We start from the raw sequence: 288,358 nt of genomic DNA, 5'->3' as shown, positions 1-288,358 counted from the left end.
TGCATTAATGTGGCTTTCAATTCTGAATCAGAAGACTGCTAGGAACACAGCCTGATAGCCACAGTGGCCATGGAGACTACATGGCTAGCAAAGATGAATTTCTTTTGAAGCTAGAATTAGTGTGGCTGTCTCAACATAGCACTTAATCAAACTAATAAGCCTAACGTGGAAGGAGATCATGTCAGCCAGCAGGCTGCCTTTATGCACTCCTGAGTTTAATTTTAAATCTCCACGTCTTCTGGGAATGGAGTTTTGGGTTGGAAACACGTGAAGGTAGTTTTCAGTAATCAACCCTTGGCCTTTAAATTCAGTAAACACATGTTGGTTTCTGAGCTTTGCCAGCTCTCCTTTGAGGTGCAGGTAGAAGCAGGTGTAGGAACCTGGAAGCAGTAATGGGTAGGTTTAATCTCTTCCTCCTTTTTTGCTTTCTAAATCTCAATACAGAAAAAAAACCTCTGAGCAAATATTTGGGCTGCAGGCAAACATGAGGTAATCTAGGTCTGAATTTGGGCCCATAATATTGCTATTCCAACAAGCACTATTTAGTTTTGGTCAGCCAAACTAGTTTGGGTAGATGAGTGGATAGGGTGTTGGGGCAGTTTTGCTGGCCTAGAGGGCAGTGTGTGAGTGACTAGTCATGGTATTGCTTGGTACCAGACTGTATGAAGACACTGGGTCACCGAAGAGACAAGGGGTTGCCTGGCTGAATATTTTAGGCCCTGCCTCTTAAATGCCTTGCTGCTGGGAGCCCACCGTGAGGTACTGATGTCCCCTGGGCACTGAAGGGGGGACCAAGGGTCCACAAAGCCTGGTGCAGAACAGAGGGGAAAGCGGGAAGAGTAAGATAGTGTGTAGGCATTGCCAAAGACAGGGGGTCAGAAAGCAGTGAGAAGTTACGTGCTTCCCACTTCAGCCTAATCATTAGGCCCTTGCTTAGGAGAGGTAAAACCTGGGCTCTAGTTTCCACACAGGTGTAGGAGCTGCTCGTGGTTTTACACAAATTCGAGATGGAGTCCTGCCTCCCTCACTGCTTTAGCCTTGTTGTTCTCCTCATGGAGTCTCTTTGAAAAGGCTTTTGAGACGTGGAGGAGGCAAATGAATTAACAGTATCTTGCAAACCCATAAGACAGTGCTATGCTTTACTGTGCCTCTGTGTGTATGCTAAGGATCTGCAGAACTGCAGCCACAAAGATCAGTGTAAATCAAAGGAGAGTAAAAGCTTCAGTTCACGCTCTCAGCTCGCTCTCTGACACACGAATTAAATAAACTTCAGCTCGTGTTCTGCAGCAGTGGGCGATCTGTAAGTAGTTTGTAGGTCAGCTCTCCTTAAGTGTAGCAATGGCTGGATTAATTTGAGGGGCACTGGATTACACACCATCCTGGAGATTAAACTATAGGAGAAGCACTGCCACCTACCAAATCCCTAGGGCCAAGGATAAGCACTTTGCATGAAAACTAAATGGAGAAGGGGTCTTCACTTAAATATAACAAGATAAGCTAAACTATGTCAAGGTTGTTTTTAAGAGGCTTTCCCTAAGGGATGTGGGACTAAAAAAAGATGAGTTGATGCAAACGTTACAGAATGAGAGGGAAATGGATCCTGCCACCGGCTCTTGCTTATTGCTTCTGTGATTCTTTCTAGACTAACATGGTCAAAGTTTCCTTACTCACAGTTGGGTGGGAGCACAAGAGCGGGCAGGTTGAGATGAGAAGACTTGAAACAATGCAGTTATTACTGAAATATGGTCCCATGAAATGTGTGTGTGTGTGGATGTGTATGGGTGTTGGATAGCTATAAATCCAGCCATATAATCTTGAATGCTGTCATCTGTTGAGAAAGGAGTTGATCTGGTCTTAAATATTTGATTATACTGCCTCTTTTTCCATACATTTGTTATGTACAAGCTTGTGCTCCAGCAAGGGTCAGAAATGACCTAATCAGCTGAAGCAGAATCCTAATTCGCTTGTTGACTAAAAGGAAACCCTCAAGAAATCAAGCCCAAAACTTAGTGGGTTGTTTTTTTGAGGGAGGGTGAGGGGGTGGTGTGGTATGGTTTGGTTTTGTTTTGTTTTGAAGATGACTGAACGCTTTTCTGTTAAATGATTTTGTATGGAAATAAATGTTAGGTTCTTGGAGCCATGAAAATGTAGGATGATTGACCCAGCTGCTTTATCATGTCCAAGCAATAAAGAAATCATTAAGGGCCAGCAGCAAGAAGTGAATTGAGTTTTAAAGGATTTTCCTTTTGCATAATAAAGGGAACTCCCAGCAAGTCATTAAATTTAATTTAAACTTTCTCTGTTTAAAACTGTTTAAATTCATATGGAAATTTGTCTAGGTCTTGCTTTAGAAAGTTTAGGAAGATTCAGAAGTTACCGGTAGCTAATTGATATGCCAGCTAGAATATAGTGACAAGTTCTGCTGGGGCCATGAAAAGTATAGCAGAAGCTATACTGAGTTAAGGCTTAGACGAAGAGACCTACTTTGTTGCTGGTTGCTCAGTTACTTGCAGGACCTGAAGGCTATTAGAGGTGTAGTCATCTGCCCTGAGTCCATAGTTCCCACAGTATTGTCTGTGGCTCAGGAAGGAACTGGGTGTTGAGAGATGCTGTGGTGTTAAACAGGCATCGAGTGGCCTGCAGAACCTCTTTGCAGAGTCAGCATAGCTGAACTTGGGTAAGATGTGGAAACCTACACTAATTTTTCTCTACATGTGTTAGGCAGAGCTCTCATTAACAGGAAGGCTGTCTCCTCCATTTGTACAGAGACTGCTGAAGACAAACACGTTAACCCTGCCTCGATAAGCAGTGAGATTATTTTTGACTTTAGGATTCAGGCAGGATGATGTCGGCAAGTTGCATGTTGCCTCTCCTTGTCTGCTTCTTTACAGAGAAGCCCCCAGGCTGCTCCGTGGAGTCACCTTGAGCCTTGGGCTGTCTCTGAGTGCATGCTTAGCACAGTGGGGCTGGTCGTCCAGAGCTCTGCTACAACACTGAGCAGTAGAAAGCCACATGCATTTCTTCCTGTTAGGGCTTTCAGGCATTTTCTGGCAGGGTGGCTCATGGAGTGTGAGTGTGTGTATGTTGCCAGGCTGGATGAAGCTTTGAGCAACCTGGTCTAGTGGGAGGTGTCCCTGCCCATGGCAGGCGGGTTGGAATTGGATGATCTTTAAGGTCCCTTCCAACCCAAACCATTTGGTGATTCTGTATGTGAAGGCCAGAGCTGTGCCAGAGGTGATCCTGGCTGGGTCAAGCTCAGGTTGGTGCTGTGCCTCAAGGTTGGTGGTTAACAACTACCCCAGGCAGCCCACCACATGCTGCTGCTGCCGCCGGTGGCCTCTCTCCTGTTTGTTGTGCCACCCTTGGTTGGTGGGAAGGTCAGTATCCCTTCATCCTCCTTTTCTTCTCCACCCATGCTTGCATGCAGAGGTACCTGGGCCCTAACCCCTTGCTTGTAGTCCTGCTGTGGTGGCTGTTAGCTTCCCCCAGCAGATCTGGTGAAGGTGATAGTGGAGAAAGGTGAACAGCAGTTGTCTGTTTGAAGGATATCATACTGAGATTTGGTGTAATTAACTGTCCTTCCTTATTGCCATTCAGTGCTTGAGGAAACTGTCAACTTAATTTTTTAATTTGATCACCTACACAGTCATGGTTGTGGCATTTTGAGGGGAATCCTATTAATGATGCTTAGCTCTTTTGCTTGGTGTTTCGTCAGTAGACCTTGTAGCACTTTTTTTTTGTCCCTCAAGGAAACTGAGGGACATTATTTGAATTTTGTATATGGGGGGGGGAAAATGCAGAGAAAGCGACTTCAGTTCTCTCTGGATTACCCAGAAGATCAGAGGAAAAGACAGGAATAAAACTGATCTCCCTGAACTGCTGGTCTGTGCTCTATCCAGAGGAAGGTCTGCACTCATCAAGCTTATAATTTCCTGTTACTCAGGACCACAGTGAACTTATGCAGATTCACTGACCTTTCCCCAGCTATTACGAATCAGATCGGTACAGGTATAGGCAGTAGCTGCAATATCTCACTATTCCCCCAGGCTGTCAACAGTAACGTGGTTTTGGGTGCTCATTTTCCTAAATGAAATTTTGGTCATGTGACATGGAGGTGTGCTGCATCTGCAGACCTTGGTTTATCTATATCGGCTGTGATGACTCCAATTAATGACCAAGGTCATAACAAAATTATTTTGGTAATCTAGTCAGAACTCTTGTTCGACAGCTTTCATAGACCGTGCGTTGATCCTAAGGCTCTGGGAACTGAGAAGAACAGTGCTCAAAAAATTAAGACTAATTAGTGGGACTCCAGGCAATGAGAATTTGTTGTGTGAGGCTGATGGTTTCCTTCTCTCAGGACACACTTCCTTCCCGTTAGAGATTTCCTGAGACTGAATTTAAGATTGAATCCTCCAAACTCTTCTCAAGGTTGTTTCCATCAGTGGGTAAGCTCCTTCTGGCTTTCTCTTCCTATGCCTTCACATAAATTAGAAGTTCTTGATTCCTATTGAATTCCTAGTTAATTCCTAACTGAATTAAAATTCAGTTTAAGGGGAAACAGTAGCAGCTGTCCTGTTAAAAAAAAAAAAAAAAAAAAACAAAAAACCAAAACACTTTCCCCCACTATGTTGCCAGTGGTGAAAGGCTGTCGTATTTGCTTCTTGCTGTGAAATTCTCATGTTACTGTTCCTAACAGTAGCAGTTTCTAATTTAACTGAAGTCCTTTACACACAAAGGCACACACATGCTCTGGGTTTCTGCTGTAGTCTCCCTGTGAGGTCTAGGTGGTGTGGCCTGCAGGGGATTAGTGTAAGGTGTCAGGGGACTGTTCCTGGAGCGTATGTAAAATCAGCCTGCAGTAATGTGAGACTGTGGAACCATCCTTGGGAAGAAGAGAAGCCCCAAGCTGACCTTTACTTCCCCAGATAGTCCTGTTGGCAGGTGTTTGGGGGCACATACTTGCCATCTGTCCACACAGAAGGACAAACAACATCCTGTCTCGGAGACTGTGACTTCTTGCCCATCCAAGGAGGTATTTGTATGAGTTTATGTGACAGCATTAAACAGGGGAGGCTAGGGACCCCAGCTGAAAAGAGGTGTTTGTGGTAGAGATCGGCTCTTCAGAGCTGGCGCGTGCTCTGATCTAGCAGAGAAGCCCCTGGCATGCTCGTGGGTTCCTGGAGTAGGAAGCCCTTGGAAGGGACATTCTGGAAGGTATCAGGGCAGCGATATTGCTAGTTGAGAGCAAACGCAGGGAAATTCACCCTGCCACAAGACACAGCCAAGTTTTTGGTTTAAAAACAAACAACAGACCATAACTGATTCAAGATAAAACAAGTCTACCCGTGGCTTGGGTGAGCCTTTCCTCCTTTACTCATACTGGCTCATGCCTTATTGTGTGGAGCACCTTTGCAAATGAGTGGCTTGGACATCGTTCCCTTTACACACAGGTTTGCAGAGGCATAGGTCATATTTGTTTCACACCTATTAGAAGGAGGAGAAGGCACAGTTTGAATGATGCAGCTTCAGGGGGTAAGAAGAGATGCTGGCAGCAAGGCTTGATAGACCATCTATCACTTTGAGTATATGCTGGTTTGTTTTTTCTTAACCCATAGTGGGAACTGAGGGAATATTACTTACAGCATCATTGTAACGTGTCTGTGACTTCTAACAGATCAGTACACCAGCAAAGTTTCTGAGTTAAATAAGGGCTTCTCCTTTTCTGAATGAGATGAGAACAGCAGAGTCTAAAAATCTCCCCAGCGTGTTTTTGTTGTGGCTAAATAGAACCAGCTGATCCTGGTGGAAGGTGGCAGCTGTTTCAAATAAGGGATGATTTACCTGTTGCTAGCAGTGTGGCTTGTTTCTGATTTACCTCATGTCAGGATAAAAGGTGATAAGAGAATTTGCTATGCTAGCTGATAGAAGCACTGGGGACCAAGTTTATCCTCCGTTTAGCTTCAGTGAAAACAGCAGATTTAAAGCTGGGAGGAATGTGGACTGGTACATATTTACAGCTGTCTTAGCAGATGGGCTGTTGACAGATGAGGCCCCTCAAGTCTCTGCCTGGGTGCCAGCACGTACCGCTGTGAGCGTTTCAGCTGAAGCCAGTCCTGGTGTTGAGCAGGCCCTGGCTGCTCGGCGTGTCGGGCCCTTTGGGTGCGTGACGCTGGAAGGGCAGCGGGGTGGAAGTCTGAGCATCAGTTCTTCCTGCCAGGGTTTGCAGGACCTGTCCTTAGGAGGCTGATGGAGATGTCTGCCAGGCTGCCTTGAAGCCTGAGCAGCCTCACGTGGAGCGTGGCGCAGCCCCAGAGCTGGACTGTAGCGCCTGGAAACTCTCCTCTGGACGTCAGATCCCTGACAGCCTCTGCTGTGTCCTGCTGCTCTCCTTACAGGTGCTGGCGTGGAGCCATTCTGGGCATAAAGGGCTCGATGCTCTACACCTCACAAGCAAAAGCCATGGCTGTGATTTCCTGGTCCTTCTGTTAGATGGTAGAAGAGCTCCTTTGGTGTTTTTAGGTGCTGGGGAGGAAAGAGGCTTTTTCTTTCTCCCCCATTTGCCTCTCCAAATGGAGTTTTCAGGAGTGGTTGCTCCTGCCTGCGCTGCGGCTGTCGTGCTGAGCGTGTTGCAGATGGTTTAGCTGCTGCTGTGCCTCTTTGGTGCTCCACGTAAAAGTATGTTGTTAAAATGAAATGGGGTAGGAATTACCTTTTGTGCCTCTGTTTTTCTTTCCATGAGATAAGCAAGCCGAATGGGTCCTACCCTCATAAAAATCCCCACCTGAGCACCGTGCTGCTCTGCTTTTATCCTTTAGAGAAAAAAGCGTGATAAAGCTATCAATATTTAATGTAGAAATTCTGCTCCACTTATCTCTGCTTTACCTGTCTTCCCTCCTGGGTTGGTGTCTCCTTTACCTCATCTGCTTGAGAGTTTTGGCTTAATACCACTACCTCCACCTCCCTTAGTAAAGGCAACTGGCCCACGGTGCTATTTAGGTAGGATGTGCCAGGACCAGTGTGTTGACTGTGCAGGACTAAATAAGCCCTGAGCACTCTGTTTTCTGAGACATCAGAAATGCTGCTTTATGTTAGGGGTGGATTTGGGTTAGCTTTGATAGCTCACAGTAGTTTTCTCTTTCTGTAGTGGAGTTGGGGGGAGGGAACGTGTGAATTGGCAGTTTTTCCCAGAGGTGTCCTGTTAGCTGACACCACCGGAGGTGGGCAGAGCTGTGAATAATGCAAAAGCGCAGCAAACGGACTGTGTATGAGCAATAACTGCTTGCCTAGCAGCCGGGCTCCCAGGGTTTGATCAGCTGTATCCTGCAGAGCAATACCTGAAAGCTGTAGCAGGGTGGAGCGTATCAGATGCCTGGCTACTGCTGACGTGCGAGGCTGTAGCACCGTGGAAGCGTGAGGAGCTGCGTACGCTTTATCTCAGTGGCAACCACGGTGTCTGTCCTATAGGAAGATCTTCATTTTCTATAATTAGCACGTTCTTGGCATAACTGTCTTTCTTGCTCTTTTTGTGGCCTGACAAGTGGAGCAGTGCTAGACGTGATCTGTGGGAGTCCGAGCTGATGGCAGCTTCAGTAGGTCATTAGATTTGTGGTGGGCAGCTGGTGCTGGCTTTCCCTTGAGGTGACTGAAAAAAAAAGAAAAGAAAAAAAAAGGCTCTGGGGCCTGATTATCCCATCCTTTGTATGGTGTAGAGCAGCAGAAAAAGGCATAACAGATGTGACATCTCCCCTGGCTTGACAGTACGTTGTAGACGACAGTGGCAGAGCAGGACAGAAGTGCAGGGTGGTTTCCTTGGTGCACGGCCCCCAGAGGAGAGGGTAAAGAGCAAAGGAGCGGTTGCCTTTGGTGCTGGGAGAGCATCAGTAAGTGGACAGGTGGTTTGTTTGGCTTTTTTTCTTCTCTAAGCTCCCACGTGTGTTCCTGTGCAGTGCTTCTGGCCAGCTGGGAACCCAAGGAGGTGAGGTGACATTGTGCAGGGCGCTTTAGGGGTACCGGTCCCCAGCATGCTGCTCACAGGCAGGCTGCACTGGCACAGCAGGGCAGCTGATTTCTGCAAGCCTGGTGCTGCAGCTCCCCTGGGAAGATCTGGTTCATGAGGAAAAACTGAATGAGTCTGGATTAAAACGGAGAGCAAAATTCAAGGGTTGAAATAGGCCCCTGGAAGCATAGCTTTGGGCACCCAAGTGACGGAAGCATGGCCAGCCTTGGGGGAGCAAGCTGCCTTGTCCAGAGGTCACTCCAGCTGTCTCTGGGGACCAGGGTGGCCGTTTGCAGCTCTGGGGTGTTTGAAGGCAGGGTAAATGGATGGGCAGGCTGAGGGGGGAACCTCACCGGTGTGCAAGGTAATGACTGGAGCTCCTGTTTGGCCTGTCCTGGGGCTATTAATGTCCTGCCTTTGGGGACTGCTTTTCAGGGTCTTTTTCTAAAGGAGGCTTAGACCTCCTGTGCACATCTAGCCTGGCACGTGACACCTTATGTGGTGCCGTATCTCCTGACTCTGTGCTGGGAAAGGAGCCCAGCAGCCACCCGGGCAGGGGACGGTGACTGTTCCCGGCGAAGGGTTTCTCCCTTGCAGCGCAGGGCTGTCCCCGGTGCCAGGCTAGGGAGTTTCACAGGGCTTCAAGCTCACGGAGAGGCTTGAGGAACAAGTACACAGCAACAACAAACTTCTGCTAAGTGTACCTCCTTTCTAGTTTTGGGGGGGGAGATGATTATTATTTTTTTTTTTAAGTGAACTGCTGCATAGAGTAACGGCCTGATCCCTGGAGGGTACATTTAATGGAATTAAAGGGTATCTGTATCTTGTTCTGGGCGGTGAGAGCTTCCTCAAACTGTTGCCCAGAATACTTGTGAGACACCCTATAATTCAATTAGAAGTACCCTCCAGGGAGCATATAATTATATCATATCTATGAAACGTAATGACAGCCCCCTCGTATCACATGGTGAGCAACTCTCTGCTGCTGCCCAGAACCTTTCACCGGTAAGGAACTAATCTGCTTAGCGCAGATTGAACTCGGCGGTGTACAGCACTTACCCAAATGCTTCTGAAGGGAATCCCTGACAGCGGAATAAACCTGTTAGAAGCACGTGAGCATCGCTGCCCCTGCATCTCTCTTCCCAACCCTTGGACCACTCCAACCAGGGCTGCTCTCCTCTACCCTTGCCATCCACTCTGAAGCTTCCTGGGAATTTTGAAGGGTGGGAAGTTATCTCTAACCCTTTGAACTTGTCTTTTTGCCCCTTGTTGGGTATTAATAGCCTGTGATACAGCATGTGCTGAAGGGATTGAGCTCTGTTAATAGGCAGTGTCCTACTTTACTGCTGATACCCTGTAAAACTTTGATACAAGTTGGGACGTTCTGGAGAAAGAAATAATTGTAGTGCCAGTTGAAACGTAGCCACCTCCAGTGTGAACCATAGTGTCACAGCATCTGAAACAGTTTAAGGCTAGAAGTGAGAACACCAAACCTTACCACCATGTAGGGGACTTCCATGAAATACTGCAATTCCAGTTAACTCTCACCAGAGGCATCAGCTTAAATTAACCGGCAGAAAAACAGAGAGGGAGGGCAGGGTGGGGTGACTTTGAGTACCTGAAGAAATCACATGGAGGAATTTCCTTCCCCACAGTACAAATCTGTTGAGAAACAGCATTAGCTGCCTCATGATCAAAGGATACCCTTAGTGTGTACAGGTCTGTTGACGTACTGCCCCCAACCCTCCTGTAGTTCAGCAGCTTCCGACAGCTCTCCCAGAAAGTTTGACCACCCACGCGAATAATTAAACCCATCTACCTGTCATGAGATTGTAGTTGCTGTGAGTGCTGTTGCATTGCTGGCTGTCAGGCCCAAAGCGTATCTTTGCCCTCAAATCCTGGAGCTTTGAGTGAGCTGGACACCTCTGGAATACGAGATGGAAGCAGGGAAAGGACTTCTGAGAGATGACAGAGGCAGCAGACGAGCGAGGTTTGCTCCTGTTAGGAGGCAGGAGAACATTGTACTGACCTTGAAGGCAATGGATCTGAATCCCAATGTGTGTCGTTGACTTGTGTTTTGGTGGTGAATCACCAAGGGTGGGGCAGAGGTGTTGTTCTCTCCTTGGGGACAATTACACAGGGAATCACTAGTGGGGGTATGTCTAGGGCTCAAAGAAGCTTAGCTGTGAATTGCTAAGTACTCTGGAGAAAGGCAGATAGAGAACAATGTGATTGGAATGAGAAAACTAAATGAATGAGAGGTACTTGCTGAGAACCATGGGGCCTTGGTTTTTCCCCCTAATGTGGGGCTGGGGCTCGGTTTCTTGCTGCAAGGCCAGTACTTCAACCAGGACTTCTCAGTCAGTGGGGATGTCTTGGAGGTGGATTGAAATTTATCTCATAGTTCCTCCTCCACTAACTGGTAGGAAAAAAAAACGTTCAGCCTTGCTGAGACAAGCCAAGGGAAAGAGGAGCTGTTTTCTGCTTCCTGCTCTTTCCCTGCTGATGTCTCTACTCTGCCCCTGCTCCCCCCCTCCCCCTCCCCTTTTCCCTCCAAAAAACAGAGCACCTTGGAGCCTACCTCCTCTCACTGCCTATTTCAAGTGGATGCTTCTGGTCACACTTGGAAGCCATCTGACCTTTTTAAAGCAGTGCTGCCTTTAATGGAGTATGGCTTGAAGTGAAGAGAGAAGCAGTGTTCTTCCCCATGCATGTCTTTTCCTTCCCTCTTGGCATCTAGGTATCTGTAATGATGATCCCCAATGCCAACAGTGTAGCAAAGCAAGAGATTTGGCATGAAAGAGGATGTTGAACCATCGTGTAGGTCCTGGTGGCTCCGAAGCACCATATCGTTGTCTAGAACAGGAAAGAGGCAAACAGTTGTGGCAGGCTCTTCCCTTGGCCACGTAAAGGTTGTGTTTTCACCAAAACTCTGGCATTTGCACGAGGAAGTGATTGTGGAGTAATACCTTGGTTTTCTGTTTCTAGGAAAACCCCTTTTACCAGCTATCTTGTGCTTCACTTGGCCTTAGAAACAATGACATGCTTTCCCTGTAACAAGGTGGTGGAACAGTAGCATGCCCAAGGTTATCTGACCTCCTGTAGACAGAACATGGAGAATGCCTGAGGACTATTGAGGTAATATTATTTGGTTACCTCAGGCAGTTTCTTGTGTCAATTAAAGGTATTTTGTGTTTATATTTCTGCTTTCATATGGAGGGATCCCAAATTGCTCAACAAATTGGGCAGGAGGATTGTTTTATCTGCTAAGCAAAAGCAAGTGCTTGTAGGCACACTGTGTTTGGCAGCCTGTAGTCCTGTGAGATATCGCAGGGCAGGGGATGATCAGGGCGAGGGGATGCCTGTTTTGAGCAGGTTTGGGGCTGGCACAGTCGGCAGCAGCATGCCTGGCCCATCAGGAGGGTTGTGCCACTCTTGGGGAGTGTGCAGTGACTGAGGTGTGAGTGCCCGGGCGCTGAACATTGTCAATGCTGGAAGGGTGACCAGAGAGAGTTTGTGTGGTGCTCTGTTGGAAACACAGGCTCTGGAGAGCCATGTGGTCGGCACGGCTGGGATGCAGGAACTCAAAATGCATGCTTTTTTCAGCAGGAGCACAGCTGCTGCAGAAATCACAGCCTGCCTTCCTGCACAGCCACCAAGTAGCACCATGCACTGGGGCAAAGCCTCCCTGGGGTGGCCTGTCCAGGGTCACCTCTGAGATGCTTCAGTCAATGTGCCCAGGCTGGGAACATCGCTCCTCTTTGGGAACAGAGATAGGTTGGTGGGCTTTACGTCATGCTGTGGCACGGCTGCCCCCACCACCCCCGGCTCCCACAGCCCTCTTCAAGGAGCCCGCTTGGATCTGAATGTCAGCTATTGCTGTGAGGCTCCTGCAGGGTTGTCGTGTCTCACCAGCGCCCTGCCATTTAAAGCATCAACCTCTTGCTAACCCCTTAGCAGCTGTGGAAATATTGACCTGTTTTACCTGTTTGCGGCAGCTGGGCACACTGTCCCCTCTCTGTAACACACACACCCCCAGTGTATGCTGTGTGCAGGAGGGGGCGAAAGTGGTGGTGCCGCTGTCTGCTACACTCATGCTGCCTATACTGTCCCCAATGAGGACCTGCTCCTAAACCCTGGTGAGTACCTCTGTGAACTGTGGAGACTAAAGTTCCATCTGTAAAGGTGGCAAGGTCTTGCTCACAGCCTGCTCGTAAGCTGACGTCGGGGCCTGTGATGTGGGTATGTACCCATCTCAACTTGTGTAATAAGCCTTTACTCACCCAAACCTCTCTCCAGAGACCACAAGAGTCCCTTAGCAACTTTAAATTGCTTTTAGCCCTGACCAGCCTGAGAATCTACAAGGAAAAGCTTTTTTACAGTGAAAGACAAACAATTTGGAGTGGATATATGTTAGATTGTGCTATTTCTAGGTGCAGGAAGGTGACTGGGAACAGTCAGCATGAGTTTACCATGGCAGATTGTGCCTGACTAACCTGATTGCTTTCTGCGATGAGAAGCCTGAGTTGGTGGCCATGGAAAGAGCAGTGGGTGTCATTTATCTTGGCTTTTGTTTTTTGACGTGTTCTCCCATAGTGTCCTTACAGCCAGATTTGGGAGATATGGCCTTGATAGGTCACTACAAGATGGATTAAAAAACTGTCTGGTCTGTCAGGCTGAAAAAATAGCAGTCAGTGATTTGAGGTTTAATAGTAGCCAGTTCCTAGTCACAACCTTGAGGACTCAACATAAGGCAGCACCTTCATCTGCTCCAGGGATGATGGGGTGACACACACCCCTGCCCCAGGGAGCCCAGTGGGACCATGGTCTTAGGGGAAGGTTGGTACACTGGAGTGTGGGTTGCTGGCTGGAGGGGCCTCAGCGTGCAGCAGAAATGGGCCAACAGGGGCCTTGGGAAGCTGGACAAGAGAAACGCAGGTCCGGCGCCTGGGATGGGGTCAGCTGCTGCCCTGGTGTGGGCTGGGGGCCAGCTGGCTGGGAGCAGCTCTGCAGGGAAGGAGCTGTGCTGCAGGGAAAAACTGCTTGGTTCGTGCAGTTTAAACCAAATCGGGGTTGAAGTGGTGCATTGATTTATCAGCATCGTGTAATTAACCAGCAATCAGTGAACTGTATAAGGAGGATCAATACCAGCAATACAGTGGAGAAACCACAGTGTTGGACACCTATGCGATGCTCATGTTCAACTACAAATTTCTAAGTGCCCTTCTGTAACTGATCCCCAAAAGTTATGCTCACGCAGGCAGTTACATGCCCCCACGGTGTTCCTGTGTCAATGGCTGGTGCTGCCCAGGGTTGGCCCCATGAGACCCCACGGACCTGGTGATCCCTGCAGATGTGAGTCAGCAGCATAGCAGATCTTAGATGTTCATCTCGTAAGTCACCCCTACTGACTTGGGGTTTTGCAGGCAGTGGCAGAGGTTTGTTCCCTATAAAGATGGAAGTAGCTCTGGCCCTCATTGGCGTGTCAAAAGAAGGTCTTCCCAGCATGCCCGCCTTCTCCCCTGCTCGGGGGGATGTCCAGGCGAAGGTGGTGAGCTAGTGTTTCCCACCTAAGGTATGTTTTGAGCTTTTTTTTTTCCATCTGGGACAGATGCTGACCAGCTGAGGTGTTGGTTATTAGACACATAGCAGAGCTCCTGGGCAGAGCACAGCCCCGGGGTAGCAGCTTATATCCCAGTCCTGCAAGTGTCCTTCTTGCTGAACCTCCTGGGCGGCATTAGAGGATGTCCCTTTGCATGATGGCTACCTGTGATACGTATTCATCACGTGTTGTTGATTCTCTATCTACACAGCAGTATGCAGACATTGTTGGCTGCTGGAAATGGCCAAGGACATATAGTAAAAGTCTGTCCTGGTGATCTATTGCTTTAACCTTTGGGTGGTATTTCTAAATTTTACGAGGCCAGCACTGAGGTTGCAGGGGCAGAAGCAAGTGCCACCAGGCTATGAAAGTGAAACTAGTGTGAAACTAGCTGGGGCCCAGCGGCAGTGACCCCGGAGCAGGTTTCTCTTCCAGACACCAATGTTGTAGCAGATTTGGCAGAAAGGGAGGAAAAGCAGGAGAATCATTACAGAAATAATAGTAAAAAAAAAAAAAAGTGCTAATGATAGGGAGGGGAGAAGCACCATCTTATTGAGATCTCAGTTATCATGTATTTCATGTGGAGTAACACAACAGCCAGCCTGGCTGTCTTTCAACCGTGATGTCTGGTTGAATGTCTTCTTTTTTTCTGTTAACGTTCCATTTTAAATGGAGTAGTCCTCGGAGGGCCTGAGCTGAAGCCTGTTACATGTGATAGAACGACTCACAGTTAGAGCGGGTGGAGGGAGTTGCGTTAACCATCTCTTTGCTAGTATTTGCTGTTTTTTTGGCAAGGTTGTTTTGATGTCGTTTTAACTTGATCAGTGGGAAGAACAGAAGCCATGCAGTCAAGGCAGCTTACTTAAAGCTTCTCTTCTCAGGCAGTCCAGGTGTCTCTAGATGGCCATGTGCCATGAGGACATATTGGTAAATAGCCATGAAATTGGGCTATTTACATGAGATTTTAACCAAGGTTTGCCAGGACTGGCATGCAAGTAAGCGCTGAAATATTTCAGTCCTATATGGAGTAGAAGGACTGCCCTTTCGTAGCTGAGAGGGAGTGGAGATTTCACAGGCCCACAAGATGAATTTGTGAAATATTCTTTGGGAATGTCAATTTTTTGGGTGGTGTTTCTTTGTGAAAAATGGATAAAAGGGCAGATTAAACCCCTTTGGCTGCACAGCATTTTTGTTCCTTGCAGTAACTTGGAAGCAAAGAGAAAATGCAGTAAACAGTAATCCCTACCATTAGGGGCCTTTCCTGCAATTGTTCCTTCTTTCCCTGGGTTTCAGTGGAAGGAGGAATTTGGCTTTTCCATTGGCTTTCTTTGCCTGGATGTAGATTGGGAAGTTTCCTCTCAAGCCGCTGTGGCTACATACTTCAGTCATCAGAGGGGTTAATTTTTAGTGATCAGGGTTGGAAATGTGACAAAGGAGATTAGATCTAGAATCCCATTTTGCTGGTGCGCTGATAACAGGATCTTATCAGCCTGCCACTCTTATTTGATTACTAACACTTGCTACAGCAGAAACTGAGAGGGATAGATGGGAAGTGGCTATTGATTGGTAATCAATAGGGATGGAGGTGCTTTCATCAGCACCAGGGAAGGTGGCACATTCACCTGCTAATGGCAGCCTGAAAATCCCAGAGGGGATGCTCTGGGTGCTGGGCATTGGCATGGCAGCTTGTTGTGCTGTCGGACCAATGCAAGAAGAGATCAGTCTTGAAATTAGTGCTTTTGGCAGTGGCCCTGTGTAAGCTGTGCCATCCGGTGACAGAGCCACCCACGCTCCCGCCTAAGGTTAGCAGCATTGACTGAATTCATCCAACACGCCCTGGGAGGATGGAGAACAACTGGGTATTGTACAGTGGGGCTGACTGTGCTCCCTGTTTGAATACTGATTTTTCATTAAACAACAGGGGCTTGTGCAGTTGGGAATAGGACCAAGCCTCCATTTTTCTTGAAAGAAGCCAGATGGAGTTTCATATTCCTTTTTTTTTTTTCTTTCTCTGTATATACTCCTATATGCATTTTTTTATCTCCTCTCCTCTGGCCTTCCTTCATTTCTCAATTTGCTTGTGCTTTTGCTTCCAAGCGCACCTCTGTTTCATATGCTTTAAAAGTCCTTGGAGAAAGGAGCCAGGATTGGCAAGTAATGCAAATATAAGAAAAGCTGAGGAACATCATACATAATGTCGATGTCACCTCCAGTAAGTGAGTTTTAGGAGAATAGAAAGGGCAGTCTCTCGTACAGCCCCTTGCAGTCAGCACGCTGTGGTGGATACAGACTGGGGTGCAGATGGTTCCTAAGTTCCTGGTGACTAGAAACCTGAATGCTGTGGGTAGATCATCACGTTCCCTTCTGCTCTTTCCTGAATTAGACTTGGTGCTGGGCAGAGCCAAGCAACCTCCTGCCATCCCTAGTTAGCTGTGCAGAGCACGGAGTGGTGCACCCAGACGCAGGACCATTAGTGGCAAATTGGGACATCGCTGGGCCCAGCAAAATGGTGTTTAATGCTCAGTAAGTGTAAGCAGGACAGACATTTGATGGCACTTTTGGCATCAGGCAGGGAACATAGCTTTGTTTTGCTCTAGCAATTGCTGAACTGTGTTCAGCCATGGGAACCGCATGAAACAGAGACTTCGGACGCCGCCAAGTTTCTGATATAGATGTTCATGAACACCATGTGTTGCAGCCCTTCCTGCTTTGCTTCTCCTTAGGCTGCCTTCCCACTGTTAGGGTGTATTGGGTTTGCGTGGCAATGTTTTGGTAGTGCGGGGTTACAGGGGTGGCTTCTGTGAGAAACTGTTAGAAGCTTCCCTCATGTCCAACAGAGCCAATGCCAGCCAGCTCCAAGAGGGACCCACTGCTGGCCAAGGCTGAGCCCACCAGCAATGGTGGTGATGCCTCTGGGATAACATAGTAAGAAGGGGGAAAAGGTACAGCACGACAGTAATAGCACCGAGAGAGAGGAGTGAGAATATGTGAGAGAAACAGCTCTGCAGACACCAAGGTCAGTGAAGGAGGAGGAGGTGCTCCAGGTGCCAGAGCAGAGATTCCCCTGCAGCCCCTGGTGAAGACCATGGTGAGGCAGGCTGTCCCCCTGCAGCCCATGGAGGTTAACGGTGGAGCAGATATCCACCTCCAGCCCATGGAGGACCCAATGCTGGAGCAGATGGAAGCCCAAAAGAGGCTGTGACCCAGTGGGAGGCCCGTGCTGGACCAGGTTCCTTGGCAGGACCCACGGCCCCACGGAGAGAGAAGCCCATGCTTGGAGCAGGTTTGCTGTCAGGACTCGTGACCCCGTGGAAGGGACCCATGCTGGAGCAGTCTGTGAAGAACTGCAGCCCATGGGAGAGACTCATGTTGGAGAAGTTTGTGGAGAAGTGTTTCCCATGGGAGGGAGCCCACGCTGGAGCAGGGGAAGAGTGTGAGGAGTCCTCCCTCTGAGGAGGAAGGAGAGGCAGAAACAATGTGTGATGAACTGACCACAATGCCCATTCCCTATCCCCCTGTGCCGCTTGGGGTAAGGAGGTATAAAAAATTGGGAGTAAATTTGAGCCCTGGAAGAGGGGAGGGATGGGGAGAAGGTGTGTTAAGATTTAGTTTTCGTTTCTCATTATCCTACTCTGATTTGATTGGTAATAAATTAAATTAATTTTCCCCAAGTGGAGTCTGTTTTGCCCGTGACAGTAATTGGCAAGTGATGTCTCTTTCCTTATCTCAACCCATGCGCCTTTCATTATATTCTCTCTCCCCTCTCCAGCTGAGCAGGGGCAGTGATGGAGTGGCTTTGGTGGGCACCTAATGTCCAGCCAGGGTCAACCCACCACATAGGGTTACTTTTTTTCTGTAGTAGACTGTGTGGGGCTGAGTGTGGCTACACTGTGCCCCAGTCATCTGTGCCTGTGCCAGCTGCCCGACGCGGGAGCTCGGGAGGATGCACACTGAGGGGATCTGCAGGGTGAACCTCTGTTCTGCAGCATCCTGAGAGGAGCTGCTGGGGGGAAGTGTGTGGCATGTCTGACAGAGGGTGTTTTCATGCAAAATCCTTCTCTGGGATGGAGAGCTGTGTGTCTTCTCTTGCATTCTCCATTTAAACCCAAGAGAGGCTATTTTAAAAAAATAATAATCTCGTTAAGAGAATATTCCATTTGCATGATTAAGCCCTAGAAGTCAATAATGCCAAGCAGAACATTAATTCTGCCCCCAGTGTGTGTAGTTATAAAATGATATCTAATTACACGATTACAAACTGTTTATCTGATAATCAAATGTATTCTCAGTGTCTTCTACATGCAGAGCTTTATGTGTTGAAACATCTTGTCATATTTTTGTAGTCCGCTGTACTCTCACCAGTTTAATTGTCCTGATCCTGCCATGTGCAGCTGAATTGACCTATGCCTAATTCTCTCCTAATTTCTACCAAAATGGTATACATCAGAAGATGCTCCCTTCACGTTAAGAGACGCTGGCGTAAACCAGGCAAAATAAAATAAGGAGTTTGTCCCTTGTATGGGGATTGTCAGCCCTTCTCAATTTGTGGCACCTTAAAAATATTCTAGGGGGGATATATGACCCCCTTCAGAAATATCTTTGTTTTATAATGTATGGCAATCTTGTTTTTTGCAGTAACCTTTCGTGAATCCCTCAGGAGCAGTCCGCGGTCTGCCATCAAAATGGCAGGCTGAAAGCCTCCGCTCTAAGCCTTTTAGGCAAAAATTCCCTTCCAAGTCAATGGCTGTGTATTATGCCATTCACTGTCCATTAGCACTCCACTTTGGAGGGTGAAACAGTTAACTTCGGAGCAATTTTAGCTGCAAAACTTAGGTGGCCTAAATATGCCTGCAACAGTTCTCTCTTATTATGTGCTGTTATATTTATTTTCTAGTATGTTGTGCAAGAGCAGTGTACTAAACTCTTTTGCTCATGAATGACTCTGAGAAGTTCTGTTTGTAATACATGAAGAGATTCACTGTACTGAGAGGTATTGCACTTATTGATATAATGTGGCTTTGTGGTATTTAAATGACGAGATGTGGTTATATTGTTGATGTCTGCATTGTGTGTAAAGAGAAAGAATTACATTTGGCTAAGCATCTCTGTCACGCCATGGGACAAAATTAATTCTGCCATCATAGTGTTCTCCTTCATATTGCCCCTTAATTTGGTTGATGTAGTATGTGTGCCAGAATGCTGTTGAGCTAAGACTGCAAACTCAAGCATCACTTTCTGTAGCAAAAATCAAATCATGCTTTTTAGTAGGGATCTTTTTTTTTGTCTTTTTTTTTGTTTTTAAATGGCTAACTGCAAACATCTTTCTCTTAATTTACAATTGCAATCAAGAAACAAGCGCTTATCTTAGCTCAACAAAATAATAAAATAACATCCAAATGACAGTGATAGGCTGACATGTGGAAGTGTTCTCTGCTGACCAGAGCTGGCGGGGTAGAGCGTGGCCGTGGTGGTTCATAGCCATTTAAACACCCTGTAGCTGTATCGGTAGCAACTGTATGTTTGGAGTGGTTGAGTCCAGGCTATGGCCGTGCTGCTCTCCAGGAAGCTCATGGTGGCTCTGACCTCTGCCATAGCGATGGACGTGAAGTTTCTAGTAGTTGTTAAAATATTTGGTTCTTAGCATGGAGACGATAATGAAAAGGAAAAAGTTCCTTGAAAAAGAAACAAAACCGGAGCGTGGTGTCAGTGCTGGGTTGTCAACTGCTAGGTTGATGGCTGTGCACTGAGTGCATCAGACTCGAATCTCTCAAAACCAGGCTGGGCCAGTTGTATTTTTATTGACTAAGGGATTGTCTGCAGGTGTTAGTAAAAGTCCATTAAATCCTTGTGTGGGTGAGCTCATTCCCGGGGCCTTACTCTCTAGTCTAATTGCCTTTGCAGGAAGATTAAGCTAAACAGAACCGAGGTCATGTTACTTCAGAGCGTGAGCATCCACACAGGGCTTTCTCATGCCATAACTTCCCACTCCTAATTAATTCAGCTTAATTTTCTGGAGCATCCCCAGGCAAATGAGCCCTTCCTGGTGTTGCTGGATTGCAGTTTTCTTTTGGGATGTCTGAAGTATGTGTCCTTCCTCCTGCTAAACCTACAAGACTGGGGGGAGTGAACAGGCTGTGGTAAGTCTACAGTCCTTTGAAGAAACCAACAAACATCACTTGGAACTGCTGTCCAGGACTGTGCAGTCATACCAGGGCACCCAGTAGAACCCCCCTGAGCCCTGGCAACGGCAGAGGTCCTCGGCAGTGCTAGCCGCGGAGCACCTGGTACAGGCACAGCTTGGATTTTAGCCTGACACGGGTCTGTTATGTTGCACTCCCAGGGCAAAATCCACCTTCACTGGCAAAAAAGGAAGTCAACACTTTGGACTAGCCAGGCTTGGTAAGCTGGGAGCGCTCGCAGGGCAGCTGAGGCAGCTGCAGGTAGGAAAATCTGTTTTAAATCTGTTGCTAACATGCCTGTGGCTACTGCAGACCTGCCTGGCCGGTTCCCTCTTCCAGCCATTGCTTTGTGGCCTATAAGGTGGGGGACACTGGCTGCTTCTCCTGGACCTGCCTCAGGTTTGCTGTGCAGTGTGGGGAAGACACATCACTGCTCTATGCCTCAGTTTCCCCACATGCAAAATGGGGGGTAACGTAGCAACCATTACCTCTTCTAATGCTGTGTATCATGGAAACTCTCTTACCCTGGGTCTTGTCCCTGGTCACTACTTGTTGCGCCTCTCTGTTCCAGGGAGGCCCAGAACTGAGCATCTCTGCCCTAATAAGGCACGTGTCAGAAGAATCAGAGTGATTTTGAATATGACTGGAACTGTACCAGATGAGACTGCTGCCTTAGCAGCCTGCCCAGCCGCAGGTAGGGATGAAGCTTGAAGGCATCTGTGCTGCATTCGGTGCCAGGCTTCAGCAAAGCTCCGTGTGGGATCAGGTCCTTGCACATATCCAACGGCATGGGCTGAGATTAGGAGAATGCAGAATCCAAAACTCATGTAAGGCAGGGCATCTTCAGTGTCATAGTCCACACAGGACTGAGCATTTCTTCCTTTTGGGGACCAAATAGATTTTTCAAGTACATTCATTGAACTATACATTAGCTCACAGCTTAGCATCTTTCATTAGATATGCGGAAAACTATCACTTGGCATTGGACTGAATGGAGTGAAATTACCTGCTGCATTACCCCCCTGGGTCTAATGTATTTATTTATATGTTAAACACAGAAGAACACTTTCTTTCAGATGGAAGGAAAGATCTTTAAAACTTAACTTTCAGGCATTGCCAGCTTAGCAATCTTCATACTGTATTTCTCAAAGAAAAGATGTTTGAACAACTATCTAAATGTTCCTACCTGTCTTATAAATCTCTCCGTGTGTAGTTAAAACAGATAATTTTTGAAATCTGTGCTACTTCTCATCACTTGCATGAGGTTGTGTGCTACTGTGAGGATCTGTACTTTCCCTACTCTCCCGGTATTGATACTGCCTAGCTTGGTTATGTCCACAGGCGTGAAGTGTCTCTTGGTAACTGGAGTGAAGTTAAATAGGCTGGTTCAAAGAGGTAAGGGGAGAAGAATAGTCTTTTCTTCAGATGGAGGCTTGATCAATAGGAGCATTTATTTGCTGAAGGACTGTGTTTGTGCTTGGTTTAAAATAGACAGCTGGACAGGGTAAGCAGAGACTAATGTGGCAACTTGAAGCCTGTGAAAATCCTCGTAGGGTTTGGTGTGAATTCTCCTCCGGCAGAGAGAGGTCCCCCTCCAGCCTGCTGGAAAGGGCACAGCCCCTGACATCTGTCCCTTCCCCATCAGGTGCTGGAAGAGCGGTGGGGAGTGGTGCCATGGCTCCTCCAGGCTCGGTGGCTGGCTCTCCCACCATGCTGCTGGGATGCTGCTAGAGGTGGGCTCAGTAGCTGTGGGAGAGCTGTGGACATGATGTTGACTACATGGCATGGTGTGCTTCCCTAGCGGTGCTGTACACGGAGCCACAGGGGACATGATAGATACATGACTTAAAAAAAAAAAAAAAAAAAAAAAAAAAATTAAAAAATTGTTCTTTCCCTTTCTCCACCAAGTTCTCAGCTTCAGTGTTATCCAAGGCCCGGTCTCTCTGTGTGAATCACCTCTGTTTGCGCAGGCAGCATGGGTAAGCTATTCTCAGTCTTCCACAAACACGATAGCTATGGAAAAATAGACTGGGATGCCTTCTGGCTTGTCTATCAGCACCAGGCTTTCCTGTATAATTACAAGGCCTTTATTACTGGGAAAAGCAGACAAGACCTTGTCTGACTCTCAGATCCTAGGCTGGGCTTGCAGAAGTGGCAGTTATATAAATAAATATAGAAATCTTTTGACTTGAAAACTGAGCCTATTTCATATGGGAACCATTGGGGGTGGTGGGGGGGGGACAGACACCCAAACCAAAAACCAGCAATGACAAAAATCCCCAAATTACAAAGTTCCTCTAACATTAACCACACTTTGGGGAGGTAAATATATCTCCCGCTAACATTTAAAGTATCTAATTAGCAAAGCCAGGCAGTCACGAAGGAGACTACCAGCCATCTCTGAGCTAGACACGTGTGACTTTGCTGGCAGTGTTTGCAAGGTCACCCCTTTCCTATCTTTCCCACCCCCAAAACTGGCATAGCGGGGAGCATCTGCCATCCATTTCCCCCTGCCAGGCAGTGACAGGAAAGGTGCGCCGGGAAGATGAGAAGCATGACTGATGGCAGCGTAGCTGTGCTGAATTATTGCCTCTTCTGTGGGGAGTGGAGATTTGCTTTTGGGATGCTGGACTCTGAATCATCTATCTCTTTCTTTTAAAGGTGAATTGAAGAGCTTTGCATGGGGGAAAAGATTTACCAATTATTTAAGAGCATAGTAAGCTTTGAGCACAGCTACATTTGCTTACTGAAAACGAGGACCAAAAATCACTTCCTCCTTTATTCTCTGCCTGATTTTTGGTAGTTGCTTTTGTCTAATCAACAGTACCAAGTAAATCAGTGTTGGAAGGGGTTACTGTATTTTAGTGCTGTGCTTTCCAAAGTACCCTGTGTCCCCTCCTGTAGTCCTGGAGTGAAGCTGTCGTCGTATCTTGAGAACTTTGAGATGGGACAGGGGGCTGGTCAACACAACACCAGCGTAGACCCTTAGGCCCACTTTATCTAGAGGCATTGAGGAGGTACTGGTTGGTTACATGCAGGCATAAAGGCTGTTTCTGTGTTGTCAGAAAATGCAGGTGTGAATGCACATCTGCATCTGAGGCAAGAATTGGGGTACAGAATAGCTTTTAACCGAGATCTGTGCATTGCCTTACCATGTGGAAATCCAGGCTTGAGTTAAAAGTATTTTCATGGTAACTGGTGGCTAATCTCAGGGAAGATCTGATTCTGTGGGTGTGAAAATCCCAAGCAGTAAAAGGACTCTTAGAGTATTCCAGCCCCAATGTGACGCCCTGCCAAGGAGGGAGCCTGCCTTGCAGCCTGCGTGAGAGCAGCAGCTTTGCTTTTCCGTGGCACCTTCTAGCATCCTTACAGATCTAACACCCTGTTTTGCAGATGAAACTAAGGCAAGGAGGCAGTTTTGTGAGGTTGAACCATGAAGCTCTGCAGAGGGAAGTAATGGGACCAAAGTCTGCAGTGCTTTTCTCTGCTACAAAACCCTCCCTCCTTCCTCCTGAAGGAACACGTTTTCCCTTTCCTTCTTTCTTTCTCAGGCTTAAAGTGTTTCTCTCCTTTCTCCTTAGATGCAAAAGCATAACCCTCGCTATGACATTACACCGCAAATGGCATCTGTCCAGGGAAAAGGTTGGCGGGTGCCAGCCTGGCCATGAGGAGCCAGTCTGGGTGCTGAGGGTGATGGAGATTTGTGCAGGGAGTGTGTTTCCCAGGGAATTTCAGGCTGCCTGTGTGTAGGTGCCAGTGCTGGGAGCGTGTGGACCTGCAGGGGCTTTGTGAAGGAAGCCAAGGAGCTGCAAGCCCTGCATAGTGCCTGTCCCGAGCTGGGAAGACCTGATCTCATGTTCCATCCACCCGAGGGCCTCAGTAAGGGATGCTGGGGGCTGGGAAGGAGGGACTGGAGTTCAGTTATTGACTGTCCCTCCTGCCAAGTAGGAGCAGAAGTAAGTAAAAGGCTCCTACAGAGGAGTTTCCTTATTATCTCCCCCTGCAGCAGTGCAAGGCACATGGTGACATGGGGACCATTCAGCCCCTCAAAGCCACCCTGCCCCAGGAGAGTGAAGTGCCTTGTCAGGGATGGGTGAAGTTTTGGGACCAGAGCAATGGTTATCACTGTGGCCTGTGCCTGAGATGCGGCGATGGGAGGAGGAAGGTGGAAGTGCTCGTGTGGCTGCCTCTTGGATCCCCTGATTGAGCATCCGTCTCCCTTCCCATCTGGCTGCCCTTCCACTCAGGCGCTTTAAAAACCCAGAGCCCAATACTCCCTCTTGTTTGAATTATCTCTCCTGCCCTCCCACTGGGGTATCACATGAGTGTGGGCTGACATTTCCCCGTCCAGCGGATGAATTGCTTGCTGCTGTTTGGTGTGGTCTCTCCCGGAGATCAGCATCCCCCCAAGAGCCTGCTTGGGATTTATTGAAGCACTGCCTGCCTTGGAGACTCCCCTGGATCTTTCCTTCTCTTTTGTTTTTATTGCTGTAATAAATCTTCCCACATCTCTCTAGCTGGAAGGGTGGGAGGGATGGAGAGGGGAGGTTTCCTGCCTAGTGCATTGCAGGCTTTTATTGACTGCCAGAAGTAGCAGTAAATCTGAAGTGGGAGGTGGGCTGGCATCAGTGAGCAGAGTGCTGAGTTTCCAGTGATCTGAGTTTCTGGGGATCCAGCTTGGTCCCTGGGGGATCACTGCCGCTCCACAAACCCACCAGCAGACAGAGCTCAGCTTCAAGATGGAGCTTGACTTACTGCCTTGGTGCAGCCAAGCAAGACGGGTCATCTGCTTCTCCAGGGCTTGGGTCGGTGTGTCTTTGCGGATCTTCAGCAATCTGGGAGCGATATAAATTTGACAGAAGAAAAAACCTACCCTGAAATGTCCTGGCCGGCACCGATGCGATGCTCGCCTGCCTGGCTTCCGGGGAGTTTCCAGCTAGCTGCTTTGTTTTAGCCAATATTTTATGGTGTGGTTTGTTTTTTGGTTTTTTTTAATCTACAGCCCCAAAGCCCAAACTATCTTTGTTATTAGGCTTAGTAATTTTTTCCTGTTAAAAAATTCTCTTCTGTGTTTCAAGAGCAGTGTATGCAGTCGGTGGGGCAGCTGCATGGCACGTTTCCCTGCAGCCTAGCGGGGTCGGCCCCAGCAGCCCCAAGTGCTGCAGCACATGGCGGCATCTAATTAGAGGTGATAGCAGCGCTGTGACAGCGATGAAACCTCTGTTCTTCCCCTGCTTCCGTTGGGATGTTTAAACTCCAGAGTGGATAGCCTGCAGGGCTTGTGCAGTCTCTGTTGTTGAAGGATTTAAAAAAAAACAAAAAAAAAAAAAAAAAAAATATTAAATGGCTGTCTGTCAGGGAGTGGCACAGGTAAAATTCATGTTGCCTGGAGAAGTTGGCCGCTAGTGCTGGCAAGGGGCTCTCCCTAACTTTTTTTTCCATGAGATTCCTGCCCTTTGGACCAGCGCTTCCTGCAGCATGGAGAGGGGACTGTCACGGCTGGAGCAAAGGCATCAGTGGTGGTGTGTCCTGGAAGGACGTGGACTGTGGCTTCGAGAGCACTCCAGAGTTGTGCTGCAGGGTCCAGCCTGGGCAGCTGGTGGGGTGGGAGAGAGAGGGGGCATGGTTATGTGTAGTACTGCACCGTGCCTCTCCTCCTGCACCATGGCTGGAGCACAGGCCCTGGATATCTTTTCAAAAAGCATTAATGCAGTCAGACCTCAGGGTCATTGCATGGATATCAACTCTGAGCATAGGTGTCAACAGTCCTTCCCAGCAGCGTCCAGAAACAGCATGCTGTATGATTTTGTAGTAAATGAGTACTTAATACCCATCGAAACACTGTAAATATTATTTGAAATACTTATGAATAGCTTTTTTTTTTTTTTTCAAAAAAATCTATTAGGTGGTAGATCTACTGGGGTTCTCTATGTAGATCTGCCCGCTTTGTCATATTTAAATGTGAGGCTGCAGCATAACGTTTGCCCTTCTTAACTTTAGCACACGCATACACAACTGCATCCCCCTCTGATTTTCTTTGAGTTGCTTTCTTGGGCTGCTCGATAAGCATGTGATGATAGGGGATATGTGTCACCTGGATTCCTCTAGGCTGGGAAGAATGACGATGGTCTCTTATTTTTGCCATGGCCCATCAGACTGTGTCAACAGGGTGAAGTCCAGGGATCCCTACAGCTAGCACCATCCTGCTGTTAGGGGGAGGCTAGAGTGCTGTCCTCAGTTGCTGGTATATCATAAAACCTCTAGCCTGCAGTCCAGGTCAGACAAATAATAGAGAGGTCTGCCTGTAAGAGATCCTTTCCTTGGATTTCTCAATGAATGTAATTTGCCACCCACCCCACCCCCTTAAGTCCAGCAGGTTTGATAAGAATCTCCATCTCTTGGCTTCTGTGAGCTCTTCCCTGCTTTCTTTTAAAGGGACCATGGATCCTAGCTCCATGTGATGACAGAAGTGGTTGTGGGCCCCCTAGCAATGACAGTCACTTCTTCCTCCGCTGTCATTTAAATGAGCCGTAGAGGCAAAATGTTACTCTAGCAAAGAGACTCTCTAACACTTAAACTAAAAAGCCCAGCTTTTATAACTTGTGGCGTGAAAGGTATTGATGTAGCTTATATTTCATCCTTTGGGCTTTAATTCCCCTTAATTACCACCTTAGTTACCAACCTGGCTCCGCACCCATAACAAAGCATTCTTGCAGACCCCCCCATCCGTGGACAGGAGAGACCCACACAGAGGTCTGTGTCCCCTCCCCACCCTCCTCTCATTTGTTTTGCCCCACAGATAAATGCTGGACTATGAAGCCTGTATGCGGGCTCCGCACCTAGAAGGGACATTGCTATCTCTCTTGTGAAATTTGGATACTTATAGTAATTCAGCTAGAAGCAAAGAATATCTTTTCAAATTAGATTTCAGCACACTGACTGCATTCCTGGCCAGGATCTGGCAGTTTGTTGGCAAGAGAAAATGAAAAGAAATAGGGGAGAAATGTAAAAACTGTCAGATTCTTAATGATGTTCTAAAACTGGAGATGCTACAAAAATGAACATGGATCTCAGCTCTGTGAAACCAGTTCTCACATCCTTAATTCATGGCCTTTCTCACCTGAACAGTGGGGCCAAATGTCTTGGTAGGGGAGGTGATTGACAGCATCTCTACCACAGTGCACTTAGTGTAGTGCTCTGGCTTTTTCAGGCCAAGCCAGGTAAGCAAAGGGCTTTTTCTTCCCCAAACTAACCAGCTCTAAAATTAGCCTTGTTTCTCATCCTCTGTTGCCTCTGGTATTTATAGAGAACGCCACTACTCTGCTGTTGTAGTTTACCATCAACAGTCACCATTAGTGCCTGCTTTAACTTGGAAGGGATTTCTCATCTCCCTGGTGCCAGCCTGCCTCCCAACAACCGTAGTCAATGGAGTATCCTGTCTTACAGGGAAGGGCAGGCACGCAAGGAGACGGCTCTTGGTGAATTACCCATGGAGGAAAAAGCTCGGTTTGTGGAGGCCAACAGTCTACAAAGTTCAAGAGGTGATCCACCTGAAGGGAGGCATATACGTCTTTCACTGTCCCAAGCTAAGCACAGTGATTGCTGCTTGCTCATCTGAGAATCATGGGCATAACATGGCCATCTAAAAGATGCACCATGCGACATCATCTCAGCTTAAGGCAGATACACTTGCACCTATGTCATTTCAGACAGATGTTTTTCCAGCCTGTTCTTGAAGATCTTTGGTGCAGTGGCATCTATGTTCTCCCTAGGCAATCTCTTGTAAGTCTTCAGTATCCTAATCCATTAGAAAAACATTTCTAATTTTTAAGCTAAATTGATCTTGCTCCAACTCCAGCCTCATATTGTTTATTCTGATCATTGGTGACATGCAAAATACATTTTTTCCCCAAATCCTTTCTTCCCTTGGTTCTTCCTAAATAAGCCTGTTAGATCCTTGAATGCTATGCCTGAAAGTTGCACTCCCCCTCCCGTATTCCCCTCTTCTGTAGGGTAATCCCAGTTCCTTTTAACTTTTCTTCAAACAAACCAACCCTGCTCAACCTCCAGTTGTTGTCTTTGCTCCCCTGTGAACTTCTTCCATTTGGTCCATGTATCTCTTGAGGTGCAGCACCCTGAACTGGACCCTGAACTCCAGCTGAGGCCTTTCCAGTTCTGGGTAGCATGGAGAGATGGGTTTGATCCCAGAACCGCTGGTTCATGACTGTCTCTGCCACCTTCTCTAGGTCCTGCCAGTCAATGCTGGTAGGTCATTCTTTCCAGCTCTTATTTCTGCCTCCTTTCCTAGCCATTTAAAAGTGGGTCTCATCTGTCTTTGTAATTAGTACTGTGTTCTGCAAAACTTTCCCTGTTTGATGAGGCTGAGAGTATGTATACCTGCAGTGGCTGCTCTTCCTGCTCCTATTCCTTCCTATAAGCTTTAAGCCACTGTAAGTCCTCCTGGTCCTCTCTTCTGGCCTCGTTCTGTGTTTTCCAGGACATCTGCTTTCCTGCATCTGCCAGGGTGCACTGGGTGCTGAGCACAAACCTTTAAGCCCAAGGACTGTTCACTTCACACCCTGCCTATGAGAAGGTGACTGTTTATCTTACTTTATAATACGCACTCTGTTATGAAGCTGTTGGAGATCCCTCTGTCCTGATATACCTAAATTCAGACTTAATCAGCTGCTGCAAATGACCCCTAACCTCCTGTTGTATCTGAGTTGTGTTTGTCATCCCTCTGTCAGGAGGAAGGACTTCCCTAATGCCTGTCGAGATCTCTAAACTTACTGAAGAGCTGTGAAGCCTGTAACATGCTAAAAATAGCTTTTTCCATACCCAGATAATATTTTGAAATATACTACTGGTCTGGAGCAGACATGCTAATTCTATTTGGCTTATTAGGAAACCTCCTGGTGTGTTTGAGAGGATGTTGTATTCCTACCGAGCCTTGGTTTGAAGATGGAGTAAGGAGGGAGGTATGTTTTTTTCCCTGGATGGAGGACAAGGGGGAGATTATCAACAGGACATGCTCTCCACTGCTGTCACACATGCTGTCTTGGCACTCAGTCGCCTTTCAGACCCAGGAAACCTCTGGGCTGGGACTTGCATGTTCACAACGTGCTTCTCTCCATCTGCAAATGGCAGGGGTGACAGGAGACACTCTGGTGCCCTGTGTGTTTGCAAAGCTGTTGCTGGCTCCCCACACAGGGCTGACACTGGTATGTCACACACCCATGCTCACAGGGGTTGGCAGGGTGCATCCCCTCATAGTGCCTTGCCTTGCTGTGGGATCTCCTCCATCCATATATGATGGACTCATGACTGAGTCAACAGCTCATGGAATCCAGGAGTTTGTCCCCATGCTAGCTCCGTAGAGAGAGGTGCCTGTAAGGCCAGGCCAGTGTCACCTGTCTTCTCTTTTTCTCTGTCTTGTCTCCCAGCATAATTTAAGCCCAGACAAATGTGATACTCCCTTCAGGGAACAGCACAAGGCAACCCGCTAAGTTCTCCTGGGTCTCAGCCCTCCCTGTTCCCTCCTCCCACTTTTCCTCTCACTCTCTGTCTCATCCTTGCTTGTCTGTGTCCATGAAAGTTTTGTAAGTAGCTTGGAGGAGGTGGCTCAGTTGCCACCTCTGGTTTAGCTGTGCTGCTGACGTAGCCTGGACTTAGCTGAGTAGGTCTTCTGGGAACTCAGATGGGGATGCCATTCCTTAACCACATCCTCCTTCCCCAAAAAGCTGCATGCAGAGTACCTGAGGCACTGGGTATGACTAATCTGTTCTGAAAATCCCTTGAGCTGCCAAGAGTCACTGCTGGGGTAAGCAAAGGATGTGTGAACAACTCCCCAGAGATCCTAGAAGGAAAGGAGCAAGAGTTTCTTGTTTTCTCCTGCGGTCACCTGAGCAAGGTGGTGGGGCTGGCTATTTCTTGGAGGAGTCTTTAGGTGGCAAATCTGGCTTCACTACTGTGCAACATTAATAATCAAACAGTTGGAGAGATACTGAAACAGTTGGGGAGAGACTAGAGAGAGATTGGGCTTTTAGGAGAGGAATTGAGGAGAAGAGATTTTCTTTCTCAAAGATTAGTTAGATTGGTCTGTGTATCTGCCTGGAGACAGCCCGAGGAAAAGTACTAGTGAAAAAGGATTGAGGGGGAGGGAATAAGTGGATATGGTCTGGCAGATAATGGCATCAGGGTAGCAAAGCCATAACTGGTGGGGCTGCAACGGGAAGGGAGGGTGGGCTCTGCTGTGACCCTGTATTTGGTAGGAGCTTCTCCTCCAGTGCACAAGGCCTTTTGGTCCCATTTGTGAACAAAGTTTCTATGAATTAGACATTCCTCTGAATAAGAATAGCATCAGCAGTTGTACAAATTAGGATGGACAGGAGTCCTCAAGCTTCAAAATAGGAGCTGAACACCAGCCAGTGCCAGGAGAAAGCAAAGACTGTTCAGAGACCTCTAACACAGGTGGGTGTGTTGCAGGCACCGTGCCCAAACCAGCTGGAGTTGGGCACTGCCAGGATGTTGGGCTGGATCAAACAGGTCACCTGCTCGATGTGGCAGACTGTGTCTGCTATTCCGTTGTGGGAGGCAGGGTAAGGACAGGGCATGTCTAGCACGTTCTGGGAAGTAAGGAATTCCAGCTGGCTTTTCCTCTCGGTAAAGCAGGCACAGCTGGTGGTGACAACTGCAGATGAAGAGGTAGAGTGATTGCCTGGGACGCCTTCACTCTCTGCCTTTTTGAAGATCTCAGGAGGCACTTCTAGGAGACATTACCTCGACAGCAAATATCAGGCAGAGATCTCAAAATTGTTTCTGCCCCTTTGAGACATAGGGAAGTGCACAGGACTGCTTCCACAAGTATCTTCTAAAATGTTACTTTTGGAGATTATGGGTGTAATGTTTGCTTTACACAGCATTTCTAGCATTAGTTATTTTTAACTGCATGTAACCTCAGCATGTCTGTTGCCTCTTTGAAGCTTGCTCCTTTTTTCTGGCATGTCATAGACATTTATCATATGTGAGATGGACCCCAAGGTGGCCATCAGCTATCAGTCTGCCTTCCTAGTGAGGCTGTGCAGGAACCAGCAGCTTCAAGATGAAAGTCCCCCAGATGTGCTGGCAACCCTCTGAACTACTCAGGCCCTGGAAACTGTTCTGAAAATGTTCATTTTCATCATCATCATCAAAAGTTCTCGTGGTGAGCTCTTATGTGGTGAATGCCTGAAGTTCAAAGGAGACAATGCTGTATGGCGGTTGTGATGGCACCAGTCAGATCAGGAGCTGCAGGTGAGAGGCGAGATGTTGTAACAGACCTGTAACTATTTGGTCCCCAAATAGCGAGGGGGACCAAATGGTGAGGAATAGTCCCAGCTATTCTCCCTTTGTTCTCTCATCAGGTTCTGCATGCACCATGCATTGCTGAGTTTTGGGGGCATCCACTTTCAGCTGTTTTGTGCAAAAGAGGGATGCTGATGCCACTCACTATGTCAGTGGCTCCTAGCCCGGAGCAAGCTCTGTGTGGACCTGAGCCCACAAGGTGCCCTTTTCTCCCTCAGGAAGTCAGACTTGGCTCACAAAAATTTAGTGTCACTGTTCAGATGTGCACACTGCCCCGAGCCTGCTGCACTAAACCTGAGTGCTTCCTCACCTCCTGGAAGGGTGTTAACCACAACACAAATATCATGTGTGATACTTTGGCCACCAACGCTGTGGAAAATGTGATGGAAAAGGAATTTCAGTCCTTGGTAGGAAGCTGTACACCCAGACGTGGTCTTTTTAACTCTGATCTTCTAGGTAGCTTGAAACTGAACCTTTCATTCCTCTGTGAAATATCTCCACTGGCCCTAGAGCTCCCTCCCCCTCCCACAGACATTGCTTTTTTCGTGTAGAGTGTTTTTTGTACCAAGACATCTCCTGTGCCTGCTTTCCTCAATGGACACTGATGTGACATGCAGAGCTGAGCTGTCAGAGCTCTGGGGTGTTTTTTCCCCTCCTCCCTGTGATGAGCTGTGACACTCCAGCATCCCAGCTCCACAGGCCACTTCTCCACGCTTTTGCTTGCATTTCATTGTGAATGCAGCAGGGGTCTGGGAGCAAAATGCAGTGGCTAGGGGTGTGCCCAGGTCAGGGGGGATTTTTGAAATACGGCATTTTTCAGCTTTACTCGAAGAATCTGTAAGGTAGCACTGCAGGTTATTCCTGCTCCCTTTCTTCACAGTTCTCTTCCTCCTGGATTTTTTTCCCTGTTATTCTAGATTGTCCCAGCCATTATCTTCTTTCCTCTGCTCCTCTTCTGGCTGGCTCGGGGGAGAGTTTTGTGGGTGGATCATGGGCTCTTTGGGGCAAATTTACATCCCTTGGTGATGCAAATGAGGAATCACGTTATTGGAGTTGGTAGTGCTGAGCAGCATAAATGAAATGACCCCTGCAGGCTTATTTCCGCGGAATAAAATAAGGCTGAATATGAGGAGGGAGCCAAAGAAGTGCGAGTGGAGCTTCTTTGTTGTATATTGTTGAACAGCCATCGCAATGAATGAAATTTCACCTGTGCCCCGTACAAGGGCCAGCCGGTATGCTGGGCAGTGTGAAGATGAGATCTGGGCCTGCAGCCAGCCTGCTGAGCAGGGAAAGCCGGCAATCTGGGAGCAGCTACCTGGGTCCTCCTGAGAAAGAGCTGGTCGAGGAGACGTGAAGCTGTGGGCTCCCCAGGACTGCCAGGGACATCAGCCAGCCTGGTGCAGGGAGGGCACCTGGCCCCTTTGCTAGCTGATACGTGGGCACTGACATCTGGATGAAAGTGGATCCCGTAGGTTGATCCTATTAGGAATTTCAGCCTCCCTGAGGTTTTACTCTCCAATGTATTAAGGCTGAGCTCTGTCTCATCTCATATCTCCTTTGCAATAGCCTCTCTGGCTTTAACCCTTTGATGTCCTGGTGCTGTTTAATCCTGCTGACTTGATGTGTTGTGGTTTTTCATGGGGCACATCTGGGATGTGAAGACAGCAGGCAGCTCACTGGCAGTGCTGCGTACCAGGGGAAGAGGCTTTGCATTTCCAGTACTATTGTGAGAAGGGTTTGATTAATACCGCTGCAATGTGTGGTGATACCCTGGGCCTTGCACCTTCCTCTCTGGACACCTGAGCTCATACACCAGCCTGGGAGAAAGGTTGTAAGTGGGAGGAGGTCTCTCTGGAGTGCTGCAGGGGGCTTATGTCCTGCTCCCACCGCCATTCAGGATGGTGGTTGATGCAGGTTGGCATGGTGTTCTGTTGGCAGCTGCACATCTCCTCCTCAGTTGCCTCCTGTGCAGTGGTGGTGGCTACCAGATGCTGGTGCCTGGACCAGTGGGAGGGGACATTCTGCCACTGCTTGTGGCTGTACAGGTCCCCATATCCCTCTGCTGCATCCCCCTATCTTATTCCTCTCCGGGGCAAGCACCACTGCAAGTCTCACCTACATGGAGCCAGGCACTCAGACCACAGAGCTGCCAGGCCAGGGAAGAAGGTCAGTGTGCAGCAGTACACTTAGCACAGCTCAACCACCTGGTCCCTCACACCCCCAGTCAAAGGCCATTGCTTTGTTTCTGGCCGCAACCTAATCCCTGCAGAGCAGTCGCTGTGTGCCAGATGCCCAAGCGGGCAGCTGGGTCTGGGCCTGTCTCCATGCTGTGGTGCCTGGGCATGTCAGGGTCCAGCTGTCCCAGGCAGGGGCTCTTCAGTTGGCATTGGCTGGGGGTCCTTCCTGGGAGGAGGCCGAGCATCCCATGACTCCATAGGGTGCTAACGGGATCAGGGCAGGGGAAATGTGAGGCTGTCTTTGGGGCGCCCTCTGAGGGGGCGCAGCATGCAGGGGAGGTTTGCTTTTAGGGATGCTGCTGAGCAGTTATATACTAAAGGGGTGTTTGCATGGCTTCCAACCAAGGAATTGATTTTGCCTAGGACTATTTGTCTCTTTGCCAGGCCATCCCCAGGGTCTTTTCTAGAGTGGCTGGTGTGCACTGGCACTATTCCCCCTGGCTGAGGGGGAGAATGTTTCCAGTGGGGAAATATCACAGTCTCACGAGGGAGACACCTGGTTATAAAAGAGGCAAGATCTGGCAGGGAAACGTCTAGCTCACTGGTCCCCAGTGACCCCAGCCATGCATGGAGGCTGGAGAAACAGTGAGCTGCAGGCAGCTTTGCATTTTACTCTCCCCATGAGTCACAGCTTTTACATTTCAATTTCGTTTGGCTGCGGGCAAGGTCAGAAGGTGTCAGCGGTGCCCTGGTGGGTGGGAGGCATGGGAAGAAGCCCAGGCTCCTGGCGAGCAGCTCCATGCAGGGAGCTGGGCTGTGGGGAGGAGACTTTGTGCTTGTCGCGTCAGCTTCGGCAGAACGTGAGGGAGACGAGTGGGGAGCCAGGGTGTATAGCCAGACTGGGGAGCAGGACTCACATTGGGACACCCCCAGACAGGGCAGGCTGCTGGAAAGGGCAAGCAGGAAAAAGGACCTTTCCTCGTTCCAAAATCTGTAATTTTTAACTCTAATCCGACTACGTTCCCCACTCAGGCAAGGACTTCTTTGAAGAAACCATGCATCTCAACCATGTTCCAGATGCTGTAGTATTGAACAATACCAAATGCTGGAAAGTATCAGTTCTCGTCTAGCAGATGCCCTGGCAGGGAAGCCGACTGGAAATCCTCAGAGAGATTACACTGATCTCCTTACAAACAGAGAAGCATGGAGTAGAATAATTTATTTTAAATATTAATGCTAATTTAACATTAATTTTGACTTTGTTGCTGGTGGGAGGTACTACTGTGACACTTCTAACGAGCTGAAATCTTCTTATATGCTTTAATCTTACAAAACTGAGATGGGAAGGACAGAGCAGATGCTTTGCTGTGCTCTTCGGGAAACTGGTGGAAAATCTGCAGTTCATTTGACTATTCACCCATTTCAGTGATTCTTTGAATAGTATGGAAAAGCAACAAACAACCCACCACTGTCTTGTAGTGGTGGCTGGTTGCTTGGGGTTTTTGGGGCGGTTAGGAAAAAAACCGCTGTAATCATTCCAAAGGGAACAGTTTAATTTGTTGGTACAGCATCTCAGAGGGTTTTCTTCAGGTCCAGGTTTCCAGAGTAGGTAAAACCACTTCTTGGCAAACAGGCTCTCCATAAAGAACACTTTCCACAGCAGCAGGGGTAACAGTAGACATACGCAGATGCTAGGATGCCTAAAGATCTTCTAAGACCTGAACGCTAAGCCTCATATTTCTATAATTATATTGAAAATATTGCTGAATTTGGAAAAGGAATCTATAAATTAGATTTGTTGTTGCAGACCCACTGCCAATTGTGGGACTTATGCTGTCTCTGCAGAAGTCAGGGCTAACTTTGGCATTGGCTTCAGTGCACCTTGGCCTGAGCTTGGACTCGTATAACTTTGAGACCTTTCAGAGGATGTTTGCTGATAAAGCAAGATTGCGGTGCTGTGGCCAGATGTTGGGAAAGGTCAGGCCGCCTCTGCGCTGGTGTGCACTGGCAGGGCTCATTACTAGTTTTGCTGGGCCACTGCAGGGCTGGGTTGGTCGAACTCAGCGCAGGTTCTCCCAGCAGCAGAGCAGGGGTATGCTCAGGTCGGGTCATACTGTTAAAATAAGTCATAGCCCTTTGCGGATCCATTATGCAAATTTAATGAGACGTAGAAATATTCCTCCCCTTGCCTCTACACCCTAACTGTGCTAGAAATTCACCCAGGTATGTGATTATGTGGAAGTATTATGCAACGAGGGCTTCAGAAAAGCACAACTCTGTTTTGCAGCATCTGAGAGGTTTTTCCAAAGCATTTAACTGCAGAACTGGTACAGCCATACCAACATCCATGGCTGGGCATTTCCCGCATCTCTTCTGGATGCGGCAGCGTATGTTTGCCACTGTGAATATGTTGTGTGATCCTTTTTGCCCCAATTCCAGGAATTTTGCAGATTTGCTGATAGAGCTGGCTGAAATACAACGAAACTTGATACTTCCTCAGCAGCAGTGAAGTATCAGGATACTGTCTTTGTGTCCTGGCTATGTGGAGAAAAGAAAGTTCAAGATCCAGTCTCCATCTCCCATGAGCTTCGTGTGAGTGTATATATGCATGTATTTAGGGATCTTTTTTCCATATGCTGTTTATCTCACAAGTTTACTTCAACTGATAAGATTTTACAGACCTGCTGTTTAAAGCATGCATTGTAGACAAAAAGGTGCCAATACAGCCTTTGGGAATCAGACCTTACCGCTTGCTCTTGTGAAGGATCCTACCCTCGATCTTGGGAAGGGTGAGGACAGAACTGAGCATAAACGGTATACGCAGAGCACTGAGACAGAACTGTCTTTCAGAATAAGGTGCTTCAGACTGTTCTAGCGAAAGTGACGGAAAGTTGAAGAAAAACAGAAGGTGACTGCAGGGGTTTCACTGCTCAGTGAAACCAAGCCTGTGGCTTTTAAACTTGGGGCTCTTAGAGATGCTTGGACAATAACCTTCTCCTCCCTCAACCCAGCTATCATGCTTTTGGGATGGCTGCTGATGACCCTGTTTCGCTTTGGCAGGGATGAATCATGCCTGTGTATATGTCAAGCTGCAAGAAGCAGAAAAGGAGGGAGGGAAGGAAAGGAAAGGTCTCTCTGCTGTAGGAGCACTTCCCCACATGGTTGGTCCTGGTCCCTCTCTGCTGGCATCCTATCTGGACCCACCTTTCCCTTCAATAAAATAAAAAAACAGACACACAAAAAAGGCCCTGCTGCAGGCTTCCTTCCTGTGGGCATGGTGTCTGGGCTAGAAATAAGAAGTAACGAGGCACAATGCCTTTGGAAATCATGTGTCTTCCATTATTCATGAGCTGCAAGGGTTAAGGAGATTAGCTGTTTCAGTGGATTAGTAAAGGTCTGCGAGATCTGTTCCTCTCTGCGTGGCTAGCTGTCTTGCAAGTGGGTGTGTTGAGCATCTAAAAATAATTCAATTATTTGTGCAAAATATCTGTCAGGCTTGTTTCCCTCAGGCAGGCGTTCGCTTCCAGAGTGCCGCTCCTGCAGCACGTGTTCCCACCCGAAGGGAGATGGGAACAGATCCCTGATCCTCCTCCTCCCCCCAAACCAAGGAGACTCCCGCCCCACCCCTCTGATGCTGTTTCAAGTGGTGGGCTTCCCCTTTTCCCCTCTACCCTTCTGCATCTTGGCCACCCCCTTGCCATCTGTGGCCTGATGACAATGGCTGGAGGTGGCTGTGGCGCCTGGGCAGGACGACTGCAGGCAGCCCCCAGGACTGGTGCTGCCCCAGCACTGGTGCAACCAGGGGGAGCACGTGTGGGGGTTCCCCCCAGGGTCAGGGCAGGCAGACTGGGTACGACAGGGTCTCCCGGCTTCTCCCCTGGCTGCTGGGGATGTTTCTCAGCAGGAATAACTCTGTGCCCAGACACCCAGTATTAGTCTTCTCCAGCGTAAGCGCAATAAAAATCAGTGGCCCTGGGCGGTGTGAAATGAACTTCGGAGGCGTATTGAAGCCTTGGCTGTAGATTCTCTACCTGTTTCAATATATGAAAAATAATAAAATTTTTATAGGTCCCTGTGGCATTTCTTAGACATGGGAGAACATTTCAGCTTTTTGTGCTGCTGTTACTCCCACCTGCATGTGGCTGCTTGGGCCAGAGGTTCCCGTCATGTTCGGTCAGGGTTAAAGCTGTGGGGCAGCACGGAGTGGGGAGCAGCGGCTAGGGAAAGGGGTTGGAAGGTGGCAGGATCTTGGATTCTTTCCCAATTTTTTTTTCCCCTGAGCTTCTGAGCACACTGGCAGGTCGCTTACTTCACCGTGTCTCATTTTTTGCTGTTTGTAAATGGGAACACGTTTCACCTCGCAGGGCTGCTGCGAAGCTTAATTAAGATTTGCAAAGTGCTTTGGTGCTGTATAAATGCCAGTCACTTTAATTAATAAAACAAAATGGCTGCGCACTCTTGGCTTCTTTGTTTACCTGGGTGTGAGCAAGCAGCAGCTAGCACGATGATGTGCAACACAGCTGATATTCCACACAATTACCTTTTATAAATGTCCTGTTTTCCTGAAGGCACCTTGGGATGCCTTACTGACCTCTAGGACTCGCCTGCTCCCAGTCTGCACATCACCCTTGGAAACCAGGGATGAGTAATATCAAGTCTAAGTCACGAGGACTAGCTTACCGCTGCAGGTGGTCATCTGGCAGGGCATGTGGGAGGATGCAGCAGAAAGCATGTGTGTCCATATGTGTTTAGCGTCCTGCTTTCTGATGCCCAGAAGGCAGCACAAGCTGCCTGCCTGTGCCTGGAGCCGGAGGGCTCGGTGGTGTGTCGTGTCAGTGGTGAACATCAGTTCAGGTTGAGCGCTGCTCAGTGGTGGGAAAGCTGTGATGTGCGGGAGGAGAGGTCGGTGGAGATACGACAGGGATGGGAGGCGGGTCAGGGTCCAGTCTGTGTCAGTGGGGTACGTGCAGCCATGTGCGGCTGTGATGCACGCATGCCTGCAGTGTAGCTCAGGCAGGGACCAGGGCCAAGAGCCTCAGCTGAAAAGCAGTTCTTTGAGGGGGGGGGGCGCTGCTGAGGCTCTGGGGGAGACCTGTTTAGGGGAGGCTCTATTGAGGCTGCTTCTAGCTTGCTCCTTCATGGCAGGTCTCATCAGCCAGCTGGCCTGGACCACGGAGAGGTGTGGCAGCTCACTCTGGGCCTCAAGTTGTGGGCAATGTGAAGAGGACCAAAGCAGCCCTTGGAAACGGCTTTTCTTTCCTTAGTTTTCCCTGACCATGTTCAAGGAAGGATTTTGCCAGCCACGTCATCTGCATCTTTATAGAAAAGGCTTATTTTACATTCATGAGAGCCAAAAATGTCCAGGAGGGAGAAGCCAGCAAGAAGCTTGTTAAGGGATCTTTTTTTCTCAGTCTTCCAGGTGCCAAATACTCCAAAGAGTGCTCTCAGGTTTGTCCCTCAGTGCCTGGCCCAGACCTCCAGCAGTTGCTGTGTTCAGTGCCATGCAAGCCAGGGCTGTTTTGCTCTTCAGTGACCCAATACTGTCACATGCTGGTCCAACAAGAGCAACGCAGAGATCAACAGCCCTACATTTCTGGCCACTCTAGGTTCAGATCTGAGCATCCTTGCTCTGAAATAGGGAATCAAAACGTGAGATCTGCAGTCTCTTTGAGTTTCTAGTAGGTTTGGCTCTGCATCTGGGAAATGCACCATGGTGCATCTCTGTGAGTGCTCTGCTCTCTGGGTGACTAAGGATAGGTTGTTCAAAGAGGAGTCCTAAATAAATGACGATAGGAGGGAGGAAGAATCTGCATGAATTCTGTCTGTTCCTGGGCAGGTATCCCAGATGAAAATTGTTGAGAGCCCTTTCTTGGAGTTATTAATAACCCAACCTTGCCCAAATGCTTGTCTGATGTAGATACTGGGAACAAAGCTTCGTCTTCTCTTTCTTTCTTGTTTGTTTGTGGGAACTGAATGCTGTTCCCCTTGCGAGATATTTTTCTGTCCCTCTCCTTTGCACTGAGAAGGGTGGAGCAGCAGTGGAGCCCCATCTGTATGGTGGTACCAAGGTGTTGTCTTTCAGCCCTTCCATCCGAGTGTAACTGCAGAATGGATGGGTCTATACCATAAAGACCTCATAGATGGCTTCACTCTTCTCTCCTGCTGTTGGTTTCAATCCTCAGACTGATGGATGGTTTTCTGAATATGCAAGTTTCCCACCACCCTGTCCAAGGCCAAACCTGTGGAGACAATCTGGTTTTATGGATCCAGGGTCCTTCTGCCTCCTCCTCCCTTCCTTTCCTCTTCACCTGGGCAGGAACAAGGAGGAAAGAAGATATTCTGCCTAATGTTCACCTGCCACCTCAGGCTGGTCCCCATCCTTCCCCCGTCAGTGGGTGATGCTGCTGCCGAAGGATCTGCAGCTTGGCACACCAGCACATCCTCTCCTGGAGGAAACAGTGTGGGCAGGCAGGAGATCCCGTGCCTCCTGGTGAGGATGATGTTTAAGTGTGTAGGTATCAATGTTGGTACACTCTGTTAGCATGCATTGCTGTGTGTATCTCCACACCTATCATTTGTACTATAGAGAAGCATTACCTCTTATCTGGAAGTCTGCACCACAGGGATGAGTAGGCGTACGTGTAGATGACTGCCTTTTATGAGCTGCCAAAGGTTCGTACATGCAGCCCGCTGGGGTGCTTGTACTTGAACACCAGGTGCCCCTCTCTCTCTTTTCCACCCCAACCCTCTGAGTCGGCGTTTTCTGAGTGATTTCTCAGCAGTCACCTCTGTGCTGGACTAAAATTAACCTTTGGCGTCTGATTATTGCACCACGGTTCAAGCTTCAAGATTCTAAGCAGAAAACTGTATCATCTTTCCACCCTTGCAGAATATGAATAACTCAAAGCACAGGCAGCAGCGAAGGACCAGGGTACTCACGGACTCTCATATTGCTTCTTACTCATCTCTGTGTGACCCTGATGTTATATCACAGCTTAATATGTTGTCCAGAATGTAATGTGTTAGCATAGTAGCAAATACTGGAGAGAGTCACAAGATCACATTAAACTCTGTGCCACTGACAGATCTGATTTCAGGAGTGAATTTACAGCAGAGGATGGATATATGGAGTCGAATTCTGAGGCCAATATGAATTTCAAAAGTGTAAGCTGGATCTTTAAAGACTGATGTGAATATATTAATATTTTTACAGTTTATATAGCCATTTCTGATAGTAGTGATCATAATATGCTGCTGTTTAAAAGGGTGATCAACAGTCAGATCCAGCACAGATAATCCTTAAACCGGCTATTGCTTTTTGCAAACCTGGATGTCAATACTAGATTAGCCTTGTAGCTCGTTTGCACACTAAGGAACAAAATTTTAACTAATTATGTTGTTTCTTTAAACATATATGTAAGCCAAATATCTACTTAGTGTCTCTGCTGTGGTTTGCACCGGTTTAAGGCTGTCAGATTTTAACCCCGTTTTAGTTAAACCACTACAGTTTCTTGTGTGGACAAAGTCAGTAAGGACGAGTACAAACTACTTAGAAGTGGTACGTGTAATTCCGTGGTGAATAGTTCCTTGAGCCAATGTTATGAGACTCTCAACACCTCCTTTGGAAAGTACAAAGGAATGTGCTTTCCTGGTGACGTCTCTGTTGGTGAGAAGGTGAATGGACAGTGTAAGACACCTGCCAGCCTGGAAAGGAGGTGAAACCGCAGAAGTCCATCAGGGAGGTTAGCTCCTTTTAGAGGCATCCAGAACTCATAGGGGACATCGAGAGAGGTAAGCAAAAAGCCACCCCACCACCATCGCTGATGGGGCAGCGTTCGGCCCACCTTCTCTCAGAAACAGCCTCGTTAGAGGACCGGTCATGCACAGGGGCTCAGCTGTGATGGAAATGCAGTGGAGGCCTCATTATTGCAGGACTAGCTGGTACCATACAAAGCGAGTACAGAAGCCTTGGGTTTGGTCCTTACTGGGTAGTGCTGCTCGGTCTGAAAAGAGTCACTGGCTGTGGCTGAAGTCAGAGCAGCATAAAGGCGTGGGACGTGCTCCTGGCTGCAGAACAAAGGCAGCGAGCCCCAAAGGTGATCTCAAAGGATTTGATTAAATGTGTAGCCAGAATTGGAATGTTTAAATGAGTTCAGACCTCTTCAGAAAGGCTGAGGCTGGAACTTCACTTCAAGAGGCCTGGCGTTGCCATTATGATGCCGAAAATGATATGCACACTGTGAAAACAGCATTAGTCTACTTAGCCTTTTCACTATCCAGGCGTGGAAATGCAAAGAGCAGTGAAAAGTTAAAAAGCTAAAGAAACGCCTTTGAAATCTCAGGAGTGGGCTTCAGTTCAGATGGTAGTAACAACAGTTCAGAGAGTATTTTTTTTCTTGCTATAATAACACTTTACTCCCAGGAGCATTGGCTGAGAAACTCAAAAACCACCATTCATTCACTGACCGATTTCAATTTCTCCGAAATATTGCGTGACTGTCTCACCATTGCCTGGAGAGCCCTGCAGGCCCTGCGAGCAAGAGGGAAGGTGGCTCATCTCTCTGGCAACTGGAGCCTGCAGCGAGCATGCCGGTTGTCCACAGGCTCCTGCGAGCTGCCTGCGGTCAGGGCCAGCACTCTCTGTATCCCCTGGCCCAGACTGAGCAATTTTGACTGGTGTTTTTGGCCACATTAGAGGACCCGCCTCCTCGTAAGGTGCTTTTTAGCCAAAGCTGGGGTGCCCCATCTTAGTTGTGAAGCTGCGAGCAGCGAGGCGGTGGGAGCGGGAGCCTTCCCATGATAGGGGAGTTGCGGGGCTGCTGCCTCGCTGTGCATGCCAGCGGCGCTGCTGCACGGAGTGGGAGGGAGACGACAGAGCCACTGCAAAGATTGGTTGAGAGATAAGGTCACCCAGTGCCTCCGGTCACCAAATCAAAGTAGCTGGGATTTTCACGATGTCGTTTGCCCATGCAGAGAAGAAAGAAACAAAACCCTTTACGTGCTACCCGCAGATAGGTTTCCCTCTTAACAGCCCTGACTTCATTCAGATGCCTGATTTAAAACTACATGTATCAGGAAGGAGATTCAAGAATTAATTAGTGTTGAGCTGGCCTGTTTTGATACACCAGGTGAGATTAGCCAGTTGTGCTGAGAGACGTGAGGTGTTTGGCACAGCGTCCTGGAACATCCTCTGGTTTGTTAGGTATAGGTGTCCTCTCTTCCAGCAGTACATATCTCCTACTCTAACCCCCTGCTCAGGATCAGTAACGTGTTGCTGTGATGCTTGCGGTTAATTGTCCCCAGGCTTGAACTGTAAATGCCAGGGTGCTGTGACATTTGCTCTGCCAGGTGCAGCCCATGCCAGGCAGTGGAGTGACTTCCTGCAGGACCAAGGGACCTCCCCAGACATTGCCCCCTCCCTCTCTAAATGCAGGATACCTTCCAGCAGCTCGCTGCAGCCAACGGGACCATGCAGCAGCAAATACCATGGAAAAAGGAAACCACTAAACCCTACCAAGACAAAACACAGAGCTGCATCCAGAGCCCCTCTGCATCCAGAGCCCGCGGGGAGGATGGGAGTGATAACAAAGCACACGTGACAAGTGTTAGTCACGTTGCTAATGAAGGGCTAGAAGGCACTCGCAGACTGCAGACCCTGAATAGATGAAGGCTGCTCATGTGAATTTCTGGCCCTGAAGTTAAAGAAACATAAGAGATCTTGTTCTTACAAGATTTCAGGTCAGGTTTTTCTATCAGAGATGCATCTATTCAGGGTAACCGTGTAAGGGAGCTCTTCAAAGTGAGCTGAAAATTAAGGAGGTTTGGGAATTCCACCAGGATGGCAACTGGGGATTTCCTTGAGCTGATCCTCTTGACAATTTTAACTTCCCAATCATCTTCCTCTTCCAGACCCTCAGTTCTTGACCCCATTCCTTCCCTGAGGTAAATACAATGCCAGGGCTAAGTACTTGAAAAGGAAATACTAGCGAACATTATGGGAAGAGTATGAGGTGAAAGTATTTTCAGTGTAGTGGGCACAGCTGCCTGGTTAGGACACCGTGCCCAACGTGACACTTGTGCTGTTTGCTTACTTTCTTTACAAACCCTTTGATAGATGAGTTGCAGTGGTCCTTGCATGGTTTGTATTCCTCTGCCTGGCATTTTTTGTGGCTCCCTTTATGCGTTTCAAATCAGCCATCAAAAGGAGCTGCAGGAGAGCCTGGTGCAGACAGACAGGCTCAGGCTTTCTTGTAGCCCAGCTGGTCAAAAATAGTCTTGGGGAAACTCTGTGACTCTTGGACGGGAGTAGAAAGAGCAGGGCAGGTCACCATTTAAAAAGTGACAGATGCTTTGCCACTGCGACAGCAGCTGGTCTGGCGACCACATAGGAACACTCTGCAGGCCACTGGTGCCCCACAGACCGTGGTCTAAGAGCCACTGTCTGCCATATGGATTTTTAATAACTTTGCCTTCACGTTCTTTCAATCACTGAAATATTTAGCATCCTTTTACCACTCTGCATTGGCCATTCTAGTTCAAAATCCCAGGAGTGCAAGGTTTGGCTTTTCTCTCAACAATTTTCAACCCTCATAATAAGCAGGCTGTATTTTCCTTTCAGAACAGAGGGATAGGCAGTCATTTCCCTTAATCTGCTCGTGGAAGTCCAGCCAGTGGTTTAATCCGTGTCAGAACAGGGGTCACCAATCCTCTTTCCCCTGTGGACGTGTCATTGAATCAGGGGAGCGGGAGGGGACCGTTCTCTGTGTTTATTCAGTGGGATAGCAAGCATTTTCAGGATGGAAGGAGGTAGGTACCCATGTGTTGATTAAATACATGCAGGCCAGTGCAACCGAGCTCACAGCCAGGGACATTATTGCTATCATCAGCTCAACTCTTACAGGCCATTGCACGAGTCCCAGACACAGTGTCAGCTTGCACATACTCTGCTTATAATAGTTTTCTTAATGGTATTCCCAGCATATGCCACTATTGCTGGGCCATTTCTGGTTTGTTGTGCTCTTTGGGGAATAGTTATGCCTTTGGAGGGAGGAATCTCACACTGCTCGTTTCTAGAGCACTTGACATCTTAATGTCCCGCTTATTGACAGGTTTCACAGAATCACAGAGTGGCTGAGGGCGGAAGGGATCTCTTGAAGTCACCTGGTCCGATCCGCCTGCTCAAGCAGAGCCACCTAGAGCCAGTTGCCCAGGAACTTGTGCAGATGGCTTTTGATTGTCTCCAAGGACGGAGACAATCCACAGCCTTTCTGGGCAACCTGTGCCAGTGCTCAGTAATGCTCACAGTAAAAAAAGTGTTCAGAGGGAACCTCGTGTTTCAGTGTGTGCCCGTTGCCTCTTGTCCTGTCACTGGGCACCACTGAAAAGAGCCTGGCTCCATCCCCTTTGCACCCTCCCTTCAGGTGCAGTTTCAGTCTCATTCAGTAAATTTACCCACACCGCAGTAAAAACATTCAGTGTGCGAATTAGAAATGAGTATTCATCAGTTGGTCACCCTCCACTATGCTGTGGTCCCCAGTAAAGCTCACAAAGCGAAGAGAAATGGTTACTGGTACCCAGACACACCAGCACCCAGCATCCCACGCAAAGCTGCTACCTGGAAGGTGGTCCCCAGGAACCATGGGAGAAGAGCAGATCCAAGTTGCACTGGTGGGGTTTCAGGATTGCATCTAGAGCCCTGGGCTTGGCTGATGGGGCACAGGACAGGTGAAGGTGGCAGTGTGCTGATCAGGCCTCTGCTTTCACAGCTTTGAGCTCTTATTTCCTTGTTTTTCTCAAAGCCAGTCTAGCGCTTTTCCTAGGAAATCACTTATGTACTCGTCTTCCACATAGCCATGCGCCTCCCAAACCTGCTTTCTCCCTTTGCTCTTGTCCCTTTCCATTGCAGCACTGCTAGCAAGGAAAGTCAAGTCCCACCTGTAGCCATGGAGCTCTGCCCTTGGGACCACGACAGAGATCTGTGAAGAAACAATTTTATATCTAGCTAGGAAATGCAAATACCAACCGAGAAAGCATTGGCTAAGAGTTCAAGTAGAGCCCCATGGGGTGAGCAGAGGTTGAGCAGACCCTCCCACCTCTTCTCTGAAGCCTGATTTTCACCCCTTAGTTCAGGTGGGAGCAGGCAGGGGCTGCCCTAACTGGTGCCAGATGGGGAGAGATCAAGTGCTGCCTGGTACAGCCCTCCCTGCCCCTGCTGCAGTGGTAAGAGACAGCCACGATGGTATGGGCACCGGCCAGGTCCTGACATCAAGGAGACCTTCCATCTAGGGCTGGCAGGGGTTGTGTGTGCCCTAGTGAGCAGTCTGGAGGAGCTACAGCCAAAACACTCAAGCAGAGGTAACAAGACTATAAATGCGAAGAGGAAGGGGGAGCTGTATCTACACAGTATCTTGTGGGATGGTTGGGATGCAGAAAGGATAAAACCTCTATTTTAGGCCTTTAATTCTGGATATGTCTGTGCTGTGACTGCAGCTTGTAGAAGGAGAACCGTGTAAAACAGTTGCAGTAGCTTGGAGAGAGATGCAATCAGTTGATTTTTACTCAGATCTGCAGGTGGTAGCTTTTAGCCCATGAGCAGCTCTGCGCTGCTGCGGCTCTGTTGCTAGCAGCCCCCGATCCTAGCTGGTGATAGCCAACATGAGTAGCTTGACACCAGCTATAGCTACAGCAGAGATTGCAGTACAGATGCAGCCCTCAGCATGCAAGCCTGAAAATATTGGCCAGTCTCCCCATATGTAAATCTCAGTGCATATATTTATTTGTGTCAGGAACTAAATTAAATAGAAATGGATGGCTTGCCAGGACTATAAAAATGTCAGGTATTCAGAAGAGCCCCATCTCTGCAAGAGCGTTTGAAATATTGCGTATATATTGGAGGGGATTAGAGCCAAATGAGAAGACACCAGACAGAGCAATAAACTCAGCCTTCAGCCAGTTGTGTCAGGGCTTAGGAGAAAAGAGACTGCAGATCCACCTTGCAACAAACAGAAGTTACTCTTAGGGAGCATGGCGGGCTCCTTGGGTGTATGTAGGAGTGGACACAACTTCACTACATTTATGTGAGGATTTTTTCCCTCATATTGTGCTTAACATACAGGGTCTGTTGCTTGAGTTCATGTTCAGCTTCTTCAGAAAATGACATTAAAGCAGGGGCTAGGTTCCTAACATGGGGCGGGAAGAGAATGTGGCACACTAGCAGTAAAACGGGAGATGGTTTCAGCCCTCAGGAGTGTTGTCTTTAGGGCTTCAAGCTAATGATTTTCCTTTTGACAATTTAGAAATACGGTGTCCATTTTAACCTGAGTAGCTAGACTGAAAAACAAAACCCAAAAGGACAAAGGCAAACCTTCCCCTCACCCCTAGCCCCAGGGTTGAGCTGGCTGGGATAAGAGGACATGGTGAGAGCCAGATATTGCATAGACCGAATCCTGTTTCTTATTCAGCCAGTAGGTTTTCTGTTGTTGCTGCTTTAGTTTTTGTCTGATATTTCCTCCTCTTCTATCGCAGAGGTTATTTTTCCTTCCCTCTCACAAAACAATAGCTAACAGGGCTCTTCTGCCTATAAATGTCTTCATTTTGGGTAATAAGACGAGGCTCAGCTTAGGCATCATCTCTTAGCTACCTTATGCGGAAGATAGGCTTTTATCCAAGACATACACTACAAATCTGTCACCTTCAGTACTTCTGGCAGGCTCTTCTCCTGAGATGATCAGGACTCAAATGAGAGAATCACTTATGTGTGAGATGCAGAACAGAGTCTCTTGTTAAGCATGCTTTACTAGAAGCTTCGTCCCTAGCTTGTTCTCTGAAGTCCAGAGTATTTTTATTTAAAACAAAACAAAAAAGTGTGATGATTTTGTTATCCCTCTTTCCTCTCCTGTTGCCTAACCCAAATGCAACAACAGCCTGCAAGGACCGTGTAATCTACTACGGCCTTCCCTTTGCAGCCAGCACACCAGATTGTGTGCTTATTCATAACACAAAATAACAAAAAAAATTACTTCTTTCTATCTTTGGGTGTAGTCGTGTCTTACGAGCTCTTGAAAATCAAGTCAAACACAAGGCAAAGCTTGACTCTTCCTTGCCCACACATTACTGGTGGTTGAAGAGCAGTACAGTAGTAGAGATGCATTTGCAAGTGGTTCAAAACCATAGCACGTTCTCCAAGCCTCGGGCCCAGCTTTCAGCGCTCCTTCTGGGCTCCAGACAAGAAGCAGGCTGCCTAGTTCTTAGCTGCGAGGCTTAAAGATGTGCCTTTCAATAAGTTCAGCTCTCACTCTGGCGATCCTGGCTATGCCGGGTTTCTGCCCAGAAGCCAATGTGGCCCTGCTCAGAGGGGTTCATTCCTGATGGGCTGGTGCAGCTATGGGGAGCTATGCATGCTTCTGCTTTATGGGGTGGGAGTTTCAGACACTGAAATCTCTCTGGACAGTCTGGTTGGAGGCATCAGACCCTGGCAGTTTTCATGCATCATTTTCCATCCCTAGCTGCCATCTACAGGAATGTTTGTCTAGGGGAGGGTCTTCTCCCCACATGGGAGCCACAGGAGATCTGCGGTGCCTGCTGGGCACTGTGGGTGGGAGCCACAGCTCCTGCCTTAATTCTGCCTTTGGTTCCCATCTCATTAGCGTGCTGCAAGGGTAAATGCATGGAAGTGCGTGAGGCATTAGGACGTTAAGGGTCCTGTAGGAGAGCAGATTGTTTGAAATGATTGTGGCCTTCCCGTTCACAGCAAGCCTGTAAGCTCTGCCAGCAAGCCTCATAATTGATAACAAGCAGAGGTCTAAGGGTGTATGGCTAGGTTTTATCATTCTTGACATATCTGCTGACTTTTTGGTTTGTGAGGGCTGGGGACGCAGCAGGGCTCCTGAGTGGACTGAGGAGCTGAGCCGACACCAGCCTTCATGTGGCTTATGTGCCGTGTGTCCCTGCCTTGGTGTCACGCTGCTGGACACTCTCCTGCCAGCAGAGAGAGAAGGTCCATGGCAGCTGAGCTTGTCCCCTTCTGACAGCTTTGTCCCCCTTACAGGCAGCTCCCTGCCTGCCTCTGTGCTGCTGGCTTGTCCCTTGTTGGTCCTTATAGAATCATGGAATGGTTTGGGTTGGAAGGGACCTTAAAGATCATCTAGTTCCAAACCACTGCCCTGGGCAGGGACATCTCCCACTAGACCAGGCTGCTCAAAGCCCCATCCAGCCTGGCCTTAAAAACTTGCAGGGATGGGGCATCCACAGCTTCTCTGGGCAGACTGTGCCAGTGTCTCACCACCCTCAACAGTAAAGAATTTCTTCCTAATATCCAATCTAAATCTACCCTCCTTCAGTTTGAGGCCGTTGCCCTGTGTCCTTTCATTACACTCCCTGATAAAGAGTCCCTCCCCATCCTTCCTGTAGGCCCCCTTTAGGTACTGGAAGGCTGCTATAAGTGCTCCCTGGAGCCTTCTCTTCTCCAGGCTGAACAACCCCAACTCTCTCAGCCTGTCCTCACAGCAGAGGTGCTCCAGTCCTCTGATCATCTTTGTGGCACTCCTCTGGACCCGTTCCAACAGCTCCATGTCTTTCTTGTGCTGAGGACTCCAGAGCCTTGCACAGGGACTGCTGGGAACAGAGCTGGGAAAGGTGGGAAGAGAAGGAAGGTGGGACTAGTGTCCAGGAAGACTGCCCTGCTAAGAGCATCCCTAAGGAAAAATCCTGGAAAGGGAGAGAACACAAAAAAGCGTGGAGGATGTCTGAGGCCAGGTGGCTGAGCTGCCTGGCGAGGTGGAAACCTGCCAGAATTCTCTGCCTCACTGTGAGGTGTGAAAACAACCCACGTGCAAAGCCTGTGAGAGTTGCTTTGGGGCCAAAAAAGGCGTTACCTTATTTTGTATGTGTAGTAAAGCAAGATTTCCAGTCTGTCTGGGAATGACAGTGCTCAGCAGCGTGGCTGGAGGAGGGCAGGCGGGAGAGGTGGTGCTTTGGGATGCCCCCTCTGGGGCATCTTCTCTGCTCCTATCAGGAGATTTAGTTATTATTAAGTTCCATGCCTTGCCATTTCCTGTAACTTAGTGTTTGTTTCACTAGGATGTATGATCTTGTGTAGCAAGGCAAGTGATTATAGGGCAAATTATCTCTCCATGTGCTGCCTTCCATATGACTTGAGCTACAGATGTGGTGCAACAATGGTGGAATATATTGTTGCAGCAAATATTTCAGGTTACATCTTAGGTTGTCTGAAGCCAGAGCTGTGGTGGAGAGCTGAACTGTTTCCAGACGCTGATGAGGATGCCGGCTTGATTGCTTTCTTACTTTTAAGTAAAAAGTTAATTAGCTATTTATGTTGTTGCAAACTGTGATGGCCTCAGGATACAAGAGTGGCAAAGTCTCCAGGGAGAGGAAGTAGGAGCCCAGCTGATTGGTGTGAGTTCCCAGGAAAAGGCAATTTGAGGCAATGCAAACCTTTTTACAGGCTTAAACAGAAATCCCAAATTTGAAACTGAATATATTTTGGGCAGAAATCCCTCATGCTTAGAAGCTCATACAGCAATATTAGTCGAGCTAGTAAAGCATATTGCCTCTCCTTAAAAACCTTCCTTCTATTTATGTATGCATTTCAAGCGTTCTCCCCCCTATAATATTGAAGTGTCTTGCAATATTAATGCATTCATGCTTCTGACATGCATCAGAGGCAAAGGAGCGCTTGTTCCCATTTTACAAACAGGGAAAGAAGTGACTTTCTTGGAGTCACAAAGGAGGACACTGGCAGAGGCAGAGCAAGGACCACGTGCTGGTCCTTGTATACAGGTGCAGCGATTCCTCTGATTAGGAAATCTAGGTTAAGCTAAGGAGCTTCAAATGGAAGAGGTCTATGCTCTCGCTCTTTGCCATTCATGATTTAACTGCACGTTATGGGGAATGATAATGGATTGTGCTGTAATTTTAAACTGAGCTTGGCCTTCATCTAAGTGAAGATGTGGACATGGCTGACTTCCCCATTGCCCACCAGTGCTGCGCTCCAGCTGCCCAGGCACCTCCTTTGATCAAGGAGATGCTGCACCAGCTCCTCCCTCACACCGTCATCTGTCATCCCAGGGAAGGACGTACAGAGCCTTGACATTCGCTCATTTATTTCAGAACTCAGTGGGGTAATGAGTTTGGGTTTTGAATTGCTTTGCTGTACAGTGCAAAGTGACTGCCCAGGCCCATTTCATGTCAAAAGTTATTTTTAATAGAGCTCACAAAGGCAGAGGAGAAAAATCTTGAGGAAACATGACCACTATGGTTCAGACTACAGTTTCCTGAGAGAGCAGGTCTGTCCATCCATCACCTTTCCAAAAAGGAGACCAGAGCAAGTTCCAGAGACTGGCCTTACTGAAATGGCGTGTGCCTGGTGCCATGGAGGCTGGTAGGTCCCGTCAACCCCTCTGTGTGCAGGCTGGGGGGAGATAGATGGTGAGGCTGCCACCAAGCAGCCTGGTGACGTGAGAAGCAGGAAGGAAGAAAGGAAGGGGGATGCTTGAACAGGCAGCATTTTCTTTCCAGCTTGAAAACTGCAGGTGGCTAGGACCAGGGCTGCTGCAGCGTTGGAGACATCTCCACATTAGCAAATGGCGGTGGCCAGTTTTCTGCATGGGTAATGACATTTTGTGTCCCTAAATTTGCCCCGTGGCTTCAGCATCTTGATTTGTGGCATGGGTTTTGGTGCTGTGTGTAGTTTAGTAAGCACCACGTTTCCATCCTAGCGGCAGGCACTTTCCGTGGGGCAGAGAGATGATTTTCTGTTACATTTGGTGAAATGCTTCGTATTTGCTTATAACAGGACAAGAACACGGTTTAGCAGGAGAGGCATAAGTTGTGGGAGCTAACATCTATAAAATCAGCTCATTTAAGGGTTAGAGGCTTCCAAGTGATGACTTCACATCAGCAGGAATGGCGTGTTCTGGAGAATGGTACTGGGCAGATTGCTCTGAATTGAAGGATGCCTGAATATGAGGAACTGAGCTGAAAGACGTAGGAAGCAGTCACTTTGTTTTAACATTCAGATATACGGGTTTCAAACCAGGTTGGGGCGTTTAGCTGGGGCACTTGATTTTAGCAGTGCTTTATTTTAGAGGCACTTGATTTTGGCTAGAATTTTCAATAACAAGCTGCAATTCTGAGGGCCTTGATTTTTATGTTCCCAATGCCACATACTCGGATTTGGGGGCAGGCTGGGTATTCCCTTTTCCCATGAAATTTTTCCGTGCCTCAGTTTCTGATGAGCGAAATGCAAATGTTAATATTTACTGTTATTTTTTGAGTTGCTTCTATTCTTTTTGGTCCTTTGATAGGAAGTAGTGTTCCAGTACAAGGCGGTGTATTACTCTGTAAATGAAATAAGAAGAAATTCCTGAAAAAAAATCTGCATTTTGGAAAAATACTGTACGTTTATAATGGAAACAGGAGCTTTGATCTGTGACGCCACGACCATTTTCCAGCATGGCTGTCACCCTCTGAATAGCAAATCTAACCAACTAGTGAGAGGCTAGCTTTTCTGAGGTACTTTCCACATGTCACAGAAATAATCCATGGATCCCTAAACACCCGTCAGCCACAGGACAGCCCCAGCTGATATAACACTTAGAGCTATGTACACCAAAGTGGGATTTTGGCCAGCATGTATCCTTACTTTTACACACAGTGTAGGAGAATCAGCATAGAGGACAGGAGGCAATAGTCTCAGTTTTATTCTTCTTTGGAAGCCAGGCTGACAACATCTTTCTATCCCAGATTTTTCATTAGCTGTTTGTTTTTCTGTTTGGGTTTTTTCTGTGCATTGGCATAGAGGATGTCATTCATGAAACATCAACCAAGGCCTCTTCCTCCATGCCCTTAGCTGTCCTCGGGTCTCCTGGCTCCGTATGGGCCAGTTCTGCCACAGTATTTTGTGAGCTCTGTCAGGAGCCTGTTTTTACTGAAAAGGATGTTTATAGTATTGGTAGACTGAAACAGGCTCCTTGATTTATCCCTGTTTTAACATTTCTGCCTGTGGGTGATTGAGTTTAATTAAGGCTGACTAGTAAATATTTATCCTCATGACGGAAATAGGTCCAGGTTTGTCTGTTAAAAATATTACACAGCTCGCCTCTTTGGCTGCAGCTAACTGAAAACGAATACTTGGCAATTTTATTAATACCAGCGAGGAGAAAAACCTCAGACCCCACCGCTGCAAGCTTTTAACTGTGCAGCTCTCCCCTGGCCGAGGAGCACCTCTCCCCCCAGGCATCCCTGTCCCCTGCATCCCGGTCCCTGCCGAAGTGAAGCCCGTTGCCATGGAAGCCTCATTAAATCTGCATCTCGCCCAGGCGGGGCTGCGGCTGTATTTTTAGCCAGTGGTGGTTGCATAAGGGGGGCGGGATGGGATGGGGATGTGCCTTACATCTCGCCTTGATGGAGGCATGCCAGGAACCACCACCGGCCAAAAGACATGTCCTGCTTGGGAAAGCTCGCTCCGGCCAGGCAGCTCTTGGCAGCCCCTGCTGTTGCTAGAGCTGAGCATGGGGGAGATGCAGTGAATGGAGATGGTCTTAATGGCCAAGCGAGCTTTTGGGTGGTGACGTAGTTCTGCAGAGCACCAGGGGCTCCAAAGAATGGGGGTCTCTTTAAATTAGACTAAAGATAAAAAATGTCTCTTGACTTGAGCAAAACCTTAACACCTGGAGGGCTAGGAAGAAACTCATCTGAGCTCAGCTGAAAGGCAGCACTGCACTCCTAACCATGAATACTCTGGGGAAAGCGATGCCCCATATTAGTGCATAGCCCCCCAAAAGAAGCAAAAGGAGCTAGGTGGTGTCATAGATGCCTAGGGTGAATCCAGTCTCGGGTGCAATCTTGCCTAAATCCATTTTTGGAAGGACTGATTTTGAGCCCATCTCCCTGTTTGAGGAACACAAGGCACTGAGGGATCTGAAATCTGCACTTAGTGTAAAAAAAAAAAACAAACAAACCCAACCAAAAAAACCACCCCACGCGTTCAGTCTTGGTCATTTCAAATCAGATTTGCTGGCAGTGGAAGACAAAAAAAGAGGAGATTTTAGTCTCTCTCAGCAGTATCAGTATTTCTTGGCTCAAAACATGGGGCTGGGCCCTCTCTCTCTCTATCTCCCAGCAGTGCTAAATGCTCCAAAATACAGATTTTATCCTGAATTATACCTGGGCAATCTTTCAGTCTTCAGTGTGTCTCACAGATGGCCAGGAGAGCCTCATTTAGCCTGCAAAACTGTTATTATTTGTGCTGAGGCATGAGAAGGAAAGAGTACAGCTCGACTGTAAACTAATAACTCTCGTCTCTGATAAAAGCCATCTCTTTCTTTGGAGGCTGTGAAAATTTGATCTGGAGCGGTTGGGCTAAAATTAAAATAGAGCCCAACGCTGCCATCCTGTACAGTCACACTCCGTCAGAGCGGAGTCATATGTGAAGCTCCAAGGGCTAGTAGGGACTGTTACTATCATTGCTTTTTAAAGAGATGGCAATACCATTAGAAGCTTCTTTTTCTCCTTTTTCCAGTCACAGATCTCCAAATGTCTGTCTCTGCAGGAGGCACCAACTGGTAAATAAACATTAAAAAAAAACAAAACCCCAACTAACAAAACAACCCAGGATTATTTCTAATTTGCTGGGAATGGGATGTGACCTGGTTCTCTGTAGGCAAATGTGCCTGACAAAGCCAGCTTTTGCAGCTGCAGGCTCTCTCTGCTGTAGACCGTCTCTCAATCCTCCTTGGGGAGTTGTTTCCCACTTGAAGGCTGTCTCTGTAGACCCTCCTCAACATTAGGACCATGAAAAAGTCAGTGCCTATGGTTTGCAGGGGTTCACAGGCTCTCCTCTACCATTGTAGGACATGCAACTCACCTTCAGTCTCGCCATGAGAGTAGGACAAGAGGTACTTTGCCCAGGCAGCTTCATTTCTCCTAGTCCAGTGTCACGATTTTGAGTCTTGCACAGCTTGAGTTGAAATGAGCTGTTAGACTACTTCAGAAAGCCCTAAATGTCTTCCTCTGGCTCTTGCTCAGGCCCCAGCTCTGGATTCAAAGACCCAAGCTGGTGAGCCACCTGCTTGGTGGTGCCTGACGACCCAGGAGGGGATGTGTGGGGTGAGGACCTGGCAAGCCCAGGGCACTTCTCATTGTGCTCTTGCAGCCTCTATGCACCAGCGATGCTGCTGCAGGTGGGTCACGGGACAGAAAGGGGCTGCTGTGCTGCGGCACGGAGCCAGCTCTGGCAGCAGCCCCAGGTGTGAGGGGTGTTCCCAGCAGTGGGGAGGCCGGGTGAGTGCCCAGGGAGAGACGTGGGGGGACTCTCGCTCCCATGGTTCATTCCAGCTGATTGCTGCCTATGAAGCCAAGCAAGTTTTTGATATCCTCTCCGCTTCATCTCTGCTGCTGGAGAGCAAAGATAAGTGCAGCCTACCCACGGGTGCGAAGCCAGGGGAGAACCTCAGACCAATGAGGCGTGTGTTCAGATCTGGGCGATCTGCATCAGTCTGGGTGGCTTTTAGCATTTAGAAAGAGTTTATTTCTCAGCATGCATTTTACCCCCTTGCCTTTCTCGGGTGGCTAAGGAAGCAGGGGGGAGCGTGATGGCAAGGACCAGAGCTAGGGACAGCATCTGAAAAATAGAATAAGCCACTGATAAACACAGACAGACACCCTGGTAAACAGACAGACAGAGCAGAAGGCTCCCGCTCCTGACAGTCTCCCCGGCATATAGCAGTTTCCTTGTAAGAGCGCTGACACTCACTGCAGGGCACATGTGAAGTGAGCTGGAAGAAAGTGGAGGCTGGAGCAGGCAGCGGGGAGGGAGCGATGCTCAGGCACCAATGGCATTGCAACCCAATTACGTTCTGGCTGGGCAGAGAGCTGGGATGGGATCTCCTTTCAGAAAAAATCAAGATCAGCTCAAAAAAAATAATAATCAAGCGCACCTTTTCCTTTTTCTTCAAAAGCTCTTCATCTTGTGATTTCAAGTCCTAAAAAGTCTTCTAGGTCCCATAATGGGAAAGACTCTTGATGGAGTCAGGGAGTTACATTTTTAAGGTGAAAGGGCTAGGAGGGCAAAGGGGGAGCTCATTAGACAACAGCCCCTCCTCTGAAACCACAAGGGATTTCTTGTAGAGGTCTGCATGAGGTTTTAGCCTTCAGACCAGTTGTGTCATGTTACTGAACCCCTGGGGACATGTTTTCTGATGCTGGAGTGAAAGGTCCTGCACTCACCACCAAGCTGGGTGGAAGACCAAGGCTACGATAATGGTTATTTTTCATTATCAGGTTACGGTTCTAACCAGATGGTGAGAAGTATGTGGCACCAGCCTGCAAGGCCAACATTCAGTGGGAGTTTGAAAGGATTTACACCAAAGTGCATCAGGAGTGTGGCTGGGCTGTGTCAGGACAGGTCAAGTCAAACAGTTGATCAGCAGTGCCATCAAAAACTGAGAGAGAGAGGACAAAGCATTCAAGGTGTTGAGGGAGTTGCGATAGGAGGATTTAGACAGCAAGAAGGTGAACAATAGTTGAGGGGCATATTGGGATGAGGGTAGGGCTTGCTCTTAAGATGCGTGAAGGGCCTTGGCACTAATTCTTGCCATGAGGCAGAGAGGGCAGGAGGAGACTCCTGTCTGTCAGACAGAGACTCCAGGAGGAGTTCAAGCTGTCTCTGATATGAGTTGGTCAGCAGGCCAAAAACGCTTTCCACAAAGCTGGATCCACATGTGAAAGCTGAGACGGGACAAAGTGTTAGAGTGGAAATTATAGCAGGAAGATGATAGAGGACTATGTTGATTAAAGGGACACCCGCTTGGGCAGGAGAGGGCTGCGCAGGCTGTGGTCTGTTTGATCTGATGTGGCCATGCCAGCGCGCAGCACTTGTTCCCTTCTCTGGCTGAGCGGGGCTGTCCTGCGAGGGGACTGGCTGTGGGGAGGCAGGAAGGTGTCTGGCAGCCCCTCTGAGTTGAAGCAAGGTCATCTGCAAAATCAAGCAAAGCTCAAAGGTTGCCCTGCTCCTACATTTAACCCTTCTGAAACACTCTTCGCCAAAGAGCTGATTGATAACATTATGTTTGTTCAGTTTATGAACAAGGAGGTGGCTTTTTTATGGTCCAGAGCTCTGGATTCTGGAAGCACCAGCCTGGTGGGGCTGGCCTTCTCCTGGGAACCTGCAGCTCCTCCGAAGGTATTAGCTCCTGGAAGCTAATGAATGGTCCTGTTTGGTTTTTCCAGTGTGTTTTAATAGGTAAGAAATAGAATGAAAACAGTCCCAAAGAAATGAAATGGTGTAACTGAGTATCCTCTACCCTATTTTCAGTGCTACAGAAGAGAAGAAAACATTGAACCTGGTCAAATGCACAGGGCCTTGGATAAAAATGCAGTATCTTGGCTCTGTGTAAATGGTTGGATTTGCAACCCTGATGTTGCTGTGGCAATTCGGTGTGCTGTCCCTTATCTTGGTCACAAGAAGCCTGTGACCGGAGCCAAAGCACCCCGGTTCCGGCTCCAGCTCCTTTTGTTCATATATAATAATTGTATCTATCTGCAGCGTGCAGAGCGGGCTTGTGTCAGGCTGGCAGCTGCACAGCGTTGTTTGCAGCTCATTAATTTCCTACAGATTGCTGCCTTGCTGCTCCGTTGAACGTAGCGCAACTCCAGTGGCTGGGCTGAACACCGCCCCGCTGAGCTGAAAGCGCCGGCTCCCTGGGAATGTGGGCAGAGCAGGCTGAGGGAGGGGAAAGAGGGACTCACAAGGGTGATGTCTGGAGAGGTTTGTGATGGGAAAGTTTGCTTAGCTCTCCACCGGTTTTGATGTGCTTTGAGCACTGAAATCTGGGGATGCTGTCATGTGCAGAAGCCATCAGGAAGGTCTAGGTAGGCAGGGGGGAGTGCCAGCTCCCACGCTGGGAATTGGGTGGATTATTCTGACCTTTCTTGGAAAGCCAAATTTCATTGCAGGCACTGTAAGTGTAGGACAGTGAGTCTTGGGAACAGCTGCCTTAAGAGGAGAGCTTTTGGTCTCCACCTACATTGTCTGTGCTGGAAAGAGCAGTGTTTTGGGCAGTAGGTGCAAATCTCTGCTCGCAGCTGCACATCTGGGCTGTGCCTCCAGCTGTTGCCATCTTGGGGGATGTGGGTGTGTCGTGGTGGAGATCGAGGGTCTCTAATCCCTGCTGGCAAGGGCCACCTTCACTCCCACCACAGCCTGGCTCCTGTGGTGGTAGGATCAGGACGTTGAGGTCCCTGTGGCCATCAGTCATGGGTGCTGGGTGGCATCCTGTGCTGAGTGGCTCGTCCCCAGTGTGCCATCATGTCCCTGCCTGCGATGCTGGGGAACTTTGGGCAGCTCTGTCCTCAGCTGTGGCTCCCTGTCTGCCTCTGCTGTCGGCAGCAGAGATAAAGCCACCCCAGCTGTGCCAGGAGCCGGCCGAGTACAGAGTCAATACGAGCTTGTGAAGCAGCACAGCAGCAGGACTTGAGTGGAGCTCCCCGAGGGCTGCTTTTGGCACTCGCGCAGCAGCGGCTTGCGTGTCTCTGCTGGGATGCCATGTGGCACTGCAGGTTTGGTTTTGGGCACCCCACATCAGAAGGGTTTTGCAGGGAACTGAATTTTGAAGAGAGATCAGAGAAGTTGCGTAGAGCTAAGCTGAGCTACAGCCATCACCAGATGGCATGCAGCCCTCCAGAGCTGTGCCCAGAGAGGAGGATGTGGGTGGTTGTCCTCTGGATGTCCGAGGGTGGATGACCCGAGGGTGCAGGTGGTTATCAGCACTCACAGGAGTGATGAGCCGAGGCAGGGATTGGTGCTCAGCGCACTCCCCAGGGCAACAAGCTCAGGTCCATGGGGCACCTTATCCCAAAGAAGCAGTGCCCAAAGGCCAGCCTCTTGGGTCTCTTCAAAGCGCTGAGTGATGCATGGCAGGGCCATGCCATCAGGCAGTGCAGGGGTCTCATTTCAGCTAACAAGCTTCAGCAATTTTTGCCCTACGAGGAGTTTAAAGCCTTCCCGGGCTGGTGAGGGTTGTTTTGAATCTGGCACTTCTCATTCCTCAACTTCCTCTCCCCCTCCATCCCCACCTTCTCGTCCTCGCCAGCATCTCCATGGCAACCCTGTTGCTGAAGAATAGCGAAGACATCTAAATATAGCTTCCAAATCTCCATGCCTTCAACAAAAAGTCTAAAACCAGGGGCGACAGCTTGAAGCACTGGGCTGCTAATACCAGCCAGTGATGAGTGTCTTGCAGGTGGGATTCAGGAGTGCTGTGGTGGGACAGGGGTCCCATTCAGCTGAATGCCAGTTCCTTGTTTGCTCACAACATCTCAAGGGGCTTTGAAGTAGTCCAGCCTACCCTCTCCTGTCCCGGGCACTCCCACTTCTGCACCCTGTCAGGTTTTGGAGCCACTTTTTAGAGCAAACAGAAGCATCTCCAGTACTTCATTTGGCTATTAATATCCATGGTGGGTTTTGACGCCGTAGGCTTTTGTTGTGGTGCATTAGACTAAGCTGGAAGCAGAACAATTCAAAGGCTTTTAGTAAGGAATAAATTCTCTTCCTTCCTTCTTTCTCCACCCTCTACTTCTTCTTAAGTTTTATACTGTGTGACCATAGTGGCATTGTGTGTGAGGTTTGGATCCTTTTAAAATTCCTTTCTGAGGGAAAAAGAGCACAGCATCTTCTCAGAGAAGATGCTCCACCGGGAACCTGCCCAAGGTAGGGAGGAGAGAAATGTCCATGCCCAGGGCCCTGGCACTGCTTTGCACCTACACCAGCCTGGTACCCACCAGAACTGGCTGATTTCATGGGCTGCCAAGTTGAATTATTACTTGTACAAGACAAGTGCTTATTGTACAGACCTCAACAAATAGTTCTACAGGCTGCCGAGACTTTTTCTGCTCTCCCCTGGCCCTGAAGCATCAAGTCTCATAGGGTCAGCAAGAAAAAGCTGACCTGCAGCAGGCCAGGCAAAGGCCTTCTTGTGTCTGTACATCGGTACACACAGCTTCAGTATTTGGAGCCAACAGTCTGGAAGGTTATGCACAGATCGGCCTAGCTTTATTTTTTTTTTAAAGAGGAACTTAAACAAAGATTATAGCTGAACCTGAAAATGTTTAATAGAAAAAAAATAGCTTTATTAAACTGAATAAAGGAAACAAACCTGGGGAACTGGGCTGTTATGCTTGTACAACCCGGCTTAAATATCTCAACTCAGCTGATCAGCAGCATGGACTCAGCTGAAGGAAAGGGGGTTTAACATAACCGTGTTCTTCCCCTCTTTGCAGAAATTCTTGAAACCGAATTGTGGCATCCTTAAGAGTCATTTAGATGTGGTGTTAAGGGATATGGTGTAGGGGAGAACTTTGTAGAGTGGGGTTGATGGTTGGACTCGATGATCCCAAGGGTCTTTTCCAACCTAAATGATTCTATGATCTTTCCTTGACAAACTCTCTGTATTAGAACATTTTATCATGTTCAAACAAAGTGATATACAGAGTGCTTTGGAAATCTGTTTTTCTGGCAGGGCTGACTGCATTAAGGAAGTTGCCGGAGCATTTTTTTGTGCTCTCCTACTGTGCCTTTTCCAGCTTTTCAGGGCTTCTGAGTTGAGTGTGAGATGTTTGCCATTTACTAGCTCCAGTGCTGATTCTCATGGCTGACACGTGTGGATATACTTAAGGATTTTTTGCAAGGCATGACAGTGCTTAATGCAGGCTCACCTGCCTGCAACTTAGCAGCTCTGATTTCTCATTGCTGGTACAGTTATTTGCACCGGTACAAAGTAGGTGTGAAACACTGTCATGTGAAGTTGACAGCATGTCATGTCATGCCTCTGACGGCAGCAGAAAGTAAGGGCTGGTTTGCTGTGGCTGCTGTGTTTCAAACAATTTAGAAAAAAACCTAAAGGGACCACTTTAGTTTTCCTGTCCTAGATGGAGGAAGGAGAACAGTTGGGCAATATTTATTTTTTAATTTATTTATTTTATTTATTTTTTTAGCCAGCTACCACTGTAAATCTTTTACTGGTAACACTTTAAAGTTTTCTGATACAAGTAAAGACTTCAAAAAATATGGCTTTAGTCTTGGCTATGTCCCTTGAATTATTGTGTGTCAGCTACTAAAGCATTTTCAATAGTTCTAATTGAAACATGAGCCAATTTACTAATTAGCCAAGATTACATGAGGAATACACAAAGGGAAATCGCCCTTCTGTGTCAATATTTCCTCCTTTATCCCTTACGAAGACCTGGTGCAACGTGAACAAACTACACTGCCAGCAGCCAGCCAGGCAGAGCCGCTGAGCTCCTGGCGGTCCCGAGCAGAGTCCCACGCAGTCCCAGGGAGATAGGCATGGCGGGAAGGCACGCAGGGTTTTGGACTGGGGTCTTGGTCTCTGCTTCAGGGTATGGCAACTTCATGCACAGTGTCTTCCTCAGTGGACTTTCTCCTCCTCCTTGTGACCTGCTGCAGAGGAGATGGATGTTTCTGGCCCTGTCCCTCACAGGAACGGGGTGGAGATGCCCCGTGTGCTGCACGCAGGGCAGGGGTAGGGACATGCAGAAGGACTCTAGGTCATCTGGGCAGGTCCCAGCGCCTGCCTGTGTGGGGAGGGACAGCAGGGGCATAGGGAGTTCTCCTTGCTACCCGTGCCGGAAGCTGCTATCTGCTCCCCTCACAAGCAAGTTATATCAGTCTGGGTGGACATTATGAAGAACTTCCTAGGAGTAAAGAGTTGAAATAAGGGGAAAGGTTGTCCAGAAAATCATCTCTACCATGAAGCTTTCAAAAACCAGTTGGGCAACCACCTTTCCTGCCAGGAATGGCTTGGTGGGACTGGCCTTTCCCAGAGACCAGTCGATAGCTGAGTGCTAGCAGTTGCTTACAGCCCTGTTTTCTGAGGTCTTTTGATTTCCTGATAATGTAAAGGAACTTTAGCAAGGAAGAGGAGGTGCCCTAGAGAAATGCACACCTCCCTTCAAATGAGAACCAAATCAGGTGAAGCAGAATAAGTTGATACTCATGTGAATAAGTGATGTTTCCACCACCACTTGAAGCTCTCTCTGCTCTCTTCCCTAACGCTCCTTATGGCTGCATCACTATAACATCTTCCACATTAGGCATTCAAAACAAGTAGGGACTGTCCCAGATTAAATCCCTGTGAAAAATAAGGATCACAACCACTGCATGGATATAGAAACTGAAGCACGGAAGTATCAAGTGACTTGCATGGATGGCTTCAGGCTTGCCTGGAGAAATACATAGGTATTCTATGTGTAGCATAGTACCTAGTGATTAGCACTGCAGAGAACCCTGTTTTAACGGTAAGATGATAACTTGTTATCATCTGGTTATTCCATAAGCCAACTCAAGACAAAAGAGAAAAAAAAAAAACATTTCTGGGTCTGTGATACTTTGCAGCCAACTGGTCTTGTAGTGAGGTGGTCTGGGCTGTTCTCCATGTGCTTGCTGCACAGAGTGGGATGGCTCTTGCACAGCTGCTCTTCCAAGGTCCTCATGAATGACACAGCCAGTTCCTGGAAACTGGCCCGCAATGGCTTGTCTCCAGCTCCTGTACTAGCACCAGTTCTTCTGTAACTCATACATCAGTAACTTGCACATCAATGATCTGCTTGAAACTCTATCCTGACAGTTCGTCTATCCTGTTGACGTCTGCATAAGTAATTATTACCAATGTCTGCTCTGACCTTAAAGGCACCTTCAGTTCTGACCTGGCTGCTAGAACAAACTGTGGCCATCACCGGTGCCTGCAGCTGGATGCTTCAAAATCTATTCTTCCCTCTGTAATCCCCATGGGAGCCAAAAGTTTTCTTTCATGTGCATGAGCTTAAGTCCAACGTGCAACCTGTCTGTCTTGGTCATACTCTGAATAGGTTCCTAAATTACCATGATTTCCTTTGAAATTAAGATCACTCATCATCTCCTTGGTGAGTTTAGTGAATCTGCTTTGGCATCTAATGATTCTCCTCCTCAAACACCTATGTGCTATGTGACAGCCTAATCCTTTGCTTCAGAATGGCTCAGCTTTTCCCACCCTGGGTTACTTGATGCACAACTCTACGTGACCACATGCATCATATCAGGGCTTCTCTTGCTGGCTCCTTCACCTTGTCTGCCAGCGCTGTCATGTTGCTCTGTTAAATATCCACCTCCCAGTGAGCTGGGCAAAGGCAGCTCCCCACTATGCATAGTCTTATTTAATCCCGTCTGGTTTGCCTCAAATATTGACATCTTACCTAGTCAGCATTTTTGCAGTAGCACTTCTCAACAAGATCTTCTGGCAGAGTGAATAGGTCCTATCTGTAGTTTCATGTTGAAATCCCAGCCCAGTGCAGAGCTCTGGGGAAGAGTCAGACTTACACCACGCGCTTTGAAATTCGTGCTGTAGGGACCTGCACCCACAGCAAATCAGATGAGGATTTGGGTATATCAAGATGCGTCAAGAACGCTGTGGCTTGCCCCAAGGTGCATGCGCTAATGATTCACATTAATGAGTTACTAAAGATCTCCTGGTACTTCTTACTGTCCCAGGGATGTTTACCTTGCTGTCCTGGCTGCTTTCCATCCAGGCTAACAGCATCCCACTGGGAACTGTAAATCCTGCCCTTGCACAGCCCTGCCTCTTTCAATGGTATATACTATGTGACATCTCCTGACTTACGCTGTTTTTAGAGCTGAGCCTTATTTCAGATTCCAAAGTCACGCAGACACATCCTCTTAACCTCCTCAGCAATAATTTCTGCAAATGAGAGTCTCCACACAGAGAGATACTCAATATTTTCTAGCACATTAATCAAATAACCGTCCAGTTGTTGCCTTATGTGTTGGAAGCGGACGTGTTGTCAAATAAAATGATTTTATAGATTATCCTCTGTACTTCCCAGGCGGGGAATTTAGCAACATCATGTGCGCAAAGTCCTTTAGGAGAAGATCGATGTCTATTCATTTCATCTTCCGTTGCTTACTCAGGGAAATCTCATACTTAATGTTGCTCCCCAGAGGAGGTTTCCCATCCCTAACTTTTAAAACCAGTGACTGTTTCTAAGTGGATGTTGAAAGGACAGCCCAGGCTGCCATCATGTGACAGCCATTGGTGGCAGCTTGCAATGACCCCAGAGAAAAAGGAGAGAGTGAGCAGCTATCCTGACTTCTGTATGGCCAGGTGATCCCTGGGAACGCTGGCTCTCGCCTTGCCCTGCTGCATCACAGCCCAAGCCCAAAGCATTGCTCACTCTGCTGAGAACACCACCCAGGCCTGAATTAAGGAGTGCTTCCCACCGAAGTATTCATGTTGAAGCTGAGATTGGACTATGCTATGTCTTGGTGATGGGTCTTGGGGGTTTGCAGAGTGGCTCCTTGCTGCCAGCTCCAAGCGGCGTTTAGCGAAGGCAGTTGATTTCCAGGAGGGGCTTTTGGATGGCCTCTGTTATTCTCCACTTTCGAGCTGTCTGAGGTACGCATTGGCCACAATGAAGCTGTCAGGGGAAGGCTGGAAACTGTCCTCCTTTCCCCATGTGGAGCAATGAGAGGCTGGGGAATGAAAGATGCTCAGCTGAGCAAGGTGGGCTTCAGATCCCTTGCTTCCTGTCGCGGTGAGCGTGCCCGTCAGGGCTGCTGTGCTGCCAGCCCCTCTTGTGCCCGCCTCTGCCTCCATTAATTTCAAGAAGCTGTCAGGATGTTCTTGCAGCAAAATGTTCCCGAGCCTCCTGCTCTCGCACGCTTTCTGCCTCTCGGTGTCCTCCTGTCACATCTCTTGCATTAACATGATGCCTTCCCGGGGCGGTGTTATGCTCCAGCCCTTCTCCCCATCCATCTCCTCCGCTCTGCATGCCTTCCAAGGAGGTAGCTCTCAGTATGGCTGCAGGTGAGAGATGAGATTGCGCGGGAGCAATCTGTGTTTTGGCCTCCAGACGATTTACGACAGCTCAGGACGCAGCTGTAGTTACGGTTGCTTTCATAGGCCTGGAGAGGAGCGAGCTTCTCGCGGTGGCTGGGGAAGCTGCAGAGCCCGGGAAAGGGCAGTCCCCACAAGCTGGGGCGGGCTGGGAGGGGTGGCCTGATGGGCCACCGCAACTGCTCTCCGTCAGCGCTGACCTTTCTGTGGTGACAGTCACCGGAGCAGCCAGCCAGCCAGCTGAGAGAAGGGCACTTCCCCGCAAGGGAGCAAGCCCAGCCCCGTGCCCCCATCCTTGCGGGCTGCAGAGCAACCCGGGAGTGGGGATGCTGCTCTTCCCTCTGCTGCAAAATCCCAGCGAAAAGTGAAATGCTCCCCACTGTCTGGCGCTGGGTCTGTGAGCCCTCACCCACCTCCCAGCGTCGCTGCACAGTGCCTGCAAACTTCTGCCAGGCTCCTTTGCTCCTTGCACGGGGAGGTCTGGCATCACGCTGGCTCTGGAGCAAGAGTGGGCAGTAGCTGGGGTTTGGTTGGGGCCCTCCATCCCACCCCACCCCACCCCGGGTGGTGACAGGGTCCCCACACCATACAGCCCCCCCACTCCGGGCTCCTGCACTGGGTCCCCAAAGCTTTCATGGTGCAGTGGACCTGCTCGCTGCCTCTCAGCAAAGCTGGGGAGGTCAGGCACCTCCTCCTCTTCTGGGATTCATTCAGGTTGGCCAAGTGGTGCAAGGTCCTGCCTGTGTCCATGCAGGGCACCTGCAGCTTTGGTCTGTGGAAGTTCTGCCCCTCAACTGCTGTTTCAGAGACAGATAAAAGATCCTTTTCTCCCTATGGCTCGTTAACGTGATGGGTTGACCTTGGCTGGAGGCCAGGTGCCCACCAAAGCTGCTCTATCGCTCCCCTCATCAGCTGGAGAGGGGCAAGAAAACATAACAAAAGGCTCATGGGTCAAGATAAAGACAGGGAGAGATCACTCGGAGAGATCATATCATCACGGGCAAAACAGACTTGATTTGGGGAAATTAATTTAATTTCTTGCCAATTAAAATCAGAGAAGGATAAGGAGAAAATAAACCCCAAATCTTAAAACACCTTCCCCCGACCCCTCCCTTCTTCCCGGGCTCAACTTCACTCCCAATTTTCTCTACCTCCTCACCACGAGTGGCACAGGGGGACAGGGATGGGGGTTGTGGTCAGTTCATCACGCATTGTTTCTGCCTCTCCTTCCTCCTCAGAGGGAGGACTCCTCACACTCTTCCCCTGCTCCAGCGTGGGCTCCCTCCCATGGGAAACACTTCTCCACAAACTTCTCCAACATGAGCACCTCCCATGGGCTGCAGTTCTTCAGGAACTGTTCCAGCGTGGGTCCCTTCCACAGGGTGCAGTCTTTCAGGAACAGACTGCTCCAGCATGGGTCCTTTCCACGGGGTCACGAGTCCTGACAGCAAACCTGCTCCAGCGTGGGCTTCTCTCTCCATGGGGCCGTGGGTCCTGCCAAGGAACCTGGTCCAGCACGGGCCTCCCACTGGGTCATAGCCTCCTTTGGGCATCCACCTGCTCCAGCATTGGGTCCTCCATGGGCTGGAGGTGGATATCTGCTCCACCGTTAACCTCCATGGGCTGCAGGGGGACAGCCTGCCTCACCATGGTCTTCACCAGGGTCTGCAGGGGAATCTCTGCTCTGGCACCTGGAGCACCTCCTCCTCCTCCTCCTCCTTCGCTGACCTTGGTGTCTGCAGAGCTGTTTCTCTCACATATTCTCACTCCTCTTTCCTGATGCTGTTACACAGGAGTTTTTTCCTCCCTTCTTAACTATGTCTTCACAAAGGCGCTACCACCATCACTGGTGTGTTCAGCTTTGGCCAGTGACGGGTCCATCTTGAAACTGCCTGGCGTTGACTCTGTTGGACATGGGAGAAGCTTCTAGCAGCTTCTCACAGAAGCCACCCTTGTAGCACCCCCATTACCAAAACCTTGACACGTAACCCCAATACAGTAGCGAAGGAGGAAACCAGGAATTTATTGGATTGGTCACCAAATTCAGACACCCTTTTTTGAAAAGCCACCTGATGCTTGAGTGTGTGGTAATGGCCCAGTTGGCAGCCAAGCTGAGCTGGTCTAGGAGTCCAGAGGGTTTGCTCTCTCGATTTCCTGTCCCAAGGGAACTTGCTTTGCGAAATCAGCATTTTACTGTGTATCCTCCCTATGGATGGCCATCACATTTTCTTTCTCCTTCTTGAATTTTTAAAAAAAAAAAAATAAAAATTAAAAAAGGACTACTCTAAGGAAATCTCACCGCTGTGGGACTACTTAGTAGGCTGTATAGAGCGCTCTGTACTTAACAAAATATGCATGCAGTGAGTCATTATTCCTTGAGTCCACAACTTTGAGTATTCATCACAGAGATGAGGGGCTTATGTGAAATCTGGCTTTTTATACACACAGCACACAGCTGGGGAGATCATCTGCTGGGCATGCGTCCTCATTACATGAGCTTTTCTCCTCTGCTCTGCTGTGTGCATGCACCACTCATGGAGATGGGAGAGCCACCTCATAAAAAAGAAAGAAAAAGGAAAAAGAAAAAGAAAAGAAAAAGAAAAAGAGGAAGGAAGGGAAAGAAAGAAAAAGTTGCTGTATGAAAGCAAACTCAAACGGTGTGCATGCGTGACGTTCATTGCATAAAGCCTTAGAATGGCTTTGTCACAATACCTAAGCTGGCCCCAGGGAAATGACGTCGGTGGGGTTTTTTTCCAAATTTTTGCAGACAAGCAATACTGAGTAATTTGGAGCTCCTGGAATGGAAAAACCATAAGCAATGGTAATTATTAATAGGATTTTAAAAAGCAACCCACGTTCAGGAAGCACTGGCTGCTTTTGAAAATCCCACCTTCTGTTTTGTAGTATATGAGCAAGGAAAAGATCAGAGCTATGAATCAGCTGTAGGTTTAACTCAACAAATTGAACAAGCTTTGCAAAGTTCCAGGGGCCCAGACAACACCTGGTTCAAAAGCCAAATTCGGTCAACCTCTCCAAAGAAAATGCAACAAAATCATTGTGATGAAATCTTAGCCGCGCACCAACATTTACACTAGAGACATATCGTTTAAAATCCTCCATCCTTCAGGCTGGATTAGCGGGGATTGAAAGGGTCTGGGGAAGGGAAAGGAGGCTTGCTGGCATTAGTACAGGATATGGGCAGAACAAGCACTGGCAAAAATGAAGCTGGTTTGTCTTAGGAAGAAGAATTAGAGGTGATTTTTCTTGCATATTCCTGCACTGATGGATATAGCAGAGGTTGTCCAAACTCTTCCCCCTATCCCGTATGCCATCATTTGAAAGACAGAGTTTGGGACCAAGCCAAAAGCAGAGGCAACACAGGGAATGGGATTTCTGTGGTCAGAGTGCAGGAGCAGTTATGACTTGAGAGTCAAATTGGAGGAGGGATAATTTTGTGGTCATTGGTGATATCAGTAGGAATGCAAGTTGCAGTGATGGCAGTTAATCAATCCTCCTATTCTCCGTTGTGCAATGGTGATTTTCAGGGGGCTGCTGGCCCCAGGATGGGGATTTGAAGCTTGGGGCTATTTTTCCAGGCTCTAGGATCTCCAGTCCTACTTTTCTCCTCCTTTCCATCCCCAGCCAAGGCAGGCTGTGCACAAAATGCACCAGGGACTGATCTGAACATTAAGGATGGGCAGGGAGTGAGGGGAGGTCGAAGCTGCAAGGCCACGTGTGGGTACGGAGCTGTGGGAAGGGGGGTTCGCTCGGACATGCAGATAGCAGAGCTGGGCTCCCCCATGGCCCGTGAGGTCGGAGGGTGTCTGCCCGGCACACGGGTGTTGCCAGCAGGGAGGCAGCAGCACGGTGCCTGCAGTGTGTGTGTGCTTGTGCGTCTGCTTTTCCACGCGTGTGTGTGCATGTGCGGTGGGTAGCAGGATGAGGGATGCCTGCTTCTCTGCTGGCCACCAGGCCTTATTGCCCACACGCTGAGCCGTGAGCCACTGTGCTGGCGGCTTCTGAGCCCCTTGCTGGTTTGCTGAGGGATCAGAGCTAGTTTTGTCTAACTTCGCTTTGCCCAGGGTGGCCTGCCATTCATGCCTTTGGGTTAAACAGAAAATTGGCCAGTGTCGCTTGCAGGAGTGGGGCTTTAGCCTTTCTCAAGGGCCATGTTGAGCTTGTTCAGTGGGTGAGAAAACTTTGACTCTCTAATGTCCCCATTCAACTCTACCTTCCTCCACTGTTGCTTCTCTGTTCCCTTCTCGGCTTTATGACACTTACTATTTTTCCGTCCACAGCAAAACAGTTCACATCAAGGTAATTGATGATGAGGAGTATGAAAAAAACAAGAATTTCTTCATTGAGCTGATGAGCCCCCGCATGGTGGATATGAGTTTACAGAAAGGTGTAGTACTGGCCCTCCAGACTAACATTAACGTTCTTTCCTCTTCTCTTCCATCTCCTTCCTCCTCTTCTTCTCTTTCTCTGATGTCTCTCTGTCTCCAACCGCTCTGCCCTAAACACAGCTGTGCGCACACACCGTGTCACATGGTACCCATGGGGGGTGGGTGATGCTGGGGCTGGGGAGAGGCAAAGTGGGGAGGGGGGACAGAGAGAGAAGGTTGGAGAGCAGTCCTGCTTGTCCATATCTCTGCAGCAGCTTGAGAGAGAGAGAGGGACCTTCTGCCATCCCCACTGGAGGGTCCAAGCAAATTTTGTAGTGTCAGCGGGAAGATACTGGCTAGAAACACATCCAACATCTCAGGAGATCATCGCCCAGCCCTGGTCCTACAGGGTGTCCTGGTCAGACCCGTGGTAGATAACGACAGGAATCGAGGCCTGGCAGAGAAGCAGCTCCTGTGATTTCCGAGAAGGACTCAGCAAAGGCTGTGCAGCCCCCGGTCCGGTTGCCACGGAGTGGCTCTGGGAGCAGGAGAAGAGGGCAGGGAGGAGCTGACGCCCCGCTTTGGTTCACCCGAGGGCTCACAGCAGCTGTGTGTGTTGCAGGGGTGCTGGAGGGAGCCAGGCAAGCTGGCGGCAGGGAGAAGGGGCTAGCCCCGCTCTAGCACCCAGCATATTTCCATTCCAGCATTAGAGGCATTTTAGTCCCATTGTTTCGCCCTCAAGGTCCCAGCAAAGCTGTCCACTCCCAAGGAAAGCTGCATCCTCACTCAGGGAACAAGTCAGGGGGAAGAGGCAGATGCTATCAAAGAGAAAAAGCAATAAGATGTGCCGTTTTAAAAATGGAAATTAGAAATATCAGCCGCCTCCGCAGCTGACAGAGCTGTGGCCTGCCAGCAGAGACCCATCTCACCCCACTGGGGAATGTCTGTGAGTACCCATCTCTCTCTGTTCTCCTCAGGCTCCCAGCCCAGAGTCCCTGCAGATTTATTATTAATTGTAAAGGTAGCAGAAGCAATTGATCTTCCAGCTAAAACACAGTGGGTACCCCGGGGTGGTCCCTGGTGATTTCCAGGCAGACGAAACCCTTGCCATTACCATGTGACACTGAAAAAAAATGCGCTGCAGAACTCGCCTCCCACTAACCATCAGCAAGGTCCGACCTCTTCCCCTTCCCCCTCCCTCCTCACCCCCTCGCCAGCCCCATCCCTCCCTGACACCCTCCCGCTCCCCAAGGAGCAGCTGCGACGGATGCCCCATGTCCAACAGGCACACCGCCCCGCCGGGGAAGGGGCTGTGTGCCGTGCCAGGAGCCCACGCCGCTGCCGCCGCTGCTGCTACTGCTGCCGCCTCGCCTCCAGCCGGCTGACCCTCTGTACACGGTTGTCTCTCTTGTTGTCCCTACAGGAAGACCGTAAGGGTTAAGATAGTAGATGAGGAGGAATACGAAAGGCAGGAGAATTTCTTCATTGCCCTTGGCGAACCGAAATGGATGGAACGAGGAATATCAGGTGTGAGATACTTTATGAAAAAAATGAAAAAAAGAAAAAAATCAGAATCAAGTCTCCAAACCCCAAATCCAGAAAATATAACCCTCTTTCTCCTCCTTCCCCTCCCTCCTTTTCTCCTCCTCCTGTAGATGGATCGACTTCTACTCTCTGCCCTCCTGTATTCTCACTCTCACCCTATTTCGGTGTCATCTCTGCCTTTAGAGCCCAGCTTACTTCTGATCCTCCTTTTGTGCAATGCTTGAGCCTCTGAGGCTGTGTTATTTTGATTGGGTCTCCGTGTCTTGATCTGTTTTTGTTCTGAGCACACCTTTGCTGTTCTCCCCTCTCCTGCTCCTTTGCCAGGGCCTTGGGGAGTGTGAAAGGCAAGAGAAGGGCGTAATGCATGGCTGCCCCTTTGGCTCCTCCTGTACACCCCCCGTCCTTCCCTCTGTTGTTGCCTGCCAGTGGCATTGCCTTGGTGCTCTTGGGTCCCTATGAGGCGCGGCGAAAAGCCCATGGGAGAAGAGGGAAGGTGTGAGGTATCTCATTTTGCTTTTATTTTTAAAAATGGTTTTCCGTGTATTTCATCTTAAAATTCCCTTAGTGTGTCGCAAGCAATCACAGCCTGTTGTGCAGAAGGTGTGGAGCTGTGCTGAGGTCCTACATCATCAGCAGTGAGAACTAGGATCTCCCAGCAGAGCAGGATTATAGTGGGAATAAACCCTGATTTACGGTTGTGCCTTGCATAGATGTATCTTTGTCCTTGTGCTATACGCATTTGACCCCTTTGTCACTGAATGAGTCTTGCCACTGTCTTCGCCAGCTTTGGGGTGACCCAGGAGGGCCAAGCTTTAAACAGAAGCACTTTACAAAAGGGAATTCAAATCCACCTTCTGGGTGTCTGGTACGCAGTTGAGACAGATGTGTGTGCCCACGGGCTTATTTCTGCTCCCATGTGCTCCTTCTCTGGAGATATTCAAAACACACCTGGATGCGTTCCTGTACAACCTTCTCCAGGTGAACCTGCTTTGGCAGGGGGGTTGGAATAGATGATCTCCAAAGGTCCCTTCCAACCCCTACCATTCTGTGATTCTGAGCTGCTGCAGGTGATGGTGACACCTGGCAGTTGCCCGTACATCGCACAGCTTTCCCTTGCTGAAACGTCTCCTGTCTCTTATCTGGCCAGCAGAGCAGCTGCCCTCTGGCCAGTCCGAGCTCTTGTGCATGGCTCTGTGGGACATTGGGGACAGACACAGCTTGCATTAGCATGACAATATCATCTAGCATCCGTGGATTTGTACAATGTAAACCCGAAGAGGATTCATAGTTTAATGCCCTTAGACCATCTCCTGCAGCCTGCAGGCAATGAGGGGAATTAGGTTTCACTGTGTGTCCAGCAGAGGCCCTCAGGTTTCACCAAAGTCCAACTGCCCTTGAGCAGAAGCAGTGACCAACCTGCCATATCCCATGGGCATATGTCCCAGTGGTTAATTGCCCTCCAGGGTGAAGATGTGTGAGCACAGCTTCTAGGTAGAAGTTGTCTGGCCTCACCTTGTAGCCACTAGTTATTTTCCTACTTTCCTCCATCAGACGAAAGAACTATACAGTGTGCTGTACCTTCTGTGTAGGTACCTGCTCACCGTAGCCATATTACGGTCAAATTTCTTCATGGAAGTTTGAGGAGATTAAGCCCTTTGAATCTGTGTCAGCAAAGTCTTCAGCCCTAGATCAAAGTCTTCAGCCCTAGAATCACGCCGGGATCTGCTCTCCACACATGCCCCTTCCCATCCACAGGACTCCTACCTCCATCTCAGCAGGTACAGGAGGAAAATTATCTGCCTCTGGCTTTCTCCTGCTTATGCACTTGGTGGCTTGGAGCATCACACTGAAGTTTCTGCCTAGTTGTCTGCTCTCTGTGAGCCCTGCATCCTTTTCTAAACCAGTGAGCTTTCAGGATACAGAGTCAGGATTGGGATGGTTTTTGTGTAGTCCTGCATTTCTTTTTCCCGTATAGGCCACATTGCAGCTGGCTGAATAAAAACACGTATTTGAAAAAAAATCCAGATAGCCCCTAAGGTCGTTCAGTTGTAAAATGTCCTCATTATTATTGGGACTACAATGCCGGTTTGCTGTATTGTGTGTGTCTCATTTACACCAGCATGAGTTGGAGTCAGTGGGACTGTGATTTGCAACAGGCAGAGAGGAGATTGGAGCCAGACTAAATGATCTGCAGCACAGAGCGAGCAGGCCAGCCGTGTCACTTGCCGGAGGTGAGGGCACAGCCTCAGATGGACCCTCTTTACCTGGAAGAATTGAAGGACCATGCCGAGGAGGAGATGTGGAGCCCTGGTGGGCCTTGTTAGAGAAAGTCAGAGCAACGCCACGGTGGGTTTAAAATCTAAGAGGCAAGAGATTAAAATGCATTTGTAAATGTTGCTGGCACAAGGTGGCACAGTCACTACACTAATTCCAGGGCATCTGGAAAGATCCTCAGCTCCATAGTGCTGCATGCCATGGCATCTGTGACGAGTGTACCTTATACGTGGGGTGAAGAATACAGATCTACGTGAGGTTTTCCCACTCCAAACATTGGGAGTGATCGACAGCGGATGTTGTTGCCAGCAGCTTCATGGGGCAGCTGGCTCCTGGCGGAGAGGAGGCAGCCTGGGATGCACAACCCCTCGGCAAGCGTACAGTGTCGGGAAGGGACGCTCGTGTTCCTGTCGCCATCGTGCTGTTGGAGGGGCAGAGTTGGGATGGTTTACTTATCGCAAAGCCCACGCATGACCCATACAGCCCTACAGGCTGCTGCATGGATGCTGCCATTGCCCCGCACCCACAGACAGGGGGAATATCCCAAACTGCAGCTGCCTGACTGGGACTTTGTTTGGTTTTGTTGTGGTGATGCTTGGGCCCCGATGTGACTCACACAGTGAGGGCACCACACAGCTCCTGCCTCTCTGGGGAGGTTCGGGCTGGGCTGCTTTTGAAGAAGAGTCTCTCTGGGTTTCAGCTACCCACACGTTTGTTTCCAGCACTGCAGAAGATGTGGTTTTCTTGTTGGTGTGTCCTCGTTTTGTTGTTACTCCCCACTTAGCTCTGTCACATTGAACCGGTGCCTAGGGAGGCTGTAGGAGTATTGGGTGTTCTCAGACGGCTCTTTGTAGTGTCTTCAAAACATCTCTCCAACCCAGTTGGGACCAGGGCAGCGCTGGGTGCCTCAGCTGACTGGCAGTTCTGTTTGGAAGTAGTCTGCAATCCAGGTCGTGCACAGCCAGACAGTGCATTGCAGTCTCGCTAGCTTTGTGCCAAGGGCCTGCACTTGCCCCAGGACCTCCCCGTGCAGAGGGTAGCTGCTAGCTTACCTTAAGGATACAAGCCAGGTAGCAGTGATGAAATTGGTGAGGAAGTGTGGTGCCCTGAAGGGAAGGCAGAGCTGACGGCAGCATGGGTGATCAGGGGAGTGGGAGCATGCTTCTCAAACCAGCTTGGGGCAGAGTTTGGATGGTTTACTTTGGATGCAGAACTTGGTCTGGAGTCCCATGCTATTCAAATCCCATGTGCTGTCCCTGAGGGTGGCAGCGGCAGTGGTTTCTGATAGACAAGCAGCAAAAGAGGACAGCAGGTGGGAACAAGGTTTGCTGTCATAGGGTCGATTTGCATTACTGGCTGCACTGTCCCATGCATGTGCTGGTACAAAGCAGTTGCCACCAGTCAAGGGAATTGTCTACTTGCCCTGACTGGAGATCTGGGATAGAGGGCAATGATCTTGGCTTGGGCTGCACAATTAGGTGAGGCTGAGTATCTCCAGGAGGGTCTCTGCGAGGACCAGAGCTCAGCAGAAAATTCATCCTATTGCTCTTGCTGTTTGCACCTGCAAGCACCTTACCAGGGAAAAACATCTCTGCTCAGGAAGGTACCCGTGGTTGTCCAAACACAAATTCCTCTCTTCAGGTTGCTGAAGACTTGCAGAACACGTAACGGCCACTGAAACAGCCTTTTGACTGAAACATTTTGCATCATCTGCAGATGCCGCTCCTCACTGTTCACCCCCAATTATATCAGCACCATGCTGCTTTGAGCCTTGGGGCACTCAGTTGTTAACTTTTGCCATAAGGAGAGCTGACCGCTCCTGTTCTTTATTTTCCCCCCTATGTAGATGTTACATCTACAATACCAAACATTATCTTGCAACCTATTTGTTCTTTTTCACCAAGTGCTTTCTGCAGCTGGAGTTTTTCAAAGCCTTTCTGATCATCCAAACAAGTCACATCGAGTAGTTTTACTTTACCAGCACTTTTTGTTGATGTGCACCAATAATTCAACTTGATGAAGCTAGATCTGCGATGGGTATCTTGCCAGCTGGTCTGTGATGAAGACCAATACTGACTCAGTAGTGGCATATCAGATGCAAGGAGCACTGGCAACGATGGCGCTTGCTGCAAGCTGATTATATCAAAGTGAATGAGTGAAAAGGAACCAGAGGGACTCTCATTCTCTGCTTGGCAAGGATGGTAAATGTTTCTTTTCTTTTGCCTCCTGGACATCTCTCAGGTTTCCCGATCTTTTGTCTTTTCTGTTTCTAAGAAATGAACCTCTAAATCCTTTTTTGTCTCACCTTTCCTCCCTATGTGCGGTGACGTAAACTGAATCCCTCTCTACTGAGCTCTGCGGGGCTTTGAAACCTCCCAGCACCCTGAGCCACCTTTCTGGCCATCCTTTTTTCAGCACCTTTTTAAAGTGTTCCTGCAGTGAAACGAGTCTTTTCCTTTATGACAAGATGCTGTCTGCTGGTTTGACTCTTGCTCTCATGGCAGCTCTGGTGTCGTGTCAGCTCACAACTGGGACCGAGGATTTTACTGCTGTCAGCCCAGCGGGATTTTGGAGAAATACTTTCTTTACACGTCAGCTTTCACACTTTGTCTGCAGTCCTGGATTACAAGAGAAAAACTTGCTTTGCTTTCCCTTAAGTCTTCTGCTTAAATTGTGGTTAACCTTAGTGTTGATGGAGCCCAAATGGCACGTGAGGCTACTTTGGAAGATTTCACTTGATAGCAGATAACGGTGAAAATAGCATTTGGAAAATTTTTTTTCATAAGGGCAATTGGGATTCTGCTCATGAGAATTCAGCTTGCGGCACAGCAGTGGAAGATTCAACCTCAGAGCTGGTGCATGAAGGCTGAGTCTTGAGGGTTAGGCTTTGTAAAAGGAACAACATCCTTCCTGCAAAATTTTGCTTCAGAAAGCATGTCTCCCACAAGATACGACTTCAGTGGGAACAGGAGCACAGATGGCTGGCCAGCACTATTAAACAGCTTGTTGGCATGACCTGGCTTGCGAAGTTTTTGTCTGAAGTCCTCTCAGCCCTCCCAGCGCAGAGTCAACCGGTGTGGACAAATCTCATAACACATCTCCTTTTAATCAAGTGTCAGCATCCCTGACGGGAAAGCGTCGTGCCCCAGAGGGAGGATGTGGATGGGAGTCACGGAGTAAGGATTAGACTGCAAAGGAAGAAGTATTCCTAGCTTGGATCGATCCAGCAAGTTATCTATATCAAAATATTGATGAAATAATGTGACTTGGTACAAAAGTCCATGCCTGGATAAGATAAGCTGCATCGATACGTGAGCACATGTGCTGCAGATTTTTGAAGTGTGGGCAGATGCTGCGAAACTCCTTCTTCCATCAGCTGCTGTTGGGAATAGCAAAGAAATGTTAGATTGCTGTTACCTCCTTCCCCAAAGGTTTAATAATTTGCTTGCAGCTCTGTGATTAAGCTGAATGCCCCTGATTCTCCTGATGGAGAGGAGGAGTCTCTTGGAGTCTGCAAGAGCTTTGCTATTGACTTCAATAATAACAGCATTCAGGCTAATGCTGCAACATCTCTGCCTTGTTTAGCCTATAAAAAACCATGTTTATAGCTCTTCACAGTCCGTTAGGGAAACAGTTTGCTCACCTCAGTGAGCAAATCTGGAGGCAGAGCCTGTGGACACTTACATCTGGAAGATGAGGGAATCCTTGCCTCTTTGGGGAGCTGAGCCCGTGGTTTGCATCGTCACCGAGCTCCTTTGGGTGCCTGTGAGTGCCCTGTGGTGTGATGGAGGGTGTCCTCAAAACCCAGCCCCCTCTCCTTCATTTCAGCTCACTCTGTAAATCCCAGGCTTTTAACAAGGATCCTCGTATCTATGCAGTGGTTTCCTGGAGTCTTTAGGGATATTGATTAGAAAAGATTTATGTTAATGAAGAATGAGTCCAGAATAAAGCGTGCAGCATGGTCAAATCTCTCTCTGAGGTAAACAGCAGAAAAAGCTATTTCACTGTTTAGAAAAAGACCAGGACACACATTTAGCACAGGATTTACAGGATTGCCCTATTTCTGGTCTGCTCCCCTCCTAAGCCTGGTTCCTCTTGGTTTAACTTTCCTGGGCCTCGGTAGAGTTCAAGCAGGAGGGAATTCAATTCCCGATCTGTACCCCACACCAACATGCACATCCCAGCAGGATTTCTCTCCGAAGTACATCGAAAACATGCAGGTGAAATCATTTATTAGCAATTAGCTTTCTTAGCAGCTAAATTCAGGTCTAAATTGTCCAGTTTCAGGAGTGGCAGGGGAAGCAGAGTTCATGCACACAATTTTGGCTTTGCCTAGTGAAAAACAGACCTGCGGGGCAGAGAAATCCCAGTAAAGGAAAAACAGGGATCCAGAGCTGAAGGCTTTGGGTCCCCTGAGAGAGTCAGCATCACCTGCCCTGTCTGCAGGCACGGGTGTGTGTCTGCGCTCACGCCATGCAAGGGTTAGGTGAGGGGTACCCGGGACTGCTATTTTGGATTGGACTGAGGAGCTAATTTTAGCAGCTCCCTGTAAGAATATGCATGTCAAGCCTCTGAGACTACCTGAGATGCCAGCAGCAATGTGGTGGCCTGGCTTGGCCCCAGGAGGAGCGTGACGTGCAGAGCATGAGTGCAGGAGAGGGAGAGGTGCCCTGGGGAGGGACGGAGAGATGCAGCCCAGGCTGGGAGCAGCAGAGGGAGGCTTGCGGGATGGGAAGAGCACAGGGGACATCGATGGGGCTGGTACAGGTACAGCATCCCCAGCTGGACTGTCAGGAAACATCACAGGTCAGGGCTAAGGGCACATTAGCAGATGCATGTGCAGGAAGGAAGCTTTAGGCCGTGAAATCATTTTCGTGCTTGCATGCACAGTATTCACTCAGAAATATAAAGATAAAATAATCCCTCGGCTTTCTGCATGCTGTATTCTTGATGTTTCATTCATAGCTTTATAGGCTTCTTCAAATATTCATGTATCATAACATAAGTGAAAGGGAGAAAAATAGTTCTTTTGCAGGCTCAAAAGCAAATGGGGAAAAAAATAAACTCAAATCCCAGAGCACTAGAATAACAGTTTTAAAAAACATGAGGAACCAATGATTTTTTTTTAATAACCACAGTAGCTTAGGGGCCCAGTAATATTTCATTATATTAAATTTGAAGACCGGATCGACCCATTGTCCTAATGCTTGTAATTGCAAAAGGCAAATTAAATTTTCCCACATTGTCTGGAGAACCAGAAGACCATGGAATTGTAAGGAGGCCACAGGGTAGTATGGGGCTGCAACAGGACGGAGCTACAAGGAGACTCCAGGTTCGTGCTACAAGGGGCAGTGATGGGCCTGCTGGAGGCTTCCAGGCAGGGCTGTGTGGACGACAGGAGGTGGCGTGGGCAGAGCAAACATCCCATTGCTTCTCATGGCTCTGTGGCACTGTACGTGCTACAGAATGTATTCACGAATGGTTCCCCCAAAGGTTTTTGACTTGGAAAAGGAATTTACCCTTAAACACGAGGGATGCTCAGCAAGGAGCCTCTTCATTGCCCCTTCTCCTTTCACTGCGCTTCTACCTGCCCGCATAGACAAGGAAGATCTCCCTGACTGCCCACGGTATTTCCAGCTGGGAAGATGGATAGGTGGATGAAGATCTTGACTGGTAGGATGCCCCTCTGCAGGCTGTTGGGATAGCTGTGCCCGTGGGTGCTGCCTGACAGAGCAAAGACGTGACTGGGAGCCGGGACTCAGGATTACTTTCCCCAGCTCTGCCACTGATGCGCTGTGCAACCTTTGACGATTCGCTTAGGAAATCGCTTTCAAACCAGCAGATACGATTAGGTGCCTCTGTATAAAAGTGCCTGCTTTTCAGAGGCCTGAACCGGCAAGCCTGGGTAAATTAGCACTTTTGGACTCCGGCCCACTTCTGAGTTTGCAAAATGTTCCCTTTAGCCTCTCTTTGCTTGCTTCACCATCTGTCAAATGGGGCTGTTAATACTGACTCAGTCTTTGTACAGAGTTTTAAGCTTCTGAGACTAAAAGTGCATGATAATAAGTGTTAGTAATTACAAGACCGTCATCACATGCAACCAAGTGTTCGGGGACCACTTTGCTGTTTGAAGGACAGGTAGAAGTCAAAGCTAAGGCACAGAGCTGATGCTTGGCCCCTCTCATGAAGAAGGTTCAGTATTTTGGCTATACAAACTCTCCTGTAGTTTGTTTGAAACTTGGATGCAGGCTGTGGCTTTCTAGGGATAACACCAAAGAGGGATCCAGCCGGATGTTTCTTTGTGACAGCTCTGGTGAGTGGGTAAGTCAAGGCAGGGGAAGGCCAGGAGGTCACAGCCCAAGGCAGCAGGAGGGCTGGGCTGTGCCTGTACAGAAAGTCAGGGTAAGATCATCCCTTGCAAGGATCTTTGGACCTTTCTCCTCCGTTCCTCCCACCTCTAATCTCACAGGACCACGCAGTCACATCTCCCGGGAGGTACATCCCGCTGTGATGACATTGCACGGCATGTGCCCCTGCGGCGCTGCCGGGCAGATCTGCAATTGGGAGCAAAGAGAGCCAGGGGAACTCAAAGCGGTGATCTTTAGGTGTGCCTGTGCTCCTCTCAGCACCCTGACCCTCTGGGAGCAGTGCCAGCGGGGCACAGGATAGGCATAGGTGAGCCAGGGCATCCCAGGAGATGATGCACGGCAGGGTTACCTGCTGCCCCATTTCGCACTGGAGGGCAGAGCCCATTTTATCAACACCTTCCCCTGATGATGCTCTTCTCAGTGAGCTGCCCGTGGCTCCCGGCCACCCTCTCTTCTCAGACACCCATGGGTTTACCAGTGCCTCCCCAGTTGTGCCGATCCCCATCACAACCACACACTCCTGGCTGAAGTGGGGACACCCCCCCCAGTGCCTTCGGGTCAATTCGGATCACGTCAGGCCCCGCTAGCAAGCATAACCGTCCTCCCCCATTTTTCCCTTCCCCTCCTCGCTACTCCCTGCCTGCATCCCATCCCTCTGCCTTCACTGGGGGGGTGAAAGTGTGACTTTGGGGAGCCAGTGCCCTGGTGCTCACCAGTGCTGGCCAGCCTGCTGCCCGTCTCACTGCTGCGAGGTCTGCTCCCTGCCTGTGCCCGGCATGCAGCCCCGGCCAGCTCGCACGCCGCCTTGTGCCACGTCCATTGCTCACTGACAGCTGTCATCTGCAAAACCGCTTTTCCCCTGGGATATTAACTTTTTCCCTCTTTTCTTCTCTCTCCCTGTCTTTCTCGTGTTCTTCTCTCCCCACAGCCCTGCTGCTCACCCAAGGTAAGTGCTTTTTCTCCTTTCCTCCGCCTGCTCTGGCTCTGTTTTCATCCCCGTTGGTCAGGCCGCCCACTCCGTGTTTGTGTTTACTGTGTTGTAGATAACCCCAGTTCATGGTGTTCACGTCCAGCAGGAACTAGTTAAGAGCAATGCGTTAAGAACATGACAGTGATTGATTGACATCTAAGAGCCTTCCCCATATTCCAGATTTTTCCCCAGGGTTTTGGGAAATGACACGGTCAGGGTTGCAAAGCAGAACATGCAGCTTTTACTGATCTGGGGCCATGGCTCGACCCTCTCTTCGGGCAGCTCTGGGGCTTGGGTTGTGCTAATGAACCAGGGAGCACAGGGCTTTTCTGCAGGGGGGCAGCACTCCTGGGGCACGGGACGGCATTGCCCGGGGTGGGCGAGGGTGCAGGACTGCGCAGGTGTCCCCTTCTCATGCAGGATCAGGCCATGCATCGCCCTTCGGTGCATGCACCTGGGTGCTCTCCACCGCCCGTCCTGGGGGGTCCCGGGAGTGCGCCCAGCGCCAGGGCAGCGCTGCCAGGGCATGATAAACATCAGCACCTTTTCCTTCTCACCCCCAGCTCTAGCTCTGCACTCTTTGTCTCCTCTCCCTGTGTCAGGTTTTTTCTGTGCATTAGTACTGAGCCCCCTCTTCCTTGCCCGAAATCCCCGTTAATGCCGATCTCTCTTGATCCCACTGCGGTGCAATGTTCTTATTCCACCAATTCCAGAGATGATTACAGTTGAATTTGCACTAAAGCAACATTTGTCAAAAGCTAAGGGCGGGCACACAGGGTGCAGAGAGGAGCTCGAGTCTGACAGGTTTGCAAGCAGAACTGAAAACCAAAGCGTTCATCACGCCTGAGCTGTGCTGCAAATCAAAGGAGAAGCATCTGCCGTGCAGGCTTCAGTCTCTGCTGCTTTTTGGAGGATGCCAAATCTGCTGCGCAGGGGATGGCCTGAGCCCATCGGATATTGGGCTAATTAGGAAATTGCTCGTGGCAGGCAGAAGTCCCCAGCTCCCCAAATACCAGCTTAGGGTGTTTACGGAAAACTCCTCGGAGCGGTTTGGACGTTTTCCTTTGTTACTTCTTCAGGTCCGGGAGGACTGGAAATAAGTTGAGCACAGTCTCCTTCACAGTAATTTCATTGCTTTAATTCAGTAGCTGCCTAATTTGATCAGAACCCCAGGAACCAAATAATTTCTATTAAAATAACATAACTTTCCTCCCTCTGTTGTGATACAGCCTGATTGCTTTTGGCAGCCGTTATTGGAGAACTTGGTCACCAGCTATGGAAAGTTGCTTTCCAGTTAAGGAAGAAAAGCCTCCTCTCTGTCTGGGAGGAGGAGGCGGGGGGCATCCCTGGGGTGTCCCCCCCTTGCCAGGCTGTCCTGAGGTGCCTTCCATGTGTACAGCATGTGCTTGGCCCATGGTTTGAGCTCTCGGTGCTTGGCCCCCGTGCATGCTTCAAGGTATCAGCCGGCCGGTGAGCAGAGTCCTGCTTGCCGCAGAGGCACGTGCTGGAGTGTCGCTCAAGCGGCAATCACAGCTAATCAGCAGGGAGAGAAGTGACGTCCTCGTTTAGTCTGTGTCATGTTAGATTTAGATTACACGGACGCGCAGGAATCTTTGTAAAAAAAGGGCATTACTGAACGTTTCAGTGGAATCCGTTGGTCCCGCTCCTCGTCCCCTCCCTTCGGGAGCAGCTCGCACAGCTTTTCCCAGGCAGCATCCCTTTCCCCAAGGCTGCATCCCTGGGAGTGCTGGGCACCCTGGCTCTCCTCCGCGGCCCTGGGGTGTTCACCCTCCTATGGCACCTCTTCGTCAGCCCCCGCAAGGCCAGCAGCAGCACGGCCTCCGCTCACTGCAGCGGCCCTGTCTCTTTGCAGAAGTCCTGGGATGCTCAGATGGATGAGCCCAAGAGAAAACACCTCCCTTGTCCTTGCAGCCCTAACCTGGGGGTACATGGGAGATCCTGGCTCTGCCCCCGCCACCTTGCAGAGCCCTCCCTGGGAAAACAGGGCTGTGAGTTTTACACAAGGCAAAGTAACTGGGCAGGGGAGAGCCTTTGGCACAGGTTCAGCTCAGCATTTGTTTCCTCTCCGAGCCAGACTTGCAAGGCTGTGCAAAGCTTTTGAAAGCTTCACTTCGCTAAGCGTCCAGTGCCAGCTGTTGGGGCTGCAGAGGACCACAGTAGTACTGGGTACCCGTGGAGTGACTTGAGAGGCAAACCTGGGTGGTCTTTTTTAACTGCTTTAATGCATAGCCTTTAGTTTTGGCACTGGCAATGATCTCTCCATATACTCTTTATACTGTTAAATATTTGATACCAAAGTGCATGGCTACTCCAGTTGTCCCTGCCATTGCCAGCAGTGGATGCTGCTCCGGCTGTCTTGCCAGGCTTTACAAAAGCCACTGAAAGCCTGAGCAAGTTTGCAAGTTGGCTTGCAAGTTTTGGGGCTCAGGAGGCTGATGTCTTTAAAGGAATGAGAAATTATCTAAGCAGTATATACTTGTCTACCCTCATCTCCACATCTTCACTCAGATCAAAGAAAACATTTCTAAATACGTTTCTTTACTTAGGCTTTAAAAGTCATGGGTCCACTTTGTGGTGGGAAAGACTGGGGAGCGGAGATGGCAGCTGACTGGCCTGTCGGGGACAGTCGTGTAAACAGCAATCTCAAGGCAGAGCCAGCAGTGGAATAATGCGCAGTTCCCAGCCCTGTGCCTTGACCTCCCTCTCATGAATGTGCAGCGGTTCCCAGTTAGCGTTAAGGACGCTGGGGCATGTATATGGGATTTATCACGCCTCAAAAATAGCTTCCAGGGCTAAGTAAGCAGATTCCTCCCTTTTTTAGAAAGCAGCCTAGGCTGCCGGTGCTTGTGCATGTGCATGTGTTTCAGTAAAGGGTATATCCATATGCTAACCTCAGAAGCCACAGTGTCTTTTAGCCAGCAGTCTTCCCCAGTTGTGACTGACGGCTTGACAGTGCTCTGGACAGAGGAACTCATTCATGCTCACTGTTTACTTTGTTTAGCCAGGATTATGTTTTATTGAGCCGCAACAAAAAAAAAAAAAAATCCCTTTTTAATTGTCGTTTTAATTTCTTCCTAGCAGTGCAGTCCCCAGAAGGGGTGACCTTCATGCAGATATATGCCTGCCCTAGAAATGGATGGAAACGAGATAGCTCTAGGGGTGTGAAATGGCCTTCATAGCAATCTTTCATGAATACATTGCTGGTTTTAATCCAATTTATTCAGCAAGTGAGAGGGAATACAAACTGGTCCGCGGCTGTTTGGTAGTCTTGCAGCATTGCCTAGGTGATGGGTTGTTACCTCTCTAACGGTGTTCCAGGGCCTTCCCATTGCCTGTTTCAGCTCAGAAGATGTAGTGGCCAGATTACCGCATGGAAATGGGCTTTATCTAACTTTATGATGTGTCCAGAGCAATTCCAGGAGCAGTGCCTGAAGTGAGAACACTGCTCGGTGTTCCCTTTTTCCCCTGGAAAAAAAATAGGAGGAGTAGCGGACCTGCTTACAGTATTTTGAGCCCAGGAAACTGCCTATCATGTGTAGGTCGGAGAGCGCTTGCAAATAGCTGCAGATTAAGTGCCAGGATCGCCCCGCGGGCGCAGGTGGCTCTGGTGCAGGTGAGGAGCTGAGGAGTGAGCGGGGCAGGGACGTGCCCAGCAGGGCTGCAGAGCACCGCAGTGGCAGGACCACAGCTAGGAGCTGCTGGCCCCCCTCGTCTGTCCGACCTTTGAGGGTCTGAACTGACCCTGAATGAGGCAGAATAAGCGAGAGCGTGAAGTGCTTTAACCAAAAAAAACCTCTCCTTGCTATCTTCCAGCAAGCGTTGGGTCCAGCACCCAGCGGGTGTCAGCCGTGACTTTCGCTACAGCCTGGTCAAAAGGAGACTTCATTCTCATTCCTCCCACCCAGCCTTTGATCTTACCAGACCTGTTCGTCTCCCCTGCTCGCAGTATCTCCTCTCTGACCCGCGGGCTCCCTGGTGCCAGGAGCAGAGTACCTGCCGCAGCAGCCCCAGCTTGCCTCACCTCAGCAGCCTGCGCGGGCTCCTGTAGCCCAGATGGGTTGCTAGCACTCGATGGTAGCACAGACCTATGTGCCGGAGCAGGCAGGGTTTAGGGGACCCCTCTCTCCTCACCTTCCCTGTCCCAGGGAGGAGGTGGAGGCAGCCCAGGAGGTCCTGGCAAGCGGCTGTTGTTGCTGGGCATAGCCAGACCTTATCAGGCTTAATTGGGGTTGACAGCAGGGAGTCCAGGGTGCAATCCGCGTTGAGAAGTAGGTACTGATGCTGATACAAACAGAAATCAGGCTAGTTAATAATTAAGCTGTGGCTTGGCAGCATTCACCTTGACAGACTTGACCTTCCAAATTAAAAGTCTGTCTCTCTCCCCCCCCGCCCCTTGTGGTTTATTTATCACAGCCCTTGGTAGTCATCTTTGCAGGCTACTGCGCCGGGGTGATGCGTGACACACCTCACCGATGCCCTGTCCCCGCTTTCTGGAGGAGCCCTCCAATCCCCCAACCCTACGCCTGGTCCATCAGGAGGTGGGAGCATGCCCCACACTTGCTGCGGAGACAGCGGCCTCCTGTGTCTCTGAAGGCAGGCTGGTGCACCCTGCTGCTGGCTGAAGGGCTTCCCTGAAAGGCAGGAGCATCGGGAGTGAGCTCTGCCACTGGGATGTTGCAAGGGTTTATTCCCTCTCGGCCATTGGATCTGTACACACAGGGCTCAACTCAGTCCTCAGCATCCCATCGGAACAGACAGACTGGAGCAGGTTCAGGTGTTCGGCAGAGGTTGGCACTGATTCCTGCTACAGTGTGCTCAGGTGTCCTGAACGGTAGGTGGGTAGAAGTGGTGGGTTCATGTAGGTTTTTTGTATTGCTCTTTCGAGGTGCGTAGATCTCCCCCTTAACAGTATGGTGAGTATAGGTTGGGGCAAGAGATGTGTCAGCTGGGCTCCTAAGTTTGTCCTTCCTGCCACAAAGGGCACTGCCTTGACTTCAGGGGACAATCGGCAGCCTGCTGTTTGGCACCTCTGGGTCACTTGCACGAGTGCATTGAGCAAGATCCAGCACAATATTGACATGCGACTCTTAATTTATGTCTCCTACATTAGGACGGAGGCTCAGTGAAAATACAATGGCAGGTTAAATGTTTTCAGGTGCACCTTTGAAGTCGATTAGGTTTCTGTGCTTTGCACATTCACAAATGTGACTGCTTTTTAATAAGGCGTGACGGAATTACCTCCTTTTTTCAGCATCTGCAAGTTTCCTCTATTAACATTTCTGCCCATTTGGAGATGCTGCCTGTGCCTATTCTCCAGCAGTTTGCTTGCAGCTGACGTTGAAAGCCTGGGAGTGGTGTTCAGTCGGCTGCCCCCATAGGACATCCTTGGCGTGCTTTCTTGGGCACCTGTGTTTCTTCTCTCTGCGCCCCAGTTCTCCGTATTCACCGCAGAGGAGCTGTGTGGTGACAGAAGCGCCTCCATTATTCATGTCTCGGTGGACGTGCTGTCAGCAGGTGGCAGGTCTCCATCGTTGGCCAGCTTGTACCTTCACCACGAGTGTCCTACCTAGGGCTTGAAGGCGCCTCTGGTGGCACGTCTTCCACTGACAAGGTGCCCTCTGAAATAGCGCAAGTCACACAGCCCTTCAGTGCTGTGGTAAGTACCAGTGCCTTCAGTTCGGTGGAGTGCCCGGTCCCGTGCTCACACTGCATCCAGCCTTCAGGCTTAGAGCAATCTGTCCACTCCTTGACATGGATGTATTGCTTGGTTTACTCTAAGAGCTGCCTGGCAAGTGATTGCCAAGCTCATCAAATCAGTAGGTGATCTGTGAGTGTCTTGCAGAGGCAACAAAGCCACCTGCCAGCAGCCAAAGGTCCTGCCTCTGGCCGTGGACACAGGCATTCCCATGCAGCCTGCCCGACAGCCTTGGGCCTGGCACACAGTCAGAAGAGACACAAGAGATTTTCTTCCTCGGAGGAGGGTTTCGGGTATTGCACTCTCCTGCCTGGCACAGGTACATAAACCGTCACGAGGAAGATGCCAGGTTCTGGGATAACGCCGTGTTGGATACTGCTCCCTGCGGGGAGGGGAAGGCTCCCCTGCTTGCAGCTCAGCCTTGCCTAGGCAGCTGATACCTGCGTGAGGCTCCGTGTTGTCTTACCACGCCAAAGGCTTTTGTCAAATCAGTCAAAGTGCAGACTGAGGCTACCTTGCATCTATTCTCCTGGAGTTGTTAAGCCGAGGAAATTCTGCCCGACATTCCCCGTTTTCAGGGCAGGTCCTCTGATTCCAGAGATTTGCTTTCTGTGCTGTGCAACTGCAGCCAGTGGGCGAGAGCCCAAGGGACCATGCTGCCGGCTGTGACTGCAGCTTTCCTCAACCAACCCCACCAAAGGTTGTAGTGAGCCAGACTGTCACCGACTCCGGGCTTTGCAGCCCTGCTGGGATGGGTGCCATGCTGTTTCTCAGCTCGGTACCATCAGCATACGTCAGCCCGTGCTCAGCTCATCTGCCAAGTGGGCCTTGCAGAGCTGAGGTGCCTCCTCCCCTGAGCTTCAGGTTATGGTGGAGCTCAGACAGGAGAGACCCACATATGCGGCACGGCAACTGATACATAAGCATCTGCATTTTCAGCAATGGATGCAGCTCGACATCTTTGTACACTTCCATGTAGAAGCAGACTGGACTTTCTTGATCGCTGCCTTGGAAAACGTTTTGTCTAATTCCCTGCTTAAATGAATATAAGTAACTTGAATCTTGTTGTTGATGATCATGAGGTCATGTCTCCCGAGTGTTGCATGAGGCACAACATTTGTTTAGGTTCACCCCTGTTTCTGCACTTGTCCATCTCAGCTGTCCCCTCCCCTCTCTGCTTGGCCTTTGCCTGCAGTTGCCCCCTTACCCCTCTGGCATCCTGTATTGCCTGGCTGCTCCAGGTGCCATGCTCCCTTCTCTCAGTATTTGTAAACTTTTGGGGATTCCCAAATCCAGAGTACACTGTCTTTGAGCTAGGCAGTGATGGTTTTGATCACTGATTTCAAATGATGGAGGTAGTTATTTCTGCTTCTGTGATGGGTTATAATAATGTCACCTGCGACAGGAGTTATTATATATTTTATAAACTCTGCAGGTCTTGCAAGGCTTACAGCCTTTGCAATCAATCCAGCTGGATTGATGAAGAGAAGCCAGGGTGTATAACTCGACTTCATGGAGAGTTGATAATTTCTGTGTGATTTCTGGTGCAAAGTATGAGATCTGTTGGAGCCCGCGTGGGATTAATCACATTTCAGGCATTACCTGGGCTGTTTGTAAATGCTGCAGGAAACCTTGGGTAACATCTGGTCCACTGCTTAGCCAGAACAAGATGCTCTGCATTTGTGATACCCCTCCCGGGTTCTGCAGAGCTTCAGCTCCTGCTGCCAGGCTCAGCTGGGCCCTGTGCTGCAGCTCTGACTGGTCAGACATGGGAAGGCTGGGCAAAACACAGCTTCTTTCTTGACATGTCAAGGCTTTTCAGAGAGCCCATCGACACATGCCTGCACTTGAGTGTCTGGGTGGGAGAGGAGATCTTGGTCAGAGCTGGGGACATTGCCAGGGCACTTTTCCTGATGGTTAGGCGTGCTCCTTCCCATCCGGGCAACCAGAACTTCCCCAGGCTCCTCCTTGGGTTTGCTGGGGCATCAGCAAGGTGAGCCTGACACAGGGTCATCTCAGCGTGCTGCTGACCTGGGGTCCTGGTTTAGTCTCCTCCAGCAGAAACTAAACATCCAGTAATATGAAAGAAAAAACCCACTTGGCTCCTGACTTATTTCTTCCAGTTCATTTTTCCAAATGCTAGGAACATGTATCTGTGTGCATGGGTGGTTGTGACAGAGCGTTAGATCAAGCACTGAGTGGCACAGGGTGCCAACAGTGATTTTCTAATCAAAGGGGAGTAAAAAGATCCTGTCTCTTGCTCCTTCAAACCATGAAACACAGCAGGGTGTCAAAGCTGTCTGAAAAGATGCTTGTGCCAAATGGTGGAATGAGTCGGTACCTCGGTCTCACCAAGGATGTGGCTGCTGCAGGGGTGATGGGAGGGCATATGTCATACAAGAGCACCAATACAGGCTGAAGAAACATTATGGGTTTGGGTTTTTTTAATAAATTAAAACCATGTTTTATACGTTCTCAGTGATTAGCTGATATTCAGAAATCTTCGTCCTTTGTTTCTGTGGTCCAACTCCCCACCACTCCCCCCAGTCACTCTGTGCACTTAGCAAGCTGTGAAGGGGCTGCTCATGAAGCCCATGCTCAGGCCCTGCAGACAAGCCTCCGCGGTGCCCTGGTGCTCCAGGGCTGCTGTCTACAGCTTGGTGTTGACCTTGTTTTCACAGAAGTGGCTGAGAGGAAGCTGACGGTTGAAGAGGAGGAAGCCAAGAGGATTGCAGAGATGGGCAAACCAATACTTGGCGAGCATCCCAAACTAGAAGTCATCATTGAAGAGTCCTATGAGTTCAAGGTCAGTAGTTGTCCCAGGGGTCCTCCAGGAGGGGAAAGCCATGTGGCACTGAAGAGCAGCTGTGGAGAGCAGGACCGAGGTGGCAGGGGGTGGCCGCTTTTTGAGGGAAAGTGTTGCTGGAAGAGGAAAAGGAGTATGCAATGCAATAAGGCGTCGGGGAAGCCTACAAGAAATGCCAGGAGATGTAGTTGCTGGTAGGCAGAGGTGGAGGGAGGAAGGCAAGGGAGCCTGGAGCTCTGCTGGAAGCAGATGGAAGCCAGCGTGTGGGAGAGGGCAGGAGCAAAGCTGTCTCTAGTGAGGCAGGGGTGAAGGAAAAAGGAACCTTGTCTAAAGTAAGGGGTGGCAAATAGGCAGGCTCTGGTGAGGTCTGAGTCAGCCTGTCCGGGGAGAAGGTGGGCCCAACTTGTCATGGCCTTATCTGACTGGTAGGAGAGTGCTTGTTGCACCTCCACAGTTTGGGAAGGGTCCGTGAGATCACAGTGCACTGCAAGATCAGCCTTGCCCACTAGCAGCCAGTTTAATTGCTCTGCATCTTTATTCCCACCACAGAGCACCGTGGACAAGCTGATTAAGAAGACAAACCTGGCTTTGGTTGTAGGGACACATTCCTGGAGGGACCAGTTCATGGAGGCCATTACCGTCAGCGCAGGTGAGGGGGACGTCAGAAAACCCACACCAGCATCTGCAGGGCTCATGCGGCCTGGGATGAGGTCTGTCTGGGCTCAGGAAACAGCATCTGCCTGGTCAGTGATGCTCAGCGGTTGCGTGCACAGTGGCCACCAGCAAAGCCAGTCCAAAGAGCTCCTTTGCTCCAAATATACTGGGCTTTGGCAGATGCATTGGCTGGGAGTCCAGGAGATCCATCCTTTGGTGCGGAGCCGTCCAGGAGGCCAGTTTTCAAAGACTTTACGTCTGCTGGCAGTGGTCCTGCTGCTTCAGTGGTCTGACCACCAGCATATAGGCATCAAAATCCCATCCTGGCTGGGCTGCTGGCTCCTGGTATGCCCAGTGCTGTCCTGGTCAGGTAGATCCTCCTGCTGGAAGATGTGCTGTCTGCCACGGCCAGTAGAGTCTCTGGGAGTAGGGAGGGTTACCACATGCAGACAGGAGATGTTGCCCCATGAGGCAGCAGCTGGTGGAGGGAAAGGCCCAGAGACCTGCCAGCTGTTGCCCAGGGAGCTGAGAGAGCTCACCACTTCCAGAGCCAGGCAGCTGTGGAACAGACATTTTAGGCATGTCTGTGCCATTAATGACACTTGGGCACCTTTCTGAACCTTTCCTTGATAGTTTGGCATCTTTCCCGAAGGGCTGTTTTCCACCCCGCCATAGTGCAGGTAGCAGGCAGGTGGCTGAGTGGGAGCTGTCGCCAGTGGCCACAAGGGCTTCTTCTGACATGAAAGAAGAGATGTGGGGTATTCAGATTTTTCATTCTAACAATTAAGAGAAACTGCTTCTGTGGAAACAATACTTCCATCCTTGGAGCAAGCAGGCCTGTTTCTCTCTTCCTCTCTCTCTCTCCTTCCCTTTGCCTTCTGCTCTGTGCTCCCTGCCTGCTTTCTCTTCCTCCAATTTATTTCCATCATCCTGTATCCGCACAAAGACCAGCAGTGCTTCCAGCCTCGGAGCTGACCTGGCCCACCAGGCTAAGGACAGAACCCCTCCAAGGGGCTGCAGCGCTGCTGCTGATACCCTCACACAGATGAGAAATGTCTTGCTGGGGTGCTGCTGGTGCTCTTGTGCAGGAGGACCAAGAGTTTCCCAATTCTATCGCTTTCTGCTATTTTACCCACGTCACTTGCCTGTGTGACTTCATGGTGCCCCTCAGCTGTGATCTCCACAGGCTGACTACATACTGTGTGACTGCCTGTGGATGGGAACGGGGATGGGGATGGGGCTTGTCTCTCTGTGTGTACAACTCACCACTCTGCCACTCACCAGCCCTGCAGGCTCTGGGGTGTATCGAGAGGCAGCCCTCTTGCCAAACCTCACCCACCACTGGGGGACCTGGTGTGCCCTGAGCCCACTGTTGTGGCCAGCACCACTCCTCCTTGTCCCAGGAAAGTAGCATCCCTGGAGCCCTGCACTGGGGGGCCAAGCACGGGCTGCAGCCCACCCCCATAATCTTCACCTGCCCCATCATGAGTGCTGGACCTCCCCTTCCACATTGTTTGCAGCGGGTGATGAGGACGAGGACGAGTCCGGCGAGGAGCGCCTGCCGTCCTGCTTTGACTATGTGATGCACTTCCTGACCGTCTTCTGGAAGGTGCTGTTCGCCTGTGTGCCCCCCACTGAGTACTGCAACGGCTGGGCCTGCTTTGTTGTCTCCATCCTCATCATCGGCATGCTCACAGCTGTCATCGGTGACCTCGCCTCCCACTTCGGCTGCACCATTGGCCTCAAGGACTCAGTGACCGCCGTCGTCTTTGTCGCCTTTGGCACTTCTGTACCAGGTGGGACAGCTGGGGGGGCCGGGGATGGGGTGGGAGGCAAGCCCTCTGGTGGCTTTCCTGCTTCCAGGAAGCAGCTCTGTCATGGGATGGGGTTCAGGCTGGGAAAAGGCTCCACAAATCCCTGTCCCCAGGCAAGGTCTGCACCCCACTTGGTGGCAACACAGGGTCCCTGGACACGGGAAGAGTGGTATGCACCAGAAGTCTGTGTCCCAAATTGGCCAGTGCCACACCTGAGCCTCCCTTGTCCCCCAGACGTGAAAGGTTGCCCATTTCTCCTGTTGGACCCCCAGTGATTTCCCCTTCCCTCCTCTCCTAACCCCAGACACGTTCGCCAGCAAAGCTGCAGCCGTCCAGGACGTGTACGCCGACGCCTCCATCAGCAACGTCACGGGCAGCAACGCCGTCAACGTCTTCCTGGGCATTGGGCTGGCGTGGTCGGTGGCGGCGATCTACTGGGCATCACAGGGGCAGGAGTTCCAGGTGTCGGCAGGCACCCTGGCCTTCTCCGTCACGCTCTTCACCATCTTCGCCTTCATCTGCATCAGTGTCCTCCTCTACCGCCGGCGGCCCCACCTCGGGGGTGAGCTGGGTGGCCCCCGGGGATGCAAACTGGCCACGACGTTGCTCTTCGTCAGCCTCTGGTTGCTCTACATCCTCTTTGCCACCCTGGAGGCCTATTGCTACATCAAAGGGTTTTAGGCGGTGGAGGGACGGTGCCGCCGGGGGGAGGGACCCCCTCCTCCGTTACCTCACCGGACACCAGTCCTGGAAGCGCGGTTGCACCGGAGGGGACGGCTGTCCGTCGGGGGCCGCTGCTGCCCAGATGGTTGGACGGCTGGGCACCAAGAAGGGAAAAACCATCACAGAGGGGGGAAAAAAAAAACCGAACAAACAAAACCCACCCAAAATGATACAAAAGAAAAAAAAAAGAGCAACAATGGCAAGTGTTGAAATAAAACAAAACACAATAAACCCAGCCACTGACCCCATTCAGTGAGATTAAGAAGTTTCAGTCATCTCTAAAGGCCACCTCTCCTGTAGGGGCTTGTCTCCTTCTCCTTTTCTCCTGAGCACCCTTCCGCTGTATGGAGATGTTTTTCTTATTTTTACTGGTTGGGAATCGCAGAAGTCTGATCAGGAATTTGAAATTTTTTTTTCCTTTTTTTTTTTTTTGTTTGCTTGTTGCTTTTTGGTTTGGGGGGGTCACGCTGCCTGCTTATATTTTTTTCTTTTTTTATTACTGAAACAAAAAAATGTTAAAAATCTACTCTAAAGCTTCAAGCTGCCGTCAGTGCTGGAATTGAACATGTGTATTTTTTGAAGCCACAAAAGACTGTGACACAGTCAAAGAACTTTTTCACTATTACCCGTTTCCTCCCTCGCCGCCTTCCATTTCTTTCTTTTTTAAGAACATCACAAGACTGATATATTTTTACTACAAACACAGACACACAGACACACAGTGACAAAGGCTGGAGCATGTAGCATCTCAATCACCTGCCTGGGCTAGGAAAAAAAGGAGGGAAAAAACCCAAACCCCAAACCCCAACCTTCTAATATAATACGTGTCATGTATATTTTGACTGTGGCATTTCTCTTTGTATAATTAACTTTGAGCTTGTGGTACTGCAGGGAGAGAAAATTATGTTAATTTACAACCGATGAAGAAATAAACGGCTATCCGGGAATAGCCAGCCCTTGGGCGAGCAAGGGGTCCAGGGAAAGCGGTACTGGCTCCTTGGGGGTGGTGGGTTTTGCTGCGTGGCCCTCCTGCTCGGAGATGGAAATGAATTGAGGAACCCCTGGATAGCGTGCCCGTTCGTTCCCAGCGCCGTCCCACCCTGAGCTGTGGCGTGGCCGCCCTTTCACTCGTTTGCTGCCCCAGTTTTCACAGCGCCCGCGTCTTGCTGGTGGTCTCCAGGCCATTGAAAGGCTTAAAAACTGCCACCCACATCAGGACTCCTGTAGCATCTCGAGTACCTTTCAGGAATACCCAGATAGACAAAAAGGCATCCTTTTCATTTGAAGTGCATTTCTTTTTAAGGAAAAAAAAAAAAACAAACAAAAAAAACTACCACAAGAGTATGTCATGAATTACATCAATGGCTGCTAATTGAAATGTTGGGTTGGTAATAAAAATAAATAAAAACTATACTTATACCTATCTAAGCAGTGCTATCTAGAAACATATTTCTTAATGGAGAGTCCTGGAAGAGGATGTTAAAACCTTATTCTTTGTAAAGTGTTTTCAAGATGAAGATAATTCATTCTATAAAGAAACAGGCGCTGTAAAAGAAAGCGTTTTCTTCATAAAGTTCCCTATAATAAGCCAAACCCTGGGAGGCAGCGAGTAAGAGAGGGTCTGCCAAAAGGTACGTCTCTGCCTGCTGCAGCGCTTTCTGCTGCCCCAGGAGGCGGGGAGGAGGTGGCCGTAGGTTAGGAAAAAAGCAATGGGAGCAAGGTTGTCACGGACAAAAAAAGAGATGTAACATTATAGCAAGTGACTGGATGAAAGCGATGATGGGCCTTAACACACAGATGAAGTATTTATTTTCATACAAAATGTTTATCAGATACCTATATCTCTATATAAGTGTGTATACACGTAAAGCGGAGAAGGCGGCTCCTTCTCAGGGGAGCAGCAGGAGCTTTGCCGGTGGGAGCCCACCGTGGGTGAAAGCCGTGGGGTTTGAAGCCAACAGGCATCTGACCTCCCGCCTCCTTACCCGTCCTCCGCCATGCCTTTGGGAAAGGGCCTGAAAAAGACGGGCAAGAAACCCCGAGGCCGGGCTCCCACCGAGGTTGCCGGTCCTTCTGGCCTCCAGCTGTGCCAACAGCCACCGAGAGCAGCTGCTGCCGCCACCGACCGCCGCCACTGCCTGCCAGCCAGGGACACGGATGACACTGAAAGAAAAATTACAAATATCCCACCACCCCCAAATGCTGTCTGAGGCGGGCGGGTTTAAAGTGCAGCTCTCAAGGGGAAGGTTTGTTATCATTGCTGGTTTTAATTTGGAGCATATAAAGTCTGTTGAGCTCTTATTTTACCTGTGCCAGCTCACCCACCCCTGGGTAAAGCCCGGCCTGGGGAGCTGCCGTGCTGTTCTTCTGTTGCTTGTGCTGTGTCCACCACGTGCTTTTCATCTGCTTCCTTCTTCAGCTGGCCTTGGGCGGGGGGGGAACAGGACTGGCTGCCATCAGTGCCAACTGCATGGGGACCTGCATGCCCTCCATGCACGAGGGCGATCTGCGTCAGGCCGACAACATCCGCAGAGTGTTTCTTTCTTTTATTTTTATTTTTTACTTCATTAAAAAATATGCAAGCTGAAAAAAAAAAAAAACAAGCAAGTTTGGTGCCTCTGGGGATTTTTTATTTATTTATTTATTGTTTGCTAAGGCTTTTATGTTTTATTTTGGGTCTCGTTATCTGCTTGCTCCTGCTTTCCTTTGGGCAGGTGCCTGGACTTGGTGGCGCTGTCTCTGGCTGGTTTGCTCCCTCCTCCAGTTTGGTCCTGCTGGCAGGACCCCAATGGAGCTTGCCCCTGGCTGGCTGGTGGAGAGGAGATTTTGCTGGTGCTTTTGTTATCGCGGCTCCTTCCCCTCTGTTTCTCCCATCAGCTTCCCGTGGCAGCTGCAGTAACAGCCGCTGGCCTCCCTCAGCAGCCCTTTCAGCCTCCCTTTCCCCTCCATCCCCGCTCCTCGCCAAGGCCCCTTCGCTGCTGTGGCTGAGGATTAATAACATGCCCTGACATCAGGAGGGAAAAGCAGAGGTGATTAAAGGAGCTGCTTTGTCCCCGGGGACTGTCACAGCACGGGGCCATCGTCTAAAGGCCACGCACGCACGGTGCGGGGCCAGTGGTACCTCTGGCTGCCTTCCCACTCCCCTGCCATGGGGGGCACCCCACATGTTTTGCCACCCAGGTGATGCTGCACTGCATGGATGCCAGTCCAAAATCAGCTTTTGCATAAAAAAACAGTTTTGGAAAGAGGTATCACTTGGCCGGCAATTGAGCCCCGGGTTTTGCCAATCCCATGCCACCTCCTCACCCAGCATCGCCACTGGCTGCCTTTTTCCACTTTTATTTGGGGCCCTGACCCCAAAAATCCCCTTTACAGCGAGCCTTGTGCCAGAACCGTCCCCATGTGCCTTTCTGCAGCAAAGGGGTGGCTGGTGCAGCCCATAACCCTGGGGGGACCCAGGGTGGGAGGACCCCCAGTTGGGCGCCTGGGCTGTAGGTGAGGGGTCCCTGGTGGAGCGGCTGCGGGGAGGGAAGCTGTGCTGCACGTCGTGCCCTTGGGGCGGCCAGAGCTCAGCAAAGCCCACCGGCCCCACCACAAAAAGAGCACTGCCCCACTGGGTCCTGCACACTGTCACCCCCACATCTCAGGGGGCGGATGTCGCTTCCCAGCCCTTGCCTCCTCAGCCGGATCACCAACTCCATGAGCCAGCAGCGCCCACGGCGAGCTCCTGGCCCAGGGCAAGCACACGTGCTCCGTCTCCAAGAAAGGACCCATTGCCTTTGCCTCCAGTGAAGAGGCTGGGGCGGTGGGAGCAGGGGGTAAGGGGTGGGAGGGGTACGACCCTTTGGGGCTGGCTCGCTGCCACAGCTGCGCAGAAGCATCCCGGTCCCCACGAGCACTGAGGCTTAGGTCCAGGACCGAAGGGCGCCGTCCTGGCGCGAGCTGGGCCGAGTGACAGGAGCATGCAGGCATCAGGAATGGGCTGCAGTACGGCACAGTGAGAATGAAGTGTTTTTGTTAGAGCCAGTGAGCAAAGGTTTTAAGCCAGGGAGGAGGCAATTGCAGCTCTCAGAATGGGCTTTGTCACCTTTTTCGCAGTCACTGTGGTTTTGGTGCAGTCAAGGCTCTTCTGGACAAGCACAAATTAAACACAAAAATACTCTGTGATGCACATGTCCTCTCATTCCACAGCTGGGGCTGCTGGGCTGGTTTGTAAGCCACTTGGCTTGGGTATGGGAGGACCCCACAACCAACCTTCATCCCATCCCAAAGCAGCAACACCACCTCACCTCACAGCACCATCTGCAAGGCGAAGCCTCCATCAGCTGCCTGTGCCACCCCAGGCTCCAGCCACCCTGGCCCACTGCTGGGGTGGGATGATGCCTACCTGCATATCTCCACCAGCACAGCACTTTGCTTTGGGAAAGCATTTTGGAGGACACCTTGGTACTGTTGTACCTGGACACTGTTGAGATAAAGGGCTGGTGACAAGACCTTTGAGGAACGACCATCATCCAGTGCTTGATAGCACAATAGGATAGACATCGATAGTAACAGAAGGGTATCCAGGAGATCTGGTCATGCTTGAACACGCCATCAGTCAAAGCAAGGAAATTTCAATCCAACCTCAGTCACACTTTGGTGTCAGCTGGATGCAGGTTGTTCCTCATATCATTCACCTGGAATTAGTGTTGTTTGGTTTGGTTTTTTTTCTGGGGAAAAAAACAGACAAAAGCTTTTTTGGGTTAATTCTGCCAGGGAGTGATCACAGCCCTGACCTTGGTGTAGGAGCCAGCCTGCACGAATGGCAGCAGCAGTTGCTGAGCCCTGGCCAGCCCTGGCCACAAGCCGAAAAGCACTTGTCACCAAGAATAACCTTTGATATATTATTTGGGGAAAAAAAATTTTTTAATGACCATTGTCATCTGTGTGCGTGTGCCAGCGGCAGCCAGCTTGTTAATGACGGAGCTATGTGTGCCAGTGCCGCTTAGAGCCCGGCAGAGAAGACAGGGCTCCCAGCTCGCCTCCAGAAGGGGAAGGGATTAAGGACCTCCCAGTATTTAAATGACTATTTGAAATATCTAGATAATTAACACCAGGAGTAGATTTACCCACCCCACACAGATACACATCTGCCTTCCCTTCGCCCAGAGGGGTCTGTGCTTTGCCTGGCAGCCTGTGGTGGTGGAGAAAGACCAGCACCCCAGGGCATCCCCGTCACTCACACTTGCCCCTGCTGCCAGCAGCAGAAACACTCAGCACCTCTCCACTTCAAACTGGGAAACCCTTCCCTTCCCCAGACTTGGCCTCAGGTGGTAATTTGATCTTGAAACATGGAGCCTGCAGGCATGATGTGAGGTTGTCGAGCTCATCAGATGTTCCTGCTGCACCTAAATGTCCCAGGCAGTACCGCTGCTATTGCCGCGTACGTGGCAAGCTGAGTGGGAGCTGTGGCTAAAGGAAAAATCGTGACCTACCTACTAGCCATTGCTGGGCACGCACTCAGGAACTGGCCCAGTTTGAAGAATGCAATAAAAAATAACACAGGTCTAGGAAGTACTTTGAAACTGGTATGAAATCTAGGCGAATTAAAGAAATAAACCATCCAAGCAAGATTTTTATTTTTTTTTTCATTTTTTTTTGAGAGGCGTACGGTGTGAAGTTATAAATACCTTCCCAGGAAGATGCCTCTGTTGTCTCAGAAAATAAGCTCGTGTTACAGAAACACCGCTCCCATTTTGTGAGAATTACTTGCGTACAACTTGGGTGCATGGAAAAGATGTAGGGGAAAAAAAAAAAAACCAATCCCAACACAGAAGCTTTAACAGTGCTCTCAGACGGTCCCCTGGGCACCTTCTTAGCACTAAGGCATGCCGTACAGAGTGCTTTCATGCCTCTATCAACACCATGGCTGTCCCATAAGCTCTTAAAAAAGCTATCAAAAGAGATTTGATTGCCTCCTCTTCTTCAGTAGCATCTTGGGTAGAAAAAGAAAAATAACAACAAACCCAAATGTGGGGGTTTTTGGCACTGCTATTTTTTTTTTCCCTTCTAGTTTTATTCACAAAGGCATGGAAAACAACTGATTACTATCCTTGTTGTAAGAGCATTTTGTATGTGGTAAAGCCCTTCGGGTCCTCCAATTTCTCCTCTTCCAGCTTCTGAGCAGCCGTTTCTGCCGGATTGCTGCCTGCTGGGTCTCGCTTTGTGTTTGTGCCTTCCCGCCGGCTGCCTCACCCCAGCTCAGTGCCGGCTTCGCTGCTGAAACTCATCCTGTTGCCTTGGACAATTTCTGCAATTTATCAAGAATTCTGCTCCTACCCTGCGTAGGTGCTCACAGCCCCTCCCAGCTGGATATCACCAGGAAATTTTGTAGTAAAGCAAGTTCCTAAAGCTGCTGATGAAAACCCTCAATAGACCTGGGCCCTGGAGAGCCACTGGAGACTTCCCCAGAAAGCTCTCTGGCTTTGACACTGAACTCAATGCACTGTGAGTCTAAATAGGTTGTGTTTCCTCAGCTCGCTTACGAGCACGTCTTCTGGGACAGTGCCAGAAGCCTTACCAAAGTCAAGACATATCACATCTAGTGCTGACCCCCCTGGCCACGAGGCCAGTTATCCTGTCAAAGAATGGAATCAAATTAGTTTGATACGATTTGTCCTCAGCAAAACATCAACAAATCTATTCCAGCCATATTTATTTATTTTTTTTTACAAACACTACCTAGGGGATTAGAGAACAACTGGTCAGTAGCTCACTCTTGTGCGTTTTTCACAGAGGGATATTAGGACATCGGGTCTATAATTCCCTAGGTATTTCTTCATCTCTAGTTAGGTGATGTTGTAACGCTGCCCTTAAGTCCCCTGAAATCTCAATGTAGTCTACAATGCTCCAACAGCAACCCCACGCTTCGTATTTTCCTTCTCATGCTTCAGGATGTTGAAGAGCTCTCGATCCCTTTTATTGGTCTCTACTTCATATCCCTTTGCAGCAGGATAGTAGTTTCTTATTGGGACTTTGACCCCAGCTCTTTTACCAGTTCTCAAGACCTGTTTTATCCTTCAGGGCATCTCTTCGCAGAGCCTGCCCACCAGTTTTCTGAGTTCATTGATATTTAATATTTTTTTGTTTGGAGTCTAAGAACTTCAGACTAACTAATTTTACAAAGGCCTGGCATTTAACTGCATTTTGAGGAGAAGCAGCTCACGGCAAACATCTGAACACTTGAAACAATCATAACAGCTCAAGAGATGCAAAAATTCACATTCACGTTGGGCTGCAGATGACCAGATTCAACTTCAGCCACCTTCACACAGCTCTGCCTGTTACAACCTGCCAGCTCGTAGCGAGAACATCCAAGTCACTGCAGAAATAGCTCCATCTCCTCAGCCAAGTGCTGCGTCAACTCTTTTCTGAGATGGTGAAGTCAGCAGGGATTACTTGAGTGGTCCCAGCCAAAATCATGACTGAGGGAGACAGCAATGGTACTTTGTGCCGTGCAGAGCCAAAGCTGTCCTGTACGACGGACATTCAAACTCTGCCGGTTTTATTTGCTTGAAGCGCAGCGCTGAGATGCTACAGAAGAACTCATTTCACCAAACCGAGGACAAAGGGCACACGCAGTTTCGAGTCCTTTGTTCACATACCAAAAAGCAATGAATTAAGGATCTGTTTCGTAGTGGAACTGAAAATGTCTATTTTAGTAAGGTGAGCTGAAGTCATCTGCGCTCCCGACTCCCGGTTCTTGGCACCGAGGAGCAACTCTGAGCTGCGAAGTAGTGCCACCTAGTTGTGAATTGCATGCAGGAGAGCTGGGCCTCCTATTCCTGCTGGCACCAAGAGAGGAGGCAAGGTGTGGAAACCTCCACCTCTGGGAGACGCAGACTTCTGCCTCCCTCGTCCCCCCTCCCTCGTCCCTCTGCCGCAGCACAGTGCGGGTCTAGCTCAGGTGGGGAGCTCAAGGGGATGCCGACTGGCTAGGTACGCACTGAGGCCACGGCTCCTCTGCCGGGGCTGGGAGCCAGAAGACCCTCAGCTGAGTCCCACTGCGCTAAAAGATCAAGGTAACGGGGAATAAATGTTCATTCGTGCCTTTGCGGGAGGTGGGAACATCTATTTGCGGTACAAAGGGTAGCACAGAGCTGGTGGTGTTTTCTGAACAAAAGCTAGACACCTCCTGGTGTGCCCAGGCAAGGCGCCTTTGAAAAACAAAAACAACTATTAAAATCGGTAAGCAGGCCCTCGGATACAGAGCGGCAGAAAACAACATTGCTTCTCAAAGCAGCCCGCCTCAGGTTGTCTCACAAACGCTCCATAGACAATACTTGCTGTTATACTCCCACTTCCTGAGGCGGTGTGTTTTTTTTTTTTTTTTACCGCACTTCAGTTTTCAAGGTGTTTTCCAAAGTAAGGAGCTCCGCTTCTGCAGATCCTGCTGTCCGATTTAATATCAGCTTTTGGAGGGCTGCCAAGTTATTTTGCCTGAAATGGCTTGCAAGGGTTGGCTGCTGAGAAGTCAGAAGGTCGGCATTCTGCATGTGGATTTTGTTAGTTATGTCAAAGATAAGGGGGAAAGAGGCAGGGGAGGAGGAAAGGTCTTCTGGCAATATCACTGTTGGAAGCAGAGGCAGAAGCGAGCTCTTTGTAGTTCTTTTGACTTGCTTACAGAACGACTGCACCGCCAGGGAAGGGTGAAGGCCTCTCAGAGCACCTTATGTTGACCCCAGAAACAGGAGCCACGGCCAATGAGTTGCTCTTCTTTTAAAACAAATATTCTTTTCCTACTTTTAATTAAGTCTTGCAGAACTCCAGAGATGACAACTACTGCTTCTCCCTTAGCCCCACAAGCTGCTACCTTGGCAATACAAGGAAATTAGCTTGGTTTGCCAGTTTATTCTTGACAAATCCGTATTGGCTGTCACTCATTCCTGCATTTTCTCCTTTTGTCATTGAACTTGCACCTCAAGACAACAGTCTTAGCAGACCCCTCTCTGCCCATCTACAAACAAGCCAGCACATGACTACTATACAAGCAGAAAACCTCCCCTTGGGACTGCAACTGCCTCCCCTTTGATGTGCAATAAATGAGTTGGCTCCTTATCAATTGCAAGAGATTTACATGTGATCAAGTGAAATGACATAGACAGTGATGAGAAAGCTGGTCATATCTGCTTGATGGGAATAGTGTGTGGCCTCCTCTATCATGGACCTGGTGCTGCAGCCTCTGGTGAAGCCTCTACCACCTCCCTGTAGCCTAGGAAATCGCATTTTTCACCATAGCAGTGGCTTCCTAACATAGCTTGCTACTTGTCACCTCTGAGGATTAAAAGGTTTTGGACAACACCTAGAAGACAGTATTTCAGGCTACCACGTTACAAGGCCTGACCAGCAAAATTAGAGGTGAGTGGGGATGAGGAGATGTGAGGTGTAGTGCCTGTCTTCTGTCCCTGGTTTAGGGAGACTCTGCTATGAGATCCCACTTAGCTATGGGTCCCACCTTCTGCAGTCACCTCTACTCTCCTGCTGAAGCTTCACAGCCTTTCAAAGCAGCCTGAGGCAGATTCAGGCAGCTGTCATCAAACCACAGAGCAACACCCTAGGATCTCAGATCCCAGCCAAAGACGGGCACATGACTCTGGGAGCAGGAAGGTCCCCTTCCCTCTCCTATGGCACTGCGTAGGTAACAGAACAACATTCTGTGAAAGAGATGAGTTCTGGAAATCAAGATTCAACAAGAAACCACCACGAGACACTGGAGCAAAAGTTATCTATTTTATTACAAAATCAAAATCAAACAGATGCCTTTCAGTCTAACAAACAGCGCCATCGGCAGAAATGTGCTGGGGCAGGGTAAGTTCAATATAAACTCAGGCCATGGAAAGCGGTGCCTTCACACGAATGAATCCCACCATAATCCAGCTCCCTCCAACACACTATGTCCTTGGAGGATCAGCAACAAAGGAAAGACTTTTGCTTCTGGCAGGAAGAGCGGATGACTTGCACTGTGGAGCCCTGGTTCTCTTCTCTGTCCCAGCTGTTTTCAGCTGTCATTCAAAGTAGAGCTGGAGAGGCCCAGGAGGACTTGAAGGATGAGGAGAGACATGTCCAGGGTCTGCTTCCAGGCACAACGCTGACACTCCCCATGCCCCAGCTTCAGTAGGATGCTACTGATGCAAGGCCGAGCAGAACATGCTTAGCACCACCAGATAAGTTTGGCCTAGCAGCCAGGTAGCCTGGCCAGTTATCTGGCAATAAAAGCAATGAGGGAAGAGGACAGCTGAGGCGCTGCTCTCTTCTGATGAGTACAGACTGTTTGGACAACTCATAGGATGAGTTATAGATAGCATATGAATCAGGACCAGTACCGTCTGCAGGAGCTCCCAACACACAAACCCCAGAACAAGTAACCCAACCCCTGCCCAGACATCACACAATCATGCTGGTTGAGTCTTGCATGCCAATGTACAAGCATTGCCAAAAGCTGCTCAGAGGCCTGTGCAAACCCAGCAAGCCGGGACTTGGGCTTCTCCCATGAAAATAAAGGGGGAAGCAATATAATGCTTGGATCCCAAGCCATCCACAAAGTCAGCTCTAGCACAGCAACATGAATACCCACCAATACCAAAGCTAACATCAAGAGCCACCTCTCGTTTGGCTTCCTTGAAGAATTGACCCAATTTTAATCACAAACTACATGTGGATGCAGGCCTTTTAGAGGGGAAGGACACAGGGATGAGAAAAAGGAGGTTTGCAAAAGGATTTATGTGACTGGCAGCAGCACTGGCTGGCTGGTTTGCTGCCATTTCCAAAAGAAAAGATGTATCGACTTGCCGCAGCTCTGCTCTCCCTCTGCAATCTTGCGGGGCATTGCCTGGCCCCAGTGGCTGGCTGACAGAACTCCCATAGGCATCCAAGTGGCTGCTTTTGCTGGATGCAACTATACGTTTAAAAAAAAAAAAAAAAAAAAAAAGGCAAAACAACCACCAACCCATCAGCCAGAGCTTTTAATTCCTAAAACTAGCATATTAAAAAAGGAGAGGTTTTTTTATACAGTTGGATTCATTCTTTACTCCTACAAAAGGATTAATGAGTGACACGGACATTTCTAACTATACACTAAACCAAATCATTTCAACCCACAAAAGATGCATCCCGGGCATTTAAAAAGTGAAGAGTCAATCAAGCAGATGGGAGCTTGCAGGCCAGTAAAGCACACACATTGTATGTGAGGAACCATGAAGATCCAGGAGCAGCAGGATCTGCTCTTGTTAAAGAGAGAAGTTCTTTATATTATGGTGGTGTGATGCATACTTCAGAGATTACCAGAGGTGTTTTTAACCATGTCCAATGCTTTAATTAGCTCCAATCTACTTCCAGAGGAAGAGCTGTTATTATTACTATTAAAAAGATTTTTATAGAAAGATTGTAGGGTGTTTAACTTTCCATTTTAGCAACAAGGCACTGACTTACATCACGATACTCCTGCTGTGATGCAGTTATCTCATGCTATCGTCACAACGATGTGCCACAGATTGAAGATGCTGCATCACAAGATCTTTTACCAAAGCAACAAAGCCTCAAGGGTCAAGCCCAGTCTCTACAGTAATGCAATAGTGCTACAAGCAATTCTTGGTGTGATCTCACATTAGCATGGCACTTCATCATCTCCGACTACAGCTTCTTGGTCCGGAGAGGAGTGGCACAAGGATCACCAGGTCTGAAGTGGGAGGCTGCTCAGAACGTTTCCCATGAACGGGCAAGTGCTGACAGTGGTTGGAAATGCAGAAAGCAAAACACTGTGCGTCCCACCACACTCTGCCCAAACCTAGGATTGCTGATATAGGTGTCCCTCGCCTGCCCCTGCCTTCACAATTGTATTTGAGGTTAAGTAAGAAACAACTCTGGAAAAACTGCTGGTAGTTGAAACAGCCCCTGTGGCCCCAAGAGACCCTGGTCCTCAATCCAAGCCTTCACTGCTATTGTAATGTGACACCAGAGTGTGGTGACACTAGAGTGTGGTAACAGCGGAGATACTGATTGCAGCCAACTGGGTGAAGTGGATACTCTAAGCTAGGCAGGCACACCACCGCGCGGGAGAGAAGCCTGGGATTCACAACCACCAAAGACAAGAACAGTCACTGCAGACAGTCCTTTACCAGTGAGCACGGCAGCCCAAGCTGTAGAGTTGAAACACGAGTAAGCCAGACTCTTGGGAACCAGCAGCATGATTGTGTCTTTCTGCACTGACAAATAAGTTCTTTGCTCTTCAGCAAAGCCACAAGGCAGGCTGATGCTGCTTTTAGCAGGGTTCTCAATATTTTTATTGTTGTACAACATACAGATGAACACTTTGTCAGAGAGGAAGATGTGTGACTTCACTCCGCTGACTCTACTAGGCCTACAGCTCCCACGTCCTTCCTACGGCGTTAGATTCCCGAGGCATGGCACATCTTTGCTAAGCATGTCTTCTGACCCTGGATAGTAATGCATTTCCAATTCATTTCTGCCCAACTTGCAACAGGTGCAGAAACTACTTTTGTATGTCCTTGATAAAACCCTTTTCTATCCCTACTTTAAGCAGCTTTGCAGTGCACCAATACTTAGGCAAAAACTGTGCTCTCACAAAAGCCCAATTGCCTGTGAGTTGAACAGGGCTTTACAGTAAGAAAGGAAGGGGTTCAGCTGCTCCCAAGAAGCATTTGGTATCTGGGGTGCAGTGTGCACATCCAAAAGCACGAGTCATGCTGACATACTTGCTCCTTTGTGCATGGCGATGTTAAGGTTTGCAACTGAATGATGGTTTGGTGGCAGAAATGAATGCATTACTGTAATCCATTAAATGCAAAGCGTCCCTCTAACCCTAACAGCCTTCAAAAGCAAAGGGAGGAACAGAACAGTGACTCCAACCCCTGTACAAGACAACTGTACAATTTACATATATATTTATATACAGTATATAAAATTCTCTTTCTTTGAGTCCCAGTGAACTCAATTTTACGTCATCAGTAGCTGTTCCAATTTTAAAAAGTCATGATTCTGCTTCCCCCCACTCTCTAAAGTATTAGATAATGGCATTGAAAAGCAATTAAAAACAAACCCAAACCAATTATTAAAAAGTGCAAATGTTCTGGGTGCCACTTCTGCTACGTTGGATGTTGCTGATGCTGCATGCATGCTCACAAGCAGCAAGGTGTCTGTCCGTCTGTCGCTGGATCTTTCTTTCCTTTGGGTTGGCTCCCGCCTTCCCTTCCTGTCTTCTGCTGCTACACCAGGCGACCTACTGAAAGGGTAGGGTGGGCAAGGGGGGAAAAGAAAACAAAACAGAAGCAGGGAAAGTGAGGAAAAAAGACAAATTAAAACCGAAAGGGCACCGGACTGATAAAGATACAGTACAGCCTCTGCAGCAGCCGCGGCCCCGGAAGGCTGAGATCCCAGAGTAAGCTGTGAGGCTGAAAACAACCAGCGGCTAATGAGACAGCCTTGCTGAAAAAAGCACCGAGTGAGTCACACGGAGCCCTACGGACTGACGCATTTTTAAACATAAACTACCACTTCCCTCTCTCTCCTCCTCCGTGGAAATGGGCATGCAGTCTGGGCAAACAACTGGTCCGACATCTCTCCCTCTGCTCTTCCACCTGCCACGGCTGATGCAGAAGCCCGTTGCCGTGAGGCTGCCCTGCCACCATCTCCCTCATGAGCCACAGCCAGCTGCCTCCTACCCCAGCAGGCAAGCAGGCCTGGAAGGAGGCAAGCACGGAGGGTGAGGGCAAGCCACCTCTCCCCACCTCTGCAACAGCACGATGCCGTGGTCTCCCTGCTCAACCGTTCTTGGAGACCTGCCTGCACCAGGCACTCTGAAGCCTACCGAGCTACTGAATCTGCGGCAGGGATACAGCGTACGTGGAGCTGGGGGGCCCAGGACCCTGCTGAGCTATTCGTGTTCCAGTGGATGGTGCGAGCACGCTGATTAGCCGGTCAGATGGATGCACACACCCTTGTGCATCAAAGCCCCTCATCAAAGGTTCTTAAATAATCAAAGCTCTTACGGGACCAGAGAAAGAGTTCTGTGGATTAATTACAGGTGAAAATATGCTGAAGAGAAGGCAGAAGAGTATGGGTCTGGATTTTGGAGAGGAGAAAGGTTACCACACAGGCCTCGGTGGTAGTGGTATGATCGCCATGATCGGCACTAATCGACATGCCCTGTCACAGGGGGTGAATATTGTCAAATGCAAAATTATTCCAAATAGCGATATTTGAAATTGACTGCACAGCTCTGTAAAAGGCGCTCACAGTGCTCAATGACCAGCTCATAAAAACAGTGGATTGACTTCAATGTCTATACAGTCAACACAGGGCGTGAGTGGGGATGACCTGCCCTACACTGGGTACCCTGAGCGACTAGGAAAGAGTTTGAAGGCCACACTATGCATTTTATAATTTTCTTTAATGCCTCCGGCTCAGCTTTTAGCAGCAGACAAAAATCAAATACATGCTCAGAACTGAGGATACACCAAGAAACATCACTATCTCAATGTGTAAGGCTTAGCTGATCTTTATTTTCAGTTCTCTGCTCAGCCCATCTCATCAGGACCAGATAAGGTACCCAGAAAGGTAAGGACGATAGCAAGAGGTATGGGAAGACTTCTGCCGTTAAGCAAACATGTAGCCTGGGTCTTTTCAACACAGAACAGTGTCTAACCAGGCATGTGTTGGAGAGCTATAAACAACAAGGGGCAGGAGAAAGACAGGCAGGAGATAACTGCTCACTGTTTCTCACAATCCAAAATGAGAAGCACACAATGAAACCATGAGGCAGCAGGACTAAAAGCAAAACAAATCAAAGTTGTTCTTTATGCCTGATGAAAGGGTGCGATTCACTGCCACAAAATACAGAGGAGAGCAGACCTTCACCAGGACAGAGAAGAGTCTTCATGGGAAATTGTCCATGGAGTAACGTTATGTAAACACAACAAATCACCTAAATCATTGCTTAGTAGAAGCAGGGAGAATAGGATAGGAGAGTGTTCATCCCATAACTGCTGTATCCTATTCTAATTTCTAAGCAATGTATTGTCTGCTCCAGCTGAAGACACAGTGCTGGACTTGGAGATGATGCAGCTAAGCTGCATGTTATTATATTCACACTTCTTATAAACAACTTCGGTTTCCAGCTGTTTCTATATTGGTATTTGTGAACACAGGAGAGCAGGGGAGAATGAGTTTTGGGGAACATGGTTATCACAGGAAAAAAAGGAAACATTTTGACAAGATACTCACTGAAAGGGTTAAGGCCTTGTCTTTTTCCATTGGGGAAACTGCTCAGGCTACCTGTAAAATCCAAGAACCATGTTAAAGGCAATAAATGCCATGGCATGACAAAGAAGCCTCCCCACTGTCTGCTGTTGGAGGGCAGGTTCAAAGGAGCTCCTCTGAGTGTGCACACAGCAAGTCCTGCCAGCACTCCTTAAGATTCACATGCAAGAGTCAGACTAATGTGCTTGAGATGAGAGATCTTAAATACCTGGTGTTGTAGTATTTGAATGTCATGAAAATCCAGAGGGCAAGAAGCAACAATTACAAGGTTAAACTAAACTGTGGAAGGAGGAAGAAGAAGAAAGGAAGGATGCAAGCAGCACCATGAAGTTTCTCAAAACGGTTTTTGCTAAGAGCAAGCAAAATAACATCATGTAGACAGGGGGCAGCCAGAAAAGTGAAGGTGTAGGTGTACAGATAGCCCAAGTTTACTAGATCTTTAGCTTGGACCAAACAAACAGCTGCCTAAAATCAAAAGACCTGAACTCATACCTGGCAGAAGGGCAGGGACAGACTGCAGAGCTGTGCCTGTGTCATGAGTGGAGCCTGACTGTGAGCAGAGGGGAAAGACCACCCAGGGAAGTGGTTGAATCGCCATCCCTGGAGGTATTTAAGAGACGGGTAGACATGGTGCTGAGGGACACGGTTTAGTGGTGGTTTTGGCAGTGTTAGGTTGATGATTGGACTCGATGATCTTAAAGGTCCCTTCCAACCTAGACAATTCTGTGATTCTATGAGATACAGACACACACACCCTACACCAGATGGAGCTCATGACAAGGGCTCTCACCTCGACAATAAACCTGTTCCTACCATGCCCTGGGTACAGACAGTTCAAGGATTACAGGAGATCTCGAAAGCATGTTACATTTCCTGCTAGCCGCTTGGTCTGATTTCAGATGAGGGATGAGCTGGAAAGGGGAACTCCTGCTCCCTGCCAGAAGCAGTAAGCCTCTTGCTGCCCTCCGCTCTGGCCCAGCCTAAGACACTTATCTTTGATTTGCGTGTGCATCTGACCTGACTGCACAGCTTGCTTTGCACATGAAGTACTTTGCGCACTGGCAGCTACAGCAAACTTATCTCTACGCAAGAGCAAGGTGAGCAGAAGCTCAGAGGGCAGGGGGGAGACCGGGGAGCCTCGGGGCCGGGGCGCTGGGCAGCAGCACAGGAGCAGAACCACTGGGAAGGAAAAGAGAGAGGGAAAGAAAGGTGGCGGTGGCTGAGTTTGAAATGGGACAGAACGCAGAACCCGTTGGCTTTAGAGATTGTTAATAAGAGAAACTGTATAAACACAGTAAGTTATCTCAAGGCCCCTGAATGCCGGCCTCTATCACCATCTGCCCCGGCGAGATCAGAAGAGCCGCTGTTGTTCGCTTATTCCTGCGCCCGTGCATAAAAAGCAGAGCCCGTTGCCAAAAGGCAGATTCCTCCAGAGCTAATTGGGACTCTCCCGGGGGGGGGGGGCGTCGGAGCCGCTCCCGGGGCCGGGCCCTGGAGGGCGCTGGTGGGCCGCGCACGGCCCGCCCCGGCCCCGGCCGCACGGGCAAGGCGGAAGCTATCCCAAAAAACCCCTTTTTACAACCAGTGCAGCTATGCCTACGGTGCGTTGCTGTGAATGAGCCCTGTTCGTCTTCGGAAAGAGGCGTGGAGGTCGAGGTAAGCTGACGGAAAAGGCAGGGAGCATCCCTGAAATGGGGGGGATGCTCCAGGCTGGGCAGGGCACGCCTTTCCAGCAGCCTGGTAGGATGGGGCTGGTCCCATGTATCTGTGATGGGAAGCGACCCCGAGGCACACCACTGTCACTCCAAATACAGAGAGAATCGCCTTGAGCTGTCTGCCTTCGATATAAACTCAGGCCAACCACATATACCTGCAGAAGGCAAAACCTTGCCAAAACAACTCTGCGCCGGGCATAAAATTGGCATGAAAGAGAGGAAGAAATATTGCAGATGGTGACAGCGGGTTACTAACATATATCTGGGACACCCTTGGGTATTATAGAGTAACATCCCATCATTCAGTAAATTCATAATGCACAGTATTTTCTCAGCCTCACAAGTACGGTCTCTTGGGTAACAATACTAGCCACACTAGATTAGGCCAAGTGTCTTTCAAAAGGAAAAGCCCCAAGGAAACCCCGGCAGCTTTCTCAGCACAATACTGATGTCCTGATTCATACTAACCATCAGTAACTTTCTTCAAGATTAAAGGCGACGAACTACAGCATCTCTACTGAGCTCCAAAGGGGGATATCTGAACAAGGCAAACAAAACCAAGCACTGAACCAGCAGAGCTCATTTACATTCTAATCTAACTGTAATTAGATGTACTCTGAATTTCCTTTTTATTAACTCAGTTATTACCTGGTCACAGTTTTCTCAGAGCCTCTCAGACTGTTTTCAGCTTTCTACCATCATTGGTCCAGAAGTCTTTCCCTGGTGACTGCTCCTTGCTACCTGCTCCCACACAGCCGCTTGCACAGCGGTGATATAGAGCATCCTCATTCCCAGAAGCCTCCCAAGCACACAGAGAATCAGTCACTTCTGCGGATAACAATAAGAAGGGTCCCGAATATCATGGAATTAAATCTGCTGTTTAGACTGTCCATTATTTTTCCTTCTTTCTGTACTATTTGCTCAGCTTCAGTAGAAAATGACATGCTGTTTAATTACACACACACACTTTTTAATTAAGACATTTTGATCCTGTTTCTGGAATGTGCTCTTGTGCTGGTGGCACAAACTGTGGCTGGGTGCCAACCCAGGAGTCCTCATGGCCTGTGAAGCGCGCCCAACACCTACCATCTGACAAGCTCTTGGATGGCAAAGCAATCACGGGATCTGAACTGGCAGAAGGAAACTTCCCGTCAGCTGGCAGAGGGACATTTCTTCACTGCTAAATCCCTTAGTTCCTCTTTGGGCATGCACAAAATGCTGACTTTGTCTTCTGAATTTGGAAGAATATAGAGGTAAAACTCAACTCCAGCATTTTGCAGTCAGCACAACTGGTATAAGCCTTGCTCAGATCGACAGTCCTGCTCTTCAAGACCACTGGACTCCAATTAATCTCGGGTCCAGTAACTTTCCAGCAAAGCTTTACAGTGCACATCTATCTCCTCTCAAGGACCCTGCCTTTTGACTAACGCATAGAGCTAAATTTGTTCTTTGATCACAGATGGTTTCCCCCCCTAACTCAGGCTGCGCAGGCTGCACTGATGAATGCTAACTTTTAACAGGCTGTAAATCAGTCTGTTTTCCTTCCACAATTCCTCAAACAGACAATCCTAGATCAAATGATGGCAAAGACCGTTTCTGGCATACTCCAAGCTACACACCCTCTCTGCCTGTTCTTCCTCAAGTTTAAGAAACCATTTGCAGGCTTCTGCAAGCCCTCAAAGGCTGGATCTATGTGGCTACTCCATTCTGAGATCCAGGAATGGCATTTTTCCATCTGAGTTGCCCCTGATAGAAACACATCTGGTTTAAGCAGAGGGGCAAGAGCTGTGTAAAGTGGCCACCAGACCTAGCAGATTTCCCAGCAAGTTTCTGGGACATCATAAGGATGGAAAAGAGGACAGGTTGCTGGCTGAATAGACAGCTATTTTCCTCACTGAAGAGCCACTGTCTGGCAGCACCCACATATTAGGTTACCACAGGCATCAAGAACCTACTGAGGAGGGGATGACACACAGAACTATGCATCTTGGACAGATTTGATCCCAAGCTGGAAAGAGCTCAGATTCAGGTTTGTCCTTATGAATATCCCAGCTGAATCCTCACACATAAATCTTATTTATTTAGACGATCTAGAGCCCAAGAGGCACGTAACAGTGCTGATTTATCCTATGCCCTGTGCTTCCTTCAAGCAACACTATTTCCACATTTGAATGGAACTGGCCAAAAAAAAAAAAAAAACCAAACCCAAAAGCAAAACACTGACAAAAATGCTTTAACATTTGTTTTCCTCAGCAACCCAAACTCTACCAAATTTGTATTAAGTTTTATTTTAAAAATCATTACAAGTGTTCAGTTTGCCTAACAGGAGGCACGCTCATGTGGAATGATGACCTCCTTCATTTTAGTCCTTAGGCTGCTGGATACCCAACCAGGATTTGGAACATCTGAGGCAAGTCCATTTGTAACGAAGTATACCACGGGGAAATGATAACTTTCCTTGCCTCCCTCCAACCATTCCTCATCCAATCCAGACCAGAAAAACGTTTCCAACAAAGCTTTTGTTGAAACAGAAACATTTCCATGAAGAGTTTTGGTTTCATCTGACTGGCAGTTTACAACTGAAAGTATGTCATCAAAAAGGTTCCCAACTAGCTCTTGGCTTGGACCCACAGTGACCTCACAGCCCCAGCAGATGTTTGGAGGCCACGGTACAGAGAAAGAAACAGAGAGCAAATACATGAACTAGTTGACTGACTGCATGCACCCATGATTAGGATAAGGGAACGCTGGAGAAGGGGTAAGCTACTGGTTATTTCTTAATTTAGAAGTTCTTGTGAATAGCAAGCAGAACAAACATGTCATCTACCACCTCACAAAAATCTTAAAAAAGATCCATCGCAAACTTGCTTACTGAACCTCTGGAGTACCCTCCCCTCAGTTCTTTCCTACTGTTAGTACCTGCTCCCTGTGCTGCCTGCCCCTTCTCCTGCTTTTTAGCCCTCACCATCCTTTAGACCCCCTTGGTCCTCTTTCCACATAACTTACCCTTTTATCTTTGATCCTCAAGGCTTCTCAGGCCTTTCGTAAGTATGTGGAGCTGTATGATAAAACAAGGTCAGAGCCCCTTTTTGCACACAATCCTGTCCTCATACAATGGAAGAAACCATGAAAGGTCAAGGCTGTGTTTTCAGCAAATAGTTGGGCAATCAGGCACTCACAACAATATCTCACTGCCTTATTTTTCCTTCACGCTGGCTCAAAGATGCACATTTTCTTCCTCCTCTCCCTTTTTTCCCCCCCTTCCATAAACTAAATTTTTGAACAGCTGGTTGGCCAAGACAGCAGATTCCAGAGAGTCTTATTCCAAGCCAAATAGCAATAAAACTCATTTGGCATATTCAGCTTATTGGGAAGGTAATAAAATTAAGGAACAGGGTTGCTATTTTGGTATGTCGTTCCTCAGTAAGGTACCAATGACTAAGAAAAAAACTTCCACTGAGCTAGGGAAGCTGAATGCTAATCACTGCTGACAAGTAATGCAACAGACTTATTACAATAACTAAGATGTTTGCAAAGAACCTGGAAGAGGCAACTTCCCAACACCCGAATGCACTGGCTCGTGCTAAACCTGAGGAAAGAACTAAGGAAAGGTTAAGCCCGGAGAAAGCAAGCTACCCACCCTTCCCAATCAACACAATGATTATAACAAGAGCTGCCCGCACAGCCAAGACACCTGCACAGGAAATTAGTTCCCTGGAATCTGCCTGTTTGCCTTCTCCTGCCAAGCAAATCTGCCCACAGTTAAGAATGACTGATAATTACTGAATTTGGGTTGAACAGTTTCAATTCATAAAATTCAAAAAACATCAACTTGGTCCAGGTCCCAACAGAAGATGAGGTGAAGATGAAAGAGGAAGAAACAGAAGCAGGATGGTCTGGTTGCTCAGGCACTAAACAGAAAGGAAAGTATGTTATTCATATGCCCTATTTCTGCCCCAGTCTTGAAGTGCAATTTAACTCTGAAAAAGGGCAACAGTACAGCCCTGTGCCTTCCTTCTGAGCTGTTCTCTTTGCGTCATCCGCTTTCCTGCATGCTGGATTTAGCAATGAAAATAAATATTATTTCTGTTAGTCAACAGGGTCTCCGGAGAAGGACTGGGTCTGTGCTGGCTCATACATCATCCAACCTACATGGCTGAGACAACAGAATATTGTTAGCAGTGCATTACTCAGAAGGGACCTGATCTGAACTACAGTTTCCAAGGGCTTCTACAGTATAAGCAGGGTCCTGGGCAAGGCTCATCTTTTTGCCCTGCTTCCATATACTGCTTAGCACAAAGGTTCATGATAGGGGATGTAAGTCAGAGCCATAACACAAATAACTACATTTGCATGGCAGGGTATTAATCCCACTCATTTTCTCACACAAACTGTGGCACTTTTGAATCATCTGGGAGAAAACTGATTCCTGAGTTCGCTGCAACTCCATGTCAAGCCTTTTATTCTCATGCAATGGGGAAAGAAAGACACTCACCTCCTTCCTTGCTGACTCCCAAACACCCCTTCAGCTCCTGAAGCGAGATTGACTTGTCCTTGTTGAGGTCACAGTAGTCAGTGAAACGTCGGGCACATTTCTTGGGCTTGGCTTTCTTCTTCACATAACGCTTGAAAGGCTTCAGCTCCCGCTTGTTGATGTCATTGCTGCTGTTGTTGTCCAACTGGCTGAAGTACCAGTGTACCACTCGCTCCTCCAGCGTGTGGCTGGGGTCTGGCTCAGAGAACCTGGAACAGAGGAAGCAAAGGCCCCCGACAAATGGGTGCTCTCACCAACACTATCAAGCATATAATGAGGAGCCAAAGCTGCTCACCGAGTAAGATGCACGCTATGCCATGTTAAAAGCAAAGGCAAAATACACACGTCTTACAATCTCCTCTTTTTAGCTGGGCTCTTTTGAGAGAGATGAACTTTTTCTAAAAATGTCCTTCAGCATTAACAAGACATGCCGAGACATTCCTTGAGACTGATACCCTCAGTAGCTCTGGTTCTCCTCACACCAGTTGCTGAAACCCTGCCTAATCCCAGAAGGATCCCCTCTAGAGGGCAAAAGGCAATCTCCATGGTCCTTTTGACCCTTGGGCTCCCATTTGAGTTACCAGCAGGAGAGCCGTGACTGTCAGCTGTCATGGTAGTTTCTGTGATAGCAACATCTAGACTTCAGAAAGGGAACAAATTCATTTAATGCAAGACACATTCATTGTTTGAAAATGTCCTTGGCAAGATGCAACATTCTTGCCGTATCTATTTATACGATCTGAACTCCTGTGCTGTATTTTCAGCATATTTAATGCTTTTCACATGGTTGATTTATACACAAGAATTCCACAGCAGACAAGCACCACAAATCCATTAAAAGCAATACTGCGGAACTGGCAACTTCAGTTTGCTTCGTTTCTTACTCATTGTGATATTACAAGTTTGACGTTAGTGGCTCACATTTTCTTTCTGTGGACAACAACAAACAGTATCAGAGAGGAGAAGAGGAGCAGGAGGAAAAGCAACAGCTGAAGATGCACAAATAGAGAATGCTGCCATTCAACGTCAAGTCATCACTGAACAGGCACTGCTATGTCATACCATTTAAGCAGTGTCAGTTGCATGCTGCAGGCAGCCAGATTCTGGTGAGAGTTTGGGGCATTCCAGCTGATGGGAAAATATGAACCCAGGTACCTTATAAAATGTACTTTAAGACTGTCATCGACCTTGTTTCAGAAACTGGTAGGATATATATTTAAATTGTCACTGAAAATTTCTTTGTTGGGAACTAGAAGGAAGAAAACTCTTTTGGCCTTCCAGTATGACCTGTTTTGCCTCTAAAATGCAGTTACAGAGCCTGAAAAATAAAAACCTCACCGTACCGCTGTGGTAATTTAAATCACTAATGAAGGGGAATCTGCAACGTGCAGAAAGCAAGCAACGGACCTTAGGTGGAGAACAGAGATCCCCATTAACCTTCTCTGATACCTTTAACAAATGAGAATACAATTTAGAAAGGTAGCCCCTATCCAGAGACATCTGTATCTTCACAACAAGTAAATACACACAGTAGAGAGCAGCAAATAAAGTGCACAACATTTTTCCCAAGGTTTTATTTGAAACTATCCCTTTCATCATTTAATTCTTAGCTGAGCAGCAGCCTGGCATTCAGTCACAGCATCTGGTCAATGTACAGTGGGATAAACACTGTAGGGGAAGAAGAAGAGGTTGGGAATAAGTCTGGCTTTGTTTTGGGAGCCAAAATACAAGGCAAACACCTGGAGCCACCTATGGATATGCAGAAATTGCAAAAACCTCCCCCCCCAGGAAGCTAAGGGAGTGCCTGGATTTTTCAGAGCCTTGAAACTGTATGCAAAGACCAGGATGACAGGAGAGAATAAAAACACATCCTGTAGCTTGTTTTTATGACATTTATGAACGCAGCCATTAGCCTCTCTCCCTTTTGGAAATGAGCTGGCTATCATTTGAAGACTAGCGTGCTTCCAACAGCCACTGGGAAGTTCTGTATTGCAAGGGACAATATTCTGCTTTTGCTGAGACAGGGGAATAAAACCTGAGCTTTTGCATGCGAGATTCCCCTCATCCACATCTTGGCCTGCCCTTTGTTTCCCAAAAGCCCACAAGTGGAGAGGCAGAAATGAAGAAAATAGCAGAGCATATTAGAACCAACAGCAGAAAGACAACAGACAGGAACAGAAGTTTCTCTCTACCTGCTGCAGAGACACTCAGAAGCAGGTCTTAAAAGTGGCGCTTTTTCAGAGGCACACCATGGAGGAGCTCTTAAGAATTACCAAGAGAGGCAATATAGCGCTCTTCAGCAATTCCATAAAGAAAACCAGGGAAATCCACAGGCTAATACAAATACATTGACTCGTGAGGTGATGATACATCAATCTTTGCCCTTTACAAACATGCTGAGAGCTCATGCTGAAAACTGCAGCATGCTAATGGAGCTAAAGGGAGTTAGTTTAACTGCTGGGATTGTAGGAGGAAGGAAGATACAGTCATTTCTGAGTTTTTACCACTTCCTGTTGGCTGGTTTGGCAGGACTACAGTTCCCAAGTTGGTTGCCTGCCCTTTATGATGCTCATCCAGAACCCCAGAACAGGAAGGATCCACATCATCTCAGTGCAGCCATATCTCCCTGGCTTATGAAATTACATGATATACTAAAGAAGGCTGAGGTTACAACATGGTATCTAACTATCTTGACTTTGACGGCTGCCCATGCAAGGCCCTTAGGCACCATCCACGAAACATGAATTGATGCAACTTCACAGCACTGCTAAGCCACCTAGCTTTGATGATGTGCCATGACAACAACCATACCTGCCCGGTCAGCTGAAATACATCTGGGGGCTGTAATTGTCCTGCAAGCACAGACTTTGCAGGATTATTCCAGGGGAAAGTCCCTCTATTGCCTCTCCTTTGCTGTTGCAAGAGAAATAAATCAGCCCTCAGATGCAAACTTCCTTTGTTGGGCTGCCTCTCTACTCATTCAGACCATAAAGGATCCAGAAAAACCAACAGAGAATAAAGCTGCCCTGTACATTCTCAACTCCCAGCAAAACAACAAGAGTGCTCTAACGCCAGTCACACAAAAATCCACTGAATTCCAGTCTCTCATTCTAGTGCTGTAACAGCCTTGTAAGACCTAGTAAAGACAGACATTGCCAAAATGCAGACAGCCTTCTCAGTCTTCTTGTGTTGACTACATTACAGCTGTACTTACTTTTCTTCCTAATTGTTCCTTTTTAGCACTCTATGGCAAAACAATCAATCCTAAAGAATGAGTGCTGGGGAAGCAAAGAGCTCTGTGTGAGCTGATATACCAAATCCAACCTGCTATTGCTGGATCGCTTCCGTACATAAGCCAGCGAGTTTAGCTCCATTATACAGCATAAGCCCACCCACAGACCAACAATGAAGAGAAGCATGTCTGTCATTAACAGCCTAGGACAGGGAAACTGCTCTCTCAGGTTTCTTACTGATTTGTTGGCATCAAGTATATCATCTCCTCTAAATAGGCTTTTGATCCTCCTCCTGTATAATGTGCCACCAGCTCCCCCATAGGAGAATACGTATTTCTTAGGTGGCTTATGCTTGGAGATACGTGGGTTAAGATACTGTTACTTTTAACAACACTGTTTTCCAGTCAAGACACACTTCCAGAGAACACCTTCATGTCATCTGGTGTAACTGGGGTACAGGCAGAAAGCAAAGAGGCTATTAAAAAACATGGACATGTACTTTTGCAGCTGCACTGAATTCTGGAGCAGACAGAGAAGAATATGCCAAAATATTAAATAGACAGCTTTAATACGCAGTTTGTAATGCTTTCCAGCCCTTGAGGCCCCTTGCAAGAAATGAGGAGTTAACTCAGTGGGAAGGAGCAGGGAAGAAGGGGAGGTATATAGGATAAAGTATACAAGAGCAGCAAATGTCAGACATTACTCAGAGACAAAACCATGTACAGTGTGCAATCACATTGTCCTCCACAGAACTGTGCTGTCAAAGTGTAATATGTCCCACTAAATTTTACTGAGTAAAACAGAAGTCCATTCCTATCAAAGCTGATCCTTTGCTCCCCGCACACTTGCAGCCCCACTGCACCCCACTGCCCAGGCTGCACAGACCCACATTACTGTTGCAGTGACAGAAAATCCTAATACAAAACACCGCTTTGAGAGAAAGCGAGGTTGCAAACTCTGAAGTACCCAGCAGATGACCACCTGTTTGAAGACCTTTAGAAAACCTATTATTTTGTAATACAAACTTTCTGTAGCAACAACAGCAGCTGAGGCAGATGGAGGGAAGGGGAGTTAAGACCAGCCTAACATCACCTAACCGGACTGCAGAGACTAAAAACCAGAGGGAGCTATTCCAGGATGAAAGAACACTGATGGACAAGAAGCTGCTAGCAGAAGCAACAGAGTAGAAAAACAGTTAGACTGGCTTCCACTCCTAAAACATAAGGTATGCTTGTAGTCGGGATATCTACAGGAGTTAAAGCTGTAAGACTCTATGACTTGAAAGTATTTTGCAAGGATGTCTGCCTTGCTTGGTGCTGTCGCTGAAGAAAGGACGGATGAGGGCAAAGGTAAAGAAATGACTGGACTGACCCTGCCAGTCAATGCCCACAATAGCATTCATGATGTCCACCAAGGTGCCTGGGGGAGTGGTGGAAAGTGGTAAGAGTTTAACCCACTGAGGTAAAATTGAAAATTGTTCTTGCTATTCTTACTGTCCTTTTGTTGTTCTTTGTGGTTGTCTATTCTAAAGTTAAAAGCTGTAATGGCAGAACACGGCTTGAATCAAAGAGGATTACTCTAATGTATTTGTTTTATTATTCTCCCTTTCCTGTAGCCAAAGAATCAAGAAGCCAACAAAAAACTAAGCTGTGTTCAGACTAAACAAAAGGGTACTACACAATCTGAATTCATTACGGGGAATGCATAATTCCTCTACAGCTAGAACTTAAGTTATCTTCCTATTACAGGCCCATTTCTTCTTCTCCTCCGGGTAAGTTGTGTATGAAACACTATGCTGAACACAACTTTTCTAAAGATTTATGGGATAATTCATTTAGAAGGTTTAAAAACCACCTCCTTCACTCCTCATTGACTGTTCAAAGATCCTCCTCTTACACAAACTCTGCTGTACCTTTAATTAGGCTAGAATTTCCATAGGAGCACAAAGAGAAGTTAGTATCCAACTTCAATTGAAATGCAATAGGAGTTGGGCATTAACTTCCCCGCACTGTTTGAAAGTGTCAATCTTTATTAAAACATGGCTCGGCTTCAGAACACCCTGGAGATGTGCTGAGCTGTGCTTGCCTGCTTCAAACTGCTCAACTAGAGCATGAAAGGGAACCTTGGGGGCAATTTTCTGAAGTACTTTTTAGGGCTATTACACGGGGAATAATTGGCAACTTAAAATGAAGGGACACAGCTGCTGTGTTACATGATAAGGATGGCTGTTGTAAGCTGCCCTTTTAACCCAAAATTCCACAGGGCATTAATATTTTTGCTGATAATATAGCAAGCCATAGTGCACATACTTTGGCAACTAAAATTCATTTCTGAATTGGCAGGGACCAAAGAGAGTTCCTCAGACCAGGGAAACCCAGGTCGGGATCCCCTTTGGTCTATTTTAGTTTAGGCCCCATGTAATATGAGTACGTTCGAATTACAAGATAGACTAAAATGTATTAAAGCAAAGGCTAAATTTTAAAAAGTGCTGCTCCTATTATACAGGATTTGTATGTGAACAATTTCTACTATGCGTCTTTTCAAAAAGTATACCAAACACTGGTTAATAAACGAATTTCCTACAAGCGCTCCCTTAATTACTTTGAAAACATACAGTAACAAGATGTGCCTTGGAGTTATTACATAAACTTAAAATTAAGAATGAATTTTACCAGAGATTTTCTGTTTCAGAAGCCTAAATGAAGTCTACTTGCCTATTTTGCTGTAATATAAACCAGGGCCATGAGGAAGGGAAGTCCTCATCTCATGTACATTATTGTAAAGCAAGAGTAACTCAATTAAAGTCAATAGCTTTGAACTTGCTTAAACGAGACAAGACCTATAAGGGATTACAAGGTTGTTTTAAGCATGCCCAATAAAAAAAAAAAAAAAAAAAAAGTCTTATCAGGTTTTACTTACATGGCCTGCAGCAATCCAAGTTGCACAGCCTCACTTTGCTGCTACTAGATTGTTTTTCTGTGTGCCAAGTATAAAGCGTGCAGTTTAGCACAGCTCAATGAGGTATTTAAAATGCAGATCTCTCATTTCTCCCCATGCTCCTCCCTCCTGCCCCCCCAAAAAGCTAATACGGACATTAATTGCAAAGCCACAAATAGCTTTGCAGCATAAATAGGTAAAGTCTTGAAGATGAAGACAGTCTGCAAATGCAAGAAGTTTTCAGTGCACGTATCCAGATTCAGACTAAAGGCCGCAGGGTCATCTAATCTGATTTCCTGTAGATCATACTCACAGAATGTGAATCAAATTACCCTTAAGAGCATAATTCAGGTTTGACTAAAGCAAGTCTTTCTGAAAGGCATCAGGCCTAAGATGAAAGCTTTAGAGAGAGGGAATCTGTCACCTCCCTCATGACTTCATTCTGCCTTAGAATTGCCCTTGCTTTAAAGAAATTTTGATCACAAGTTTGTTTAAATTCAGCTAATCATGTTCTTCCTTGCTAGACTAAAGAGCCTGCAAAGCTTTTGTTCCTCTGGAGATACCCAGATTATACAAAATCGTCTTTCAACCCTTTTTTTTTTTTTTTTTCTTTCCTTTAATACCCTAAGGTAGGCTGAGCTCCTTACGATTCTCACTGTTAGGCTTTTTCAGCCCTTGACAGTTTGGAAAGGCTCTGCGTTTGGTCCCATATTTTAATGTTGGTGCTAAAGATGCATATTGTATGCCAGTATCATCTCTCTGCTGCCACAGAGAAACAGGAACACTCCTTCCCTTCCCTAAAACTCCTACTTGCTGCTTCTCAGATTGACTAAAATACATAGGACAATATATGGGGCCACCCGACACGGCTTGTTGCCTGCCTGGCCTGCCCTCTGCAACAGGCATAAGCTTTGCTGGTGATACGTTAAAAATTTACCTTAGATCATTGGATGCATTTGTTCAAACTCTAAAAAAGGCCCAGGAGAATGAAATGCTGAACACTGTAAAGGAAGAGAAAGAGGGAGGCTACAGAGGGAACCAGTGCATGTTTAAACACAGAACCTGTTCTGCCATCATTATGGCAAAGACGGAGAAGAGCCTGCTTGCCTCACCAATAAGAAAACTGACATTAAGATATTAAAACTGATATGACTGACATTAAGAAAAATCAAATAGCCAGATCTCCAGCTTTTCTTTTCAACATGACCTTCTCAGCAAACCTGGGCCAAGGAGATACAGGATTAGCACTGTCATAAATCCAGTATTTTGTTAGTTGTTATGTCTGGAAATGAATAAGCACTACGATTAACCCTATAGGTAAAATATCCCTTCATCTTGGAAAAGAGCTTTCATTTCCAGTGCCAAAGTTAGGTCACCCAGACAATTTCAGATACTCCTGAAGGGAGGACTGGGGACATTCCTCCCCTTGGAAGACTTGGAAAGCAGGACTTATTGCAGAGACAGCTTCCCAACTCTGCAAACTCATAAGAAATGAAAGCTGTACTGATTAAATTTTTATGTAAGTACCAAAAATTCCTTGAAATGCTTTTTTTTGCAAAATAAATGGTCTCATCATGGCATGGTGGGATGGAAAAACTTGACGCATGTTCTTTGGGGTATGCGCTTAGCCTGGCTGATGCACATGGAAGTTTATGCCAGAGCAGTTTCCTGAATTTAATCATGGCTGCGGGCAGGCAGAGTATTTGGGTGGTAGCAGTCTTTCGCCTCACAAAGGACAGCCTGCTAAAAGATTTCTTTTTCCCCTTGCAACTGGGCTGCTGACACTACAGCTGAAAATAAATCAACATGACGACTGTGTGAAGAGCTGGGCAGTGAAAAATTCTACCAGAAAGGCTTCTATTGAAAGCTGAGAAATACACAAAGCTTGGGGAACATTAGGAAGCAAGCCTGCTGGTTTATAGAAGTGCAGTGGGGGCATACATCTCTGGTCTCTACAATATTGGTTTATATTAAGCTTTATTTTAAGACTGATGATTACATTGGCTGGGTTTCAGTCCCAATGCCAAAGATGCCAAATTAATATCAAATACTCTCCAGGGCTTCCCACCACCCCTACCCACTGCATTTGAACCATGCAAATTACACAGAATTGACACTGGAATGCTTATAGCTGGGAGAGCAGAACTTATTTCCCATCCTTGGGGCATTTTTCATCCTGTTTATATGAATACAGACATGCTAGGCGTATACTGCTAATTCGATGGGTTACAGAATATTCAGTGTGCAGGCACTCAGCCACTGGCCTGATTTGTAAGGTCCAAATGCGAAGTTAAAACCATATGGGTTCAGAGGCAATCCATACTGAAACCAAGAGGAACAGAGGTGCCACCCAAGAAGTTTTTTGTCCTGAGTAGTCAAAGATGGCACTGCTTCCTTCTGCATTTTGAAAGAGGAAAGCAGGGGATCAACATTACTCTCAATACGCTGGAGCAATACCCACAGAAGTAACACATGTACAGAGGCACTTCCTTCATGTCTACACCCCTATGAACGCCCATTAGTTGCTGTGGCATCTGTCCGTGCTAAACTAGCACTGACTGCCTTTAAAGTCAGGGGAATCCAGAATCATAGAAGCCTTGCATAGCCAAGGCAATATAGCACTTCTTTTAAATCCATCACAGTCCGTTCTCAATGGCCTGTCCTGCCACAGCATCGCAGCTGCTGCACTAAGGGGATTTGCTGTTACCAAGCAGAAGGGGGAGACAAGACCTCAGCTTTTCTCCAGTTCCCCAGAAACGCAGACTTCTGCCCACCTCTTCAACTGGCCTGACCTGCTGCTCCTTCCAAGAGGGATGAGCAGGCAGCTGGTCAGAGGGAAAGGCCATGAAAAACAGCTCCTCTCATCATCGGCAGGCTGGCTCCAGCTCCACAGCAAAACCACAGCACTGGTACTGCCAAGAATTTGGTTCGCATTCTTCACTCCCTGTGGTAGCCACTAGGCCACACGGTCTCCTTCAATCCATTTGCATTTTATTAGGTCTTTTCATGCACCGGGGGACAAAAGAACAAGCCACTTCCTCCCACTGAGCTCTCATTTCACACTTCAAATGGGCTATACTAACCTTTATGGTGGAGCAGCTGCCAGGGAGGAGGGGCGGAAGGAGGCAGGGCTAGGATGACAGGACCAAGCAGCATCTGAAGATGCAGCCTCAGCTCCTCTCCCAGCAACCCAGAGGAACCCAAACCAGTGCAGAGCAACACCTTTCCCTCCCGCCCCCACCTCAGAGGCACCCAGAGCCCTGCAGCTACCTTGGTGGCATTCAGCGCCAGTGCTCCCTGGACTCACCTCCCACCCCCAGTAGGGGCTGCTGAGTTAATAGCCTGTACCATGTCCGTAGTCAGAGCATCAAGTAAGCTTGTAATAAATTCAACTTTCTTCCCTTCTGGGCAGCCTGCAGAAAGAAAAGAGGAGGTTTAATGCAATAACACACAGGATTTGTCTCCTACCCCAGTTCAGCAAGGATCAGCCAGAACCTCCTTTGTTTGTAATATGGCAGCCATCATCACAGTCCCTAAGGAAAGGCAGAAGAATCCCTCAGTGGGTTTCTCTGCGTGGTAATTTGTCCTGCAGCTTTTATCCAGGCACACACAGGGTCACCAACAATATCTGGCAGGAAGACCGTGTGGTTAGCTTTATGGCCTCTCCCAGTTCTCTACCAGAATAACCACAGGGATGTGCTGGAAGCGCCTGGCAGAAGGGAGTTCCCATGGTGACACTTGCAGAGAAGTTTGCAAAACAACTCATTACCTCCTGGGTCATCTTCCTCTGTAAACATGGCTGTTCTGAGCGCCTAACTGACAGCTTAAAGCTTCCCAAAGCACGGGCCAAAGCAAGGACTGCTGCTTGCACTCTCCTCTTCAGGCACAGAGAGCATTGCCTGCCAGCAGCTACCACAATAATTCAGTTCTTTGCATGATCACACTGCATGGGAAATACATCAAAGTCAACACGTGGTAATCACCCCCAGTCACTCCTGGCTTAAGGAGGACAAAGTGGGCTGACGACGAGCTTGGTAACCATTTCCATTACTTAGTGCTGAGGCTGTCTAGTTCCCCACCACCATAACCGCAGACTGACAGGGCCTCCTACCCCTAACAGTGCCAGCCTGTTATGACACAGCTGAGACGAAATTCTCCATCTCCTCACCTTTATGAGGCAATCTATGCCATTTCCTTGTTTCTTAAAGGAGCAAAAGCATGCTTCATTTACTACCATATTAATAATCTAACAACTGCTCTAGCCTACCAAGAAGTGAACATACTTAACTTCAACCCACCACCTCCAAAGCTATTGTCCAAAACCCGTCACCCCCCATCCTATTACCTTCTTTTGATGTGACAGAAAAGCCATCACCACATCCCTCACCTCTTCTCTTTCTCCAAACCACCATGCACTACAAATCAGTAAGCTGATTAAGGCAGACGACATCAGAAAACAGCCCGCCCCAGCAACATATAGCAGTGTCAACACTTTCTGCTTTTCTCGGACAGAGAAGCACGTGTACCCCAAACAGAGCACCAGAAACTTACTGTAATCCCTCGACAGCTGAAAGCAGCTTGCAAATTGATCTGAAAAAATTCCCTCCTTTGCAGTATTACAGGCTCTGTTCTCTGCAATAGCTAACCAACAGTCCCTCGCCTGTCTCCATACTATGTGCATTACACACACGCACACCCCTCAGCACTCGTTTGGCACATGGTCCAGAAAATGTCAGCATTGTAATGGGTAAGCTGCTATGGCAGCCAGAGTAGACCACTCACTTAAAGGAGCTTTTTGTTGCAGTAATGAGAAGGTTGAAAACCCGTTTGCTAGAAGTCATCTCCCTGGGGCCTCAGCATCTCACCGTCTGCAGGAATTAGCAGCGTGCCATTTGCTATGTGCAAGCAACACTTTCCTTCCTTCTTTCTTTCTTTCTTTTGGCCACAGCCATGACACAGCTTGTGAAGAGGGTATGTGTAGGTGTGCAAGGATCTGGACTTATGTCTCCCCAACCTTGTCCTCTGCAAGGTCTCTTCACACAGGCCAAGGTGCACACTGCCTGCAGCACTGGGAGTCTGAAGAATGGGAGAACCTCTAGAAGAGGAATAAGGTATGGGGTCCCCCTTACAAAACTGAGTGCAAATGGAATGATCAGACTCAAATTAAAGCAGCGGTTTTTCTTAAAATTCAGTTCTGCTAAGAAACAAGAGGGAAAGAAAGCAAAAAGAAATACCCTCTCTCACTCCCTGCAGTTCTGGGCTCACCAGTGAATTCTTGCATCCAAGAGCAGCTAATCAAACAAACCTCAGGTCTGCATCAAAAGATCATGCAGCACAGCATCTCTCAGGCAGACAAACCAGGATCAGATCCTCCATCTCCTAGTCTCTCCATAGACAAGGCTATTTTCAGTGACAGGAACCATCATGCCAACCAATGCAGCCAACCACAGAGCTGGAAGTTTACTCAGGCACAGAAGAGTGGCTTGAGCTGAGAGGGGAGCTCTCATGGAGTCTGATGCTGGGACCAGACCACTAAGGTACACAGCACTGTGCGTCCTCTTCTCTGTCAAGCAGTTCCAATCCCCTTGTCCAGCTGCCGCTGCAGTGCAGAAGGGGAGGGAGAAAGGAAACGAAACCATTCTGTCTTCCTGAGAAACCAGAAATCTCAAAGAAAAAGCCCAAGATCAAAGGATTTTCAGAGAGGAGTTCTGGAGAAGCAGGGTGGAAATGCAGGGAGAGGCAGTAAAGCAAGGGGAGAAGGGGATGGGGAAGAAAGGAAAATAAGGTTATTCTATTTTAGCGTGATTTCCTAAGGAAATGAGTCTTAATGCAATCATTTAGCTGGTTTCCCTCCTCCTACCCTCCAAAGTAATACTTGAACCAATTGGCCAATTTCATCCCAATGTGAGAGGGAGACAAATAGGAAATATCCACATCACTTGTGAAAATGAGGAGCTGCACAGAAAAGAGCCCCACTGCGGCCCGAGCTGCTAAGCAGAAAGCTACAGGGCCCAAGGTCAGGAGCCAGCAGGATGAGAATTAGGAGACACAAAAGGCAAATCTGGAACAAATCTCATTTCCTTTGCTAACTTGCTCAGGGACAACTCACTTTATGCTAGCCCTAGAAAAGGCCAGGAGAAAATGGTGGATCCAGAGCTACCAGCTCTTTCTGCAGAGTTCTTGGTCTCTACCAAGGGACCGTGAGGGACCCAGTGTAGCCTCTGTTTTCAAGCAGTCAGCCCTCACCCAGGAGAGCAATGGCTGACCTGTCAGTGAAGGCCCCCAGGCAGGTAGGAACGCATTTTTAAGAACTGCACAGACACCTATGCCCAGCACATCTTCCTAGCAGAAACAAGTTAGGCACACAGTAAATTATGGCTTGTTACTCTGTTAAGGGGGGGAAAGCAGAATATAAAACAAGCAGTAATGGGAGATAAAGTGGGTCCTAGGCATAAAATGAGGGATAAAGTTCAGCTAAATAAGAAACCAGCACTAGTTAAGGGACCTTAGTGCACCAGGAATGCTGCCCTGCCTGGTCCGTGCAGTGTCAGAGAGCCAGTTGGTCCACTGACAACTGCCACCTGTGTCCTCTTTCCTTGCTAAGGGGACACCAAGTTGCTGAAAAGCTCTGCTAAATGGAAAGGATCCTCTCCTGGCCAGGCTTTGAAGAAGAACTTTCAATGCTGAGTCCGTTCTTTCCCCAGGGGACCTCTGGGAATCCAGGTTTCTTTCCTGAAAATTCTGATCCCGACACTCCCAGCCCTTTCCAGTTCACTGCTGCAACTGGAGGTGATCCAAAATAACAAATAAAACCCATGGTAAAACATGCACAGTGAGGGAAATCCCCCATCTCCTCAACAATATTCTTGGCCTCTTAAGAGTCCCAAGGTAAGAAAAGGAAGAAGGCAGAGACAGGATCTTGTTCCTCGCTGACCTGGAAGTTCTCTGTCCTTGAATGGATCATCGATCTCTGTGCTCTTCGATCTGGCATCGCTTTCACACACTGGGGTCTCATAGCTGAAAAAGGAGAACAGCAGATGCTAAACTATGTGATATAGCTTTAGCGTCATCAGATGGTTGCAAAGGGCTTGTGTCTTATCTGCTTACTGTAGGGGAAACCAATAACCTGCAGAATAAATGTTATTCTCAAGCAGCTGTCTGCTTATAGACAGTCAGCAGCAGCAGCGGAGAGAGAAGGAAGAGCGCACTCTGAAGTCCAGTGCCAGCTACCACCAATCCAAACCCACGAACAGCACAAGCCCCTCTTCCAACTCTTGTGGGCACAGGCTGAACTTTTTTTCCAAAGCTGTCCACGCTCTGCAGAATCACTGTATCTATCAGCGTTTAGGTCCCAACTCCTACTGGCTTGTTTTTATAACTTGCTGCACCCACAATTTGTTTCCAAACCCCAAGTTAGAAAACATTCCCTAGGTAGTTTTAAGATACAGACTAACTTAAAGAAAAATCTATCACTGACTTAAAAATCTCTCAATGCACAACCAAGCAGTCTTCTAAATCTGTATTGGTCAAGTTGCTGCAGCATGGAAACGTAAAGCAGAGGATAATGCAACAAAGACACGTGTCTTTTCACTGTTCACACCCCTGATCTATACCCTTGAGCAAAGCCCTGGTTACTGCTACCACCCAAAAGCTGCAAGCTAGAGGAAAAAAAGGCTACTTTGCATGAATACTCAACACAGAAGAAAGTAAGGGCAGTGGTAATGATGCACCAACTCCTACAGAGAAGGAAATGCATAGTAACATTCAGTAGGGAACATCACATACAGCATTTGCTAGCTCTAATGAAGGTAGTATAGAGCAGACTGCTCTAGAAGTAGGAACTTATCTGATATAGCAACAGTATATTTTTATATCTCATTTTCTCCAGGTAAGCTCTTACCGAGTGGAAGTACCAGGCAGGGGGCGTCCCGTGTCCACCAGGACACACCAGCAGTACCCAGTCGACTGGTGACATTGCACTGGTTTGTAGAGCCCTCCGGGAGCACACTCGGGGATGACGATACCCTCGCGGGGGTTCTGCCTGGCCTCCTCCAGGGCGCTCTGCCTTTCCTGGTCACAGGAGTGAACTTTCTCTGGAAGACGGGAGGGAAGTTGGAAGGGGTGTAGAAGAAAAAGTCAAATCAATATCACCTTTCTCAGCTCAGCAGGATATGAGTATCCTTCACATTATGAGACCTTTGTGTCTGTTTTCTTCTCAGCAAACATTACTGTATCTACATCCCTAAAAACTCAAGGACTTCTGGGTTGAGAGCTTCCTCCTACATTTAGCTGTGACACAACAAGATTATGGATTATAGGCATTGACTGCCAAGTGCCCAGCAAGCCAGGAACAGCAAGAAAAACTGTTCCCGTTCACCTGGGTTTTGGAACAGAGCTATCAGATAACAGTAATTCACTATTACTGCAGCCATGGGGTAAGCATTTCCCAGATGACGTTTTCACATAGTGAGAGATCCTAAATTGTGACTTGTATTTTCCACTTAAACAAAGCAAGCAAACACCCTGCAAAACCCCCGCCGTCTATTTCTCCAGACTGCAACACACTCTTCCCTCTCAATAGTATCTCTCCAGCATGACCCCAAGAGAAGCAGAAGGTTATGTTTTAATGCCACCTCGTCCAGTGCAGAGAGCACCTACACACACCTCAGCAGGGAACAGAATGGGATATCCCATTCTACCCATGCTGCCATCACCTTTCCAGCACACTCCACCGTGGTCCTCACCTGGAAAACAAAGGACACCCAACATTGCTTCCTACCAAGGGGTAGGTAGGACTCTGTCCCTTAATAGCTTATTACATGGAAAAGGTTCTTTCCAAAGACATTGTTAACCAGAGAACAGACAGCACATACCAAAGAACAGAAAGAAGCCCAAAAGTGGCTTCTGCAGCCAGCCTGGCACCGTCAGCCCTAATGCCGGTTCTTCAACCACCGTCTGCAGAGGAGTGAGGGATGCATGGAGAAGCACCAGGCTGCTTTCCACAGCCAAGAATCCCCTCAAGCTTTCAATGCATAAAATGCTTCTACACTGACAGGCAGTGACACCACAGGTTCATCCCAAACCTGCAGATGTTTGCATCGTCAGCCAGCTTACATGGCATGACCTTAGCATCCTGCCCCCAGGACAGGCTCAGCACACAACTAACACATGCTCACTGTTCCCTTGTATCTTGCTGGCCTGTCTGTGCCCCATCAGTTATGCCTTATATTTTGGTGATAAATTCTGGTGCAGAGAGTAACTTTTGTTCTGTATTTGGGGAACAGAAAGGATGCTGATTCACAACTAGAATTTCTCAGCTTGGTAGCAGCAGATACGATACAAAAAAACTCCAGCAGGTCTGCACAGCATCACCTGAGTACAGCATGCTTTGGGTACCAGAAGCACTTTTACTGGTTTCTAACTGAACTGTAGCAGCTAAAGAGTAAAGACCCAGAACAGTCTCCCTCTCCTCAGTATTTCAGACCATTGTCGAGACTGGGAATGTGAAGGGCACCTGAACTTTGCCACACACGAATCCACACAACTGAAACACAGAATAAAAACTTTTAAGTGTCGGCAAGTCTGACCCAAGCAGAGAGAAACTTGATCAGGAAGGAGCAGGAGGGGATAAAGTCAACAAAAACTGAAAGGGAGCTCAAGCCTCAGCTGATATTTAAGCTGACTTCACTTTGCTGACAGATTTCACATCTGAAAAAAAAAAGGCCCCGTGGCTGTTCCCAAGCTGTACGTGGACAGAGAAGTCATTGAGCGAGAGGTCTGCAGGCTCCTTAACAAACCACTTACATCATGAGGGGCCCCCGCTTGCCCATGGTTTGCCAACAGCAATTCACACCTTGGCCCTCAGGTGAGGAGGATCATTCAATGCAGCTCGGGGAAGCAAAACCTGGGGCAGAATTCCCTACCATCATTTTACATAATAAGCAAAAGAAAAAAAAAACAACAACAACCTCTGCTGAAGAGAATTACATTCCAGAAATTTTTCTATCGAAATCCCCAAAGCTTCCTGAGTGCACAAAGTCATACCAACAACTCTCAAGTCCTTTGAGTATTGCAAAACTATCACTAAAATGACTCCAAAAAAAATAGAGTGGGTTTTTTTTTGTGTCTCAGAACAAGAAATATGCCACTTTTATTGAAATCAAGAAAAAAAGGAAAGAATAAATGTCTTTTAATGAGTTAGTATTTTATTTTACATCCATTTGCAGTTAGGTATGCAAATTACACATAATAAATGTACATACTTACACACACATTTGTACTTTGCCATAAAAAATGGCAAAAAATTATCTGCACAAATAAACAGAAGTTTGTGAGAATTGAATAGTCACAGCATTTACCATCAGAATACAGAACTAATTGGTAGTCACTCCTGTTTGAAGGGTGTTTAAAGGCTGAGTGAAACAAATCTTCCAGGGTTTTTTCAGTTGACATCAAATAGAAGTAGTGATTCAAAATCTGTCATTGTCACCAGTATTCAATGGTCCGTCATTAGCAATGATAGCAGTACAACTGAAATAGCAGGGAGATCAGATTTTTTCTCATTTCTAGCATGCACCTAGAAGTAGCCACTATGGAAGTCTTATCTATTCCATTACATCCTGAAGAATATAAACCAGACATACCGGGGCAAACCAAAGGCCCAATGTGTTGGTTTCACCTCCAGCCATGGTCAAAAGCAGAAGCTTAGAGGACAAGAGAGGAACAGGACAAGCATATACTTCTTTCCCACTTGTATTTCATCTCTCAACCAGTTGTGGATCAGAAACTTGCAGAGACAGACATGGAGTTTGTATTTAGTGAGTAGCAGTGTTTTTTCCTTTCCACCAGTTTGTCGTGTCTCCGTTTATAAACTTTTATTGACTATGACATCCTGCAGCTAGTTCTGTGACTCGCTGCGTTACATATGGAACACAGCACATCCTTTGGGTTGATCTAAACCTGGCTCCAACTAGTTTTGTTTGTTGACCCTAGCTCTTCTGGAGGATGAAGCAGTGAACAGTTTGCAGTCCCCCTCCCTGCCTCTCACTGCTTTACAGATTCCTACTTCATCTCTTTTACATGCTGAAAAGTCCCAGCTGATCCAGTTCTTTCTCTGAACCCTTTCCAGATCCACCGTACTTTCCCTGAGCTGGAGGGGATCAAAACAGCAAACCCATTGACACAAAAATGGAGGTTCTGACAGCGGCCTTGTGGAAAGTTCCTTCAGTGACATCTGTCTACTAAGCAGAAAAAAGTATTAACTAGTACTAGCCCCTGGAGAGGCTCTTTCTTCCAGGCTACCACTCTAACAGCACTTAATTCCCTTAAAAAATAAACACGAATATTAATAGTTGGGGTGTATTTCAACAGTCGGCAAAATCAGCTGGGAAATCCATACCATCAGCTTCCCTAGTATGGGACTTGGCATGAACTGCATACACTGGCACCCTGAAAGACAGTCTCGTGGGTAACGAAGGGACCATCAAATGCTATCCCAGCTCCAGGACACTGAAGTCAGCCTGTTCCAGTCAGACTGCTTACTGGAAACTGACTGCTGTTGTTGCCAAAGCCAGGTTTATGGAGGACAGTGAAAGCCTATGGCCAAGCTAGAAGGTTTAGTGCCAGCTATGAAATTAAGCTGTCATCTTAGAAAGAAGCATATTTTTATTATATGTGCAGGGTACTTAAAAGCCTATTCCCTATTTGAGTTAATGGGGGTCACAGGCACAGAAAGATAAAGAAAAAAGGTTTTCTTTCTTTCCCTATATTAAACATTTAGAGAGAGAAGAACATTTAAGAAAGCAAGTCAGTGGGACACAAACAGCCTTCCCAGGACCAACAGTAATATTACACTCTTTTTTTTTTTTTTTTTTTTTTTTTTTTTTAAAGGCACTGTCACATTCCCCTGTTTTCTGCCATCTCTGCTTTGACTGAGGACAACCACCAGCAAAGAAGCTGAGTAACACTTGCCAACTTGATGTTGCTGGGGAGCAAAACCTTTGGGAGACAGCAAATTTAGACTACAAATCCAATGACAGCAAAAAACCAATAGGGAATGCATACACACACGCGAAGGACAGAATCGCTGGCAGAAATACCCCTTTTACCTTAACTGCTCAGCTCTAAAATGCTAACTGTTCCTTCTTACTCTTGACTGCTTCTAACACTCCTTAAAACATTTTTAAAAGTAGTGTCTCTGAAGCCATGAGCTATTGCAGGAAAACAGGGCTTGGACATCTGAAGTTGTACGTTATTTATGCAACAATTTTCACCTAGTAATGGCCTTCTGAGAAATACATGGTCAGATTCATAAAAAGGTCTCTCATTCCTGGTCCCCTAAGTACACGCATTCAAACATACATCTAGTGCCTGCACAATAAAAATAAAAATGATGAATGAGGTAAGGGATTCATCTGACTGTCTAATAAACTAGATGGTTATTAAAGAGATGGGGTGTTTGTTTACCTTATAAAGTTGAGAAGAGCGGGTGTCTCGCAGCATCTAACTAAAGACTTGTGCTTAACAGTTCTCATGCTCAGCTTGCAGGGCCAGATGCAGCCAACGTGCTGCTCTGGGGACGAGGCAGCCTCCCCCAGCTGCTCTCCCGACACAGAACAACTCTCATTGCTATCAGAGCCAAAGAACGAAGCATCAATCACCGGGGCTGAGAGGATGCTGCGGATCATTAGGGTAGGGCATAAGGAAGATCTGCCATCCAACCACAGCGGATCGTTTTTTGAATATTGTTCTTCTGCATCCAATTTTTTTCTTATTAAAAGAGGGAGACTGTGACACCAAAACCAACCACCCTGGAGAGATCCCTACACCCTTGAGAGACAGGAATCCTTCTTCCAAATGAGGCAAAAGAGAGGGTCTAACCTCCCTCTGCGTTTCTGCCCAGCCCCAGTGGGCCTACGTGAATAGCCTAACCCCAGAGAAACAGGCTATGCCAGGCAGGGCAGATTTCCTTCTCTTTCCCTCTCTCATTTCTTTTGTCCAGAAATTCTGTCTGGAGCAGGGAAGGTTTTCCCATGAAGTTCCCACAAAAACCTTCAGTTTTAATGAACAAGCATTCATCAGAAGGGGAGGAAAAGATCTTTTACTGAAGGATTCTTGACCAGTCCCCATTGTTAATGCTGCAACAGGGATCTGACTTCAAAATACCATTTCAAAAAAATCAAACACGTGCCTCTCCCAAATTTTTTCTGTTCAACTCCCAGCTTTACCCCCTGTGAGGAACTAGTGCAGCACAGAACAAATGGCAGCAGTATGGATATCTAGTGCCAACTTCCTATTGACATCCTGTGCCAACCCAAAAGTGAGGACTGTGTCTTTGTACCTCAGTTTTCCTCTCAGTGAGAGGAAGCGTTTGCCTGTCTCCCAGAAAAGCTTAATTCAAATAGGCTTGATTTCTCATTTTTATTTAGCCTGTCTTTACACTACTGTGGCAGAGAAGAGGAGCCTTGAACTGGTTATTTTATCATAGCTTGTACACCAGCTTAAAGGTACTTTTCCATTGCATAAAAGGGAGCTCTAATATGAATAGGACCCAGGTCCGCTCTGGGAGAACAGGTGCCTCAACCCAGAACAGAACTTACAGAAGCCACAGGCAGAATGCACAGCCTCATTCCACAGAGAAAGTTCAGCACAGGTTGTATCAGCAGCTCAAATCTGTATCCCTTCTGCCTCCGAAGGGAAAGAAACTTTGAAAAGCCTTGGGTATGCACATGCGCAGGGGCTGGCAGGACTAGCAGAGCAACACGGTGAATAGGCACTAGCTGCCTGTCCCCTGAGCAGGGCTGTGGGTGGAGGGAGAGAAACAACCCCTTCTGTGTTTATTAGGAGCACAATAACAGCTGAGCAAATATGGCTCATGGGGATAGCATAAATCTCTCCGCACCTCTGTTAGTCATCAGCACCGCTACCCACTCCACCCTGTTCTGTCTGGGACCGTGGTCCTTCCAGGGTACTCTGGCTAATATAAAGGTAAAGAGAAAAACAAACCTTGCAGGTGCTCCCAACTCTGTACCAGTTGACCAGTCCTTGCTTTACCTTGGTACTCACTCAATTTCATTTCTCAAGGCATAGGCTACAGAGGAAACAGAGGTTACTACATGTTCCAGTGCTGCACAAGTACAATGCAAAGGTTTAACAGGTAGCTTATAATTTTAAAAAATGCATTGTTCCAAGTGGCTCATTAAACTTCAGCTATCCAGGAACACATCCTTCCCCTGCCATTTTCCTTCTGCTCAAAGTGATAAAGCTGCACTGCACTCCTGCCTATTCAATGATGAGAAGTCTATTCAATCCCTACCCTTTATCTTGAAATAAGGAGGAATGGCTGAAGGAAGCACTGTCTTGAGAATTAAGAGTGAACTTGCTGAGGGACTTTTTGGTGCACAACTTGCGCTCACTTTGCAGAATCTGTGGGCATTGGGTGCTGCCCATCTAGGAAAGGAGTGCACTCCACAGGGTTTCCAAACTACACAGGAATAAAGCTCCACACCTGCGCATCTTGAAACCCGCCAGTTGAAAGCTACCTGCCCCTGCAATTCTAACTCGACTGTCTTTCAGGCAGGGCTTGGGCTCTTTCTACCATCCCCATCTCTCGAAGCAGTCAGTCACACAGTCCTAGCCCTCCTAAAGGGCGCCAGACCAGCTGAAGGATGGTAGAAAGAGAACAACACTTTTTTTTTTATGGCTACAGTACATCATCCTGGCAAAAAATTGCCAATGTTTGCATGTTCATACATAATGCATTAGACAGAGCTCTGACTAAATTCTGGTTCATTAGAGTATATTATAAGTTGTATCACTCTCATAAGCAAATGAGGAAAATTTAGACTACATACAATTACTACGAGATAGTTGCTAACACTGCAGGCTAAGAAAAACATGCTCCAAGAGGAGAGGTCTCCAAAGTTCTCTGTGAAACAGTTCTTCAGTATTGAAAGCGATCATGAGACTTGTCTTGCATCAAATTAAATGACTGATTTGACTAATGGAATATAGCGTCCAACTTGCAGACTGAAATTCAGGAAAGAATTCAAAGTCATCTTGATAAATGGTTTTAAATCACTTCAATCGCAACTTATAAGAACAAACAATAACCACCAGCAAGGACAAATCCAGTGCACGGAGAGGAAACTACTGGCGAGACAGCAAGACTTGGAAAAAAATGGTCAGGAGCTTCAGTAGACCACAAAAAAGTCTGCCACTTCATGACGTTGCAAACAAAGACAAAAAAAAATCAACACAGGTAAATCTAGCTGTGGGATGTAGTGACAGAGGCCTCACGTAAGAAACAGACACTAAGGACTGGTGAGCCTTTAAATCAGCCCGGTGTCCATCTCTGGGCACTGCACTTTGAGGGAGAGGTGGACCATTTGGCAAGAGTGCAGGAGAGAGCAAAGGGAACAGGCAGAGGTCTAGGAAACTTGATCTATGAGAAAAGGCTGAAAGAATTCCATTTGTTTAGTCTACAGATGACATTCAGTCTTCTGAGACATAAAAGCTGTTATATAAAAAGAGATGGTCATAGATTTTTTTTTTTTTTTCCCTTCCCCATGGGTAGTTCAAGTAGCAGTCAGCTTACTTGGAGAAAGGAGATTTAGGTTTGATATAAAAAAGCCCTGGTGATTAACTGTTCACTCATTGGAAGAGGCAGTGGGATCCCTGTTGCTGCATTAGGAACAGGTTACACACATCAGAGCTGCTGTTAACTGGATCTGACCCCAAATTAAAAAGGCGAGGAAAAAAACTACGTGACCTCTTCAGGTCTTTTCCACTCTCTTCCTGCAGACTGAGAAGCTCCAGCAGATCCTAGATGACTGAGGCAACCTCTTTGCACACACGGCCTAAAATCTTGAAAATATTTGATTTGCTTTAAGATTCCAGCATTTGGGGTTTGATCTTCCTAATGCACCTGGCTTCCATATTCTGTATGACAACCGTAGCTGTGCAGTACCTCCACAATGACAACAGTTTCTGCAGTCTGGGCAGAGAAAGTTTGGCACCAAAATGCAGCCCTCATCAGTTCTTTACATCAGGACAGTTCCTCAACAGTGGAAAAACTTTCAACATTAGACACCGCCCTTCTGATTTTGAGAGGAAGCTACCCAGAGTCTGTGTTTTTTCTTCCCTAACTCTTCCATTTCACATAGTTATCTTGCGGCATACCTAGCTTTGAGATAAGCCACCTGTCTTTGAACACATTCATTCATTTTCCCTATACTCCTTTCTCACTGCACTCTTTCCACACTGAGGAATGCTATTCAATAAAATGAGAAGCCATAGGTGTTTCCACTGGAGCCTTAACATTACTGGGAAACTATTTTCACTTCCACACCTGTTTTTAATAGTGCTTGGAACAACTAGCACAGCGACTGTTGGAGAACTTGCCTACCTCTGCTGGCTGGAGTATACGAGCACACTATTTTTACAGTACTGTAAGTGTATAATTATAGGACACCAAATAGAAAGCTTTTGAAAACTGCCACAGGCAGCTAAAAACTATTTCAGACTGGTCTTCCTAACTACAGTAACATTCTTTTTTTATGCTACTGCTGGCAAGTAAAAGTGGGGGGAAGAGACAGGTTTATAGTGTGATGAGTCTTTTCGTGTAATGACAGATCAGCTTTTTCCTGTAGTATTTAGCACTTTATGAGGAGGCAGAGGGAATTGCCTCTGACAGGAGTGTTAGCGCTCACTCTTGGACCTTTAGCTTGAGCCAGCTGTCTCTGGCAAAATGTTCAGGCTTTGGAAGCTCAATGACGTAACATATGGGATTCAGACATCAGCCATGGGACAGCAAAATTGCTCCCACTTTATCGGTGTCACGAGCTGGAGGTAGCTCTCTTCCACACTCTGGGTTGAGAGGCAAGGGAAGGACTACAGAGTGACATTATAGCTGAGTTTAGTGTTCTTCCCAGTAGGATTTCTCCAAATTGCAGCCTTACGCAGGCAACTGAAACAAGACAAATGCCATCCCATTCACCCAGAGTGAGGGTAGCCAGTTTAACACATCTTCCTCCCTCACGTGTTCCAGGAGATTGAATGCTGCCTTGCCTTTTAAACATACTCCCATCTCTTTGCCTGGCTCTGAAGGTGGGTTCTTTGCCTAGCCTTCTTTCATGACTCTTCAGAGACAACCCTTGGGACCTTCTACCAAGAGGTCTTTCCAGCTACTTAGACACCATTTCAACAGCCTGAAAAGCATACAGTTAAGCCACCACTGAACTGTACCACAAAATGTAGTCGGTGGTTCCCATTGGCTGCTTTCTTATTTTGGTGGTCTGGCAAAATGCGAAAGAGAAAGGGAGCATGAGGATGGCAGCTTTTACTCATGCCCCCCACCCCCAAAATATACACAGGACTCTTACATCACAACTCACGTCAATTTGAAAGTAAATAGAACACAGCCAACATACAAGGAGGTTGTAGTGAGGTGGGCATTGGTCTCTCTTTCCAAGTAAGAAGTGATAGGATGAGCAGAAATGGCCTCAAGTTGCACCAGGGGAGATTAAGATTGGATATTAGGAAAAATTTCTTCACTGAAAGGATTTATCAAGCATTGGAACAGGCTGACCAGGGAAGTGTTGAGTCACCATTCCTGGGGAAGTATTTAAAAGACATGTAGATATGGTGCTTGGGGACATGGTTTAATGGTGGACTTGGCAGTGTTAGGTTAATGGTTGGACTTGATGATCTTAAGGGTTTTTTCTAACTTAATGATCCTATGACATTTTCCTCAAATGTCCCATGCTGCTGCTCCACAAGCCCTGATGATATTTCTGCAGGGCCTTACACATTTCCCGACTTATCCACTCACTCCACCTCCAAGACCCTCCAAAATGGGGAATCTTTTAATCCTAAGCGTGGCACCAGAAGAAGGATGCCTTCATGGGAAGGGCAGGCTTTTCCAGCAGTTGTGGAATGCAGCGCTGCTCCCTCACAGCCTTGTGCTCTACTAGGTGATATCTATTGCCTCCTTGGACAACTCTGGGGGCAGCAGACACTCTTAGGGATACATGGATCTGTGTATCACTGAATCCTTTTTTTCTTGTTATCTCTTTGCAAATCACTTGCAAGCCCCACCAGGGCTTTTGGTTTCAAGAGAAGCCTAGGTCTAAACCTTTCCCAGAGGGAATCCGGGGCCCAGGTCAAGGCGTTACTTTGAAACAGCTCCTCCTTATTTGTGGCACCTTAGAAATGTTATAATCTTTCTTGTGAAGTTGACAGGAACATTTCAAGAGAAGCAGAAAGGAGAGTCAACAAGTACAGTCTATCTGCAAGCATCAACGTGTGTTCAAATGGATGTCTGAAGTGCAGATCCACATACAAACCTGTACTGAGCACTGCTATTACAGACAGCAAGCAGCACTTTAAGGAATTACTTCAGCAAATCAAGGCAACCTCTCCAATACGAACCCGCCTCTGCTAAAAGCAAAATAAACTCCATAAAGTCGACCTTCCCACTTTGTTTTTCCCTGTATGTCCAGGTAATGCCTGCTGCTGGAGCTTATTTCCTTTGCCCTCCAAATCCTCAGTGGTTTTAAATGCAGGGTTGGGGTTTTTTCCCCTTTTAGCCCAGCTTCTTATATCTTTGCCCCTCTCCTACAGCTCCCTGTCCACTTGCCTTAACTGGCAGCTGTAGAGTAGCAGTTATGACTCCATGCCTAGGGTAATTTGTTTTCTTTCTTTGGGGGATAAGGAGGGGGGAGTGACTGAATTCTTTGGGAATGATTTATCACACAGCACTCAGGGGGAGCTTCATTTATTTGCCTAGCTGCATATGGTTTAACACCTATGGTTGCATGCCGATTATTGTACAATGTTATTTTTCCCACTTGTATACTTTGCACCTTTTCATAGAGCAGATTAACTGGTCCCCAGTGGCATGTTATTTATGACTTTGTTTGCTGGCTGTCTGGGAAGGGTCCTGGTCCTAGATTCTTCCATTCTCCCTGCTTCTGCTCTCCCCTACACACTCCCTTCTTCACCACACCTGTCACACTGAGACTGTGGGAGAATCACGCTCGGGCATTATATATATCATACCTTCTCAGAACTTCCAGGAGGGAAGAAGAGACAGAGGCCTCCCAAGCAGCAGTCAAGACAGGAAGGTTGAACCACAGATGGAGCCGGAGGAAAAGGAGGGACAGAAAATAAGGGAGAAACATCACATTTGGCTTGCAAGGAGGCAGGAACTCAGGGAAGAGCATAGAGATCTGCTGTGAAAATGTAATGGAATTAGTAACATGTCATACTCAACAGGAGCTTCTGCTGAGATTGCTTCATTTGATATCAAGCCAGAACCTACGTTAAAACAAATTCAAAACAAATCCTCACAAAAATAAGGTATGGGAGGACTAATACAGAGGTCTGAATATAAATAGTTCTGCCAGGTAGGACAGTGAAGTGGCAATTTCAACCCAATAGTTTTGACAGGTCAGAGAAGTGCTGTGTTGGGAGGCACTGAGTGAAGATGCAGGACAAGAGCGAAGGAGTCCACGTTAATAGAGGACAGCAGAAAAGGCAAAAGCTTTCTGACTCATTGGTTCCCTCCTGTGACACCTTTTTCCCCTCTTCAGCTATGGGAAAGTTCAAAAGCCACTACTAGCAGGTGTTATGCCCAGAGGAGATGGAAGCACCAGAACGCTCACCAAGGAGGACTGCAGTCAGCATTAGGATGTCATTCCCAGGCACTAAGTTCTCCAATTCCAATGTCACTGTAGCATCTTATTCAGATTTCACTAAAGCAGACTTGTGCCTGGTTACCTCCTCTTCTCAATCTGCTTTCCTGATAAAGTGAGATCAACTTTTGCTTCCACCTGTGTCTTCCACTTGGTGTCCTGACTAAAACTAACAAGCTACAAATTCTGGGGAAGAACCTACAATCCTGTAACAGATATCTGGACAGTAACATTAACACAACTCACATGGAGAGACAGCCAGCCAGTTTGGAACTAACTAGTTTAGCAGTAGCAGAATGTAGGAAAAAAGTAGCAGGAGAAGCAGAAGCCCATGATCTCACATGTCTTTAAATAACAAGGTGGGGAGCGCTGTGCACCAGGCGTAGGACAAGACAGCTAAGGAATAAGGCTAAGAAGATGGCATAAAGACAGGTGAGAAACTGCCCTCATTCGAAACAGTGCTTTGCTTTTCAAGCGCCTCATCTGAATCTACCTGTGGCTCCCTGGTTTCTGCAGTGTTCCACATTTCGAAGGCACAAGGAAATTTACTCCAACTCCAAATAACTATACATGCAACACAAATGGCTGCACTGTTTCCCCACTCTGGAAAATAATACAGGTGTTCAAGCTCCTTGGGGTTAAGTCTTCACTGCTAAAAAGGAAAGTCCTAATAACAAATCAAAATTTTGTCTAACCATGGCTATTTTTGGTGTATCCCCATTTTTAAGAGCAAATCAGCAGGCCCTGCCCTGATATATGTTGGTTGGTCTTCCCTGACAATCTGACTCAGGAGGAACTACCCCAATTCTGAATATAGGTGGCTTAAAAGCAGACTCCTTGTTAATGTATAGGATCCTAGAAAGACTCCGTATGTCTAAGGCAACATACAATGAGTACACTCCCCCCTAGGAGCAATCACTATCCCTGATCCTTAAGAAAGGTGTGCAGCAAAGTGGTATCACTTCCTAGGTGAGTACTAGAAAGAGGGAGGTATTTTGGGGTGCCATGTAGGTTTTCTTGCCTTTTTTCCCCGAAAGTAGGAAAAACCTTAAGGAAGGAATGAAGACAAACCAGAGAACCCAGATCCTGATAGTACACTTGATATAATCACATCCCACCTCACTGTGCAGATCTCTGGAGACGAACTGCACGCACGAACACACAGACTCCCTTTGGGGTGGATGGCAGGGTGTGCTTCTGCTTCTTGCAAAAGTATATACAGACATGCAGCTTTCAAGCCGTTTCTCCCTTTGAGAAGCCCTAAAGTTTGGACTCCAAGTGAATTCAGTTAACAGAAGGAAATATGAATACCACCATTCTTGTTTTCAAACTTCATTTACAGTTTTACTCTGTCCACTAAGAGCTCCTGACAGCAGAAATCTCTGTCACTGGAAAGCTGTCACATGAGATGCCTACATGATGCTTGGGTGACAGAGCCGAACACAATAGGCCACATAGAGCTGGCCCCCATTCAACAAGCAAGATTTTGAAGTAAACAACTATGGGGGTTTTGCTTTTTTTTTTTTAAAAACTCGGCACACACAAACCTGTCTTCAGCTGCTAACCTTAATATATTACTCATTCTTCCTTTCAAATAACGTCATGTTCAAAACCCCAGTGACTGCAGAATATTTACTTGAGGCTGCTACTGCTGGTTTCTCTAGAGTTGTTTATTTTTCCATGCATGAGCTCATTACATCACTCTGTGGTTTTCTTAAAGGTTGTCAGGGTAAGCTGGATACAGGCTGGAATCTCTTGCTAACTAAAACCAAATCACTAAGTAGCACAAATTTGGATTTGGAGATAACCCAACTCTGGAAATGAGGAACAACTATGTATTCCTCAGTGGAGAGGGTGTACTCCCAAACAGGCAGCCATTAGATGTATTTTCTTGGAAGCAAGATACATTATCAAGTGTTTCCCTAGATTAAGAACCGTAAAAGAATAATCATTTGGACTGTGCCAGGCTGGAACAGGTTGTGGGGAGGAGGTAGGGAAGCAGGAGGCTGCAACAGTATAAGTAGAATGAAAAGACTGTTCCCAACCACAGAGATTAGAGAATGGCCATTGCAAAGGTCCCATCTAGTGTCACCTCCTGCTCTGGCAGTGTTAAAAATAATGACATATCACAGAGGGCAGTGCTAAATAACAGACTTATTTTCGGGTATCCATGTATGTGCATGTTTGGGGAAAGTGAAAATCAGTTCAAAACAAACACCAAAAAAATGTTTTTGTCATCTTGCCACAGCAAACAAAATACCGTGTTGATCCAGATCTTTCACTTGCCCCAGAAAGACAAACTGACTTTTGGGCTTTTAGGCTTCATAAAGGCAGAAGACTTAGTTTGTAAGTGTAGAAAACCAATAACTTCTCTGCTACTCAACAGTCCAGATGTTAGAGCGCATTCATATTTTGGTTCCTGCCTCTGGCTGAGAAGATTTGAACCTGCATCTCACCCTACTGAGAAAGAGATCTAGTTGTCATTTCATTACTTAAGGCAGGTGGGGATAAGAGCACTAGCAATCCCTCCTAGCAATGCTGTTTTACTCAGCATAGAAAAATCCAATGTCAAAATGCCCGGAGACATATAGATTCTCAGTCAAGTGCTCCAATCACCAGGCTAGAGTCATTCTGCTTTTCCTGATCCTTAGCTTAATTAGTATTTACACATGCCAAGCAAAATATAACTGCTCCAGAAGAAAAGAATGTTTCAGGAGAACCTCTTCTGTTTGTCAACACTACATAGAAGGTGGAACACTCAGATTTCAAATTCAGGTCTTGCAAATACAGGCTGCATATGCAACACAGGGTGTCACCAGCTCTGCAGTGCTCAGCTACTTGGTGATTGTTGCACTCTGAAGCCTAGCATTGACCAGCATCAATGATAGCAAATTACAGAGCTTATTTGTCTTCATATAGCAATTCTTAAATTCTCCTCATGGTTGATAAAGTGATGGTGCTAGCTTTCCAAGATATCCAATGTCAGTACTGATTAGAGGGCTGCACACGTCCTCTGACAGTAGTATCTACTGGATTTCTCTTCACTACAAAGGACAGGGCTATATAACCACCGCAGGGACAAGAGAGAGCAGGGTTAAGTGTTTCAGTACACAAACTCCAAGGAATAGGGCAGGCTTTCAAGAACTCAAGACGAATGAAAAAGAATAGAAACAAAAGAAGAGTTAGGCTGGATATTACAAAAAGAGAAATCCCGAGACTGAGTTCAGACAGCAGAGCAGCTTCCTGTGGGAAGAAGTGAAATCTTTATTGCCTAAGGCATTTATGCTACACTAGAAAATGCTGCTCTTCATGCAGTACAAACATTCACTAGCGCTAAGGCAGTAGATTAGATGACCTACTAGGTCTTTTCTCACTGCTAATTTCAGGGATCCCATTAAATTGCTGCAAGATGATACCAGTCTGTATCTGCTTCAAGACAGTAAGTGCAAGCTCAGAGAGATAATATAGCTGAGCTAAAACCAAAACCAAAAATCCAATCTTGCACTAGTAAAACCCACCTTAAGCCTTTAAAGATAAATGAAAAATCAGAAATATGCTGAGCATTAGTACTTCAATCTGACAAGGGCCAAAAGCAATTAAAAACATCCCCGAATTTTGCATGCCCATCTCATGACAGTTGTTTCATCTTCAGCCAAGACAGACTTGAAGACATTTGAAGAACCTGATTCTAAATTATAATTATCCTCCCCATCCCTTTTTTGTCCAATCACACCTACCCTACGTTGCTTTTTAACATATATGACAAGGGATGAAAGGAATGAAAGGTACCAAACAAGGGGACTAGGCTTCCGTGGTTGAAAGAAACATCGAAAGAAACAGACTACAAGTAGCACACTATCATCAGCTAAACCATACCCCTTATTTTAATGAGGCAGCATTTCTCAATATCAATAATTCAGTGTAGGAAACTGAGATGGCTGTGTATTTGTACGGCCTAACGTGGAAGTCTAGTGCTAAAAATTGGCAACCCAGCATCTTAACGAGATCCTACAGCAAATGAGCTTCTGTCAGGGCAATCAGTAAGGCTGAGTCAGATGAACCACACATCCCCTTTTAGCTTGCTGTAGAAACCACCTCTCATGGAACTCTGGAATTTTCCAGAGGATCATTTTCAATTTGTAGCATGCACCCCCAATAATCTTGTTTGAATAACTGAAATGGCATCAGAACCAACTGGGAAAAAAGTGGACAAATAAACTTGCAGAAGGAACTCTTACACGAACAAAAGTCCGGTTTACACCAGGCAGCTTCCTGAGCAGACACTTGAACAAACTGATTACCTTTACAACCTGAAAGTCAGCCTACTTTGGCTCTGTTGGGCCAAGGTTAAGGGAACCACCGAGTGCCACGAATGCTCTCTGACTAATCCAGAAATACCAGGTGATGAGGTACTTCAGGCTATCACGATTTATTTGTTCTGGGGACTGGAGCGCTTCCCAACAGCTGTCCTAGGCATATATTGTTTCATAAAATATACGCAATAGTAGAAAATCCTATTTAAACCTTAAAGTAAACCCATGACTTGTTAAGGCAATTTTCTTCTTTTGATATTCCCTTTACCTTCTTCCTTCCTCCCACTTCAGTTAAAATATATCAGATAGAAATCATTCTCACCGAGAATCCCTAAATTTCCTCTTCAGATTCTTCCAGTTTCTTGTGATTTCAGTGACTCCACCCAGTTTCACCCCCATGTCCAATTTCAAGTTTTACATCCTAACTTCATATATTCCCTCTCCCCCTTTTCCCACTCATGTTCATGACCTTTTCTTTGCTCGTTTTTGCGCTTGGGTCTTCCCTCATCCACTCTATTACCCACAAAAATAATCTCAACATTTACTTACACCCAGTCATAAGTAACCTAGTTTCAGTTGTGAAATAGTGAAATAATCCGCTCATTTCTCTATTAAAAAAAAATCTTCTCTATCTGCAGAGAAGAATCTTGAAGTTGCTAGAAAAGAAGCCTCTCTCTGTATTTTCTCAAGTGCTTAGACCAAAACCACAGCCCAGATCTCAGAGCAAAATGCATCAGTTTGTACATCATGCTGAACAACAAACAGAATAAAGATGACAGCTAGCTGGGATGAATTAACAGATGAAGAAATTAGAAATTTGCCAGTTATGGTTTCAGGAAACAGAAACATCCCTCATCATGCATCAACTGTGGCATTCTGGACACAAAAACAGATGCTATCTGAAATTATTTTACAGCCTGCACTTCAGGTCCTGCAACAATGAAAAGCAGCAGGATAGCTACAATGAAGAAAGAAAGAAACAAGAACAGACGGTGAGGGACGGCAGCCTAGTTAAAAGAAACGTGTGGGATTCTTTATCCAGACGGAACATTACCTGAATTCCTTATACTGGAGCTGTTCAGTTTGGAATCTTTGATGACCAAGTGCTTAATCCAAAGGGTGGGTGCTGTGATTTCTGAAAGAGAAACAATAACTGCCTTAGAGAAGCTACAGCAACTAGGGAATACACGTGGTTGTTACTCATGAGGACAAGATGTTTGCTACAATCATGGCTGTTAAGACCTCATCCCCTGGTGAGGTCTTCCACCTCTTATGAACCACTATTTGTAAATCTTCCACAGGGTTATCTCATTTTCCCATTCCAGAGAGTATTTCTCTGCTGGCAAGACATTATTTTTTTTTCCCCTCCCTCTACCCCACACTTCCCAGATTCTCCAGTCTAAAGCCCTTCTCCTCAAGACTTAGAGATCTCAAAAGTTATGTTGTGTCCCATAGTATATGTTGGTTTCCACTAAACTACATATGAAATCCAGATTAAAAAAAGTCAATCCAGACCTTAAATATTGCTTTAACAGCCCAAGAAGAGCTGACCACGTCAGTTTCCAAAAACAAGCAACAACAAAATCCAAAATAAACAGGCAGAGAAATGAAGATATTTCTGGAAAGACTTGAAAGGCAGTCTGTTAGAGAAACAAGTTCTGGTTAGAAAAGCACGTCTGATACACTACAACCAAGACATCCAAACATAAATTGGGGGGAAAAAGTGCTTAGAGCACCTCCTCTGAGGTGTTGCAATCAACACAGCAGAACCTGCCCTAAGCCACAGAAATGACACAACATCAGCATCTGATTAGAACTGAGCAAAGCAGTACTTGATACCATGTGCTAGAGCTCCTAAAGTGACATTTCCAGAACTGATGCTTTCTGAAAAATTCAGTTCCCACAGGAGCACGCTTTAAATACTAAATCCTGGAGTTTGTCTTAAGTTCCTCTAAGAAGTTTTTAGAAGAGTTTTCCTGCTCTCCTGTTGACATTTACATGGATCTGCTCAGCAAGGGAGAAGCTGGTGGACTGCAAGGGAAAATGATTATACGTTATAAGAGCATGAAGGAAAAACAAAAGGGAATTTTTCCTTCCTAAATGTTTTCAGCTACATTGATTGTAGGCATTTTTGTAATCATGTTCACGCATTTTTTCAGATGGAAATATAGGCTGAACACTGATATTCCAGCAGTAGTAAAAGTTTACTTAAAGCTTGCCTTATCTGCAGGTTTCACTACACTATTTTACCACCACTCAGTCATGATATGCTCCTACAGATACATATCCCTATCTATCTTGGGCCTTCTTTGGGGGAGAACTACCTCAAATTCAATTCTAGGTGAGAGGTAGGAAAGGGAGAAGCACGAAAGTAGAAGTTTATAAATAAAAATGCTGGATCCAAACCCCTAAATCTGGGATGAAATTTAGCTGTGGCTCTGCACTGTATGAACTGTGTTATGTCTACACCTGAAAGAGGAACGACCACCAAAGTCAACAGACACCAAAGAATGGGTCAGGGCCTTTAGAGACATAATGGTACATATCTTTAAGTGAGGTTGAAAGATGCAAAAAAGGAAGTGTGGGAAGAGAGGTGAAAGGAAAAGAAAAGGAAATTAATCCCTTGGGATCTACCATAAAAATGTATTTTCCATTCAGTTTTCCTGGACATTTTTTGGAATACAGATAAGCAACAGACTGCTCTGAACAACAGATCTGTGGAAAGAGTATATTCCCACTGAGTGAAGAGGTGAAGTTTACCAAAAAGAGAAGATGTTTAAAGAAGTTATTCTTTAGGAGATGAATACAACTTGCATATTGAAACTAAACAGAGGGTAGATGCAAAGAAAACAGAGCCTAGGAAGTACAGGAGGAAATAAAACTTTAAATTTAGAACTATAGCAAAGACCATTAATAAAATACTCTTCTGCAACTTCTGCAGAGGAGAATCTTGTCCCAAGAGGAGATTCACTATGAACATCACTAAGATCTGCATTGTAATGAAGTTAAATAATTTTCACAGAGATGGCTGCTTTATGATTCAAACCTTGGACAGGAGAGTTTTAAGTTATCTGATCTACATTATCTCTGGCACTGCTCTGTTATGCCCTCAGGGAAGATGGTAGGGAGTGGAATTTATTATGCCTTAAATTTGAATTTTCATTATCCTCTAATGTAGGTGAAAACATGAGAAAGGTGAACCTTCATCTTAGAGATGCTGAGGCCCAAGAGGTATCACACATTTCAGGGGCAGCTGACTGTATTTAATGCCCTCTGAAAAAAGTCAGCCCCCGGTGGATCGAAGGTAGGCACCCAAAAATAAAGCATGAAAAAATTCTGTATTTCTATTGTCCATTCACGTTGCTATCAGCTCCACACTGGTTGCCTGACTTTGAATACACCATTTTTCAGGAACCCAGCAAATCACAAACCCACTGAAATTGAATGGGATTTGGACTTTAACTCCTTTGAACATCTCTGAAAAGCGCAGACCTGACAGGTGAATGGATAACTGTTTTGCCCTTTTCTGTCATCTGACATTTGCATCAGTCATCAAGTACAAGCTGTTCCTCAGGACCTATCCAAGACACTAAGACAGTACTCTAGTTAAGTACCATGATGTTTCCTCAGATAGAATCAAGGGATTGTTCAGGATGACATCCTGAGATGTCCAGTCCAAACTTCTGCTCCAGACAGGGCCAGCTATAAGAACAGACCAGGTTGCTCATGGTTTTATCCAACTGGCTCAGAAAGGAAGGACAGAGGGCCATGACGATCATCAGAGAGCTGGAGCACCTCTCCTATGAAGACAGGCTGAGAGAGTTGGGGTTGTTCAGCCTGGAGAAGAGAAGGCTCCAGGAAGCACTCATAGCAGCCTCCCAGTACCTAAAGGGGGCCTATAGAAGAGATGAGGAGGGACTCGTTATCAGGGAGTGGAGTGATAGGACAAGGGATAACAGTTTTAACTGAAAGAGGGGAGATTTAGATTAGATATTAGGAAGAAATTCTTTACTCTGAGGGTGGTGAGGCAGTGGCACAGGTTGCCCAGGGAAGCTGTGGATGCCCCATCCCTGGAAGTGTTCAAGGCCAGGCTGGATGAGGCTTTAAGCAGCCTGGTCTAGTGGGAGGTGTCCCTGCCCATGGCAGGGAGGTTCGAACTAGGTTATCTTTAAGGTCCCTTCTAACCTGAACCATTCTATGATTATCACCTCTCTGTTCCGCTGCCTCATTGTACTCGTGGTGAATAAGTTTTTCCTTATATCCAGTCGAAACATTTTGTTTCAATTTATGACTGTTGTCTCTCATCATGCATTCCTATGAAGAGCCTGGCTCCATCTTCTCGATAAACCTCCCTGTAGGTATTGGAAGGCTGCTATTAGGTCACCTTTAAGTCTTCTCATCTCCAGGCTAAACGCTTCTTACACTCTCGTGATGTACCCACTTTGAGCCACTGTTGGAGACAGTATGCTCAAAGGTAGAATCATAGAATCATAGAATTGCTGAGGTTGGAAGGGACCTTTAAGATCATCGAGTCCAACCTTTAACCTACCCTGACAAGAGCCACTTCTAAACCATGTCCCTAAGTGCCCCATCTACCCTTTTTTTAAACACCTCCAGGGATGGTGAATCCACCACCTCCCTGGGCAGCCTATTCCAATGTTTAATAACCCTTTCAGTGAAGAAATGTTTCCTAATATCTAATCTAAACCTCCCCTGACGTAACTTGAACCCGTTTCCCCTCATCCTATCACTTGTCACCAAGGAGAAGAGGTCAGCCCCCATCTGTAGCGTATATACAAACTTTTGGTCAGACCCAGAATGCATTTTCTTACGCTTGTCACTACAACTACTGAAATCTAGTTAATTCAATTTTATTAACAGGAATGACAAAAATACAGAGTGACAAACTTAGCAGAGGTTATTCATCGATGCATAGCTTAACCTGCCTGTCATACCCATACTCTCTTCTCCCAAGCCATAAGGGACACTGTTAGTACAACAGGAAGCCATTGCATTAGTCATTCTCTCTCGACATCTAGGAGATAAGGTCTTGCATAATATATTGCAAGATTTGTGAAAGGCAATCTTTCATCATACAGTCCAAGCCCATTTATCAGACTTGATTTCACCTGCAAATCAAAGCAAAGGTTTTTGATTGAAAATGTTTTTCATAGAAGACAGGACAAGATTTTTTTCAGACTCTGCCTGTCACCAGAAGGACCACAGAAAGTCTGTTCACTACACCATTTCTTAAAAAACTTTGCCCAGTTTTATTTGAATGACCCAAAATGCTGAGTCTCTCCTAGAAGGAGCTTCTGAACAAGCTGTATTAACCAGATCGGCTCACTCCTGCATTTTATTAGTTCATTCTTTCCTTTCAATATCTATGGGCACCTTCACAGGGGAAAACTTAAAGGCCAGGAGCACGCTGTGATTACAAACAGCAATTTAATACAACATCAGCTTGCTGCCAAGAGGAACTCTCCTTTGATATAAACAAGAGATAGTCAGCATGGCTCCAGTCTCCTCTGTTTATTGGAGAATGTTTTTTTGCTCCGAGGGCCTTGCTTTGTTTCTTAAAGTTCACAAGAAGATTCTTACAAACCTATGATTGCTGAATAGAAGTGACAGCACTACAACAACTTGCCATTAAATAAACTTATTTTAGTAACAACCCCCCCCCCCATCCCATCACCTGTTTTTACAAGAAAGCAGGAAGTATCAGCAGCACCACCTACTCCTGCTTAGTAGTCTCCGTTTCTGCCTTCGATCCAGTTTAAAAAAAAAGCGCCAAGTACAGCAGTTCAGTATGAAAATGCTTAGGCTTTCTCTCAATGCCTTGAGGTCCACGGTTTCAGGTGGGACACAGAGTGGTTCGGATTTCAGCCTACAGCTGAACTATAATGGTTGGGGGTTTAAATTTGTAGAAAACATGCGCTACTTCCAAGCAATATGCAAGATATAAGCAGCTGCTAATAGGCCCGTTCACTACCCAAGGACCACTATCCCCACTGCTATTTATGTTTGTGTGTGTAAAAGGCTTGAACCCTCTGATGACAGCCATTTTATCCTTGTTTCACAGATTCCAATGGACTAACATCTGATATTCCCTCTACAAAATAATACAATCGCAAGATTAGCCCATTTGAGAAGTAGACTGCCTTGGTGGGCTGTGAATTAAGTGGGCCCAGGACACTGACTTAATTTGCTTAAATAGTATGTGCGTCAATGAAAGTAATTGCTAAATAAAGAAACCTCCCAGCAATTTTCTTCCAAGTCAACATTCACAAGCTGTGGTTTAGCACTGCCCTCCCTTTCGTGAAGCTGCAACGTGTTGCAGAGGTTATGAAACTCCCAGCATCGGTATCAAGAGGGTGGAGAGACGGAGAGGGTAAGGTCAGTCTAAAGGAAGTTGCCATTTCTGACTCAATGCACATTTTTTTCGTCATGACACCTTTTCCTCCAAGGTTACCCCAGGAATCTGGTCAACTGGTGTTATTGTTGGATTCCAGGGAAGAGAGGAGGATGAAAAAGGATTAGGGGAAAATACCTGACATCCCAAGGGCACTGTGAAGTTTGGATAACTTATGAGATTCACTGGCTTTTCTGCTTTGCAGGATAAAGAAAGCATTTGAGCCATATATTCTAGGAAAAAGAGAGACAGAAATAGCTTTTTTGTTATTATTGTGTTGTTCTTTTTTTAAGGGATGCTCTTACCTTCTCCATCGAAAATAGGCTGGGTTTCCATGGTAGGCGTTGGCTTCGAACCATCATCTGAATTGAGAGTTAAAAAGAATCGAAAAGAAACTACCATTATTGAGGTAAATACTATCTACTCTCCAGTACTGTTGAATGATTGGGATTTGTACATGGCCCGGCCAAGTCCAGAAGAGAGAGAAGACAGACAGAATGAAAACAAATTATTCCATTTACGCTAAGAGCAATAACATTTTACATAGCAAGCATGCATCAACCACTATCCCTAGACTTAAAAGAAGCTGCCCTCCCCTCCCTCCCCTCTCCCTCCACAGACCACTGGTGTGCATCACCTGGTAGTCTCCCCTTGTTGCACTGGTCAGGCAATCACCACCTTAGTTTCAGGTGGCTATAGATCCCACACAGGACATTTCCTGAGACAGCAGAGGTTTGGGGATTGCTGTCCCACTGTGTCTTTCTCCTTACTCTTTTTGTTCAGAAGAAAAACTCTTCTTCTGAAAAACTTACCTGTGCAGAACCTGGCACCAGCGTTCACTGCAAAGCTGTTAGAAAGGGATGGTCAATAGCAAATCTTTTTTCTTTCAATGTCTGCATCAAGGTATTCTCTAATTGCAACGCTGGGGCAATGTCTTCTAATTGCAAAATTGTGGAAAAAGAATTTCTATTAGGTTTTTCATATGCAAGAGCGCTCCATGTCTTCTGACCACAAGCCTTTCATAATTAAAAGTTTCATCCAAAGAAGATTCCACAGGAAATATAAATCTCAACATTTAGAGATGGACCACAGGGAAAAGTGTTGAGTTTACACTCTGTTTGGCTTGGTATGCCTATCCATCATATCTACAGGCCCAGCTTGGATTCAGGCTGAGTTTAATTTCCTCAGCACTCAGAGGGATCTGGATTTCACACCCCAGCTTGGAGCATTTTTACACAGCACTAGGAGTGCTGTGTGGCATAGCATTAAGTGAGGCAAAAACCTTCAACTGTGGGCAAGCTAAGCTGGAAAAAACTGTAAAGTCCTTTGTTATATTGCAAGATATGAATGTAGAGCATTGTTGGGAAGTAAACTAAGATGAGATTAGCCTAGATTTGCTTATTTTTTTCTCCTCTTTGGAATACAGTGGCTTTAGAAACTTACAATTTGTAACAACTATTTTTGCACGTATTACAGGCAGAGATGACACTAGGCATCAGCAAAGTTGGCAATAACCTGGAAAGTTGCACAGCAAAAATCAGTTGGAGAGAGAAGTCTATGCCAGAAGAGCCAGGCTTGCCACCATCTCCACGACTGTATCAGATGCACAGGGCAGAAGCCATTTGGAGCAAAGATGCATCGGACAGCCTTTCCTAGAAGTAGCAATAACCATCCTCAGCCTTCTCTTATATTGGTTTTATTGAAAAAAAAAAAAAAAACGGAAGGGGAAAGGAAAGGCAGAGATAGAAAACAGAGGCTTGTAAAGTATTTTTCCACCAATACCTGTATTTGCAGTTTTATAAAGTGAGCAAAAGCCTGACCTCTTCCACAGATCATTAATTTTATGCATTTCCACAGAAAGCAATTTAATTCACAAAAAGAAAAATCTTGATGGTAATTTCATTTCAACCTCAGAGATCCACTGAAGTAAAGAAGGTTGACATAAACAAGCAAGAGATGCTGTTGTCATTTTCTCTCTTGATCAATGTATTTGGTTTTATGCTTAATTATAAGCATAGCAAAAATATTTGGAAGAAAAAATACTTGCCATTTCTCAGCCAACTCTTGTTCTGAGTTTTCCTGTTATTGGGTGTTAGAAGTAATATGGATAAGCAGTATTTTTCTTTAAAAGTTTGAGCAACGTTCTTGGAAATATTTCCCAAATTTTGCTTTATTTACAAGAAGGAAGATTTTGCCCTTTAAAGAAATCTCTGTGTAAAAGTGAATAGTTGGTCTTTACTTTTTTGTCAGAATAGGCTGCTCTGCTTCTACAAGATCCCAGAAACCACAGCTATGGCATTTTATTTATTTAGGATGACACTTCATGCTGTAATGAAGCAATGAGCAGTATGTAGTCAGCATGATTGGCTTTACAGATTGAGAAACCAACCCAAAACTGCAAAAGATACTCATAGAACAACTGGAAAGGTGAATAATTCTTACATTATATAAAATAGGAAGAGACCTGGCATTAAAAAAAATAATTGCCAGCATGGTAATAAGTTTATTCCTATTGTTCTCGTGAATGCTTCTGCACCAACTAATTACAGAATTGCTTTTCAGATTTAAAGCAGCAACCCAGAAGCCAACAATGGAGAAAAATTAGAAGTGGATCAGAGCCACAACACTATTTATCCAAACCATTATGTGAACTTTGGCAGAACTTGGGACGCTTCAGGTTCAGGGGGTTTCTTTTTGGCTCATGTGTGTAGGTGTGAGGAACAGAGACAGTAGCAATTACAGTTCAGGAAATACATTCTTCTTAAAGAAAGCAAATTTTGTAGCAGTTTTCATATAAATTAGCCATTAAGCTACTGAAGGGTATTAAACAGTGACAGAAGAAATGCAGCAAATAAACAAAAATACCAACCTTTGAACTGGGTTTTTTTTTTTTAAGATCATCTCAGTAAAATGGTTGTGAACTTCACAATCATTTCCTCATTGAGTTTCTGAGGCCAAATTGTCACGAAGTCCACATTATAGCAGAACCCAGTATAGTGTTAAGGTTTTTGCAAATACAGGGAAGTATAATTACTCTCCTGTTGTTCAAGCAAGTATAGTTCTTTCATCACACATACATGAAAAAAATGCAATAGACAAGAGCCCTGTGATTACATTCACCATATTTCAAAAATCAAAAGCAGAGATATTTCTGATTATTTTTTTTAAAGGTCATGAAATAGTCACATAAGAGACAAAATTGTACCTTATTAAAAACACCATGCTCGCTTCCCAGCTGCCAGCTTCTTACTCTGAAACTACCAAATCTATTTCTTAAACTGAAGAATTCTCAGTAGGTCTCAGTGTTTCAAATTAGCTTATGGCAAAGAGTTTCACTGCTGTTCCCTTTGGGCAGAAGAACAACCCTAATACTTGTCTACTCTCATTCGATTTTTCCTCTCGCTCAACACAGTGTTCATCACACTGAACATTTGTTCCACTGGCCTGTTTCCTCCTGGTAAACAAGGAATAAGTTCTACTTTACATACCTGAAAGTTTTGAACAAACATTTTGTGCAAAAATTTTTGAACAAAAATTTTGTATTTGCTTAAAAAAGCATTTTAACATAGAACAGAAAAAACAAGGTATTAGAGAGACCTGGGATCTCCTGTGATATTATATGAGATGTACAGGATACTGTTACTTTGGAGACAAAGGCCATTGTAATATGTTCAATCAAGTATGATCTATTCCTTTCTTCAAAAAGCTATTAAATTCCACGCTATCAAAAAAGCTGTGTAACTGGAGTAGATCCTCATGCAGAGCATGTCACAAATAGAGGGATCAAAGAGGTCAAGTAAGTGCTTCCTAATCCCTCTAGATGGCAATGCTTCCAGATGAGGAACTCACATACTGGAGAATCATCAGAGATAATTTCCCTTGGTTGCAGAATACTCTCAGAGCCTTGATGAAGAATACATTGGCATGCTTCTCTTCCATTTTTACAGCCCAGCATAAATACACACTTTATTTTTCTACGACAACCACTAATACAGACAGCATCACTCAACAGAATACCTCTGATGGGACATAGTTTTAAAGCCATAAAACTCCTTTCCACTAAGTCTCCTACACCTGCAAAAGTTGAACTCATTTTTCTGGCGGAACTGGTGTCAACTTAAAAATGGTATTTTTATCTTATCACTGGTTAACAGTGAAACAGGCAGGTCCACACAAGCCATTTTCACATTAAGATACCATGGCTACAAGCCAGAAGCCCACTTGCACTACTGCTATCAGAGGTTCGTAAGCTTAAGAATAGCTTCTGTTGTGTTAACCTGACAATAACTCAGATCTATTGCTAGTGCTGGGCAAATGCTCTTTATGCTCCCACTACAACTTCCCTCCCTTACCCTTATCCTTGCAGAATATCTAGCAAGCATCCACATCTGGAATGACTGCAGCGTACAGTGGGGCTGAGGGACAAGGAGATTCAGTTCATGCAAAAAACAACTGTTAAAGTGATCTTTTTACTCTGAACAACAGGCACTGAGGCCATGAGCAACCTGAGTTATGTCTGGGGAGAAGTAAACTCCCTGACATAGAAAAAATCTAACTTACTATGGAAAAATGTGAAGTAACTTCCTGCTGCTGTGAATCACTTCTCTTGCCTCCAGCCACCTAATGCAAGCTGAAGAAAAGGGAAAGTTAGGTGACAGAATTAACCTCCCATATCATATATCCTTACCCAGGAAACAATACACTCACTGCAAAAGTCATCTGTATACCTGCATCACCATGCTAACAGACTAAGTTCTATACTCTTCCTAAGCAACCTCAACCTTCAGTACATCACCTTTGTGTCATCACTGGAATCCATGAGACACTCCGTAAACATTTCTACCATTTTAAAGAGCGCTAGTGTTTATGGGGTCAACCTTTCAGACTTGTACAAAATCTAGTCTTTTTTTGTAACTCTACATCTTGAACATCAAGGATTTCCAGATTTTGAGTCAGCCTGATAGAATAAGAGGATGACAATTTTAAGTGCACAGCCCTGCCCCGGGAGGAGGCTGTCAAGTTGTTCCATCACTTACCATCATCTGGTTTTGAGTGAGCCATTACAGAGCTGAAGCTAAATAGGCAACCTGGAGCACGGATAGCCAGGATAATGACTGAATTCTTAGCATGTCTTGTTTTATGTAGCAAAGCTCACCCTTAGTGAGTCTGTCAAACTAATGGGTAGGGAGATGAGCTTTTGTAGACTTAAGCACTCCTGAGGGACAGGGACTTAAGTCATATACACATCTTTCTGTGGCTTTAGTAACTCTAGTCAGATGCAAAGACCTGACAGCTCAACTCAAACGCCCCGTATCTGTGCCGCTCCTGAATCTTCAAGATGCAATTTTACATGTTTGACATTTCTATGTATTACGCCCAGGCTTGGGCGTGTTGTTTTAAGTATTAAGAAAAAAGACAACAAAACCTGTGTTTGCACTACATGGGGTCTTACACAAAAACACGTCTCTTCCAGTATCGTAGGAGTGAAGCAAATTGTTGTCTTAATCGCAATCCTTCCCTACATCAACTGAAACAGTTTCAGCAAGTCATAATTAATTTAATAGTCTATGCAACTTTTATGCAGAAACATATATTGCCAATATAAATGCAGAATCATAGAATCATTTAGGTTGGAAAAGACCCTTGGGATCATCGAGTCCAACCATCATCTCCACTCTACAAAGTTCTCCCTTACACCATATCCCTTAACACTACATCTAAACGAGTCCTAAACACTTTCAGGGATGGTGACTCCACCACCTCCCTGGGCAGCCTATTCCAGTGTCTGACCACTCTTTCCGTGAAGAATTTTTTCCTAATGTCCAGCCTAAATCTACCCTGCTGCAGCATGAACCCATTCCCTCTTGTTCTATCGCTAATTACCTGCAGCACCAACCTCTCTACAGTGTCCTTTCAAGTAGTTGTAGAGATCCATGAGGTCTCCCCTCAGCCTCCTCTTCCTCAAACTAAACAGTCCCAGCTCCTTCAATCGCTCCTCATAAGATTTATTCTCCAGGCCCTTCACCAGCTTCGTTGCCCTCCTCTGCACTCGCTCCAGCACCTCGATGTCTCTCTCGTATTGAGGTGCCCAGAACTGGACACAATACTCAAGGTGTGGCCTCACCAGTGCTGAGTACAGGGGGACAATCACCTCCCTCCTTCTGCTGGTCACAGAAAGTAGCACTCGTGAAAAAAAAAAAAAAAAAGAAAAAGAAAAAAAAAAAAAGAAATTCTTACAGTCCAGCCAAATCAGGATAATTTCTTGCCAAGCAGCTGAAATGGAAATATGGAAATGCACCAGTGCAGATAGATTTCCCTGACAGGTTTTCACATCCCTTTTCACAGAATCATTTAGATTGGAAGAGACCTTTAAGATCAACTCCAACCACTTCTATGCATGAAGATCCAGCAGCTGTTAAGAAAAAGCCCAACTTTTTAAACCAAATCAGCAAAAGCAAGCTCTCAGTCTTTATTGCCTTCATTTTAAGAAACAGCAACAATGTGTTCCCTTTGGATATAACAACCCACAAACACTTGGACACACACCAAAAAACCAGAAAAGTTTTGCTTAAAAAGGTGAAAATGTGCATAAGTGCTCAACATGAAAGGCCTCTGCATGGCTTAGGAGCTCTTAACTGCAAAGGTAGAGTTGCACTATCACTACAGTGATTTTTCCCTTCTTACTTCAACTATTCTATATACAGTACAGACACAGACAGTGTTTACTTCAACACTGCATTCCAGGCCTCATCATTCCAGGAGAGGAGCCTTTGCCTGCGCCTTCTGGAAGGCATTAGTTCCCCCCGCTTCCTCCTCACATCTCCCTCGCAGGTGCATCAACATGAAAAAGCCACTCAAACCCCGAGGACTTTGTGGTCCAATGTAGTCAGTGCATTTGTATGGCAGCACAATTCTTTGCCCTGCAAGAAAACCTATCCCATGCACAGACAGCTGGAAGTAGCTCTGACCCCCGTGACACAATTCAAAGCCTCCTCTGTTTGGCTTTTTGATTCCTGATTGACACATTCACTGCCAGCCGGAGATAAATGCTGCTGGGAGGACAATGTTGATCCGCTCCACTATTCTTGTGAAGGACTTTTTCAGAATAATAAACAAAAAACAGTGGTGTGCTTAAGTGTCTGAATAGAACTGGAGATAGACAGAGAGGGGACTGGAGCGCTTTACAGAGGCTGGCAAGTCGATTGAAGAGTTAATTGTCTGGGTGTACAATGAGTTTATTCTGATGGCAAACAAAGAGCTCCCTCTTCCTGGGACTGGGCCTTCAAAAGCAAACGTGTCAAAAGGGGTCTGGAGCAGCACTCTGTATTAATAGCAATGCTCTAGTCTTTGGGATTCGGTGGCTTTAAAAATATTGAATCCCGAGATTCAGATAGGATCTCTCTAAAATCTAAAGTCCTCATTTACTGCTTAAGATCTCAAGGTACTTCTACAGTAATTAGCCAAAACAAACCTGCCCTCTAACTTCTCATTCTTCATAGCTTTCACACAGCTCCTTGTGAAAAATAAAGGCACAGCAAGATATTATTACCCTTCAGAAACAATGCTGTAGACACCTTCCCCAAAATGAGATCCAGTTTTATATTATTTCAATTCTGTATCATTTAACAGGAGTCAGTTTAAACAAAACAAGTGGCCCTGAATGTCTCATAGTTGGGAAGATAGAGAATCCCAGACCACATCCGGACCTGCATTTCAGAACTTCCACTATAATAGGTCAAACCAACACAATGTCCAAACACACCCCCTGCCTCTGGGAAAGTTCAGATCCAGATTCAGATTTGAACTTTGCAGGTTGAACCAAGCCCTATGGTAATTACCACTTAAATACCTGACTCTGTTTCATAAGTTATGGAAACCTTTCTGGAGAGGAAGAAAAAAAAAAAAAAGTCTTCCTAGTACTGCTGCATGGAGGACAACGTGGCTGAAAACTAAGCCATTATACTTTACCACTTTGATGTCAAAACTCTGACAGATTTTGGTGCCTTTGCAGAGAGACATACATGTTATTCTAGGAAAAAGCAGCAGCCATGAAGGCTCAGAGAATTAAGCTGAGCTGGTTGTGAACTTTCTAGTGATGTAAATTTGCTTCAGTACTTGTGAAAAGTTGTTGTTTTAACCTACTCAGAAATGCAGCATTCCAAATAATAGTTTTCCTCAGGTATATGGGCATGCTTCCAAGCAGAAGACAAAGCAAGAACCTTAAAATAATCAAAGCCAGCATTTAGAGCACGCACCTAATTCAAACTTGAGACCCACCTTTTGCTCTCCCCTTTCTCAAGCTAAGGTCCCAACTATAGTGCTATCAACTAATTTGGGAGGACAGCAGGGAGCCACAAGCTTATGTGATCTCTCTCTTTTGTTCTAGAGAGTAATAAATGAGGGGTTCAAAACCTTGTAACCTGTGAAATAAGATTTCTTGGGTTTCAGCCATTTTCTCTTCAAATTGTGAACAATAAACCACAGTCTTAACCAATTTTGCAGGCTTAGAGTTTTGTACAAGTAGCAGCAGTATCTCTCAAGTATCTTGGATAAAGAAGTAATTCAGAACAAGGAACCTGCACACAGTCCTGCTGTTTTGAACTTAACTAGACTTTTCAGTTCATTTTTCAGTGAAAGTCCAACACAGAGATCATCTTTTCTATTGAAGCGATTTGTCTGTAAGAGATGGGCAGAGCAGCAGATGATCAGATTTCAGTTTGGTTAATAGAGGATTTCTAAGGTCAAATGCAAGGGAAGCCTGGATGGAAAAGGCTTGTCATTGCACATAGGTTCACCTTATGCAGTTTTACAATTTTCAGACTACACAGCCAAATTCATACCCAAAAGGCAAAACAGGTATCTTCAAAGATTTGGAAGTAATGGGAAAATAAATGCCCAAGGCAGATTTGAACCTTATTGGCAAAAAAGGAGAAGCAGGTAATTAAGGCCAGGGTAGTCTGAGACCATCTCCAGTTTGAGTTGCACAAAAAGCTTTATTTTCATCAATGTGGAATCACTCTCAAGCTGTGAAGGCATGTCCCCTGTATCCCACCACCATCTTCAGAGACTTGTTAATCCCACCCTCCCCCAACACTACTCGCAGCAGTTTCATTTGTGAAGGTAGGCAGAAATCACGTGGCATCGTATGACTTAGAAATACACCCTGTTGTCATCGGCCCTGACCTACAGAACCAAGCCTTATCTCCTTCAGTTATGTCCCCTCCTCAAAGAGAATGGTATCTAGCTTGGCAATGGTTTTAATTGTCTTGATTTAACTCAAAACCTTCAATTCATTCCCAGAGTGACTCAAATTGCCAACAAAGCAAAAAAAGGAAAAAAAAACTTAAAGAACCTGCTTATCATCCATTCAAAGGCTCTTGAGGGTGCTGCTAAAATGCATGTCATACCTATTTTTGTTAATCTACCATTTCCACTGTATCAGATTTGACCGTTTCTCCCTTTGAGCCAAGTTACTCCCTTCCCTCATAGGCAACGTGTCGTAATCCTTTGGAAGAAGGCAGTATTTCCCTGGTATTGCTGCATCTTTTCTATCCTGCCGCTTTTCTTGCCACCCTGCTGAGATAATAATCAAAAAAGTAATTTCTTAATGACTGTATAAACTATACAATACTTTTATCTTGAAAAATGAGCATATTCCCAATCCCACTGTGTCAGAATTTATCTCCCTTTGTATTTTTCATACACCTCATGAAATCAGCCAGGCAGCAGCAGAGACAACATTAAAATCCCTCTTTGGCCTAGACTCCATCGGCCCCACTGTACAGCTTGCCTAGAAACACTACATGTAAATGCCATTCATTTACATGTAAACCCATTTATTTCACAGCAGATAATTTCATAGCATTTTGTAGCACACAAGCTGTGAGCCCATCCTCACCAGCCAAAAGAGCATGGTTAAAATGTACTAGTTCAAGTTCTTGCTGAGGAATGAGAAGTAGAGCAAAGGTCAGAGCCTCGGCTCAGTTTCCAGGTTCTGCTCCGGTCATCCAGTAAAGTTTTCAAGCAGGATTGCAGCCTGCCTGTCCTAGCAGACTGATGTTTCACAGCTACTAGCAATGTTTTGCACAGCTAAAAAACAAGAACATGCAAGCACTACTAAGCACAGCTATTGTCCTTACATACCTGCAGCAATTTCAGTGTCGTAAAAAGCTCAGCTACAACAGCACAGGAGAAGGCTAATGGAATACCTTGAAGTCTAAAGGCTTAAGAAAGAGGCTCCCTATGGAAGTAAAGAATACTTTTCATTCAGCTGTCTACTTAGCTGTACTTCAAAAGTCTAATGACATTCCCCTGCTGATACAGATACCCAAGGAGAAATGGAGAGATAGCTACAAAAACCCAAGGGGACCGGGTGGCTTTTGGGACTGGTCATAATACATAGCCATCAAAAACTACCTGTTACCAAAAATCATGACTACTTGATGGTTACTGAAGAATCATGACATACTTCCTAACGGACGATGGCAGCTGGCTCTGGGAATGGCACTAAATTCCAAAACTGAGTCTCCAAGGCTCATTTTGACCATCAGACACCTTCATAGGTCAACTGGCGTAGAAAAGCCTTGATGTGGTAAATGCAACCCAGCAATTATATGGTTGTAAATCTTTTTCTCTAGAGAAAAGGATGAAGGTAATGAAGAGGAGCAGAAGAATAGGAATAACCTTATTCTTCAGGGAGATAAACAGTTGAAAGGAAATAAAACAGCTGTAATAAACAGTGAATAAAGAAGAATTAGGCCCTGCATCTCTGTAACAAAAGTTGTACCCAAGTGCATATCAACATAGGCTACAACCAAATTATTTGGAAAAGGTCATGCCAATCCACAAAAGATATGTTAGGCCACCTTGTTCCAAGAAAGAACACTGTCCAGAGTAATAAAGGAAGAAAAGGGTGGTGAGTCAGAAGAGACAGCAGGATACACATGGCTGCTCCAGACAGTCCTGGCACTAAGCTTCACCAGGAAAGTGGAGAGGACAGGCAGAACACAGAAAAAACAGAGCAGCAATATTATAAGGGCTGGGTAAATCACAGTCCCCCTTCAGCAAGGGTTGGAGTACATACTGTTAGGAACGTTTGTTGGGTTTTTTTCCAGAGCAGAAACGCCTCAAAGTGTCAGCATTACTTACACTGTGGAGTGAGTGATGAGATCAAGGAATCAGCAATAGTTTCTTCCTGAGAAGGAGGGGAAGTGGAGGAAACAAGGCTTACTTTTTTATCACTTCCAACTTGGTAGAAGAATACATTTTTATCTCATTCTCTAAGCACTAGAAGTATGATAGATACTGCAGGATTTTAAACCACAGTATCTTAATTTTGAACCATCTTCCATTTGGCTTGCTGCCTTGAGTGACTTTTGAAATGAAACAGGGAGCAAAAAAGTTTCTGCACAAAGAAATATTTCACTTAAGACACCATATCTCATAGCAAGATTTTAGCACTTGACATAGCCCCAAACTCGGAGAGAAGTTTGCAGAAAGCTCTATAGCACCGTCAACAGCTGCCTGATGACAGTTGGCAAAAGCAACAACCACCGTACGATTGTTTAGTTTAGCCTCTCCGATTTGATTCTACCTACAATATATCACATCTTTTTTCAGAAGCCTCTGCTTTGATGTGAAGTATTCTGTTCCTCCCCACCCCTGTCAACACCCCCTCCTTGACTACCTCTCCTGAAAGGCTGCTCAGAGTCCACAATCAGCTCCACCTTGCCAATTCTAGGCTGTGTAAGAGGCCGGATACCTGCAGCTGTGGAAAAGGCAGCACATCTGAAAAGCCCACAAGGACATTGTGATTCGTATCTTAGACTGCTTTGCTGAATGAGGAAAAATATTACTGATTGTTATGCAAGCTTCATATGACTAATGATCAGATCCCTATCTTTGGGTACCTTTTAGAAGCTACCTGAAATACATGGTGGCCTGGGGCAAGGGGCATGAAGGATGTGACTGGAATTTCACAATCTCTCTTCCCTCTCCCCCCAACATCACACACATTCCCTTTCACATCTCTCCTTCCAGCTCTGGTCTCTTCAAGGTAAAGACTCTATAAATTCCCCCACATCTTCAAGGAATACAGCCTATAAGTGGGGGGTGGAGACGGCAACAAATTTCCCAGATCAATGGCCATTTGAAATTCAGACATATGGCTGAAGCCCTACAGCTGCATGTGTTAATTACCACACGTGTACCCTGTAAAGCAGTCTGTTAAACACAAAAAGAAAACAGAAGAGAAAAAAGCTGTTCCAAGGGATTAAGTAAATAGTCTAAATTTTTGACCCTGCTCCCCCAGACACATGCCCATGTATAAGAACACAGGCTCCCTTCCTTTCTCCCAACACCTGCATGCTGAGGAAGCACAAGACCCCTTCCATCTCTAGCCCCGTGTACTGAACCCATCTCAAAGTGTACTTTCCTTCTTCCAGCTCCCCCTTCCCGCTGCCCAGCCTCTTCTCTTGCCAGCCCCTCTCCCTTTCTCCTTTAGAGGACTAATTCCTGGCTGACAACCAGACTAGTCTTGAGCTTACAATACGCCTTTTCATTTCTTCGCAGGCAAAGAGAATGGATACCTCGCTGCTATGTCTGTATTGCATGTGCGCAAATGAGGGAAAAAGGAAAAAACTTAACTATGTTTTTTTCACCACTTGTTTCTGCAGGTTTTTTCCCCTCCAGGATCATTAAGCGTAGAGGTTAAGAGCTTTAGTGAATAAGCACAACTCTGCAAACTATATTGCTCCAGCTAGTTCACCCTAGGATCTGAATTTAGTCTAAAGGAGTTTTTGTATTTGATTATGAAATTGAAGGAATAGTTTTTCTATATGAGGGAAGGAACAGAAAAGAATGGAGGCAGATAGGCAAGGTAACTGAGTAGTACTGGAAGAACTTCTAAAGGATCTAACGTGCTTCAGAAGGAAATCTGTATGTATGGAACAAAGGACATCTCAAAATTGTACAGAGTACAAGTGACAGAACATTGTCAAAATTAAAATATTTTTAAGAGAAGGTAATTTCTCAAAGTTACAGACTGCCAGACATCTACAGATTGACTGTTCAAAAGGAACCCAAGACAACTGATCTTAAGAACCATCACCATTTAAAGGTCCATTTGTGAGAACATGAAAAGTCAAGATGAAAGCGATCAAGTCCTCACGCTTCAGAATTGCTTTGCTGCAGCAACTAAAGGTCCCATCGGAATTTGAGCACCAAACTGAGCAGTCTTAGAACTCTGAACTGCTAGAACTGCTTCTAACTCTGAGCAAAGTCAGAAAAGACACAGCCCAGAGAAACTAAGTCAGTTGGGAAGATTTCTCCCGTCCCTTGCCTTTATCTAAGCGCTTTGCAATACATGTCCCCTTGCTGTCAACATGAAACAAAAATCCAGATGAGTGCATGGAGGGAAGCTATTATTCTACCCAGATCTGTTCTAAAGAAGTTTTAATTCCCACAGGTGCCGTCTCCAGAACTTGAACAAACATTGCGGTTGCCTCTCCAGCATCCCCCTACCTTACTTACAAGCACACATGCTCTGCATGCATTCAAGCTTTCCCATCACAATTTCACAGTTTATCTCACTTATATAGATCTTGACAGAGCTCACGGGGCAGAGTTGTTAAAAGGAAAGTACTTCCACTACTTCCCTTAACAGAGCCCCTGCACCGACGACTAAATACATTTCCTGGTGCATTACATTGATTTGAAATCACTAACGTTCAGATGTCCAGATTCTTCTGCAGGATGTGAACGCTCAAACAATATAAGGTCATGTTAGGCTGAAATAAGAAAACAACTTCTAGCTTCACTTATCTGTAAACCCAGCAATTTCTCCAATTTATCCTAAGGTTTATTTTTAAAAAACAGCTACAGAAGACAGGAAGTCTAGGACTATTCATTTCAAAGTTATAATAACGTTCTTTTAAAGGATCTAGAGGAATACATAGCGTAATAGTATAACATCTTGGCATGCTGATCCAGACACTCAAAGAGCATGGGAAGAATTTTTTTAACTACTCTTTAAAAAGAGAAAAGGTGTTGAGGCCACATAGCTACGAAGTATTTAAATGACAAAAACAACCCACAGACCCCAGAACTATTCCATTTCTCCGCAAGCTGTAATTGGTCAGACACCAGAAATCCGTGTATAGCACATAAACAGTTAATAATATCTTAACAGATGTTGCTTAATCAATTGTTAGTCTGCTTATTAGATTTACTCACCAGGCTGCTCAATACTATGACTTAATCATTTAAAAACCTTTACAGCTGTCCTTAAGACATTACAGACATGAGTAGTCTGTAGATTGCTATAATAACACTTGTAAACTACAGTTTTATTAAGTCATATTATATAGACTAACCTACCGATTAGAACTGTTGCTTTATAGATGAAAGCAGAATTCTTGCATTATATCGAACAAAATATACTTTAAAACAGAATTTGCCTATGAAACTTTCTTCAGCCTCAAATTTGATACATATGTTCTGAGGCCCACAAAAAATGTCTTGATGAAAACTAAACAATTTCAAACAAGTCAGTGATGTGGGGACCCAAAAGGATTGTTTTTAATTCTACTGTTTATGTAGCGAATTTGAGGTTGAATTTTTCTTCTAGACCTTAATATTTCAAAAACCTGTTTGATTTATGAGTTATATCTAAGTGTTTCTTAGAACATTGCTCTACTCAGGAAAAGTGACCCAGTATCCATAGTATTATAAAATTACATTCCTCTGTTCTCACAAAAATCGATCACAACTCCCAGTCAAAAGCTGGGTTCTCTCTATCTCACAAAACCTCTAATATTGGCCAAATACAATCTGCCATACCTATGAAATTCACTTGCTTTCTATAATTACATATAACTGTAATTTAATAAACAATTTTGTAGATTATGCACATCATATAGCTAGCAATAGGAACCAGACAGAATTCTGAATATCTACGAACTGTCAAGCGTACTGATTAAAGTAATGGTATTTTTTACAGAACTATTTTTATAATACAGAAGCAAACTTCAATTTCACCGCTAAGTTTGCTCAGAAATATAAATATGAGCTAACCAAAATCTTATGTGCTACAAATTCCACCTACAGAATTTTTTATTCCCAGCCCACTCAGGCCTTTGCAGGACAGTGGTTTTTTGTTGCACTAATCTCTCCCAGTTACTTTTCAGTCACCTGAGTTTTTATCCTAGTTTCATGAAAAGCAGCACACATTCATGTTTCTCCCAGAGATGCTTCCCTGCCCCCTGTTAGATTTTATCAGGGTAGACTAAGAAACCGTCACCATCAGTGCGTGGTAGGACAAATCAAGTTTTTGCCCATCCAGAGGACCTGGCACACAGCACACACAGAGCAAACCTGCTGCTTTCAGGACGCAGACATGCATAGCACACTCTGACTTTCCCCACAGCTCCACTACACACGCGGCTCTGTCCAGAAGCATCAAATGGTATGTGCACACTTTGTATGCACGTGTACATTTTACCCAGAAAAAACCTGACAAAAACATGTCAGCCTTGGTCTAGGAACATTATATGACAGAGTTGCACAGTTCAGAAAGCAATTTTTGCATGAAAATTCTCCTTCACCCACACTTACAAACTAGTGTATCTTGAAAAATACGTAACATAAGGGATCAAGAAGAACTGTTTGGGTAGCACGGCAGACTTAGTACCTGCTAATGTTCTGCAAGAAATTCATCATAAGACAGCGTTCACCAGCTGGAACCACCACTTGACTTCATACTGCCCCAGTTAACTTTCTTGTCTTTCACCTTACTGATGAAGGCCATCCAGTATTTCTCTATCTTTTCTGTATCCTCCACAAGCTGCTAAAGACATCGCAGAGCATTTTCTCAATATTTATGAGGTTGGAGAGACAGGAATAATTGGGCACTCAATTGAAGCTTGGTTTGTGTAATAGCACAGCTCTGTTTCAGATTTGATCAGTACCAGGTTGAATTCAGAAAGAACCGGAAAAGGTGAAGACTAAATCCTAGTCTCAGGTTTGGGTCACATTTCAACTCGACATTTTTGTCAAGATATTACCTGTCTTCTGAGACGTACTAACCACTGCGGAGGCAGCATGCTCCCCTCCCTGCAGGCAGACGGCAGATGAATTAGTGCCAGCTGCACCTGACTTCTTACCACCAGCAGACAAAGCTTCCAGGTCTCCATGTACAAATGGTTACATTTATTTACATCGGCACAAGCTGTCCTCCACTTGGGTTTGCCTGAGGAGAGCCTTCACCCTTTACTGCTCAGCCTAATTACTGACTCAGGCTAATGGCTCATTACTGATTCAAATTGCTCAGTCTACTGGCTGCACAACTAAGCCATTAACATTTTCTAGAGGTAAGACTCTTGGAAACCAGCAGGAAGAGCCACAGAGTGGGCCAACTTGCTCACAATTGCAGCAGAGAATTTCCCTGCAACAAAGCCTGCCTTTAAGCACACTTCTCGTAGTTAAACCCACAAAAAGGAACCCAATTCTAGATGTTTAATTGACAGGAATTTTAAGTTGTTCATCTTGGGTTCCTCAAATTGTTTCAGTGTTTTCTTGTAGGCTGCAAACTCATTGGGCAAAGCTTTTTGCATCTCCATACAAGAGTTATGTCTACATGTAAAACAGTAAGTGTAAAATGAGCTCAGCCCAGACTTTGCCTTCTGCGGGGCCATCAGAGCTTACGTTTCACCAACATCGCTGTACCTGTCCCAGGTTCAGGGAATTGCAGATGCTATTGCCGGCTTTTGCAATAGGGAAACAAAGCAAGCCAAAACAGGCCTGGAACTTTATGCACTGCAAGAGACTTTATGAAAGAAAAAGGGAGTTCACACCACTCAAGACTTTTCATGACTGGCACTAACAGTTTATCCAGCCCATATTTACCCTGTACTTGCATGATCTTTTAATCCCAGATTATAAAACCAAGCCTCTTTTCCCATTTCCTTCACTCAGGTGATTTAAAAATGGTATGAACACTTCTCACGTAGCATCCAGAACAGTTAACAACCACTAATGAATCAGCATCCCTATTTAGATTTTTTTTTCCTCTTCGTTCATTTCCAGTCTCTCCACTTCTAATTCACTCAGTTTCCAATTTTAAGAAGGAAAACCAAGTGACATTATGGAGATAAGAAATGACATGGCTGCTTTTTACATCCTTCTGTCTCCTGGCCAGTCTACTTTTTAAAACCTGCTCAGTGACTGCGAGAGACACTACTCATGGCTGCAATATGCCAAATCTGTAGCTTTGAGCTCCTAAAGCCCCAGCATTCCTCAGATAAAGAAAATAAAGTTTTGTTTTGTTTCGTGTTTGCTTGTTTTGTTTCAAACGTGTGGCACAATTTCCCTTTGGCTGGAAAGGAACGTTCTGCATTCTTTAGGCAGGGAAGAAATCCAGTCATGTTGGCTCCAATGCTGCCTTTCACTGCTTCTTAAAACATTAACAACCTCCCAGTGGGAGAGAGGGGGGGAGATCCAGCCCTCTAGGGGACAACACGCATCTTCCAACTCTCTCGGGCCTTTCAAACTAAGCAGCAACTGGAGTAAATTAGTGCAAGAAGCTCCTTATGAGAAAGGATTGTATAAATTACAAACCGGAATAAGGAACAGACAGCAATAGAAATCTGCAGGTTCTGGATATTGTAATTCCACCCAAGAATAACTGCATTCCCTGACAAAGGTCCTGGAAATTTGTTCTTCACTTTCAGGCTGAATTCAGCACAGAAACAACAGTGGTAAATATCTGACACACACTGAGCGTGTCCTGGAGAACCCAGGTTTCCATTCCACCTCATGCCTCCATCTCCTCAGGTGCAGGTCTGCTCTGCCTTCCAGCAACAGAGCACTTCTCAGATACAGAACAAATCAATATGTCCTATTTTAAAGTTTTAAGTTTGGTGCCAATTTAATTTGATTTAAATTACCTTACAGGGCAAATTGTATGAGTAACTGGCATTGCATCATACAGCAATCGCAGCAATGTAAACATAGGCAACCAGAGCATGGGATTTAAAAGTAAAAAGGGTTTCTTGCCAGCTCTCTTGCCTGTTCTCTGCAGAAAGCTCCAGAGAGCCACTTCTGGCACTACATGCCAAGACACGTGACCATAAAGCCATTTCATTTTCTTTTCATCAATAGTAACAGAGCCTGTGAGTGGAACTGCATGTTACCTCACATCTTCTGGTGACTCCATAATACTTATTGACTCCCAGAAATTAGGGCTAAACAGGATGGAAAAGAGGTCAAAACATTTGGAGAAAGATTTATTACAGATAACCAGCCTTTTTCTCCTTCCAGCATTAATTTCTTTCTTCCAAAGGAGAGCTAATATGCTAGTAAAGTCTTCATTTATTATCCAACAGCTTCAGCCTACCCATCTGCACTGTTACTAAGGCAGAGCAGCCTCCATCCAAAAAAAAAAAAAAAACTATTTTGCCCTGAAGACTTGAAAGGCACCAGCATCACACAAAGTTTATTAGCTCCATATTTTACATTCCTGTATGAATGGGACAAAACACTTTTGAGAGTCTTAGCTATTCCTTTTCCTCCTGAGAGCACCTATTCTGTGCCAGATAATGCTCTTTGACTCAGAAACCCTCATCCAGGGATCGAGAGAGGAGTCTGCTGTGCAAATGGGAAAAGTCCAAAAGCTCCCGAGTCAGAGGGCAGTTGCTCAAAGTGACGTCAAATGTTCGTCTAACAGAAAGATCATCACTGACCCAGTTCCTGCTGGACCCCTCCTCACCCTGCCCTTTTTGTCTTCTTGCAAAGAGTCTGAACACTGAGCTAGAAGGGATGGTTATATGCAGGCTGGCTAGCCACCAGTCTTCAGAGAACCCAGACCTCCAGCGACCACCTTGCTTCAAGGAAGCCAGGCTGTTCTTGGTTCCGACTTTCTGTTTCAAGGAAACAGGGTGCAGCAGAGAGCTACCAAGATGATTAGGGGACTCAAACACCTCTCTCATGAAGAAAGGCTGAAGGATTTGGGTCTCTTCAGTCTGGAAAAAAGACGGCTGAGGGGGGATCTCATCAACACTTATAAATACTTAAAGGGTGGGTGTCAGGAGGATGGGGCCAGGCTCTTTTCAGTGGTGCCCAGCGACAGGACAAGAGGTAATGGGCACAAGCTTGAACATCAGAAGTTCCACCTAAACATGAGGAGGAACTTCTTTACTTTGAGGGTGGCAGAGCACTGGAACAGGCTGCCCAGAGAGGTGGTGGAGTCTCCGTCTCTGGAGACATTCAAAACCCGCCTGGATGCGTTCCCGTGCAACCTGCTCTAGGTGACCCTGCTCTGGCAGGGGGGTTGGACTAGATCATCTCCAGAGGTCCCTTCCAACCCTATGATTCTATGATTCCTTACGACAGGACCTGATAAGGGAATTTTGAATCAAGGTAACTTAAGTCACAAAAAAACACCGATGATAAAGCCAAATTCATTTTTAGATTGGGCATTCATCACTAGCTGAAAAAGTAATGCTAAGTCCATCATTAAACTAAATTATTTCAGGTTCTAAAAGCCCTCTTGATTTTAAAAAACCTATTTAATAATTGCTCACAAGTATTTTTCTAACATGATGGAGAAACGCTAACGTGGTGGGGGAGGCTTCCAACAGATATGAATAGATTCAGAATTGGAGGGGACAAAATTCACATGTTTTCTTGAAGCATGCTGGCCCAAACCGCAACAACAGCTCCTGCATAGGATGTTTCTGCAGCCACATGACCAAGTGTACCATTCTTGAAACAGGATGCCACAGGCAGCACCAAGGAAAATCAATTTATATTACAAATTTTAGATTAATTCATTCCTTTTACAGTTCTCTTTTTTAACATGTTCCAACCTCTGAGTTAACAAAAGGAGTGAAGTGGAAAAAACAAGTTCAGATGTTTTCCTCTTTTGTTCCTGTTTCTTATGAAATCCAGTGTCAGCTGCTTCCAATTCTAGAAGAACAGACCAGTACTACTCAGGTAGGAAGCCTACAAATAACCCCCACCCAAAAATAATGCAGATTTCACAAACTACTTGATTTGCTTGTACTTCAGGCTAGACTAGCAATGATTTCATTAACAAAATTATAACAATGCATTCAGGTGCCAATTATGCATTAACACATAATTACAGGTTTACAGAGACATATCCTTATCTAAAATAAGAAACAGGCTTCAGCATTCAGTCTTCGCTAAGTAGTTTTACTTCCATCTTTCTTCCCCCTACCTTTTCCTAAGCTACTATACACAACCAATAGACTGGAGAGTAGATGTGCTCAAAATGCATCACTGCTCTTACAACATGGCAACCTGTAATTTCTTTTAAGTGTTTTCAGGACTAGATTGACAGTCCCAGCACGGAAGATGTTCTTCAAATTAAAGTGTTGGCATCACGGTAGGCATTTTCCTGCATTTTGAAGTGTCAGGTATAATTGCTTTAGAGAGTTAGCAGTAAAAATCCTGCTTCAGATATCAAAACAGGAGCTTCTCCCAAGGAAACATCCTTCCATCCTCACCAGCAGGAGTGAGGATGCATTCAGCACTGCTTTCCTGTAATAAGGAGACAAACTCAAAAGTTGACTCTGAACAGGGGCTAGAAGGGAGAAAGGTTGAAAACCAAGGTGTGGAGAAGGCCTACAGAAACTTGACTGCACATCAATATACACTTCAGTGGTCACCCCTCCCAAGACTATTTCAACGAATGCAAATCAGAGGACACAGAGAAGGGCTACGAATACATACAGGAGAAGAATGACACATCTAGTGTCTTGCTCGGGCAAGACAAGGATTGAAGAAAGGAATGTAAAGAAGGAGGACCAATGCCTAATGCACAAAAGAGTGTGGTTTCCAAGCGCAGCTAGGGTATAATCCAGTGCTGCTCCTGCTGGCCGGAGCACTTTATGCTCTGTTAAAAAAAAAAGCCACCTTTCAATGTATATAAGGCCACAGCCATGACATTGGCACTCCTGACTTCCACGTATTAGTCATATTGATAGCCTTCCTAATGTCTAGGGATTTTACTGAGAAATGTTCAGTATTTAACTTCAAAGTGAACAAGCAGAGGTTATTCTGTGCCAGCTGCCCCTTTGGGACGCTCTGCTTTCATGTACTACATCTCAGCTGATGAGCATGGAGCAGAGTGCACCATTTTCTACTCCACAGGGTGGTGCACAAACAGACTGCCATCTTATTCCTCCTACTGAAGGAGGAGGTCTAAAGGCTTGTAAGCCTCCCACACACAGAGCTGGTTAGGAACCTAGATTCTGAGTTATCTCAAGGGACTTGGCTGGGCAGCTGCTATTACGAAACAAGTTGTGGAAGCACAGGACTCCACTCACCTTTCCTTCCTGAATTACCCTGGCTTGATGGTTTATCAGTTACAGAACCTAAAGGGGAGAAGAAAAAAAAAAAAAAAGACATCTCTTTAGATGCTGCATGATCACACAGAACATGTAACGTCACATTAATACAGTCAATACCTCAATCCACAAAGTGTCTGTTTTACTTGCCAGCAGCTCAGTTTGGGATTCAGAGAGCCTGTGGCTTCAACTAACTGGGATAGCATAAGGAAGTTTTATGCATTAAGATGTTAAATCCAGATGAGGGTAAACAAGAAATCTTTAGTAGCTGGATCCAGTGATTTGAAAGAGCTCAACAGAACAGTGTGCTAGTAAGAAACCTGGAAAAAATCCAAGGGCAAGAAGGAAAGATCAATAAGAGTCCCTCATTTCATTTGCAAATGTCAGGAAGAACAAATCAAAAACAGGTGGGGAGAGTGTGCAGGGAATGCAAGGGGCAGTATTCTAAAGGAAAGGGATTAACTGGGACAAGTTGCAGAAAATGGATTTCAACCAACCCCTGCACATCCCCAGATGTTTGAAAACGGACACTGAATGAGATCCAGCATATACTTGAATAGAACACATCTTGGGTTTTTTAATATAACTTAGATCGTCACATAATATAATTCTACACTTGTTTCTGCAGTTTGCTTTAGTGCTTCATCACACAGTTTTCCACTACAACTTGAGTGTATAGAAGTCTATGACAAGTTAGTTTGGGGTCTTTTTGAGTAGCTTTATTCCCAGGAAACTGATTCTTCCATGCACCATTACTAAACAGTTCCACTGATTACTGATCCTTCAGGAAACATGGATCAAAAAGTCAGCTCCAAAGGAGACAGCTCTGACAGGCCCAAGAGTCCAGTCAAGACAAACTCTAAACGTAAACTCTATTTCCCAGGCATTTTTAATTGCAGATCAGTTCATGACAGATCTACTGCTAAATTACAAGTAGGAAGCACATACCCAATATTAGTCATCATAGCCGTAACATCTGTGTGTCCCTACAATACACCATGCCGTTACTTTCCTGGTAACACAATTTTATAAACAACTCAAGACTAAATGAACAGATCAGCAAGACTCTAAAACATGCCCTACTAAAACCATACACTGGGAATGATGGAAGAAAGTAATATTCTAAGGTTTAAGCCAAATTATTGCAGCATTTCACCTTACACAAAAACAGGATATTAATCTTATTTTCTTTCCACGTACCTGTGAAACACCAAGCATTCCCTCAAGCTACATTGACTCACTGGTTTCCAGAGAGTTCTCCCACTCAACTCAAACCCTCATGCAAGTCATCATGCTTGCTTATTACCACAAAACACCCTACAGCCAAGAGGACACTGAATAAGATGAGAAGGACTAAAAAAACCCCAAAAGTTTGATTGCTGTCGTGCTCACATACAAAGGGCAAACACTGCAGGGCCATATGAAAACCTAGAGCCTAGCCTCATCCCATTTGAGTCGTGGGCTGCCACATTGAATGCTGGGGAGAAAACAAAAAACATCACTCTGGTTTAAGTACAGAAAATGATGGATTTGGGCCCACTAAACCACAAGGCGACAGACCACTGTCAGGCTGAGAGCCCAGAAGCATGTCAGTTAATAAACCCATCTCTGGACCTCCCTCTTGTGAGCCCAGTGCTGCCCAGCCTCATGACACAAATATGGGGATTCTGGAACTGAGCAACCCAGATCAGAAGACCCAAACCCATTAAAATAGCAGGACCCCAGATTTGGGGGTCAGTAGTCAACAGCTACCAGTTTCTCACATAACCACCTTAGCAAACGTTTAACTGAAGTCGCACTGCACGCAAAATGACTCCATGGCCCACTCAGTACAACCCGAGAACCACTTCTTTGAAACACAGCTCACGGAAAAAAGTTATCCCATCTGGTTTTGGTGTACACAGCAACATGGCAACTTACGCCTTAGCTACCACAAGCTATTACTGTAGTGGTTTTTCTCAGTGAGCCCTGCAGGAGTCTGCACCCTAACTGCAGGGTGGACATGTCACAATCCAAGCTCCCTTGCAGCTTTTAGATGCCAGCAAGCACACAGTGAGATACAAGCACAACCGCAGTGTTAAATCGGGTAAACTGGCCAAGTCACCTGAAAAGATTAAGCACTCTGAACAAGACACATTCTCCCCAACCCCCTTCAGGTATCAAATTAGTATTTGTTGAAGCCACTCCCACAGTACCTGAACATACAGGAGTTTTGTTCTGTACAGAAGAGCCGCTAATAGGCTTGCCATCAGGTGTCACACACCAGCAGTATCCAGTGTAGGTATGGCACTGCACCTGTTTAATAAAACAAAGAGCAGGCATTTCATTTCTCACTATCACCCACCACTTTTATTACAATCCAGCATCTTAGTGGAAGTCCCAACCCAAGCGCATCACAAACACATGCTTCAGAGTGAGGAGGTCACACAGAAGAGTATCTTTGATATCATTATCTTTTCTTTCTCCCCTCACCTCCCTCCCCAGAAAAGGGTTATTTCTCCCACTCCAACTCCTTTAGCTGCAATACAGGAGGCAAAAGAAGCTGGAAGTAGTCATCTGAGAACACTTCAGTGTGGGCATGTGGCAGTTGTGTCTCAGCTCATTCCACCCTCTGCTAAATCCCATGTACTATTTACCATTAAATAGTTGTCCCACTGCATCCCAGCTGGGATTTGGAAAGGCCACCCTGGCCCAATTCCACAGCCACTGCTTGAGGACAGCATCTGTGGGTGTTTTGGGAGCATTTTGTTCAGTAAACGTGGCTGGAAAAATGCAACAGTGACTTATTATGTTAACAAACCTTCTACAGACAAATTTAAGCTCTATCCCGTTACTATGTCAACCTAGGCAGCAGGAGCAAGATCCAACATGCTTGCTCTTCATGTATTGACACGTGTATTAAGAACATTTGATGAAGGCTCTAATGAGCCAAAAAGTACACAGCATAAGATTCATCTTGCTTAACTTTAAAGCTCTACTTCTGAACTGAACATCTAGAATTGCCCAGTTTCTTCCTTCACCACAGAAGGATACCAGAATGACAGTTCAGATGTGGACCTCTAAAGTAAGAGCAGATAAATCCCGATCTAGCAGACTGGTCTTAGTAACATCTATACTGATATTAGTTCAGTGGCACTATAGTTTCAGTCAGCTTAAGAATAGAGCCTTTGCCTCAGTTTTCACAGTGGTCAGCATTTGGATGAAATTCAAAGGCATCCTGCCTTTGCTTTCCCTTGAGACAAAAGTAAACGATCATCATACAGGCATCTGTGTAAATACTAACAGGTTCCAAAATCCTTTTTAGCAAACACACTTTCAGTTGTGGATGAGTGTGCACAACAGTACTTCCAGCATCTTGAAATGGTATAAAAATGCCTACATTACAATAAGCTAGAGATGGCTCCTTCAATACATTTCTGAAAAAAAAGCCATGAAATGAGATCACTTCAGAAACTGCCTTTTTATTTTACTTGTAAATTGAATTCTGTCCATTGTCTCTTTTTCCAAACAAGTTCATTGAAGCCGATTTCCCATTCCAGTCCTTTCCACACAGAAGAGAAGAGTGATGAGGTGTTTGTACCATTCCCTTTATTAGGGATCCTTCAGAGCTAAACCAGTCATTCCCCCTTGCTGACAGCTGGCTCCGATTCCCTAAGGTAGCGGAGTTTGTTCAGAGACTTAACAGCAGCCTTTTTTAAAAGGCTTTGAGTATCACATAAAACATGATCTAAGAACAATTACAACACAGTACCACGTGTTTATCTTGGGTTTTACTAATGTGCAAATCAATCATTTTGCCTCAGGCAGATTCACTTTTAGCAGCCAAAATCAACAATAACCTCGTGTATCCATGTTACCAAAGTCACTGTCACTGCTATCTGCACACTTTCATCTTTATTCTCTCAATATATCACAAAATTGATTGCAAATTACTCAAAAGCACTATGGATATGATTAGCAATAATCAAGTTGCAAAATATTTCTTATTGCTTAGTCTAATCAATTGCACATTCAAAATGAGCGTGATGGAACTGCTTGGGTTTCTGTGTTTTGTGTTTATCTTTGCTGATCACAAACACATTATTGCATTCCCAACAGCACAAAAAGCTGTCTTTACATCTGAGCATTAATTGTAAAAATCTTACCCAGAGATGAAGCCAAATTCCAGGATAGGGTCTTGAATTCATAGGGCAAGGCTATTATTCAATATTATATTACAGAAAGACTCCAGTGTACCCAGCATTTAAAAGATTCAGATGTTAGTGACTTGATAGTCCTTTAGTCAAGCCTTCAGAAAATAACAAAGTACATGGCAGAGGAGTCCAAAAAAATGTATTGACATAAATTTAGGATAAATGCATTAACAAAGAGCAGGTTAAGCAACTCATCTCAATGGAGAGCTACCAATTACATACAGCCATTTATGCAAACCAAGCACATTACATTCACAAAAGCAAAGTAACTTTATAAATAACTAAATTAATGAATGCTGGTCTTCCTTGGACTGGTATTCCATGAGCCTTTCTTCGCTTCCATTAGAAAAAAAGAAAAAGAAATAAATCTTAGATTGACAGCATTTTCACAATAACCACATGTTCTACTGCAGCACCAAAGGATGTCCCTAGTACAGATAATAGCAGCAATGAAATCTCAGCCCTTAACATAAACACCAGGCAGCTACTCATGAAGAACAGACACTTTAGAAACCTCAAAAATCACTGCAGTTCACTTTCCTGAATGTCTTCATGTTGAGAGATGCTGCCTTTCACCTTAATACCTTTGACCAGATCTCAGCATATTTAGGTGTCATAAAAACAGTGCCCTACAGTCTAGAATTAGCAGCTTAAAGGCTGGGGGAAGAAAAAAAAAAACCAAAAAAGGTATACTTTTAATCAGTTACATAGCACTGGTATGCCATTGAAAAAAATGTAAAGGCAATAGCTCATCCAGTATCGTTTTTATCACTGTGTTTTTCCAGTGATCTTAGGTTTGAGTTTTTGTTTCTAAATCCCATCTTCTACCTGAAATTCAACCTCATTCTAATCCTCTTCCTACAGTAGAAAGATTTTTAAATACTCTTATCAGAAGAGTGACTGTAGAAGTGACACCTGTTTACTGCACAGATCTATTCTTCACTTATTGAGTTAATTTGGGCTCTATCAAAACACATGTTAGAAAAAGCGTTTGACTTTTTTGAGTCTCAGTCTCCTAAAGCTAAGCATTGTGTCAGAGAAAACACATTGTCAATTTTATATACAAAATAAATTTGATCGCTAACCAAACTGCAGCTACAAGGCACATTACAGAATTTGACATCTCAAATTAACATACACCTGTCCAACAGCTGAACATTTTAAGTTATACAATAGGGAATCAAAGAAATAAAACCTGCAAATTATTTGAGGTCTTCCAACAAGATTCACCATTAACAGCCACATTTAAAAAAAAAATATCAAACTGCAGTTTAAAGCAACTGAACCCCTGATTGTGCAAGACACTGTTCCTATTTTTCAGGGGTGACAGAGATGCCACCTCAACTGTGCCTCAACTGAAGTATGAAAAGCCTAACGGAAAAAAACAACAAAAATTGCTCTGCCGCCCTTGCAGCAACTCCTCTACTCCTCCCTACCATCACAGTGTGTGAAACCAAACAGCAGCTAACATACTAGCCAGTGGCCACATGAATAAACACCTGCTCCTATCGAGTTCATTAAAATATGAAAATATTAGAAGTGTAGTCACTGGCAGATGACTCCGCCCCTTAATTTCCTGAGGGTTTCTTCAGTATCTTGCCGGCAATGCCAGATTCGGACTTCCAAGCAGTCCAAAGCTACTCAACAAGCAAGCAGCAGCATCCTTCTACAGTCACTTGACAAAGGAGGATCAATGGGATCAAAAGATAAATCAATGGATCAAAAGATAAACCGGAAACAGGTGAGAAATTGCAAGCACATTTTGAGGGAGAGAATAGGGGCAAAGCAGTAATGCTGTGATGGCTGAAACCAGTCTCTACGGATTTATAGAAAGCAGAAGTTTGCTGTAAGAGGCTTGAGAGCGCTTTGGACAAGCACCGGGCTGAGCACAGGAACAGCAACACTCAGACTAGCCTTTCACTGCTGTTCAGATTGAGTTTGGTAACCGATTCCTATCCCATTGCAGATCAGACAAACATTTCCTGGCTCCTTCTGTAATGGTGGGCACAGACGAGAAGGGAAAACCCATTCCTTCTGCATTCAAAGTAGTACTTCTATGAAAGAAGAAAAAACACATCCAGTTTTTGAATGGCACAGCAGCAGAGCTACTGCCCGCACTCACAGCGTGAGGCAAGGCTCCAAACCCTGGCTTGCACCCAGGTGCTCCTTGTAAACACTGTAGAAACAATTCAATGAATTGTTCCAAGCCAGTAGGTCATCTAGTCTGACCCAGAGAGCAGAAGCCGCAGTGTCACAGAGCAATTCTTTAATCAAGCCTTTCCTTTGTTTCAGCCAATGAGGCTCATCTAGAAAGTCCTCTGAACACAAGTTAGTGGCACATAATCAGCACACGGGCCTGATGGCTATTTATATTAACTCTTAAGTGGTGATGCCTCTGTTCTGCTTTAAATGTATTGCTGTACTGCTTAGACCCTGCATGTTGTCATACTTTCTGCTAGATTAAGAGTCAGCTGACTATTGTGAGAAGCCTGCCTCGCCTTTACGGAAAATTTTAGGGAATTATGAATTGGTCTGCATCTTAAGTTTGAACTTCTTAGGGACTGTAACCCCTTAAATTATTGTTGTCACTTTTTCTGTTCCCTGCTCACTTTTAATTCTTCCCGAATGATGTTGTGCAGATAAATATTCCCACCAGGGCTTTATGCAGCAGCCACCTCCCTGAAGTCTATGCACCATTCAAGAAATGCGTGCTCCAAAGGAATGTCGCTATTCATATAACCAGGGAAAGAAGCGATTTGTAGCAAAAGAATCTTAACCATAGCCAAGGGCATTCCCAACACACACTCTGGCACAGATACCAGCTTTAGCTCAGGAGAGGGATCCCCAAGAGAGGCATTCTGCTTCTCACACAGAATGTCACCCTTTAAAGTTAAGAATGATCTTACATTGTCGCTTTCCTAAAGGATGTCCACTTTTGCTTTAGGAATCTATTCCTTTGCTCTCTTGACTGGTATTTATTTGCAGAAATGCCATATATAACCAAAGTTGCTACCTCCTTACCCATCTATGGGTTATCTTTAGCTCAACATACAAATAAGAAACACAATGAGAGCTGCAGGAAGAAAGCAAGTGTGTAAATAGCAGACAAATCTGCAGAGCAGTATTCAGAGAGCTCAAGCTACAGGTCTTTTAATAAAAAAAGCCAGAACCATCTACTAATTAAAGCCCAGATTCTTTACGAAGAAAGAGTTTCTTTAATCTAAGCAAGACAGACTGCGTTCTTTCCTTTTGAAAGGAGAGGTTAAGTCCTTGAGAGCTTAGTATTGCTAGAGTATGAGCACTGAATAATGGAATAATAGACAGCATCCAGGGAATGCAGGACGTGTCTACACAGTGCCCCGCAGCACTGTGCTGCATTAAGGAATGAGTTTGTAATTCTGCCCAGCACCGTGCTACACCAGCCAATGCAGAGGAACAGACTGGGATCATGAGGTCACACTGAAGGCTGAAAGAGAGGGTTCCCCACTTCTTTACAAAGGGGAATTTTGTGAGACTTAGAGAAAGCAGTACTTTGCACATGCATTACAATTTGTAAACTATTGCTATGGACCATAATATAGATCACTCTTTCCAAACAGACTTGTATTACCAGATGTGGGAGTGCTCTGGAAGCTATCTGATGATGGCAAACTGCTCTGACAAAGTCAGCCCACTCACTGATCCCATCATAAGACAACAGGTTTGACTGATGCACTTGCTTTAAGAGAAATCTCAGTGCTGCATCAAAGCTACACCAGCAGCTGCAGTTTTGAGAGCCCTAAAGTCAAAGAAACTCTCCAAGGAGACTTGCTCTCAGCCACTTGTAAGCAGACTTGCAAGGAAAAGAAACCACAGCTAGACAGTGGAAGGTGGCAGCAAATAGCAAGACACAACAAAAAGCCCCACAAGACTACACCCCCAAAGCAGGGTTAACATTATTCATGTTCATATTAATCTGTCTGAATGGACCCCGTTTAAAACTTCAGCAACCTTTTCTAAAAAACTGCTTGGGGGAAAACTATGAAGAATGCAAGTCTCTCTCAGCCCATGGCAACAAGCCCAATGGCACTAGGCAGCAAAAGAAAGTGTGCAGATTACCCAATAGAGCCTGTTGTTTATGAAGAACAGATCACAGCAGGTTAAGTGCAGCATGGAAAAGGAACGGCTTTTATGCAAAACACAGCATAACAGCAAAAAGGAGAACGCAAGTCTTGGGAACAGAAACTGGGTTTAGTCATGTCCAATTTTGCACAACAGTACTTGACTTCAGTTATACAATTAATCAAATTACTCATATCAAACAAACATTCTTATGCTGTGAATAACTCAAATTTTATCTGCATGCTTATATTACTGTGGGCTAACTGCAGAAAGCTTTTGTTATAGGAAGTAATCTTCCCCACATAGACTGAAATAGAAAGAAATAGCAATTCCAGAGCAATCCATCAGGTCTGCGCCCATTTACAGTCATCCCATCATGCCTGAAATGCCACCACCTCTTACACACTGCAAAACCATGCCACATTTTTATATGCAGAAGCAGCGCTAAAAAGGGATTTGATAAGATCTTCACAATACATAAACTCCCAGAATAAGGGAAGCAGCAGACACGGTGGATAGAAACAGGTATGAAAACCAGTGAATTGACAGGTGCCTGCTCCTCTTCATGCAGTTCCCAAAACCCATTATAACTAGCCATGCCTAGGAAAACTGACCATCCGAGCAATAGTATTGATGGCAGCACTTCTTTTTGGTCTAGTTTTACAGACAATGACAAAAGACAGATTATGCAAGTGTTCAAGACACACAGGATGAGTCTCTCTCTGCAAGCCAAACCAAGCTCTTTGCCTTCAGGCGCTCCTCCCTTTCACCCTTGATACCACATCTAACTGTTGGGTCTTGGAGCCAACAAGAGACCGGGCAAGCATGGTCTCATCTCTGCAGCCAGTTCCCCATGCAGCACATGCTGCTCATGCTGCTGGTCACAGAACAGCAGAGTGGCCCTGTTCTCTTCACCACTCTACAGCCCCATCCAATTTGCAGTGGATCCATCCCCGAATTCACACAATTTTGTACTGCATGCAATTCCAGAAGCTGGACAGGTCAGACTTGAGCTGCTTTCAGAGGAACATCCTCACTTGGTGCTGCTTTCAGTGGTTACCAGTAGTGATTGCAATTTAGCTTCTAACCAAGAGGACAACGACAAACCACAAAAGCAACAGTTCAATCTGGTTAAGATCATGCAGGTTCTGTGAACGTACAGTTACCACTACCAAATGCAGCTCCCAAATCAGCACTGTTTTCTTTGTCACTCCTGCAAAACTTTCAAGAATTTCCAACAATTTATTGGACAAAAAAACCCCAACAAAACAAATCTTTTGAAGACTGATGACCAGGACAGTGATGTGGGCCTGAACACCTACTGTGTATGCATCTACAAAAAAGAGGCTCAGCTCAAGACCTGAAAGCAAGTCATCCACATCTGTAAGTGAATGCTATAACAATTAAGACATTTTATATTCAAAATTACGCATGCATCTTTGTTTCCTTGCTGATCAGAATTTTTCTTCTACCCAAAATATACCTCCAATAACAGTTACATAGAAGGTGGTAAGTCGTTGAAAAAATTTCCCTAGCCAACTCTACATACAGGGCATACACTGAAGCATATGCATCTGCTTAGATTCTGTTTTGGTTGGGGATTCAAGGTTGAAGAGCATGGTGGGTATTTCTCCTAGAAACGTCACTGGGAGATGCTGCTCTGTTCTGGACTTCCTAACTGAGATTTTGGAGTTTGGATGGAGCAAGTCTCTGGGTACTGAACCAGAATAAACTAATAACAGTTCAGACCTGATTTCAGCAAGGCTTCAGGGGCTTCAAGAACTGGCTTTCACAGCTTCCCTGTGGAGCAGAACCTCGGGGTGTTAATTCTCTGCACAAGAGATGCAGTATCCAAACCACCTCCACCAGATGAAATCTATTCATGAGCTGCCGGAAGCAAAAACTGCTTAAACCTTTCACCAAAATTCTAATTTTTATACATCCTTTTAAAAATCAAAGTTTAATTAATTTGGACCAGAAGCTAAAGGAAATATTTGTTGCAAATGCAGGTTGACACCAGCTAGCTTCCTCAGATGTTGTTTTATATTCACATCTTATGCAGGGACAATGACCTTAAATGCCGCAATATAAATGATGAAGCTGATTCTTGAGGTATGTGGAACATGGGGTATTTTTACAATCCAAGGAATGATATGAATTTCAGTTAATTCCAGCTACAAAGGGATCAGAGGCTTCCCACCTCATGCCAGGTAAAACAAAAGCATTTTAGTGTTCACAGATAGGACTGAACAGAGGAAGAATGTGAAATATCACTTGGCTGCCAGCTGAAAACATACAATTTTTGTAAGCAGTTTCGTGCTGCCCCTTCACTGGCAACGCACACTACCCAGGGAATGTGCAGAAAAGAGGCCCAGCAACTGCTCCACAATCCAGACTCTGGTATCACCCTTCCAAATAAACCTGTCTGAAATAAAGCTGTATCAACTGCACTCCGAGTCCAGCTTATTAGGATAAAAGTGTCACCTGCACTCCCTACTTTAACAGGTTGATGGACAGCTGACAGAGACACTGGAAAGTCAGCTTTCCTTCCCCCTCTTTTTTTGAACCATGAAGTTTAACATGGAACACTTAATCAGCCCACTGTGCTAGATTTTATAAGTATTCCCCTCCATTGCCAACATAACCTGAGCAGCTCTACACAAAATCAGATTTCAGCAATTGAGTGTAGTTAGACTGCAAGAAACTGCAGCCACCTTCCCTCTTACCCCAACCTTCCCAAGATGGTCCACACTGTACACAAATATGGTGCTGCTCCAAAGAAGTACGCAAAATTGGCAGGATGGATAAAACTTTTCCCAGTTCACCATTACAAAACAAAACAGAAACACTCCCACACACCGATAATGGGAGGGTAAGGCTGAGGGGAAGAATAAAAATTTTTGGTGGGTTATCACAAAAAAATCTTTTCTTTCTTCTTCCCCCAGGCAGCAAAAAGTGTTTGAACCAACCCCAAAGCTTTTTGTCTTTCTCATCTTTTTGAAGCCAATATTGATCATATTTTGGATTATTTTTTTTTTACCTTCAAAAGACGTTGTAAACAATAACTAATGAATCCTAAAATTTCTCCAAGGCACAAGATCTCTAGAGCAGTGCTAGATATAGGGAATCTAAGGCAAAAAGAGTTGTATGATTTACCTAAGTTCACAAAGTAAAGGTCATCAGGTTGCAGGATTTGGGCTTTTGAGATGTGTGCCAAACCTAGCAGACAGCATATCCCCTCCTACCTGTCAGGGAAGTGCACGTGAGTCATATTTAACACCCAGTTCAGTTAGCACTAGGACACTACTCAATATGCTAGCGGCACAGAACCAAGTATCCCTCTTTGTTTCTACCCTGCCTCGGCAAACTACTCTTCCTCTCAAAATCTCCTTCATGAGGGCTTTCTTTTTGCCATAACTACTTTAACTTCTCTGGAATTCTATAGGACCTCTCCCATCCAACTACTTCTGAAGGATGCTCAGTGGCCAGGATTGACTATTCATTTTTCACAGATATTAAAGGCAAAACCACAAGCCTCCTCTGCTACCCCTGCCTAAAGATAATTGCTTCTCAAGAGAAGCGGCATTATGAAACAGCCTGCAATCCCAGCACATCATTTAGTTCCAGCAAGTAAACAGTGAAGAATCAAAACCCCAAACAAAGCAGTCTCATTATCTCTCTGACAGACCCCCAAACCACAATAGGGCATAGAACAGGAAACAGGAGTCTGTCGCTAATAAGTACCCTGCAGAGGGAAGAGGCTCAATAGACCGCTCTTTTTTTGCTGGGATAGGTGAAGCACAGGTAACAGCAGAATAAGCTTGGCCACCCTGTTCTGTGAGAGCCACAGGTCTCTCTGCAGCTCATCTTTAAGGAAAAACTGACATCCTCTGCAACTTTTTTTTTTTGTTTCTTTGCTATGCTGGAGGTTGATTCCATTTATTTCTGTGCTACATTGGAGGTGGATGCCATTACAGATGCATGTGTCTTAAGGTATGGTGACTGAATCAAAGCTTCCAGTTCATTAAACAAGTCCCCAGCTTTCAACACTTTCACCTGAGTAACTGAGTCAGAGCACCCATGCTGCTAGCATCACTTGGCTCATGCCTTCACAGTGAATCTCCTGCAGCCACTGGGAGCCACATTGGCTGAAGGAAGCCAATAGAAGTTTTACCTGTGTGAATGATCCATCCTCATTGCATTCTGGGATGAAGACTGCTTCCTGGGGCTTCTTTGCCTGTTCCAGTGCTTGAGCTCTCTCTAATCGGCACTTGCTTTGGCCAGCATCTACAAAGAGAAAAGCAAAACCCACTTAGATTGCAAACACCATTTGGCCTCTTCAAAAGCTACCAGATACACCACATAGCTGCAGGGGGAAAAAAATCCCAAACAAACAAATATAAGGCACCAAGGAACATTAACAAGGCAGCTATGAAGTTAGCACTCATGATCCCAAAGCCAAATATGAACCTAGACAATCAAACTACAAGCCAGTTAATGAAGAGCTGCCCAGTTTCCTAGGCAATAGTTTTTATGGTCACCCAAGGGCTCTGGAAGCTTCTTCCAACAAGTGCTGGAGCACAATGTCCACGCAGTGAAAGGCCTTCCCAGAGGGAGTTGTATTAATATTAACATCCTGAAACTGGATGGCTGAGCATAAGCCAAGTAATTCAGGCCCAGAAGTGAGCAATGTGCAGAAGTGAGCCCCAGCAAAGCTTCTTCTCTGAGCAGCTCTCCCAGGAGGATGCAAGAATAACCAGCCACTCATCTGAACTTGCATCTTTGTGTGGTTCTGATAAGGTAGATATGCCATTGCCTGTGCTTTCCTGAAACCCAGCTTCTACCTCTAGTCCCAGGGCTTAAAGCCAGGTGTGCCCTATGCTTTGTCATATCAGTTACTCACTTTCCTGCCAAGAAAAAAAACATTGCTCTGCAAGCAGAGCTTGAAGGGGTTAAGATCTCGGCTCTGCACTTATTTCAGATGAAGGCAGCATATAGCATGACCTTAACCCCTTCCAGGTCCAGCTCACTGTTACAGAGCATACCCCCAGATAAGCCTAACACTGATGACTGATGGGTCAGAGAAGAGAGTTCTGCCCTGCAGAGATACAGATTGACTTGGTGTTTACATTTAAATACATAATGTCTAACAGTACTGCTGTTCAGCCTAGAAAAAGAAGAAAAACAGCAAACACCTGTTTCCATGGGACTCTGACAGAGGGACTAGCATAGCACCTTCTTCCTTTTCCCATGAATCCATTGACTGAAGGATTTTCAGTGCAGAAACTGCAAAATCTGATCGTCAGAATTTTTCAGCAGCACCATAGAGAGTGGTTAACAAAAAAATTCCACTGGATCCCTGAAGATCCCATATTCTGCTTCACAGATCACATGAACTTCAACAACAGAATCTCTAATACCAGCACTAATACCCAGAAAGCCAGTCTGGGTTGTCAGACCAACTGAATTCACATTGCATGGCAATAGAAGTGATTTCCATCTAAGCATATCTAGGTGCAGAAACCAATGACAATGCTGTAAATAGTTTTGATAAAGACATAGACCAAAGCTTTCAAGCTGTATACTTCATTTACCCAACTGATAACTCAAGAGACTAAGTTTCCAGTTTGCCAACACATTTTTATTTTAAACCTATCACATTATTCCAAGAAGGATTTCACAAGTCTTCTGAAATTATGGAAATCAAACCCATCCCTTTGGAAAAAGTCATTATTCATAGTAATAGCATTCAGCACAGACGCCTGCAAGCTTAGGCACTGGGTTAAAAAGCAAGAATGTCTATATCAATTCTGCCACTGACCTACTGAGTGACTGTAAGTCAGTCACCCGACCTCCCTATCACCTTGTGTCCCTTCTGATCCTGTGTCACTCTCGTCTTTAGACTGTAATTAGTTTGTGGGGTGTTTGCACAATACCCTTCGCACATGGAGCTTTGATCTCAGGTGGACCTATTATGAGTTTATATAAATGTTACTCACAGAATTGAAAGACTTTCTTGAACAAAATTTACACTGAATTTAGAGAAGCAGTTGTGGTTTTTTTCCTAATTAGCCATAATATAACCACTAAACTGGAATTTCCTTTTTCCCCCCTGCTTGCCAAAGTGACCAGATGATTGGAACTTGTTTGCACACCTCCGCTGGAGGACAATCCTGCCCGCAGTACTGACCCTTCCAACACATGCTCATTATTTCAGCTGCAAGGGAAGCACTGGCAATGTTGTTAACTGGAACACCTAACTATCACCTGCAGATCTCCTGTTCAAGCTTAAGAGTCTAATCTTGCTTGGCATGACATAGGACATTATTACAAAACCAGATGGTGTGGCTGCACATTTTGTTTTATAGCTAGCTGTTTGACTAAAAACACCTTCAAGTTCTGCTTCACAGGAGACAACTAAGTAGCAAAAAAAAAAAATCAGCACAGATTATGCCGATCTGCACATATAAGGTAAGGAAAAAAAAAAAAAAAAAGAGTTGCAAATTTCTCACATGACAATCAGAGCACAGACTCACAAATGAAAGTGTGTTTTCTAGTCTCTCCATCTGAGGATACAGGACTGCAGACAGGCATATCTGGTTCCTCTCCTGAACATAAAACAGAAGCGTAAAGCATTTCCACACAGCATTTGCTGGTGCGCTCACAACTACATGACTGAAACAGGATGCTTCACCACATAGCTGGTAGGAACAAACATTTTGTAGTATGCCCTGTAGTACAAATACATTAGGAGCCCAGGCAGAAGGAAGACTAACTCAGAGCTTTGTCCAACTTGTCTAATGAGTAGACAAACATGCACACAACCAAGCCCTTACTATAAGGAGAACATCATAAACATGTTACTGCTAAGGTGGCTATGTCCCTCCTGGCAATTTTAACTGGCTTTTATAGATTGAACTCTACTACCACCCAGTAGACCACACTGTGTAGAACACCACAGCATTTAAGAGCTCATCGTTGTTGCAGCATCCTCTTTTGCAATTCAACCCCTGGCTCAAGAGATGTTTCTTCACAAATCGCTGCTGAAGGGTGGAGAAGACACACAATTTTCTCCTCTTCATGAACACTCAGCCCTGATTATTTCTTCAGTCCTCCCTCATTGATTTCCAAAATTCATGCCAGTCCTTTTACAGCCTTGACTTGGAACAACCACCTATATACCACGCTGCCTGGAGAGGTGTGTGCATACCACTATCTTTTTTGCCTGTCGTTTCACAGTTCACTTCCAGTAAAAACAGTGCCTTTAATATCAACATTTACCAGTTTGTTTTTAAAAGGACTGTCAATCCTTCTCTTCCTCACTCCTCAGTCTGGTATTTTTATAATGTTTGCATCAACTTGTGATTTCAGTGGGATGACTTCACCTTACTATTTTTGCTTTGTTAATTAGAAAATGTAAAATATTACCTAAGTGCCAAGTGTTAAAAAGTAGCTGCCAAATAGCTCACTCCAAATAAGATGCATTACAAATTTTACTAAAGCCTGATATTATGATGTAGATTCATATACCCTATTCTGCATTTTGATTTTTCACCTGAGTGTTTCAGCACTTTTACTTCCCTCTTTAAAATGTTCTCTGGAGTATCAAACATCAAGCTTATAAAACAGAATGGCATTAATGGATTCCAGTTGCATGGTCCAGGCAGACTAAATAGGACTTTCTCCTCTCCCTTACATAAGGTGAAAAACCAAAACAGGATGACTTTTTTTTTTTTAAAAGCAGAGCTGTTTAAAAATTTGACTTTAAATTTAAAAAAAAAAAAAAAGCTGCTTTTTAAAGAAAAGTCATTCTCAAGTTGGTAGCTGGCAACTATGAGATTGTGAACTACAAGTGATGGTTTTGACATCTGTGGCCTAATCTGCAGAACACAGGTGCACATAATTTTGGATTTTGCAATGAAGTTGGCTAGTTACCAGGGTTGATCTTATCCGTGAACAGTTTATTCAAATAAGACCACCGTGTCCCTCATAATATACACAGTGCACTCCTGAAGAGGCCGCAAGAATTCCAGCATGCTCTCTTCGACAGGCAGAGGCAGTTTTGACACCACACAACATCATGGTATAAAGACATAAGCTATCCTAATAACACAAAGTAAAACATCTCCAGGCATTAGCAGCAAACCCATACGATGCAACCACAAAAATATAGCTTCTTAATTCTACTTTGTTTTTATCAAAAGCTCAAAAGGTAAAAATTGATCCAAGCAGCTTTTGAACTATTTCTAGTCCCTGCCTCACATACAGTCCAGGTCCTCACCAGGCATGAAGCAGTCCAGTTACACTGAAGTCAGCAGATTCACACTCATTTACTCCAGCCAATGATCTGTGTCTTTGCATAAAACCAGCAAAAACGGAACCTGAGCTAACTACAAAAACATGACCATCTGCCCCACAGGGTGTCAATCATTCCCCACTCTCCCCTTTGTTTTCTACTTTATTTCTGACAAGTCCTACACCTGCAATCTCCAACTGCTTTCCTTTCATGCTGATGTGCTTTGCTCCTTTGATACCCACATACCAGTTCCCTAACATGCCTAAATTTGCAGAGTGATTGAAAGAGTCATTTCAGATTTTATTGACTAACTGCTGCCCAGGAAGGACCCACTTAATTCTCCCTTGATTAGGAATAAGAAAGTTCAAAGACAAAACACATGGATTTAGCAAGTGGACTGAAAAAACAGTGATTTCAAATATCATCTCCTGTCCAATGAGAACAGTAGGTAAAGGAGGTTGTTCAAACAACCCATCAGTAGTCAGAAGGAGACCTTCCTTTCCAGCACATTAGCCAAAAGTTATGTTCATGCAGGTGTTCCAACAGATGGGCTGAAGACCCTTGTTACAATTCCCACCAGTAATTTACAGATAGGTTCATCCTACATAGGGACTTGTGATTTAAGAACAAGCCCTATATCAGCAGACTTTTAAAACCAACCATTATAAATCTAAAGGAAAGGTTTTAGAACACTCCCACCCCTTTTTTTTTTTTAATTACATAGGCCAAACAAATTCCTAAAAACCAACCGGTTAACATAGAACTTAAATGTGTTTTAAGACACAGATATCCAATGTACCCTAATAATCACTGCATAATCTTAACAGCTTGCCATGACTTATTTAACAAGTATTTGTCCTTCATCCCTGCAAAGTTTTGAGGCAGAACTCTTATTTGACATCAGATCTTAAGATGCTTGCTGACAAAAGATCCAGGTAGGAGTGCTCGGCTGTGTATTTTACGCACAGCTACACCATCTGGAACTGTTCTCTGGAATCTCATCAATGAGGCTCCATTTGTCATGGATGCCGTAGTTTGATCATTTTAAGCTACTCCTGACTTTTAACCCTTTGTGATGTGTGAGTGAGGGTTCGAAGAGAGTTCAGATAATTTAGCACTGAAGGAATTTCATCGAAAAGCACGTGAGGAAGCTATCAAGGAGTGAGAGCTGAATAAGAGTTATAGTTCCCAAAGGGCTGGCAAGATTTCATCTTTAAAGGTCCTTAGCTTCTTGAGAGAGAACAGAAAGCTAAGCTGAATCAAATAGGTTCTGTCCTCACTATGGAAACCATTCTGCTTGCCTTGGCACAAGCACAGTTCAAGTAAGCAGCATATGAAATTGGAAATGGTAGTCTAGGGTGCAGAACTATACCTCACTGTCTACAATATACTTCCCCTTTTCATTATTTTAGATACCTGTTCTTTCCCCTCCCCACCCTCAGAGAAGGAAGCACAGGTTAAAAATGCTCATTTCATAAGGATAAGTATCTATCACAATTGGATGTGACTGGACTCAGTGTCCCATGGGACCCCTTCCAGATCTACGGGAGTTCCCCTGTAAAGCATCTCCGTCATGCAGAAGGAATGAAACTGTTCAGGGTAAGCCTGGTGCCATACTGCAGCAGTAGAAGGTGCTTGAACACTGCTGGTCATACCCTCCTTCAAGCAAGTACAAGATACAGATCTGGCCAACCGCCTGTAGTTAGGCACACCTCTCTCACAACTGTCTGTATTTGCCAAGAACAGTGATCTTTATGCACAACTAGAGGTCATGTTCCTAATGTGACTAGAAAAACAAAATACCTTTAAATAGCAGCACACATGGACATTACCGGCAAGGTTAAATTTGAATGTGATAGTTAAAAGAATATTCCTACTTCCCAGGGATTCATAGGAGCATTAGTGGGTTTTACAAGCAAGACTTGCAGTTGTCAAACACACACAAGTTATTAGGTACTGCATAGTATCGCAGGGTAAGAGGAAAAAGGAAAGGAGAACACGAGTAGTTTCAGCTAAACATTTCAGTTGTGTCAGAGAGCAGAAAGGGAAAGCATACTTTAACTCTGCTTAAGTATACTTAAACTGTGCTTCTTGCCTTTTTTTCCAGTTACTTCTTTGGGATTCTTTGCAATCACGATATACAGTAGCCTGTGTAGTTTGGCAATCAACATTTTCTCCACTTCCAGAAACAGACACTCTTGCGTATGGATGTACCACATTTCAGATCCCATGTTTTAAGTGACTGAACAGAGCCAGTTTATATGCCCATATCAGCCATGAAGTTGCTTATCTAAGCCACTCTGCTCAAGTGATGAAAGCAAAAGCAGGACTCCCACTCTACCACTTCTTATTGTAACACTCAAAAGTGCATCACTTGCAAGAACAGTCCAGCTGCTTCTTGGGCCCTGGGAAGAAAGATTCTGGGTTTCCAGTACTCAGAAAGCAGGATGCTATGGGAGAGAAGCTGCCATAAAGCAACGCAGCAGTGGTGAGAAAAAAAATAAAATCATACAAGTAAGCTTTTTTCCAATGAGAATCTGTTTAAAAGAGCAATATTTGAGGTCATGCTCATAATTCACCTAACCTATAAAACTTGTCAATACATTGAAAAGGGATTTCCATTTTAGAACAAGTAATTCTGACAAGGATACACTTTTACAACAGTAAAAAAGCCTTCATAAACAAAAGTCAGGCTTAAACGTATGCTTATTTAACCTTCCACAGGGATTTTAATGAGTTTCTCCTGTCACTTTAACCAATTGCTAAAAACATCTGTGCCATCTGCCCTCTGAGTCAATTGTGCTCTCAGAAAATGCACTCAACTTGATTTTTCACTTCACTGCAGAAGCAAATCATTTGCGTGACAAGACACCAATATTCCTTTAAAAAGTTGCAACTTCATCTTTATACTATGCTGAAGAGATGAATTGAGAGAGAAATAGTATTCTCACTTTTGAGTAGATGTGTAACAGCAAACAGGCAAGAAAGAGGCCATGTAAAGCCTTGCCTGTATTCTGCCTTCTTAATTAGCTCAGCACAAAAAGGCTGTGTATGTCTGAAAAGGGACTAGACATCTAACGTGCACCGCACATTCTTCCCCACTTCACATTCCTATCACTCAAAGGTATCTCAGTTCCTCACTGGCACAAGTAGCAAGGAAGATCTCTTCTTTTAGGATTTGATTTTGTATTTCCAGAAGACCAGCTCCGTCTGCTCTGCAGACACATATTTCGTCCCTTTTTCAGTGATGGCTGAGGCTCCTTTGCCTTCTTTCATTGATAATTCGGTCAGTTCTTACTCCTGCCACCTAAACCCAGACTCAGATACCCATGCTCACATGAATGCACAATTTCAATCAGATTACTCACAGAGCACGTTACTAAACTCAAGGGTCTAAGATTCCAGTTTTTTTAATAAGGTAAGACTCCCATTCCTCCCCTCAAAGGCACTTGAAATCCACCTACCTTTGCACCGGCCACGATGCGTCACGCTCAGACTTGACTCCCGGCATTTGGCTCGCTGGTAGTCACACATTGACTCGTATGTTCTGCCATCAGAGGCACAGAGGGGTTTCGACTGGGACCTGGAGCAATGCAGGTTACACTGAGGGTCTCTGTCACGGTCACTAATTAAAAACTGAAGGAAGTGGAAAAAAGTAGGGAGGGAGGAAAAAAAAAAAAAAAAAGGTTTTGTTTGGTTTCCCAAAACACAGCATGGAGTATTTTGTTTTTATGACAATAGCAATATGTTCTATGATGCAGTTTAAGCTGCCTACCAAAGCTGACTTTGCCTGAAGGGAACTTAAAATGAAACACGTACATCTTTAAAAAAAAAAAAAAATTAAGGGTCTTTGCCATTCCATTTTATTTAATAGAACGGAAACATTACTCACTCTGCCTCACCTCTGAAAACATAAGATGTGCAAAGCCAAACACAACCCACACGGGAAGGGCAATACTGAGTCACAACAGCCCAGCTTGCCCAGCACCCTGCCACAAAAAGTATCTGGTACTAGACAATTTTAGTCAGAGGTGCAAGAAACTTATCAACGAGGATGGAGGAATCCAAATAACCTATCAAGATTGGCCTTGGTAGTTGAACCATGGATGTGGCCAGCTTTATATTACCAGTTATTTGTTTTTTAAAGCATTACTTATGTCATCTGTGGATACCACCTGCAACAGCAGACCTGCACACTCCCAAAGCCACATTTTGTTCCTTCCTGATGACATCCTGCCCAGCTGGCAATTGCATTCCATGCATCCCACAATCTAATTGCACACTATGTGAAAAGCTATTTCCTTTCAGAATTTTGAATTTGTCATCTTTCTGAATACTTCTTCCCAAGCATTCAGTTTGGATGCCACCTGTTTTGTATAAAACTGGCACTTCTTTCTTCTCAGTCTCTCAATGCGAACAACCCCAGTCTCCCAATTCCTTGCCCAGAAGAATTCCTCCATACCACAATCATTGCCATTTCCCTTCTCTGAAGGCAGCTTGGTTTCTGCCTTATCTTTTGGAGAAAGGGAAACGCACAATGCACGTGAATGAGTCTCCATTTTCTGTCTGTTCGGTTCCCTACAAATCCCAACATCTAGCAGTAGTGTACTGTTTTACCCTCAGCTGTACTCTGAGCTGCCTATAAGGGTACCCAGGTCTCTTTCCCAAGTTCATACTGCCTTCCTGAGAACCCCGACTGCCACCCTCTTTCCATAACCATTGGAAGAGTTTCACCTGGACATGATCGTAGCAGCCCTTTTCACTGACCCATTTAGTGGTTAGTCAGTCAGACCTTTAACTATTACCCAAACCCAACCACCTGCTCACAAGAAGATTTCAGGTGACTCTTGAAACAACTTCATTGAGGACTGAGCAAAGAAAAGGAAAGTTAAACCTGCCTTGGACTTCCCCTTCCCAAGCTCCCATCTCTTAAGCCTCTCACAAGCCTGGGGGGACCCAGGGTTGCTCTCTAATACACCAGTATCCCAACTTGCTGGCAAACCAGTCATGAGCTCAGCAGTGGGCTGGCAAGTGGGCACTGACTGACACCCTGCCTGCATGCACAAAGCCACGGCTCTCCAAGTGTGTTGATAGCTGGATGCCTTACAGGGAAGTGTGAGTCATTGCCATAATCACCTTGGTGTTACAGTTGCCTACAAAGCTGTCTGCTCTGTGCTTTGAGGTTAAAGCTGTTGAAAAAACATTGCCTGAAGCCTAGTTTGGGTTGGTTTTTAACCACTCCAAGAACATGCATCTCTGAAATTTGTTTTTTTGACATTTAAAAAAATAATTCTTCACCCTCTTTCTCTTCCCAATTAAATGAGATGAAAAACAATTGAGAAGTTGCATATTTTCATATAAAAACATATTAGCTCTGTACTGCTGGATCTTTTGAAGACTCATGCATTACTAAAAACCCTATTTAAACATGACAGCTGGGAAAAGTAAGCAAGGTCTGCACTTGTTTTAATTTGGGTGGGGCAAACTTTTTTAAAAAAAATCTCATGTCAGAGACTTGCCAAAATTTGTAACAGCACAGAGTTTTTAAAATGTTTTTGTTCCTTTTCTGCAACACTTTCTATAACCTGGCAACACCTGTTCCAAATGGGAAATTGGAAAATTTAAACCTGAAGGCAATTTTAAATGGTTTATAGAGATCTGGACTAGACTATAAAAACACTGTAAAGCTGGACCACATTTTTGCCCAGTTCTTGTCAGGGGTTAGACTATCACAATTTAGCTTGGAATTGCTCTGGCTACAGTAATGTCTTTCTGCAGCCCCCGAGGCCGAGGTGCAAAGATCACCAGTGACTGTACACCTACAGCAAAAAGCAGCAGACTGAAGATGCTGAAGCTTCTTCCCAGCATGGGATGTCAGGGACCCTGAAAACTCGCAAGGCTTTTCAGCTGTCTCTATAAACAGACTTTAAAAGCAGAGCTGCCTGATAGCACAGTATGGTGCACATGCAGCGATTAAATACTCAGTTAAACACAGAAGCCATTCTGGTTTAGGAGGAACGCACGCATCTGCCATTTATCACAACTTTGAGGGCTTGAGCTACTGGCATGAAACTTTTTGCAAATTCCTTGTGTCAGAAGCCAAGTTCCACAGATCAGAGTTATCCAGAGGGGGCACCAAAAAAAGCTACAATATTGGTTCCCAGCATCAAACCATATTACAAACTTATTGAAAGCTCAGCTTGTATCATGAGAACTCCCCTAAGCCTTCTGCAGCCTGTACCAAAATACTTAGTATAGAGGGGCCTCGCAGGCCAGGAACGCCCGTCCTCCCAGAAAGGGCACCTCTGAAGAATAAAAAGTCCTTCTCAGGGCCGACACAAATGAGCTAAACCTAAGGTTATGGAACAGCTTTCCTCTGGTGCCTCCTCACAGAGGGATAGGGAGGAACAGCTCAGCATTGATTAATTATGAGGGCCTGAGGAAACATGCAGAGCATCCCAATGCAGTCTATGAAGTTCTTGCCTACCCAAATTAAGCCAAGAACCATGTTATAAAAAAAAAAAAAAATATCAAAGCCTTTTTAGCATTTGTAATTTGGATTACAGCACAGAGCCCACACAGCATGTTAGGTGCTTTCCAGACACTGAAGATGCCACACCTGCCTTGCCAAAAAAGTTTATGGTTTATGTAGTTGCACAAGATGGTGCTTGTTTTATTCAGCTAGATTATAATTGTAAAAGTCTGCATTAATTTCCAGAAGGATCCAGGATCATGCCTGTCTGATCAGGGTTCTTCTCATGTGATCAGACAACACTGCCAGAAAGGCTGAATCTCCTGGAGATGTTACTGAAGGGCTTCAAAAACTCCCCCCTACAGCAGGACACTTGCTCCACTGTAGCTCAGAAGCCTTGTCTTTGCTCGGCAGCCCTGACAGCTTTCAGATAGTAAAGTGGTGGTTCTTTGTCCCTCTTCTAGCTGGTAATCATTCATGGTACAGAAGTGATCATCAACACAGACCACTCAGAGACGTTTAACGCAGTAGCCGTTTTGAGTGTCCATCCCCGCCTGCCCAGCACAGAGTTTTCTTTTTAGTATTTTGACAGTCCAAGAGCCCTCCTTTGTAAGCAGCCTCAGCCACTCGAAGAAGAAAAACACTGGATGAACACTAAAATACATGTCTGCTCATGGGGAGCATACATGAATTTATCATTTTAACAGCTAGGACTACAATTTGTAAGTTACTCGTTCCCCATTCTTTATTCCCACTTTGAGCAAGCAGGCACTGCTTTTCCAAGGAGCACAGCTCTGCTCCAAAAGAGCACCTTGGTCACTGCAGGAGATACTGCTGACATAGGCAGAGGGCTGGAACAATGTGCACAGGGTGGCCCGGTGCTACCGACCCTCCCCACATACAGCCGAGGCAGTAACATGATTCTCTGGTCCCTTCAAACCAGGGGAAGCATAGCAAGATAAAGTATTCCACCTTTAACACCAAATGTCCCATCATAACCCTTGAAGTTTAAATCAAAGCTTGTGATCCTCACAGCCTCAGGATGCCTTCACAAACAGGCTTTGCAAACAACAGAATCAACGCTCACAGCCATGCTTGGTGCTGTACATACAGACACACAACGTGAACAGATCTGGACTCAGTAAAAAAGTAAACCTACAAAAACACGTGCAGCACCAGCAGGTTTTCAAGCTTCATCTAGAAAGAAGAGGGAAACAATTATCTTAGCACTGAGATTTCTCAAAGCTTCTTTTTGATACACGTGTTCCTATTTGCTTCAGCATCCAAAACAAATGGGACTGGGGATGGTGTCACTGGCTTATCAGTCCTTTACTCTCCTCCCTTTTCCTCCATGAGAGAAGAACTATTAAAAATAGAACTTAAAAAAACCAAACACACTAAATACAAAACCTGACAAAAATCACACAAAAACTAGCAAGAATAATCTATTTTCCAGAGAAATGTTAAAATTGACCAGATTGCAAATGGTATTCCTTAAATGCAGACTCAATACTAAAATAAGCGTAAGTAACACTAGTATTAGACAACAATATTTGCCTTTTCATAGCATTTGCTTACATTAAGGGAGCCTGCACAGCTCCTACACCAGTCAGTTTGAATCGCTGCCCTAAAGAGCTTCCAGTTCAATGCAGCTCTCAGAGCATCTTTTTATGTCAAATGCTGTATCTGTATAAGGACATAAACCCCCTCCTTTAGCAAATACATTTACACAGGTGCTTGCAGAAACCACTTCCCAAACTACTTTCTGCTTCTTCAGACTTGAAAAGAAAGAGGAAAGATAAGAGGTCAGAATGAAGTTAACTTTGCCAACAAAGCATATCTGTTCTTTTTCTCCACACCTCAACACCACTGCTGACAAACAACAAACACTGATTAAAGGCTTTTTAATGCCTGTGAAGGAAAGCAGACTCCCTGCAGCTGCACAGCAGCTGGGAACACTTGTGTTATTTAGCAGAGAAAGGTCTGACCCCACAAGTGAAAATGAGCTTGGTGGTCACTCATTCTATTCACCATCTGGGTACATTATAAGCACAAACAGAACAGCACAGTCCTCTGTGATGGGGGTAACAAGAAATGGCCAAGGCATTGCAGTACCAGAGTAATGTGCTTTAGCAAGGCTTCAGGGGAAAGAGGGAGCAAGGGCCACAAGTGACATAAACGTGAGAAAGTGGAAGTCTGCTAAGAAACAAATCTACAAGACGAGTCCACTATGGATCAAAACAGAGGTGCCTCTGCTGTTTAGCAGCTTCGCTTCCGATTAGTCCCGCAGGCTGCTGCCTTACAAAACTGAGGAGTAGAGAGGCAAGAAAACAGCATGTGCACTCCTGTTTTGGCAGACTTCATGTTTGAAGACCCTTAAAATACATGTTTGGAAAGAGTGATAAATCTAGGTATGTTCATATGGCACAGATCACTCACTTATTTTTCTAAGCACTCAGACTGGCCTGTCTTGGGTACAAATGAGTGAGTCCTTCACAGGGAGAATTCCCCAGGAAAACCATACCATTTATACATTAGGGGAGACTATAAACTTCTGGACATTTTTGTTGCTGTTGGAAAGCATCATTTCACATTTCCTAGTTTTGACCTCACAGATTTATGCTTTGGTTTCACGCTCCAAACTGGTGCAACCAGCCATACTGGAAGCAGGGCTTGAGCCAAGTCCCAGTTTTAATCACAACTAGACTTTCAGCTCCATGGCAAGTTGCCTACAGGGTACAAGGACTTCAACTTCAACCATGGGTTTGGGACTTCAGCCAAGTTTCCTGCCATGGAACCAGAAACCTAGCAGGCCTCAAAGGTGTCAAAAGTCCTGCTCTAAGCCAGAGACCTAAAATGCTTGGCTTCTAGAAATACAAAGAAAAAATCTGAAAGCCTTAGAAACTCTGGCAGAGGTGGTACTGTCAGGGCTTGCAGTCTTCCATGTGCAGAAAGATATCAACCTGTCAGAACCACCACAACTCCCAACAGCTGACCAGGGTGTCCAGCCTCCCTCCTGAAAGTACCTGTGCAGCCTCAGAACCTATCTAGTGAAAAAAGGCTTTCGAAGCAAGCTTCCTGGGAAGTCTGTTGTGTGTTTTGGGGCAAGGGGAGGGAGAAACTGATTAATTGTAGTATTCCCTTTTTGGAAGTGCTCACAAGTTTGTATTTCACTTGCACCTGGACAACTTTGGTTTAAGAACATGTTTTTAAATTAAAGTTTCTCCAAGTCCTGGATCTTAACACGTTCCAGTCCCTGTGTGGGTGTTTTCTAGCATCCTACAGTTTTATACTGAGACTTAAGGCTTTCCCAATAAATTTTGGGGGGAAATTTGTTGGGAAACAATTTCCCCAGACAGGAGGGACTTATGAGAAGGATATTGTAATACTTTTATTCCTTGAGTCATCCCACCTGCAAAGTGAAGAGTCTAGCCTAAATTAAAGCACCACTTATGTTTCAACCCCAGGCCCCCAGCTGTGCAAACAAGAATGGGTTCAAAGCACACGGCCTGTTCTCAAGGATGATGAAGGCAGGACAAACATATGGGATCACACCACAAAGCAGGCAAACTCGAGATGTATTTGTATGAGTTGAATTCAAGACAGTTTTCTGCCCTTACAGGATAGAAACCTCATTTTTCTACGGTGATTCTCCCTTGCCCCCACCATCCCCCCTCAATCATTGTTTTGTGTAAGGGGAGTGCTTAAGTATTGTGCTTCATCTCCTAGATGATTTCTAGCTAAGAAATAATAGTTTGCTTTTCTTCACAAGCTGATCCCCAAACATGATGCAGCAGCTGTGCTCTGCTTTTCAAAGATAAGGTACTAGATCCAAAGAAGTTGCCTAACAGCATATTTGAAGAGCCCACCTATGACAAATGGTTCAGGAGAAACTCTTAGAATCTAACTTCATCCCAGAGAAGCTCTACTGTGGTATTTTGTTGTTGTATTTTTAACAGAAAAGGAAAAAGCCACTGCAGTCAGAGATTGAACTTTTAAAATTGTATCTTTTATGCTTTTGAGTGTAAGTTCATGCAAGTGCTTAAAAACAGTTGAGTTGTGGGGAGGAAAATGCCAGAGACATCAAGGACAAGTTGTTCATTTCAGATTTTAAAATAATCCCTTCCACAGAATGTTTATCCACTTGCCTGTATCACCATTCTAAAAAGTGACTTTGATTTTATAAACATGAAGTTTAAGCATCTCGTAAGTTGTACTACAGACCAGTATACCAATCAACTGAACAGAGGAGGAAACCAAAACTCTAAAACACAAAATAGAAATTTCAGCTCAAGTCTCACATTTCTAACACACCACTTCTAAACCTTCTAGTAATTTTGGCAATATTAAGGTAGAGACTGATTTAATTCCTTTGAAAAAACATTACTTCAGCTTCTGTCAAAGCTCGCTCTCCTACTCAGATTATTCTTGCAGCCAAGATGACATGCAAGCCTAGAACAAACTTGAGATTAAATTTAATTTGTCAAACACATTGACAAGACAAGGCATGTTTAACTTGGACTGTTTCTTCTCTTTAGCTTTGCTACTATACATGTTGAACCACATAGAAAATCCAGATGTTCACAAAGTCAGGCAATGAACTTCTTGTCCAAAAGAAAACGACAGCAAAACTTCCATTGACATAAAAGGTGGAATCTTGTCTTTAGTAAATTGTATTGTTTAATAACCTGATCCAGTCTTTCTGGTTTAGGTAGTCCTCTGCTTATTCAGCATAACTCAAAAACAAACTCAAAACATCCTTCTGTATAACTTATGCCAAGTTAGTCTCCTTTGAGTAACAATATTCCCCACTTTAGTTTGTCATAACGACAGTTGAGGCTGTTTTTCTCCCCTAGCAAATATAGCAGGATTAAAACTTTGTGCTGTCACTAGAAGATGAGAAGTTAGCTATTCCATTGTAATGGGGTATGTTTTCCTCAAAAGAAGCTCTCAGGAAAGCAGAAGGGTTGAAGCAATGTCAGGTATATACTTTAACAAAGGACAGCATCTCAAGTGAAATTTCTGAGAAGAGTGATCCCTATCCTTACACAAATGCCATCTTGTTTGCTTTACACCATTGCCCTGATTCTCTTGAATCATAGAGGAGACTGGAGTGTATGCTTTCTTCCCCTCCACTGTATAAACCACTAAAAGTCAGTTCCAGGATTTGTAGAGTTCTGTGCAGTCACTTTGGTAGTTTAGCCACATGCTGAAAGTGTCTATGAAAGAATACTTTCTTGAGCCTGTTTTCCCCTTTATACTACCTCTAGGAGGACTGGCTACGCAGTAAGCCTAGGAAAGCTTCTTCCCATTTACAAGAGTTTGGAGTACTGCAGACAGAATGGGCAAGCTGTGGGGCCATCAGTTCTGAGCTCTTGAAGAGTGAGAAGATGGAAGTTTACCTAATTAGATCCCGCGGTGTAACCCACAGTAATCTTCCCCTCCACCTATATTTAGTTCCTTCCTAGTAATTCCACTAGAACCTTTCTGGGGCCTATCACTGCTCAAAAACAACAGTGCAAGACCCTTCTCTTGAATTTGTCTCAAAATTTCTAATAATGCCAGTTTGCCAACATTACAGTAGTGCCTTTCACTATGCTGTAATGAAGAGCATAAAACTTCTTCCCTGTTTCAAAGGGCAGAAGAGTCTTGATATCAAATAAGCTTCTCACATGAGTCTTTGCTATACAATATGGGGCTACACATTAACTGCAAGCATGTCTGATTACAACCAAGTTTTTCTGAAGCATTCTTAAATGAATAATCTATTTGATGAAGTACAAATTCTCTGTTGAGTTTCTACCAGTAGCCTGATAGCTATAAAGGGCTTCCCTTTAAATCCAAAGCCCTTAAAATTTGGCTTCACCACCTGAAATCAAATTATCCAGACCCCTTCTCTTAAGTACCTTCTCATGCTGTCTTTCTCTTAAGAACTCAAAGTACTTCACCCTTTCCTTCCACAGTGAGAGCAGGGCACCTACTTTAAGTGGAATCTCCAGGTCATTTGAGAAGCTTTCTAAACATCCCAAACTAGCAAGAAAATAAACACATTTTCTCCTCCCATCACTCATTCTCCCCAATAAGACAAAACCTTCTGTACGTGCCAGAGACCACCCACTTCAAAAAGTGGATATCAAGTCTTACCAAAGATGGCTTTGAAACCCTCTGAACACTGTCTCCTGCATGAGTGCAATCAATTCCTTTTAGTATGCACACAAGGCACATTACTTAAGCACAGAAAGTAAAACTGAGCTTACAGCAAGTCAGATACTCTTTCCCCACTGTCTAGTCTACACTAGTGTCTTACTTCCGTCACAGCCATATGTATTAGACACTATTATTGTAAACAAGGCAGGTGTATGAAGAGGACTACCATCTCTGGAACCGCTGTACTCTGCTAGGAGATCATTACATGAGGGGACATGATGATTAAACATAGTTTGCAAACAAAGTTTGGCAGCCATATCTTCAGATTTGAGCTCCAATGGAAATACAACTATACAAAGGCACCATTAGACCACAAATGTTTTGTTCTTGTAGATCTTCCAGGATGGAAAATGCCACCCATTAAAACTCCATAACTCTACAAGTTTCAGTCCTTCTTAAATCAATTCTTCTAAAATGCTGAAAGAGGCATTCAAAGTGAAGCTGGCATCCAGCCTTCATTATGGTTGCTGTTACTACTGCCAACAGCAGAACCAAGAAGTAGATATTAGAAATAACTGAGCTCATTAGTTCAAAACCCAGCAAGGGCTGGCTGCCCATCAGTAGAGGTATACTAACTGAATGCCAAACTGAAATTCCATTGCACAGGAGGGATATCAAAAAAGGAGGTACTGTGAACATTAAAAGGTTCACTTTTCTTAACTATATTCTTATTCCTACATTATCCAAAGACAATGATTAACCAAAGATAACTCTCAGGGGAAAATGGCTGCATCAGGGGCTTCTCCCTAGTTCATTTGACTTTACACGTACTATCATCAACACTTCAGTGTCAAAGCTTCTGAAGCACTATTACTACTTCTGTCTGGGGACATAACTATCTTGACATGTCTTCTTCTAGAGGCCTACCTTGCCATCTCCAGGGAGATGTTCAGATTTGGGTCCTGGCCACAGAGTAATAAAGGAGGTTGCTCTATTACTCCTCTAAAGTGTCAAAGACAGTGAAACTGAAGAAAAAAAAGACAGGAATTTCACCTTGTTCATAGATAATATGTTCTCATATTAAATACAGAGTAGCTTATGTTGCCAATATTGTGAATGCAGCAGCTTTCTCACATGTATGGTTAATATTATTCCAGTGCTCTTAAAAGAAAGGGGGTTTTTCCTAACACTATAGAGGTTGTGTTATCCCTGGACTTTTAACCTTTGGATGAAAAGAAAAAAATAAAGACATTCTCATTAGCAAAAGTATTACCTGTTCAGTTAATAGCTATGAGGTACTCTTTGTTCCCCCTATAAAACACTGCAGTAGTGATGTCCACCTACCAATACAGGCAGGTACTTCTCATTAAGATTGCATATGTCTGATCTGCAGACAGGTAGTTTCAGAGACTCAACTTTATACAAGTCCAACGATAACATTTAAAGACATCATTTAGAAATCTTAATTCTTGCTTTAGGAGGCCAGCAGAGACTCTTCAAAAGAGCCCTTCAGTAGGGCGCTTTCGTCATCATAAGGATCCCAGGCTTGCCTTCTTAACACGCACTGCTTCAAGTGCCAAACCCACCTTGGTGGATTCTGCAGTGACCCAGACAGACACATTAAGTCTAAGGCAAGGCTTCAATTCAGAACAAACAAAAAAAAAAAATAGTCCTTCTAACCAAGAAAAGAAATATGCCAGACAGGAATTTAGAGCAAAAGGGAAAGAATCAGGAAAGGATGTACAAAACAGAACTGAAACTCCTGTCAAAAGTCAGAAAAAATAAACTTTTCCCCCTAACTCCCTAAGGGAAAGAGTTATTGTTTCATTGCTTTGTTCTGCAGTTCTGTTTGCATTGTATTTGATGGTGTTTACAATAATTCTTATCTTTCTACTTACATTTAAACCAAATGCTTCCCTCATTTTAGTAGGGGTAACCACCCACAGGGTTTAGCCCTTTGTATGAATTAAGTGTTGGTCAATGCTTTCTCGGACTGTCAGGCAGTTAGAGCTTTCTGGGACAGCACAGGCAGTAGCAGAGAAGCTTTTCACACTGCTAAAGTCTTTCTGGATCACAAATGGAAGAACCTGCTGTGCACAGAAGGCTCAGGATACGACCTTCAGTTCTGCTGGTATGAAACTAACTCTTGACTCCCTGCTTCCACCTCAAAAAGTCACTTAATATGACTGTCTAAACATACAATAAAAAGCTTTCCAAAACAGACAAGATACATGAGGACAGGCTGAGAGAGCTGAGGTGGTTCAGTCTGAAGAAATGGCTCTGGGAAGACCTTATTGCAGCCTTTCAGTACTTAAAGGGGGCCTACAGGAAAGATGGCGACACTTTCTAGCAACGTCTGTTGCAATAGGAGAAGGGGTAATGGCTTTAAACTAAAAGAGTGAAGATTTAGACTAGATATAAGGATGAAATTTTTTACAATGAGGGTGGTGAAACACTGGAACAGGTTGCCCAGAGAGGTGGTAAGTGTCTCATCCCTGGAAACATTCAAGGTCAGGTTGGACGGGGCTCTGAGCGACCTGATCTGGTTGAACATGTCCCTGGTCATTTCAGGAGGGGGTCACTAGATGACCTCTAGACTAGACGACCCTTCCAATCCAAACCATTCAGCAGTTGGAACTATCTCTCTGTAGCTTTTCCAAGATAAAATGCTCCTGCTAAGCAAGAATGAAAGATCCTTGTTAGCTGCACCATGGTTAGCTTCAATGCCATCAACTACTGTCAGCAACAGACAACATTCAGAAAAGTGTTACTGTATACACTGAAGAGTAAACACGTTTTCTAATTTCTGCAGACAGGATTCCTTTATAGTATCCTGTCTGCAGAATACTATAGTATTTACTCTTGTCTTTCTTCAAAGTTGCAGCAGTAACCTAGCTGCTGATTACTGAACTTCAAAGGAAAAAAAAAAAAAAAAACAAAACAAACAGGTCAAGCATCACTACAGCACTGCCATTTAGTGCAGAATCAAACTAGGCAACACCACTTCAACCTAGGAAGTTGTTTGTGTGCAAGGTTTTCTAGCTTATTCAAGTAGAGTTCACATGCCTTCCAATAGCTTGGGAGCAAGATGTTGCATTTTATCACTACTGCTGAACTACCCAGCAATATTACTATTACACTAGCAGTAAAATCTGTTTTAGCACAAAAATCTGTTTACACGGGTCAGGAGTATTTCCATAGTGAAGTGACAGCCATGGTCGTATGGTGTTCCCAGCAGAAGCCCTCCTGCTGAGATCTAAGAGGAATCATAGAATCATTTCGTTTGGAAAAGACTCTTAAGATCAAGTCCAACCATTAAACTAGCACTACCAAGTCTACCACTAAACCATGTCCCTAAGGGCCACGTCTCCACATTTTTTAAATACCTCCAGGGATGGCAACTCAACCAGTTCCCTGGACAGCCTGTTCCAATGCTTGACAACCCTTTCAGTGAAGAAACTTTTCCTAATATCCAATCTAAACCTCCCCTGGTGCAACTTAAGGCCGTTTCCTCTTGTCCTATCACTTGGTACTTGGGAAAAGAGACCGACCCCCACCTCATTAAAACCTCCCTTCAGGTAGTTGCAGAAAGTGACAAGGTCTCCCCTGAGCTTCCTTTTCTCCAGGCTAAACAACCCCAGTTCCTTCAGCTGCTGCTCCTCATAAGACTTGTTCTCCAGACCCTTCACCACCTTCATTGCTCTTCGGACATCCTTCGGCACCTCAATATCTTTCCTGTAGTGAGGGGGAATATGACTAAGCTGTCAGGGTTGCTGCTATGGGGTCTGCACTTTTTAATATGTAAAAGGGGAATCATGGACAGGGGTGACTTCGAAAGAAGAAACATTTACAAGTAATCTTGATGCTGCCCCAGATTGTTGGTATGAGTTTCTGCAGCAAGATATAAAATTTCTTTCATATCAAAGCACCTCCCTTCCTCCCACCATGTTATACATAGACTTAATCCCCACATCCAAGCAGAAAAATGTTAGTGACTGATCTTCATAAAGGCTGTTCACTCTCTCAGGTTGACAGCTTTTTCACAACATTTTGTGCTATAGAACTGTTTATTTTACTGTGCCCTTTCAACTTGCAGTAAGGGTGATTTCCAGCTACACTGAATTATTTTTCACATTTTCGGTTAGGACCTGCAGAATACTCATGCTGATTCCTTGTTGCTAGAGGCAGAACATGCTTTCCCTATTTTCTGTGGAATTAAGTTTCTAGTTCTACAGTATTTCACCTTAAACATGCTAAGTTCATTGTCACCAAGACCCTTGCAGTTAAAAGCCATCCAAGCCAGTGGGATATCTTTGTACATGAGCTGTTCAGTCCGGGACTGACAGCTTTCCGCACAAATAGCCACCTCTAGCCCAAATTCACACAGCACTCCCCAGGTTACCTTTCCTCCAATTGCAATCACTGGGATTCTGGAAGTGCTCAGCTAACTTTGTGCTCAATTTGTATGTGTCTCTCTAGTGGAAGCTAAAAAAAAAAATCTAACATACATATTGCTCTATTTTTGCTGTCTACCTCCCTGAAGGGAACAGGGTATCAGTCTTAATATAAGCAAATATGAGACCTTTGCACAATAAATCTTTGACACAGATAATTGGCAAGATTACTGCAGTCTCTCATCTTCCTTTTCAGGGCATGTTATTGAGAAAGCTGTGGCAAAACAGCTGTGGCTTTATCTGGATTCCTCAGATTTTCTGGATCTCTTTCCGTCTGGTCTAAGACCTGGCCTCAGTACAAACACATACTCAGGCTCACTGGTCAGACTTCTCACAGTGGACAAAGACCAAACTGACATTTTTAGTTGACAGACTTAAAGCAGGCTGTGGTACCAGCTTCTACATACAGTTTTTTTGTGACTGCTTCAGACTATGAAGAGTAAGTAGTACTCGTACCATCACCACCACATTTGGAAGAACACAGCAAGCTTCTGCACAGGGTTAAGCAGTTTTCTTTCTTCATACCTCCTATAGCGTAAGAGTCTACTGGGCCTGATCTCATCTGAAGGAATTTGCTTTTCTGACCCCAATGATCGAGGTTCCTCTTTTCATTGGAGGATATTGCTCACCTTCCCAGCAGCCTGGACTATGGCCTGTAAGAAGATGAGCCCAGGAAAAAGTGGCACCAGTAGAACATATCAGAAAGAAGCAGGACTTGCTTTATCATCGAATAGGGCAACTGAAGGGTAGGCTGCTTACTGCTCATCTGACACTATATTGCTTGAGGGGATAGCAGGCAAGCTAATGCATTGGCAGGGAACAAGGGAGATGAACTATCAGTAATCACTGCTCCCCATCCACCTGCAGCCACCCATGTAGGAATTGCAGCATGCATTTCTTCTCATCGAACAAGACACTAGCAAATTGCACTCCCTCACCCTGCTCAAATGTAAGAAATAGGTAGATAGATAGCAACAATGAAAGCCTAGACTGTGGTGGTTGGCATCCACCCCCAAAAAAGCAGCTCAGTGCTATCTAAATGTTAGCAAGACAAGTGGTGACAGCATCCAGGGCAACCAGCTCTCAGTGGGCTTCAGGTTGAGGAGGAGCCTGCTCTGGAGCAAAAGACCCTTCTCCTCTCCTCTCCCCTCCCCTGAGCTCAGCAACCTCTTCAAGCTGAAAAGTTATCCCAGGCACTAGCTGTCTTAGCAAACATTGAGAAGTCTTAGTTTCATCTAAAGAAAAAAAAAAAGTTTTTGTCATGCTGAATCATGTATCGTCACGCTTCTTACAAGCTTTTTGGTCCATACCAGGAGGCAAGAGGTAGTTCAAGGGGGAATCAAGTTTAAGAAATATAGGGAAATTCAGCCTTACAAATAGGAAGGGAAGAGTTAGACAAAAATGATTTTATGTTGCTTGATTGGACTCCAGGCAGATGCTAAATCAGTTTAGGTCAGCTGTAACTCAAGAGGAAATATCTGTTTTGATTTAAGAAATTGGGCTGACAGTCACATTAAAATTGGTTTTATAGGTGCATGACAAATGGCTGTGTACCTGCCCTAGTTGTAAGATTTCACAGACCTTTGAAAATTAAAGATGTGGCCACCAGTAAAAATTCCAGCCTAATTCTGTCTGAGTCAGCTTGCTTATCCTTATCAGTCCTGATTTTGCCATGACTGTCTGCTCCACACATTTCTTCAGTCAAGTCTCCTCGTAAGCAGACATCCAGTTTCTCACTCTTACTTGCTCACTCTTTGTCTTTGCTCCTATTTAATTCCAATCCTTTTAAGATTCAGAGAGATCCTACACATTTAATCAGCTCTCTTCCAGTACGTACTTGGAAAATACTGAAACCTTTGAGAAAACATTAAAGCAAAGAAGAGTCATCTCTGCTCCTCCCAGCTGAGGTTTGCCAGCTCTTGCACACAGAAAGACTACTCCTATAATGGACTTTGAAATACTTTTTTCCTTTAGCAATTATGTTAACATCTTACATAGACAAATATTGTTACCAACTCATGCACCAGGCATCTTCTTCCCAGGTTTATTCACATGCCAGGCTGCTGGTTCACTCCCATCTCTCATTACTGTTCCAACTCCTTCCCTCCCATTCTCAACTTGTCCAGCTTCCTGGACCTTTTCTCTCTCCCCAGTAGCAGTTAAAAACCCATACAACTTCATTAGCCAATTTCTCACTCAGAATTCAAGTAGGAAGAGGAAGTTATTAACCAGACCCTCAAAAACCCTAATTATACTCAGTAATCCAGCTCTATCACTGGATGGTATTTCAATACCAAATCCTCTGTTACTGGTTACAGCTCAAGTACCAGCATATTCCTTTGTTTTCAAAGGACGTATGACTACAGACTACAGAGAAGTAAGCCAGTTCAGTGTTGCCCTGTGTTTGACCCATCAAGCCAGATGATAAATTTTAAATCTTGAAAGCAAATTTTATTCCTATTAATTTTCAGTGACAGAGCAAGATAAGTGTAGCCTAGTTTCCTCTTGCTAACACGTCCATGGATATCACATAGTTGTGGGCCACGCGGCAGAGAAGCAGTAGCTCAGTTTCTTGCAAAGATCTTTTAGAAGCACCATACTACAGTTACACTTGGGTATCAAGACAGTGCCAAGAAAGCATTAGTGTTACCCAATAAATAAAGCGGAGTGGAAAAGAGTAAAAAAACACAAACTATGCAAACTCAAATTACCCTTAAGAAAACACAAGCCATCTGAAAACAATACTAAGGTGTCCTGCAGAGGAACCATCTCTGGATTCAGCTACCTTCCCCCTGGGTACCCAGAGCCTGCTAAGAGCACAGGTATGTTAGGGCTCACGCAGGACTAGGACTCATTGCAATTCCCAAGTCTGGGTGTGAAGTTTCTGCCAAGGAGCTTCCTTCTTACCTCTCCCCCCACCACTGGAATTTCCTCATTTGTAAGCAGAGACCAACACAAACTTCTCAGAAAAGTTTGCAGGGTACTTTAGTCATCATTAATCCCAAGGTAGAAGGGAGGGAAAGTGTCATTAGGTAAAACCAGAGCCAGATTTTGAACACCTGTGAAGCAGGTTTAAGGGAGTGAAGTTCTGAAGTTTGCACGCAAAGAGGGTGACAGCAGTATTTGGCTCCAATACACAGATTTATATCCCTGCTTATTTCATCATTCTCCGTGTTCGTATCCCAGAAGTGGATTTAAAGATGACATTTTTGCTAGATGATTGTCTCATGTTGCCTTCCCATGAAAATTCAAGGACCTAAAGTTTCTGTGAAGTGATAGCAGCTCTGATTTTAATGTTTCTGTGCAGAAAAGCTCTTGTCCAGTACTTATGTCAACTCAAAGAGGCAGTAGTGTACCTTCTGCAGAACTGCACCCTGCAAGGAAAAGGATCTAAAAGACTCCTTTTTAGCTTAAAACCAGGAGACTGCTTTTACATAAGGACACATAAATCAGCAGCTAGCCTTTGCAGCATTTTACAGGCTAGACCATACTGTTCAACAGGTAGCAATTAACCCAAATTCATCGGTCAAATGCGCTAGGTACACAGTAACCACCAAGTCACTCTTACTATTTAATCCTATTTTTCCCCCTCATCTTTTTTCTGCTTCATCAGAAATCATATTTAACAGCAGAAGCAGCCCATGACAAACATTACTTTCAGGTAAAATTCTTCCCACGTAGTACTAAACGGTTCAGGAAGAGAGAGACTCTTACTGGTTTGGAGTAGCTCTACTCCTGCTGATGGTGCCACACAATAGATTCACAACTAGATGATACGGGAACTGCTTATTTTCATCTCAGTACTTGTTAGCCAGGATGCCCCAAAAAAGGGAGTCAATATCCATAAAAAGAGCTACCCAAAGGCTATTATACCAGGATGGATTGCACCTCACTCCATTTTCTACTTAAAATCATTCCCCCAGCACAACTGTATTTTCAGATAAAATTTGTCACTTTTAGGCTTACACCAGTCATCCTTCTCCCCATAAGCACCAAGAGTAAGAGACCTCCCCCACCCCTTTGATCAGGACCAGCCCACCAAAAGCAGCAGTACCACAATCCTGAACACACTGCTTTTCCCACTTACACAGTCTAGTTTCACTAACTGGAATACAGGATGCAAGAGCCACAAGCAACCTGTCCCAACACAAATATATACCACACTTGCACTGCAGAAGCATCACTAAAGGTCTGCTTCAAGACAACTAATAAGCAATTGATCATAAGCTCCTACAACAACTTTCTTCACAGATGTTCTGACTACCAAGTCACATATTTGTATTACCCTTAAGCAACGTCCACACATGCAAAGGATGTTTATCCAAACACAGAAGTTACTTTCAATTTTTGTAGAGTCAGATATGAAAGAATTAAACCAGTAGTCAGAAAACAGTAGGTAGTTGCATGGAAAGTAATTCCCATAAGAAGTCACAGCAACAAGAAAACTTAACAAAGTAATCAGTTTAAGGTTTTTCCAACAGCTTGCTTGTGGGCGGACTTACTCTTCTGGTCATCATTAGGAAAACCATTCACTGACCTCTAGACTTCCTCCCCACACACTAAACAATCTGCACTGCCTTCAAGTGCTGGAAGAATATGTGTGTCCTAACCAGAGGAATTGGGATTCTCAAGTCCACTGACCTCTTCAGCTTACCAAGCTTAAGTTCCCCTTGTCAAGAAGGGCAAGAGTGATATTCCCCGAGAAAGGTAAATTATTTAGCCTTAATGAAGTGATATTGGTAATAAATCGGGAATACAAGAGAAATCCTGTAGCTTTTTTGACCATCTTAAGAACTGTTTTACATGGTGATAATATGTGGCGCCAGCTCGGTATGCTTAGCCTCAGAGGCTAAGCATCAGCAAGGAGATTCACCTCAGCATTTAAGGAAAAAGCATGATACCTGCAAAGAAAACTTGCAACAAAAAAACTGAGCATCAGGAAAGATACTGACAGGCTTTAAAGGACAGCAGGCAGAATGACAAAGGGAAGGGTCAAATGAAAGCCCAGTACAAAAGTCACAGAATATTTAACTGTGAAGATCTTTCCTAAGACTATATGAGGGTTTCAAAACAATGTCCATCACAAAGGTTGTTTTAATTACTTTCATCTCTAGCCAACCCAAATATGGTTTATCAGGAATGATCTCTATCTGCTTGAGTCTTTCAGTCCAAGTGTCTTGTCCACAATCTTCTGTAAGATTTAGCTCCTTGCACTTTACAATAAAGAGGAAACAATGCCAAGAATAAGCCTTTTTCCTTCTGAGATGTTTTAGAAGCAGTAAGGACAGCACATCTAGTGCCAAGGCAGCTCATAGATATTATCACTCTTCTACCTCTTACCTCCCTCCCCCTCCATAAGAACTCTTACACAGCAATCATATGCTTCTGAAACAAACCAATACAGCAATTAGCATGAATTCCGTTTCAGACACTTAATGCCTATAAATACGCAGCCTAAAATAACTGAGGATTACAGAAAATAGCGAGAGACTACTGCCATCTCAGGCATTCCTACATGACTTGGCAGGACTCTTCAGCTGGTAGCCTACAGACTGCATCCAGCCTCCAAGACAGCCGAGTAATCTTTTGCCACTCAGCAAGCCTACTCTTTGCTCTGGGGTGCAGGAGCATAGCGTTGAGGGGAAGGGCAAGTTCTACCACATTAGCTTGCCCCTTGAGTAATCAGTACCTCTGAGCATTGCTGTATACTGATGCAGTGTAAATGGTGTTGTGAGTAACAGCTCCAGTACCCCAGAAGCAAAGGGGAAGGACACGTCCACATTTCCATCCCAAGGCACTGTTATTTCAGAGGCTGCAAACCAGCCCCAAGGCACCAGGGTAAGACTGCCTGCAGGCAAAGCCTTATGCAGCAGACATGCTCCCCTCCTCATTCTCCCCACCCTCAAGCCCTTCTCCATTTCCTATTGGCCAGTGGCTTCACTGCCATACTATTCCCCCAGTTTTCTCCCAGACACTGGCCTTCACCCCCCACCATGTGTTTCCAGCCTGTCACGTCCAAAATCCTTATTTGCTCCCTGAATTACAGGCAAAGGAGCATGCTTACTTACATGAGCATCTTCAAGTTCCTTAAACTCCGAGCCGACCTTTATCCTAAATGAAATGGGCCTGACACCCCCCTACTCCCCTCACCCCTTTTTCAGATTTATTAAAAAGCATGAGATGAACACTTGCCACAGGAGTGACAAGGAACTGTTTTGAGGAAGAGTTTTTCTTATTGAGCACATTCTTGCTCTTAAATTTAAGTGACAACATAATTATAGTCCACCTTATTTAAAGTTTTACCAGACTGCAGGAATGATATCAGAAGAGTTTCTTCTCTCCAGTTCCCAAACCAATACAGATACAAAAGCACCCCAGACATTCTTGGCTCTCGTTTGAGCTTTAAGGCAGGGATTCTTTTAGGTGCTGTGCAACACATGAAGAAGAATAATTTGGAGTCCTGTTTAAGAACAAGAATGGCCAGGATCCCATCAAACGCAACAGGATACATACTTGGCTGCCTCTTCTGAAATAAAGAAGACTTATTAAAAATATCAGTTTAAAACATCACCTGTTCTCTTGGCAGGGCCTGAAAACATCCCTCATTAACTGGAAATTGCATTAGACATTGCCAAACAGCTGTTTAATGGGGATATATTATAAGCATGCTGGGTAGCTTCAGAGGTTTTGCACTTCTAAGACTTCTTTTATCTGTGGACTACAGCGTATTTACTAGGAAAAAGGCTCTGCCACATACCTCTAAGGCAGGCATTATCCCGCTCTAGGTGAAAAGCATTAGAGATGGCAACTCACTCAAGTTCACAAAACAAGCCAGTAGAAAAGATAAAAGAGAGCACAAGCTACCACCATTCTCCAGGCATTTAATGCCTGGAAAGCTATTCTCACCCAGCCTCCCTCACGTTCATAGTTACTCACCAAAAGTACATCCAAGAAAAGAGTACAATAATGCATCACTGTGGTCAGATGCAGTATGCAGTTAACTCCTTACGCCTCAGAGCTCTTTACTCTTACCTCTGAGCAATTACAGCTGTGAAGGAAACACAGGCTTCACTTACATGTAGTGTTTGAACTATAGGGAAGTGCTTGCTGATGCAGCCTGGCTATCTAACATAGGAAATGGATGAATAACATTGGGCAGAAGTGAATGAAGCAGTGCTACCGCTTTAACCTAACCAGTACAGCAAATACCCTTCAATAGTAAAGAGTTAAGCAAGAACCTATCACTGTTCTTTTATACTGTTGCATGAGTATTGCACTGGGGAGAAGACAGAACACTACCATGCATTGTCAGAGATTTTTCACCTGTCAAGGAAAGGTTAGGTAGAAATATGGAAAAGGTAGTACAAAAGACAGAGTCGGTCCAGTTGAGTGAATACATGGCGTGTTTATTGTGGAGTTACTTGACTTGTTTGGGCTTTTAAAGAAGTTACACATACATTGATCTAAGCCCAAGAGTTAAGTGGAATTCGAAACTCAGACCCATGCAATTGTAAGAGTAACAGGCCACAGTTTTTCTTATAAAACTAAGTTATAACTTCATTTGTAGCTTACCCAAACCCATAAGATACTAACTCTTAATAGCAAAGGGGAAGTTATTCCCTTATTGGCCTGTGAAGACCTGCTCCCCCTCCCACAACAGCTGGTACCTTCTGCCTCAAAGGAGTGGGGTCAAAACAGAGTAGAAATTCAACGCTAGCCTGATGTTACAAGTTTGACAGAGAGACTTAGATTCTCCATATAAGACTCTGGAGCTTTCCATCACATTTGACATGTTTACTCGTTGTTTGAAAGACTTGAAAATCCTCTTAAGTTGCCTAATCACATCCTGTGGCAAGTTGAAGATACTTGACATTCCTCCCTTCCCTTTCCCCACCTTTGGGGCAAGCTAAGTGTAAACATGGCCCCAAACCAACTACAGCAGAGCCAAGTACCATTTAGGATCTCAAAGAAGTACCCTGTGCCCTCAGAGGTTAGCACAACATAGGAGGTCCAGGCACTGTCCCTCCCATCACCTAACTGGCCTGTGGGATAGAAAGCATTGGAAGAGGCAATGAAGGATGAGTTTGTTTTCTATTCCAGTGCTGGCACTTCCTCTTAGCTGAAATCTAGAAACACATGGCAGCTCTTCTGTAAACAAAAAAAAATAATCACTCATCCACCTAACTACGAACAGGAAAAGGGTAAGGCACCCCAAAACAGGGAATGTAGCAGGAGATGTAAAAAGGCAAAGACCCTTTGCCTTCAAATTCTTAATTTACTAGGGGCAGACGAGAAAGGAGCCAGAAAAAGTAGCCAATTTGATGTGCCATTTAATTCTCAGGGCAACTCACAGCTTGCGTAGATTCTTCCTGAAAACTTCCAGGGCAATTCCTTTGGACTGTTCCCACTCAGCAAATTTGTGGTAGAATATACACACTGCTGACAATCCAGCTTAGTACACTAATATGAGGAGAAGATCAAGTAGGACTGCTGTTAACATCATTCCCTTCCACAGAGAAACCCACTCAGGTGCTGACAAGCTCTGAGTTAAAAATATCAGATCTAAGGCATGTACCTTTGTGGGAGACCAACAGCTATAGGCTTTGGAAGATGCACCCAAGCCAGCTGCTCAAAGAGGCTACAGAAGTTGCATGCCAGCTTTAGCAACTCTTTTGCCATCTCAGTATTGCTCCTCCCTATCCAGTACAGCAATGTCCACTAAGTTCAGTATCAAACAGGATTGACTGGATAAACTCAGCAACTCAACCATAATCAAGTGTAGTATCCATGATAAAACCAGAAGCTGAAAAGTACAATTCAATTATTTGAGTACAGATCTGCCAAAACAGTGTCTGTGAGCCTTAAAGGATTTCATCACCTGCTAAGTAATGATTCGATTTCTAAGGGAGCAGAAGCCTGACAAGTTTCTATCTTTACCTATTTCTTATTTGGACGAGTCCACATTGTACAGACTGAAGCAGCAGTCAGCATCTGCTCAACCCCTCAGACATCTAGCCATGTCTGTGCAGAAGTACTACATGGCAATGTAACTTCAGATATTTTAGAACAAGGAAATATGAAGCTGCAGTAGGCATGATGGGGAAAATAGACACTGCACTGAGTTTGTTCAGAAGCTTTATTCTCTTCCTACTGAAGAAAACAAACCACTGAACTGAAAAAAGGAGGATCAGGCAAGTATTTTGGCAGCTATACACCCACTGTATTAGTTTAGGACAAGGCAGCCTTAAAACAAAGTTCTTACCAAGCCTGTGACTTACTTCATTGAAGAGTTACTCAAGATCCTAAGCCTAGTGAAACGAAATCCTTCAATTCTTGGGGCAAAGCCTTAACACACTGGGGGAGCGCCACTTCAAAGAACACAATCTAAAGAGAAAAAACAAGTCTTATTGCATTTTAGGCTAATTTTTTACCATGTTGAAGCTATGTAGGAGTCCTCTAACTTAAAATACAACCTGAGCAAATTACCAGAACAGAGATTCTCCAATCCACAAGCACACTCAGATGAGACTAAGTCTTCAAAAGCCAGATGCATGGCCTGATCTTTGTTCATTCAGTACAACCTACTAACTACAACTTCCACTGCTTTTATTAGTTGCTTCCAGAAGTAATTGCTCAATTTCCAGTTCAAAGCACTTTATGCTAAGCACGCAAGAAAGCCATCTCTAAGACACCTTATCAGTATGCTGCACACCAATGCATACACCTCCAAATGGTACAAACAGCCAATTAATTATATCATTGGTCAGGCAGACTATTCAAGTGGAATTAAGGCATCTAATTAACTTTCACCAACAACATACTGAATGAAAGTTGAACTGCTACATCATTATTAGAAGCCACAGTAAATTTAAAGATCAGATTTAAAGGCAAGAGTCTTGCAAACAGTTTTGATCTTGAAAACTCCTTAAGGCATATTCCAGTTTTCCTTCTTGGTAGTAAGCAAGTGCAGACAGCCAATTATGCCACCAAACACCTTTTTACCTTCTATAGCTATACAAACACTGAACATCCCAGGTTTTACTCCTCAAAAGAACAAGAAACAGTGTTAGGCAACAGCATTTAAAGCTAAGCAGTTATTTTAGGAGATTAACCTAACTGTTAAGAGCTCACACCTGTAGCTGATTTGACCATACCAGACCTCCAACTGCTCTGAGTCCCCAAGCCTGTACAGCCTTCCATGGCTCTTGGACTGTAGGTAAAGCACTGTGCATTTTATCTATGTGGTGTGAGGTAAAAGCTGTTGTGGTTCTGCACTGTGCAACTTGGAAAGTTGGCTAGCTTCCCATTTTAGTGTTCCGAGTATCTGATTCTTTTCTTAAAACCCAGGCTTTTACAGAAGGGAATGCTGAAACTCTTCTGCAGGGGGCACCTCAGAGAAAGTTTATTTCCAGCCTAAAAAGGCAAATGTACCCCTAGATCTCATTTCTGGAATGCCTGTCATTCCATAATAATTCAAGTTGGGAAGTATTTCCTGGATCTTTTCCATTGTTCTTCCTCGTACAGTTACAGCATAGCTGTGTCCCCAGAACACACACCTCCAACTACCTCTTCCTGCTGAGCAAAACACCCCAGGCTGGTGCTGTAGATAACAAGCCAGCCACTCCCTGGGGAGTTAAAGCCACTAGAGGGCATTGAAATTTACTCTGAAAATAGGACTCAGTGTAAGAGACAGGCCTTGCCCTATGCTTTAGGGGAGTCAGAGACTTTGATACTGGCTTTCTCTACTCAAAGTCCTCTGTCCAAAGGGATCGCATCACCACTTAGATGCTCATGCCTAGAACCACATGAAAGACATCCTATGGTTATAGTAACTGCCTTAATGCAAGATTTGAGCCTTTAGCTTACATCAGCAAATTCACCTCATCAAGCCACAAATCATGTCAACCTGTATCTTCCTACCCTGGTACACCACTGTTTACATTGCCATCTCCTTTCAATTTTTTGATAATTTGGAAGGCAGAAAGGATTTCTGAGCACTTTCTGCCCCATCTGCAGACAGCAATACTGTCTTCTTCCCTTCTAGGCTAAGTTCAACATTGCTACACATTCCAGACCTACTTTCCTCATTCCCATCAAGTGCCTTGTTCACAGTTGCAGAGTGAATGCTTTAACAAACTGTGTTTACATACACCCATGACAGATTTTCACTTTCACATGCTGCAAACCTAAACAAGGAGAACTGAAGGCAACTGACAATCCTGCATTCAGATTTAACAAGCAACAGATGAGCAGAGAAGCCCTGCACTCAGCTGAATAATCCCCACTGTTCTATTTCAAGCAAGTACTTAGACGTTTGACAATGGAGAATAAAAATCAGCTGTCAAGAACCTCGCACAGGTTGACCAAGGGACTTAATAGCAAAGAGAATGTAGATGTTAAAAGCCCAAAATAATAGTGTGCCCTAGCTAGGCTAAATCTAGTTCATCACACCCATACCTGAGGGCTCAGAGTTTCCTTCCCTATTAAGACAAAGACCTTTCAGGGTATACATATGGCCAAACCCACCCACAAAAACCTCTTGATAATTCAGTTTCTAGTGCACTGCAGATAACTTCCAGGTTCTGAGGAGCCACATCATCCCCTTAAGTGCTTCTCCACATCCAGTTTGAAACCAGCTTGCCCAGGGCATCACACATCAGTGTCATAACCAGTGTGATACAACCACATTATTCTGGGGGTTGCATCTTGCCCTTGTGCAGTTCAGTAAGTAGGAGTACAACATGATAAAGTATGTGAGTTTAGAGCATCTCCAGATCATCCATCCAGCACCATGAAGTCCGGACAATGCTCTTATCAGATCATGGTCATGTCTTCTACAGTTGCTGGCCTTGCAGAATTCAAAAGTACATGTAAACAATTTGGATCTACCCCCCACCACTATACCAGGTATGCAGGGAAAGCTTCCAGACAAGTGGCAAGACAAAACTAATTATAAATGCCAAGGTTGTGGCACACAAGTTACCCCAGATCTCTGCTGGAGATATGTATAGTTTTCTTTTAACAGATAAGTTCTTGTAGATAGCCAATATGCATGTTTAAAGTAAGCCCAGACAATTCCAGTGTTCAATTATACCTACACTAGTTGTAGTATAGGTAGAAAGCTCTGCCAGCACAGGACACCAGCAAAGTGTTCCTGTGTTAAAAGCAGAGAGATTTGCATTCACATGAAGTTAGTCAAGACACCCTTAACTATTATCACATTGAACTGGTCTGCCTCATTTCATATAAGCAAAGAAATAATCTACTATTGCTTTGAGAGATAGACCCTATTAAGGTGGGGGGATAAATCCTCCCTATTCAACAAACTTTATGCAGAGCCTTAGCCTACTCTAACTTTAAAACGCTGAAGAAGTAGTTTGTCTTAGAATCATAGAATCATTTAGGTTGGAAAAGACCCTTGGGATCATCGAGTCCAACCATCAACCCCACTCTACAAAGTTCTCCCCTACGCCATATCCCTTAACACCACATCTAAACAACTCTTAAACACATTCAGGGATGGTGACTCCACCACCTCCCTGGGCAGCCTGTTCCAGTGTCTGACCACTCTTTCTGTGAAGAATTTTTTCCTAATGTCCAGTCTAAACCTACCCTGTTGCAGCTTAAAGCCATTCCCTCTTGTTCTATCACTAATTACCTGTGAGAAGAGACCAGCACCAACCTTTCTGCAGTGTCCTTTCAAGTAGTTGTACAGAGTGATGAGGTCTCCCCTCACTTCCTTGGAAGTGAAGTTACTCCTCATGCATGTAAGACTGCTCTTAAACTTGGCCGGAACATCATACCAGAACACTGCAACTCTTAGCACAAACTTGAGTGGAGCAGAGGTCTATTGTATTTTTTTTTAGTAGACATTAACATTTTGTCCTATTCTCAGCTATCACAACTCATGGTGAGTATGCAGAAGCTCTGCTTTTGCTAAAGAGACAGAATGAAGAACTTTGCATTATGAACGCGGGGGGTGGGGCGGGGGCAGAAAAAGACTTGTTACTCTGAACTGAGGGTAGGAAGCATAACTGTAAGTTAGCATAGCTCCCAAGTGTACTCTACAAGAAAGGAACGCAGTGTTTTATCTTTAGAGTTTAACTTGTAGCAGAGACTCAGTGCTGTAACTCCCTTTTTCACAGGAGTTATATAATGGGACAGCATTAAAGTTCATTACGAGCACTTTAAGACTTTGCCTGGGGCTCCTAAGTACAACTCTAGGATTTACTGCACAATTTTGTTCACAAGTCACGCTATTGCCTCTTGCTTAATACTAAATACTAAGTACCATTGCTGAATCAACATCTCTAATCCAGTGATGTGCAAGCAGTCTAACTACGGGTGATGAGAAGAGTTAATAAACTAGCATTTTGAGAGCAGGTAAGAAGCTGGGATTCTGAAACAGGAGATGCACCAACTGTCAACATGAGCCAAGTGTCCAGTCTGCAGAAGATAACAGTTGCAAAGCAGACAGGGATTTTCTTTTTTTTTTTTTTTAATTACTGTGCTTCTAGAAGCTATTTCAAAAAAGTTAACCTTACTCAATTCACTAGTATGTTGGATGAAACAAACAGCTGAAGCACTTCCAAGTGTCTTAATTGCCTCATAGCTAGAACTGACGAGTAAGTAGCAACAGAAAGAGCCCATTTTCAGTATGGTCCATCCCTACAGCCAGCAAAGACAGGCTATCAGGAACTGCAGCATCATGATGAGAGCTCCTGTAGTCTAAAAGCTGCTCAACTTCCAAGATCTGTCAGTGCTTCAACCAGGAGGTCAGAGCTGTCTAGACTGCCTTCAGTAGCTGTCCTTCATCCAGACTTGACCACCAAGGCAAGTGATTAACTCCAGCTCCAGCCATTCAACTGGCAGGCAAAATTTAAGTGTCAGTCCTGCCAGAAGAGTCAGTTGTCTGGCTGTAGCTCACAGCAGGCCAAAGCAACAAGTCCAACACATTGCAAGGGATCAGAAAACACACCCAGACATGAGCTTGGAGACACAAACCAACAGTACAGAGGCAGCATAAGTTTGTGCTGTTGTTTATGGGGATGTTTATGCATTGAAAAACAGACTGGAAACAGCTCAGGAGTACCCAACTCAGCTTGTTGTCTGTTGCCCTTAATTGCCAACAACCTTAACTCAAACAGTGGTGCTTCTACAGCTAGGGCAGACCATTTTTTTTTTATTTTTTTTTTCATAGATTGCTTTATTTCACTTAAAGCTTGTACTTTTCACAAAATCCTGCCAAAAGGCAGCAAGCAATGCAAGAAAGGAAGTACAGTTTTATTACTGCTTTAAAGTGTAAGGTCAGTAAGTGCTTGTGAATTACTGCAGTGGCATAGCACTCATGAGGCTTTGCGAAACAATTTGGTAAAGGCCTAAACCCTCAGATGAAAATGTTAGAGAAGTTGGCAGATTCTGGAAACTCAACAAGGCTTATTTCTATCCTGCTTAGAGACCGTTTGTGACCAAAATTACTAACTTCTTGCTGTCCAGCAAAACACAGAATTTAGAGACAACTATCAGAGAAAGGTTTTAGCCTCAAGCAAGAGTAAAAAAAATTAAGAGATAAGAGAAATGAAGTTTTGGTCTTTGACATATAGGATATTTAAGTAGTGAACTTCAGTAATGGGCACTAGCTTTTCTCTGAAGCTTCTGTTCAAGTATTTCATATTCCTTTCCCCTGTGAAGTACAGAACACTAGCACTATTACATGTTAAGTTTCAGCACCTGCAACTTGGACTCTAAGAGAAGAGAACTGGTCACAAATTAAAACTGTTGTAAAGTTTTATCATGATCCTATGCCTCACTGGATGGCACTGACATAACTCTAGCTAGGCTTTTTGCTGATAAGGGCCAAACACTTTCATCGGGGAATCAGAGCATGGGGGCTTGTCCACACCCAAGGAGACAGAAAAACAGATCCAGATGTTATATAGATGCTCCTGTGAGTTTCCCAGGTTGAAGTTTGGCAGGAGCTACAATATCTTTCAGAATTATTCAGTACCAGGACCAGTAATAGCGCTTCTTCCCATCATTAACTGTGTTCTCTTCCCCTTCCAAAAGGGGAAGATGAAAAGCCAATCCCTGGGTTTGGCTGTGACAGTCTTGAAGCGCCATACCAAGATTTTTAGAAGCTCCTCAAGGAGTCAGAACTTACAGAAATGAATAGCATCTAGGTGTTTGAATTCCTGTGAGATTTAGCACCTATTATCCACCCAACTCACTGCCAGAGAATTTTCATCAGTTCCCCATGATCTGAAACACCAGTAGTGAGGGGTCTGGAGACCAGGTCATATGGGGAGAGGCTGAGGGAACTGGGCATGTTTAGCTTGGAGGAGGCTGAGGGGAGACCTCATTGCCCTCTACAACTACCTGAAAGGAGGATGTAGAGAGGTGGGTGTTGGCCTCTTCTCCCAGGTGAATAATGACAGGACCAGAGGAAATGGTCTGAAGTTGCGGCAGGGGAGGTTTAGATTAGATATTAGGAAGAATTACTTTACTGGAAGAGTCGTCAGGCACTGGAACAGCCTGCCCAGGGAGGTGGTTGAGTCACCAACACTAGGGGTATTTAAGAAACATGTAGATTTGGCACTTCAGGGCATGCTCTAGTGGCAGAGATTGTAGGTTGGTGGGGTTTTTTGTGTGTGTATGGTTGGACTCAATGATCTCAAAGGTCCTTTCCAACCATGAAGATTCTATGATTCTAGTGTGTAGAAGCTAAAATCCCAAGGAACTTCAAGTAAGGTGATCAGACTTTCCCCTCCCTTACTATGGAAGTCACTCACTTCCCATAAGTTACACATACTCCTGCAAAGCAGCTGTTCACAATCAGTATAGAACTGCAGTACTCTGGAAGTAGAGGCACTCATATGCAAAAAACAGACTAGCATAATCAATACTGAAATCTACATTCATATGGGAACAGAACCTGAAAGTACTCAGCCAATTTGAGGCTACATCTTGAAAAAAAATAAAGAACACAGAGTAAAATATATATTAGACTACATCTTCTTGGAGCATGTTCAGGTGCACTGGCACCCTTCACAGCAAAACCATATGCAACCCTTGTAAAACATCCATGCTGCCTTGAAAAGGGTTGAAGCAGCTGACTTCAGGGCACAACCAGTTTGACTGACACGTGAACTCCATGTTGGTGGTACTTCCAGAAGTACAGGCACATCCATTGTTGACTCCACTGGAGGCTTTCCAGGCCAAGGCAGCATTGCTTCTTCAGCCTGTAAACTTAACAGTGTAGAACCTGCTCTGACCAGCTGTGTTGGGTTCACATGGCAAGGTTTTGGTAACAGCATGGTGCAGAGGTGGCCTCTATGAGAAGTCAGGGGCTGCCCTGTGCTAGACACAGCTGGTTCCACAACATACCCACTGCAGACCAATGGTGAGCTCATCAGCCAAGATGGCAGTGCCTCTGAAAACACACTTAAGAAAAGCTGAAGTGTCACGTGAGAGGGGTGGAAGTGTGAGAAGCCACAACAGGAACAAGGTCAGAGAAGGAAGTGCTCCAGATGCGAGAGCAGAGATTCCCTTGCAGCCCATAGAAGAGGCCATGGTGGAGGAAGTATTGCCCTGCAGCCCATGGAGAGGATGCCACACCAGAACAGTTAGGCATTTCCTGAAGGAAGCTGCAGCCCATAGAAAACACGTGGTTTTCTATGGAAAGCAGATTTTCTCTGGAAAATTGCAGCCCATGGGAAAGACCCATGCTGGAGCACGGGAAAAAGTGAGGAGGGGTCTGGCAGCTAGGCAAGGTCAACCAACAACACCAGCAAGGAGAAAAGCAGAAAACTTTCCAGTTTACAGAGTCTAGGCACCATCCCCACACTTCAGCTAAAAACTGCCCATGCCATTTGGTCCTGTGGATAACTTAGTGCCATCTTGCTTGTTGTTAGAGGTGACTTAAGTGCTAGAAGTAGCTTAAGTGCAAGCTAAGAAATACAAAGAAATCTAAAAGGAAGCTTTCCCTGGCATAAATGAATAATCCAGCAAATAAGTCAACCAAGGGAATGAACGGGGAATGAAGTGAATGCAAGTTATTAATTACAGTTCAGTTTAATCTTGCCATGTTGACTGACACCAAGTCAGAGATTCTGAGGTCTTCTGTCTTTCCAGGAGAACTGTTGGCCTTTCAGACTGATAAAGAAACATCTGCCTTTTGTTTTTCTTTTCTAGCCTAAGAGCTTATATTGCAATTACCAGGGTGGATTCCAAGCTTCAGCTAAGACAGACACTTGCCAGTTATTTATTCAGCCCTCCACAACTGCTTCTTTAGTAGCTTGTAGTGCTTGTTGAATCACTGCCATTTCAGTTTTAAAATGGGATGACTTTATAGTCTTATTCAGTTTCCACAAAGACTTCTCCCTAAGAAGGAATCACAATTAAAGGGAAGCTTCCTACAAAGTCAAGCTCACTGTCTGAAAGCAGTACATCCAACTACAACTATTCAAGCTGAGCAGCCTCTGCATACAGCACTATATTTAACATAGATGTTGCCCTATAATACCTCTAGAAAGATTCCAAAGAGCCAGCTGTACATTCTAACCATCATTACCCGAGAACAAGATGACACTGGGTACCATCAGCTTCCTACCTAGAAAATACCTAGGACAGGCATGTCTCTGCCTAAAGTAACAGGAAACTTCCTGGTGCTTTCCCTTCACTTCAGGGATCTGGAGCTCCAAGCCAAGTACTCAAGATGAATAAGAAGCCAAACAGCAGTTTGACAAGAGTTTCAGTTAAAGAGTCAATATTGCAACCCAGCAACTGCTTTATCAGCAAAAATAAGGACAGAGCTGGGGAGTGAGGGAGAAGAAAGTACTCCCTACTCTTTGGGAAAGAAATTCTCCCTCAAACCTTGTCCTCTGCCTATTTTAAGAGGTTTCCCCTATTCAGGGCCATCAAAGCCTGACTGCAATTTAGTACAGGGAATTAACTAAGCAGGCTTTGTCAGTGTCGGCATTTATAAGTTCTGTCTTCAGTTAGTATCTTGTTGAATCTAGTAGTGACTTCATTCAGATGCTTTGTGTAAACAATGCCTAGCACTGGTGTCAGTCAATCACTTCACAACAAAACAGATGCCAAGAGAGTCTTGTATTTTTACAACAGCAATGCTAGTGAAACAAAAGCCACTAGCAAGTCCCACTAAAGCAATTTCAGATAAGTATGGTTCTACCCATCTGAACATTGGCATGAGATTTAACAATATTATCTCTTCTCACTTGATCCTAATTGGTTGCCTTAGGAGATACATGGATATGCATGAACATTAGTCTGCCATCCAGTAAAGAGTTGACATGCTTGGCTTCGGTTGTTTGTGGTAATCCCTAGGTTTGCTTTCTAATAAATACTAACCAGAGTCAAGCCAAAGATAACGCCCTATTTTGTCCTCTTAATCTGAGGTGACCTCATCATGTCTACCATCAGCCTTCTGGCACTTCCTGAATATAAGTGCTTCTATTCTTCATGCTTTCATGCAAGCTGAAGACAAGGAAAGAGAAGTGAAAGTCATCTTTAGCTTTTGCTCTGACATACTGCACTTAATCATTGCACTGAAAGGTTGGTCACATCTCTGCCCCTAAGAAGAGTTGTATCAATGCTGAACAAACTGAAGGAAAGCATGTCAGGTGGAAAATATATGTACAGTTTAACTTGATTTACTTGCCCCAGTGATTTCCAAACAAAAGCATGAATTCCTGAAGTTGGACCCACCTTTACCAGGAGGAAGGCTTCAGACAGGGTTCAGCAAGAACTACCAAGTTCAGAACTGTCCTCCTGCTCTCCATGCCCTGCCTGAACAGAGGCACACACACAGAGCACACACCTTGGAGGGCATGGAGCAGAGTTTGACAAGAGTCTCAACATAAGGAAAAAGATTGTTGGAAGCTTTTCACCTATAGCTATCCTTAAGGTGACACTACCAGTGGGCAAGTTAACTTGGAAGTAGTTACAGTGGAGGCTCCCCACTGAAGGTCAGATGTGGACATTTTCTTAATAAAAGCAATAATGAGCTAAGAGATGCACAGGACACCTCAGAAGGTATTGAGTTTAACAGGAAGAACAGTTACTGTGATAAGATACCTACCTTTTCTTTAACACAGGGCAGGGGGGAAAAAAAAAAAACAGATATGCCTTTGGAACTCAGTATTCTTTGCTACAGAGAAAAACCTGCTGACAGCTGAAGTCAGACTTTCTATTTGGGACTGTCATTCACTTGACAGCACAAGTGTTGCTTGTGGTTTTTAAAGTTTCAACTAAAAATCAAATCCTTCTCTTTATAAATTTTCCTACTGAGCTCTTCCCATCTATTCTGGGAGTTCTGGGGAAGAGTTCCTGGGTTATGTGAAGCAATTGTGGAAGCTTTTTTGTTTTTAGTTTGTCTTCATGCCAGGAGAACTAGAAGCAAGTCTTGGAGCCTTTTAGGTAAATTCTTAGAGTTCCAACAGGAAACTTAGAAAAACTTAGTTTACTTCTGACACAGGTTTCAAGAATGCTCAAATTTACTCAAGTGTAGCAGATTTTTTTCTTCCCACTCAATCCCAATTTCAGCACCAAAAAAGACTAGCATTTTAGAAAAACATATGAGTTTTCCTGAATTTAAGTCTATAGGCAAAACTCAATTTGGAAGTTGGGACTGATTATTTCTTTTAACTTCCTTTCATGGAGGTACCACACACGTGAACCAGTATAGCTTCATACTCCTAGGATAAGAGTTAACATAGATATACATTATAGCTGTTTATGCACTGACAGATTTTACAGAACAGAGCAGATGAGTTAAGATGATTTGTCCTATGGGTGCTTTTACATCCAGAGTAGAAATCTGCAAACCATACACTGCAGTATGTTGATGAGCAACAGCTAGCTTCAGTTCCAATACTGCTGCCAAGTGCTTCAGGTAAAGAAGCACTTTTTCTTTTGTGGTAAAGAACAGCTCAAAATCTTTCTGTTCCAAATCCAGATAGTTTGGAACTCCTTTAGGTACCTATCATTCACAATAAAAATACTGAAATTTAGAGAGTCTCATTGACAACTGAGGACAAAGACAAGAAAAGTACCAGCAGCCCAAGTTTCACACTGATTGCCTCCCACTTGCCATCCTATTCACCCTCAAGAGGCACCTATACTAGTGATAACATAGCAAAAAAGTTTAGCTTGACTAATTATATAAAATTCCATCAGCCACCTTAAATGTAATCCTGATTTTCAGGGCGTGCGCAACTGACACATGAGCTGTAAAGTTCAGGAGAGTTCCTGCAGTTAGATTTTAACATCTCTTCAAGTTTTAAGAAGGGTAGTAGCTTAGGTGACAGCTCAAGGCCAGCAGAATACTTTTTTTTTTCCTGCCAACACACTTGTTACTTCTGGGGAAGTGAGGAGAGGACAAAATCTGGCAGCCTTGGAAAACTCAAGTCTTCAACAGTTACATCCAGACTGCTTTGGAGCCACCTGGCCTTCCTCAACATAAGAGTCCTTAATTTAAAAAAAGAAAGCCACCACCAAGTCAGACCATAAAGCACTTTCAGAGTTCACTGTGAACAGACTGCTCAGCTCCCTGGAAGTTCCTGAGGATGAGCATCCAAAAAAATAAATTTGGGCTGACATACTTCCCCATACTTCCAGACAATGGGTTTAACCATGATTAATACTCTATCACCAGCAAAATATGTTTATGTTCATTTTGTAAACATCTGTAGAAGCTGCAGCTACTACTTCTACAGTTCAAACTTAAACTAGAAAGAGTAAAGTGAGTACAAGACCAGTTGCTGCCACTGACAGAACATCCCACCTTGATGCAGCAGAACATCACTGGCTCTACAGAGCACCTAACAAGCTAAAGCATGCAGAGGACAGCTTTGACTTTCAATCCTGTACCTAAGGGCATGATTCCTGCTCCTAAAAATACTGGCTGTACCTGCGTAATAGTTAGAAAGGAAAGATAGCCTATAGACACTGACAACAGAGGGCAGGTAGCAACCCTGATAAAAATTCATAGCAAATTCCTTCAGTGTTTACTCCCTTATAGAAAGCATGAGCCACTCATTAGGTAGCATGGCCACCAGCCACCACTGAAATACTTTCTTCCACCATTAGGTATTCACATAAGCAGTAGTCACTTTGCCATCACTTCAGATTTTACCTATAAAGCTGCAGAACGACATCTCTAAAATAACCTGAGGCCTTTACAGCAGCCAGAAGCACCATTCTCTTAAAGTCAAGAAGTAAACCCGTGGACTCATACTCACGTGCAGTGCCCTTAAAATATCCTATCCCCCGGCAACCACTTTCAGATGCTAAGTTAAGTCTCTACCAGGGTAGATTTCTGCATCTAGCATAATTTTCAGGAGTATTTCAGATGTATTGCATCTAATTGAGGGCAAATAACACCACCAGCAACAGCACTGAGAATCCGATTGGCTACAGTTTACTACAACAGCAGGAATGTATGGCAGCAGTGCTGCATTACTGCCTTGCACCAGGTCCCTTACCTGACGGAACTTCAAAGCCTTGGTATTGTTTAAGTTAAAAGGGTGGAGCAAGTTCTTCTAGATTTACATATTTTTAGATTAAAACACAGAAAGGAAAACAGGTGAAGTTAATCTCTAGAACTGTGTAGCAAAAAAGCAGTGTTCATTGCACAAAAATCTCTGTTCATTTTATACGTATCAGTCTTTTATGGATTTCTACCTTAGAAGTATTTTGCTTCCACTAAGACTGAGAAATGCACACATCAGAACTCACTTTTCCCTTACAAGTTTGGAGCAGATTATCCTCTAGTGTTCCAGACACATACACATTTTTAAAAGCTACTTTTGCACACAGCTTATCTACTTTTGCAACGCTTGCCTGCTCACTTTTAAAACCATGGGAATAAGCCAAATGCAAAGCTCTAGGCAGAAGCCAACGAGAGTTACCACCATTCTGTATGTTAACTAGACCCAAATCAGAAGTAGCTGCTTGGCTCAGACAAACCCCTTTATCTGGCCAGTATCCACAAACTCCAACTCGTTTAACATCCTCCACTTGGAAATTACACCCAAAAGCTTCTGGCTTTTTAGTTCTTAATTTGCACCTCATTCCACCAAGTATTTGTTTAAGCCTAAGTGTAGACTGCATGTAAATCTGCTTCAAAGAAATGGGAAGGGAAATGGTTTGATGTACCAGTTAGAGTAGGCTCTTTAATCTTCATGCTACTCAAGGGAGTCTATGGTGCAACAAAAGATTATCATTGCATCTGCTTCAGACTAGTGTGTATCTGGTACACACAGAAGCAAGATCTAGAGATAGTGTACATCTGGACACCTTTACTAGGCATGTGTCCCTGTTGTACATTAAAGGATACCACTACCTTTACCAGGTGTTTTCACCCGAGGATGCTTCCTTATCTGTTTGATTCCTGGTTGAATCCCCCTCTATAACAGGTAGCCACACTGCTGCTTCTGTAGCACAAGGAGCAGCCATGAGGCCACTCAGTTCCATAGTGGCTGTAAAACATAAGACAGTTACCTTTACATTAAGACTGTATTGGATTATTTTAGTTTGCTGGAGTTTCAAACGCTAAATTATTACAACTGAAGGATCAAATGATCTCATATTTCAGGTTCTCTGTACAACCAAAGAAAGACTTCTTACCCCAGTATTCTGGAACTCTACAAGAATATAGAACAAGCACTATTCCATGCATCACAACAAGCCTAAGTATAGCAGCTAAGTTAGTGGACTTTTCTCATCAGAAGGAAGAGTATGGCTTCCCCATGCAATTTAAGTGATTGATTCAGTCACAGAACAGGGAAGAGAACAGGGATGGACAACATTTTCCACATTCCTTCTAGTCTGTGACCCAGCTAATGGTAACAGAGGACTGGTAGCCAAAAGAAACTCTGAAACAGAATCTGCCCACTAAGTGTTTGGAACCTCTCCTCCCTGTTTGAGAATCAGCACTTCCCTCTGGATATGATTCCAACTATCATTAACTGGATCAGTGGCCAAGAAAAACCTCAGAAAAGCAAGTTATTTCATCTGTCCTACTTCCCCATCTTCTTTATTCCTGTGCACCTTCCCTTCTACTTCCTATGATTCTTTCTATCATAAGCTCATCCATGAGAAAGCCCTCACATTTACCACCCCCTCAATGCCAGCTTAAATCAAATGCCTCGGTGGTACAGAACAGCAGGTTTCTTCCACTCTGAAAAGGGTGAAATTACCTTCTTTCACTTTGCCATAGGACTCACAGTAGGGAAAAGTTATGTTAGGCCAGTGCTCTTCCAGCAGTGAAACTAGTTTAACTTTAGACTGACAAGGGCTGCCATGTAGCCTACTAAGCCAGTCTCAATAGATCCAGTCTATGCCTTGCACAGAAAAAAAAAAAAAAAAAGTGTTGCATGCAGACAGTCAGGTCCTTTCCCCTTAGCCACTCCAAGTCAAGGTGTCTGGGGCAAGGCAAGACAGTTTACAGAACCATGGCACATGGTCTGGGTCTATACTCAAGTATGGAGCAGTGTGGTACTCTGTGGCACTTACTCCTGTACTACTGTTCTGCTCACATTCATTCATGTCCTTCAGACAGAGGCAGTAGTTGCTCCTTAGTAACTCCAGCTCCAGCCCAGGAGAGGAGCCTGCGTGCCCATAGCAGAGCAAGTTATCTGCCTACACACACCAGTTTTTGTATAGTTTCCTCCACCTGCATGGAAGAGTCTGCCAGCAGCACTGGTGGGTAGCTTGTCTAGGCTTTGCTGCCAAACTCTACTTGACAAAACCCTGAGCCAACCTTTAATGATGCAGCCTCTGTTCCTATAGTAACTAGTGTTATTTTCCTATCTCTAGGCACAGGTGCTTCCCCTCAAGGTCTAAGTTTGCTCTCATTTCACACCTACCACTCACTTCCCTACTGCATAGCTACGTGCCACTCCAGATGAGAACACCTGTCAGTGGGCCCTCAAAAGCAGCTGGCTCAGCCACAAGCCAGTGGGAGGCAAAAATGCACAAACCCAACATGCAGGCATGTTCTCCCAAGCAGACTACAGATGGGAGACCGCCGGGGAAGAGTTTGACAGCGCAGGCAGTTGGAAGCTTATGGGGCCTTCTAGGCCACTGCTCTGAGGACAGAAGCACAACTGCCCCAGAGAAGCCAGCATGAGAAACATCTGGCAGGCCAGCCTTCCACCAAGGCTGTCACTCCAGGCTGCCACTGGCATCTTAGCATGATCCAGTCAGGCCCAGGCCAGTCTTAAGGCTACCTCGGAAGGGTGACACAGACTAGAATCAATCCCTTGATAAGCCAAAGCTTCTGTTTGCTCCATCACCCCCTCCCCACACTGTAGGGACTGCACTTCCAGCACGTAGGCCTTTTACTCAGTACAGGCTTCCCTCAGAGCAATTCTTGTAGGGGAGCATAACAGCCATATTTGTCTCCTCAATTTCATAAGGAATAGCATTTGTGAGTGGGCAGGCCTGCTATACAAAGCAATGTTTTCCTTGCCAAATGAGGGGATGATTCTTCTCTAATGCTCATGAATACCGCTAACACTATCTGCAGTGTTACTGCAGCATCCCACAGGAGTCTAAGTCGCATCAGGAGGCTACTGTGATAAGGAAAAAAACCAACCAGGGCAGTAGCCCTGAGCCTGATTTCAAGGTAAGGCCTCATCCTGAGGGAGCTGACTGCTCTCAGGCTGAAGAGTTGCCGATAGCCTACATGAGATCACATACAAAGAGCTCCTTTGTATGGTGGCTGGTTGTTTTCACTGCCCTGAGTGCAAGCTTTACACTATGGTGTGACTAGCTATGCTCTCCTGTGGTTACTCTCCTATAGCTACAATGCCTTCCAAAAAAAAAAAAAAAAAAAAAAAAAAAAAAAAGAGGGCAGAGTTGCATTCTTAGTCATCACAAGAAGGGTTTCAGTGCCAGAATACTCCCTCCTCATACCTACAGGCAGTAAAGCCACCACACACAGAAAGCTTCAACGGAGCTCACATGTAAGCTGCTGAATGCAAGCCTTAACTGCTCACGTGAGCCAGTCAGAAGAGGGAGATAGTTACATACCACATTCGTCGCATCCTGGTAATCTCTCTGTGCAAGCAAACATCTCACACTGACTCCACACCTTACCCAGAAAGCTCCAGTGTAGAAGCAATTCACCCACAGCAATGGCAGCCTACAGTGTTGGGGCAAGAACTTCACAAATGGAGGAGCTTCTCACAAACAAGCATAGGAAGCTTAGAGTCCTACCAATGCAACAACAGTGAGCTTGTAACACAACAAAGAAGTAGGCTTCATAGTTCAAGTCGCAAGTTATAACATCCACTGCTCTGCCAGAATTTCACTCGATGACAAAGCAGTAAGCTACCACTGCTGCACACCAAGCTTGGCTCGAGGTCTGCTGTGCCACAAAGTCTCCCTGGATGTTGTGTCAGCACCAGAGCCCTCGTGGCAGCTGCTGGGGGGCTTTGACAGAAAGCCATCATGCTGTCACACAGGAGACTTAAGTGTGACAGTCAGCACAGCAGCCTTCAGGGAGGAGCTTCAGTTTCACCTGTATTGCCTCCGTGTTTAGCTTTTAATGTGAGCACAGTGTTTATTGTGTAACACTTAACTGCGCTGTCAGATGTGCCAGCCCCAGAAGAACTGGGGATTCAGCAGCCAAGTAGGAGACAAATGGGGTTTTGTTTGTTTGGGGTTTTTTTGACATAGTAATGTCGCAATTAGTTTGAGATGGCAGGATAAGAACATCTAAGATATTTAAACAGCAGTATTAATATTTCAGAGCTACTATACCACTGAAATGAGGTTTACAGTCATCTTACCAATTGCTTCAGGCCATCTGGAAATGAAAGAAGCCAAGACAGCATCTGCTCTGCACTGATGGCAGTGAAGATTACCTTAACACATGACTACTGCTAGAAACTTGAAAACGAGTCCAAGAGGTTATCATTGCAGGTGTTCCACCAACTACAGTTTCTTTTTCTGTATCAAATCTTTTGGTGGCCAGAAATCTTTCATTAGCAGCAGAGGTCAACATGAGTGAAATATTCTCATAGCCAACTCAGAAGCTCAGGCAGTTAAAACACCACCTCTAAGACTACATAGCACAAGTTGGATCCTACAGCACTTTCCTGTTTAGAACAGGACCTGATGTTCCAATACTAATGTATTAAAACATTATGGACCAATACTTCTTCACAGAAGAATTAATCCTGTTCCTCAATACAGTTGTGTAATGGATAAAAAGCAAGTCAAATCAGTTTCTTTGTTATACATCAAAGAACCCAGCTGTCTAACATTAAAGGTCTAAATAGGAACAAGGAGAGGGAGAAATAATTAGTATAGCACTATGTACAACTAGAGCTTCCACTTAGGCAAGAATATCTCTCACCCAACCAAAACAGAGTATCTGTAACCAAAAGCTATTTGCCATACAGTAACAAATCTGTCCTGTCAGGGGACGCTTTTCTAAAGACTTGCCTTTGGGTACTTATTCTTTCATTAAAATGAGTCTCTCCAACAGTAAGGAAACCTAAAACATTAAAGTGCTTCAGCTGATACTTATCAGCGTAGACCTTTGCAATGCAGAGTGATGACTAAGGTCAAACCAAGAAACAAAATTCAGTCATTGAAAATCTATCCTACGTTTCACTCTTCTGTTCTAGATCTCCTTCTCCTTCATATGGAGCCCTCTGCTTTATATATTTATCACAGAATATTTTTATTGTATATCCTTTTCTAATTTCTTCCCACCATGAAGAACACAGTCTCCCTAATTTTAGTAGGGCATGTATAAAGACCCATGCTTTATGGAACCCTCCCAGCAAGGCTGCAGTAAGAACTGTGCAAGGAACACATACTCCTTAGCACAATCTGTGATACTGCTTGCTCCTCCAGAGGGAATGGCAAAGCTGCAGGAGCATTTTCAGCACTTTTTATCAAGGTTCGTCTTTGGGGTTCTGACTAGTAGCTGCAGCAGGGAATTCTCATTGCTCTGTAGCACTCCAGTTTACACACTAGAATTTGTGGATATCTTCATAGTTTTACTAACTACTACCTTCCCTTTGCAACAGCACTGAAATGGAAGGTCTTCCCCCTGTCGCCAACCAGCACGCGTTCCAAGGAGGGATATGACATGCTTCCATGCATGAAACTAGGAAGAAAATTATAGTGATTACCCTTCCCTCCCCTCCCATTTCTTACTCCTCCGCAGTCACTATGGGGTACAGATCCCCAGTCTTTCAGAAATTCAAGCCTGTTCCTAGGACAGCTTCTGACTGCTGCAGTCATGTTCTGCTCCTTCTGCAAGCACCCACCATTTTTCTGTGCTATTTTTTGTCATTGCTGCCACTAACAGTTCTCTGCCATAAATGGAGTGAGTTCATAATGGTCAGGCATTATACTCTAAAAGCAGGGGACCTACATAGATCTATCTTTCTGAACTAGAAAGACAAAGGTCACCATTTATTGTCCAGATGGGGGAAAACAGAGCTTAGTGGCACAACCTATATAATCTGCTATGAAAGAGTACTGCTCAAATGCACCACACAGTAGGAGATGCAAGAGCCAGCCTAGTCAAGCTCTATCACTTTGGGGTCAAGGAGTGGAAACAGCAAGACCTGGCTTGTCGCACAACTCCAGATCTCATGCCAGCAGAGAGAAAGAGACACACAGGAAGACAATATGAATAGAAAGTAACGCCTGATTATCTTTTTCCAGAAGGCAACATCCTTCAGACAAACATTTTCCAAGTATAGTCAGTTGATCGCTTTCACAGTGGTCTTTACACCTACTAGAGTAGACGTGACTAAGCAATCATGTAACACAGCAGAAGCTTTTCTAGATTCTGTCAAGTGAGGAAACAAGTGACACAACAGCCTTGGGCAGTTGTTGTCAATACTCAGTGGGCCACAGCATATGTACAGATGTTTCCTACAGATCACTGACACTTCCCAAGTCTAAGTGATTCGTGTCACTGCTTAGAGTTTTCCTATAACAGGAAACAGAAAGCTTTGTACACTATCTTTTGAGATCCAAAAGTACCTCAGTGGGCCAGTAAATACTAGCTGCACTTGTAGTTGACCTTGGTATTTAAGTAATCATCTTGAACTAATTCACTTAGTCCAAAAGTTTGCTCCCTTACTGGCACAAGAGATGCAGATATACCTGTTTCTCTTCAATACCGTTAGTTTTCCATCATTTTCTGCAAACAGTAGCAAGCCATGCTCCTCTGCCTATGTATTCAGTGACGGTGCTGACTGCCTAGCTTAGCAGCAGCACTACAGTAGTAAGAGGGAATTCAAGGAGAAAGATCAAGAACTTGCTTCAAGCATTATTGCTGCTCATTTAAACTCATTGAGTAGGATTAAAAATTGCTGTTCACCTTTAAAAACATTTCAGCTTGCAAGTATTGTAGTTCTAGTGCTTACCATACAGAAAAGAAAATGCAAAAGGGCAAATATCACACCTAGCAAATGAACACCTACAGGATCAGACCCCAGAACTGCAACACTGATACCCCCTGCCCATCTACGGAGCGTTCCTGAGAGGAATACGCTCTGGGTCATGAGTTAGCGTGAGAAACACTGTTGTAACTTGGTAATCATCATTAAAAAATTAATAATAAAGAATTTTCTTGTGTACACTGGAATCTAAAGTATGGCACCTTTATACTTAATGACAACTTTACTGGCAATGTCCAATCGCTAGAAAAGATGAAGCTCAGAGGCTTATCGTATTGATCAACGTGGTTGCAAATGAGTAAACCAAACTCCCCACCTTCACATGCACTTAAGCATGACACTTAGAAGGGTGAGAAGACAGGCTTCATGAGTTAAACACCCTGGAAGTTCACAGCCTTCCATTTAAGAGCTCATAAGCTAAAACTTTAAGAAGTTAAAGCTTTAAGGCACATCTTCCTACAGAACTGTAGACATTGGTGCTCACAGCTGACACTCTCGCCCAGTCATGAAGGGAGAAATAGCAAAGTCAGAGAAACAGCAACATCAGTTCACTTAAAGCAAAAAGTAAATCAGTAGTCCTTTGTATTTGGTTTTCCACTCTTCTGAACTAGCTCCCATTCCAAAGACGACAGCACAGCAAGCAATTAACTGCCTTGTAAAGTACAGTATATAAAAGTGGCATATATGGAAGTGCGATTACGCACTAGGATCAGGATTTTTTTATTTTGTTCTTTGTTTCAATTTCTCTTCATTAAAGCATTTAGATACCAGTGCTGATGAAGGGCCCTAGTCATCCAACCAGCCTCTTACTTATCACCTCAAAGCTCCTCTCTATTTGGCGCTACTCCAATTTTGAGGTTTATGCTTGATATTGGGTAATACAGATATATGCATAAGCACCCCATGTTTCCCCATCCCTTAATACAGGTCTCCAAGAATTTATGGCACACACTAGTTCTGATCTGCCACGTTCTAACCATTGCTGTTACACATCTGGCCGTAAAAGAGGTTACACAGCATAGCTAAACACAAGGACACCAGTGCAGCCAGTACACTTTCCATAGCTCAGAGAAGCATTTAATAGCCATCCTGTCAAACAGCATTTCTATTAAAAAACTAGAACATTGCACTAAAGTCCCTTACTGTTACACTTTGGCTGAGCAGGGATTCCAAAGACTCCTGGTCTTGCCTAACCATGATGTAAGTTAATTAGGTACTACATTTCATACCATTTCAGACTGATGGGTCAAGAATGCACGTGGTCAATGCATCCAACACGCCTGCAGAGAGATCAAGTTTTTCCACTCACCCAGAGCTGTGCTTTTATTGCAGCGTTGGCTGAAGAACAGCTACTGTTTTGCAGTTTTATAATTAAAAGCTCTCATGCTACTCTGTAGTGGTGCTGCAGTGGTAACATTAGCTCACTGAGAGGACCATATTTAGAAAAGACGTTGGGTTCCAGAGCAATGTAATAGTTTGGTAAGTAAAATTAACAGCCCCAGTAAGAGTCAAACATTGTCAGATTAAAAAAACAGAGCTAGACTCCTACAGGGAGAAGTCTGGGCTGAAGGCATCTAGCTTTATTGCAAGGATTCATTTAATCCCTACTTGGGAACATAAAAAAAAATAAATAAATAAAAAAGGAAAAGAAAAGTCCTAAAGCAGTGTGCTGGGAACAGGGGCTACATTAAATGCAAGACGAGCAATATAAAAACACAGCCTGCCAACCTCCCCCCCTCCCTACTTCCCCCCCACCCCCGCAATAAATACCAACAAGTTAATGCCGATGCACACACTCCGCGCATTCAGCCGGTACCCGGCTTTTCGTGAGCGTGGGGGCCCCGGCGAGGGCCGGCGCCCGCGGGGAGGCGGCCCCGGGAGCGGCTGGGGCTCGGCGGCGGCCACCGCCGGGGCTTCACCTGCGGCACTGACAGGGCGCGGGGGCGGCGGGCCGGGCAACCTGCGGCGGCGACGGGGCGAGCGGCGGAAAGGCAGCCCCGCTCAGCCGGCTCACACTTACCCGGGGCCCCGTGGCTCGGTGGCCGCGACCCTGAGGCAGATGCACCAGCAGCAGCGCCAGCAGGAACGGGCGAGCCCCCGCGCTGCGACAGGCCCGCGGCACCATCCTCCCTCGTGGGGGTGGCCGGCGGCGGAGGTGCAGCGGCGGGACGGCGGGGCTCTGCGGCCACCGGAGGCGGCTCTCCCGGGCGGCCGCCCCTCAGCCCGGCGGCAGCGGCGTGTCCGTTGGCGGGCGGCGCGCGCGGTGCCCCGGGCCGGCTCTGCCCCCTCCCGCCGCGGCAGGTTACCCGCCTCGGCCATGGGGATGCCCGTTATAAAGCCGTGGCGGGGCGGGGCCGGGCGGCACTGACTGCGGCGCGCACCTATCGCAGCGCGGCCGCCGCGGGCTGCAGCCAATGGCGGGGCGGCAGGGCCCTCCGCCCCGCCCCGCCCCGCTGCCGGCCGTGAGGCGGGCGGCGCAGGTTGGCCCCGGGCGGCGCGGTGCTGCCGGCGGCCCGGAGGGTGGCGGGCAACGTTCCCGGGCCGGCGGCACCTGGAGCGGCCGCCGCGCCCTCAGGAGCTGCAGGGGTGCCGGGCAGTCGCGGCGAGGCTGCGGGAGACGATCGGCCACTCGCCGGGGGGCTGCCGGGCCGCGCCTCTCGCCCGCCCCTGAGCCCCCCTGGGCATCCCGGGGCCCAGCACGGCGGCTGGTGCTGGAGGTGGCGGTGACAGCTGGGCCGTGCGATCGCGTCAGGACAATGAGCAAGTAAATTTGGCACAGGAAAATACCTCATGGTCCACGGACCTTCTTCCTTTGGATAGGCGCTCTTGGGCCAGGGCTGCTGTAGAAACAAGTTCGTATCTCAAGGAGCATCGTAGGTCTTCTTGTCACCTCCGTGCCAGGGCTCAAAGCATGGCTGACCCACAACCACAGAGACTGCCCATCCCCAAAGGCCTTTCCTTGCTCTCCCAAGTGCAAATGTAGCCCCATGGCCCGTTGGTCTGCATTGCCTAATGAAGCCTAGACACCTTGTGGCGGAGATGTGCTTGGGGGCTTTGGTAATATATACCTTGCACCTGGAAAACCAACCCAAGATCAAGTTTGACATCTCTTGAGACAACAAGTCCTACAATCCCCAGATCGAATTGGGCATCTCTTGGGACAGCAAGCCCTACCATCCCCAGATCAAGTTTGACATCTCTTGAGGCAGCAAGAGTTTTCAGCCTGCCTGTGATTCCTCGTATGTGCAAGCATAACCAGGCATTTGGTAATGGGAAGCCTGTGTAGAAAGTGAGTGTTGTGTCACAAACCGGCAAGTGGGAGCAGGAGCAGGAAAAAATGGAGATTCATCCACTGTCAGGTCTCAGTCTCTGCAGGCATGTACCTGAAAGGAGGTTGTAGCCAGGTGGGGGTCGGTCTCTTCTCCCAAGTAACAGGCGTTAGGACAAGAGGAAAGAGCCTCAAGTTGTGGCAGGGGACTTTTAGATTGGATATTAGGAAAAAATTCTTTACTGAGAGGATTGTCAAGCATTGGAACCGCCTGCCCAAGAAAGGGGTTGAGTTGCCGTCCCTGGAGGATTTTAAAAGCTGTGTAGATGTCGTGCAGAGGGACATGGTTTAGTAGTAATTTGGCAGTGCTAGTTAATGGTTGGTTGATGTTAAAGGTCTCTTCCAGCCATAACGATTCTATGACTCTCTGTCTGTCCAATTAGGAGCTAAAGAGAGAGCAGCACCATGGCAGCATAATGGCAGTAAGCTGTAGACCCTGAGCAATGGAGGCAGAGAGCAATGCCAAGCCTCTACCTGCTGACTGAGTGATGGAGGTGTCTTGTGAACCGGGGTGACTTGCATTTACATCAAGTCCTTAATTTTTAAATTACAATCATGAGTTTGATGGCAGGCAGAGGCCCAACATTTTGCAAAATAATATGCATGGTTGGCCACTGCTGTGCACATAATAGTGATAATAACCTTTTCGTGGGACTGTTTTGCGGTGCTCTTATGGAAACACACAAGACGTGATTTCTTCATAAAACGTATTTAACTTTCTTTACTCAGTGACCTTACAAGAGGCAATACTCACACTTGTAAAAATTCCCTAGAGTGTATCCGCTAGGTATGGGGAGGGGCTGCTACACCCACACGAAGAACCTTGTTACACAGAAGTCATATAATTCTGGCATCTTATCAGAGCAAAGCTGGGTGTTTAGCTACAGCGGTTGCTTTAATCTTTTTTCTTTTTTTAAAAAAAGGTATTTATTTTAAAAATGCCAGTACGTAACATTTTGTCATTAGCCTAGGCAGGATAAGCAGTTTGTTACTCACACGGAGCTCTGCCAGTATTCGTTATTCTTGGCTTGCAGATCTCTCTGGAGCTCCAAACCCGGCACACCATACAAGCCTACCAATGTACCTTAGTCCTAACCCTCACCACTCTGCTATCCTGGTCCTAAGCTTTGCCAGCTCTTCTTCAATATGGCCTGCGGTATCCTCTGATTTTCCATTTCAAAGTCTCTCTGATCCACACCTGAACTTCTGCCATTCCACATGACACGAGCAGAGAGACCTTGAGGGGAAGAGAAGGGGGAGAGTAGGGAAATCTGAATATGAGTGTCCTTGTGTACATCAGGATCAGCTCTGTTGAGGTTGGACAAGTTATACAAGTGCACACCTGACATCTGTGAAAAGACAGGCAGAATCTAGTACAGTTTTGTTGAGGCGGTGATCCCACCACTGAAGTACCACATCACCTCATAGTTAAGTCTTGATTAAATTCCAGTCCAGATAACAATATCCTGCTTGCCTACATTCCCCTCTCCAATTTCATAGGGAGTTTTTTTGCATCTGACCTACTTTGTGTGATGCCTTCATGTGTTCCTTATCACTTGCACTTTAAACATGAATGTCTGTCTTTGGTGTATTTTCCATAGACAAACCCATGAATACCAGGATCTCTCTGCTATATAAATGCTCATCACTCCTGTGAAGAAATTATTGTTTTCGTATTCCCTAACAGAGAATACCAGTTACACTGAAAGCTTACCCTCCAATGCCTATGAGGCACTGACACCAGCAGCGTCTTAACATCGAGTAAAAGTTACAGGGAGGGTCAGAAATTCCCAATAAATGAGCACTTTGACCTCTTCATGGTCAAAGCTGTTCATAACCTTGCAGCATGTACTTCCAGTCTTGACCAATATTTCCATGGCCAGGTGTTTCTCTGTAGGGACGTATGTTTCCTTTGCAGATAGTAACTGCCTCAGTGCAATAACCAGGCCAGAAGAGACTCTATAGCCTGACTTACATATTACAACCATTAAATTCCACTGAGCTGTTCTGAACCCAAAAACCTGAGCAAAGAACCATCCAGGTGGATGGAGGACATCCAGACCCAGTTTAAAGACACCAGCAAGAGAGAGAATATGTGTCTTTGTTCCAGTGGTGAATCACCTTCACCATTGAAAATGCGTGCCTAACTCTTCAGTATACTGGGCCTGGTACTCTGGTTGGTATAGGTGCACTCTACTGGTGTGTTATCTTCAAAGAAAAATCTAGGGAAATAAAACAAACTGCCCAAACTGAAAGTTTGGTGCCACTAAGTTGTCTGTTAATTCTCTCCAAGTTGCTGGCAAATGGGAAGTGCCTGCCTTGGCCGTCAGTGGCATTGCAGAGATCCTGATGAGCCAAGAGGAGGCTAGTGTCTAAACGTAGGAGGAATTGGGCATCTAACCTTTTCAGTTGAGCTCTTCCGAAAATCCCTGCCATCGCTCTGAGGATGCAGTGCCAAAAGCTGTGCTGGCCCACTGCCATTTCAGTCAGTGGTGTCTCACCAGCAAAGAACTTGCCCAGGGTGTTTAACTGAAAACTACAAAGAGAGAAGAGCACGGAACTAGAAGAGTTGTTGTTCTTCATGCCCAGGCATTCGTACACTAGACCCAACATTTGGATCCTTCCGAGGAAGGTGTAAGCCCAGCTGTAATGAATTCAGCTATGCAATGCTGCTGGAGGTAGCACTGGTACCGTTGGGGCTTGTTGTGTATACCAGATACAGCCTACAACTTGCACCTCTGAAGACTTAGCCCAACATGTGCCTGTATGTGTGGATGATTAATATCTTGTTGCTATGGTGCATGCATATCATGCGTACCACCTCAAACCCATGGCACGGGACGTATATATTGGTGGTCTTGACAACTCTTCAGGGAGAGCTGTTTGATTGCTTTGATTATTTGCCTCTGCATCTACTTGTCTTGTCCTCCGACAAGTTTCAGAAGATTGCTGTCCTCCTTCAAACAGTGTTGGCACCCACAACAGAACCGCCATGGGATCTGTCTGCCACAGTTTCCATCAGGGAACGTATCCCCTCTTGGACACGTTTAGCAGAAACAATTACTCACGCTTCCAATAAAGAACAATCCACTGCCTCCAAATACAAGCTAATTGCTTTTAGGGACAAAATTAATGTTAGTGGTTCTTTTTTAAGTCTGTGGATGCTACAATCACTCCTGCAGCAGCTCTAGATTTAGTTCACTTTTTGTCACAAAAGGAGTAAAGAAGAATATGGGGGATTTGCTGTGAGATTGATTGATTGTTGTAGGTTGTAATGATGCAGAACTTAAAGCTATTTTTTTGAACATCATGCCTATTGAATCATTTGGATAATTATAATCAGAGAATTATCCATTGCTGCTAGGCCTTCAGTGCTGAGAACATGCAACAGTTGGAAGAGCTATGATGACACCCCAAACCTCCATCCAAAGATGAGTTCAGGGAAGCCCAGAATAAGACTGAAAAGCCACAGCTGAGCACACTCATGACCCTTCACAGGTTGGAATAGCAACCAGAGGATAAGAGAGCCTGTGCAGTCACCCTCAAATGAGGCAGAATACAGCCAGCTTTCCCCAGCTTCTCAGACACCAGTTAATTATGGGGCCAGTGGGGAGGAGTAAGTTTGACGCACAGTGATTATGAGGCTGGGAAGTCCTTGGGTTTGAAAGGATTCACATCACAGCATACGTCAACTTTACAGTGTCACCCGGCTGTCAAGCACAGTTGCTGCTCTGGGCAAAGTAATCACACTTGTCGAGATGTAGAGACACATTGCTATTAGCATGTCTTGGGGTGTACTTGCTGAATTATGTCAACAAAAAGGAGTCTCAGCTTCTTATGAAAGCTAATTATATATATGCCTGAATGAAACCCTGTTAGTAATAGTAAGTGTGCTATTGGGCTTTTCATCCCAGAAGCTCTTTGCAGAATGTTCGCTTATACTTGAACAAAAAGCTTTGTTAAAAATATAACAGGATTGCAAGCTTGTTTCCATGAAATCCGTCTATAATCCGCCACTTCATTCATTATACTTCATATACTTCTGTGCAGAGCTTTTCTCTAGAAAGTATATTAAATTGTGTGTGTCCTGGGCTCCACTTCTTTGGTTTCCTAAAGAGTTGCTAGTACTGGTTAGCTCCTCATCACTGCCAAACCCTCACCTCTCACTAGTGCCCATCCATCTGATCCTACTACCCAGCCATACCTTCATGCCCTTACTTTATTCCACCACAGGAAGAGGCTATTGACCATACACCAGTATTATTAGGAAAACACAACAAAACAACCCAAAAAAGGAATGCAGTGAAGTGCAAGATGTAGTAAAGAGACTGTAAAGCCCATTTGAGCTTCAGTATGTTTTTTCATGGTGCTGAAGCACATACCTATTTCTAAGGATGGAACCTCTACAATGATCTGGCTGATGTTAGTCTGTAAACTGCTGGCTCCTTGAAAATGAGGGTATTCTCCTTTTTTGCCTTTTTACACTTACTTGTGTTTTCCAAATTCTAGGGTACAATGTTGAGAATTGGTACGAGGCCCAATGGAGTGGTGGTGAATGATGAGCATTTATGTGGCACTGGAAAATTAGATGACTCTTCCAATAATTTAACAGATTTCTAATGTTCATTGTGCACTTTTTTCAATTTTGAGAAGTAAATATAATATCACTCCAGGCTCTAAAAAGAATGCCAATCGACCATATCTTTAACCTTTAGAATCTTTAAAAGTACTTAGGGACTTGCCAATTTTTTTTTTTATTTTGAATCAGCTATGAGATTGAAGTTGGGTTGGACCCCATATGGACTCCAGAAGAGGGGAGCTCTGTTCCAACCTCATTTATCAATCTTATCAAGGCAAGGATTCTTTCTGCTCATCCTGTCTACCTGGGTGGGATAGTTGGAAAGTGGGTGGGGAAAGGAATACCTCTGCGCTGAAGTTTTGAGGAGTAGGTACTCTGGGCTGCAAATGCGAGGGAGAGCAGGTGGTGAATCTCCCATACATGAGCACTCTTTGCCCATATGGAGTGGTCTCACCATAGAAAGTGCAAAAGAAGCAGCGGGAGGGGAATCATGCCAGGGCACATGGAAGGCAGGTTCTCTTGCCCGATGTCCCCTCCATGTGATACTCCACCAGCAGATAAAACAGCAAAAAGAAGGAGGAAGCAGCTGAGGATCAGGCCCTGTGGGCTCAATAAGTCATGACATTGGGATTATTTTTTGTCACTTGAGCACATATACCTCGTCTCAGAGAGATGCTCAGATGAGCAGAAGAAAGTATTTTGTGTCACAGGTTGGCACCCCTCTCATCTGCCTCCCTCCATCAGCAGTCCTTATCCTCAAAAAACTCGGAATCAGAATTGTGTCCTAAATGGCACGAAAGCAACTCAGAAATGTACTTCAGCAAAGAAGACCTGGCATCATGTTAGACGCTTTTTGTCTTCCGAGTTGGAGAGCCAAAATGGTGACAAAAGAGCAGGATAAAATTCTAAGATGCCTTGATCCTGCAATTTTTCTTCAGGGACAAGAGTGTTAACTCGTTATCGGAGAGGCAAAGATTGTTTTTTCTTCCCTACCAGTTTCTTAGCGCTGATTTAGGCTTCACACTGACACCAGCAAAACTGCACTTAAATCACAGCCCTGAGAACCAGCTACGTGTATCCAAAGCTGAGCAGAGTTCAAACCTCAGCCCTGTGCTGATACAGAGTCTTTTCTGTTTTAAATTGCCCACCCACTCACTATTCCCAGCTGCCGAGCCACATAACGTTCAAAGACCACACACAAGGTGCAAGAGCAATAGGGGCCTGTTGAAAATTAAAGTGCAACAGCTTAGTCAAGAGGATAGGCTCCGGCATCACTGCCTAGAAAATGGGGGCAAGGAATGAGGACGGAAGGGCAGATGGAGACCGTGGGAGATCTGTACAGAAAGCGATGGGAATCTACAGCGGAATGTATTTTACAGAAATCCCCTACCTTCAGCTCACAGATCAAGAGAGACAGAGAGCTTCCTGTATGAAGACAGGCAAGAAGCAGCTCAGAAAAGGAGGTGGTGCTTTCTAGAAGCTAGAGATGGTACTGGGGATCCTAGGGTTTGTTCTCATCTTGGCCGTTGGCTTAATAAAAGAACATAGATCTGGTCAAAAAACCTCTCTGTGCTTTATTTCCCCCTCTTGAGCAAGTGTCAAGAAGTATAAGAGCCTCACATGAATGTTGTGCTATCTCCCACAGCCCCCGACAGACAGTAAAACTGTCAGAGAGCTCTGATTTCTTCTCCCCACTTCTGCTGCTGAAGGGACCTTGCTCTGAAAAGCGCTTGTTTGAATGCCATGTAGTAGCGTCGCCTGTTCCTCCTCATCCCATGGGTAAAAGCACGTTACCATCGAAAACTAGGGAGGGTTGTGGTACCGCTCGGTGGTGACACAAAGACAGGAGCAGGTCAGCACTGTCACCCATCATGGCGCAACACCCCCACTTTTAAAAAAGAGTTTTAGGATTGGCAGGGTCCGAGGCAAACTGGTGAAAATCGACCTTACCCTGAACGTATCTGCTCAGACGGCCAACTTTGCAATGATTTTGCACAAAAAGAGACTGTTTACCTCAAAGCATTTTAAAAATATTCTTAAGTTTTGTCCCGTTGCTCCTATACATAACGAATGTGTGTTTATATGTTTATACATCAAGATTTTGTGCTTCGTCGCTAACCGAGGCTAAATACTTGAAGGCTGAGTCAAGCTGTACTCTAAATGTGGTCTATTTTACCCATCGCTAACTGAGACGGCTTCACTGCTGAGACAAGGCAATGTTGTAATGGCACACGGCGCAACCCAGCAGTCGGAACAAGAAACAACGAAGGTGGTTTCTAACAGAAAGCGCTCAGGGTGTTTGAAGAGGCAGACTGCCAGGGCTCTACGGGTATCATCCTACTCCCTAGTCCTCATCTGGGACAGCAGCTCAGATGAGAGATGAAAGGACGAAAGACGAAACACAACGCGCCATGAACTTTCTTACCGCAACTCTGATTACTGCTAGCAAAAGAAAGCAAGCCGAGGAGACACTGGAAGGAAAGACTCGCTCACGTACCCCGTACCAAATACTCTGAGACGGTGGTTTGAACCCAGAGCCACGTATCATAGCCAGCATCTGCAATGATCTAAACTAGAACCACAGATACAAAAGTGCTTGCAGCATTTTCAGGCTCTTCCATTTGATCCCAGCTTTGGGCTTCAGAGCGCGTTCGACAGTAAACAGAGCAAAAGATACCAAAACCGGAATTTCAGTAGTTAATGCTATTTCTCTATTAATTTAGCTACCTTCTTTAAAAAATGGCAAATGTACCAAAAAATATAGGTGCACATGCATACTGCTTCCTTCTTCTGACCCCTGTCAGAAACTCGGTGAAGAAAGAAACCTTCCAGCACACAATCGCCTGCAACCAGCTTTTTGAAATATCCCACTGTGATACATATCAACCTTTTGCTTTTGATTGATAGACTTTGCTGGGGAAACACGGCAGAACAGATGTGTGTGCATGGGTGCCATCAAATGAATTTTAACGCTCTTTCTCCCCCCTCCTCCCACCCACAGGCTTATAAAGTTATTCTGGAAGACATGCGAATCCTAAATAATGGGGGAGGGGAGAGTGGGGATTAAGGGACATCTGAAGAAAGTAGTATAAAATTGCACTGAAAGCAAAAATCCTCCCACCATAACCTACCCTTGTCCACCCCTGTGTCAACAAATATGCAACCAATTAATGTAATTGCAGAGTTATTTATGGCGCACAGGAAAGTGTAGTCAGGGACCCTGAGAAACAAGGTTGTAGCGAGAGGAACGCCTGGGTTTCCCCCTCACCCCCTCCTTTGCAGATGTTTAAGTTGACTTGTGGTGTCCATGTGTCTCATAACCAAGAGCCTGTCTACTTTGCAGGTGTTGCTTGCAGCATGGGGGTGGGTAAAGTGGATGAAAGGAGCCCTGGAAAAGAGTTGGGGTCTTCTGATTTCAAACTGTGACCAAAAGATATTGGTTGGGGTTGGATATTCTCCCCCCCTCCCTGCTTTGCAGCCTACAAAAGCCCCATACTTAATCCCTTCAGATGACCCTTCCGACAGCAGCAACAACATTTGAACACAACAGGGGAAAAAAAAAATTCTTACCTCCATGATTTGATTGTTCGGGGTGACAGTTTTGTTACTGTTCAGTGCCCTGCACAAGAGAGGTTTTAATTAGAGCTATTGAGTGGTTTGAATTGGCACAATTAGGGTCAGCATTAATGATTGCTGCATGTGTTCTTTTGAACAGTAAGGGCTTTTTTTTGCCCACGGACAGGAGGGGGTAGCAGCTAATGAACTAGGAGAGTGCAAATTATCTCTGCAAAGCTGGGGCAAGTGTAATACACACTGGGGATGAAGCGGAGAGCAGGAAGAGAGACCAGGACTTATGGGGCTGATCCGGAACACTTCCTAGCAGAGTGCTGAGCACCATCAGTCCCCACTGCTTGCCATTTGCTTCCTCAGGTGCTGAGGCTGTATAGCGCACTCACAAAGAGGAGTTTCTGGCATCACAAGGAAAGGCTTCAGAGAGGCAAAGCATACGCAGCGTTTTCATACTGAAAAACACAAAAGGAGATGGGAAAAAGCCTGCAGTCTGCTGAGAACAGTAGTCTGCTTCGAAAACAAGGATGTGCTCATGCAAATTGTTACTCCCATGAGTAGGCTTGTAGGCTTTACCCACCTCCCATCCACTTCAGTGGGATACTGGATCAGTTCAAAAAAACACAGCCACATATATATATATATTTGTGTACAAGCACCCCTCCTGTGTGTGTGTGGAAGCGCCTCACAGTACACAGACCTGCCTTAACTGCACTGCAGGTGGATGCCAGAGCCCCATGCGTACAACAGCTCTGCCAAAGGCTGCTCCCACCCCTGCCGAGAAAGCAAGAGTCCTCACAGCACGTGCACCTTGACTGAAAGAGGAGACCTCCTGGGGGCATATCTATGGTGTCCTCAGAACTTGCAGGTCTCCTGAAATGTGCTCACTTCATGGTCTCTTCCTGACCCACATGGTCCGTGAAGGTGTGCAGAAATGCTCCTGGGTGGCAGGAGGAAGACACTGCCATGACACTCCAGCAGAGTCAGGGGCTTACCTTCCGTTTAGCTGCTTGTTGGTGAAAGGGCAAGTAGTGATGGTGACGACAACCATGTGTGTGCAGGGACTGGTGGGCGGCACAGGACCTGCCCCATTCCTGTGAAGAGCCTCCTTTGCCTCTGGGCCATGCAAGGCCTTCCCAAAGCACTAGCATTTTTGCTCCAGGCCTGGAACACAGCTTTCCAAGTGTTCCCCATTTGCTAAAATGAACTTTTGGACAGGCATTATATTTGAACCACAGGCCTCTCTGCACCTTTGAGCTACAGAACCAGTTTGTTCATGTGCCAGCTCCCCAGTGTTGTGGTTCCTTGCTGCCCTCCACCGTGAGCAGCAAAAGACAGCCATTCCCCACTTACATGTGTGACACATCCCTTTTTACTAATGTTGGGGTGACCCTCTAATGGCTGAATCAGCCTAGAAGTCCTTTCTGGCCTCCAAAGTACAGATAGGGCATCACTGGTAGGGGTACCTGTGGGCCTGTCTCAGGTCTGGCAGTACCAGCCGAGTAAGATGCTGCCACTGGTTTCTTGGTGTGATCCCTGAACACCTGCGTAAGCCAGCAGGACTGCTGTAAAATGTCATCTCTAATCGTCTGCAGTAGCGATGTCTCCTGAACGTGACACAAAGATGGAGATACATTGTCAGGCACCATGCATCAAAGAAAAAGTTGATTCTTCAGTAAGCTAAGCTAGTTGGTAGAGCAGAAGAGAGTAACATGTATGTATATACTGATCCTTCTGCATTTTTCAGAAAATATTTTCAGCAAAAATTTCTGCAGCCATCCCAGAATGTGGCCACCAACAACTAACCACCCAAATTTTTGAGGCCAAGCATTAGTACCAGCCAAGGCTGCTCACCCCACCAGTGCCTTTGTTGGCAAAGCACGTAACGCTGTCTGCACAACTGGAGCAGAGAAGCTGAGTGAAATCCTGGGTGTGCAATCTCGGTTGAGAACAAGCCAAATACTTCACCTTTCATATATGCAAAAGAAGACAAAGGTGCCCAGAATATGGAGAGAATAGGACTCTTTGGTGTGGTTAAACAGAGGTTTCTGTGTATTTCTGTTAATAGGTGTTTTCAGATTTTTCAGTGTCTCCCTCTCTCTCTCTAAACATAATCTGCTTCTCAAAAAAATACCATTTGTCTGGCTTTTTTTAAGTAGGTGATATGAATTATATTATTCTTACTTAAGATACACAGTAGCCCAACACATTGGGGAAATAATCACAGACCAAGATCTTGCCATGCAAACGGAGGACAAACAGGTAATTTGTGTTCCAAAAGGTCATATTTTGTGGGCCTAAGCGAGGAAGTTTAAACTGCAACATGAAGATTAACCAGTGACACTGTTGCAATCCATTTGTAGCGTATGGATGGATACAAATCCAAGGGGCACTCACAGCTAGGGTAGTCTCACTTCGTTCTCAAAGTAGAAAACAGTAGCCTGAACTAGACACCTTCCCCCTCAGGGGTGGGTTACTTACTCATTTGTCACATCTGTGGCTTCATAACAAGTTCTTTACCTTACTACAATTTTTTGTGATGCTAATGCCCAAGATCCATGAGAGACAGTCTCGTAAAAGACCTTTCCCCAGGTGTGCCAGCTTCCAGGACACAAAGAGCCTAGGAGTGTCTGGCAGAGGTCTGCTGCTGCCCGTGGGAGCTGGAGTTAGGCAGGTGGATGGTGGACAGCAGGAGAGGCGAGAGCAGAGCTGCAGCGGCTGCTGAACCACCGCAGACACCTGGGGCAGGGCTTTACCCCCGGCGGGGGTCCATCCCCTGGCAGCAGCGTGGCCCTCTTGGGAGCAAGGAGCACAGCTGCAGGTGGCTTCAACTCGCCTGGCATCCCTGAGTGGAGAAGACATCCCCCTGCCCTTGGTTGGCCAGGAGGAACCAGTTCCACCAGGGCTCATCAGAGATGGAAAATTGGAGTGCCAGGGGAAGGGCAGAGACAGAGGGAGCATCTCATGCTCCCCTCTTTCCCCTTTGCCATTGGCTGCTTTTGCCTCCTCTCCCCCAAGTCCCTCTCATAAGGGCTTCAACTGTTCCCACGGCCAGCGTTTTGGTTTGGGCAGACATCCAGCATTGCTTAGCAGATCCAAAATGACACCTCACACATTCTTGAAGGTGTGAGAGAAACAACCAAGCTGAATCATTTCACCACCCTCGGTGTACTAGAGGTGATACCATAGGCTTGCCAAGGAACATGCAAGGACATCCACAAACATTTCACGACCACCTTCTTTGAGTCTGCTTTGTTATTAAACAGCCATGGGTTTTGGCATTAGCTGGAAAGCTGAACACACAACTGCTCAGAGGCAACCTCTACCTTGACTTTCTTATCACATATCCTCAACAGGGCAAGACTTTTCAGTAACAACTTAGTAACGTTGTCAAATATATTCATAATCATATCCATCATTTACGAGCAAATAATAAAGCTGCAGCTTGGAGGATGGGGATAGGGATAGCACTGCAGGTATCAGGCTGTCAGCTGGGCCCTGGCCTGAGGTTGAGCTACCTGGAAAAGGTGTGGAAGCTAATGGACGTGAGAGTGGATGTGAAGTGTGGAAAGCTGGATGTGACAGGGAATATTGTGAGAAGCTGGCAAAACTACAGACGGTGCTGTGAGGGCTGGATGGATCCCTCATGTGGTTAAGGGGAATGTGTGTGAGCAACAGCCAAACCACACAGATAGCTGGAGTGGAGCACTGGGGACTTTCTGAGAAATAGGACCTCACCAGGCCAGTGTGCCTGGTAACCATACCCATAATAGCACATAAGGCTAAGAAAACCTGGCTAGCAGTATCAGAAATAACAAATTCAGGTATGGAGATGGCAAAACTAGGACTAATGAGGAAAACATAGTTAGATGTAGGTTGTTTCTCTTGATTGAGGAAGAGAAAGGAAGATGCACAAGTGGCAAAGAGGGGTCGAGAAACATAGAAATTGATAATAAGATATGCACTTCACGTGGCTGAGGGTGCCTGGGGGCGTTTGTCAAGAAGTCCTATGCTTGATCACTGCAGCTGGAGCCAGACAACAAACCAAACCCTGCATTTCTGGTCATGCCAGCAGGCCTGCTTCCACCCCAGGCAGAGGACAGGGGTTGGCATTGTAGAGAAGGTGCCTTCACATGCTAGCAAGTAAACACCTGGGTGGACAGATTGAGACATCCCAGCATCACCACGTTGGCACCTGTTCCAGGTCAGGTGGCATTAGCAACTGCCCACCACTGTGTAACAGATAGGATTTAAGGATTTTCTGGTTTTCAGTTCAGTAATACAGATAAACTTCTGAGACTAAAGGAAGTGCCTTCTCTATCTTCAAACTCATGGTCTACACCCAAGAAAAGGGTCTTCCAGAAAAACAGTTTGCACTGAGAAATCGGTATTGCCTCTCCTCTGCCTTAATGCAGGCATTGGTTAGGATATATGAAATATGCAACAAGCCTGTCTGAAGTGATACTTAGCAGCTCTGCAAGCACTTCCAGCAGAAGCTATAAATGCATACTTCAAAAACATATCAGGAAAAGCAAATTACTCAGAATTTACTTAATCTGTGCTTTGGCTGAAGATTTGATACAGTCTTATTTTACCAGAATTAGTCAATGCATCTCCAACTTAAAAGAAATATATTTTGACTTTAAGCTCCACAACATTTCATTCACTGTCCCTCAGATCGCCTATAAACCAACAAAGACTTTGCTTTTCATAATTCCTCCATCTTGGTTTTTGCCACACCACTACATTTCTGTGCTGCAGCCAGACCAGCACAACTTGTGAGCAGACCGGCTAAGCTACGGTGATGAGTGACCCCCTGGAGACTACTCTGTGAGATATCGCTCCTTGGCCTGAATATCGAGCAGTAAACTTCCCCTCATGGCCTTTCCTCTGTGTTCCCAGGTCTCCTTCTCCTGGCAGGTCCAGACTTTGTCCTAGCTTGGACCTTGTGTAGGGAAACCAGTAGCCCTCAGCACCCAAAGCTTCAGCTCTTCTTTCCTGGGGCGGACTGCTCTCTCTCACTCCAGAGCTCCTGTTTCCCTGCCCTCTGCTGTAACCTCTTCTGAAGGCAGCTTTTGCTTCAGCCTCGCTTCAAGGAAAAGAAGTTACTCAGGTTCTGTATCTAAGAGCACTTTGGAAAACTCCAGTGTTGCCAAGACACTGTCAGGGGGCTGAAAGAAGCCAAATATTTTGCTGAATGCCCTCTTGCAGCACAGAAACACGTGCAAAGCCTGACTCAGTATATCTTCAAATTCATCGGATATGATAACCAATATCCACCACAGAAGTGCAGAAGTGTTTGTTGAGAAAGCAAGAGAAAGCTGGGGACCTTTAGCACGGCTGTCAGAGGGAACCACCATGAAGAATTCTCCACAATTTGAACTACTTATGAAATTGCCTTTTTATTTAATTGTAAGTAACATCCCTTTTGGCCACCCCAGGGTTTTTTTTTTCCCCACTGTTATGGAGATTTTTGAATATTGTTGCCTTGGTTTGGAGGAAGGGTGGGTTTCTCCTTTTGTCATATCAAGCTCCCTTCTCACATGAAAGAGAAAAGTCAGGCAGACAAGTTCATTTTCAGTCACGTCTCCTTCCAGAGCACAGCTCTTCCCCTGGTTAACCAGTGGCACAGATCTGAAGACATGGCTTAGGAGGCACATGGGTGAAGGCTCAGTCAACAATCTGATAGGCTTGAAAAGGGCACCTGATGTTAGGGAAAAGCAGTGCAACATGAACTGCACAATAATTTAGGAATACCATTGGGAATTCTGATGTAAACCATTCAGATTTTTGTAAGTAAATCCATCACTCAATGCACACCCAGAAAGAGCTTGTATGCAAGGGTTTCTGCAGCTTGAGAGGGCAGCAGAACTTCCCACCTGCACCACAACTTGATCGGCACTTATGCAAAAGTCAAAGTGCCCAACAGCCCAGCCCCTTCCCCACCACCTTGCCAGGCTCTGATCCCATGCTAGGTCCCACAGACAGCAGTGGAGCTGGCTGGAGAAAAGGTACATCCATGTACGACTTCTAAACTTCCCAGAGTCCCTCCTTGCAGAGATTTCTCAGCAAGCCAGAGAACATCTGCGCTTACTGGAGACCCTACAAGAACAGGTAATTTGTCACCACAGGAGCATATTTCATATGCAATATCAGTTTAGAGTGGTATGAGGATTCCATAAAAATTCGAGCTAGAGATATGGTCTTAAGTTTAACACAACTGATTGGGGAGCCACATCCTCACTTTCTTCAGCTGTCCCATTTTCACTGCCTGCAAATTATTGACCTTTCATTAGCCCCATCTCCTCCACTCTTAAACTAAAGCGACTCAACATAGCCTTCCTTGGTTCTATGGCAGCTAGTGGCTCTAGAGCAAGATCTTAGCAAAAAAATACAGGAGGTCATGAAAAATCACCATTTTAGTTCAGTCCTCAGCTGGCAAACATCAGCAGAGCTGAGACCTGTGGCATGGCATCAGGTCCTCCAGCTAGGACCAAGGTCCAGGGACGAACCATCACAGTCCTGCTATCCAGACAGCTCCAAACCAGAGTGCCTTAGGGCTTCAGCACTGTCATGATGGGTGGCCTCAAGGAAAGCTTCCCATGGGGGTTATGGCAGGGGCATGGATAGATGGTAGAACCGTAAATATAGTGCAAGCGAAGATCCAGTGATCCAACCATAAGTACAAATGAAGAACATTTGTTGGGCCCTCTAGCTGATGAACTATTGCAGCCTGAGACACCAGTCTTTGTATCAGTTAAGGTCCAGTTAGCTCATACTGCAGGATAGACAGAGCCTGCCTGGAGATGGTCCTTCATTACCTGCAGTAGTCTCTAGGTCAGGTGTCTGGGGAGCTGATCTCCTCCTTGGCTCTGGCAGCCCTCTTCCTTCCAGTGGGTAAATCACCAGCTGTCCAACTGGTGAGATTTCTAGCACATTACTCTTCCTCAATGAAAAGCAAAATTGGAAAGATGAGGAAATGCCTCTCAAAATAACAACTCCATGCAAATGATGGGGAAAACAAAAACGAACAAACAAAAAAAAAATCAAAAAAAGGGCTTTAAAAGCATGAACAGCAGTTGGTCAAACGCAGGCACCACTGCATGGAACTCAGGACTGTGAGAAACAGCCCTATTGCAGCAAATGCAACACCCTTTCCTGAAAACTGCAGAAAGCCAGTATCTTGGAATTTGTCTGGGGCAACAAGACTAATTCACTCTTCTGAAAAACATCACATTCACCTTGGCGAGAACAGCCATTACAGAATTAACTTATCTCTGATGGTTTTTAAAAGAACCACTAGGCACAGTTCATAGGAAGAAAGCCCTTTCAGCATCAGCTTTCCCAAGGGCAGCTGTGCTCTGAGGGGGCGGATAACTTGGTGGGGGGAGGCAGGAGCAGTTGGCGGGGGACAGACCAGGGGAAGAAATAATAGTAGCACTGATCATCATTTTTGGAAACAGCAGTCAGTTTAGCAGGTTGCAATGCAACAACTGTCATTCATCCTTGCTGAGGGCGTGTTGGATAAGTGAGGTGCTGCACCTTCTGGAGTCCCGGAGAGAATCAAGAACCCAGCTTTTGGGAAGCTTTTTAGTCAGGGAGGGTCACACCTCAAGAGCTGCAGGATTGGACTCCCCCAGATGTACACTGGATAAAGTCTGTGCCATTATTTCTTGCTTCTTATGAAGCTAGATATCACTGGGCTTAACAGCAAACAAATTTTGCTCTTCTGCCAGCAATTTAGCTGAGTACACAAGCGTTGCCAGGTGACATTAGTACTTATGGAGTACCTTTCCCACCTAGCCATTGCTGTGATTTACCAGAAGAATCACCTACAATTGCCATAGTCAGAACCAAAGGCAGAACTTCCACTGCCTGAGCGCAGTAACTCCCCGTGTGACCTCAGCCCCACAACACCCCTTGAAGGCAGTGATAGCCACCACCAGACTTTTCTCAAAAAGGATGCTAAACAGGTCTGTCACGTATGTGTAGGTTACTGAGCAAAAGCAGCAGCTAATTTCCCAACAGTGATTAACTAAGTTCAACTCTGAATTTGAGGTGATATTTCTACTGGATATACCGGCCTTCATCGTTTCTGTGCTGATATTTCATGCCCCCTCCTCACCACCTACTTCATCCCTCCAAGCTTGAAACAGCTGAGCAAGAGGCTGGTCGACCCTGCCTCCCGCGCAGCTGTCTGCGCAGCCAAACCAGTACCGGCGGCAATACCCTTTTTCTTCACCAAACCAGCAAGAATCCAGCCTCACCTTCATACCCACAGGTGTGTTTGTAGTTAGAATAACTTTTATATTACACGAGCCTTCAGACTGCACTGGTCTAAGGAGTGCAAAACTGGGAATCTCAGCAGGCATCTGCACAGCATCCCTGCCATGCTGCCCATGCCACAAGACAGGCAGGGAAAGGGATCCCAGCAAGGGAGAAAGAGCCTAACAGAGTCCAGCAGAGACACCGGTCGGTATTCACAGTAGTCCTCATAAAGTTCTGTCCTTCCCCTCACATCATTCTTCCAAGCAGGGAAATAAAGATCAGTAACCTGGTCTGCTCTCTGCACTTAAATCCTTCGTCTGGATGCAGAGATCCAGGCTGGTACAGGGAACATAATTTAGGAGCATCTAGCCTCATGCTTGGTAAATTGGGCCCATTATACAACCCCTGTCTGTATGTATCACCTTACATATAGATTACATATTGAGGAAGGGGGACTTTCGCACACCGAATAACATCCATATGTTACCCAGGAGATATTTCCTGTTCTCGGTGCTGCTGTGTCATTAATTTTCCTGCTTGTTTTGACTGTTTATCTCTTGAGATGAAGTGTCTAGAACCGTGAAAGCCAACGCCAAGAAGAAGTCAGTAATATAAACATCATCAATATTTATGATGGACAGCCAGAGAAAAATATTCCACGATGCAAAGCTTTGTTTTCCACATAGCTTAGTTAGGGCTAGGATGCCTCGGAGTTCTATTCTGCTTTGGCTCCCTTCCATTTTCGTCCAAGCAGCGAGGGCACCTCAGAGCAATGAGGATTTTCTGGCCTTTTAACAATCCCCTTGTCCGCCAGACTTCCTCCTTTCATAGCCCCCATGCGCTCCCTCCCCTCTCCCCCAGGGCTAGTTAATATGTGCCAAATCCTGACACCCTGAATGGTTTCCCAACGCCGACACTAATCACATTTTCGGGAGCAGGTCAGCAGTGAAGGAGCTGAAATTCGTGTGAAAAAGTCCCCGGGATGGCCCCGGTGCCTCACACCTGCATGCCCTATTCATCTGCACTGTTTACACATTGTCATCCACAATTAATTCTTTCCAGGGACGCTCCACTGCCTGCCCTCCCGTTGCACAGGGACCCCATTCTGAGCTGTTGTGTCTGTTAAATTGAGCATGGGGTGCTGCGATTAAATTAAGTTTTGTGGCTCTCTCTCTCCCTCCCTCCCCTTCTCTTTTCTCTCCATTAATAACGATGCCTGATGGAATATTGCTGGCACTGGAGTAAAGAGGTAATTACAGGCACTAAAAGTAGGGGAAGAAAAGTTTCTATGTGGAAATGTGAATGGGGACATCCTTTCTGGCGAGCCGACGTTGCCCTCAGCGCGAGGTGGGAACCGCAGCCCTGTGTGATGTCTGGGGTAAGAGGAGGGCACGGAGCTGCGCACGAAGGTCTCCCATAGACACAGCAAACCGGCAACATTCGGATCTGCGAGAGTCTGTACCCGCTGGCCTCAATATGGGTTTCCTTCAGCAAGTGGCAGTCCCACCTTCTGCTACAGCCGTGTTTGTGCATATACGTGGCATACACCAGCCAGCCTGCTCTTCTCCCAACATACCATACCCAAACGCTCCAGGAGAAATGCCCTGGGCTAACAGGCTAGCAAGTCACCTCCCCACGCTGACACGCTCCTGCACGGTGGAGTAAAATATGGAATAAGAACTGCCCACTGGACATGAGGAGGAAAGCGAGAGAAGAGGACAGGAATTTGACCAGCTTTTGCAAAACCTCCATGAGGCAGCAGCATTTTCGCAAAGTGTTTTTGCTCATGCGTGAAGTGGACAACTGGTTTTTATTACTGGGATGTCTGCGAAGTCAAAGGGATGTTTTTGCTGAGAACAGAAACGAGCAGCTCTCCCAGCAAGCGGAGTCGGGTGGATCTGCAGAGGTCCCTTCCAACCCCTATCATTCTGTGATTTGGCTTTATGCCTTCATTCGGCCGCTCGCAGGACTCACTACCACAATCGGGCTGCAGCCCTCCAGCACAGCACACCGAGTGTCCCCACAGCAAGAAGGGCAGAGCTCAGACCCTCCCAGCCAGCAGCCTGGACGAGAGCTACAGCCAAGCTAAAGAGCAGCCTCTATTTGCTGTTTGCTCATGTCAGACCAAAAGAAAAAAAAAAAAAATTCTTTTGCTAAGAGCACAGTCTTTTAAGGCTTGGAAAATAGCAGCCTCTGATTTTTATCCTATGCAAGAAAATCACCCCTGCAAGAGAAAAATCTTAATGTCGGCAATTAAAAAAGCAGCCTCCTCATAAATACTGCTGTAAAATATTGTTGCATGCACATACGAAATGTGCTGGAAAGCACATGCTACATCCCCCTCTAGTGCTGAACTACTGCAGAATAACAACCCAATACCGCTACTGCTTTCTTCAGCTGGAGCCTAGACTTTTCTGCAGCAGCAATCCATGATTAAGCCCCATAAACAAACCAGGAAGGTGGCTGCCACATGCAAAGGCATCTTTACAAGATGACTGCTCTACAGCAGATGGATTCACAGGGACTGAAAAGCCTGAAAGTCCTTAAAATGAACAAGGCTTTAATACCTCCTAAACACCAATGTGAATCCAGGGCAAAACCATTTTGTTTTGCAAGTCTCCTTATTCATTCTGTGCTCCCACTTAAAAATGAGGGAGCTGTGCACATGACACACCTGATCAACACCCATCCCGTGGCATCACAGGTCTTAACACCCATCACAGTGGTATCACTGTGCTTCCTACAGAGCAGTAACCAGGGAAAGCAGCCTCTCCAAGAGCACCAGCTATAGTTATTACCCTCCCAATCATCCTCCATCACAGCAGCCATGATTCTGCAGGCCTTACTCAGGGAAGGAGCCTGCCTGAGTCAGACAGGGAGCACCAGCTGCCTGTATCCCATTGCATCAGCTCATCTCACCGCCTGCACCTACAAGGACAGTCAGGCTTGACACCGAGGCCATTCCAGCCCTATGGGTCTCCAAGGTGCGTGAGACCTCACACCAAAGCCGTTCAGACTGCAAATCCCATTTCTCAAGCATGCAGGGCAGTGTGTTGCGTGTCCCAGACTCTCTTCTACTTGATGAAGCAGAGCTCTCCAGGTGGCCAGTCTGCATTTACCTTGCATCCCACTTTGGGATAGCCTCGACTTGTTAGGAAGAGAGGGAGGAAGCCGGAGAGAGGCCAGGTACCAGGGAAAGGGCACAACAAGTGCTGGCTGATTTCATGCACTCACAGTTTACAGTGCCTGAAGGAGGTCCTGGGGGATAGAGGAAGCAGAGGTGGGCCAGCTCCAGCAGGTCATCTGGATCAGGCTGACAGAGATGTGGATTCACAACCAGCATGGGCAGCAGATGTGGGTCTGGCTGACATCCTCACCTGGCTGTGGGAGCAAGGCAGCAGGCACAGAACCTTGCTCCTGCTTCCGTACTTCCTCACCCAGCTGACACAGCCTGGTTGCACAGTCCTTCCAACGTGGTACTACAGGCACAGGGTGCACAAATTTTAGCAACAGCCTCCACGGCCTCCTGACAAAAAGACTATCCCTCAGCAGGAGAGGAGCAGCTGAGCCAGAAGCTTCCCTGTACCAGCCAGCCACACCATACCATACCACCATGCTACAAGCACTCTCCCAGACCTCCTCACTTTATCCAGCCTCAAGGAGAATCAAGACTGACCATCCTTTCCAGGTGGGTAAAATCTGCCAAAGAACAGCTGAAGATAGGTCTTTACAATGGAGGTGTTTGAGCAACCTCAATGGCAGGTGTTGGGAGCAGCCCCACCTACAAAAGCTTGAAGCGAAGGCTCATATTTAAATTATTTTCCTGAAGCAGAACTACCAGTACTTTTGGTAATATAATTATCACAAAACCTGCAAGATGCCTGCTGCTCTTTCCTCCCACTGAAACAAACGAGAGTGGAGGATGTTCAGCAAATTATACCCCTTGCCCAGTTAATAAACAATTTACAGAAGGATGCACGGTTTTGAAGTGCTCTATAAACATATATTAATCAATCGTTAAATAATTAAGATAATTCTCTGTTCTTTTTCTCTGGCACTCCCAAGTTGATAGACGTTCCTATGGGAACGGAGGAGCAGGACTGACGGCAGGGGGAATGCAGGGCTCGGGGAGGCGATGCTAGCGCCGGGACCTTTGCTCTCCAGCCCTCCAAAAGTCACGCAGGGCAAGCGGAAGGGGGCTGCGAGAGGTGACATGCAGGAAGGAGGCTTTCAATTTTAATGGAGATTCTTACGATGACAGTCTATGCAAATAGGTACATGAAAGAGGAGAGGAAACAGACTGGGGGAAGGGGGAGAGAAATTAACCCTGGTTCAGATTTCAAAGCAAAGCCAGGAATAATTTTTGGAGCTAAGAATAGTTGCAATGCACCTTGTTCTCCTTGGGCTCAAGCCCTGCATAATCCTTAGGCTGGGGGTCTGAAATGAGAGCGGAGGGGGAGGGAGGCCAGCCTGCACAGTCCAGGAAACCCGGCTGCCCAGGCTGCAGCTCCATCACCTTTATGGTTCCTTTGTGTCACCAAAAGCGACTATTTAACAAAGGACCCGGCCCTCTGCTTTCTACCCGGCCCTCTGCTTTCGAAGGGCCCTTGCAGTTGTTTTGCAAATGAGATTGGTTGATTGGTGAGCAAAATCAGAGATCTTTTGAAGCTGTTGCCCAGGAAAGGGGGAGGGAGAAGGGTTCAATTATCCCCCACAGTAAGTAGTAGGAGCTGCCTGATCCTATTGAGAGAGGCTGAGAATGAACCAAAGCAACTTTTGGATTGGCTTTTAGGTAAAATTCTTCAGAGATCCCAGAAAGGCCCTACAGCCGCTTCTATAAAAAGAGCAGGGTCTGCTGATGTCCTAAGAGAAACTCCTGTTCCTTTTACAGCCCACTTGGGGACAGTCGGGCCAGAGGCTGCCTTGGCTTCAGCCAGCCCCCAGCAGGCGAGCGGGAGCCTTTAGCTTGTTGGGGAATCTGCTCCGCTGACACCACAGGACAGCTTCACCGCTAAGTCCAGGGGACCACTCTGCACCCCTCGGGGAGCTCATTGGCGTAGATCATGTCAACACCTGCGCAGGCACTCACTGGGAGATCACCGCCTTTTCTGATCAGAAGACAGCTTCTGCAACACAAAAAGTGCCTGTGGGAAGAGAGGGATGCTGCTGACAAGAAATTACGTTTTGTTGGAGGTGAACCGGAGCGGAGCGCTTTGCTTCAACTAGCCCCAAATTTTTCATTTCAGTGGAGTTCAGCATCAAAACGAACTTTCCCGAAAAGGCCTCTCTTCTTTCCTGTGCGTGGGGCTTGCGGCTGAGCTGCATTTACTGAGAACAACGTGGACCTTGCCCAAGCTTTATGGGAGCTGGGCAGAGCTCCCAGGGAGCACAGCCCAGAGGAGAGAATGGGACCCAAACCCAAGGCAAGGCGCTGCCTACTTTAATGTTAAGCAGACTTGAAGCAAAACGTTTCATGTCAGTTCAACAAATTGAAACAAAACATTCCTACCTCAGAAACGTCAAAATGCTTCACTTTGATCCAAAAAATGTCAAAACAGAACACGGAGACATTTCTGAGCATGACTGTTTTAATTCCAGGAAACAATTTTTTCCTATTTTTTTTGCCCCAGTTTGTTCTGTTCTGGAAGACAGAAGCATAAATTCAAAATTTCACATAACTCTGCTTTGGGCCGTTTATCACAGAAGGGACCAATATTGCCTATACAGGCAGGTGTGCGTGAGCACTCTCACTCGCGCACACAGTACATCCACTGTGCCTTCCAGTGGCACCCCCAGGCCTCTCTCCGGACTGGTTTCACCACCCATATAGCTGTCCAGCCACCAGCCCCAAGACCAGAGGACGCCCTTTGGTCTGCAGGAGGTCCCAAGTGTCTGGGCTTACCCAGTACAAGCGCGCTGTCAAACACCAGCAGTGGATATCCACAAGGTACCCTAAAAACAGGGTGTTTAGGGCTGGCACAGCCATCACCACAGGGTTCACACACAACCCGGTTCCCTTTAGAGTCCTCCCCACTCTCAGCCAGGGCAGACACAGGGTTTGCTCTGACCCATTTCAGACCTCATAGTTCGGTGCTGATGTGAATAGCAAGGAACTGGTTTGAATAATCCCCTGGTTTGGGCAGCAATGCTAAAAAACAGCACGTATTGAAAGAGAAGAGGGAAGGGTGTGGGAGTTTCACAACTTTAGTATAATCTTACCAGCGATCTTTATTTATATTGCTGAGGATTATGGATCCTGTCCCTTGAGCATAGTTAAGAGCAGGCTAATATGGAGAAAAGTGACACACGCCCAATCATGTGCTGCATGCCCAAGGTGGATCCACAGGTCTATTTTCGCCTCAGTAGGTGTAATCCTAACTCTGCATCCAGTAACAATTCGACAACTTTGTATGGACACGACTTGGAGTGTTCTTGCCCTCCAGCTGAAGGCTGCAAACATGGCTGGCTGTGTCACTGGCCCCTTGGAGAAAGGGGTCGCCGCCTCTGTGCCAGGTGACAGCCAATCCAGGGAATGAAGTCTTCCTCTGTGCTCCCCCCGGCCAAAGCCTTTTAGCTATTCTGTTTTCCCATATGCTTGGGATAGCCCTCTTCCTCACAAAAGCTAAACGACATCCTAAATCATCTTTGTGCATTTATTTTTCACCGTCTTTCAGTGTTGATTTCCTCTCTGGCATTTATCTCCAAACAGGGTCCCTTGATGCCAGCTTCTATCTTGTTTCTAGAGGGTGAGGTGTCTGCAGGTGGGTACGCACTGGTGGGATGGTTGGCCAGATGACCAGACTAGCCCTGTACACCTTCGCCCTCCGGACCAGACTATCCAGGACTGGGGCTCCACACTCCTCTCCTGCCAGACTCTCAGCACCCAGTGCCTGGGTTGCTCTGCTATGGGCTAGTCTTTTATTGGTGCCTTCATCTGGGGGAACTTTTCTGTATTTTGGTCTCTTCCTTACTGGGGGATAGAGCTTCTTTTAAATATTTCCCAGAAGGCATTTCTGCAAAAGCAGCAACTCTCATCAGGCCTGGACATACACTGTTGCACCAGGAGATATATTTCTCTCATTTTGTATAAATAGCCCCTCATAATAATTCATTCTGCTAATTATCTGATTCTCTCCGACTCTTCCAAACTCATTCATCCTCTAAGCATGTAAAAATAAACTGCAGGAACAATTCATATTGCATCTACAGCTAAACAAACTCACTTGGGTTCCACCGTTACCCAGACAGTACCCTCCAGACTCATTCCCTGTGGGTTGGCAGTAGCTCAGCGCTTGCAGGCTCTCTCAGAGCCTTGGATCCGATGCAAAATCAGTCTTCTTGCCGAGACCTTGCAGTCTCTTCACGAGGCTCCTGCAAAAGCCTAAAAGAACATCCAGAAGGCCTTTATCCATCACCGGGCTGTCCTGGGCTGCGAGAGGCGAGTGGATCTGAGATGGGCTGGCTTCCAGGTGATGATTGTTCCCACCTCCTGGGAACAGCGTGCAGCAGCCTTGCCAATTGCCAGGATGCATCCCTAAATATAGGAAGGTTTTTGGCTTTAAAATGTGATGCAGATGATTAAGAGATCTTCCTTTTAGGGAAAAAAGTGCAGTGACATTTCGTGGAAGCAGTATATCACCTTTGAGAACAAAGACATACATTGTTTTAAAAATAAAAGATAATAAGATAAAATAAAGAAGGATACCAGCATGTAGGTTATATTCCAAAGGTCTCCCCAGTGTAGCTTCAGATGTGCTCGGTTGCCATCACCCCCCTTGAAGACTATTTCAAGGCTGTACTACTATGTGGATCATGAGTGTGGCTGTTACCATGGGCACATATCTAATCAAATGGGGCCTAATTATGTATATTACCCAATTTGGTACTTCAAGAGCACTTCAGTGATGATTCTTCTGCTTGTCTGACAAATAACATGATTATTCAGTAAGCTGCATACGTTTCAATGTTGCGTTTTCATTTGTTGATAAGAAACTGTCTAGCTAACCAAAAGTGCTTTTCACTTGCAAAAGCATAGCTAATACTAGCAACCAGATTCAATTAATTATGTTTAATAAGCTAATAAATACATTTAGGACTCTCTGTGCTATGCCCAGTCACCTTTAGAAAACACTTCATCATTACTCACCAAAAATGAAATGGTCTCTTTTTTTCAAGGATGAGAGCACTTTAAAAACTTCAGTTTAAGATTATAAATTACAATGCAATTAACTTCAAAAATAGATTTTAAAATTGATGATTGTCTTTAGCTTTCAGAATGAAAACAGATTCTTTATAGATGTCTAAGATTTATAGGAGAAGCAAGGAATTTTTCTGGAGGGAGGGTGTCAGGAATAAGTTGGTGATGCTCATTCTTACGCCCTTGCTGTATGAAACAAGTGTGGAAGGTTGCTGCTTCTCCCACCCTGCTACAACGCTCCCTGGCACAAGCAGAAAACAAGGCTTTTCCTGTGGCACCCAGGGAAGGAAAGAGACTGCCAGCAGAAGGACAGTGGGATGGGTAGTGACAGAGGCTGCAGGGCTGAGCCGTGCTTTAAATCAGCTGTGACAACAAGCTGGGAGACAAGACGGGAGCCTGTCAGACTTGGGTCAGTGGGAGTCAAGCTTTTGGGAAGATGAGCGATCCTACCTGTGCAGGTACTGCTGCATAGCATCGCACTTTCCTTCTTTTTCAGCCGACTCTTTACTCACATGATTTTCTCTAAAGTATATTCAGAGAAAGGACAGAGAAAGGCCCTGCTGGAATTTGCCCCCACCCTGTGTTGTTTTACCTTCCATCCCCATCACACCCACACAGCTGCCAGGAGAAGGACATGTGGTCAGGAGAACCTGCCAGTTTGAGCAGCCTCTTCCTTCCCCTCTTCCATGCGCTGAACAGATAATGTGAGGAGAAAGGGAGCTTGTAAATCACCAGGTGACCAGAAGCACACCACCTTGTGTGCTTTTTCTTCGTATGACAAGGACTCCTCAACTCTGCAAGAGACAAATACGCGAAGTGTGGAGTTAAGATGTTGGGAACAGGAATGAAGTGAACTGTTGAGCTGCAGGGGAACTGATGTAACAGAATGGGAAACCACCCAAACTGCGAGGTGTCAAGACTAACAGTAGGAAGGTGTGATCTACCAGAGTCAGCGATGACTAGGTAAGATTGTGGCAAGATGGCTGAGGAAGTACCCGATGGGATGAGCCATGTGATGCCCAGATGAGAGATCGCCGATAGAAGCACAAGTAGTGACAGGTTGACTTTGGGGAAATTCTTTAGGAAACCCATTGGTGAACCCAGTTGCTGATCAGAAAGAAGAGAAGGACCCTCTGCCTTTGCAGCCCCAGTGTGGAAGGGTGAAAGACCCCCCCCAGGACAGCGCCAGTTGCCCACTGTCATCAGCACGGGTACCCTGCCCCAATCACCAGTCGGGTGGCCTGCAAGGGCACGACTTACCTGGTGTGGCCGTGCTGTGTTGAGAGGTGGTGGTCCTGCTCCAGCCGGTCAATTAGCACGTGAATGAGCTGGTATGACTGGTGTTTGTATGGCTGTCACTGTCACACTTAGGTTAGATGCTGTTTGTGTATAATTGAAGCATTAGTAATAAAATACATAATAGCAATTGGAATACGGGCATCCTAGTAAAAGATGGGATCGTACCATTCAACATTGCCCATGTTGGTCATCACCCGATTCATCCAGCAGTCTCTGTGCAAACCGATCTCGAAGTTCCCAGCTTCAGTTGCTCTGTGACACCAGGCACCACACAGCCTCCCCTCCCTCCCCCAGCCCCCCACATCATTAAAAATAATTAAACTCTTGTCCCGTGGTGTCCAGGTGTCACCAGACACCTGGTAAGTCTCACCTCTAACTACCCGCTCGGCTGTGCTGGAATAGCAGCGCTGCAGATGCTGCCCGTGGGGCTCAGCCCGCTCCCACCGAAGCACCAGGCGAGTTGCTGGCGGGGCACCCCCGGCCCTGTTCGGCTTCCCAGGACACAGTAGGGAGCTGCAAGTTAATCAGCAGTGCCCCGCCATAGGTCAGCACACCCAGCTATCTGTATTTTCCCTGGTTTGTCATTTTCCATCAATCTCCATTTTCCTCCAAATCTCTTTGGTGTACCAATTAATCCAGAGGGTTTTCATTTACTCAGGCCGTCCAAACCAGCAATACACGAATACCCCCCACAATCACTGCCAACAGCTCGTAATGCATTTTAACTGCTCCTTGGCCTTTGATGTGTTAGCCTTCTGGGCAACATTATCATTACCCTTTATATACCTCCGAAGGTGAATGCAGCGCTGCACAGCGGCTTGCACATGCTAAGTGCAAGCCGGGGTTTGCTTGTGTCCGAAATAAAACGCATTGTCCTAGGAACCATGCAAGAGTTGTGACCTCTTTGCTAGCAAAACCCCCAACAAGCCCAAAATAAACAACAATAACATCCTGGGCTCTGGAGAGCTTCTTTTCAAGGTGGATAAGCAAATAGGGAAAGGAACAGGACAAACGAAAAGGGGCACTTACCTGGGGAGAAGCCGTAAGTGGGAGAAAGGAGTCCTGGTAGAGTCTGAAAGTGTGGGCACCACCATCGGGGTAAGCAGATGGTGTGCCTTGCACACGTGCACGTGGAAGCAAAAAACAGAATTTAACTGAAGCACCAGATATAGCCAAATTCAGGAAAATATAACGGGCAATTTTCAAGGAGCCAGTCCCAGTGCAGTCCCAGACTGGGGCACGCTTCACAACTTTGGAGCCATTTAGGGTTTTGAGGGCTCTCTTAATGGAAATAGTTACCATTGCATTTCTCAGAGAACATAAATCAGCATGGGTGGCGTCAGGCTGACGATTTGGAAGGGCGCTCAGCCCAGCTAGGAAAATGTGAAAACATTTGAAGGCCTGAAAGCTTAGTTTGAGGTGACACATGTTAGCCAAGGGTGCTCCACCATGGCCACGCGATTCATGGGTGCTTACAAGCCGGGGATGGAGAAACAAGCTCCCTGTAATAAGCTATTTTTTGCGGGAAATGGTGGCTACGCGATGTTAATATGGGTGCATGCAGGGGGGAAAGTGGGAGGTGGAGCAAAATCATTTCTAAAGAGAACTGTCAGAGTCCCCAAGCCCGGCCAGGTACAGAGGAGATCCTGGCCTTGCCCAGCCAGGCTGTAACCAGTGCACTTTTCTACCGATCTGCATGTTCTCTGACAAAACAACTCCACGATCATCCTATAGCTACAGAACAAAGCCCTGCTAATCGTTGTGCTCCTCTACCTAGAGGGCTGATGTTTTATTTTTATGTAATTCAAAACTATCTTTGTTTGAGCAGGCCAAAGCATGATTTCCCTATTGCAGGCACCATTCTGCAAAGGCTGGGCTGGGCTGCGCCCCCGCAGCAAAGAGCACGGTGTAGCAAGCATGACCAGCCCATAAACCCTCCAGTTCTGCAAGGGATTAATCCAGTTTTTGCGCTGGATTAAATTAGGACTACCCCAAAAAGTTGGGAGGGAGGCAGAGGAAGGGGCTGCTTGCAGCATGTTGCCGCCTCGGCCCCTGAGAGAAGGAATAAACCCTTCCCCGCTCTCCCTGAAAGCACCAGGGGATAAATGGATCACAGAGAGACCTATTAAAAGAGGTCCGGGGGGACCTGGTTTCAAGCAGGGCTTGGGATGCCAAACAATAGTCTGCCATTTTGAAGCAGCAAGGGCCCAGGGTGCTCCTGACAACGTGGTGGAAAACACTGTCGCAGGGTACGACACTTGCTTGCAAAATAAACGGGCCCCAGAGAGTTCATTGTGCAGCGGCTGCTGACGTGCAAAGCTAGCGTTGAAAAACATAAACTGTGCTTTCTAAAAATATAAAAGAGCAGTGCCCGAGGGAGGGCGGCTCGGGGCGGGAGAAGCCGAGGGAAGAGACTGGTGTTTTTGCAGCATCCCTGCAGGATTTTCGGGAAGGCACCGTGCCTTCCCGTGCCTCACCAAGAGCAGGGTCACGCTGGGGGCCCCGCTCGCAGGAGCCACCATGTCATGCAAACAAGCCCCCAAAGGAAAGATGCCCTTCCATCCTGATCCCCTGGGGAGATCGCATCCCCTCAGCAAGTTCTGCAACCTGGAGAAAATCCTCCAAGCAAAGCTGTGGGGTTTGCGGAGCAGGAGCTGCACACCCTGGCTGCAACTCGGCCGGGGGACAAGGGGTGCTGCTGCCCCAGTGCCTTCCCCACCAGGATAGCGGGGCTTCGGGCAGGTTTTGCTGCTCAACAGGTCTGACACACACGGCCAGACGCAGCCACACAGGGCAGCCCAGCATCTGCCGCTGGGAGCATCCCGGCAGCCACCCACCACCTCCATCTGCCTTCCCAAGCTCCCAGAGATGGAGAGGGTTCCTCAGCCGCAGGAGAGGCCAGCCAAGAAAGAGGGGCAGAAATGGTTAAAAGTAGCTAGTAAATAAAATTCCCAGTAGAAATACATGATCTGGGCAGAGAAAAGCATCCTTTCCAGCACTGCCAACCCCACATACTCAAAAATTATGCGTCAGGCTCCAGAGAATCACGGCTTAAAAATCACAAGGGGTTTTGTTCTGGTTTTTAAAGAAAATTATAAATGTTTGAGCTTTTCCTAATTGCACTCTGCTTTCTTGAACTTTATGATCGCATTTTCAACGTTTTCTCCAAATCCCTGAGGGCTACAAACTTCTACATTTTTATTATAAAATAAAGTTGAGAAGCTCACCTAATGCCCACAGCTTTGGGGCAAACAGCAGGGATCAAAAGACTTACACTAAAACGAGGAGAATAGGAAATACTGGAGATCTCAAGAATGAACACCCTGCAGTATACGTGTCTCTTACCATTTTTCTCCACCGTTGCGCAAAAAACACTTTTAGAAGATGTTTTGCTGTTTTTGCAAACATCACGTTGCTTAAGCGTTTGCCAGCGTGAAGAACAAGTCTTCGGTGACATTTTTCCCTCCAAGAACAACGTTGCTTGCAGCCAAGGGCTGCATAATAGTTAAAACTGAGGCTGCTGTCCCAGGCTAAAGGGACCAGAGGAGCACACAGTTTCCAAGAGCGTGTTTTGTGCTCAGGGTTGCTGCTGTTCATGGAGAAGGGAAGGTTGGGAAGCACTATCCAAGGTCAAACCCAGACCCGACCTTCCATCTTTAGCCTGATCCATGCAGAAACTTACTGCCCCAATGAGGTAGGTGGGTGCCATCCAACTTAACTTTCTTCATCTCCGAAGGCGCTGAAAAAGCTGCCCTATGTCTTTACTGGGATGCCTGTGTTACGGGGCAGATAGGCTGTGATAAATGTATCAGCCTGTAAAGAGCTCAGCCATCCCCCAAGATTAAAGGCTGATCTGAGTGCGGACTCACTATCGTGCCTCTTGAAAGGATCTGGCTCATAACACCCTGATTATCGATTGCTGCCTGTAAGAGAATGCGATACTCTCTTTTGCACTGGTCCTGTCAGCTTTATTTACTGTAACACTTGCTGAAACATCCTCTTGTAGAGATAATGGCTTCCTTTGCTTGCTGTCAGAATGAACAAATGGAAATAAAAACATGCCGCTAATAATTGTGTCCTGCTCTAATTAAAGCAAGACAAAAGCGTTGGGCTGTTGGGTTTGGCTCGCCATTGCCTGGGCACTCGGACAAGCCCAAGCACGGGGGCTCGCCACAGGAACGCCAGTAACTGAAAAACAACGGTGCCTGATGCATGGGTGGAACTCAAAGCCTCGAGGTTTCCACCAGCCCAGAAACTCGGCAAAACACCCTGGAGTACGAGGCGTACATTTGGTGCCCAGCGCCCGGCGGTGCTGCTGTGGGCAGAGCTCAGCGCGTGTGGGGCGAAGGGGCTGCAGAAGGTGAAGGCAGACGGGGAAGCACAGGAATAAGCAAAGGTTTTTCAGCAGTCCTCTCGAACTTTTTGTGGCCCATCTGCACCACGCAGAAAGGCCAACGGCTCGGGCTCAGGCAGGAGACAACAGGACTTTCACAGGATGGTGCGCACCATCGCCCAGGATGCTGGGGACCCTGAGCCCCCAGTCAGACCAAAGGATGCACCTAGAGCCCATCACACCAAGCTCCCAGCCTTCCCAGTGTTGCATGGTGGAGCCCAGTACCGTGTCTCCCATCCTCTAGGGTCTTCATGCTCACCACACCACCAGGAAACAAAATGCCCCTGTCTGCAGAGGTGCAAGAGAGGCAGAAATTTGCTTACCTGTGTCCTACAGTGGGGTTAAGCAAGGACATAAGTCCAAATCTCTCCCCCTGCAAGCGAGCAGCATAACCCTCTGCATATCCTGCCCCTTCAGGCTGAATCAGGGTCCCATCGCAACAGGTCCAAGTTGAAGTAAAAGGCAACAAAATAAGTGCTGATCTCTTATTAAGCTCAGATCTCTTCAGGAGCTTGCCCCACACAGGGGATGGTGATAAAGCAGGGAGCAAGACCTAGACCAACGCCAGCCACCTGCTCAATGGCTTTCTGGGTCCTGAGCCTCATGAACAAGTGCAGGGCGGCTGCTGCAGCCATTTCTGCCTCTCAGGGAGATCTTCACTGATAAGCAAGATAACACGTCCTCTTCTCGAAGCTCCTAACTCACCTAATGGGGGAGAGAGAAGTCTGACCTTCTAATACGCACAGCCTACAGCTTTCATGTAAAGTCTGTGAGTAACTACAAGGGGAAGAGAGAGGAGAGACAAGATCATTTCCAGGCACCGCAGTCAGTGATGGAAGGGTGCCGAAGGAGCAGACAAGAACCAGGCAAAGCCACACGCTCCACAGTGGCAGCACTATTTTCCTCCTTATTCGCCCTGTAACTCACTCCAAGTCCAAAGTGTCATCTTGGTCCTACAAAGTCAGGGATGCACTTTAACATAGCTCTGTTTTGGACTGCATTACTTAAATTATGTTTTCTTTTTGTTTTACAAAAGAGAGATTTTTCGTCCTCATGCTGGGAAGGATGGTGGCTGAGGGAATCACAGCAGAGTTGAGGAACAAGAGGGGATGGAGTTCAGCATGTCAGCAGATAATGTACCCAAATTGATTTGCAGGGGAAGATTAAAATTTCCAGGCAGCTAATGCTTCTTGGTTGCTGGCTGGAGCATTGTCTCAGCAGCTCAAGGATGATGTCCGGAGTGATGTCAGGACCTAGGCTTTGCTAGCATCCCACCGACACCCGCAAAGGCGCTGAGGAGCATGGGACGTTCTCCTCCGGCACTGCATGCATGCTGCAAGGGAACCCCCAGGTCTCCCACCATGCCCTCGCATGCAGACACTGAATTGAGTGGTTGTGTGGCTCTGCTGCTCTGTGCCCTGTGACTGGAGAAGTCTCCCACGCAGCCACCTGGCTGCTTATTACTCAGATTAAACCCTGGTGGTAGTTTCCATGCCTTCTCTTCAACATGGAAGTTTCTCTCTCTCATCAAGGCAATTTGGCTGCCCTTCAGGTGGGAGCTTCAGTGCAACAGAAGGGGAAAGACTGGGCGATGAGTCTGCCTTCTCATAGACCTCCTGGTTCTCCCCTGGGTTTGCGTAAGAGTCTTGGACTCATTCAGTAATCCTAATCACCTTATTTCATATTTCCCACTTTCCTAGTTATCTCCTTTGTTAAATATTCATATTCGCCCCCTCGGAAGAAGAGCTACTTCATATCACTCTTTAAAGCTATGGAGGTAGAACTCGAGCACAACCTACTCAATTAAATTGTTTAATATAAGCTTTGATACAAATGAGGCACGCTTACCTCAGCTCAAGATGCCATTGCCCTTCACAGGTATATGGCATCCACAGCTGGAAGCTGGGCAAGGCACTAGGAACCTTCTGCTGCCCAGATCAGCTCTCCCAAGCTCATGCCAAAGAAACTTCTCACCTGACCCAGAGAAAACACAGCATTTTCTGAATAGTTATCACCCTGCAAAGATCAGAAGAAGAGCAGAAAAGGATAGGCTCTCCCATAAACCTAATAGCAATAGTCAAGGCTGTATTGATCGGATACAGGCCTAAGGAAGGGCCAGCGGACAGCATTTTACCAAAGTTTCAAGGAAACTTAAGCTGTCAAATTTTTATGAAGCTGTTTTTGACATCTGGTCCCCAAGGAAATGGAACAGTCAAGATTAACCAGACTCGTTAATTCTGTAGTTAACAAGTGACTACAATAGACAATAAACAATCTCTTTTCCCACAGGGAAAAATAAGCGTCGCAGACAAGAACACGCTTCCTTCTGTGAAGTTCCCCCCCAAAAACATCCGCCCTCAAGATGAACCTGCTCCAGCACCAAGCTGACACCCTTCCTGTGGGCAAAGCCAGGACCACCCTCTGCATCTGGGAGCGTGGGGTAACCCCAGCGCTCCCCTCAACCCATGCAAAGATCCCCCTCCCATGAGCGGAGGAGGGGGGTTACCCCAGACCTGCAGACTGCTCCCCACCGAGGGAAAATGGAGCCTCTCCCACGTATCACCACATCGCACTGTCTGCTATGGGCTCCTTAGAGAAAAACCAAGCAGCTATCACAGCGGTCAGAAATCCACGGCAACCTGCGTTTGCTTACCATAAAAATCACCCTTCTCCAGAACTGTAGGTCTCTGGATTAACTTAAAACCCTTTAGGGTAGTAACACCACTGAAGGGATGGGGCAGGACCCTTCCCTGCCACCAAGGCCCTTTGGCAATTCGCGGTGCTCTAGAAGTTAGGAGGAAGGGGCCACCTACTGAAATGCTGGTCTCAATGGCTGAAGCGCCTCACTCAGGCTCTTGGGGGCGGCTTTCCTTTCTCCAGAGCTCCCCGCACCGCCCAAGGCAATAAGCAATGCCCACCTGGACAGCATTTTAAAACAGCTTCCCTAAAAACGGAGAATAGGCATCGGAGTAAGCTCGTTTTTCCACTGCTGACCGACCGGAGCGTGCTCCAGCTGACACCGCCAAGTCCTCTCCTGGTCTCCGGCTGAGGCAAAGCCGTCAGTAAAATCACAGGAGGGTGCACTATCCCCTCCTCTGGCTGTTTAAAATAAGTGTCACTAAACCAGACAGATGCTGGCGCTGTGTCTCAGCAGGCGCTAATTTAGCCCATACGGAGTGCTCTTACATCATTTGTTCTGGGCACAGCTTAATTGCAAAATTAATTATTTTCCTATAAAACAAAATTGTATAAGAGGGTAGTCATGGGATTTTTAAGCCTGACGGATGCTAAATGGGATTTGAATAAATGTAAACAACTTTGGCTCCCGTCTGGGCTCAGGACCGCTAAGAGAGTAGCACTGCCGGGGCAGGGAGCCAGTGGATGCCCGGCGGTGGGGGACAGGACACGGCTGCCACCGGGAAGGCAGAGGTGCACAGTCCCATCCACCCTGCTGCGGGACACTGGGATGGGGCCCCCATCCGTGCTGGAATGTGCAGCAGACACAGCTGGGCAGTGAACAGCAGATCGCACGGACACCCATCCCCGGCACGTCCCAGCAGCTCCGGGAGGCCTCGAGGGCGTGCTGCCGGTATCATGGCAGGGCTTTCAGCCTTGCTGCTGGGAACCAGCAGGACCGTGAAGAGCTGGGGGAGCCTCTCCTGCGCCCCCCACCCCGCCGGCCCCATCTCACTCCAGATGTGCCCCTTCCCTGTGACACAGTGGGTAGCCATCTCCAACATGCAGCTGGCATGGCAACAGGATGGCACCTGACACCGGGGTGAGGAGAGAGGAGTGTGGCCATCACCGTGGGATCAGGCTACAGCTGCCCTGGCCAATGGTACGTGGCAGCTTGTGCCCAGACTGCTCCATAGCAGGGTGGCAAGTGGTTTGCTTCTCTAGACAAGTCCATTCAATTTGTTCTTGTTTCTGACCCTATCTCAGCAGGCTCAGACACAAGCAGACCTAACCACCACCGCAAAACCACAACTTTTCCCATGACAGGGCAGACCAGACCTAGATTTTAGTTGGAGGGCATCCCATTTAAGTGGGTTGCATCCTCAGGTGGTGACAGAAGTGAAAAAACATGAACAGGACCAAAACTGTGGCACGGGAGAGCCACAGCTAGTACAAGTTGTGACAAGTCATGATTGTCCCTGCAGAAGTCCTTCAACCCCCTGACAGCCCTCTGGCCATGTGGGCAAGGCTGTGGTGGGCAAATTGCCTCAAAAGCACACAGAAACGAGCAAATCGATTAGCCAAGCACGTGACAATACAGTGAGAAAACCTTACCTGAGCAAAATAAGGGCAAGGTCGTGTCTCCAGCTGTGGGCCAACATAGTGTGAAATCTGGCACATATCAAGTCACTGCTGCTCTTATCGTGCACCTCTGCTGAAGTATGGCCTTTGGGTAACAACTGGGCTGAGCTCAAATTACATTCATTCTGTAAAAAATACAGAAGAAGTGACAATCCCAGCTGCAAACTGGAAAAATGGCTCTCAGCTCCCCATCAGCAAAAGGGGCGTGTGAGCCATTTCATATTTATCCGGTGAATTTATGAAGCTGCATTATGAAAGCACAAAGCACTGGCTCCTTTGGTGTCTTTAATTAAAAAAAATAATCCACAACACAGCTCATTTTGAGCTCCAACAGGAAGTCTGCTAACTTGTGTAGTGTTGTGGGGGTTTTTAATATCTCCTTTAACGCCTTACCTTTGTTAAGCATCCTGTGATGCCTGGCGTATCGGACCGTATCTCTGAATTTGGGAGTACCCGACTTAATAAAAACAATCCAAGCGACGGCACCTACGGTAAGACTTTGTTGTTTTATGATGTCTTTTATCCTCAGAGAGCAACCAGGCTCTTGGGCAGGCAACCACTGCCCTCAAGTGGCATGAGCTGCGCAGGACCTTTTGGGAAGCTCCTCGGCTTTCCATGGAGCAAGGGCAGAGGCAAAGGCCTCTGCACGGGGAGAAAGCTGTTTGAGGGTATTTGGGCCGCGGAGGTGGGGTGAGGGTGGGAAGGAGACCATTTAAAGACCATCTAGAAATTTACCTTTTAAGAACTGAGCTTGGAAAGCCGTCAAAAGAAGGAAAAGGCACGCTTTGCCTCGGGATGAAACTAGGGCTTGCTTCGCCGAGCAGGCAGCTCCCTCTGAGGCCATAGCCTCCTCTGAACCGAGGTAGATGACGTGACCATCAGGTCAGCAGCAGCCCATCGTGGACTAACCAGAAGCATGGCATGTACCACCCGGGCCCCACTGCCTCCCGGCATGGCAGCCTGCTCCTTTCTCCAGCCAAGCCCCTTGGTGGTCCCACCTACCAGGTCCCACTGCGGCAAGCAGCGGCTTTAGAGCAGAGATGCGGCTCTTCAGCCACATCCGAACGCAAACCCCCAGCTCCAGTGCCCGTGTAAAACAAACAACTGGATATCCCCAGCATGAATCAGGGCGAAATAATGATCCTAATTTATTCTGCTTCTCTGGACCAGTCTCTCCCTTGGTTCCCACAGCATTTCCTGCGTTAACTACAGGGAACCAGCAGGAACACTTGAAGAGCAAACAACTAGCAGGCATTTTTTTAATTATTGGGGTAGTTGAAACATTCTTCTACAGCCCTGCAAAGACAAAGGGTGAGAGCGTTACAACATCGTTGTTTTAAAACCCCGAGCTGCTCTGAGCTTGACGGGGGGGGGGGTCTGGGTGCTGCTGAGGCAGTGACACTTTATAGCCACTTAATTGTTTCACTTGACCTTTCTCGCATCTTCTGACAAAACTCGGCATACAGCTAAAAGGCAAACACAGTGAAAACAATCATTTCCTTAGGATGACTGGGGACCTCTGGGAGAGAAACCTGAAGGGAGGCAGAGCAAGTGAGAAGGAATTGCTGTGGGCTTTGCTCCTGCGTTTTTCTCCTAATTCCTACGGGCTTTGCCCATGTGCTACTTGGGCAGCTCTTACTTGTGCCTGGAAATCTTGCAGATGCCACAGGAAAAACAAAGCGTGCACAATACTGCAGGCCACCTCCTCCCACTTGCCTAGCCGGGACCCCAGCGACAAGGCTGGGCAGTACTCTGCCACTGCAGAGCCAGAGATGCCTCAAAGCACCACCTGCGATTTACGGGGAAGGGCCCTCGTCCCCACGCACAGTGACATCGTGCTCACAAGGGTGTGGAAGAAGCTGCGGGCACGGACACACAGAGCCCCCGGGAGCTGCCGGCACGGCTCTGTCCCACACCGTGGCAGGCACTGCTCCTGCCCACCCAGTGGGGGATGCCCACGCTGGGCTCCAGAGCTGTTGTCGGTGCTTTTCCGTCCTGGCTGCCAGCCTGGAAAACAAAGTTCCTGACCAAAGTGAGAGCAAGTGGAGAAGAACAGCCCCAACATTCCTGCTTGCCACCAACGGCGTTTCCAGAGCAATGGGGCTGGAGCTGCTGAGCTCCCAGATGAATAGGAGCAATGGACACATTAATGCAGCCTTATAATACCCTTCAGCAGAGGGATCAGAGCTTGGCCATATCGCAGAAAACCTCCCTGGTTAAAATCCCCCACCAGAGAGAAAAAGTCTGCAGACCTGTAGGCGTAACCATCATATAGCAACTTCCCTTTCTAAAAGGCTTTATATTCTGCAAGCAGAGGACAAGATTTTGCCAAGAGGGAAAGATTTTCTTGAAGCAGAAAACTGAAGGACCAAGCTTGGCAAGGAAGGGATGGAGCAGCAAGCAACCTGACCGAAGTCTCCCCTAGGCATGTAAGGTAACGGCATTTGCTTTGTTCTAGTTTAACGTGTTCAGCTCTGTGTGTTTCTGGAGTCCCATGCCTGACCTAGGGGTTGCCTCAGGTCCATTCACTCCATAAATGAGGGCAAAACGTGCAGAGGGATGAGGGAGGTACCTGGGGACAGGCAGGCAACGTGCTGTTCCCCAGCATGGCAGATGCAGGAAAGCACGTCCCTTGTACAGCCAGGGTACAGGGAGCAGCAGGGGGATGGACAGATGTCACCTCTGCAGCAGCTGGAGGAAGAATCTTTGCCAGCCACCTCTCTGACCCCTCTTCCTGACCGAGCTCCAGCCACCCATCTCCCTTTTCCCTGCACACTAGAGCTCTGCATGCTGGTACTGAAAGAACTAGGCAGGCACCGGTCCAGGGTGAGTAAGAATCACCTTCTTGCCTTTGCTTGGAGAGCTCGGGTGGTACCCTGCACCACGATCCAGCCAGTGGTGCAGGCATCTCAGGTCCTGCGAGCAACACTGCTGTGCTGCAGCAAGCACGGCTGTGCATGCAGAGGTCCATTGAGGCTCCTGCCATGCAGCGCCTCCTCTCAACGCTCAATGTTTTGAAGGAAGAGAGACAGGAAGGCCCCTAAGAGTTTGCCATAGAAACTATTCATCCAAGTTTCTTCCTAGCCCTCCTATCAAGAGATTGGTTTATGGCCAGAAGTATATTTATAACAAGGGTTATAAAATACTTAAAGTACTCTGGATGCATCACGGTTTTAAGTGTTGGCCTCAGCAGTATCTTGTGGACGAGAGTTCTTCTGTTTCATTTTCCCTTGTATGAAATGCCCATCTTTACCAGTTTTTAATGAGCCTCCCCCTCGCTCTCACCAGCCCTGCCCTTGTTCTCACGGTGAGAGCAGAGGCTGGAAGAGCTGGGGGGCCAGAGCAGAAGCTACATCACACTGCACAACGTATTAATGAAGGGAATGGGGTTCACAGCTGATTGCTCAAAACACGGATTTCTGTTTCAACAGCTGCTAAACAGCAAGGGGGGTGGCCGGAAAGAGATTTCATGTTTTGCTTGCATTAATTGGATGTTATTTGGATTTCTGAATTAATCCCTTCTTCATCTTCCCAGCTACTTACAGAAGGGGGGACCTCTAAGCTCTTCAGCAGGATGAACAAAACCAAGGGGGCCCTTGAGAGCCCAGAGCTTCGGAGCCCAGGTTGCACACAGAGCAACTCCGTGGCCAGTGCAGCACCACCGCTTGCGTTCGGCCAGCAGGCCACAGACAAAGCCCTGAATGTGATCCTTATTGTGGTCCTCTTCGTCATCATGGTATCTCTGGGGTGTACAATGGAGATAGCCAAGATCACAACTCACCTCAGGAAACCCAAAGGCGTGGCAATTGCTGTAATGGCTCAGTACGGCGTCATGCCCTTGACTGCATTTGTGCTGGGCAAGCTTTTCCAGCTGGGTGCTATCGAATCCCTGGCCATCCTCATCTGTGGCTGCTGCCCAGGGGGAAACCTCTCCAACGTCTTTAGCCTGGCACTGAGAGGGGACATGAACCTCAGGTAAGGCAAGCTGAGCGCGTGTTCATTGCCCAGGCCAACCTAGTCTGGTATGACTGGTTCCAAAACTAGCTTAATCAACATTAGCAATCCCCAAGTAGCTGGACAAAGACCGAAATACTAAGTCTAGAATATTTTTAAAGCACCCATATCGCTCAATGAATCAATTTGTCCCAGTTTTATAATAAAATGGGATTTTGTACCTTTCTCTGAAGCATATGGCATGCTGCTCTTGATGAGGTGGGTGCAGGAACACTTTTTCATCTCTACACAAGAGTACATATAGCATATATATGCTATATCTATCTATATAGCAGCACATAGCTCTACGTAAACTGAGCACGCTGCCTGGAGATGCTGCATCAGTGAGAAAGGTTGAACTAGCACAACCCCACAATCCAACGAACCCTAGTGTTAAAACAATATCCAGGGGGGAAGTATCAACTATTAATTTCTCTGTCACTTGTGAATTTCTGAAATGTGAGCTGCACCCACGTTTCAGCGGGTTCTTTCTGAGCTTGTCTAGAACTTGAGTCGTCTTCCCCCCTCTCTGTTCATACCACATCCTTATACAACTTGATAGTGATGGGGAAACCTCAGTGACAGGCTGGGAAAGAGCAAGGTAACATCTCACATTAAAGCCACGCGTCCTGATTAGTAAGAAAAATGAGCGTATTCCATAAAGGAAGTGTCATTCTTCTGCTGAAGGGTCCTTTCTTCAACTCAGCATTGTAATGACCGCATGCTCGACGATCCTGGCAATTGGACTAATGCCTCTGCTTCTGTACCTTTACTCGGGAGGACTATACGAGGATGATTTGGAGGGCAAGGTGCCTTACAAAGGAATAATCACCTCCCTGGTCCTAATGCTAATCCCCTGTGCCATCGGCATCATCTTGAATGAGAAGAAACCACAGTACACTGGCTTTATCATCAAGGTAAGAAGTATCCTAGGCTAGTTGTCTTTCAACCGAGGGCCTCAAGGAAGTTTTCAAAACTAGAGGCACAGAAACATTAACTTCTTTAAGGCATGCCACAAATCAATGAGAGAGTCAAGGACACAACTCACAACATCCACTTCACCACTTTAATCATTAAAATATTTGTCCAAAGAGAAGTCCTCCACCTTTTCCAGACAAACAACATTTTGTAGGCAACTTTCTACCCTGCTCTTCTTTGTTGGCTTCAGTTTTAGCTTCATTTTCATTTGCTACAAGCGGCACTAATGAGCCTCATAGGCACTGCCCCCAGCTACTCCTGGAACCAAAGCAGACCCCAGATTTTAAAGAACAAAAACAAAACCCCCACAACTCCAAAAGAGACGCAAAAAAAAAAAAAAAAACCTACCCCACTGTTCTCAGAGGTCTAGCACAGGGCAAAAGTCACATCACAGTTGCTGCCTGCATCAATGAGATATGTGTCCAGCAGAAGCCACTAGATCACTAAGCACCCATTTATGCCTGGCATCATCTCCCTGCCTCCTTTGCACATCAGGCATTTAAACAGCAAAAGGGAAATCTGGACAACCAGCTACACCATCGCCTAGCTCAAGAGCTTCTGGGCACTGTTAACAGCAGTACCCAGAGAGCTGTTAACAACTTTGTAAACCTGCTTTTCATAGTTTCTTTCACTAAGGCTTCATCTCAGAGAAACTGGGACCAAGCACAGCAAGAATTGGGTGCCAAGACTCCGTAACAGACCTGATAAAACGACATTAGGAATCACTAACCTCTAAGAAGCATGAGAACCCAGGAGTCAGGCTAGACCAGATGCAGGAGGACCAGAGCTCTTCAAAGCACAGGGCAGTAATGACTGGACTGTTTCAGAAAAAGCTTTAAAAGCCTAGCATGAGTAGGTGACCTGCACCAGCCCAGCCAACCCCTGGGTCATGTTCCTTTCTGCTAACACCACCTTTCCATTTATCTTCTCTGCAAAAGACGAAGGGGGTGGAGACTTGCTTTTAAAAAACACCTGGGGAACTCCATACAAATTGGACTCCAAAGTGGAGAGACAGGCAGGAAAGCTGTGTATTCTGCCTCCCAAAATTCCCCAGCTGCTTCACCTGCCGAATCACCCAACGGCAGCGAGACAATCTGAAAATGCAGCCACCACCTTCCATGCCTGCTGCAGGCAGACTCTACCTGTGAGTAAAGTGGTTTCCTCCCCACCTTTGTGTGGACTCGACCCACGAAGGGACCTGGACAGAGAGACACACAGCAATAGCTGAGTAACAAGTGGCTGGTGGAGCAAGTACCCGTCGTTTTGCACATAGACCAGAAAGGTACTTGATTGTTTAAGGTCTCTCTAGATAACACCTCAGGGTGGTCTCTTCTTGATTACTTGTCACATTTATGTCCGTAAAATGCACTTACGCATTCTCACTATATACTTATGTGATAGGCAGGGAACTGGGCACAGCCGCCTCCAACAGCTGAGGCAAATTTTGCTGGGGATTTCTCTCTTGTCTGTTGTCTTGACCACTTTCATTTTAGGCAGGGATGGTTGTGTTTCTGCTGTCATCTGCTGCAATAATCGTTCTGTCTGTGGCCAGTGTGGGAAGCAGTATCACGGCCATCTTCTCACCATCCCTCCTGGGATCTTCTGCCTTGATGCCTTTTGTTGGATTCCTGCTGGGCTATGTTCTCTCCGCAGTCTTCAAGCTTAATGAACGGTATGTTCCTCCACTTCCCCCTCTCCTCACTCTCTGTCACCAGAAGAACAGAGAGGTATGACAGCTCTGGTCTATGGAGCAATGGTGAAAATGTGGGTTTCAACACGAATGTACTTTTGTAATATAAAGACTGATTGCAGTCTCCCAGGACAGGCCCTAGGAGTACGAGCAGACACACCGCAAGCTGTCCCAGTCAGGACTCCCACACCTTGAGTGGGGAGAGAAATGCGTTCAAGCTCTGCTCAGCTGGAGCAGTGTTTGACACAGGTGCCTGAACACCACGGAAGGGGTGGAAGTCCATTATGCAGGTTCACCGAACAAGCAGACGGATGGGTTTGGCTTGGGGTCACCAGTGACCTGCTAGGCATGCATTACCAGCCTCTCAGTAACGAAGTTGGGGGACGAAGAGAAGGAATAGCACCGAAGAACAACAAAGAATTAGGGAATACCAACAGAGAGCAAGCCTGAAGCGACACAACTGTTCCTCAGCTATAATTATCTGAAACCAGTCAATGCATTCAGCTGAAAGCCCAGGAATTCAGAATGGAAACCTTGCATGTAAAACCCGCTCCTTCCCTTTCCCATCCTATCTAATCCAGGTAGGAAGCCCTCTAGGCTTCACTATTTTTTACCTTCGCACCTTGGAAGCGGATTCCTTTCCTGCAGGAAGCTGCAGTGCCTGGAGCGGGATGCAATGTCTCCAAACTCCATTAAGCACAAAGTCCACATTTATAACGTGACCTGTCCCTGCACGTTGCAAACGGAGCACGAGGCAAAACCTTCTAGGGATGGACACCAGTATTGCTCCTCATGAAGCAGATTTTAGCACAGGCGAATGCACGAAGCATTGCAACAGCAGGGTGGGCGGGCTTCTTTTCAAATTGTTAAGAAGAGTGGATTAAATCTGTCATCTGTTTAACTTTTCCTCCTTCAGATGCAGGCGGACAGTGTGCATGGAAACTGGCTGCCAGAACGTACAGCTTTGCTCCACTATCCTCAAGGTCGCCTTCGCCCCAGAAATCATCGGCCCCCTGTACTTCTTCCCGCTCCTCTACTTGCTGTTTCAGCTTGGAGAGGGACTTCTGCTGATCCTGGTCTTTAGGATCCATGACAGAATAAAGAAACCAAATGGCAAGTACAGCTTTGCTCCTGTATTTCCTTTTTTTTCCTATTTCTATTTTCCAATCCAAACCACGCATGTTTACATATAATTACCAATGAATTTCTGCTTTCTAGGGGCAGAATTGGCTTGCCCTCTAACTCAGTTACCATACCCAATGCATTAAATACAAATCAGACCAAAATTCATAGGTAACATTAGAAATTATGACTTCTTTCATTAGCAGAATGTTTCATACAGCGACCTACTATCTACATCATCAGTGCTCCGAGATTTTCAGAGTCCTGTGCTTAAATTAGGACGGGCATCCTACAAAAGCTGTGATTTGCACTGAGCACGTGCCAAGAACAGTCACATGCACGCTCCCTAAAACTACAGAATATCAGATATTCTTTAATGCAGCAAATTCCAGCTTCACCATAAACTGCTGAGATTCACTGAAGGACGTCACTTTTGGAGTGGCGGGGGGAGGAAAAGGACAGAACTGTCGAGTGCTGCAGCTGAAGGAAGGAAGTGTGTGGATCTCCTGCTAGAGAAGTACACAAATAGATTCGAGCTTAATTAAAATATACATACAGTATTGGTATAGACGCGAGGTAGGCTCTTCTCCAACTTCAGCAGGTCCATACTGCCAAAGCCCAGCTGAGTGTCTGAGAAGATGGCTGGAGAATGCAGGGCCGAATGAGGTCCTACCCCACTCATCCCTCTGATGCTTCCAGACCAGCTTTCTCCAGTCCCTTGGGACAGAGGAGCAGCTGCTACAGGAGCACTTCACTCTGTCTTACAGCTACAGCTGAAGGATGACTGCTATTGGGGAAAAAAAATGCTCATTTTGGGCCCTCAGGTGTGCCTGCAGCGCAGGGCAGTTGATATTGGAACCAGCCACGCAGGTGTTTGCAAGACTACTTTAAGAAGGGCGGCTTTCCAGCCTCTGATTCACAAATGACTGGAAGCAAAATGGCCTAAATATTTTGACAGGACTCACGACTTCCTTCCTTTTGCTTTAAATCACCCAGCAACCCCAACTGTAGCTGTGTCGCAGCATTTCCACAACCTGGGTTCACAACTGCCTCTTCTCAGTACTTTTTTCTTTTTCTTCAGATGCAGCAAAAACGACGCGTGCAGCTGGGGACGCAGTTACTGCTCAAGAAATGAAACCAACGTCAAGACCCTGCAGAAACGCTGGGAAACTAGGAACACAACACAGGCGGATCCTGCAGCAGCTGCTGTCGCCACCCCTCCGAGCGCCACCTCCTGCAGCCGGCTCGCAGGTCTCTAGCAGTTCTGTGTAAGACACTCATCCGTGTGCTCATTTCACGCCAGACAAGGGGACCCCCACGGAGCCTTCTGCACCTTCACCGCTATTTCCCAAAGACCTTGCTCCACACTAAGCCTCTCCCCGCCTGCCCACGAGGGAGACTTCCAGTGACTTTCAAGTCGTCACGACAACCCTTTGGGACAGCTTAGGGCCATGGTGCCAAGTGACTGCCCCGGGTTTTGTACGTTTGCAAATCACTGCCCGCATCAGTTTCCCTTTTTTAATTTTGCTTACCTGGAATTGTCCCGCTGGCACATGTTGGAAGCAGCTCTCAAAGACATCACTGAAGATTCACATAATTTCTCTAACACAGACCCAATATGAGGCGTGAAAGTTTCTCAGTGCAGGAGCCACCAAGACCCTGGGTGCAGCTGAGCAGCCCGTGGGTTGCTGGTCACTCCCATTCTCCAGACCCCACGCATGGTGCGGTGCACCACCACTGCTCTCCACGCAACAGAGCCCACAGAAACTGAACACGGCCGTGCAAACTGCCTTACTACGTCAAGTTTGGGGCCTGCAAGCCGTGCCTCTGAAATGACACAAGCCTTGAATGCTCCCCACTTTGTAGGAGTCAGCGAACTAAATACAACACCCCCTCAGGACACCATCTAGCTACTGTCACACCACAAATACGAGGTATGAGGGAATACCGGGATTAAGAGATCCCATGTGCTAAGTATGCGTTGTAACCTGAAGTACTCCATCTGAACTAAGATGAATAAACAGGCTTGTACCAAGAACCTCAGCTTCATCGCTGCAGAATCATTTCTGGCCAGAAGTCAACGTAACCCTCCGTAACGCAAAGCCTGGGAGCTTGTTCTACACCGAAAGTTTGCCACCACAACAGCCAGCTCCCCAAATAAAATGCAGAAATCTATTCATGCTGCTTTGCAAGGCAAGTCATGGGGTTTAGAAACAGAATTCGGAACAGCTATTTATAGAGGAGGTAGTACTTCATATTTAGCCTGAGGGAGGGAAGCATCTGAAATTCCACCCCTTTCCAATCATCAGGTGCCTTCAGCCACCCGGGCTCCTGTTGAGCCCAGGTGCCCAAGTCCCACTTGAGCACAGACACCCCTAGTTGTTCAAGTAAGCAGGAAGGATCGACCGACCTGAGAGAGCAGCTAACCTTGCAGCTAATGTTGCCCCTTTACCCTCCAGAGGTTAAAGCCCTCCTTCTTCCACACCTCTTAAGGTAATCCAGCATCTGAACTGCTAACCTCTGAGAAGCCTCCTGCTCAGAAAATGGTTTAGGTCATGAGGCACATTAAAGATCACCTAGTTCCAACCCCCCTGCCGTGGGCAGGGACACCTGCCGTTAGACCAGGCTGCTCAAAGCCCCGTCCAGCCTGGCCTCAAACACATCCACAGAAGGGGACATCACAACTTCCCTGGGCAACCTGTGCCAGTGTCTCCCCAAAGCAGACTAGTAATAATCCAATTAACTGTGTACACAGTGCCTGCTCCCGCACAGTTTGATACAGTGCCACCTTCAAAGGTCAAATTCACAAGGCACAAAAGCTTGTTTTCGCTCAAACACATTAACGAGAGCATTGCAACAGCACAAAGAAAAGGCAGCAGGGCCTGCAGAGACACCCGACGACCAACCTCCCCCAAGGCCAGACCTCGCTCCAAACAGAAGCGCCTTGCATCCAAAGGCCAGACTAGGCTCTAGAGATCTTTTTAAAGGTTTCAGTGAATTACTGGACTAGCTTTGTAAAACACTTTATAAGAAAACATGTTATTTTTTAAATTAAATTCTAAAGCTCTCTCTTGCAACATGGATGAGGGTTTGATAGACACAGGGATGGCAGAGGGTTGCTGCCCTGGTAAGGCTGCAGCACTCCCACCCACCAACTTAAAAATCCCTCCTCTTTCTGCAGAACGAGCACTAATGCCTATAAAAATGCTTTATCCACACCTCAATGTCCTCTCATACACAGGTGCACAAGAACACTAATGACATATGCCTGCTACATCCAACTTTTATATTCCATGCTTACTATCCAAACAGAGATTAAAACCTTAAATGACTTGGCTTTCTGCTATGAACTATGACAGCATGATTCTCCTTATTATCAAGGTCCTTATTTCAGGACATAAAGATATTTAAGGACAGAGCATGATGTACTTAAGAGGAACTAATTACTCCCTCACACCCAAAACACTCAACTACAGCTTTGCTGTAGACCCATCTTTAAGAAACACTTTAACGCTGTCCAACATGAGGCGCAGTCACAAAGACTTTATTAACAGTAAGAACACACCAGAAGCAGAGACATGTTTCTTTATACTTTATTTTAGCTATTTAGTTCTTAAGTATCAAGAATTAGGGTTCTTTATAGACTATTATTACCACAGGGCAGTGAAATGGGCATTTTCTTAGTGTAGTGCAAGTCGTATTAAATGAAAAGCTTTTAAAATAACATTTTATTACCAGTACCGACCAGCACTTAATCTGCTGACCTATAACTGAAACACCGGTTCAAAAGCACAAAAAAAAATACCCTCTGAAATAAAGCTTTATGTACAGCACATGTAGAGCTCTTAGATGCCTAAAGCTATTAGTTTAATTTGCAATATTAAACTAGTGTTCTGAGTTGCTATTCACAGTTCAATATACTGGGAATTAAGTGTTCAGATGATTTTTTTTTTTTCCCCTCGGAGTACAAAAAAATTTGTCTGCTTTAGTTAAAAAGAGCTCTACCAATATACACAAACTATACACTTCAGACATTCACAAAAATGTGAGCAAGAAAAGGGTTATCAAAAAACATTTAATACAATTAGTCAATAACCCTTCCCACCATGGTCCACATCTACAAAGTCCCCCCCATCCCTCCCCCCTCCCCATCCAAACCCTTCCCCCAGAAAGTCACATACTTACCACAAGTTTTTAGCAAGTATGGTTTAAAAAAGGGCCCCCAGGGCAAGTTACTTATAGTTCAGTTGCCACTGTCAACAGATCTGGACCTCGATCTAGACCTCTGCCGATCCACGGATGATGGGGATTTAGATCTACTGGAAGAACCACGCTTCTGGTTTTTCTCTGGCATTGGAGATCTACTAACTGATCGAGACTTGCTACGGCTCCTACTCCTTGACCTGCTGTAAGACTTGCGGCTGCGGGAACGGGAACGGCTACGAGACCTGGATGAGCTTCTGCTACGAGACCGTGACCTGCTTCTGGACCTACTGAGGAAACAAAGAGCGTCGGTGTTAGCAACAAAATGTCATGGGCCACCACAATAACCAGGCAATTCACTGGCCTCCAGTTGGGTTGCCTGGTCACTGACCGCAAAGTTTTCTTAGTGGAGCATTAGTTAAGAGAATAGAAATACATACCTGTGCCTTTTGCTGCCTTCAATTAGTTTGATTTTCCTTCCATTAATTTCTTTACCAGAAAGCTTGTCAATAGCATTCTTTAAATCACTGTAAGAGGCGAATTCAACCACCCTACAGAAACAAATAAAACAAAAACCAAAACACAGAGCTCACTATTACGAGTTGTATTTTTGATGACAGAGCAAAACATACTTGGGAAAAAAACAAAAAAAAAAAACAAATCCAAAAAACTCACACTGCTCAGTGTAGTCATTCCTTGCCATAACTCAAGCATGAACACCCCTCCCCAAATACCAGAGAATGCATTTTCAAAGGGCAGCTAAATTAAACCATGAACAGCTGCTGAGCACTGAAAGCAGCCAGCTTCCCTCCCCAAATATTGTGCATACAAATATTACTCTACAGTTTTCAAGAGATTATTTTAGAGACTTACCCTTCATTTAACTTAGGTCTGTGTGCATCCGCAAAGGTTACTTCCCCAGCTTGTCTCATGAAGTCTTTGAGATCCTAACACAAGACCAGTTATGTTATGCAAAGAAGTGATACTAATACTTATCTATATAAAAATACTTTAAAACAAACAAAAGAAACTTATGACTACTGAAAGAGGAGATGTTAGATAAATTACAAACATGGCAATTGCCATACTTGTATTCTATCAAAATTGAATTATCTATATCAGGGCACGAAATAAATGAAAAAAGCATATTGCTTTAAGCAAAATGCTCATAATCTGTCTTAACATTAAGGAAAATATCAGTCTACAAAGATTATATAGATTAAATAAGAAAGAGAGAGGAGAGAGAGAGAGAGAAAGAAATAAAAAAGTACATTTGTATATATACTGGACTAAGCGTGAAATACTACCCATATATTTTTGTACTATTTCAATCTCCATTTACATTAAGAGTCTTATACAGAATACAGAATTACATTTACATAACACCAATTATTTTGTGCCCCATATGTCATTAAAAATATAGTTTACTTTACCTTTATTAACATTTCCCTAGGCTAGCCAAGCAGCAAACTGCATTAAGCGACCGGAGGTACCGTCATGATATATGCCCGACTGGCTCTTCGCCACCCACTTGACGAACACTACCCAGTCGATGGAAGCCATTAATCGCACTGCCCTCCCTTATTAGGAGACTATTGATGGATCCAGACATTCTCTATGCTTGATGTTACCAAGGACCACTTTACTGCGATCAGGATTCCAACGACCACCTAATTTCGTATCTTTCAACTCTTTTCGACCGGGACCTCTTTATTCGGAAGCGTTACAGGAAGAACAGCTCTCAACTTAGGAATCAGATCTCGTTAACGCTCTGGGATCGTTGCAATGTGGCACTTTAAGGAGTGCATCGATTACGTCTAGACCGGCAAACACAGATCTAGAGGTGGCCAAGTGACATTGTAGGAGCTGACTGGAAAGTCAACCAGGCCCAACCAAGAGTGACCAAGACAGAACGATTAGGATAACCCACAGGCACTCCTCGTCATAAGGCCAACGACACAGATAGGCTGGCAAATAAAGGGTTTAATATGTGGTTAAAATGGATTTAAAAAACAAGAAAAAAATAAATATATATCCTCAAATATATACATTTATTATTAATATAAATTAAAATTAACTAATTTTCATTGAAAATATTTAAATTACATTATTTAAAATTACATTAATTACATAAACATTTTAAATAAATTATAATTACTGTTTAATTAATTATTTTACAAAATAATTACATTACATTACATACCCATTAAATGAAGTCAAAATAGTTAATCGTGTTTCAACAAACCTGCCAGCTGACTCGAGAAGACAAATTTTCTACTATGAGGCGATTTTCTGTTCTTACAGGTGGGGCATTTCTGTTTGGAAATAAACAATTGAGACTTTTATTAGTAATTAAAATATAACCACACATTAACATTAATAAAGGCTATACCAATAACCGGTATCAGCATATCACCATTACTGCCACAATTTAACTAGGGAATGCCCTGAGTAATCTAGGACAAGCATTAAGTACTTTGGGGCGGGAAGCATAAAGATGACAAGTGTATCTGCTAAGTTTTATAATCCTCGCTACCCTGCTGCCACATCAAATGATTTGACTAAAAAGGCAAATAACGCCTTTTAATATCTCATTCTAGCTCGAGTTCTTAGATCAGATGAGTCCACAGTATTCTTTTTTAAGCCATGTCAGTTCAAAGCTATACATACCTCCTGTCACTACGTGGACGGCGGCTACTAAAACGGTCAGAGTACCTCCCTCTGCCTCTACCCCTAGAGCGTGCCCTTGCATGCTCAATTGTAACCCTGGGGAAAAGAAAGAAAGGGAAAAACATATGTTGTTACATTTTTCTTCTTACACATTCCTTCATAGTTATAGAAAAAAAAAAATCGTTCAAAGTAACAAACTGTTAACACAGTGCAACTTAAAATTGACTCGCTTCCTATTTTAGGTAGCCAAGCTCATATAATCATGAAATAGGGTACCTCACCTCTCGCTGCAAAGCTCTTTTCCATCCAATTCATAGACAGCATCATCTGCGTCCCTTGGATCCTCAAATTCCTGCAAAACCACCACAACAAAAGCATAAAAGTAAAAAACAAAAAATTACACCTCTAAGAATGCCACATGAGCGTGTTAATAGCGTTATCTTTTGATAGCAGCTTTGCACACATCAAACGTGCGTGAGATGCGAGCGACCACCAACGGAGGGGGCCCGCAGAGCCCTGCGGAGGGGCGCACTCACCACAAACCCAAACCCCCTCTTCAGGTCGATGTCCCGGATGCGGCCGTATCCCTTGAAGAACCTCTCCACATCCTTCTCCCTGGCGGCCGGGTTCAGCCTCCCGATGAAGACGCGGCAGCCGCTCATGGCTGTGGGCGCGGCGGAGCTCGCTGCGGGACACACGGGCGCCCAGCCTGTCAGCGCCCCCGGCCCGGCCCACCACCGCCCCCCGGCCCGCTGACTCACGGCCCCGCCGCCCTCCCTGCCGCAGTCCCCTGCAGGCGGCCGGCCCGGCCTCGCCCCCGCTCCGGACCAATAGGAAGGAGTCACGTGGGACCCGCCTTAGCCTGCGCCAATGGGAACCCGACGTTTAGCCCGCAGCCCCGCCCACAACACGCCGACGCACCGCCCCCTCCCCCGCTCCAGCAAGGGGAAGAAAAGCGAACGCCATCGCGCCGACACAAAATGGCGGCCCCGGCCGCGCCCAACAGCGACGTCTACGGCCCCCACTCCGCGGAGGGCACCAGAGCGGGGAGAAAATCCGGCTGCCGGTCGGAGGCCGCCCGGCTGCGCAGCCGGAAGCTCCCCGCACCACCGACCCTACTCCTCCCGGCGCCACCCGCGGACGCTCCACGAGGAAGCCCCCACGCTCCCCCAGGATCTGTCACGAACCTGGGCTGCGGGCCTTGGTGCGGGGCGGTCGGCGCTGGGCTGGCGGGCGAGTGGCTCCCTCCTCCCTGGGCGACGGCCGGCTGCCGACTGCCGCGCCGCTGCGAAATGGAGGCGGACCCGCGCACCGCCCACCCGCCCCACGTGACGCTGGCGCGGCGCGGCCATTGGCGGAGGCGGCGACCTCGCCCCTTCCCTCACGGAATCTGGGTCAGGGCTGGGGAGGGGGGATGGCGAGTCCCGGCTGTGCGGCGCTGCTGCTCCGGGGCACGGTCCCGCTCGCAGCCCTCCCGTAGGGCCAGTGGACCGGGGCCTCAGCCCGGCCCTGCCTGCGGAGGGGTTTTGGGAGCGGGCGCCCTTCGCTACCTGTTCCCCCTCATAACCCGGCCTTTCCCGAGACCCTCCCCGGTGCGCGGAGGGAGGACGGCCGCTGGTGAGCTCGCCTTCGCTTGTCAGCCCGCCCGGCCCGCGTTAGGTAACCGGCGGCGGTGCGCTAAATCTGCCTGTTGTGGGAAGAAAACTGAGCGTGGCGTTAATGCTGGTCCGGAGCCTGGAAAACACGGCGTGTTCCTTCACCTGGAAGCCATTTTGAGAAGGGAGCGAAAGCACAAACAAACCTGGATTTTCAGGGTTGCGTAGCACAGGGCTGTCATTCAAGCTGAGGCAATGGGTTAAACACAACCATCAGGCTCTTTTATTCATACAGTACATAACAGACTAAAAACTGTGCTGTGCTTGTGTGCCAGGCAGGCACAGGAGTGGGCAAGGTCTTGCAGGAACAAGCGCTTCTCTCTTGGTCATGATGAGCAAAGAATGAGAGGAGAAAATTATGTAAGGAGCACCTGATCTATTTGCATCCTCATTTGGAATCAATTGTGTAATGACAAGGTAGAGAGCTGAGCTTTGTTTCTCTTTTACATAACTCTGCAAAATTTATCACAGCTTGGCTTCTAGACGATTGCAGTAGAGGCAACAGACTATCCCAAGGGTCATTCAAAATGCAGAAGACATCTGGAAGTTGAAGATACACCCACTAGTTTTCTAATACAGACGGAGATTGCAGCTCTGTGACTGTCATTGCCAGATTTGCGCACTGCTGGATCAGCTGGCTTTACACAAAGAGTTAGGTGGCAATTATAGCTATGTGAGGTTGACCTGTGGATGGTATGACCCTTCTGATAACATTTCCCTGACTTGTCACCTGGAGTCCTGCACTGTCTCAAATGCCAACCCTTCCTCTCCCCATTCTCCTTGAGGACTGTGAAATGCCATCTTTGTTACACCCAGTGTCTGTTATTAATCAGCTCTACGGGGACAAACTTCTCTTTTTCATGCTTAGTGACTGACGTAAATTTCCCTGAAACAATACCACACATGATGCCCCTGACCTCATAGCTTTATATGACTGCCCCCACACACACTCCTCAAACTGCAACACCGTGCACAGACCC

General features: G+C 46.1%; 4 protein-coding genes across 13 annotated transcripts in view; 2 read left to right on the top strand and 2 right to left on the bottom strand.

The window, feature by feature from the left end:
• Positions 1 to 92,906, top strand: part of SLC8A3 (solute carrier family 8 member A3) — a 117,311-nt gene extending 24,405 nt beyond the window's left edge. Inside the window, exons 1-7 of one of the 5 annotated variants that reach the window (XM_054200592.1) lie at positions 68,613 to 68,628; positions 70,032 to 70,135; positions 79,724 to 79,741; positions 88,163 to 88,287; positions 88,837 to 88,936; positions 90,462 to 90,737; positions 91,060 to 92,906. In XM_054200592.1, coding sequence (XP_054056567.1) covers positions 70,117 to 70,135; positions 79,724 to 79,741; positions 88,163 to 88,287; positions 88,837 to 88,936; positions 90,462 to 90,737; positions 91,060 to 91,436 — 915 coding nt within the window. In that variant the 5' untranslated portion in view covers positions 68,613 to 68,628; positions 70,032 to 70,116 and the 3' untranslated portion in view covers positions 91,437 to 92,906. Of the gene's footprint in view, positions 1 to 68,521; positions 68,629 to 70,031; positions 70,136 to 79,723; positions 79,742 to 88,162; positions 88,288 to 88,836; positions 88,937 to 90,461; positions 90,738 to 91,059 lie in introns of those variants that run through there. The other 4 variants (XM_054200589.1, XM_054200588.1, XM_054200591.1 and 1 more) reach the window with 4 other exon arrangements.
• Positions 92,907 to 104,491: 11,585 nt separating this feature from the next.
• Positions 104,492 to 235,268, bottom strand: SMOC1 (SPARC related modular calcium binding 1). 4 transcript variants are annotated; one of them, XM_054199599.1, is made up of 13 exons: positions 235,140 to 235,268; positions 191,054 to 191,225; positions 183,468 to 183,580; positions 173,195 to 173,294; positions 170,979 to 171,026; positions 149,937 to 150,026; positions 144,274 to 144,354; positions 127,113 to 127,305; positions 126,147 to 126,229; positions 122,520 to 122,625; positions 113,004 to 113,251; positions 106,758 to 106,808; positions 104,492 to 104,757 (listed from the first exon to the last, which is right to left on the bottom strand). In XM_054199599.1, exons 1-13 carry the CDS (start codon positions 235,242 to 235,244, stop codon positions 104,741 to 104,743), a joined length of 1,407 nt encoding a protein of 468 aa, XP_054055574.1. In that variant the 5' UTR covers positions 235,245 to 235,268; the 3' UTR covers positions 104,492 to 104,740. The 4 variants fall into 4 exon arrangements, with proteins under 4 accessions (XP_054055574.1, XP_054055575.1, XP_054055576.1 ...); XM_054199600.1 differs by having other exon boundaries at positions 149,937 to 149,993; XM_054199601.1 differs by lacking the exon at positions 106,758 to 106,808.
• A 33,844-nt stretch (positions 235,269 to 269,112) lies between these two features.
• SLC10A1 (solute carrier family 10 member 1) lies at positions 269,113 to 280,109 on the top strand. Its single transcript, XM_054198053.1, has 7 exons — positions 269,113 to 269,190; positions 270,651 to 270,667; positions 274,719 to 275,042; positions 275,767 to 275,977; positions 277,532 to 277,710; positions 278,645 to 278,845; positions 279,932 to 280,109. The coding sequence occupies exons 1-7, from the start codon at positions 269,113 to 269,115 to the stop codon at positions 280,107 to 280,109; spliced, it is 1,188 nt and encodes a 395-aa protein (XP_054054028.1).
• A 2,893-nt stretch (positions 280,110 to 283,002) lies between these two features.
• SRSF5 (serine and arginine rich splicing factor 5) lies at positions 283,003 to 287,029 on the bottom strand. 3 transcript variants are annotated; one of them, XM_054200618.1, is made up of 8 exons: positions 286,911 to 287,029; positions 286,260 to 286,408; positions 286,005 to 286,075; positions 285,724 to 285,819; positions 285,299 to 285,368; positions 283,927 to 284,000; positions 283,494 to 283,604; positions 283,003 to 283,343 (listed from the first exon to the last, which is right to left on the bottom strand). In XM_054200618.1, the coding sequence occupies exons 2-8, from the start codon at positions 286,383 to 286,385 to the stop codon at positions 283,094 to 283,096; spliced, it is 798 nt and encodes a 265-aa protein (XP_054056593.1). In that variant the 5' UTR covers positions 286,386 to 286,408; positions 286,911 to 287,029; the 3' UTR covers positions 283,003 to 283,093. The 3 variants fall into 3 exon arrangements, with proteins under 3 accessions (XP_054056593.1, XP_054056594.1, XP_054056595.1); XM_054200619.1 differs by having other exon boundaries at positions 283,003 to 283,340; XM_054200620.1 differs by lacking the exons at positions 283,003 to 283,343; positions 283,494 to 283,604 and having other exon boundaries at positions 283,992 to 285,020.
• Positions 287,030 to 288,358: the final 1,329 nt, after the last annotated feature.

This window comes from Rissa tridactyla, chromosome 4, assembly GCF_028500815.1.
Source record: "Rissa tridactyla isolate bRisTri1 chromosome 4, bRisTri1.patW.cur.20221130, whole genome shotgun sequence".
Taxonomy (NCBI): Eukaryota; Metazoa; Chordata; class Aves; order Charadriiformes; family Laridae; genus Rissa; species Rissa tridactyla.
This window is presented reverse-complemented; position numbering and strand designations above follow the sequence as displayed.

Coding starts and splice junctions, on each gene's coding strand:
- SMOC1 (XM_054199599.1), bottom strand. CDS start 235,244: ATGGTGCCGCGGGCCTGTCGCAGCGCGGGGGCTCGCCCGTTCCTGCTG. Junction 150,027..170,978: donor GGGTAATTCAGGAAGGAAAG/GTGAGTGGAGTC, acceptor CAATAATGGTAG/TTTCTTTTCGATTCTTTTTA. Junction 144,355..149,936: donor GCCTATTTTCGATGGAGAAG/GTAAGAGCATCC, acceptor TTTCTCTTTCAG/AAATCACAGCACCCACCCTT.
- SLC10A1 (XM_054198053.1), top strand. CDS start 269,113: ATGAACCTGCTCCAGCACCAAGCTGACACCCTTCCTGTGGGCAAAGCC. Junction 275,043..275,766: donor AGAGGGGACATGAACCTCAG/GTAAGGCAAGCT, acceptor TCTTCAACTCAG/CATTGTAATGACCGCATGCT. Junction 277,711..278,644: donor GTCTTCAAGCTTAATGAACG/GTATGTTCCTCC, acceptor TTCCTCCTTCAG/ATGCAGGCGGACAGTGTGCA.
- SRSF5 (XM_054200618.1), bottom strand. CDS start 286,385: ATGAGCGGCTGCCGCGTCTTCATCGGGAGGCTGAACCCGGCCGCCAGG. Junction 283,605..283,926: donor AGACCTAAGTTAAATGAAGG/GTAAGTCTCTAA, acceptor TTGTTTCTGTAG/GGTGGTTGAATTCGCCTCTT. Junction 283,344..283,493: donor GAAGGCAGCAAAAGGCACAG/GTATGTATTTCT, acceptor TTGTTTCCTCAG/TAGGTCCAGAAGCAGGTCAC.